Raw genomic sequence first — 288,358 nt, 5'->3', positions numbered from 1 at the left:
GAAGTTCTCAAACCAACCTGATTTGTTTTTATGAAGAGGTGAGCAGAAGCCTAGACAGATGGGCCGCTGTGGATATAGTGTTTTTGGACTTTGCAAAGGCATTTGACACTGTCCTTCATAGACGTCTAATGGGTAAATTAAGGACTATAGGTTTAGAAAGTATCGTTTGTAATTGGATTGAAAATTTAATCAAGGACCATATCCAGAGAGTTGTGGTCAATGATTCCTACTCTGAATGGCCCCTTGTTATAAGTGGTGTACCCCAGGGTTCAGTGCTGGGACCACTATTATTCAACTTATTTATTAATTGTATAGAGGAAAAATATCCGTGCCTTTATCAATGTATAGAATTCTTGTTTGAAAGTAAATTTAGTCTAAATGCCACTTGAGATTAAAAGGGAAATCTTTCCTTTTTAGGGCAGATTAGTTAATAGCTTATAGGTAGTTTTAAAAAAAAAAACTTTCTCTGGATCAATAGGGATAAAACAAAGTTTTATAGTTTACCTATATCCTTTCCCTTTTTCCCATCCCTTGGTTGAACTTGAAGGACAGGTATATTTTCAACCGTACTATGTAATTGTTGTTAAAATCTTCAGATTCTGCAATCACACTGGCATATCCCACGAATAAGAAATTAGTGTTATGACATTTCTGTCGGAATATGTCAGTATGCTGGGATAAGGAACTGGTTAAGATCCAAACCAAGATCCTACCAAAATATGTTAAATGTCAAAATGAAATATGTCAAAGATGGGCTTCTGACTCAGTATCCCTCCATACAACAGAGATTAAGTATTTGAATGTAGTTAGTATTTTTTTAGAAAGGCAGCCTACAATGTTTATGAAAGTAAAACTAACATATAGTTGCAATTTATGGCGTCCCCGACAACTTAGTCCTTGCAGTAGGCAGCTGCAGTCGTTCCAAGCACAGTTCGGACTGAGCTAAAGAATACAAGACCGGTCCTCTTAGCTCTATGCATTCGCAAATTTGTCCTGAGCATCCCTAGCAACCGAACGACAGTGTTTAACAGCGCATTGGGGACTTTTTACTATCCAAACATATTGTTTAATCTTTTACATATGAAACTTTTCTATGCATAAGATGTTTAATAATGTGTTCTATGCTTTAACATACTGTGTTATGTCCTAAAAATTAACCCTTGACCCTGATTTGGCACTTTTTTATGTGTATAATGACATCCATGTCTCTGTCTTCCGTCTCTCTGTATTGTCTGGTGAAGGGCTTGTTAAATGTAACAAATAGAGATTGAAATAAATAAGCTTTTATTTTTTGTAACTTGTTTTATGTTCTGAATTATTATCTAAATAGGAAGCGTAGTTCAGTGAAAGATAAAAAAAATTGTATTGCTTCTTTTGCTTAAAAAATAATAGGGAACTGTATATGTATTTTAAACCTCTTCCAGACATCACATTCTAAATTCCAAAACTTGTGTTCACTTTAGTAAAAAAAAAGTATTTAAATTGCTTTTATCAACATCACAGCTTAAAAGATTTTGACCAAGAAAATTCAGAGTAAGACATTTGGCAAGTTCTGTTCTACAAGTTTTACTGACACATTCACATTAGTTCAGTAACTAGTCCACAAGAGATATTTTACTAGTAGAGATTCTTTCTTTACTCAAAAAACTCTAAACCTTTCAGGATTATTAGAATGCTCCAGTATATTTCTTTGGATTGTATACTTCACATTGGAGATGCTTTAGAAAAGAATAATTTGGAAAGGATTGATACAGTACCTGACTGCCTTGAATGAACAAGATATAAAAATTGGAAAGTTACTGATTCTGAGAATTTGCTTCTGTGCAGCCTAAAATCCTTATGTTTTAAAGATCAGGTATGCTGGCAGAAGGAGACCATGCATTACATTTCAGCCTTTCATTGAACACTATGAATACATTTTTTGTATGATATATTTTAAACATTTTCTGCAAACTTCATACTGTATTGTGCTATATATCAATACGTTATTGAAATGTAAACTTAAATGCTACAATTGGCCATATATTAGTGGGCTGCTTGTTCCTGCATTTGGGCCAGAAAGTAGGGGGATGTAGCTGAAAGGGAGCAGAGAGCTTTTAGTATTAAAGGGGTTTTACCACAATACTATGTAATGACATAACACTAGTCCTCATGCACACGGACGCGTTTGGTCCGTGATATACAGACCGTATTTCCCGGACCAAACACAGTTCAGGGAGCCGGAGTTCCTAGCATCATAGTTATGTATGATGCTATGAGTCCCTGCCTCCCTACGAAAATACTGTCCGGTACTGAAAACATGATTACAGTACAGGACAGTATTTCCGCAGAGAAACAGGGACTCCTAGCATCATACATAACTATGATGCTGGGAACTCCTTCTTCCTGAACTGTGTTTGTTACTGGAAATGTGGCCGACATACGGTCCGTATTTCACGTGCTAAACAAGGTCGTGTGCATGAGGTCTTACTGGTCGATAGTGGTCCAACTGCTGGGACTCCCACAATCCTCAGAATGAAAGAGCAGCAGATATTTTGTGCACAGTGACACTTCCAGCCACCTGCTGTAATGGGAACTACAGCCACACCACAACTTTAATTGTTCTGGGAAAGAGAGTTATAAGTAACCTTGCGGCCATAATAAAACTTCTGGATGTGTCAGAATTTCTGCAATAGCCGCAAAGTCGCTTATAATTTCTTTCTCATAGAAAACATTAGACGATGTGTTCATATCAAAATTTTTCCCAGACTCACAAGTAACTTTATGGAGCCATCATGCCTGCACATTATTCTAAAGTAATTTGACTGCACACAGGTGATCTCCATTTGACTAATTCCATTTCTATGGCTATATTCATTCTCAGTGTTTTTGCTGCACTTTAGCTTTATTTTTTTATAAAAATAAATAAACGTGGCAAAAATACAGTGTGTGCATACAGCCTAATACCAATTGCTGTTCCAGTTATAGTAAAGAGGGCTAAATAGTTTTGCATTCCAATGTTTTGGATTTATTAATTGTTATAATGCATCAAACAATATCCCTGTATGTCACAGGGTAGGACTGCTGAATGGGACTTAGTCTATTAGCCATGGATGGAGAGGCACTATAAGAGCAATCATATTTTTTTTATTTATTTAAATAAACTTCCATTGCACTTTACATAGCACTAAATTTGTATAGATTCAAAAGGTCAGGGAATGGGGTAAATGCTCTAGATGTGTCAAGTGGAGGAAGTGTTAAAATAACATTTGGAGCGCTCTTTATGCCAGATTATTCGTTGAAAGAAGTAAGTTTTCAGTGAGTATTGGACGATTTGGAGCAAGGGTAGGCAACCTTAGCGAGGTTGAAATCTATTGTTGTAGCTTTTGAGGGTCTTGAGATCTACTCGGTATGAGGTTGTGACAGGACCAAACAATCAATTGTTTTGAAGGTGCCGTGGCGCTCACCTTTATTACTGTCACTGCTCGTAGTGTGAATCGCCAATTCACTTGAATGGGAGAAGGTTGTAATGATGTGAATCACTGCTACAAGTGTGTTGGTAATTCACAGTACAAGCAGGTAAGGAATGAAGGAGAAGCAGCGATCGTACAAGTGCTGCGGCCCCTTCAAAACAGCTGATCAGCGGGATTGCCAGGAGTTGGACCCCACTGATTAGATATTGAAGGTCTATCCTAAAGATAGGCTATCAATTTCTCATGATTGGGATACCTATTTAAAGAGTGGGTTCTCCAAAACGGCTGAACATCCACACATAAGTGACAGACTGATGAAATCTGCCTGTCTGTTACTAATATGCTGACAAGTTCCCTTTAATGTTGCGCCTGGCCTGAGTGTAAGGGGATGGAACTGCCCCTTTAAGAAAAAAAAAAGTAAGGTGCCCCTAGGTCTGTTTGCATCTTCCTCCCCTTCTATACCCACATACCTGTTCAATCCATCTGTATTTTGTCCTGCCCTTCTATTCTATCCTGCTGTCTTCTATTATGTCCCTGTGGTTGTGTCTACACAAACAGTTATTGAGGCTGTGACAGGGGAGCGCAGCTCTTCGGCCAATATGGAGCAGGGCAACAGAGACAACAGCGCTCTGCAAGTAGTGTGGGCTATGAAAAAAGGAGTGTGTTATTACCTAAATTTTCTGTGGTTTTGCCGTTAGTACGAAAACCATGGCAGATCCTGGTAAAAACGCATTTGGTTTTGAAGTGCAGACTTGGCTGCACACCACAAAAGGCAGCAAAACTGCACTATATGAATTCACCCTTAGCCATGTGGTGATTGTAAATACTCGGGCAGATTTATTAATAGTGTCTGAACTGTACACAAAAGTAGACAGGCAAAGGATGCACCACATTTGTCATCTGTAGGGCACAATGAGGGATAAATTTGGTGCATCTATCTAGAGATTAGACACTCTTCTTTTTTTTATGGCACCTCTTGGTTGGCTTAATTTATACCATTATTTTGCACCATTAATAAATCTGGCTCATTTTATGAATCCACTTAGCTGCACATCCTTTACAAAAGTGTCTAGTGAGGCGCAAAAAGTGGCTAAAGCACTAAACAAGAAATATGACACACTGCATGTGAGCCATTTTTTTGCTCAAGTTCTGGCACATTTTGATAAGTAAATCAGCCTCACTGTTGTTTCACAATTCTGCATACAGATTTACAGTGATTCCATTTCATGTTACAAATGTTTGATTGCAAACGGAAAAACATGGTGGATTGTGCTGCACCTTTCTACCTGAGTCTGCTTCAGGAGTGGCATACTAATAGTGGAGTAGGAAAACATTCAGTTCCACTGTCGGTTCTATTATTCCAGTAGTCATTTGCACTAAGTGTTCTGCCAGACAATTGGGAGTTCTGTCTGGTGACACATATCACAGCTGAACCATTCTTAGGGTCTCCTACCCTGGATTGATCTGTATAATCAGGGCAGGAACAGGACGTTGAATTCAACAAACCTGAGCTAGACTGAAATCCTTCAGCTTCCTGTTACACCAGGACATCACTGAAGAGATGAGTAACCCACAGGACACCAGTCCAGATATTTAACCCTCATTTATGCATTGCAGGTTTAATCAGTATTTTGCATCCAGTCCTGATTTTTGCTACATAATACTGATGCAAAATGATGAACAAATCTGCTACATTTGAATGAGGCCACTAGGGATTTTACAGTTAAACTCTTTTCTGCCTTGGACCACTGGGACATTATTATTTAGTAAGCCTTTCATTGTCCTAGACCACAAGTGATTTTACATGGAATTCCTTCACTGTCCTTCTCTCCAGGGATTTTATCATTAACCTCTTTACTGCCTGTGCACATAGTGGCTGTGTACCGGTAGTATGCCCCGTTGCCCAGAACCAAGTAACATAACCAAACGTGATTTTACTTTGAATTAGGCCAAAAAAGCATAGAAACCCGCAGCAATTCCCAGTAAGGCCAGGATCACACACACAGTTTTTATGCAGTTTTTGGCTCGGTTTTTTGAGCCAATCATAGGAGTGGATACAACAAAAAAGGAGGTGCATTAGTCTTTTCTTTCCGTCTATTTGGATCCACTCCTTGCTTTGACTGAAAAAACTGAGCCAAATATGACTGCATCAAAAATGTGTGTGTAATCCTGACCTAAAACCGAACAGACATCCTAAGTTCTCCAGAAATATGAACATTTATCCCCTTCTCTGATATAGACCACTGAAAATGTTATAATACCCCTTGACTGTACTTAACTACCACCGATTTAACAAGTAACCATTCACTGTCCTACACAAAAAGTTATTGTTACAAGTTTTGTGCACATGTATTTATGTATGCAACGCCTTAAAGTATGCAACGTTTTAAAATATACTATATATATATACATATATATATATATATATATATATATATATATATATTGGATTCTTCTATATATGTGTATATATATATATATATATATATATATATATATATATATATATAAAAGAAAGCATAGGAAAAGGAAAAGCACCAGGACTTCAATGAAACACGGTTGATTTATTCACCTCAAGTGAGCGACATTTCGGTTCACCACAGAACTTTTCCTATGGTTTCTTCTACATTCAAGTTGGGGAATTGATTCATCCTCTGGTAACGTGCACATGGCCTAATATTCAGTTTTGTTGGAGTGCTCCGTTCATCTTTGTTTGGACTGTATTGACGTGACTTAGCAGGGAAGGGCGTAACTTAAAATGAACCAAAAAAAGGAAAAAAATAAAAATGTGGTAGCATGTTTAGCAAGATTCCCCGAATGAATCATATAGCATGTGCTAAATTTGGCGCATTTTCAGAAAATAGTCGCAATGAACATATGAACATAGATGTGAAGGATAACAGGTGGATCCCCTGTCACGGAACCAGTCAGTCCCATGGACCTGAAGGGAACAGGATTCATCGCTGCATACAGCTGCTCTGTATGCAGAAAACAGAGCAGCTGTATCTAAAAAAAGCTAAGCTAATTTTTAATAAAAACGAACTATACCAAACACATTGACTGACCAGTTTATTAAAAACTAGAGATGAGCGAACTTTTCAAAAGTTCGGTTCGGCTAGTTCGCCGAATTTCACAAAAAAGTTCGATTCGGACCGAACTATTTCGGACCGAACCTGTCACTTCCGTGCGTCGAGCATGCTACTGTCTCGGGTGCTGATAGAGTTAATGGGCTGCACTAACTCTTTCAGCAACCTTGACAGTACATGCTCGGCGCGCGGAAAATACAATTTAAATGTAATAAAAAAATAAAAATTATACGTTCGTACTTACTTTCCTCCTGTCCGGCCTCCAGCGATGACGTTTCATCCCTTTCGCCGCTGCAGCCAATCACAGGCTGTAGTGGCGGTCACGCACGTCAGGATGACGCTTCATCCCACGTGACCGCCTCTGCAGCCAATCACAGGCTGCAGCGGCGACATGGGTGAAACGTCATCGCTGGAGGCCGGACAGGAGGAAAGTAAGTATGAACGTATTATTATTTTTTTTGGCATGTATGTATGTTTGCATGTATGTATGTATGTTGTCATGTATGTATGTATATATGTGCATGTATGTTGGCATGTATGTATATATGTGCATGTGTGTATGTATATTTGCATGTATATATTTGCATGTATGTATGTATGTTTGCATGTATGTATGTATGTTTGCATGAATGTATGTTTGCATGTATGTATGTTGTCATGTATGTATGTATGTTGTCATGTATGTATGTATATATGTGCATGTATGTTTGTATGTATATTTGAATGTATATATTTGCATGTATGTATGTTTGCATGTGTGTATGTTTGTATGTATGTTTGCATGAATGTATGTTCACACGCACTAATTACGGACGTAATTCGGGCGTTTTTGCCCCGAATTACGTCCAAAAATAGCGCCTCGATGGCGCTGACAAACATCTGCCCATTGAAAGCAATGGGCAGACGTTTGTCTGTTCACACGAGGCGTAATTTACGCGCCGCTGTCAAATGACGGCGCGTAAATAGACGCCCGCGTCAAAGAAGTGACCTGTCACTTCTTTGGCCGTAATTGGAGCCGTTATTCATTGACTCCAATGAATAGCAGCGCCAATTACGTCCGTAATGGACGCGTCGTTCAAGCGCCTGCATATGCCGTAACGGCTGAAATTACGGGGATGTTTTCAGGCGGAAACATCCCCGTAATTTAAGCCGTAACGGACGCTGTCGTGTGAACATACCCTTATAATGACAGCACGGCTCGTAAAAGCGGCCGGCCGTGCTCGTAATTACGAGTCGTAATTACGAGCACGACCCGTAAAATAAAAAAATAGAACATGTTCTATCTTTTTAACGGCACGGGCACCTTCCCGTGAGAAAACGGGAAGGTACCCGTGGCTAACAGAAGTCTATGGGCCCGCTATTTCGGGTCGTAATTACGACCCTTAATAACGGGTGTTTTTACGGTCGTGTGCATGAGGCCCCGTAATGACGGGTGGCTACATGTGTGCACCCGTCATTACGGCAGCGTTGCTAGGCGACGTCAGTAAATAGTCACTCTTCAGTGTGCTGAAAGAGTAAACTGATCGGCAATAACTGTTTCAGCACCCTGGACAGTGACTACCGATCACAATATAGAGTAACCTGTAAAAAAAAGACGTTCACACTTACCGGGAACTCCCTGCTTCCTCCAGTCCGGTCTCCTGGCCGTTGCCTTGGTGACGCGTCCCTCACGACATCCGGCCCGACATTCCTTGATGACGATGCAGCCCATGTGAGCACTGCAGCCAATCACGGGCTGCAGAGGCCTCTGCAGCCAATCACGGGCTGCAGAGGCCTCTGCAGCCAATCACAGGCTGCAGAGGCCTCTGCAGCCAATCACGGGCTGCAGAGGCCTCTGCAGCCAATCACAGGCTGCAGAGGCCTCTGCAGCCAATCACAGGCTGCCGCGTCAGAAAAGAAGGTCGGACTGGAGGAAGAAGAGGGACTCGTCCGCAAGACAACGACCGGGTACGTATGAAATGCTTTTTATTTTATTCTTAATCAGCAGCCTCTTTTCTCTATCAGTGATTGATAGGGACAAGTGGCTGCCGATTTGTATAATATTTTTGACCGGGTTCGGTCAAAACGGGTTCGGCCGAACCCGGTGAAGTTCGGATTCGCTGCGAACCGAACTTTTCCGGAAGTTCGGACCGAAACCGGGTTCGGTTGTCCCGGTTCGCTCATCTCTATTAAAAACAAAAAAAGGCCCATCAAAGGTGTACATAGCCCTTAAAACTATCTTCAGTGTAAAGAAGAAAAGGAGCCCTGGAAGGGATGATATGGCCCCCCAGAGTCCTGATCTCAACATAGTCGAGTCTGTGGTTAGTTCTCCAAGATCTTTTTAGTGCACTCTACTTTTGTATTCATGTTTGTATTTGCAGTATCATCAGATAAAATGATGTTTATTTTCTATTTGATGAAATAAAATATGAATCACTTCTTATCATATCTCTGACCTATCTGCTATTTTTCCTCCCTCTTACTATCCCTGGTTTCACTTTTTATTTTATTTTGCTCATAATTATGTAGTTGACAAAAATACTAGCATTAATATTATACATTGAGAAATTCACATGTATTGTTTCTCCTGTCGTCACATTTCTTGCTGCTATTTTGGTAATCATGTTTTAACTGTTAGGGTATGTTCACACGGCCTATTTACGGACGTAATTCTGGCATTTTTGGCCCGAATTACGTCTGAAAATAGCGCCTCAATAGCGCTGACAAACATCTGCCCATTGAAAGCAATGGGCAGACGTTTGTCTGTTCACACGAGGCGTATATTTACGCGCCGCTGTCAAATGACGGCGCGTAAATAGACGCCCGCGTAGAAGAAGTGACCTGTCACTTCTTTGGCCGTAATTGGAGCCGCTATTCATTGACTCCAATGAATAGCAGCGCTAATTACGGCCGTAATTGACGCGGCGTTCAAGCGCCTGCACATGCCGGTACGGCTGAATTTACGGGGATGTTTTCAGGCTGAAACATCCCCGTAATTTCAGCCGTTACGGACCCCCGCCGTGTGAACATACCCTTAGGCCTCAAGCACACTTCAGTTATTTTCTTCAGTGTGCTCTCCATTTTTTTTAACGGATAGCACATTGACTAATTCATTTCTAAGCGGCCATGCACACTTCCGTTATTTTAGCGGTTTCGTGTGTCCGTTCCGTTAAAAATAGAACATGTCCTACTCTTGTCCATTCTTCAGTGCCCGTCTCACCCATTTTAACCTACGGGTCCATCAAAATAACGGAAAGCAGACGGAAGGCATTCGTGAGCGGTCCGTTTTTCGTGGATCCGTTGCCAAGCAACGGCACGGCGGTACAAATTTCCCAGCATTCAACTCAAGATGGACATTAAGAGGCTGATTACTATGGTGCATGACAACCCAGAATTGTGTGATACACGGTCAGAATCCTAGCATCACCACTACAAAAAGGATGCTGCGTGGGAGGAAATAGCCAAGGAGTAGTTCCAGCGTCGTTGGGAGCAGGGAACTCTTGCACAGCATCAGAAAATGCCCAAATTCACCTTTGCTGTAATTTTGAATTTATGACCGATTTTGAGATTAGGCCATTAATATATGCTTGCTGGTGGTCAAACTTTAGGCAGCCGCGCAAATGTTTGTTTTAAATGAGACGCTGTGCTTGGACGAGCGCTGCGTTCCTTTTAATGGTTAACAGCTCTGTACTGTGCTTTGCCAACACAATTGCAGCTGCAGTCTACAGTATGCGCTGCTCCAAGTGTGTCAGAAGTAAATGGAATACTCGCACAATTGCCACGGCCCCTTCAGCTGATCCGCGGGGGTCTAGTTTGACCCACAACCATCATACATTTATGGCCTAGTCTCTGTATAGTGCATCGACTCTTCAGATTAATAACACCATATATATATATATATATATATATATATATATATATATATATATATACTAGTCCTTCTTAATGAATTAGAATATCATCAAAAAGTTAATTTATTTCAGTAATTCAATTCAAAAAGTAAAACTCATATATTATATACTGTCGATTCATTATACACAGAGGGATTTATTTCCAACATTTTTTTCTTTTAATGTTGAAGATTATGGCTAACAGTTAATGAAAACCCAAAACTTAGTATCTCAGAAAATGTGAATATTATATAAGTCCAATTTCAAAAAGGATTTTTAACCCCTGAAAAATGACGGGTATGGTAGGTCGGCATAAAAAGTAGCTTACCGCAACTCAACGTACCAGACCCGTCATGAAGATGAAGCGGGCACAGGAGATGTTCATAGTGTTCCTATCATATGACCTATTGATCATGGTCCGAGTACCGACACAATCAGGAAGATCATCTGTTGTTTATTAGCTCTGGTGTCCACTGAACAGTGGACGTAACTATGTTGTTACGGTAGCTGTATCTGACAAGAGGGCTAATTAAAACCAGATCAGCAGTTTTGTGTCATTAGTAACTACACTTTTATCATAATTTTCACCAAAGCTTGACATGGAGCGTTGATCATAGTCAATGGTTCAGAGTCCCCATCCAACACATATTGAGGCATTTGTTTATATTTTTGGTAAACTGCTTTTTTGATGTACAAAAACAGGCGCTGTCTGTCTTTTTTTAAAACAAAGCATTAATAATATGGCAAAAATATATAAGCTAGCAAGCCCATGTCAAGGGTCCTCATTCTCTTGTGAGTCCCTACACTAATAAAACAGAAAAAACTATTTAACTGAATCAAATTTGAGCTATAAACATTCAAGAAAATTAAATATTCAACGAGCAGCATAGATGGAGTCCTGCTGCCAGGGGATTGCTTCCTCAGGGGTCAGCAAATAGTCAGCATAAATTTCCCAAATGGCTGTCCAGATGATCCAGGTTTGCTATGTAGGTTTTTTTTTCTCTCTGACCTCCTGTGACGTCAGAACTGAGCTTTGACCCCAGTTTTGAGCGCTTTTTTTCTCATGTAAATTCTCCTCTATATAAGAGGAGCTTGTTCATCTGTGTATACTTGGCCTGAGGAAGACGTTGGTTCAATGTCGAAACGTGTAGCCTATATGTCTTATTAAAACCTATGTTGTTTAATACAACTTCTTTATTGCCTTTAATCATTAATTACAAAATCAGCAGCACCTCATTATAGATCCCCAACCTATTATTTCTCTTAACCAAACTTCTATGTAGTGTGTGATCGAGAGGGACCTCAGCAGAACTATATTGTTCAAGATCCATGTCCAAACAAGTGAATCGTGAATCCTGGTGAAATTGTGTAATATCACACACGCTTGTGTCATCGGGATCACATTGTCCGGATCCATCTGGATGGCAGACTTAAGCATTCTCCATTCATGTGTTAAAATAACTCCACATACCGACGTGCACATGTCAGTCGATAATTAAAAATGTGCCTCCTGTTGTCCAAACCTCACCTGGGGAATGGACGCATGATGTAGGGCAAGAGTGCATAGCCTTCAACAATGAAAAATGGGGCTGGCGGTCCAGATGATCCTGGTAGAGCTCTGGGTTCTGGGAGGGCGAGCTGATTGGACTTAAGCCATTCACCAGTTCTGGAAGCCCTGAAGATGCGAGCAATCCACAGTGCTCCTATAGCCCCCGATATCCACAATTATAAACCTGTAGTTGCTGTCAGTCAAGGCCAACAGCACTACAGAGAAACACAGCTTATAATTATAGTATTGGGACCCTGAGTGAGGCAGCTTCCTTACCTGAATCTGCTTTACATCAAGCGCCCCAATGTCGTTTGGAAACTGCGTGGAATGCAAATAGCCGTCTGCAATTTTGAGCCATTTTTTTACAGTTGGCTGTGGCATCACTGTCTCCCTGAGTAGACACCAGATTGCCTCGCAGGTCACCCAGATAATACGTGAGATGTTGGTGCTCCCTAGCAGGAACTCAAAGTGGAGAGACGCAAAGGAGTTTGGTGAGGATTTTGGAAAAAGGGGCATTTAAGTTTAGGCTAGCTCTATCAGGGTGCATTATGTGTTCTTACCTTGATGTGACGATCAGTTGTTCTTCAGGAGAAATTCAGCGCCTCATATATGTGTCCTAGAGAGTAATTCCAGGACGCACTGCCTCCAGCAGACAAGCGAACATTCTGATGGACATACAACAGAAATTGTGACATTTTTCAGGGTGCTGCCGCAGGTCAGGGTAGAGGGTATGGAAATTCCCTTTAGAAACTTGTTGGGAGACAATGGGATGAACCCAATAACTCTTCCTCCTCCTCGGTACTTCTTCCAGCATAGCAGATTGCTGTCCAAAGCACCAAGAAATAAGCCAGGCTAAAAGGACACGGTCAACCAAAAAACATAGGGGACATAGCACCCAATATTATACATATAAATATATAACTGACACGTATCTTCATAAAGTATATAAATATTGGTGCATAATAAATAACAATACGTGATATCAGAAATAATGTCAATAATAAAATAAGTCAGATTCCAAGAGCAGCATCAGAGAGGTATAGATGTAATTATACCCGAGGGTAAACAGAACAACCCATCTAGAGACTATTGTACCATGTCCACAAAAACACCATGTAATGTAGAGGACATATGCAGCTGTAAAAGACAGAAAAAATACACAGCCCAACAATATATAGCTATGGGTAAGTGAATATAAATGGTGAATACTTATTCATGTACAACCCTAAGTAAATAGTATCAATAAGGGATGAAGTATGACACCAAAAAGCAATAAATCATACCTATAGACATGGTGGGAGGAGATGGATACGTCAATCTAGATGTGGCACAGAAAAAGAACGCCTCGACGCCTGTTTCACCTGAGACCGGCTTCGTCAGGAGGCTGACGAAGGACACGGTCAACAGGTTTTGAGCACATCTTTTTTTTAAAAAAAGTTGCAAGAAACCAAAGCAAGCCAAGCAGAGGAATCTCAAACTGTTCTGTTTGCGCTGAAAGCTACAGAAAACAGTGTCAAAACAATCATGTGACCTTCCTATGGGTTTTCGCTGTGACATGTGTCAAGTTCAGCTCATTTTTACTACCGTCGCTTTTTATTGCGGACCGTTTAAAACGGATGTAGAAAACGGAACGGATGCGGAATGAAAACGAATACCATATGGATGTCACAATGAACACCCAGTTCAGTTTTTAACAGATGTGAAAACAGTGAAGGATGCATGCATAAGACCTAAGACCAGACTTACACGAACGTGTCCGATTTGCGTCCGCAAAATTGAAAAAAAAAAACTTTTCAGAAAAAAATTCGATTTTCCTTTTTACAGCCTAATTCTAATAATTATATTTAACTATTTAACTTTTGTTTTTTGGTCCCACTAAGGGACGTCACTTTGTGATCTTCTGATGGCAGATATAATATTTTGGTATACTTAGTATAGCATGGCACTCTGGCATGTCCTAATAGGCAGTTGGTGATGGTAGATCAGGGGGCCTTTTGTTAGGCCCCGGCTGCCATGGAAATCCAACGGTGCCCCGCGATTTCTTTGCGGGGGTGCCGATAGGGTGACAGAGGGAGCTCCCTCTGGTCAAACACATTAGATGCTGGTGTCACTGTTGACAGCGACATCTAATGAGTTGAGATGATGGAATAAGAGAGCGCTTCGATTCTGGCAGTTGGGGCAGGAGCCTTGCTGTGTATAACAGCCGTGCTCCGGCTGCTGATCGCGTGTATATATCCGTCCTTATTCAGGAACTAGCTCCAGCAGCAAATCTGCACCGTGTGAACAAGGCCAAAATGTGTAAAGAAAATACTAGATCCCTTGTGAACGACAATTCCAGGCCTGTCTGTGTGCAGTCAATTCTATCCCCAACAGCTGGGCAAGCCACCTCCTCTTTTGAGGTGAGATGTCATCAACCTAATTGCCCTAGTACTCGACTGTTGTTTTCTTCAGTGTCCTATTCGGTTTTTTTGCGGATAGGATACTGAACAATTTATTTCAATGGACCATAGTTTCTAGCGGATCTGTGGGTTTGTTCCGCAATATTATAAAAGATGTCCTATTCTTGTCCGTATTTGTGGTCCTTCTTACCCACTCCAGAAGCGGACAGCACATGGAAGCCACTAGGATTCGTGTTTTACGGTCTAAAAAATGGAAACGGTCATGCTCTGGAATTCGTGGAGTTCAGGGAACGCCCAAATTTTGATGTACATAAAAAATGTGCTTTCTGCTGAAGAGTAGATTACCATTTCAGCAGGTCCTATGCACCTTCAGAGCCGACTTCTCCACATAGTCGAACTCCATGCCTTTCTCTTTCTGCGGATTGTAAGGGTATGTTCACACGCAAACTCAAAAACATCTGAAAATACGGAGCTGTTTTCAGATGTTTTTTAAGCCACTCGCGATTTTCACTGCGTTTTTCACTGCGTTTTTTATGGCCGTTTTTGGAGCTGTTTTCAATAGAGTCTATGAAAAACAGTTCCAAAAACGTCCCCAGAAGTGACATGCACTTCTTTTTCGGGGCCGTTTTTTTACGCTGCCGTTTTTCATAACAGCCGCATAAAAACAGACCCGTCGGAACAGAGCGCCGTTTTCCCATTGAAATCAATGGGCAGATGTTTGGAGGCGTTCTGCTTCTCATTTTTCGGCCATGTTCCGGGCGTTTAAGTCCCGAAAAACAGCCGAAAATAGGCCGTGTGAACATACCCTAAGAACACCAGTAAGTTTTTGACAGTGACCGCATGCAGCGATACAGAATGTGTCTCTGGAGACAAGACATGAGCAGTTTATAAGGGATGTCTGTCAACTGCTCAGAAGTTTTGAGGAGATCACCCAATTTGTCAGCAGCTCTGACACCCAGTTATATTTGCCTCTAGGCACCATTGTCATCAGACAATTGTCTTATACTTTTCAGGGCCCAGGAAATTGGCCGTGTCTAGGCAGCATTTGCACAGACCAAGTTCTCTTACATGTGCATGTGAGTCGGGGGTGGTGGACCGTAAGTATTGCTGCCACCTAGTTGCCCTGCCTTCTCCACAATGTGTGTACTGTTTCTTAAAGAGAACTTTATAGTTTTTGTATTTTTTTTGCGGGATGAGTTGTATTATTAAATGGCACAATTTAATGTACTATAATGTACCATAATGTGTTGAAAAAATGTATAAAAAAAATTTGTGGGAAGGAATGAAAAAAAAACCATAGAAATAGTTTTTTAGGTTTTATTTTGACAATGTTCACCGTACTGTAAAAATTAGATGTCAACTTCATTTTGCGGGCCAGTACGATTACGGGTATACCAAAATTTATAAATATTTTTTGTTAGGTTTTACTACTTACAAAATAAAAACACTTTTTGTTTTGTGTTGCCATATACTTTTAGGTTTTTTAATCGATGTAACTGTTTGAGGGCTTTTTTTTTGCAGGGCAAGTCATAGTTTTTATTGGTAGCATTTTTGGGTAGATACAGTTCCCCTTTTTTTATCATATTTTATTCTGGCATTTTTAAAAAATGTTTGCAGTATTCACTGTGCGGGATAAATAACGTGATATTTGAATAGTTTGAGTTGTTAGGTGGCAAAACCAATTTAGTTTATTTTATATTACTTATATTATTTTACTAATTTCTTTTTATTTTAACTTTTAAGATTATTTTTTAATTATTTTTTAGAAAATGTTATTAAACATTATTTTACATTTTCTTAGGGGACATGAACATGCAATCGCTTAAGTGCTTATATAATACACTGCGTTAGGCTGGCCCTACATTTTAGCTTTTCTACTCACAGCTATTCCTCGGGATCATTGTCGGGATCAAAGTTATCTATATCTGATCGCGGCCCTTAAAGTAATTTTGGCTGTAATATATGGAAGGCCTGAGTACACTCAATACATACCCCTGCAATGTTCAACATATATTTGCAGTGGACGACTGGACGTCAGGAAGGAGTTAAAATGATTTTCTATGTTACTGCTTCCAAGCAAATGGATTTAGATAGAAATGACAAAGCTATGATAAGATGACATTAAATAGCCAAGTTAGATCAAGATGATGTTTTTGGAAAATTGATATCTTACATTTTGTGCTAACAGTATTGTGCAGAGAGTGAGAAAATTACAGATGTTCCGTTTTTGGACTTGTCAAAAAGTCCTTGAGAATTTAGGACAGAGATTGTGGTAAGTTGCACCTAATTAGTATTGGTCAGAACGAACAAACAAATAATTCTGAAATATCCCTCCTGGTTTCTATTTTGCTACATAAATCAAAATTGGATGAATGTATATTCTCATTGTTTTATGCTTGCTTTTTGGTGAAAATACGTTCTATTAATTTCTATTGGATAGGACAGTCCAACAGCTTCAGAGTTGTTATAGATTCTAAAATAAACAAAGGCTGAGTTACTGGCTGTATCTTAGTTTCTCAGTCGTAGGGTGATATTACACGGCCCGATGTGGGTTATGTAAATCAGCGCTGATCAACGAGACAGCTCATTACTCCGATCGCTCGTCCCCATGCATTTTTATCATGTCGGCAGCGCATCTCCCTGTTTACACACAGAGATTTGCTGCTGACAAATATATAATAATAGTTTTGTTATTTAAAATAATGCAATGAGACAAAGAACAAGCGTTTGCTCGTCCATCGGTTGAACATTGCCCTGTTTACACGCTCTGGGACCCACACCTATCTCTAAAATGGGGCCCCCTAAACCCCGTTCTACCTCTCTGTGCTCCGGCTGACTCGTGTGATTGCCGACCATGAAGAAGAAAACAGCGTGGCTAACACTTCTGTTCGAAACGCGTAAGGAGTAACACGCTTTACCTGTGTCCTCTGGACTTTTAAAGATGACCAAATAAAGCTCTTTTTATACTACACATTGTGGATGTGCTGAGGAATATCTTCTTTTTTTCGATGTATTCCCTTAGGCCTCCTGTACATGACTGTAGATTTAGTTCGTAATTACGGACCCTTTCATTTCTATGGCCGACGGACACCTTCCTATAAATTTACAGTAAGGTGTCAGTGTCATAGAAATCTTCCGTACAAAATAGGACATGTCCTATTTTTTTTTTATGGACCATGCTCCCATACTTTATAATGGGACCATGGTCCGCAAATGCGGATGACTGTCTGCGGCCGGCCGTGCTCGTAATCATGGACCGTGATTATGGGCACGGTTGTGTTCATCTGGCCTTACATAGGTTTTGGCAAATAACTTGCATTTTTCAGTCATTTTTTGTTGGATGTGATGTTCATATATCTATATTGTTGTATGTATTGTTGTTTGTTGTCCCCACTCTCTTAGTTTTAGCCTTTTTAATGTGATTTTGGGATTGTGTTTAACCAATACAATGTAAATTACTGTTATTTGGATTAATATAGATTTTTAAATAATTTGGGGTTATTATTGATGATTGCTTTAACCCGTTAGTGACTGGCCCATAGTGTTTTTACGTAGGTCACTAACGGGCCTTATTCCGATGCCATAGACTTTTTACGTCGCGGCATCAGAATAAGTAAACAGAGCAGGGAGCAGTCAAATCTCACTGCTCTCAGCTGCCAGAGGCAGCTGAGGGCTGGGGGCATCCCTGCTCTGCCGGGTGAGATCGATATTAGTATCGATCTCACCCGTTTAACCCCTCAGATGTGGTGCTCAATAGCGTGCACTGCATCTGAGTGGTTTTGGAGAGAGGGAGGGAGCTCCCTCTCATCCAACTGACACCCGGCGATAAGATCGCCGAGTATCAGTGTCTCCGATGGCAGCCGGGGGCCTAATAAAAGCCCCAAGGTCTGCCTGTAGTGAATGCTTGCTAGATCATGCCGCAGGCATGACCTAGCAGATGCCTGTTCGTTTTAAACGGACAGGCAGTAATACACTGCAATACAGAAGTATTGCAGTGTATTATAATAGCGATCACAGAATCGCATATTAAAGTCCCCTAGTGGGACTAGTAAAAAAGTAAAAAAAAAAAGTTACATAAAGTTAATAAAAAAAAAATGTGGGAAAAAAAATAAAAAACCCACTTTTTCTCCTTACAAACTGCTTTACTATTAAAAAAACAAAATAAAGTAAGAAAGTTACACATATTTGGTATCGCCGCGTCCGTAACAACCCCGACTATAAAGCTTTTACATTACTTAACCCGCACGGTGAACGGCATAAAAAATTAAATAAAAAACGACAGAAAAATTACTGTTTTCTGTGAATCCTGACTTTAAAAAAATTTGATTAAAAAGTGATCAAAAAGTCGCATCTACTCCAAAATGGTACCAATAAAAACGACAAGTCGTCCCGCAAAAAAAAAGCCCTCATACAACTGCATCGGCGAAAAAAAACAAACGTTACGGCTCTTCAAATATGGAGACACAAAAACAAATAATTTTGAAAAAAAAGTGTTTTTACTGTGTAAAAGTAGTAAAACGTACAAAAACTATACAAATTTGGTATTGTTGCAATCGTAACAACCCTCTGAATAAACTTATTGTGTTATTTATACCACACGGTAAACGGCGTAGATTTAGGACGCAAAAAGGGGTGGCAGAATTTCAGATTTTTTTCTATTCCCCCCCAAAAAAAGTTAATAAAAGTTAATTAATAAATAATATGTACCTCAAAATGGTGCTATTAAAAAATAAAACTTGTCCCGCTAAAAAAAAAGACCTTATACAGCTATGTCGACGCAAAAATAAAAATGTTATAGCTCTTGGAATGCGACGATGGAAAAACTTAAAAAATTGCTTGGTCATTAAGGTCTAAAATAGGCTAGTCATTAAGGGGTTAAAGGCTATGGAAACCTTTGTGCATGAAAAATCAATGTACATGCATGTTAGTAAGTCCCTGTAGAAAAAAAAGTTAAAGCGCTGTTTTTTGCATTGAGCTTTCCATTTTATGGCTTCAGCAACCATCATAACCAGTTTACAACATTTTCTACATTCAATCTGTTTATAACTGTTTATATTGTTTGTTGATATAATATAAAAAGGGAATATTTCTTTGAGTTTTAGGTTATTTTTATGTAGGCTCACTTGCTCTAATATATCAATGCTAAAATAGCAACTCCATGATATGCGCCATTATTATAATTGATTCCTTGAAGCTGAATGACTGTGATATTAATGCATGGAAGATGCATGAAATGACAGGAAATTATCAGCACTGAAGATTATTATAGAAATGCTCCTTCTTGTAGCAACTCCGAAGTTCAACTATCCTTCCAGTAATTTCAACAAATAGTTTGTGAATCTTCCCATTTCCATTCATGGGGAACCCATGAACGGAATCCAAACTGAAACAAACGGATCACCATTGATTTCAATGGTGACGGATCCGGTACAAATGGTTTTCGTTTGTCACCGTTGTGTAAGGGTTCCGTCATTTTGACGGAATCAATACCATAGTCGACTGCACTATTCGTTCCGTCAAAACGGTTTCCGTTTGTTTCAGTTTGGATTCCGTTCATGGGTTCCCTTGACGGAAAGCACCGACGGAACTCATGAACGGAGTCTCAACGCAGATGTGAATGAAGCCTAACTTTTGTGATTTCTTCTTTTTTTCATGGACTTTCTTTTTATTGTTGCACGATAAAATATTTAATGGAGTTAAAGCGTAGCTAAATGTTCGACAAACTTCTGACATGTCATAGTGACATGTCAGAAGTTTGTATTGGTGGGGTCCGAGCACGGAGACCCCCACCAATTGCTAGAACGAAACAGCTGAAGAGTTTGTGTGAGCGCTCAGCTGCTTCGCGTCTGTTCGGCTTTTTCCGGAAAGCCAATGTATCAGAGTATGGGCTCATAGATTTTCTATTGAGTCCGTACACGATACATTTATTTCCGGAAAAAGTCGAACAGAAACGAAGAAGCTGAGCGCTCAAACAAACTCTTCAGCTGCTTCGTTCTAGCGATTGGTGGGCGTCTCCGTGCTCAGACCCCCACCAATACAAACTTCTGACATGTCACTATGACATGTCAGAAGTTTGTCAAACGTTTAGCTACACTTTAAGAAAAAATATACATTGAAAGATAACAAGTAATCTATCTCTCATTTTGAACTAGAATTACTACTTATGAACATGAAGTAGAAAAACAACCAGACTTAGTTATTTTACTTTTTAAGTAAACTTCAAAAAGAGATTAGAGAATTTTATTTATTTTTTTCTTAAAGACACAAACACAATTGTTTCACTGTTAGGGTGCAGTCACGTATGGCATATTGTCCTTGTATTTCCATACAAATTTAATGTAAGGCGATAGGAGAAAAAAAATCATCAATGCAGGAAATTGAGAAATCTGTTACAGAATATGTTTTGTACATTTTCCAATATATAAGTAGACTGCAAAAATACAAGTCAAAATGCCACATGTGTCTGTACCTTTATATTTCAGGATGATAAGTTCAGGGGTTCACTACTGCAGCAGAAGACTTCCTCTAGCAACCTGGGGAATGTCTGCGCGAATAAGAAGGGGAATGGCAGCATAGGAAAGGCTAGACAGGTCTTAGTAGTGGGAGACATAATTATTAAGGGAACAAATTGGGCAATATGCCATGATGAACGGGAATGCCAAACATTTTCTTATGTTCCAAGTGCTCAGGTTTGGCATGTGGTGGATTGAGTTGACAGATTATTGGTAGGGGCTGGTGAAGATCTAGCTGTCAGAGCACATTGGCAACATTGACAAAGTTATAGTTAGGTGGAAGGTTCTAAAACATGATTTCATGGACTTAGGTAGACAGCTCAGGGCAAGTACCGCAAATGTAGTATTCTTTAAAATATTACCTGTACCACACCAGAGAGACAGCGGGAAATTAGGAAGGTAAAAAGGTGGCTAAAGAATTGGTGCAGGAGTTTGGTTTTTTGGAGGGCTAGACCGACTTCTCTGTTGGCTACAGAACCCACAGGAGGAATGGGCGGCACCTGAATGGGGAGGGTGCAGCGGTGTTGGGGAAGAAGATGAGTAGAAAGTTTAAGGAGAGTTTAAAGGGGTTGTTCAGTTTCAACAAATTAATGTAATTTTTTGTATAATTAAAAGTTATACAATTGTCAATTTACTCTCTGTATTAATTCCTGTTATTAATTAGGGAAATTCATTGTTTACTTCCAGTGGCTAAAATTATGTCCATGGTTATGTGATAGACATATAGGTGCAGGACTCGTTACAGTTATAGTAGGTTTATCAAACCAGCGTCTGCTAATGATCCCAGAACCTGTGTGTCCATCACTTGACCATGGACAAAATTATATTCACTACAAGTAAATAATGAATGTTCCTACTGAATAACACCAAGCAGAGATCTTGAAAACCATGTGGAATTAATACAAAAATTATATTGGAAAATTGTATGACTTTTAATTATGCAAAAAATAACATTAATTTGCTGAAACCGGACCACACCTTTTAAAATAGGGAATGGTGAGGGTTGGCAAGATAAAACAATTTGTGTCACTGTATTCTGAGACCCATAACTTTTTTTATTTTTTTGTCGGGGCGAGCTGTCATTTTTATTGATACCATTTTGGGGAACATACAACTTTTTATGACTTATGATCTATTATTTTTGTTGAAGCGAGGTGACCAGAAACAGCAATTTTAATATACTGATTTTTTTTTTTTTATTCCTATGTGCTCTGGCAGAGCTTGATAGGAACAAAAAAATGGCAGACCTGGGGGCCTTCATTAGACACCCAGGCTTCCATGACAACCAACGGTACACTGTGATCATATTGCACGGGGGTGATGGGCTGAAGGAGGGGACCGCCTTCCTCTTTCTAACGGCTTAGATGCTGCGTTCGGTCTTGAGCTTCTTTGTGGCTGTACAGTTACATCACATGTCGCAAAGTGGTTAAATAATTATAAAAAATAAAAAAGTTGTGCAAAAGTCAAAGGCGTCAAAGATTGAAACAAAGAGACTCATTGTCGAAGAATATAAAAATTATGCAAAAATATTTTTCAACTACATATATAATAAGAAAATTAAAACTTTTGTTTTAAGGGTTGGTTCTCTGAGAAATAATCTGCGTATAATGGTGGAGGAGGATAAGTCAAATCTATTAAAAGCATTCTTCTTTTCTGTATTTACACAGGATAATCCAATGACAGGTTAAATTATTAGGCATAAAGTCAATTTTGCATTAAATTTCTCCTGCTTAACCCAGCAAGAAGTGCAGCGCCGCCTTAAAAACACTAAAATAGACAAATCTGCACATCACTTTGCAATTTGTTTGCCGTTTTACACCGCCTCCACCACTTTTAAAAAAAGAAGTAGAAGGGGCTAACTGTAAAGTGGTGTCGTTGCCTGCAGCCTGACAAATTCACTATAAATAATGTGAGAAACTGCGGATTTCCCTTTTTGGCGCAAGGATAGCCAGAGATGCACTTAATGATGAATGATGAATATATCAATCCTATGCAGAAGCTAGTTCCCGCATAACGATGGATATATCCGTCCTCTGATCGCGCGGGTACTGCCAGTGTACCCACACAATCAGCGGCAGGAGCATGGCTGTTATACACAGCCTGGTTCCTTCCCCAACTACCGGAATCGAAGCATGCTCCATCTGCTATTTGCTCGGCTTTCCGAGAAAAGCCGATTAGAAACTAAGTGGCTCAGCACTCACCCGATCACTTCTGCCGATTAGTTTTAGCGATTGGTGGTGGTGCTCTTCGTTCATTAATAGAATAAGAAAAAAAAGTCAGTGCCCATTTGCCTTTTTTTATAGTGACATATTTGAATAGATCTTCTGCAGCAGATGTGAGCATGGTGAGGGACATTTATCAAACTAGAAAAGTTCTACAGATTTCTTTTGAAGGACAATAATTTCATAAAATACCTTGGAAAATCATTTCAGAAAATAAGCATGTGGGCGAGACTTTCTACATTGGCGCTGAGCAGACCTAAAGCCTCTTTGTAAGTAGTGGGTTTTGATTGTAGGCAAAAGGTTTATCTGTACAGCATCTGGAGGTACAGAGAATAGGTGGCGCAACAGTATCCATAGTACATTTCAGTCTATGTTCATAGTGAAGACATTTCTATGCATGTAGGCAGTAGGGTTTGAGGAGAGAGACCAAGGAAAGCGCTTTTAAGAGTGAGAAAAGGGAATTGGAGAGATGAGAAATAGAGCGTAGTGACGTGAATATCAGTGAGTTATCACCTTTATGTGTTTGTGAGGTAGTAAGCTGGTAAAGTCCTTGGCAGAGTGTAAAACAAATTTAGCATCGGTATTTCATAGGAAAGGAAGTCAGGCAGCAAAATCATTAATAAAAAAAATGGCTGAGAATGGACGGAGTGCAACACAGACAAAACGGATGGTGCAGTTTGACAATGTGGACTTTAAATAACGGGTAAGTGGTAGAGGGGACTGGAGATATGATTTGCATTGTGAAGAGAAGAGTGCACATTTGCCCATGCCCTGCTCATTGTCAGGCATAAGTGTGTGACTAAGGAGCAGAGAGGGCGGCAGGAGAAACAGTACCAGAGTCTAACATTTAGGTCTTAGTGAACACCATCAAGTTATTTATTCAATTGAACTAAAGGTTAAGAAGACAACGTGTTGCTATTGCAATTACATATAATAGGTAAGAGTTTTATGTGAAGAATCCCATCCTAATATGAAAGCCTGAGGGACTGAGTTATACTCTTTCTTAATTTCTGCAGTTTCTACTTGGCATGCAGCACAGAATACAGGAGGTCTGTGCTGCAATATTTTTGAAAGGTAAAAGAAACGACTAATGAAATATATTGCAGACTTAAATATAAGCTCTAGTTAATTTGGTGGCACTTCTGGGTATAAAGGAATTTGCATGCCTGTTGACAGAAGGGTATATGTTTAAAAATGTACATAAAAACCACTAGAGTTAAGAATTGTTAAAACATCAATATTTATAGAAAACTAGATTTTCTTTCATACAAATGGAGATGCTAATTATTAAATAGAGGTAATTTGTTCAAAATAATTCCAACATGGTATAAAACCAAATAAATCAGTTCAGGGAAAGTCTGAAATTCAATAATACATAGGGGGTAAGTTATCATCCATTCTACGGCAGTTTTATGGCATAGAAAAATGTTGCCACCCTCGCCACTTTTGTGGAAAGGGCATGACCACTGCAGCCAGATACATTTATTATAATTTATGCCAGAAAACTGCCCAAAAATATAGTGGAAATTTACGCCAGCTCTCTAGCTGATGTAGATTTTACTCTATAGGATGTAGCAAGGTTGAGGCCTGTGTTGGGCCACTACCTTACCCCCCCCCCCCCCGTTCAGACTACCCCTCCACCCGCCCCCTCTATTTAATAGTTTAAAAAAAAAAAACATAAAACAAAAATAGTAATAATAATAATTATGCACACCTATCCGCTCCTCTTCTTCCCTCCGTGTCCCCTCATCACTCCGGCGGAACTCATCACTCCGGCTCAACTCATATAACGTAATGACCCCGGGTAAAGCCAGGAACTTGTTTGGGATGCAGCATTGACGACATTGAAGTGCTGCATCGCATATGAGGCCCTGACGCTGTTCGGCTTCAGGAACTTGTATAAGTGTCACTGAAGTGATCAGGAAGCCAGAGGAGAGGACAGGAGCGCTGAGGTGAGAATGAGGCCTCCTAATAAATGTGTTGCATCTTACTCCAAATCTTCTTACTATTAAGACTGACATATGAAATGCCCCCTTAGTGGTTGGATAAGATATATGCGTTGACTTCTCATCGTCTCCCTTAAAGGGTTCTTTGAATAAACTACTGTATGTGCTACACTGTATTTTCATTGCTCAAATATAAATTTCATACATATTTTGCATTAAAAAACTTCATAGCTGATATAAAAAAAAGGTGTGCACCTCTTAATAAATTAGCCGCATTTTACTCCTGCGGACGTCGTACTATGACTGGCGTATGAAATCCATTACTTACTAAGGCTCATTCTCCAGCCCATTTCTCTCCTCTCCTGAACATTCTTTTTTAATATTTCAATTCTTTTGTTTTTAAATATTAACAAAATAGAAATAGTTTCAAGGCACTTAGGTCCCCCTAACAATAAAACACAAATGTCATAGTCACAAAAAGAATTTGAATACAGTATCAGTCACAGTAAACAGTAATATAATCTGTATACAAAAAAGGATCGCACAAAATGTTTACAGCATCTGACATACTAGATACAGTTATTTCAGCAGCCAACAAAGCACGTTTATGTAATCTTTAATACTCCCAGCATTCCCTTCAGGTTTTCCAATAGATACCATTAAGTAAGTGTGAAATGAGACATAAGCTGTGGGACTTCTGTTGTGGTGTAATATTTTTCAATACATTCCTTCCATTTTCTAAAGAAATATATGGTTCGCTTGCCTTCGTCTTTTTTTTCTAGAAATTCTAGATTAAGTAGCTTCTTTATTTGATCTATAAACATTTGGAGTGTGGGCATCGAGGATAGACAATAATGTTGCAGAAGACGTATCTTGGATTCTAAACAAATATTTTAAACCAAGCTAGGCAATGTTTTCTTATGATTGCTAATATCTGCAATAGTCTTCATAGTAATGGAGGATATAATGTACAGGAGGGAGGTGGTAAAATGCCCCATAGATAATCAATCAGGAGATATACTTGAGTCCAGAAGGACTGTAATACTCCACTTTGCCATTTTTCCTTGTAGGAATAAGCTTTATGGCAATTACATTTAGGACAATAAGTTATTCTGTCTGTTTATTCCGGGTTAGTGGCAAATTAAAATCATATATTGCTCTGTGCATTATTCTGACATGTGCTTCCCTCCATACCTTATTCAGGACATTACAACGCATCATTCTTCATCTTTGTGTAATTTTTTCCCCGGAATTTGGATCTCGTAGTTGCCTGGGCCATGCAGTAAAGAAGCTGGTGGGGGGGGGGGGGGGGGGGCAGATAATATAAACCCATTCATTCTACTATATCATAGATATTGAGGTATGTTTTATATTCACCATAAGTAATTTGCCCATATTTAAATTTTTGATTTGTGAATATCATATGCTTTGTACTAGTTGCAACCAGTATATAGAGATATGCTCATTGTCTATTGTACCAATGAGGATCTGTACTATGTAGTTGGTGTCGAACTGTCTCTATGCCTTTCGCCTTCTATTGCTAAAAGAGTACTTTCCCTACCCTGCGGGAATTTTAGATAATTCAAGAGAGGTAAGTATTTAAAAACACAAGATAGCTGGAGTTTTTTTGCACGCTGCTTTCCAGGTCATTATAGGATCCCTGAGCACTATTCATTTTTGTAATAAGTATAGCAATAAGTATGTAACAAAGCACATAAATCCCATAGAGAGCAGAAGTCAGATTCTTACTCAAAATCGGAATGGTAACTAGATGCCCTGATCCATTCAAGATTGTGTCTAGTAATACAGGTCAAATTAGACCTTCATACACTGGGTAAGTATAACCACCCTCCTTTCTTATTGCCATCCACGTGTTGATAGTGTATGCGAAAACATATTGCAATCCATAAAAATTGAAATTGAATAAGGCCCTTATACCGAGTATCTAAATGTCTTAAAAGCATTGGGATTGCTTGTAATGGAAATTACAATGCTCATCAGTTTGAGCAAGTGGTTACTGTCCAGTAGTGATAAAGGTAGATTTTGCAATTGTTTCAGTTCTTGCATCAATGATGTTAATAATGGAGGGAAGTTGAGTCTATATATTGTCTGGCAGGCACACTATCTTAATTCACAAACATTTAACATACAGTATGTAGAGAGGGGGATCCAAAGCTCAAGTGTAACGTGAAGCTCCTGGGTCCCAATGCCAAGTTTGTAGCAGGTTCCCCAAACTCTCATACTGTACAATAGCACAGATAGAAGAGAGTTGACCTCATAACAAAAATTAAACTGGGCCCCTTATTATGGTGTTGCATTTTCCCAACCAGGACAAAAGGGTCTGGTGTTTGTTTACCTTCCACACCTGTGCCATAATGCTTTGGAAAATGTCTCACTTCGTGTTTGCTGCCAATGCATTAATCTTTAGAAGGGAGAACAGCACAGTTTCTCACCATGTAATAGCAAAGGGAATAAAACTAACCAGAACTGGGCCCCCTCTTTCCAAGAGCACATAGCAGAGTCATTGTCTGCCTCTATGGTACGTATGCCCTTTTTTCTGGGTTTCTCCTTCAGCTTTTTCACTACCCACAAAACAAAATGTCATACTTGGACATACTCCCTTTGAAACCCTAAAAAGTCAGACATTGCTTTCAAAACTGTTGGTAAAAAAAAAAAATGGTAATGTCTTGGAATACATTATAGTGTTCTAGGTGTCTAGCCAAGGTTTCAATGTTTAATAACAGTGGTGATAAGGGACATCCCTGTCTCGTCCCTTAATGGAGAGGAAAGGAATTTGACAGAAAACCTGGTATGTCGATTTGCACCTGCAAATTTGGGTATAGTTTCCATAGATGAACACGGAAAGCTCCAAAAAATTGCATTGCATCCAACACCTGCTCCAGCCAGTTTCAATGAACATTATAAAATTATTTCTCTGTTTCAGGGGTGACTAGAGCTAAAAGATCTTTTCCTATATTGGTCACTGCCGATCTTTGTGAATACCTTGGCCCCACGAGTTCTATCAAAAAGTTCTGAGATGAACACAAGAGGATACTTATTCTAAACCGTAATTTACTTCATAACCCGGTAGTCGATACATGGACGAAGAGAGCCATCCTTCTTCTTCTCGAATAATAATCTGGCTCCTGCCGGGAAGGAAGGTTTACAGATGAACCCGCTCTCCAGGTTCTCCTTAACAAAGGCGGACATGCCTAGGGTCTCTGGCCGGGAGAGAGGATAAACTCGTTCTCGAGGTGGTGAAGCATCAAGTAGTAAATCAACAGGGCAGTCGTAGATGTGATGTGGGGGATGAGTCTCTGCTTCCTTCTTACTGAAGACGTCTGCAAAACTAGCATAATGAAACGGTAGATCGGAGAGTGACTGAGGCAGTGGAGGCAAAACAGGATGAACCTGTGGCAGGCAGTGGCTAAGGCATCTGTGCCCCCATTGGAGGACTTCTCCAGAACTCCAGTCGAGAACCGGATGGTGTAGACGAAGCCAAGGCAGACCCAGCAGAACAGAGTTGATAGCTTTAGGCAGCATGAGGAAGGTGATCTGTTCCATGTGAAGACCTCCGATTTGAAGTGTCAGTGGTTTAGTGACAGGCACAATAGGGTCGGGCAACGGCAGTCCATTCACAGAGGCAACAGCCAGGGGTCCCTCCAGAAGAACTGTGGGTAGATGTAGACGATCCGCTAGATCCTGCTGGATAAAATTTGGAGCTGCTCCAGAATCCAGATAAGGAGGAGGAGTGTGATGTCCCTCCCGAGATGATGGTCACAGGAATAGATAACTTGGGAGAGGCTTTAATGTTTGGCGTCGTCCCACCTAGGGTTGTCTCTCCAACCAATCCTATGTGATGGAGTTTCCCGGCTTTTGTGGGCATTGGCTCATGAAATGGCCTTTAAGGCTTCAATACAGACACAGACCTGAGGAGCGTCTGCGCTGTTTCTCCTGCTAAGACAATTTGATTCTGTCTACCTGCATAGGTTGTTCAGGTAGAGCAAAAGAAGGAGGGAATAATGGTCTCTGGAAAAACGGTGCAAGTCTGTGGAAACATCTCTCCCGCCGAACCTCCTGATCACGTTCCTGGATCCTCATGTCGACCCGGGTAGCCTCATTGTTCCATGCCAACTCTGCTGCCAGGGTACAGAAGGAGATAGCATACTCTCCTATTGTGGACCCCCCTTGCTTGATGGTTAGCAGAGTGGGGTCTGCAGAGAATGTTCGACCCGACTCCTCGAACACAGTACGAAAAGTCTGTAAGAATAAAGCGAAGTCCGAGAATTCAGGTCCCTCTTGTTTCAAGATGGGGTTTGCCCATGCCAGGGCCTTGCCAGTGAGAAGAAAACTTATGAACACTACCATGGCCTCATCAGAGGGGAAGAGGTGAGCTCGTAGTCTAAAATAAATTATACATTGATTGATGAAACCTCTACAGGCTCTAGGGTCACTGTTATAGCGGAGAAGGAGAGGTAGCGAAACTGTGGATCCACAACAGGCAGGAGGAGTAACGGGTGGTGGAACGGCAGCAGCATCTGGAAGAGGAGCAGGAGGTTGATCCAGTCGGGCAATGATGGAGTTTGCAGCCACAAGGACTTGATCCTGGCATACACGTAGGTCACGCATATCTGTTTGTATCACCTGAACTGTGGTCTTAGATTGGCCAGCGGGTTCCATGGCCTGAGCGTACTGTCACGATCCAGAGGTATGTGGACCCACTAGGCCACTTTGCGTAGCGGAGTGGAAGCTTATCAAGTCACAGTCTATGCAAAGTCTCTACAAAGTTCGTAGCACAAGGGTACCTTAGATAGTCCAGACAGTAGCAGAGACTTTGGCACGGATGGGATTTGACGTGGCAGGTAGTGCTAGATGTGGCGGATGATAACAGGAGCGGCAAATGACACCAGATGTGGTGTAACAGCAGGTGTGGCAGGTGACACCAGATGTGGTGTATAACAGCAGGCGTGGAATATGACATAACACAACTGCAACACTAGCTAGGCTCAAAAACAAGCACAGCATCAGATACAGGATACAGGTAGCAGGGTACGAGAACACTGGGAGCAGGATACAGATGATGGACCGTTTTCAATACGAACATGGGTAGACAACAACAATGCTCAGGCAAGGAGTGAAAGGGTAGGGCCCCTTTTATAGTCCGGAGTGATCTGAGAAATAATTCCTTAATTACACATGCGCACCAGCCCTTTACGTCCGGGAACAAGTGCGCTCGCGGACCTTAGTGGACATTATAGGACAGAGGGGCCGGATGCGCTGACGTCTCCGGAGAAGGAGACGTCGGCCACAGGAGGAAGGTCTGCGGTCGCGGCCGTCAGCAGGTAAGGGAAGGCGGAGGTTCGCGACCGCGGCCATTACATTAAAAAAGCTTCAGTAGATAGGAATAGTTGTAGCCTAAATTAATTGCCTTTACAGACCAGAAGGTGCCAGGGGGGAAGCAGCATGTAGGAGCACGTCTGGTGTTCCACCCATTTTTCACTATGTGCTCGTGATTGCTGTGGCTGCTCTCTGTGAAGCTGTGAACACTGATTTCTACCTACCTGCTTGTCTGCTCTGCTGTTACTGGTCACTGGGAGCGTGGTTGTGGAGGACCAGCTCTGAACGTTCATGCCAAACACTGGGCACACTGATTGTGCATCAATTAGTATGAACTGATGTGCTGGTATACACTGATCATGCATCGATTGGTATGGTCTAACTGTGCATCGATTGGTGTGGTGTGACTGTGTGCAGTCCGTTCTGGAGGCTGGATGGTGTGCTTAAGATACTCGTGGTGTATCAGATGGTCTGCAATAAATGCTGTGTGTTTACCCCTTGCTGGAAGCTGAACGTTGCATGAAACCTGAGGAGAAGTTGGAGGAAGGATTTCAGCAGCAGATATCAAGGGCTTGCTGTGCTGTGCTTACTCAGTAAAAACTACAAGGCACAAACTGCAAGTATAAACTTTAGTATAGCCTCAAGTATGACTCTTATCTTGCTATTTACTTGCTATTAACTGGTTCCCGACCGCTGGCTGTATATTTACGGCCTGCGGTCAGGGTCCTTAAAACCTGAGCCATAGACTTTTTACGGCTCGGGTTTTAACTTGCTGCCCGCGCGATCGGGCAGCTGAATGTCGGGTCTCCGGCTGTCAGTGACTGCCAGGGACCCTGAGGAGAGGATAGAAGCAGCTTTCACTGCTTCTGTCTTCTCCGATGTGTTTTTACACAGCGTTCAATGAACGCTGTGTATAGGAATAGAGACAGCAGCAGCGGCGCTATCTCTATTCCTCCCGGTGATCATGTGACAGGTCACATGATCGCCGGGTCCCGTTAGTGACAGACTGCTGCTGGGTCTTACAAGACCCAGCACAGCCCTATTAGTGACAATCGTCACTATGAGAGGGCTGATTTCCCCTGTAACTGGGGCTGCTGTGCAGCTCCAGTTACAGTGGAAAAGATGGTGTAAAAGAAAGAAAAAATATATATAAAGTTCCCCAAAGGTCTTTTTTGACCTTTGGGGGACAGACCATAGTAATAAAAAAATAATAAAGTAAAGTGCAAAAAAAAATTAAATAATAAATACACATAAAATACCCACCCCAAAAAAACATGTTCCCCCCGCCAATCATTGTTGTAACGCTAGCGCTGACCCAATTACCCTAATATAGACATGTAATATATTAAAATTTACGGTAGACAATGACGATCACAAATAAAAGGTCTATTTTAGGTTAAAACTTTGTTATTACCCCAAAAAAATAGCTGAAATGTAAAAAAGCTTATTTTTTTACTATTATTTTCAAACTTTATGAATAAAAATTCTAAAATCGCAAAAAAGGTGTGTATAAAAACGATAAAAAATGAAACCTGCATTGTCTACGGAAAAAACGTCGCAAAAATCACGTCGTAAGCCCAACAAATAAAAACGTTATAGCCATTTAACTAACACGTGCTAAAAATGGCTAAACGGTGTCTGGTCCTGAAGGCGCAAAATAGCCCGGTCCTGAACTGGTTAAAGAGTGATAATATAAGAGCTATATGGTCTATTTCTCTGAAGAGAATTGGTATGATTAAGAAGCTCATATATTCTTAAGGAATTCCTGCAATCTTTGGAAGGGGGCACAATGAAACTCATCTAGTCAACTGCATATTGTCTATTGCTCCAGTGTATAAAGAACCCTGGGTTGCTTTGTTTTTTTTTTGGTTTTTTTTCTGGACCCTCGAACCTGTAAGAGACTGAAATGGGAATATGCCAATGGGAAGATTACATTGGAACTCCCACTTATTTACAAGCTGCTTGAATTGCGTTTTTTGAAATCGGTGGTCTCTGATTAGACTTTATTTAATAACTTTATATTCATATTTTTTTGTTTGTTTTGTGTTTTGTGTATTGTGTGTCTGGAGAGAGTAAAGGGGGGAAGGAAGAATCAGGGAAAATGCCAGCTAAAAGTAGAAAATATTTGAGCCCCAGTAAGGAGGGTAAGAATACAATCAAGATGGACAGATATATGATGCCCCCCCCCCCCTTGTAGCAGGGAAAATTAGAACAGCAAATAAGGCAACTGGGGAGATTTTGAGCGATCAAGCTCTACCATCATTGACTGAAATTGTAGATGCTATTAATAAAGTATCCTCTCAAGTAGGTAGCATTAGTATAGAAATTGCAATAATAAGAGATGATATGGGTAAAATTAAGGAAAGATATACTGAAGTGGAAAATAGAGTGAGTTCACTTAAAGATGAAGTTACCCAATTGAAAAAGGAGATGAAGGGGTTAGTGGAAGGAAATAATACACTAAAAAATAAAATGGTTGACATAGAAGATCGCTCCAGAAGGAGTAACATCAGATTATTGGGTTTTCCAGAAGGGGAAGAAAGGGAAGGTGTTGAAATTTTGGTCCAAAATTGGATCAAAAACAAAATTGGAATTGAAAATCTGTCTCCTTTGTTTGGCATAGAGAAAGCTCATGGATTACCAGCAAGAGTGCCTATCCCTGGTTCTACACCTAGAGCTATAATAGCCAAGGTTCTAAACTCCCGGGATAGAGATACTATATTGAGAAAGTCAAGGGAGCTACATAATCTATCCCATAACAATTCAAAAATAGCAATATATCCTGATTCCTGACTATTCATATGACACTCAATTAAAGAGACAAGCTTTTGGTCCAGTCAAGAAAAAAAACTCCAAGAGGCAGGGATTAAATATTCTTTAATGTATCCAGCAAAATTGTGAACAGAATATCAGGGTAAGGTTAATTTTAATTCGTCAAAGGAAGAGACATTTAAGTGGTTAGCAAGTTTGAAATCATTATGAATTAATTAAAGGTATATTAGGGGAACATGCGTTGGTTGAGAGACTTGTTAAAAAAAAAAAAAAGACAAGTCAATAGAAGGGAAGGGGAGTTGGGTGGGGCAAGACCAGTCTGGTATTGGAATGCATTAAGAATTTTTTACGAATATGTTATATAAAATTTCTAATATTTGTCAAAATAGTCATTTTTCATTCTGTTAGAACGCACAGATGAACACTAAAATTGTGGTATGGAATATTAGGGGTATGGGGAAAAAATGAAAACGTTTTACTATTAAGAATTATATAAAAAAAACAATTTCCATCAATTACATGTTTGTTAGAAACACATTTGACACAAGAAACAATCCCAAGATTGTGAAATAGGTGGTGCTCACAAAAGTTTCATTCTATGCACTACTCCTATTCCAGGGGAGTGATTGTTCTTATTCACTCGGGAGTGCAATGTGAGATATTTGATAAAAATATAGGTAGATTCATTTTTATTCACTGTAGATTAAAGGAATTAATTTGTATTTTAGCTTTTGTATACATACCACCTCTGTTTTCATCCGTGGTGTTCAGGAAATTATGTAATTATATTATTAGTAGAAACGATTGTCCTGTAATTGTTTTGGGGGATATAAATTGTGTTATGGACGAGGTAATGGATAGGGTTAGCACTAAGGGAAAAAAAAGAACAGCCCAATTAAAACATCATTGGCTAGGATAAGTGAAGAAATGGGTCTAGTAGATATATGTAGATTGAAAAACCCTAAAAAGAAAATTGACTCTTGTTATAGTGGTTCACACCATACCATGTCACGTATTGACTTGGTATTGTGTAGTGAATCACTTGTTACAACTATCGGGAAAATAAAATATGACAACAAAAGCATTTCGGATCATACACCACTTATTGTGGACATAAAAATAAATTAAAAAAAGGAATTCATTAAGCCTATAAAAATAAATCCACATTGGTTCTCATTATTACAAGACCCTGAAAATATCAAAGTTGAAATTCATAATATTTTGTTATTAAATTGGGAGACTGCCCCAGACTTAATTGTTTGGGAAACATTAAAAGCCTGTATAAGGGGTATCCTTTTTGAAAGAATTATAAGATTAAAAAGATAATATAATAAGATTGAGCAGGGAAGAGAACTAAGTGCAAATTTGTTGGAAGCAATGGCACCTCTCGCCTGTTTGATCAGAGAGGATGGAAATATTGTGGGTTTTGGAGCTAGGGAGGAAGAGGATAAAATTATTTTATATGCTGACAACCTACTATTTTTTTTTTTACGAACCCGGAAGAAAAGTTGGATTATGTTATATCTATTATTCAAAGATTTGGATTCTATTCTGGTCTAAAGATCAATTGGGAAAAATCCATATTAATGCCACAAGATAAAAGTGATTTAGTATTACAACAAAAAAAAATGAATCATATATCCAGAAGAAAGCTTTAGATATTTGGGTATAGAAATTTCTAATAATATAAAATAATTTTTGTATTATAATTTTTTCCCCCTTATAAAATAAATGGAAACAAAATAAGAATATGGAACGAATTGCCAATCACAAAAGCCGATAAAATTGTCTTGATTAAAACAGTATTGATCCCCATACTTTTATGTGTTTTTGGGGTTACCCCGGTATTGATACAAGATAAATATTTTAAGAAAATCATAACTATATGACCAAAAAGCACAGCATGGATCTAGAGTGGTTCAAAATAAAGTGAAGATGCGGCTGTCAGCAAGCATGTTAAATATGAACCAGATCCAGGGGTGTATACCCATGGGGCATCCAAAGCATGATATATGACCGAGAAGAGAACAGATGCCAATGCACAAGAACATTTAGAAAAATGAGCAAAATATTTTATTCAAAATGACATATACATACAAAATGATAAAAAGAATCCATAAACCAACAGGTTAAAAAGACCAAACCGCCATACAATATATAAGGAAGGTAACGTCTGAAGTTGACGTACAATAATGACAACCAAAAGGTATGATCTAATAATCAGGGTACATAAATGCATAAGTATGAATAATACATTAGTGAATAAATGCAAGAAAATGTGTGAACATCAAGCACATACCCATTGATCAACCAGATGGAAGCACGGCGATGTGTCTGCCCCAACGCGCGTTTCGGCGCAACTGCCTTCGTCTGGGGGTAGCGTTTTAAATGATGTGTATACCACTATATATGGGGATGGGCCAGCCGATCGTAGAATAAAAGAAAGGGGGAGAAACCCAAGTATAAACATGTAATAGTACATGTTTCGCTGCATGTTTACCGGTCGCTTACCTCGTGGTGAAGCCGGTGGCCGCACCTACCAGAAACGCCAATCACGAGAGGCCAGGGTCGGATGCACGTCATCGCGTCAGAGGACGCGGTCACGTGGATCCGAAACCCGGCGCATCATGAGGGCGGGACGGAGGCCGGGCACCCCTCTACCAATCAGAAGAAGCGACACAGCGAAAAGGTAAGTAACCCAGGATAGGACAGTATATACAGAATTGGCCGTGAAGCCAAATTATTCAAAACGTCAAAGACAACGTATGTTTCAGTATAGCACACATGTAAGCAGACAAATTTGAATGAAGTATAACATTATGAAGTGCCAAATTATTCAAAACGCCAAAAACAACGTATGTTCCAGTATAGCACACATATAAGCAGACAAATCTGGATGAAGTATAACATTATGACAAAAGACAACTTAAAGAAGCATGAATGCTAAATAGCTCTATGGTGAAAAGATAAAGAAATAATGTGAGCCGTGAAATTATACCGAATAAATTTTAATAAATCGTGAGGAAAAAGACAAATGCACTGAAAAACAGTGCCTAAGTACTAGGAGCAAGAAAAAATAAAAATGATGAATAAATTCCTGCATCAGTAAAATAATAAATGATGGAAACATGCAGAAATACGTGAAAAGAATATATGTAATGAAAGTGAAGAATATATTGGATGATGGAGTATGTGTATGTGTATGTATGTGTTATGTGAAAGTAAGTGAATGAATGAATATAGAATGAATGAAGAGATATAAAAATAAGTAGAGTGAGTAATGCCCAATGGATGAGCGGTGCAGTGAAAGAAAAAAGAATGATTGTGTTTATATGTATGTGTTTAGATGCACACAACTAAGATAAATAATGTGAAAAAGTGACAATATAAAGTTAAGTTTAATTGAACGTCTTTTGACAAAATTGGTTAAAAGGTGCACAAAATATTACACTAATGGTTGTATTGACGCAAAAACCAAGATGACACACACAAGTGTGGATGAAAATTTCTATATTGACTGGTCACTACACGTCGTGAGTAAACGAAATCGATGGAAAGATATGCTGGCATCCCAAGGAGTGGAAAACAAGGAATCCAAATAATGAAAGGAAGAGAATCACATCAAAGATCTAATCTGTAAATGAATAAAAAAATGTTAAAATCATATAAACACACAGGATCCTATATGAAAAAATGAACTCCAACACCATTAAAAGCTACTGACAGTCAGAGAAATGATGAATATCCAGCGGTCTCATTGAGACCTGCGGGGTACATAGTTTGGAGTCTCCATATCCATTTGTGCCAGGGCACAGAGTCCCAATTTCCCAGCCACCAGTCGACTAGTCGATAAATGTCAGTGAAGTCAGTTAAAATATAACTTTTATTATGTATCAAACAGACAGACAACACTAAAGAGTTAAAATTATATCAAAAGACGGCCAGTGTGTGTCAAGGAGTCAGTGTGCATGTACCCAGTGCAACGCTGGGCGCAGTGGGAGAGACTGATTCGGCAGCTGCAGACTGCCGTGCATAGAAATAGTCCCCCACGGGTATAAGCAATGACAAGACCGTCAATGATAGATTAAGATAGCGTTAGCCCCCCCGACATGTTTCGCTGCAGAAGCAGCGTCCTCAGGGGATAACACGGGGCTATCCCCTGAGGCTATCCCCTGAGGACGCTGCTTCTGCAGCGAAACATGTCGGGGGGGGCTAACGCTATCTTAATCTATCATTGACGGTCTTGTCATTGCTTATACCCGTGGGGGACTATTTCTATGCACGGCAGTCTGCAGCTGCCGAATCAGTCTCTCCCACTGCGCCCAGCGTTGCACTGGGTACATGCACACTGACTCCTTGACACACACTGGCCGTCTTTTGATATAATTTTAACTCTTTAGTGTTGTCTGTCTGTTTGATACATAATAAAAGTTATATTTTAACTGACTTCACTGACATTTATCGACTAGTCGACTGGTGGCTGGGAAATTGGGACTCTGTGCCCTGGCACATTTCTCTTTATTGTCTAATCATCCCTGCCAGCCACTAGAGGGTCTCCTTTTTTGCCTTTCCATATCCATTTGCACTCACGTTGCAGTAAACATTTTTTGAGATCACCCCCACGCATCCCAAGATTAATATGGTCAATGCCCCTGATTTTAAGTATCTTGGAGTTGCAGGCATGGTGTGATCGGAAGTGCCTAGGGATTGTCTTGAGCTGCTCGATATTATCAGCAGTTTTTGCATTCTCGATATCCCGTACATGTTCCCTTACCCTCAACCGAAGCTCACGGGTAGTCATACCTACGTATATTTTCGGACAGGGGCAGAGAGCATAGTATATGACACCCTTAGTTCCACAAGATATGGGCCAACAGATTTTAAAATCATGTTTGCCACTAGAGTCCGTGAATTTTCCTATTCGTTCGATATTAGGACAACTGATACAGTCACCGCAAGGTTTGCAGCCCCATTTTGGTCCCTTAGTCCCGAACGCCTTACCAGGTCGAGTAGGTGAGAGATAGCTGCGTACCATGGCATCACGCAGATTGGGAGCTCTGCGGGGTGCCATAGCAGGATAGGGAGGAAGAACTTTCGATAAGGTGGGATCGGTCAGCAATATAGGCCAAAATTTATTCAAGACACTGCGCATTTCTGTCCACCGAGAGTTGAAGGTGGTAATAAATCTCACCTTGGGTTCTGTGCCCGACCTTTGAGTAACTTGCAACAGTTGTTGTCGATTGGTCTTTGACGCTCGATCCCGAGCTTTGCGTATACTGCGTTGACTGTAACCCCTTTGAGTAAACCTGTCGCCTAGTTCTTTGAAGCGAAATTTGAGATCTTCATTGGTGGAACAAATCTTCTTTACACGTAAAAATTGACCCACTGGAATAGCATCGATGGTATGGCGAGGGTGCGATGAAGTGGCATGCAAAAGTGAGTTGGTTGAGGTTTCCTTACGGTATAAATCCGTCTGTAAGAAACCATTGCCATCTTTCTTGATTAATATATCCAAAAAATCGACATTAGAGTAACTCCACTTATATGTGAGTTTGATATTAAGTAGGTTACAATTCAGAACTTTAATGAAATCCGAAAGATCTTCAGGAGTGCCCTGCCAGATCATGAAAATGTCATCAATGAACCGTGCCCAAAAGGGGACACGACTCATTGACGGCCCATGATCTGACAGGAAGAGATCTCTCTCCCACAGCCCCAGGAACAAATTGGCATATGAGGGTGCACAGGCTGCCCCCATCGCCGTCCCCTGGAGCTGTAGGAAGAACGATCCATTGAAGGTGAAAAAATTATGTTTGAGTGTGAAATCCAACAACAACAATATGAGTTGAGAAATTTCACCTTCAATGTCACTCATGGATAGGAAGCTCTTGACTGCATGTAGACCATCGCTATGTTGGATGCTAGTGTAAAGGGATTCAACATCACATGTAACTAATAAGTGATCTGAATCAATGTGAATCCCCTTGACCTTCAATAAAAGATCGGCTGAGTCACGCAAATAGGATGGTAAACACTCAACAAGGGGTTTCAGATGAAAATCAATCCACCTACATGCTTTTTCCATGAGGCCTCCGGTGCCCGAAATGATAGGCCTACCTGGTGGATTCTTGGCATCCTTGTGAATTTTGGGCAATAAGTACATCGTTGGTATAGTAGGTTCTGACACGAATAAAGACTCACTCAAAGATTTTGTAATAGTGCCCTTTGCCACAGCATTTTGCAAAATTCCATGGTACTTCGATCTAAAGGAAGACAAGGGGTTGTAAGTAAGCTTTTGATAGCAAGTTGTATTCCTTAGTTGGCGGTTAGCTTCGTGAATGTATAATTGGCGTGGCCAAAGTACCACGTTACCCCCCTTATCCGCCGGTTTTATCAAAATATCATCCCAAGCTTTCATTTTATTGAGACTTGCTCGCTCAGACCGATTCAGATTGTCATGATCGATGCCACTAGGTATAGTACCCCAATCCTTAGAAACAAGTTTGACAAATAGGTCAACTGCTGGACAGATGGACAAAGGTGGAAATTTGGTTGACTTATTCCTAATGCATAATGGTATCTTACCTCTGGGTGTACTCTCATCTTGATCAAGTAACTCTTCTAAAATACGCAGTGTCTCTTTTTCTTGTACTGTCGTGAAGATACTGTCCTCCTCTCTAAAGTACCATTTTTTAAAAATCAGAGATCTGCCGAAGAGTTGCAGATCCTTTACTGCTGAAAAATGATCAAAAGAAGAGGCGGGGGAAAAAGTTAACCCCCTTTCCAAAAGAGACATATCACTTGGTGTGAGTGAATGTTGGGACAGGTTGATTACCTTAAGCTGTGGAGGACCCAAATTGGAAGCCGGAGTAAAAGTGGAATGCACTTGTCTGGAGTTGTAATCAGTTTCTCTATTGACTCTTCTTTTTGGATAGACTGAATTATTATAGTTGACTTTGCGTTTTTGTCTGGTATTAATACGTCCGGGGCCTGTATTGCGTGTGGTCATATCATATTGATCACTAAGGGATGATGCGGATGAAACAGACGGAGAGCGACTAGTGTTCAAAGGAGCTCCACGGCGGTTCCATCTGTACATCCGTTTTTGGGTGAAGTCATCGTGATCACGAATCAATTTTTTAGTTTTAATTGATTCGATTTCCTTCTCCCAGATGGTACATTGTTGTTCCAAATGGATGTTAAAAGTCTCAAGACTTTCCCTAGGCATCTCCAATTTAAAGCGTGACTGGATCGATTCTAGCTCAACATCCATTGTATTAATGGATTTAGTGTTGAGATCAATAAGCAACTCCATCATCTTGCGGGAACAGGCGTTACAATTGTTTTCCCATGAGGATGTGAAGGACTCATCCTCAATGGGAAACGATGGGAACACCTGGACCCTCAGGCCCCTTGGTATAAGATTATACTGCAGATAATTCTGAAGAAAAGCACGATTCCACCATATCTTCATTCTTTTGTGCATGAGATTTTTAAAATAATTTTAATAACCTGATTTGGGGAAGGAATAGAGTTTGGATTAAGATAGATTACTTATGTACTTTAAGAGAACAAGGAGGACTAGCATTTCCAGATATTAGAGTATATTACTTAGCAGCACAATTACAATACATACAAGAATGGGATAAGGTCGAGTTCCTACAATGGATGATCACTAACATTAAAGGCCACTTTTCAGATATTTATGAGGTGTTAGAATCTGGTCAATTAAAATCTGGAGTCATGGAAAACGTGTTGACGGCACAACTCCTGCATGAATGCTGGAACAGTTTAAGAAATATGACTGGTCGAAATGGTATTTTATCCTTTTCCCCATTATGGCATAATCTTAATATAGAAGAATGTAAGGGTATCCCAGAGTTACCACTGTTAAAACTTAAAGGGATTAGATATGTACTAGATATAATGGAAGGAGGAAAAATCAAAACATGGGAAAAATTATCAGTTGAATTTGACTTAACGGAGAAGGAAAGATTCTCCTATATTCAATTAAAGCACACATTTGATAAATGTAAAGATAGCAATTCTCCCAATAATGACCATATGGATGACTTTTACAAAAAACTGAGAAAATACAAATGTGAAAAAAAAACCTCTCTCCAGGTTATATAAATCCCTGATGGAAATAGAGTCAAGGAAAATAAAATGGAATTATGTTATAAAATGGGAGAAGGAATTGAATAACGATTGTGTTCTTGATTGGAACATAATATTTAAAAATATTTGTAAAGTATCGCTAAGCATGAACCATCAGCTTATTCAGTTTAATTTGATACATAGGCTTTACCATACACCAGCCATTTTGGAAAAAATAGATCCAGATATAGTGTTTCAACCCCAACTGGTATTGCTGGGGGATGATTCCGAAATAAATATTTCTAAGGAAAAAAAAATGTGGACTAATAAAACTATTATTTATTGAAAAATTACTAATAGTTAGAAAGTGGATATCTAGCTCCCCACCAGAAGTTAATGCTTGGGTAAATAATGTGAAAATGATAATGAAATATGAGAAAATCTATCATCAAGGCAAACACTGTAAAACCTATTGGGGGGAGTGGTAAGAATTTTTGTTCTTTTTGTTTTTCTCTTTAACCAAGATCGGTCTTGAGAGGGTGGAGGGTGGGAGTAGGAGGAAAATGTAAAAATATGTGTGTAGTTGTATTTTCTTTATTCCTTACTTGTATGGAATGTTATATTGTATTGAATTAACATAAATTAAAAAAATAAAAAAAATAATTGCATTTACGATGGGCACGAACAAGTGACTTCATGCCCCACCCTTCAGTGCGTATGGAGGGGAGGGCATAGAGACGCCATTTTGTTAGAGATGGACGTGCCGAAAGTAGGATACCGCAATAGCAAAGGTAAAAAAAAAAAGTGTATGTATAAGAATGAATCGCACAAGCGCAGAAAACCTGTGCAGGTGCAATAGAATGGAATCACATAGTCGGTAAGGCACACACTCAGACATGGATCAAATGAAAAGAAAGATACTATTATTTGGAATTTTTGTGATGCCATAGGGCCACCAATCTACTGAATTTAAAGGAGAAGTGTAATTGTATAGGATATGCGGAGTGCAAAAATCATGACAACAAAAACATTTTTTAAAAGCATATATTATAACAAAACCCATACATATATCAACCTAAATTGCGTGAAATATTTTAAATTATAGATAGTTTAGGTGGTCTGTAATGACACCTAAAGTGTAGCCACTTACACTTAATTGGTGACCCATATATGGCAGTACAATATAAATCTTAATGTCCAATAAGTGTACTTTACACACACTATGTGAGCTAAGACAGTGTGTGTGTATAAAGCATCCTCATGCTGATAGGACAGCGTCAGAGATTGTGGGGTAGCTCCACTTCAGGAGAATCGTTAGCGTTGATGTCCTCTTGGTTAGCCAGCGATTCATTCGCACATTTGACACTGAAAAAACCTGGGGACATATACCAGGAATGGGGCAGGCCTAGAAATAAAACAAATGCACCGCTAGCATCCAAGAGACGGCGGTAGTAAGTGGAGACCGACGATTCACTTTTTAGGATCCAGTGACTGCTCCTCTTTAAAGACTCATTATCATCACAATATGAAAAATGGCAGGATGTCTGTGATATAAAGAATGCAGATAAGCTTCCTCCACATCTTTTATATGATTGCAAAATAGCTGCCGGGAGCTTGAATACCATTTGGTCATATCTACTCTATTTCTGAACCAGTACTGAAAGCCTTACAGGAACATTTGGATGAGAAGTAATAAAAAAGGCTTTATCTGGCTATCTACATCTCCTGCTGGAGCACCTTTATTCTTTGTTAAGAAGAAAGATTCAACCTTATGTCCCTGTATTGCATATAGGAAGCTTAATAATATCCCAGTTAAAAAACAATATTCTCTTCCTTAAATTCCAGAATTATTTACAGCTAAAATATTTACTAAGCTTAATCTAAGAGGAGCATATAATCTTATTTGAATCCGTCCTGGGGATGAATAAAAGACTGCCCTCAGGACACATTATGGATGCTTTGTGTATCTTGTAATGTCTTTTGTACATTGTAATACGACTTTCCAACAATTTATCAATTATGTTTTCAAGGATTTACTGGATCAATTTGCAATAGCCTACCTGAATGATATCTGAATTTTTCTAGACAATCTTAAGGAGCATCGCAAACAAGTCTGCACCGTACTACGAAGACTTTGAGAACATTGCTTATACATTAAACTCAAGAAATTACATTTCTTGAATACATTATATCTCAAGAAGGTCTCAGTACACTAGTAAAATAAAGGTGATGGTTGATTGCCAACCCCAATAAATGAAAATGAAGTTCAGAGATTTATTAGTTTCGCTGACTTTTACAGAAAGTTAATTTGAGATTTCTCCAAGATCATAGAACCTATCACTCAACTTCACAAAGAAGGATGGTCACTTCACTTGGGCACCTGAGGTTCAGGATGCTTTCATTAAATTAGAGACTCTCTTTACATCAGTGCCCAAATTAATTCATCCAAATCCAGAGTGAACTTTCACTCATGAGGTTGATGCGCATGTAGCGGTAGTCCTGTCTTACTGGTCTGGAAATCAGATATTTTGTACTCTCACGGCATCTTACTTAAATCTTGTAAAATTTACATAACCAGCCAACAATGAAGCAATGTAAAAATACATTAATAGCTCCTTAAAATTATCTTCTTTATTAGTGTCCTATGAGCCAAATCAGCACAGTTCCTAATTGTAAAAAATAGCTGTTCACAAGAAATAAGCTTAAGAAATATTCAGACGTCACTGTAATTGTGCACGTTAAACTAAACGTAGGTATTGAGATGCAACTGCGTTTTTGTTTTAAGGTTATACTTGTGTTACACTGACATCTGGTGGGATATAACCTTTGTCAGTTTTAAGAATAAAGCTATGTTACAACAAGTCAATGATTTGCCCTTAAAGGACACCTAATTAATAAAACAGTACTTTAGTACTAAAATTCTAATTAAATGATCCTTGTTTATACTTAGTAATAAGTAATCATCTTTAGTTTTTAAAATATTTCAGTAAAAAATTTATGACATTAGGGTATAATGAATTCTTCAAAGCTGTTTAGATCGCTTCATTTGTTTGACTACTTTTTGTCAGATTTGATTTTACTCTAAATCATATTTTATATTTTATTTAAAACTCTAAAGTTATCTATCTATCTATCTATCTATCTATCTATCATCTATCTATCTATCTATCTATCTATCTATCTATCTATCTATCTATCTATCTATCTATCTATCTATCTATCTATCTATCTATCTATCTATCTATCTGTATATATCTTTCCTAGATGTTTATAAAACTACATGTACTCAGCTATAGAAATCTGAACACTTATTGTTTTTAGGTAATACATTGATCACTGTAGTTCTTTAGGATGCCCGTACACTTAATAGCTATGTGATTTTACTGTACGGTCCTTGGCCGTGCAGCACGCTACCGCCGCAAGGCAACCATGTCTATGGTACCTTTGCTTCCTCCAAGCTAATGTCAGAAATCGCTATGAGATAAAAATTGTGCTACTGAAGTGCTTTAATTCCTCCATGCTTATGTGAGCTTGAGAGAGAGAGAGAGAGAGAGAGAGAGGGAGAGAGAGAGAGAGAGAGAGAGAAAGAGAGAGAGGGAGAGATGAGATGGACATGAGAGAAAGGGAGCGAGAGAGGAGTATATTCATTATATGGCAAAAATATATGGACGCCCATTTGAATTATTGAGTACAGGTGTTTGTCACACCCATTGCAAACTGGTGTATGAAATGTAGCACACATACATGCAATTTCCATAGACAAACAGTAGTAGTGTGGGTCACACGGAAGAACTTAGCAAATTTTGAATATGGCACTATCCCAGGTTGCAACATTTGTCCCAAGTCATTTCATGAAATTTCTTTAACTGGAAGAAGTCTATATAGCAAAAGTTCATGCTAATATCTTAAGCGCTGCAAAACCAACAAAGCGGTTTGCCATTCTACGCCATTGAAGGCTAGTGTCTTTTTTGTCTTTGTTATAGGGATTACTGGTGGTGGTGTTGTTTCCAATAGCATTGGTAATCCATCAAGTACCATGGGCTCTTTACATGAAGCTAGCTTTTCAAGAATTTGAACTTTCCTTATGTGAATGCTGTATTCAAATAACTGCGAGCTGTGCAAACCTTAATTTACTAGACAATCTTAAGGAGTATCGCAAACAAGTCTTCACCGTACTGATCTGATAAATGTGACCTGGTTAACTGTGCTATTATTGAGAACTGATTAACTGGGAGGAGAAAAAAAGCTACAGCACGACATCCCTCTGGGTAAGGTCTTTGATTTGTAGAAGTCCAGGGAACTGCAAGCCGCGGGTTTCTCCGGATACAAGCGTCTGTCCGGTTTCGTTCAACAGAAGTATTGTGATGGTGTACCTCTACTCAGGTGAACATATCAGAAAGTAGCCCATAAACTGGTGGTGTTCCCTTTTGGCGAATTATTCAATTGGATTGGAGTGTTTGCATATCAAATATAAACACTGTGCACGTGGCAGTGACGAGACCCCGCTCAGCTCTTCTCTTATTGGAAAGTGGAGTGATCTAGAAGTTACAACAGCTCAGCCACATATCGGTAGAGAACACAAGCTCACAGAAGACGTATGTAGCATGTGGGTAATCGCCCACAGTTTCCTCTGTTGCATCAGTTACTAAAGCATTTTTTAAACTCTCTGGAAGTGACATCAGCACCAGAACTTTGGAGCTTTATGAGATGGGTTTCCATGGTCGAGCAGATGCACACAAGCCTCAGATCACTATTCACAATGCCAAGTATTGGCTAGAGTGGTGTAAAGCTTGACTTTTTTTTTCAGATAGGCCCCTTATTTCCAGTAAAGGGTAATGTTAATTTTACAACATACAAAAACATTTTAGACTATTTTATGCTACTGAATTTGGGGCAACAGTTTGGGAAAGATCCCTCTGTGTTTCAGCGTGACTGTGTCACTGTGCACAGAGCAAGTTCCCTGAAGACATGGTTTGGTGTGGAGCCTCCACAGAACCCTGACCTAGACCCCACTAAACACCTTTGGAATTAAATGGAAACCCGATTGCAAGACAGGCCTCCTTATCATACATCAGTGCTTCAACTTATAAATTCTCTTTTGGCTGAATGAGCATAAATTCCCACAGACATGCTCAAAAATCTTGTGGAAAGCCTTCCCAGAAGATTGGAGGCTGTTATGGCTGCAAAAAGGGACCCAATTCCATATTAACAGACATGTTTTTGTGAGCATCAGAACTACACCATGAAGCAATAGAAAATGGTGGGCTGGTCTGATGAATAACATTTTCTTTTAGATTATGTCCAGGTGTGTGTGCGTTGCTTACCTGTGGAGGAAATGGCACCAGAATGCACTATGGGAAGAAGGAAAGCCGGTGGAGGCAGTGTAATCTTCTGGGCAATGTTCTGCTGGGAATTCTTGGGTCCTCTTATTCATGAGGATGTTACTTTGACACATAACACCTATCCAAACATTGTTGCAGACCAAGTACCCCCCTTCATAGCAATGCTAATCTGTAATGCCAGTGAGCTCGTTTAACACTATAATGTGCCCTGCCACACTGAAAAAATTGTTCAGGAATGATTTGAGGAACATGAGAAAGAGTTCAGAGTGTTGACTTGGCGTCCCCATTCCCAAGAACTCAATCTGAACAAGCATCTGTGGAATGTGTAGTAAAAACAACTCCGTTCCATGGAGGCCCCCATCTCACCACTTGCACGACTTAAAAGATCTGCTGCTAATGTCTTGGTGCCTGATACTACAGGACAACTTTTAGAGGTCTTCTGAAATCTATGTCTCAAAGGGTCAGGGATTCTTTGCAGCAGGAAGGGAACCTTACCAAAATAGCCAGGTGATGTAAATGTTATTGGTGAGCACTATAGTTGTGACGGTCAGATGTCCATATATTCTTACCCAAACAGATTATTACTAGCCGTTTTTGTGTCTTGATGTAGAAAAATCTTCTGGAGGCCAAGAATTGATGAGATTGCTTACTTCTTTACTGATATCTGCAGAGGCACATACAGAACATTACTTTGAGGATACGTGGCCCCACTATGAAACCCTGACACACTGGTGTAAGTAAATTATTGGATGGAGGTGCTATTACAAAAATATACAGGAAACTTTATTCACAACAATACACAAGACACCTCTACATAAAGCTAAAGAAAATGCAACAGGAATGGAGTAATAGTTAGCTGACGGTTATCTGTCAGAGTAGCTGATGGCCGCAGGGGCAGATTTCCGAGTCTGCTCACCCTCCTGCAATTATCACTGCCGCAAGGCCCCTGCCTATCACTCTGCTGATGTAGACACATAAACCAGACCCTCGGGACATTCACAGAAGGAAAGAGAACATTTAGCTCTCACAATCCCCTCTGTAGTATCAAGATCTTCAGGTTTCTCTGTTTTTCCTATCAACCAAAACGATCTCCTACTTATACACAGTTATGTCCCATCAGTGGTCTCTTCTCTCAGGGAGGAATATGCAAACACCCATAGTATTATTGGCTAACAGTTATCTCCCAGGGGCTGTTCATTGTCACTTACTCAAATGTTTTGAATGGCAGCAAGACGTCTGATCCACAAGTCTCTCATACTATGACACATTGTTTCATGCTGAGTAATTTACCCCCAAGAAGAAATCAATAGCATACAGTATTTTTTTTGTATCTGCAGGTGGTCTAAAGGTAAATGCATCATGTAAGCAATATACACAACCTTGCACAAGGTGTCTGAACATAACTACTGACATTACAAAGACATGCTGTTAAAGTACATCCCATATCAACAAGTCTGCTAAACCAGATAGGTACATACCATTGTATTTCCAAACGAAACAAATGAATAACAGTATCAAATGCTGCATCCCTGAGAACAGACAGTTCAGAGGTTACAAGCAGCTAACCGATATTTATACTGTAATGTAACTATAACATATTACATTAAACCCATGCATACTAAATGTTCATAAAGCAGTCTCAGAAGATAAGTTATTCTGCTTTTAGGACACTAAAGTAATTTGCATAAGCAACAAGTATTACCCTATGAGTCTCTGGGAAACACACAGGGATAAAAGTATTGGAGCAAATCGAAGTTAAGTCTTGGGTGCAAAGGGGACCCTTCTTAGGTTCATCATAATAACCATAAAGGAATGTACAAGGGATTGCCCGCTGAGATAAACATTCATTATCTTTTACAGAGCTATACATTACATTGCCATCAAGCAAACATTTCAAGTTGCTAACGCATAGAAAATGGGAGTCAACAGTAGCGTGTACCTGTTTCTCCTAGTTACAGAACATAAGTACATATGGAAATGTCAGTTGTAAGTATATATAGATAGATAGATAGATAGATAGATAGATAGATAGATAGATAGATAGATAGATAGATAGATAGATAGATAGATAGATAGATAGATAGATAGATAGATAGATAGATAGATAGATAGATATATATAAAACCATTTGAAACAGTATAAAACTGTAATAAAATCTTAGAACACCATAAATACATGTAATTAAGCTGTGAACTACAGTATAAATTCCACTTCAGTCTGTAGAGAGCATTTGCTAGTTAATTCTGTTAAAGCAGTGCATCGGCACAGTTTCAAGCAGCGTGCAGGAGTATACAGGCGAGAGAAGGAAGGAGTGGCTAGTGTAAAGTAGGCTAGCAGACTTGTAGAAACAGTGACTGGTGACTGGGCTGTAACTCCACTGTATCTGTAACATGGCAGATAGTGAGAACAGCTTTTTGTTAGTGAATTAGGTAGAAGAAAAGATCTTTAGGACAAAAGGCCAAGTATCGAAGGGAAAAGCTTCATGCGGATCTATTATTTTTCACTGGAGGGTACACCTTAACCAGTTCTGGACCGCCCATAGATTATAAACGTCTGGGTCATCCGCACTTAACGCTGCAAGGACGTCCTGCAGGGTTAGCCTGTTTAACGCTCCCTGGTGGCATTTAGCTCAGGTATACAGCTGCCTCTAGACAGATGTATCATGTAGCTTCACCGGGTATGTGATCATTGTGACAACCTGTCACAAAAATCACATTCCTTCCCCCATCTGTGCTTATGCGCCAACGGTAAGGATCTCCGTAATACAGCTGTCTAGAGACCGCTGTATCACAGAGCTTTCACACGGAAGCCACACATTACGGCTCATGCACCCGACCGAGTGTGCCGTCCGAGTCCTGTCAGTGATCCAAGGAAAGATAGGACATTTTTCACGGACCCGATTCACCAGTCAAAGTAAATGGATCAGTGAAGACTATCGGGTGCCACTCGGATGCCATCAAAAACGGCCCAAGTGGCACAATGGACATGTGCAAGAGGCTTTAGTCCTCCCAGCGACGCTTGTGGGCCGACTATAAGGATCTCGGTGGTACAGCTATCTATAGACAGACTAATTAGTGTGGTCTCCGGTCATGTGAATGCCTGTCACAGTGATTACAGAAAAGTTTGTTTGTAAATAATGAGCTTTTCCATAAGTTGTATCTCCTCCCACTTTGGCAGGCTGCCAGAGTGGGAGAAGAGTAAGTAATGTTAAAAAACATACATATTGTTTTTTTTAAAATTTGTCTATCTATCTATCTATCTATCTATCTATCTATCTATCTATCTATCTATCTATCTATCTATCGATCTATCGATCTATCGATCTATCTGCTACGCTGCGACTTTGTCTGCGACATAGGTCACCCGGCCAAAGATCACTATGTCCCTTAGCCTACATTGCAAGTAATAAAAGCCAATGTGGTTGTGTTGCGACGCTCAAGTTGCCGCGACATGACAGTTGCAAGAAATCCAAACTATCATGTTGCAGTTACTTGCAGGTCGCAACGCGACCACATTAACTTTCATTACTTGCGGTGTAGGCTACGGGACATTGCAATCCTTGGATGTGCGACCTATTCCACAGCCAAAGTCACCATGTAGCCCCAGTCTTAGGGTGACTTTACATATGGCAGATTTGCTGCGGTTGCCAATTTTACCTGCGGATTTGTGTAGGTAAAGCCCGCAGTGGAATACAGTACATGTCATTAAATAAATACCTTGGGGTAGCGAGGTCTACTTTCCATAAAAGAGTCAGTTTAGGGGTGTTAAAGGCTTTGTACACCTTTATTTTATTTTTCTCTAATAAAAATGTGTATCAGTGTGTTTGGTGCAACTTTGTAAATACTTTTTTATTAAACATTATACTTACTTTATGAGACACGGCTGCTTTTGTATCATATATGCAGAACAGCTGTTTCGTGCGCTGAGACCTGAATCCATCAGGTCAGCGGCGCTGACGGGTTTAGTGTCAGTGGGTCAAGCTGTTAATGATCACATCTAAGTTCATAACTTAGATGTTAGCGATAACAGGTGGATCCTGTGTGTCAGAGACACGCAGGACTTGCTGTCACTGAACCCATCAGTCCCGCAGACCTGACGAATTCAGGTCTCAGCGAATGATACAGCTGCTCTGTATACAGAATACAAAGTAGCTGTATATTACAAAGTAAATATAATTTTTAATAAAAAGTATTTACAAAGTTGCACCAAACACACTGATAGAAATTTTTATTAAAAAAAACAAACAAAACGATTTCAAAGGTGTACATAGCCTTTAAAAGGGTTTTGCAATTTCCAAAAAATTGATGGCCTATACTCAGGATAGGTCATCCAATATCTGATCAGGTCCGACTCCTAGCACCCCTGCGATTAGCTGTTTGGAAGAGGCCACAGCTCTCGTTCGAGTGCCGATTCCCCTTCATTTCCTTTACTGCTCACATTGTAAATTTCCAACACACTTCTAGTGGCTGTTTGCAGTATCACAGCCTCTCCCAGCTTCGCCTTGCGCCCAGCGTGTAATAAATGCTCACATATTTGGTAACACTGAAGTCGTCAGAAGTTGCCAAATATATATTCAGGTGTGTCTACCCTGTGGCATGCACCAGATATAAAAAAACATCACCTAAAGTCACATATTCAATTTTTTTCCCCATTTTTCCTTCTATATTTTAAAAATAAGGTTACATATATCTATTATTTTTTTTACACGATATGGAAGCCCAATATGTTCTGAGAAAAACAAGACCAAATACATGTAGGTTCGAAGAGTGATAGAACAACTATTTGCTTTTAAATTGGCAAATGGCTAAAACTTGAAAATGGACCAAGTCAGGAAGGGGGTAAAGCTTCTGGTCAGGAAGTGGTTAAACAATAAAGTCAAAGGGGTTTTTCTGATGAATATGTTATAGTATATTGTTATGATATCCCATAATCTTCTGATCTGGGAGGAATCTGACTGCTGGAATCCCCATGACTTTTAGCATAATGGAGCCATGACCCCATCAGTGTTCTTTCTGCACAGTGTTGCACCTGACCAGGCACTATACAGAGAACTGCAATGCAGGTTTTAATGGTGCTATTCTTTACTAGAATGAAGCTGTTTTGTGCTTATGATATGGCATACTTACTGAGATGCCATATCAGTAAGGTGTCTGACCCCTTGGATGTCAGTCATGGCATATCCTAGCGATAGACTATAACATATTAGTAGGAAAATCCCTTTAACATATGATAACATATGATTCTCCTGCCCTGCTAAGAAAAACATATATATATATATATATATATATATATATATATATATATATATATATATATATATATATTATAACATATTTCTGTAAACTTTAGAAACTGTGATGCCTTAAAATTCAACAATGTCCAATATTATTTTATGCCATGCATGCTGTCACCACACGAGAACCTCTGTGATATTTCTAATTGGCATCACTAAACCTAAGAGGGTAAGAGCACTAATGCCATTCTTACATACATTGAAAAGTAGTTAAAGGGGTTATGTGGGGACCGAAAATTATTAGCAGTGTACTCAGTGCAGTATGTGAGTGCACAGCTAATATACATTACGGTCCCCCGTCGTGCAGATTATGAGATTATAATAGATTTTTACTACTTCTATAGCGATTACATAGTGTACAGTGGGGCCGGTCACATGAGGACAAATTGTGTTGTCATAAAGTTAGACTGTGCCAGCGCTGTAAAAATCTATTATAATCTCATAATCAGCACGACGGGGGACCGGAATGTATATTAGCAGTGTACTCACATACTTCACGGAGTACACTGCTAATAATTTTTCGGTCCCCACATAACCAGCTTAAATAGGAACTACACTTTCATTAAACTATTGATATGTCATAGAGACATATAAAAAGTTTGGAACGGTGCGGGTCTGGGTGCTGAGACCCCCATTGTTGCTGAAATGAAGGTGCAGAAAGTCTCAGCTAAGCGCTTTTCCTTCGACTGTGATCAGTGCTGCTCGTCAGCCTGAAGATGGCTTACATAGCTCTCCTGATGATGAGCGCTGAAGATGCAGGGCGCATGAGCTCTTCTGCACCTTCATTTCAGCAACAGTATGGGTCTTGGCACCTGGACCCCACTGTTCCAAACTTTTGCTATGTCATATTAAAAGTTTGATAAAAGTGTAGTTACTCTTCAGATGTGATATTGTTCTCCTATATATAATTATATGTACGTAGGTATGTTTTTTTAGGAACTAACTTAACCATCCTTACATGGAGGGTTGACTCCTGTATACGTCTCTTAACGGTTAGTTGTTTTGATTTAGATTCCTAAATTAGAGAGGAATTTCGGCTGCAACCTAGATACAATGGTGACGTGACTCACTAAAATTTAGATAGTGGGGAAGTGTGTCCTTTTTCATGTTGCTTAAAAGCTATGTAAACCTTTGAGAGCATTTTATTTTTATATAAAAAGGTCAACCAGTGTGTTTTGTTCAACTTTATAATTAGTTTTTTATTAAAACTTATTTTTACTGTTTGAGATACAGCTGCATTCTGTAATCTGTATACATAGCAGCTGTATCTTATGCTGAATCCTGTACCCGTGCTCTGTATACAGAATAGGTCAGGTCCATTTGTATAATTGTGTTGCACAAGTAAACCTTTGATTAACAAGCTAGTTAACCTTGTAATTGGCTGATTCAAGTAACCTGTCATGGGTCAACAATATTTTTAGCAATGAAATATGTTCAGCTCCTCACTGACATTAAATATTAAATTGAACCTCCTTGTGTGAATTCTGTGATATGCTTTAAGCAACTGAAATGCTACTATACTGCACATGCAGTATGTAACCAGATGCTGGCAATGGCAGGCAATTTACATTTTTGTCATTGCCTTGTCTATTAATAAAACTATTGATAGCTAACTATAGTCTGCCTGTGGGAAACATTGTTTTGGCTGGTATGGTTAATACAGAACAAGAGCTTTTCTTCTTCCTCTAGATGCCCAACTTTGCTTTATTTCCATTGAAAGCCATAGACTGTCATAAGAAGGTCTCATAGCTGGTTGAAAGTCTAGAGGAGAAAAGGTTTCACCAGCGTCAGAGATGGGGAATCTTTATTGCAATTGGCATCAACCTCATGGGGTCTTTGCCTTCCTCTGGATTAACACGGTAGGATTATAGGTTGGACTTGATGGACCTGTGTCTTTTTTCAACCTTATCCACGATGTAACTATTGTTACTTAATTAAACTATCAGCTGATTGCATCGTTTTAAATGCCAAAACTACTATCATTATCAGTAGCACATCTCCCTGCGTAAACAGGGAGATGTGCTTCGAACATGATAAAAATGTATGAAGACGAGCGATCGGAGTAACGAGTGCTCGTCCCCATATGAGCTCCTTGTGACAGGAGCAAGCAAGAGCCGATCTGTCTCGTGGATTGGCGCTCATTTACACAGCTCACGACAGGCCATGTAATATCACCTGTGTATCCAACCTCAACCCAAAGACATAAGAATATCTCTTGTGATATAATGGATTTCTGAATGAAGGATATTGTCCTACAACCATTTCAAGTCATAATCTTGTGGATACTATTAAATTATTCAAATTCTGTTGCAACACTCTATGGCCCTATAATATATATAAATATATATATATTATTTTTTGCATTACTACTATAGTTATTATACTTTATATAAGTAATCAAACAGTGCCTCTAATACTGAATAGTGCATATACTGTATAGATAAAGTTTTATATAGTGAGGACCCAAAGTAAATGTGCTCTTAGTAAACGTGATTTGCCTAGCTAAAGTCCATGATATTGTCACTGTTTTTGAGTTATACTCAATGCTATATTACAATATATTCCATGTTATGGGGTCTTTTCATTTTTTTGTGTCCAGTTAAGCTCATTTTCAGAAAATTTTGTTTAAGAGAAAATGAGTCTGAGGTTTTTTGCTTCTAAAGGCTGGAGTTTCAGAAGTGAATGAAAGGTCACATGATAAACTAATCACCTGATAAGTCAATCACATAATCTAGTGTGAAGGATGGAGTCGACAGAAGTTAATGTTTATAATAATTTTCTTTCTTTAATAAAATATAGACTATAGAGTTGTGTACATAATTGTGATGAAGCAATAGTAATAGGATTAGATAAGTATACGTGGCAAGATGGCCCCTGAACAGGGACTACGCACTAATAAAATAACAAGTCACTTCCTGGTATGAACGAACTATGAACTATGAAGACATATCTAAAGGACCAGATAAGGGTGAACCTATCCAAGGATGACACAAAGTAACAAGAGGCTTACAGTGATACGTGCTTTTATAAAAGTGTGATAACATGTACCCACCCCCAGGAGAAAGGGGATATAGAACAAATGTGTGTAATAAATCAGTGACGCCTCTCCTGATGCTGAGTGAGGAGCTTTATACCAGACTTTGTGTGGTGTGATTCCTTTCGTACGAACTCAGCGTATTATCCCTGCCGGTTGAGACTGATTAGTACCCGAACATTTTGGCGCTCAGCGTGGGGCCACACTCGAGGGATAAGCCGTGTCCATGATCGACGACCCCCAGACGCCTCAACATCGAATCGCCAGCCACGCTCCCAGGAAGTCTGATCAGCTTCAAATAAAACACGGTAAGGTTAAGTTCATATTTATGAATATTGGCTCTTATCCGTGTGGGAGAGTGAGCAGGTGATAAGATACCGAGGTATTTGGAGTCGATCCCGGCCACACTCTCAGCGACAGAGAGTTAACCCGCTGTGTGGCTCCAAGAATCATAGTATAGATAGTCGCGTCTCGCCGGCATAGGTGATAAGTATAAGTGTAATAATTTAATTTGTCGCAGGGTATAGTTTGATACCATTAAGACGACAGAGACAAATAGTCGCAGGGTATAGTTTGATACCATTAAGACGACAGGTGTAAGTGTAATAATTTAATTAGTCGCAGGGTATAGTTTGATACCATTAAGACGACAGAGTTTTGTGTTCAGAAACATCGAGAATAAGGTTTCATTCTCAGGACGGTGTTAAATATAGAACAGTATGTTTAATGTGTTTAAAAAAAAAAAAAAAAAAAAAAGACAGGCAAAGGAATGTGGTTCATTAACCGCAAAAGAGATAGTAGAAAAAAGAGAAGGCAAGAAGAATGTAGAAAATAGTAAGAAAGTTATGCACATATGTGGCATATTTATAGATGGAAGATTACAACCAGGAGAATGGGCTGCAGCTCTTAGGGAAAACAAGGGAAGATTAAGTGACGAAGGAAAGTTAGATGAAGCATTAGCTTGGCAAAGAACAGCCATAGCCATAACTAAAGACAAGTTTACTGAGCAAGAAATACGAGACAGAAAGGGTAAAATCATCAAATATGTGTATTGCAAAGAACGTGTCCAGCCACCGCCCTATAATGGCGACGGTGGAATTCTAACTTCGTGGGAGTGTCCCAGTTGTGGTCAACAGAACCCGCCCCAAGTTGAATATTGTGTATCATGTCACTTTCCACGCCCCGATCCTCCCATATATGCCACGCCTTCGGCACCACTCCCCGCCCCAGGAGGCCATCTTGGTACACCTAAACCTGTTGTTCCTTTATATCCGATACTCACACAAGAAGGTGGATTTTATAAGCCCCCTCCGGAGGATGTGGCCACGCCCGGCCCAACCAAATCAGTATGAAATAATCACCTTGTTAATTTTGTCATTTGTAGTGTTTTTTCTATTTACAGAAGTTCCAGTCTAGTTCACTGATGAAACAACACGTCATCATAATATAGAGATGGTGGCCGTCAGATTGTACTGTTAAACATTAACGTAGATAATTCCTGTACAATGGTGTGATAAATGATTGCAGATACGTATGTTGTTTTGCCGGCATTGAAAGTGTTAAGATTGTGAGAAGTTGTGAGAAATGAGTGTGTGACCTCCCTCCCCCCTAAAGTGTGCTGTGTTTGGGAGGAGGAGGAGGGGGGCTGACTGGGTGCAGTCTGCAGGGCTGATGAGACAAAGGGATTTCAATATGCACTGCTGAGATATATATATATCAGTAATGTCTACAAACCTAAATACATTTCTTCTCTTTTGCGCATGCGCTGTTGTTTATAAAAGTTACGATATTTATGTGTTATGATGTGATCAGATTTCATGTGTTTTGATGTTAATTCAGATGTATTAAACTACAGATACGGTGAGACACGGGGTTTTGAAAATGTATGTGCCCCCCACCGTTCCCTATTTTTATATACTGTTTATTGGTTTGCAGTAATTAATGTAATCAGAGATAATATTTTCTGTTTTATTGAATAACTAACTACAATTGTTTTATTTTTGATTTCACACATGAGTTATGTCATTGTAAAGATCAAATGTATTTTGTCAGGAAAAAGTCATTTTTGTTTCAGGCTGTTGTACATTACAGGGGGTTAAATTAGTGTTATGTTGAGATGTAGTTTTGAACTCTGCTACATCACTCTCGCAGAGTCCACAAAGGGGGGAAGGGTGAAGGAACTGATCAGGTACAATTTTGGTTTATGTGTAAGAGACCATCCCCCTCCAGCAAAGTTACACAGGAGGCGATGTGACGTCACTCACACGAGTTTTTATGGATTTAGATGAGGGAGAAGGCAAAACAAAACTTGTCTGGACATTGTTAATTTGATGTAAAGTTTTTGGGAATGTTTTATTTTTATTTGTTTTTGTATGAATCAAGTATTTGCAGAACCTGATAAAAGTGAGATTCTCAAAGTATTCTGGATTATCAGCTGAATGAGGAGGAGTTGTGTTTGGTAGCGGCTTGTGACACCAATCCATGGAGTACCTCTACGCAAGCATATACTTTGTACTGTACTGAACAAAATGGACATGCCACTGCAGTTCTAACACAAAGTCATGGACCACAGCAGCGCCCGGTAGCATATTATTCAGCTAGACTAGACCCTGTGGCCCGAGGTTCCCCATCATGTGTGAAAGCTATTATTGCTGTAAATTCAATGTTAAACAAGGCCTCAGATTTGGTCCTGGCATTTCCACCACATGATATTACTGCTATTCTAACTCAAGTACAACCGAAGCATTTGTCCACTGCAAGACATTTGAGATTAATCTGTGCGCTTCTTCTCCCTGAGCAGGTTACTTTACACCGCTGTACTACATTGAACCCAGCTACCTTACTGCCTTTGGAGCAAGGGGGAGAAGACGTAGGTAAAGTATGGTCACAATTTTTGTCTGAAACTGATGAACATGATTGTATGGCCCTTATGGCCCAGGAAACAGTGGGGTTCGCACATGTAAAAGATACCCCACTCCAAAACCCAGACCTAAATACTCTTTGTGGATGGTTCAAGGTATTTTGTAGAAGGATCCTTTCTTACAGGATATGCAGTAACCACCGAAGATGTAGTCCTAGAAGCAGCCTCCTTACCAGCGTCCCGCTCAGCACAAGAAGCGGAGCTTAAGGCCCTGGCAGCAGCATGCCAACATGCAGAAGGAAAGACAGCAAATATATACACTGACTCTCAAAGTAGCAGTAGTAAACATTAAAAGCTCACACCAAGGTGAGTTCACCAGAGACAAAAGGAAATGCTTTGGCAGACCAAGCCGCAAAAGCAAGCAGCACAGAAGCTACCCGTGTTAGCAGCCGTATGTCAGATAAAAGATCCAGAGGAAACAAGACCAGCTGTAAGCCCGGAACTACGGCAAAAACTTCAAGGACAAGCAACAAAAGAAGAAAAAGACAAGTGGACGGCCCAAGGAGCAACGCTACGAAAAGATGGCCTCTGGCAATGCCAGAATAAACTGTGCCTGCCTAAGACAATGTTCCCAATGATGGCCGAAATAACACATGGAGAGACACACCAGTCAAAAACGGCAATGATGGACTTGGTAAACAAGGTGTGGTATGCTCCAGGGTTTAGTGTGATGGCCAGCAGTTTTACACAAGGATGCATGATCTGTGCAACACATAATATTGGAAGAACTGTAAAAGTACCACAGAAGCACACACCCAGACCTATATATCCGTTCCAGAGACTGCAGATAGACTATATTCAACTACCCAAAGTTGGTACCTAGGAGTATGTGCTTGTTTGTATTGATCTCTTTTCAGGATGGCCAGAAGCTTTTCCAGTAACCAAAGCTACAGCCGTAGCCACAGCAAAGAAACTGATCAACGAGGTGGTGTGCAGATATGGAGTTCCAGAGATGATCGAGAGCGACAGAGGAACTCATTTTACGGGTGAAATCATGAACCATGTGTTGTCAGCTCTAGGCATAAGTGAAGCCCTACATACACCATACCATCCACAAAGCAGTGGGAAGGTTGAGAGACTAAATGGGACTCTCAAATTGAAAATCCAAAAAGCAATGGTAGAAAACGGGAAACCATGGACCGAGTGTCTACCATTAGCCTTGTTCTCAGTAAGATACACGCCCACAAAAAGAACAGGTCTCAGCCCATATGAGATCTTATTTGGGTCGGCTCCCAGATTAGGATGTTATTTTCCACAGGTGCTCCAAATGCAGTATGGTAGACTAACAGATTATGTATCAACGCTTGACAAACAATTGACCAAGGTGCATGCACAAGTCTTTGCTTCCATTCCAGGTCCTGATTCAGTTGAAGGGACGTATAAGCTAGAACCAGGAGATTGGGTCATTGTCAAAAGACACGTGAGGAAGAGCCTTGAGCCACGGTTTGATGGTCCTTTTCAAGTTTTGCTCGTTACAAGCACCTCTGTAAAGCTCGAAGGAAAGGCAAGCTGGATTCACGCCAGTCATTGTAAAAAGGTTCTTCAGCCAGAAGAATGAAGATCTTTGCGGTTGTTGCGGCGGTTGTTGCGTGTGCTCTTATACAAAAAGGCAGAACTGCTACTCCTGTACACGTAATCAGTACAGAATCACTGGAACAGTTCAGGACAGGGTGGGCGAATGCCACAGTGGATAGAAAGCAGGGTAACTACACCTGTAAGGCCAATGACCCGTGTTATACTACAAATGTGACTACAACCGAAGGGACTTGGAAAAAAGGACCACATGGAGGGACTGTGTACCTTCACATAGACAAAACAGCCAACATTAGCATACAAGAAGAGACGCCGGGGCTGTTGCTTTGTTGTTATGAACCAGATTTACAGTATCTACAGAAATATACAACCAGTAAAAATAGAAACGAAATGATAAATAAGACTTATGAAAGATGCAACAAGGAGAGGCTCAACTCTACGATTGTAATAAAAGAAACTGATGGGATGATATTATGTATGAATAATAGCCAAATAAGAGATAGTTTTAAGCCACATATAACAGTACAAAGTCTGGAAAGAATCCCACACACTTGTAAGAGCGCTGTAACCCAACAGCAGAAAAAGAATGTACACTTCAATATTTCCTTCCCTGAATCCCCCAGCTGTCATAGGCAAAAAAGAGAATGGTATGACCCGCTATTAGGAGGGGTAGGAACGGGATTAGGAGTATTGAATGGTATACAGTTAGAAACAGTTCGGCGGATAGAAGGGAACTGGAAGGGAGAATGCACCCTGGCGAAAGCGATCATGCCTTTTCATATACTCTCTGAGACCCAAGAGACCACCTCTCAAAATAGTCACATATTTACAAGGGAAAAAAGAGATCTGAAAGGAAGTTTTGACCCCCATGTGTATATAGATGCTATAGGAGTCCCAAGGGGGGTCCCAGATGAATTCAAGGCCCGGGATCAGGTAGCAGCTGGATTTGAATCATTAATCCCTATGATCACAGTTAACAAAAATGTAGATTGGATAAATTATATCTATTACAACCAGCAACGGTTTGTTAACTATACTAGGGACGCTTTACAAGGTCTAGCTGACCAGTTAGGACCCACATCTACTATGACTTTCCAGAACCGTATGGCCCTTGATATGATACTAGCAGAAAAAGGAGGCGTTTGTGCCATGATAGGTACTACCTGTTGTACTTTTATTCCAGATAACACAGGACCAAACGGCAAAGTAACCATGGCAATCAAACAGATTGTTTCTTTATCCGAGGAATTAAAACGAAATTCAGGTTTCACAGACCCATGGGATCAGTATTTCTCATGGTTAACCGGATGGCAGAAAATTCTGGCCCAAATTGGGATTGTAATCTTAATTTTTCTAGTGCTTTTCGCAGTTATTGCTTGTTGTGTATTACCATGTATGAAGAAATTAATGACTAAAACTATAACTGAAGTAACTCCCACTTTTATGTTTTCTTCAGAAATTGAAGGACTTTTACCAACTCCATCCATGAAAACAACCACCCTTTATCGAGACTATTGTTCTGAAGATGAATAGATAGTGTAGGGTGTGCACCGACTCTTTAAGTCCAGCTACAAAGGGGGGTCTCCTAATAGGGGAGGCTCGTCTCAAACTGGTGAAAAAATCCTTTTACTCCCCTTTCCCAGAGCACGGACACACTTAGGTTAAGAAATGAAGAAAATAATGATAAAAGGGGGGACTGTGAAGGATGGAGTCGACAGAAGTTAATGTTTATAATAATTTTCTTTCTTTAATAAAATATAGACTATAGAGTTGTGTACATAATTGTGATGAAGCAATAGTAATAGGATTAGATAAGTATACGTGGCAAGATGGCCCCTGAACAGGGACTACGCACTAATAAAATAACAAGTCACTTCCTGGTATGAACGAACTATGAACTATGAAGACATATCTAAAGGACCAGATAAGGGTGAACCTATCCAAGGATGACACAAAGTAACAAGAGGCTTACAGTGATACGTGCTTTTATAAAAGTGTGATAACATGTACCCACCCCCAGGAGAAAGGGGATATAGAACAAATGTGTGTAATAAATCAGTGACGCCTCTCCTGATGCTGAGTGAGGAGCTTTATACCAGACTTTGTGTGGTGTGATTCCTTTCGTACGAACTCAGCGTATTATCCCTGCCGGTTGAGACTGATTAGTACCCGAACACTAGCAGCTGTCAGCTGGTATAACTGGTATCTAAAATGGTGGAACCCTTAGCGTATGTTCCCACACACAGCATACGCTGCAGATTTTCTGCAACAGAATCTGTAGAAAAATGCTGATAAATCTGTCACAGAAATCCGCACCAAACAGTGCGTTTTTCCTGCTCATATTGCTGCTGAAACGCTGCATTTTTTCCGCAGTGGTTTTACCTGCGGATTTAGTGTTAAACATTGGTTATAGCAAAGTATACGTATGTGCTCCTGCGGATTTCCAGCGGTTTTCACTGCGTTTCCGCTGCATAAACGCTGTAAAGAAAGCAACAACATAAATCTGTTGCAACATTTCTGCTCCCATGGAAGTCTATGGGCCAAAAATGCAGCATCTCCACATAGAACAAGCAGCATAAATTGACATGCTGCTGAATTGAAAAACACACCGCAGAACTCTTTCTGCTCGACTTTTGTGCGTTTTTTTTCTGCAGCGTGGGCATGAGATTTTCTAAATCTCATTCACTTTGCTGCTACTCAGGGCCGGCCTTAGAGGTGTGCGAGCTGTGCGAGTGCACAGGGTGCCGCCCCCTCCAAGCATGTAGGGGGCACCATTGGGCTCTGCCTCTACTCTGTGCTCTGTTCTTAGTTACACACACGGAGTAAATAGCCGAGGAGCAGAGGAGGAGGCTCCGCCCACAGCCCATCCTGCGCGAAGCCTGTGATCCTGTCAGCATGGAGAGATGGTGAGTGTCTGTGTGTCTGTGTGTATTTCTGTGTGTGTGTTTGTGTGTATACAGTATGTGTCTCTGAGTTTGTATATGTTACAGTCTGTGTGTGTTTCTGTGTGTGTATGTGTACAGTGTGTGTCGCTATGTTTGTATGCATATATGTTACAGTGTGTGTGTCTCTGTGTATAAAGTATGTGTCTCTATGTTTGTATGTGTATATGTTACAGTGTGTGTGTGTGTGTGTGTGTGTGTATGTGTATATGTGTGTGTGAGTGTGTGTGTGTGTGTGTGTGTGTGTGTATGTGTGTGTATTAAAGTACAACAGATAAAACAAAGATATCTGTGCTGCCGCCTATATACCCTGCTGCCCCTATATACCCTGCTGCCCCTATATATCATGTTGCCCCCTATATAACCTGCTGCCCCTTATATAACCTGCTGCCTCCTATATACTCTGCTGACCCTTATATACCCTGCTGCCCCCTATATATCCTGCTGACCCTTATATACTCTACTGCCCTCTATATATCCTGCTGCCCCTATATATCCTGCTGCCTCGTATATACCCTGCTGCCCCTATATACCCTGCTGCCCCTATATATCCTGCTACCCCTATATATCCTGCTGCCCGTTATATAACCTGCTGCTTCCTATATACCCTGCTGATGCTTATATACCCTGCTGCCCCTTATATACCTTGCTGCCCCTTATATACCCTGATGCCCCTTATATACTCTGCTGCCCTTATACATATGCCTCTGTGTGTGTTTGTGTTTATATGTGTCTGTGGGTATAGTTATCATCTATGACATTATCTGTACTCAGAGAGATATCACTGTGTTATCTGTGGTGTTACATATGACTGCAGGTAACATCTACTACATTATCTGTACTCAGAGAGTTATCTCTGTGTTATCTGTGGTGTTAAATAGGACTGCAGGTAACATCTACTACATTATCTGTACTCAAAGAGTTATCACTGTGTTATCAGCGGTGTTACATAGGACTACAGGTAACATCTATGCCATTATCTGTACTCAGTGTTATCACTGTGTTATCAGCGGTGTTACATAGGACTGCAGGTAACACTACATTATCTGTACTCAGAGAGTTATCACAGTGTTATTTGTGGTGTTACATAGGACTGCAGACAACATCCACTACATTATCTGTACTCAGAAAGTTATCAATGTATTATCTGTGGTATTACATAGGACTGCAGGTAATGTCTATTACATTATCTGTACTTAGAGAGTTATCACTGTTATCTGTGGTGTTACATAGGACTGCAGTCAATATCTACTACATTATCTGTACTCAGAGAGTTATTACTGTGTGTTATCTGTGGTGTTACATAGGACTGCAGGCAACATCTATTACATTATCTGTACTCAGAGAATTATTACTGTGTGTTATCTGTGGTGTTACATAGGACTGCAGGTAACATCTACCACATTATCTGTACTCAGTTATCACTGTGTGTTATCTGTGGTGTTATATGGGGTAGCACATGAAATATACAACATTATCTGTACCCGGTATATATGTGCCTGTGTGGGTATATATGGATCTATTTGTGAATGTGTCTTTGTGCTTCTATATATGTGCCTTTTATGTATTTCTATATGTTCCTGTCCGTGTAATTATTTGCCGGTGTGTGTGTGTGTGTGTGTGTGTGTACGTCTATATATTTACCTGTATGTATGTATATATTCCAGATGTGTGTATGTATATTTGCCTGTATGTCTAAATATCTGTCTTGATGTATGTACAGTATATATGTTCCAGCATGTCTATATATGTGGTTAATTTTTGGTTTGTGTAGGGGGCGGCAATAGAGAGTCCCGCACAGGGCGCCATCCAACCTAAGGCCGGCCCTGCTGCTACTGTAAATGATGCGGAATTTCGGCACAGAATTCCACAGCGTTTACGCTACGTGGGAACGTGCATAGACTTTAAAGTGTGTCTTCAACTCTAGACGTCTATGGCATAGTCCTAAACCAGACAAATATTGGGACAACAGGAGTCCCATGACTCTGAAAGCCAAGGTGGGCCCATATAGGAGGAGTCCAAATTGAGAGCTGGCCATGAATATGTGCACTTGCTGAACTGTTTCTGTAATTCCCCTAGAGAGATCTCCACACATGTGCAACCACTTTTACATTTGGTCTACTGTATGTTGCTGCTCTTTTGATAGGAAGAGGTTCCTCCTCAGAGACTTCACCTATCAGACATTATTTTCATGAATTATTCCTTGAATACAGTGGTAACCCTATAACTCAGTATGATATTTGCTCCCCCTAGCATTTACCTGAATTCTTATATTTAACTTTGTGGATGAAAAGATGTGGCATGGCTCCATATGAGGGGAATTTAGCTCCAACCTCTAGAAGAGGATACAATGAAAATACTTAACAATTCGGGAATCATTTATGAAAAAATAATTAACATGATAGATGTACTTTAATAATTCAGAAATCCAAAAGTAAGCCAAAAGATGTGTTTGATAATTTCAGCTGCTCACTGTACCCCTTAAGGACATAATAAGTTCTTTTAAATAAGTTTGTTTTTGAGCAACATAATATTCTAATTTCTTTTGACAGTTGTTGAACAGGACAGTTGGCACATTTGAATTTTGCATCAAGATGACCTAAAATGGATGGAGCACCAAAATTGTGCAATTGTGTAACGGGATGGAATTAATCAAGGCTGATTTTGCAATCTGTTTTCTTACAAATTGAAAAAAGTTTTATATTCCGCATATAAATATGAATAAAATAACATATGAATGAAATAGATTAAACTGTAAACCAGCATGTACTGGATTATAAAATAATCTTTATTACTGAATAGACAAAAGAAAGAAAGCAATTTTCAATTTAGCCTTTATGTCACTGTCCACATCCCTTTTGCAAAAGACTGTAGTATGTAGTATTAGTTTTTCATGTTTAACTCAACTGATGTGATGTTATTCCACAAACTATGACAGATGAGATGCAACCACAGGTCAACCCTGTAGAAAGTAACTGGGCTAAATATGGATAGTTTGGAATGCTCACATTCTATAATCTATTGACTGACAGAAACCATTTATAGCTGCTTGTAATACCAGCTGTTGATGCAAGTATTACACTGATGAACTTTCAAAACTGGTACCACTTAATTCTCCTAATGGCATACAATTCACCATTAGATACTAATTTTTTCTATATAATTGGGTAACAGCATGTAAAGCATATTTTACCCTCCAAACACCAGTTTACCTATAGAATGTATTGCTTATCTTGTACTGACTCTGATTTATGGCTGCATTCACAATTCTACAAGCTCCAGATCTGCAATCTTCTAGCAATATACAATTAATACTTTGCGATATACTGGACACAATAAAAATCAATTGTGCAAGCCATAATATGATTATAATGCATGAAAACCAAGTACCTCAGGTTCCATTTAATGTACTGTAGATTTTGTCTCATTTATCAGTAAACTTTAAAGATGGTTAAAGGTTTATGCTCTCTATTAGCGATATGAAGAAGCATTGAATTTTTATTCTAAACAATATCTATTCCTTTTCCTGGAAGCATCTTTGTTTGAAAAATTATTATTATACCTATTATTGCATCCATTGAAATCAGATATTCAAGATATTTTAATGGACACGTAATGTCCCCTATAGCTACGGTCTGTGATTAATGGTGCTTTTATTTTTAGTTATTGGTAGTTAATAGTGGAATGCCTTAATCGCCCCGGTAAAGGTACACTTTATGGGCAAATGTATGTGGATTCCTGACCATCATGCTTGTCTTTGTCGAATAAAGCACCATTAAAAATCACCTTGTGAGCGCCACGGGTTCATTTCTATTTTTGGAATTCTACTTGGTACTTACACTGAGCACCACCAGTGAAATCTATTGTCTGTTATACCCCGTACTTGTAGACCAGTGCCGACTAAGTTCTCTGCTTTTGATGCCTGACCTTCACACTTATGAGTTTGTTGGACATCCTATTCAAAAATCATGGGCTCTATTATGGAGTTGGGTCTTCTTTTGCGACTATAACAGCCTTCATTCTTCTGGGAAGATTTTCCACAAGACTTTGGACTATGTCTGTGGAAACTTGTTCCCATTTAGCCAAAATAGCATTTGTGAGGTCAGGCAGTAATGTTGGACAAGAAGGTCTAGCTCGCAATTGGTGTTCCAATTCATCCAAACGGTATTTGATAGGGGTTGAGGTCAGGGCTCTGTGCAGATCAGTCGAGTTTACTTTATGTACTATGAGTCGGAATAGTCAAGCGCTTCGTTGCTGAGCTTTTGTTACACCTAGACACTTCAACTTCACAATAATAGCATTTAGAATTGACCGGGGAAGATCTAGTAGATCAGAAATGTCACAATTTGACTTGTGGCAAAGGTGGCATCCTATGACGGTGCCATACTTAACCCGTTAGTGACCGGCCCATAGTCTTTTTACGTCGGTCACTAACGGGCCTTATTCCAATGCCATAGACTTTTTACGCCGCGGCATCAGAATAAGTAAACAGAGCAGGGAACTGTCAAATCTCCCTGCTCTCAGCTGGCAGAGGTAGCTGAGGGCTGGGGGCGTCCCTGCTCTGCCGGGTGAGATCAATATAAGTATCGATCTCACCCATTTAACCCCTCAGATGCGGTGCTCAATAGCGAGCACCGTATCTGAGTGGTTTTGGAGAGAGGGAGGGAGCTCCCTCTCTCTCCCACCGACACCCGGAAATAAGATCGCCGAGTGTCTGTGTCTGCGATGGCAGCCGGGGGCCTAATAAAGGCCCCCAGGTCTGCCTGGAGCGACTGCCTGCTAGATCATGCCGCAGGCATGACCCAGCAGATGCCTGTCCATTTTAAACGGACAGGCATAATACACTGCAATACAAAAGTATTGCAGTGTATTATAATAGCGATTGGAGCATCACATAGTGAAGTCCCCTAGTGGGACTAGTAAAAAAGTAAAAAAAAAAGTTTAATAAAGTTAATAAAAAAAAAATGTGAAGAAAAAATGAAAAACCCACTTTTTCCCCTTACAAACTGCTTTAGTATTAAAAAACCAAGATAAAGTTAAAAAGTTACACATATTTGGTATCGCCGCGTCTGTAACGACCCCGACTATAAATCTATTACATTACTTATCCCGCACGGTGAACGGCGTAAAAAATGAAATAAAAAACGACGGAAAAATTGCTGTTTTCTGTGAATCCTGACTTTAATAAAAATGTGATTAAAAAGTGATCAAAAAGTCGCATCTACTCCAAAATGGTACCAATAAAAACTACAAGTCTTCCCGCAAAAAAAAAAAGCCCTCATACAACTGCATCGGCGAAAAAATAAAAAAGTTACGGCTCTTCAAATATGGAGGCACAAAAACAAATAATTTTGAAAAAAAAAAGTGTTTTTACTGTGTAAAAGTAGTAAAACATACAAAAACGATACAAATTTGGTATCGTTGCAATCGTAACAACCCGCTGAATAAACTTATTGTGTTATTTATACCACACGGTAAACGGCGTAGATTTAGGACGCAAAAAAGAGTGGCAAAATGTCAGATTTTTTTTTATCCCCCCCCAAAAAAAGTTAATAAAAGTTAATCAATAAATAATATGTACCTCAAAATGGTGCTATTAAAAAATACAACTTGTCCCGCAAAAAACAAGACTTTATACAGCTATGTCGACGCAAATATAAAAGAGTTATAGCTCTTGGAATGCGACGATGGAAAAACGTAAAAAAATAGCCTGGTCATTAAGGTCTAAAATAGGCTGGTCATTAAGGGATTAAAGTCACTGAGATCTTTAGCAAGACCCATATTACTAGAATAGGTTGTTTATAGAGATAACATCACTGTGTGAATGATTGTATGTACCTGTTTGCATTGAATGTGGCTGAAACACCTGAACTCAATAATTAGGTGGGGTGTACATACTTTTTGCCATTATGTGTGTGTTCACACGTGACAGAATTGTTGCAGATATTTTTGTGACTGAAAATGACCTCCATCTATTTGAATATGGTTGTTTTTGCAGCATGTACATTTTTACAAACCCCATTCAAATATATGGAACAGTGGCAGAAGTTTTTGAAACAAACCTACCACGTTATAAAATGGAGAAGAGAGGATCGAAATAGCAGCAGCATAGAGCTGTCCTAATTAGGTCCGCAATGTAGTTGCGGTGGAATGGCAAGTCAAAGCACAGCACACAGAACTAGCCGCAAACAGTAAATGGCATAAGATAAACAGAACATAAGTATTCAAAGTTGTACACTCATCGCCATGTAGTGTGGCTCCTGAGATGCAGACCAGTAGGTAGTGCATTCAACTGAGATTTCCAATCAGTTAATTGTAAACGTGTCGTTTTTCCAACAAATAGTGTAGAGACCGGCAGTCCGAGGTAAACCCAGTTGCAGTGGTTGCTGAGACCTGGAATTGTCCGTCCCAGCAATGATTTTCTTACGTAGCTAAAATAGATATCCAGTTGAAGCCGAAATTGCAATTGAACCAAGTTGACATAGATCGCATGTGTGCTAGTCGACCACTTCAGACCATGCAGGTCTCAGTTTGGGTATAAATGACACGACACAGATCGCACATGTATCAAACAAAGTATGCAGTCAAGTCCAGACATTCCCGGCGTGTGACGTTAGAGCAAAGGGAGTACGCTGACGTGTTTTGGCACTACGTGACTTACTCAGAGCGTGCAAGTAAGTGACTTCTTTCTACATAAAAATATGAATGCAAAGCAAATTTTGGTCCCCGGGTAACACCTTTAATTACTATGCTAGGAGGAGTCCTTGTTTGTTCAATCTTTACCCAGTGATGTGTTTTCTGCTCATAGTAACTTGCACTTGCCTTGTGGCCAATTACAATAAGGGTATGTGCACACACACTAATTACGTCCGTAATTGACGGACGTATTTCGGCCGCAAGTAGTGGACCGAACACAGTGCAGGGAGCCGGGCTCCTAGCATCATACTTATGTACGATGCTAGGAGTCCCTGCCTCTCCGTGGAACTACTGTCCCGTACTGAAAACATGATTACAGTACGGGACAGTTGTCCTGCAGCGAGGCAGGGACTCCTAGCATCGTACATAAGTATGATGCTAGGAGCCCGGCTCCCTTCACTGTGTTCGGTCCACTACTTGCGGCCGAAATACGTCCGTCAACTACGGACGTAATTAGTGTGTGTGCACATACCCTTATGGCTTCCCTATATAAAGCCACAACCTAGTACTTCCTGTCAGTGATTTAGCTTTCCTGTGCTTATCTCTCTACTTGTGTATCAAATTCTGCATTACATCGGACTATAATGAAAAACTGTGCCATTTGCCCTTCCTATTGAACTCCAGATCTGAGAACCAGCATCGTTACACTATAACTCAGGAACAGGACAAGATAAGTAATGCAATGTAACTGTTACAAAGCTACTGAACTTTTTATATAAATATATACAGTGAAGGAAATAAGTATTTGATCCCTTGCTGATTTTGTAAGTTTGCCCACTGTCAAAGACATGAACAGTCTAGAATTTTTAGGCTAGGTTAATTTTACCAGTGAGAGATAGATTATATTTAAAAAAAAACAGAAAATCACATTGTCAAATTCATATATATTTATTTGCATTGTGCACAGAGAAATAAGTATTTGATCCCTTTGGCAAACAAGACTTAATACTTGGTGGCAAAACCCTTGTTGGCAAGCACAGCAGTCAGACGTTTTTAGTAGTTGATGATGAGGTTTGCACACATGTTAGATGGAATTTTGGCCCACTCCTCTTTGCAGATCATCTGTAAATCATTACGATTTCGAGGCTGTCGCTTGGCAACTCGGATCTTCAGCTCCCTCCATAAGTTTTCGATGGGATTAAGGTCTGGAAACTGGCTAGGCCACTCCAATACCTTAATGTGATTCTTTTTGAGCCACTCCTTTGTTGCCTTGGCTGTATGTTTCGGGTCATTGTAGTGCTGGAAGACCCAGCCACGAGCCATTTTTAATGTCCTGGTGGAGGGAAGGAGGTTGTCACTCAGGATTTGACAGTACATGGCTCCATACATTCTTCCATTGATGCGGTGAAGTAGTCCTGTGCCCTTAGCAGAGAAACACCCCCAAAACATAATGTTTCCACCTCCATGCTTGACAGTGGGGACTGTGTTCTTTGGGTCATAGGCAGCATTTCTCTTCCTCCAAACACGGCGAGTTGAGTTAATGCCAAAGAGCTAAATTTTAGTCTCATCTGACCACAGCACCTTCTCCCAATCACTCTCAGAATCATCCAGATGTTCATTTGCAAACTTCAGACGTGCCTGTACATGTGCCTTCTTGAGCAGGGGGACCTTGCGGGCACTGCAGGATTTTAATCCATTACGGCGTAATGTGTTACCAATGGTTTTCTTGGTGACTGTGGTCCCAGCTGCCTTGAGATCATTAACAAGTTCCCCCCGTGTTGTTTTCGGCTGAGCTCTCACCTTCCTCAGGATCAAGGATACCCCACGATGTGAGATTTTTCATGGAGCCCCAGATCGATGTCGATTGACAGTCATTTTGTATGTCTTCCATTTTCTTACTATTGCACCAACAGTTGTCTCCTTTTCACCCAGCGTCTTACTTATGGTTTTGTAGCCCATTCCAGCCTTGTGCAGGTCTATGATCTTGTCCCTGACATCCTTAGAAAACACTTTGGTCTTGCCCATGTTGTAGAGGTTAGAGTCAGACTGAGTAATTGAGTCTGTGGACAGGAGTCTTTTATACAGGTGACCATGTAAGACAGCTGTCTTTAATGCAGGCACCAAGTTGATTTGTATATATATATCAGGAACAGAGAACAAGTAACAGCACCAGGACTTCAGTGTTAGGGAGATGTTGGTTTATTCACCACCCGGTGGAAAGAATGAGCAACGTTTCAGTTCACACCTGAACCTTTCTCAAGCTAATTTCAAAAGTGCATAGTGCCACATATATATAGGGATACACAGGATATACAGTAAATAGTGCAATTAATAATGCATATGTTAAAAATCGGTTAATACAAAAGACATAATCATAAAAAAGTGAAAATATATCAATCAATGTGACCAATGAATGTGTTAAGAAGCAACATCTCTCAGTGTTGAGTAAAAATACAAAGATAAATAAGGTAATATTATAATTACCCTAATGCATGACATCAACTCATAATGAAGGGGAGGAGCAGAGGGAGTCTTCCAACACAGTTGTAGTGGAAAGAAACAGGAATTATGTAATAAAAAACTTAGTGTCATCTCTCAGTGATACGTGGAGTAAACCATGTCGTCCCGCGATCGATAGCTGACACTGTAAGTTTTTTATTACATAATTCCTGTTTCTTTCCACTACAACTGTGTTGGAAGACTCCCTCTGCTCCTCCCCTTCATTATGAGTTGATGTCATGCATTAGGGTAATTATAATATTACCTTATTTATCTTTGTATTTTTACTCAACACTGAGAGATGTTGCTTCTTAACACATTCATTGGTCACATTGATTGATATATTTTCACTTTTTTTTTATGATTATGTCTTTTGTATTAACCGATTTTTAACATATGCATTATTAATTGCACTATTTACTGTATATCCTGTGTATCCCTATATATATGTGGCACTATGCACTTTTGAAATGGTGTGAACCAAAACGTTGCTCATTCTTTCCACCTGGTGGTGAATAAACCAACATCTCCCTAATACTGAAGTCCTGGTGCTGTTACTTGTTCTCTGTTCCTGTTATCTCATTCCAAGGAGTTGATTCATCCTCCTACTGGTAATGTGCACATGGCCTGATGTTCAGTTTACCTTGAGCGCTGTGTTCACTGTATCTCTATCTATCTATCTATCTATCTATCTATCTATCTATCTATACATACATATATATATATATATATATATATATATATATATATATATATATATATATATATATATACATATATCAATTCTATGTGTACTTGCAAAACAGTGTTTAAAGGGAACATACACTTTAAACAATTCCCTATTCTCTATTATTCCGCTGTGTAGGTCAGATACTAAGTTAAGTTGAACTTGTTATGGAGAACAGTGAGATTAGGGACATATTCATATACTCAGTGTCAATTTCACATTTACATTTAAGATAGCTACTTGAAATCTGCATTTCTTCTTTAAAAGCTTGGTCTATTCATTTCTGCATCAAGCTTTGGTAATGTTTTGTCAAATACTTTCTTAGACACTAGGATCCTTTTCAGTTGTTTTTGTACTCCAATTCTGCTATGTAGCCTCCGGTAGTAAATCTGGCTCTAGGCTGATCCAAGAAGGGCATTCAGCTAATGCATTCTACTTCAATGTTTGGAGATACCTAAAATGTAAACACAACTTCAACAAGAATAATAAAATTGCATCTCCAAGGATACAATGCAGGTTGTTCGTTATTGATTTTTTTTTTATTCACTTTGAAAGTCTTCTAATCTGAAGAATGAACAGGTTTCTCAGCAATATAAAATTCAATAATACTTTTCAATTTCCACGGAGATAGTGGTATAAGCAATATGTTTATTAATACTTGTAAACTCATTAAAATAGAAACATGCTGAAATACTGTAACTTAATTTTCCATATTGTTTCACAGCAAATGGTTATTAATTTTAAAATATTGATTGACAAGAACATAATTTGTTATGAAGCTAAAATTAGAAGGATATAGAGAATGAGTCAAAAGTAAGGAAGTATCCAAGTATCTGTAGATAATGATAGATGGATTTGTTCAATCCACTATCTATTAGATTGATGAATGTACTTGTGATGTCCCTTTAGCTGCTATCTTAAAGGGGTTATCCCACCAAAACAACTTCTGCCCTATCCAAAGGATGTGGGGCCCCCACCGATCAAGTGGACAGGGGCCCCAAGTGCCCTGTATGAACTGAGTGGTGGTCACGCATGTGCGCTGCCACACTATTCATTCTTTATGGGACTGCGGGAGATAGCTGAGCGCTGTCCCAGCGATCAAACACTTATCACCTATAATTCTGTAATAGGTGATAAGTTGTTTTTGTTGCATAGCCCTTTTAAGTAATACGTTTCAACTCTAATTGTCTTGTAGGTATGCAATTTCAAGAAAACAACATATAAGTCCTTTAACCCCTTAAGGACACGGCCAATTTTGGCCTTGAGGACAGAGCAATTTTTTTTACATTTCCCTCTTTGCATCCGGACGCTCATAACTCTTTTATTTTTTGTACGACGTAGTTGTATGAGACTTTGTTTTTTGCGGGACGAGTTGTACTTTATGTACGTACCATTTTTTGGTACAAATACATTATCGTTAAATTTCTATAAATTTTTAATTAGATTAAAATGCAGAAAAAAAAGCAGTTGCGCAGCAGTTTTAAGATTTTTTTTTTTACACCATACACGGATCATCATAAATAATGTTATACATTTGTTGTACAGGTTGTTACGGTCGTGGCGATACCAAATATGTCTATATTATTTCATGTTTTGGGACTTATATTTTAAAAAGTTTATTTATTATAAAAAATGTGTGTTTCTGTGTATTTTATTTACTTTTTATTTATTTATTTACCATTATTTTTTTTTTACATTCATTTAACTTTTTTTTTTACTCCCATAAAGGGATTTATCATTTTGATTTTGATTTTGTAACTGTAATGTACTGGCATAGATCTATATGCCAGTACATTAGCCTGTGTACTGATTGTACACAGGCAGTTGTTAGGGCATACCTCAGTATGCCCTAACAACAGGAAATATGTTCAGACAGCCCTGGGGTCCTTCACTGGACCCTGGGCTGTCTGGCCATACGAGTTGTTGGCTTTGATCGCGTCACAGTTATTTTCTGTGACGCGATCAATGTGCAGTCCCCTCTCTTTGAACGCCGCGATCAGCTGTCATCGCGGCGTTCAAAGGGTTAACAGCGGAGAGAAGATGTTTCTCTTCTCTCCGCTGTCAGAGCAGGGCCGTGGCTGTGTATTACAGCCGTTGCCCCGCTCTCGATCGCACACACAGAGACGGCAGAGACGGCTGTCACACAGGACGAGTATGCTCGTCCTAATGCGCGAAGTGCTCGCCGCTCAGGACGAGCATACTCGTCCTGTGTCGGCAACCAGTTAACTAAAAGTGTTGTTATATTTTTCAAGAGTATTTTTTATTAATTAAAAATATATACAGAAATATACTGTTTTTTAAAAAATATATATATTTATTTTCTGATTTGTGTATTTTTTTATTCTTTCAAATATCTTTATTTGATTTTTCAGATTTTTTAATAGTAGCTTTAAGCATATTTATAAATATATAGCAACAGTGACACAGAAATAAATCTGTTACAGATCATACTTTCCGTAAATATAAAGCACACCGTTAGATAGCCTGTCATAATATAAAACATAAAAAGACATGTCTAGTACATGTATGTAACATATGAGGGTCTCCAGATCTTACAAGGGGGACCTGGGATAGGGGTAATATTCCCAACAAAGCAGCAGTAGGACAGAGTGAATGAAATCATGTCATCATGTATGAATAATACATCAATCCCTACAGGAATGTGAAGAGTTATTAACTTACCATTCAATACAGGGTCTTCAAGAAAGTTAAGCCATGGAGGCCATAATTTGTCTGTTCAAAATAACATAGTTCTTTGAGTCTAGATTTTTCAGCAACCTTTTGTACCCAATGAAAAATGAGGGGCGTTTCCTCTTTGCGCCGATATAGCGGGATCATGGCTCTAGTTGCCCGTACCAGTTGAGACCACAGTAGTTTATTGAAAGGATTCAGGATATGGAGGACTATGTTCAAGAAAATTAGGCAAGGGTCCAGAGGAGTTGCTTGCTGGGCATATAAGATTAAATATCCCACCAACCTTGGAAAATAAATGGTTTTATTTAATTACAGTCTCACCGGATGTGTGTATAAGTCCCCTCCTGCTTGAGACACGTGCAATAGGTTCAAGGAATAGACCTATCAAATTTATTTAGGAGAACTGGTGTCCTACTATTTGCTTACCAATTTGTAGCATGTTTCCTGTAGATTTATACATCTAAAAGGGCCACCCCAGTTTTTCTGAGCGTGATGTTTAACACAGTTGACTTATTTGGGTTCATTTTAAAGTTAGAAATTGCCTGGAAGTGGTCAAATATACTGTAGTACAAAAGGTAGGGAAGGTTTTGATGGAATTCTAAAGAGATCTACACACAAAATGACCTTGTGGTGTATTTGGTCGTTAATTGTAATGCCTCATATCCAGGGGTGTTGACAATTTTATTGGATCATCTTCTTAATGGTGAGGATTAAAAGAACGGGAGATAAAGGACAACTCTGTCTAGTCCCGTATGAGATATTAAAACAAGGGACAGGGTGACATATAGTCTAATTTGCGCAGAAAACATGTATAGACAGCCCTACTTTGAGCCATAGTTACCTCCGGAGCTCCAAATCTCTGAAGAACCATATTCATGAAAATGCCGTCTACCTGATAAAACGTTTTTTTTAGCATCTGGTAATAACAGGGTAAATGGTAGTTTTATCGACCGGGCGTACTGTATCAACTGAAGAATTGTATGAGTCTTTACCTTCTCTACGGGTTACGAATCCTACTTGTTCTCGTTGGGTCAAACAAAGAAGAAGAAGCTCAAGCCTATTTTCCAATAATTTATGTCCACATTCAACAATGAAATTAAACTGTAGCTGCCACAAAGTGTATCATCCTTCCCTTCAATGGGTAATATGGAAATATGAGCTTCCAAACATTGTTTTAGGAAATCCCTAAGAGTGGAGAAGGGAGCTAAGTATGTTAAGCATATGCGATAGAAGAGTGTCTCTGAACGTTCTGTAGTAGATAGCGCGAAGGCCCTCAGTGCCAAGACATTTCTCAAGGAGGGTATCTTTAAATGCTGCTTCTAATTTGTTAGGCAAAATGGTTTGGGAAGTGATTCTTACTGAGCTTTTGTGAGGTCTGGTAAATTTAGATCTTGGAGAATATCTTTGATGCTTACCATCCTTTTGGCAGTGCTCTCGCAGACTCTTGGCTCCTAAGATTGTAAAGTGAGCTATAATAATGTCTAAATTGTTTTGCAATATCTAGTGTGTGTTCGTGAGAATATCACCCAGAGTGGACTTGATGCATTTGATATATGATTGTTCTTCCCGATTTTTGGCCATCAGAGTCTTAAATTTCTATCCCTTACTGCCATGTAAATACATCTTATAATGGATAAACAAATAGGCCCTTGTCATTTTTTAATTCAGAAGTTGTTTAAAATTTTCCCCCTGAATAGTGAGATCAGTCAGTACCCCAGTGGCTAATAGCTTTTTCTGCTGCCCCTCAAGCTATACAATTTTAGTTAATGTATCATCAATTTCTTCTTAATTTCTTAACATGTGAGCCTAGGGAGATGAACTCACCCCTGACTACGGCTTTATGAGCTTCACAAATAATCGACGAGAGTGTGGGTTAGTCCGTTATCTTGGAAGTAATTATTAAGGGCACTTAATATACGCTGCTTGTGTTTGTCATTTTACAAAAGGGTTTCCGTAAGTCTTCAGGTATGTGACCCCTTAGGCAGGGATGATAAAACATAATATTCTCCATAAATACAAATTCACGGTATGAGACCACAATTTGTCCTATTTGTAACTTAGTTACTACTGCTAAGTGTTGTGATGAGATCAACAAATAGTTTAATCTTTGATAAAATTTCTAAAGGTCTGAGCAGTATGTATTCTTTTCCAATTAGCAAAAAAGTTCTCCAGACATCTCTTTGATGCATGTCAGAGAGTGTTTTATATGCTTTTAAATGTTTGTTGAGATGAACCGTTTTGAGAATCTAAGAGGGGTTTTAGGGTTACATTTAAGTAACCTCCTATGATACATATCGGTGCTCAAAACGCCTGTAATTGTTGCAATGTCTCAACAAGCCAAGTTATTTTTTTGAGTATTGGGGGCATATAATCCTACTATGGTAATAGGTGTAATTGCTATTAATCCCTTTAAGAATATGAATCTGCCTTCTATGTCTCCTATTCGGAAAATAAATTCCCTTTTACACTGGCCAATTATCGGGCAAATGAGCGTTCAAAGAACGCTCGTTGCCGATAATTGCCCTGATTAAACAGGGCAGCGATCAGCAGATGAACGAGAAAACGCTCGTTCATCAGCTGATTGTATAATTTTAAATGTGTAAAATATTATCGTTGTCAGCACCACATCTCCCTATGCAAACAGGGAAACGTGCGGTCGACATGATAAAATATATGGGGAAGAGTGATCGGAGTAACGATCGCTCATCCCCATACTAGCTCCTTGTGAGAGGGGCAAATGTGCGCAGATCAACGAGCTGTCTCGTTGATCGTTGCTCATTGCACCGGTCAAACTTTGCCAGTGTAAAAGTACCTTATAAGTGAAAGATCTTTTTTAAATGCTGTGGTAACTCGGATGAATGACGGCTTGATTGATACTATTTAGAGAAGCATGAGATGAGAAGGTTAGAAATTTGTAATTTGCAAAGTGTATTTCTTGTAAAATTGCTATCTCAGTATGTTGGGATCACAGTATTTTAAATATTCTAGAGCAGTTTGTGGGTGAGTTCATTCCCTTTACATTCCAAGTAGTTACTTGTACATTCAACAATTAAGAAAATCAGAACACATATCAAGTAAAGAAACCATAAATTGAAAGCAACGTAAGTAAAAAAACCAAGGTGTTCCTAACCACCGTTGCTAATGTCTGTTGTGCAGTATTCACAAGTTGGGGGAAATGATGGGGGGGGGGGAACACAACAGAAACTGTGTTCAATATTAAGGGTCCTACCTGTAGCTCTAGGAAATATGATTGAGTTTGTGATCAAAACCCCAAGATCTTTAGATGTGGAGAAGTTGATCTGCCTTGTGCAGGAGAGGCCCGAGGTGTGGGACACGCGTGCGGAGTCCTACCACGACCGTACTGCCAAAGAAGTGGCATGGGACCACATAGCCCAGTCGCTCTTCAGCCAGGAACGGGATAAAAGCACCACACGCGACCGTAAGAGAATTGGTGAGTACATTTCTTTATAGATGTCATGTCATCCAGATTCAATAGTGTGTCCCTGTGCTAACATTTCACAAATGGCCAACGTTTAGTTTGTGTCGCTGCATCATCACCTTGTGTAATGTATGTTGCTGTGTAACGCAATGAAAATGTTTTGAAGTGTAGCTGTGTGTGCTGTAACATAATCACTCACCATTTGACTTTTGGTTTCTTGTACAGTAGATGATGTGAAGACCCGGTGGAGGAGCACCCAGGATCAGTTCCGCAGGGAGTATGGCGCCAGAGGCCGAAGTGGAGATGGTGCTTCAAAAAAAGGGAAGTACCTCTACACCCAACGGCTCATGTTTCTGAAAGACATCATGGAGATGCGAGCGTAAGTAATCCTACTGTCGCTTGAACAAATGTCTGTGTTCACATGTCATGTACTCAAAAGAGGCTGTTTGTTCCTTGTTGAAAAGTTTCTAATTATTATACACTTATATTCTAGAACCAGTGACAACCTACTGGATTCTGAAGAGGAGCCTGCCCATGAGGAGTCCCAAGCGCCAGATAACACCAATCCCCTGCTGGCCTTAACCCCGGAGCCGACAGCTTAGGATCCTGCGGCACTAGCGTCCGCGCAAGAACATGTGACACTGGACGAACTTCCGCAGGTCCTGGAATACCTGCGGCGCTCCGCAGATGAGGACGGCTACGACTTCTTTTGCCACAGCATGGCCCCCTTACTTAGAAAGGTACTGGATCATAGGCTGGCGCGCCTCCAGTCCTCTATCATCTCTCTGATCGACAGTGCCACACCTCCCAACAATTCACGCCAGTGCTTCTACGCAATAGAGCATTGGCGTAGATTACCAGAGCCTTCTGTGGGGTACAATGTACCTGGGCCATCCCAACCGGCCAACCCCAGCGCATGGCAACATCACTATAGGCCATTGCCTGCACGATTTTCGCCTGGTCCTGTGCCGGCCCGTGACCAACATTTTCCGGCCTACAGCAGAGCGGCGGAAAGCTATCCTCCTCCTTTGCAAAGTCACGGCTACCAGGCACAGCATCGGCACCACTATGCTGTTGAGGAACATCCCCTGCAGGCCCGTGGACAGTATAGTGGTGCTTACACATCCCCGCCTCATGAGTAACATGACTTGTAGGAGTGACTGTTGAAGCAAGTTTTCTTTTTCTTTTATACTTCAGTGTTTTATTATTATTGTTGTAGTATCATGTTGGTGCTAATTTGTGGTTGTTGTTTACATATGGTTTTGTGTGGCCAGAACATAATCTCAGGTTTTCTATTTGCAAATGAGTGTGTGCATTATTTTTTACACCTCTTGTTCACAAAGTTTGCCAATCTGGTTGTTAGTGTACATTTCCACACGGTTTACAGGGCCCAACATTGTTGCACGACATCATTGAGGTATTAGTTCATCTGTTGGGGTTTGGCTTGATTCCAAAGTGATTTAAATGTGGCCGTGAAGTGCTATCATATTTGACGCACAAAGGACAGTTGTGATTGTATGAGAAAACATTGGTATAGGCAATGTTATTCTGATCCAATTACCTGTTTGCCTGCTAAATGCTAAGTCGAAACCCCAAAAGATATAAGCTCGCAACCCACGTCAAGAGTCCTCATGTATTGCGAGTCCCTAACACTACAAGCCCCCAACAAAAAAGAAAAAACACGGGTCACTAAGGACTTTTTTAGACAATACTAATAACTATGCCACCCTTTAAATGGCATTGTGCTGCTATAGTACTGCTACAGCAGGGCTGTCAAAATATTCGGCAAATTTTTCGCACACTCGGAGTTCAGATGTTTGTGCCCTCCCTAGTGGAATTGGCGGCACAATGTTGGTGGTGGTTGCATTTGTTTGGATATATTCTGCATCAAAACTGGCATCATGTATGCGTGTAAAGTTATGCAGAACTACACACGCCTAGATGATACGTGTCACATTCTGCGGCGACATTTGCATTGTTGTGATAAAGACCCTCCACTTGTTTGACATGATGCCAAAGGCACATTCGACACATCTTCGCGCTCTGCATAGCCGCTAATTGAAGATGCGCCTACGCTCATCCAAGCCCCTTCTAGCAAATGGACGCATTACTTGCCTTGTCAGGGCAAAACCCTCATCTGCAATGATGACATATGGGATTGGTGGGCCGCTGGAGCCAGGGAGAATGGTGGGTTCAGGCGCAGCAAGCTGATTTGTCATAAGCCGTTGTCCCATTCTGGATGAGCGAAATATGCGTGCATCAGCAGAGCTCCCAATGTCTACTATTGTAAAACAATAATTACTGTCCGCCAATGCCAACAAGACGATAGAAAAATACTGCTTGTAGTTATAGTATCTGGAGCCACAGTGGGGGGGGGGGGGGGTTCTTCACACGAATGTGCTTCCTGTCTAGTGCACCAATACAATGAGGAAATTGGGTGGAAAGCCAAAAATCTTCTGAAATACTAAGCCAGTGTTGTCGCGTGGGCTGAGGCATCACCGTGCCCTTTAACCCCTTAATGACCAGCCTATTTTAGACCTTAATGACCAAGTCATTTTTTACGTTTTTCCATCGTCGCATTCCAAGAGCTATAACCTTTTTATTTTTGCGTCGACATAGCTGTATAAGGTCTTGTTTTTTTCGGGACAAGTTGTACTTTTTAATAGCACCATTTTGGGGGACATATTTATTGATTAACTTTTGTTAACTTTTTTTTGTGTCTCCATATCTGAAGAGCTGTAACGTTTTTATTTTTTCGCCGATGAAGTTGTATGAGGGCTTTTTTTTGCGGGAAGACTTGTAGTTTTTATTGGTACCATTTTTGAGTAGATGCGACTTTTTGATCACTTTTTATCACATTTTTTTAAAGTCAGGATTCACAGAAAACAGCAATTTTTCCATAGTTTTTTATTGAATTTTTTTATGGCGTTCACCGTGCGGGTTAAATAATGTAATACATTTATAGTTGGGGTCGTTACGGACGCGGCGATATTTAATATGTGTAACTTTTTTACTTTATTTTGTTTTTTTAATAGTAAAGCATTTTGTAAGGGGAAAAGCTGGGTTTTTCATTTTTTTTCAATTTTTTTTTAAAATTAACTTTATTAAACTTTTTTTAACTTTTTTACTAGTCCCATTAGGGGACTTTAATATGCGATTCTCCGATCGCTATTGTAATACACTGCAATACTTTTGTATTGCAGTGTATTACTGCCTGTCCGTTTAAAACGGACAGGCATCTGCTTGGTCATGCCTCTGGCATGATCTAGCAGGCATTCGCTCCAGGCAGACCTGGGGGCCTTTATTAGGCCCCCAGCTGCCATTGGAGACACAGACACTCGGCGATCGTATCGCCGGGTGTCGGTGGGAGAGAGAGGGAACTCCCTCCCTCTCTCCAAAACCACTCAGATGCGGTGCACGCTATTGCGCACCGCATCTGAAGGGTTAAACGGGTGAGATCGATACTAATATCGATCTCACCCGGCAGAGCAGGGACGCCCCCAGCCCTCAGCTGCCTCTAGCAGCTGAGAGCAGGGAGATTTGACGCTCCCTGCTCTGTTTACTTTATCCTAATGCAGTGCCGTAAAAAGGCAAATGCATCAGAATAAAGCCCGTTAGTGGCCGCCGTTAAAAGGCGTATTGGTGGTCACTAACGGGTTAAGCTCTGCCACAGCATGACACAGGTGGATGTCAAAATGCATGAAATGGTGGTCACTCCCAGAAGACGTGTGCGTTTTGCGCACGCAAAACTCACACGCTCGTGTAAATCCAGCCTTACACAGGTAATATAACTAGTAGATTATGAGCTAATTTGGATTTTTGGTGAAATGACAGGCACTCTTTAAGCTTATTGTGTAAGCTCAGTTACCAGTGTACAAAATGTAACATCTTAGGCTTTTTTAGATAGATAGATAAAAAATACAAAGAAGAGCAGCACCGAATAATCCTTTTAAGGAAATTGTGTGTGCAAGCCTCAAGACCACCACTCCCGATCCCACAGTTCAAATATTAAAAAAATAGGCAGCACTCCACACCATAGATCTCAAGTGAAAAAAAGTGTATTATTCACCCATCAAAAAGTGCGACGTTTCAGCCCCAGCATGGGCTTTCTCACTTTGAAAGGCATTTTTGTTTAATAAAAAGGTCAATCAGTGTAATTGGTGCAACTTTATAATGAATTTTTATTAAACTTTCTTTTTACTTTGAGATACAGCTGCTCTGTATTCGCTATACAGAGCAGCTGTATCGTTCACTAAGACCTGAATCTGTCAGTCCCGCGGACCTGATGGGTTCAACGAAGGATCCACCTGTAATCTATCACATCTAAGTTCATAACGTAGCTGTGATAGATTACAGGTGGATCCTGTACGTCAGAGACACACAGGACCCGCTTACACTAAACCCGTCAGTCCCGCTGACCTGACAGGAACAGGATTTTGCGCACGATACAGCTGCTCTGTATAGACAATACAGAGCAGCTGTTAATAAAAAAAATGCCTTTCAAAGGTTTACATAGCCTTTAAGAATGAAAATACAAGATTAATGTCTGTGGGCATGAGGCACTAATGGCTATCTAGGTAATCAAGCTCTATGCATGTCAAGCCAAGGGGAGATAGACAAGGGGCTGTTGCCCAAGAGTTCACATACAACTGGAGCTTGTCCTGTAAGAAAGCTTTTTTCCATTACAATAATGCTAATGAAGTTGACATGTCTATATACCAAAAGCCTTTGTATTAGGAAAGGTCTGTCACTTTTAGGTTGTCAAGCTTCTGGGTGGCCTTGGTTTGAGTTGCAGAGCCACTCCTATTTGTCATTCTGCACCTATCAGGACCAAGGGTGGAGTATTTGAATCTGTTCAGTTTTTTCATAATTTCTTGTGATTTCTTGAGTATGCATGTGTCTGATCAAGCTCCTGGTTACACACTGTATCACCTTGACTGTTTGGACTCTTTAAACTGGATCTCGGCTTTGTCTTTGGATTTACCCTCTGCTCACTCATTTGGACATTCTGCTCTCGGCTGGTTTTTACCTCTGCAACTCCTGGTATTCTTCTGTTTTGCAATTTGGACTTTTACTATATCATGGTTGTGAACTCTGCTTGCTGATTACCCCTCTGGCTAGTCTGGTTATTCATTCTGGTATTGCCTACATTGCACCTCCTGTCCAACACTGTATTCTGTAAAAGCAACCTGGATTCTATGACTCCAAATCCAACCTGTCTGGCGGTGGGCTCTTGTGAAGACCATAGAGTAGCCTTAGACTCTGCTGACCAGAGTGGTGACGGACTTGAGGTAGCTGATTTACCTGCACGCTTGATCCAGACGGTCTCCAGCTGCCTTTGGGTAATTGTTCATATAGCAATTCCATAAACTTGCACTCTGGGGAATTGCTCAAGTAGTGATTCCTTGATGCTTAGAAGGTTACTTTAGGTACACAAGCAGAGGCATATCTATAGAGGGTGAAGGGGTAGTCGTTGCACTTGGGCCTTATTTCCCATGGGGGCCCATAGTCCTATTTGCTATAAAAGAAGATACAGTACTATAAATGACACATGCTAAATGGGGTGCCCTATTACAGATTTTGCATTGGGGCCCAAAAGCTTCAAGTTACTCAACTGTACTCAAACTGACATGCGATCCTTACACTACATGGTAAGCAGTCAAATATTTGCATAACTCATTATTTTATAACTTATATGAACTTCATGTTAAAGGTTTCATGCATTTTAGGATGAAATTTGTTTATACATAACTTTATTGTACTACCCTTTACTGTTTGATAATATATCATATTGCACCTGACACTGCTTTTTTAAAGTTTTTTAGCACACACAACCCATGTGAAACTCCAAAAATGCACCATAAAAAAATACCAAGAAATCAGGGCAGGAATCTTCCTGTTTTTAGCAGCTACCTTATCCTCCTGCTGAAGGGACCCACACCGTCATACAATACCTCCACAATAGCATGTCGATCTGGCAGTCTACCTGAATACATTCTAGTTTAGCAATCAGCATGGCTCAATAATTATTCATTAGTCTCCCCATTGAGTAAGTGCTATTACTAAAATATTTTCCCTTTAATAGAAACATGTTGCAGTGTAATCATTCATAAATGTATAAATGTGTTCAGGGAGCAAGTACATTTTTTTCCAACTGATTTCTGTTAAAACTATATAAAGATCAATCAATTAAGTTACTAAATGTGGACCTCAATATTTTCAAGCTTGCTACATACAGTAATTACTAGAAGACAACAAAGGCAAACCATTACTAAGATTAATAGAGTAAGAAAATTAACTAGAATGCTAAGGAGTCGGACCATAGTGGATTTAGCATTAAATGATATATACTTTTTTTTTCCTTTTTATCATAAATAGCCAATTAATCATACCAATTTCATTAATAGTGTGCTCCGACCAGTTAAACAAGACTTATAAATAGTCCTGTATCAATGAATAGATGGATGATCCATTAACATATATGTGTTCCTAATTGCAAAGTAATCCATTTTCATTACCTTAAAAATAGAACAATATCCATCTTGAATGTCACTTAGCCATAACTTCTCTCATCATGTAGAACAGACTTCTACTTGGATTCTGATGTAAATATTGAAATCATTCACATACCAGACAGCGAAGCTGTTTTGGACATGTTTTACAAGATGAACCATGATGTTGGAAAACAATTAGACAAGGTAAGATAATGATGAATGGGTGTCATCACAGTTCTTTGTTGTATAATTGTTTTCTAAACAGCACTTCAAGCCAATTGACACACAAAATTAATCTAGCAGCCAAGACCTAATTAATGCTTCTTATGACATTCAGTTGTTCTGCTCCACTTAAAAACATTTGCAAAGTAGCAATTTCTGTTGAGCAAAAACTTTTTAGACAAGGTAAAATTGTATAGATCTAAACATACGACAAATATATAGTAGAAACCAATTATTTAAAACTATGACTGGGGAAAATGTCTGTCATTGGTTAAATAACCAGCTCAAGGATATAAAACAGAGGGTGGTTTTTATTGGAACATATTCAGATTGAGTCACAGTTGCCAGTGCGGTACAACGGTGTTCAGTATTAGGCCCTCTTTTTTTTCAATATATGTATTAAAAAAAAGTTGTAGATGGTTTGTAGAGTCAAATTTTAATGCGTGCTGACGGTCAGACAAAATCTGTAAAGTAATTAATACAGAAGAGCATAATATAAGTCCACTATATGGAGCAATTTAAGGAAGCTGCAGGCCTGGGTGGAGAAATTAACCCCTTCCAGACATTTTACATATAAATACGTCATAGCCGGCAAGGGGGGAGTATGGAGCGGGCTCACTGGCTGACCCCGCTCCATGCTGCGAAGGTGTCGGCTGTATGATACAGCTTACACTTCAATGTAACATGCAGAATTCCACTTGTTTAACCCATTAGATGCCGCTGTCAATAGCGACTGCGACATCTAAGTTCTTCGAAAAAGGGGGGCGGTACCTCTAACGTCTATCGCTCCCACATGATGCGATTGCGGGGTGCCGATGGTTGTTATTGCAGCCTGGGAGTCTAATGAAGGCCTCTAGGTCTGCCATCTTTATGCTCGAGGCAGGGCTTAATAGAAGCCTGTGAAAATCATGATATATTGCAATACATTAGCATTGCAGTATATTGTGCAAGCGATCCAACGTTCGCTAGTTCAAGTACCCTAGGCTGTTCCTGTAACTCCCATAGGAATCAAACAAGAGAGATGTGCACATGCGTTGCCGCCTCTCCATTCATTCTCCACCTGAATGTGGCATCCATGTAAGCAGACAGGACAGGGATTAGACAAACCCCATTCTGGAGAAAGGTGTGGGACCCAGAGTCGGGACCTGCATCTACCAAACATTTATGGCATATCCCACGGAGACTACACATGGAATATTGTGCCTGTCTGGGCAGATCTGGAGTAAGTACAGAAGAGTACAATCAAAGTAATTAAAGGGGTTTTAAAATTGTAGAGGATAGGAGAGCAGGATATTAAACTATTACTCACCCCTTGAAATGCCCCCCCCCCTTCTTGTTCCAGCACTTACACCCAGTTTTCCGTTCCTGCAGTCCTGGAAGCTACTTCTGCGGTCACGTGCTGTTTATTGGTCATACGCTGCTGCAGCCAATCGCTGGCCTCAGCAGTGATGCTGCCATGACTGCTGAGGCCAGCGATTGGCTGCAGCGGCATGAGACCGATGAACGGCACGTGACCGCAGCAGTAGCTTCCGAGACGGGAGCAGCGGAGAACGGGATGTCAGTGCTGGGACTTAAAGGGGTGTTTCAAAGGATGAATATCTGTTAGTTTATTATTTTATACCATCTTCTGCCCTTCTGCAAATTTTGAAAACGCCCAGATAACCGCTTTTAGGTGTTATTTCAGTTTTTTTCATAAGACCATACAGCAATATTTTGTGTGCTGTTTAATGGTTTAGCATTTTAATGTTGCATATCATTTGGGCTCTATATGATGGTATTATGTGTACTGTATAAGGCATTATTATCTTGGTTCTATACAGCAGTATTTTGTAGGCCCAAATTATGAGAAAATAAAACAAAAAAAAGTCTAAAAATGGCAAGTGGGGGCCCTACTTTGCTTGCTTCCACATTTTCTTTAAAACCTGCCCTAGTCACATATGTAGCTTGACTTTACAATTATGTCGCAATATGTTGGTGTACTCTTAAAATACAAAATTTATTAGTCCTTAGCAATCAAGATTGGATATATAAAAAAGACTCACAATTAGAGACCAGCAAATTGTTGCAAAATTTGTTTCGGGTTTAATTTGCATGAACCGGCCGTCATATTAGATTCGGTACAAATAAATTTGGTACAAATAAATTCCGAGCAAATTGAAAGCACCTCGATTACCCTGAGTAGTTGTGTATGACACTCTGAGGTCTTCTAGAACTGCATCCAACCCCTTTCATGCTCTTCAATGCCAAGACAGCATTAGTAATGTCAAAGTGACAGCCACAATCTATACACACAGTAGATTTTAGTCCCCTTTTTTTCATTTTACAGATGAGCAGAACATGTAGCTTATATAATCATATATCCAGTCACCCTTAATTTTTCAAGTTTTATTTATAACATTGGACATACAATGTACAGTTGCATTTTCACAGTACATATACAATGCATCATTTTCTTTACTTTACCCTTACATTTTTTCATTAAGTTAGGGAAAAAAATCTATTAACAGTTAAACATGAATTAAACTGTCAACTGTTGTAAACTGTATCACTAAATCTACACTGCATACAGTAGATTAAGTTATTATGAATCATTTGTCACAGTAGTAAAAGGGGCTTACATTTATCACGCCAAGAACTTGAGAGATCAAATTCATTTATTAAAGTGCTAAAGATTCTTTAAATTGAAAGGTTCTTACTTCTGGAGTAACATAATACATTTGCTTGTACAGCGACCAAATGACTATAGTTTACCAATGTAAAGCAGGTTTTCTCTACGTTACAAAAGGCCACTAAAATCCTAGGTATACATCTTCAAGCAAAAAGCATCACAAATATTTAAATACTGGAAGGTGTCTGTACAGAAGAAGTTGAATGGAGCTGTGGTTAAGCATGCACCGGCCACTCAATTTAATGCCTATTGGACTAAAGGAAAAAGCCGAGCGCTGTACACTCAACTGTCACTCCAAAAAAAGTACTCGACCGCAGCGAGAAGGAACGGGGATTCAGGACACCAGTTCTTGTGATTGGAAGGGGTTCCAGTAGTGGGGCCTTTAGTGATCAGACAATTTGGATAGGTGATAATTGTTGATTCTGGAAATATCCCTTTAACCCCTTCCCGACATCCACTTTATATATACAGTGCATGTCGGGTGGGGGAGTATGGAGCAGGCTCAGGGGCTGAGCCCACTCCATAGGACGAGCGTGTCGGCTGTGTGTTACAGCCGACACTTCCAGATAATGAGCGGGATCTCGCTAGTTTAACCCATTAAATGCAGCGGTCAATAGCGACCGCAGCATTTAAATGACTATAGAAGGGGGGACCACTGTAATGTTCCAACCAGGGGCATAACTAGGAAAGACTGGGCCCCATAGCAAACCCTTGACAGGGCCCCTCAGGTGCCACAAGCAGCCCCCCTTATAAATAGTGCCCCCTGTAGAATGTGCCATACAGCCCCTCTGTAGACAGTGCTATATAGCCCTGCCTATAGACAGTGTCACACCCCATTTGAAGATAGTGCCCACCACCTCCTCCTTGTAGATAATGCCATACAGCCACTGTAGATATCGCCATAAAGCCCCCACTGTATATAGAGCTATACAGCTCCCACTGTATATAGTGCAACACAGCCCCCTCCCTTGTATATAGTGCCACACAGCCCCCCTTAGTAGATAGTGCAATAGTGCAGCACAGCCCCCCCCCTTAGTAGATATTGCCACACACAGACCCCTGTAGATTGTGCCACACTCAGCTCCCTGCAGATAGAGCCACAGTCCCCCACCCTTAGTGTCACAGAGTAAAGTGCCACAGAGCTCCCCCTTGTGTATAGTGCCACACAGCTCCCCCTTGTGTATAGTGCCACACAGCCCCCCTTGTGTATAGTGCCACACAGCCCCCCCCCTTGTGTATAGTTCCACAAGGCAATGGCGCATCCGAGAAAGTTGTATCAGCCAGGGAGACGTCAATCAAACATGGAATGGTGGGTTTGGAGGCAGGACTATGTGACTCTTCAGGATAGCGGCACCACCCCATGACCCTCTAATGAGTAATTAGGATATAGTGTGCGCCGTTTTAAAAGTGGATTTTAAAGATTTTGCTGCATCTGAAAAAAACATACAAGGGAATATTTTGAAATATTGTCAGTTCATGTATTACCGCATGGTGGCGGTTCAAGGGGTTAAAACTACCAGACAGGTTCCCATGAAATATACAATGAATTGAGAACAATTATATAAGCCCTGCAATTTTGTTATTATAAATATATCCTATATAATTACAGATCCAGAACCAAGCTCTTACATATATACAGCACCAGAACAAAGCTCAGTACATAAATACAGCACTAGAACAAAGCTCTGACATATATACAGCACCAGCACATATATACAGCACTAGAACCAACATCTGTACATAAATACAGCACTAGAACCAAGCCCATGCATATATACAGCACCAGAACAAACCTCAGTACATAAATACAGCATCAGAACCAAGCTCAGTACATATATACAATACCACAACCAAGCTCAGTACATAAATACATACCCAGAACCAAGCTCAGTATATAAATACATCCCCAGAACCAAGCTCAGTACATATATACAGAACCAAAACCAAGCTCATTACATATATACAGCACCACAACCAAGCTCAGTACATATATACAGAACCACAACAAATCTCATATGTATATACAGCACCAGAACAAAGCTCAGTACTTAAATACAGCATCAGAACCAAGATCAGTACATGTCTACAACACCAAAACCAAGCTCAGTACATGTATACAACACCAGAGCAAATACAGCTCAATTTTGTGCAACCCCTGCCGCATAGGTTTGCATGGCATAAAACTACAGCTCCCTACATGGCCCGAACAGTGGTAAGGATATGCTGGGCGATGCTGTTTCACCAAAAAAATCATACCACCATCTCGCTGCAGATCATACAGTGACTACAGTATTTATTAGAGGCAGAATAACCATTTACATTAAGTGACTCACCGGTGACGTCTCAGATTCTAGTTCTTTTCTTCTCCCTCTGGTCCAGACATCTATGAAGGATTTCTCCCAGACACAACCCACTTCTGCAGTTTTCCGCTCAGATGTCTTCAGCTTCTCACTTTTAAAACATTTCTGCACCTATAAACGAAGTTAAAATTCTCAACACCTCTAAATATAATAAAGCGCCATACACCGCAACTCTAACTATAGTGCCATACGCTGTGTCACACACACACACACACACACACACACACACACACACACACACACACACACACACACACACAGACACAGTCTGCCCCCTGTAGACAGTGATTCCCATAGAGCCTCTGTAGGTAGTGCCCTACATAGAAGTCCCTGTAGATAGTGTCCCACATACAGCCCTCTGTATATAGTGCCCACATATGGACCCCAGAGCTGCAAGGCAATAGTGCTGACCACTGAGCCACCGTGCTGCCCTGCATATAACTTCCCCTATAGATAGTGCTCCACGTATAGCCCACCTCTATAGATAGTTTCTCGCATATAGCTCTCCTGTATATAGTGTATCACATATAGCCCACCCCTGTAGAAAGTGCCCTACATATAGCCTCCCTGTAGCTAGTGCCCCACAGGTAACTCACACCTGTATATAGTGCTCTACATATAGCCCACCCCCGTATATAGTGTCTCACATATAGCTCCCCCTGTATATAGTGCCCCACATATAGACCCCCTGTAGATAGTGGCTCACATCCCCACATATAGACCCCCCTGTATATAGTGGCCCACATCCCCACATATAGACCCCCTGTAGATAGTGGCTCACATCCCCACATATAGACCCCCTGTATATAGTGGCCCACATATAGACCCCCTGTATATAGTGGCCCACGTATAAACCCCCCTGTATATAGTGGCCCACATCCCGACATATAGACCCCCCCTTTATATAGTGGCCCACATCCCCACATATAGACCCTCCCTGTAGATATTGCCCCACATCCCCACATATAGACCCCTCCTGTATATAGTGGCTTACATCCACATATATAGACCCACCCTGTATATAATGCCCCACATCCCCACAAATAGACCCCCCGGTATACAGTGACCCACATCCCCACATATAGACGACCCCCCTGTAGATATTGCCCCACATCCCCACATATAGACCCACCTGTATACAGTGGCCCACATCCCCACATTTAGACGACCTCCCCTGTAGATAATGCCACTCACCGTTCCCGCGCCGTCCGATGGCAATGCAGACCTGGTCTCTTCTGAGCAGGTCTGCTGGAGCTGAACGACGCGTCGTTCAAAGGCGCTGATTGGCAGGGCAGAATGACTTGCCCTGTTAATCAGCACCTTTCAAGCACGGAAGCGGCGCAACATCATCGCGCCGCTAGCATTGTTGAAAGTCACTGATTGGCAGGTCAAGTCATTTTGCCCTGCCAATCAGCGGGGTAGTTATGCCAGTGGTTCCGTAGTTCTGATGGCCCCCCGAGTCAAGATCGGGGAGTGCCGCTGGTTGGCACGGTGGCCTGGGGGCCTGAAGAAAGCCTCCAGGTCTGCCAACTTTGTACTCCTCCGACAGGGCTTTATAAGAGACTGTCAGAATCACGACATACTGCAATACATTAGTATTGCAGTATATCGTGCAAGCGATCCAACGATCGCTGGTTTAAGTCCCCTTGGGGGACATGTGAAAAACAGTAAAATTAATTTTTTTAATAAATTAAAAAAATAAAATTAAAAGGTAAGAAAAAAACTTTTCCCATTTTCCCTTAAGCACAATGTAAAAAAAAAAAAAAATTAACATAACTGGTATTGACGCATCCGTAAAAGTCTGAACTATTGCATTATATCATTATTTAGTCTGCACAGTGAACGACGTAAAAAAAAAAAAAAAAATGGCAGAATTGCTGTTTTGTGGTCACTTCATCTCTCACAAAAAGTGAAATCAAAAGTGATCAAAAAGTCTTATGTACCCCAAAATGGTACCAATATAAACGACCGCTCACCCCACAAAAAATAAGCCATCAGACCGCTAAATCGACGGAAAAATAAAAAACTTATGGCTCTCAGAATGTGGCGACAAAACTCACATTTTAATTTTAACAATCCGTTTTTTCCTTGTAAAATTAGTAAAACATAAAAAAAAACGACATAAATTTGGTATCGCTGTAATCGTATTAACCCGCAGAATAAAGTTACAAATATAATGGTGGATAATAAAGTTAACATGATGTTTTTATTGCGCGGTGAACGCCATAAAAGCAAAACCTCCCAAAAGATTGAGAAATCGCTGTTTTTTTCCTATTCCACCCCACAAATATTTTTTTTCCACTTTCCCACTACATTACTCTACAACTCGTCCCGCACAAAACAAGCCCTCATACGGCAATATTGATGGAAAAATAAAAAAAGTTACGGCTTTCAGAAAAGGAGGTGGAAAAGAGCAAAGTGAAAATCCAAAAAATGGCTGCGGCGGGAAGGGGTTAAGGCTTCAAAAATGAAGCATTCTCCTTTCTTCTGTCCTGTTGAAGAACAGGATCCAGACTGGTCCTGTTTTTTGTACAGTAGAAGTTTTTGTTTAAACTTCCTCAAAGAGATTGATGGGGTAAAACAACGTTCTATAGTTTACCCAAAACCCTTCCCTTTCTCTCATCCCTTAGTTGAATTTGATGGTCATATGTCTTTTTTCAACCGTACTATGTAAGTCAATTGCAAAAGGATAGGCTTAAATCTTTTCATCATTACATGGAATAAGCATATAAAATGTTACCAGTATACATAATGCAACAAAATGAAGACATAGAATAGGCATGCAGTGCATCAGTCTTGCTTCAGAAAGTTATCCACAAATCAGTAGAGTGGCAAACTCAATGGAAAACAACAAAGTCATAACAGAGTTGGAGCGGTGTGTTGCTAGCGTAATATATCTGACGGACGAAAAGCCGTGTGTCATCTGGTAATTACAATAGGAAGAAAACATAGGAAAAAGCGGATATTTTCTCTGGCGCAGCCGGTATTCGTTACATTTGTTCAACCCAGTCGGAACACAAGGTGAGTAAGGCAAATTTTTATTTCGTACAAGAATACTTGTAATACCGTATTCTTGTACGAAATAAAAATTTGTCCTACTCACCTTGCCTTCCGACTGGGTTGAACGAATGTAACGAATACCGGCTGCGCCAGAGAAAATATCCGCTTTTTCCTATGTTTTCTTCCTATTGAAATATTGAGACTGCTCCAGTCGAATCGGATCTCTGGCTGCACCCAGAACCAACTACTCGAGCTCCAGAGGACTACTGAACTACACGCATAACTCCGCAAGGTTAGTAAAAACTTGAATCCTCTTTTATCACGTTTTTTTACTGTTTCATGCACTATGTGGCTTTGTCATTTTTCTATTATCCTATCTGGTAATTACAGGCCTTGTGTCAAAGCTTGTCCTCACTGGAAATGGCTTCACATAAGATCAGAGGCATAGCTATAGGGGTCGCAGCGGTTGTAATTGCGACCGGGCCCCGAAGCCAGGGGGCCCATCGCTCCCGCACCACATCGCTCCCGCGGGCCCCTGTTACTATAGTAACTGATAGCACTTACCTTCCTGCTTCCGGAGCGCAGCGGAGGTGCTGACGTCACAGCGCTGTGCGCAGCGCATAACGTCACAACGCTATGCGCCGAGCACAACATCCCGACCCTGGATAGAGTCAGGACATCCGCTGCGGTTGAAGAGGAGGGTAAGATTAATATCCCTGTCTGCTGAAGCTGATTGACGGGGTCCAACACCCGGGACACCCGCCAATCAGCTGTTTTGAAGGGACTGCAGCGCTTGTACGAGAGCTGCTTCCCCTTCATTCTCATCACTTGTTCACACTGTGAATCCGTGTCGGCGATTCACAGTGTGAGCGAGTAAGAGAAATGAAGAGGAAGCAGCTCTCGTACGAGCACTGCGGGCCCTTCAAAACAGCTGATTGGCGGGGTCCCGGGAATCAGACCCTGACCCATCGGCTATTGATGGCCTATCCTGAGGATAGGCCATCAATGTTTAGGGAATGGACAACCCCTTTAAGCCTACGATGTAGCAGGCTTAGAGGGCCCATGAGACAGGATCACAGATTGTGTGATGCTGTCTGCTGGCCCCTGTATCTAAGCCAATCACATGGTAGGCTTAGATACATGGCCCACGTGTGATACTGTCTGCTGAGCTGTGTATCTAATCCTATCATGTGTGATACTGTCTGGATAGAAGTACTCATTGCTCCAAAATACTCATTTGTATATATTGAATAAAGTGATTTTCTCTGCAAAGGAGGCACCCATGTAAAAAGGGAAATTAAGTTATGGTAGGTAGTAGTTCAGAGCGCACAAGACCAAGGTAGGTGCACAAATAGGGCCCCAACCCTATCGTATAATAAAGAAGTATTCGGCACACAAGTTGGAAGTTTCTTGAAAATCTTGAATTTTTATTTGATCAAAAATTGATGCCAGAGGCTTAGTGAGTGCGATGTTTCGGTCGTAACTTAGACCTCCATCAGGCACTATTGGAGCAAATCATATTGCAAACAAATATATTAGCATCATGTAAATTCATATTAGTCATATATCGTAACATAACACATAATAATATGAAGAAAACAATAGTATCAATATGAACTTAAATAAAATAAGAATATAAACAGCATCCATGACATGTGCACAGACATTGTACATAGAGGTAAATACATAATAAAGTTGCGAAATTAAGTAACACTCAGGTGAGCCTAGACTATATTAGTATGTTGCTAGTTTGATAGGTACATTTCTGGTGACAGACTCCCTTTCAAGATGTTGGTTTTTATTTTTATTAGAATGATGAGAGTTCAATCAGTATCGCTTATTAACATTTAGTAGGTATAGAAGGTATTTGAACAATGATACCACCTCGCTTTTTATTGTGTTCATACTGTGCAGCTTTCTAATTGCTTAAGAAGTTACATACCCTTCAAGAAATGTCAAAGTCTTTTGAAGTACTCTGTGATATTAATTGGTCATCTTCATTGTTGACCCTGTCATCTCTACTTTAACTCCAGCATTCATAATGTAGGATTACCTGTCATGTGTAAAAGTGCTCTAAATACATGCTATGACATAAGGATGAATCAGATTAGAAATATCATTAATAGAGAAGAGGTATCACATCAATATATGTCACCATGCATGTATTGATATCAAATCAAAGTTAAACTAATTATGAAAAATTTATATTTTCATGGACTTGTAGCGTTAATGTCGTTTCCAACCTCTAAAGTAGTTTAATGCAAAAAGGCTAGGCGAAAACGATAAATAATTTTGGACCTGAGAGTCTTGAGTATATTATAAAAACATGGAACGCTATATTTGCTCCTTTAATGATGTAAGGTGTTCTATAATTGTATTAAAAATAAAAACCTGCAAAGGTTATTTTTAAATGTGTAATGTGATGCTTCATATGAAGAACATCTGAAAGACATTGTGACATTATTTAGGAGCTTAATGTTCACTTGTATGAAATCTAAAAGAACATTTTTTTCTCTATTCTAGCATGATCATTTAAAACTTCAAGTTTAAGTGTGTGTATGTATGTATATATACAGTATATCTATAGATAGATATATATATATATATATGCAGGCTTCCTCACCTAATATAAACTAGGTGTATAGTGTTCCTTCCATAAGGCTTTCCACATTATTCTTGTGTTAATTCCCAGGCTCTGACACTGGGCTGCGTTCACTGCAGCCCTAAATAGTCCAATGAGCACACCTGTACTAATTTGGGCTAGGGGAAACCCTTTACTCGAGCCGGGAGGGAATGACAAGTCACTCCAACAATCCAACCCATTATTCCATAGAAATTCAGGCCCGGAAAACAGATTTCAAAAAGCCTCAGCATACTAAGCTCCTGTATACCTCATATAGCTCATATGGCACCAAGGCTAAATTTACCTATAGGCCAAATAAGCTTGTGCCTAAAGAGCAGCCATGGGGGATGATGTATGATTAGGCACTTACATTTTTGTGGGAATGACAGGAGGGCACCTAAGGAAAGACATAGGGAAGGCTGCAAAGGATTTCAGATGTTGTGAGATCATCACAAATGTTCTGTTGTATTTTGTAAGTGCAAACAAACATTTTAAAGAGACTCTGTCACCTCCGAAACCCCCCTAAACTACAACAATCACTATATAGCTTAAAAGATGTTGATTCTGAATCCGTAATTTTTATCTTCCTACTCTATTACATTCCCTCGCTATAAGCCCACATACTGATGACAAGTCTGTATTTTTTAAATAGGATCTGATAGTTTGTTAACAATATTGATACACTTTGTAACTGTTATAGCTGCTGTATGGCTGGGGACTTACGGGTGAGAATGCTGCATCCCAGAAAGCCTTGAGAAACCATCTGGAGGACGCGGATTTGCTTGGTAGTAGTTTTGTTTGATTATTGCAGTTTTTTCTGTTTATAATGTGGGGGCATATGTAAGCTGGGCAGAGTACATCAGGGGCATAGTCAGGTGGTATAACAATTGGGTTAAAAAAAAACAGTAACATAATCCATAGATGTGTGTTACGCTGTGAAACAATCCTTTCTGCACAGGCCGGTGTCGCACTGATAAATATCCTTCCTTATCTCCCTTTTGGTCCACACTCCGCACCATTGCAGTATGGGGAATTTTGCTAGGAAGTGTTGTCCTGGTATAATACGGGCGCCCTCGCTTCCAGCAGATATGTTTGGGCTCTACCCTTCCTAGGGCCTTGATAATTCGCCTCTTGAAACAGAAGAAATGTTCCCCTCGGGCCTGCACAACTTCATATTTTTTTTCTTTTCTGGCTTATTGGAGCCTTAACTAATTTTATTTTTTCATAGACGTAGTGGTATGAGGGCTGTTTTTTTGTGGGACCAGCTGTAGTTTTTATAGGTACCATTTTGAGGTACATGCGACTTTTTGATTACTTTTTATCCTATTTTTTGGGAGACCAGGTAACCAAAAAACTGCAATTCTGGCCTAGTTTTTTTATACAGCATTCACCACGCGTTATAAACTACATGTTAACTTTAATCTGCAGGTCAGTCCGATTCTGGCGATACCTAATTTATAGTACTTTTTTATGTTTTACAACTTTTTGCACAATAAAATTACTTCTGTAAAAAGAATGTATTTTTTCTGTCGCCAAGTTGTGTGAACCATAACATTTTAATTTTTTCGTTGACGGAGCTGTATGAGAGCTTGTTTTTTGCGAGACGAGCTATAATTTTAGGTACCATTTTTGGATACATGTGACTTTTTGTACACTTTTTATTCCAATATTTTTAGGGCAAAGTGACCAAAAACAAGAAATTCTGGTATCGTTTTTTACGGGATTTTTTGTATGCCGTTCACCGCGTGGTATAAATAACATAATATTTTTATAGTTTAGGCCGCTACAGTGGCAGTGATATCAAATATGTATGGTTTATTTATTTTTTTCAATGAAAAAGGACTTGATAAGGGAAAAGGGCGATTGTGTTTTATTTTATTACTTGAAACTTTTATTATATGTTTTAAAACTTTTTTCTTTTACACTTTTTTTATACTTTGTTTACACTATTTTTTCAAGTCCCACTAGGGGACTTGAAGGTCCAACTGTCTGATTTTTTTTTTCTAATACAGTACACTATCTGTAGTGCAATGTATTAGATCTGTCACTCATTCACTGACAGCAAGCCGATTAGGCTTCGCCTCCCAGCGGGGTCTAATTGGCTTCGGTAATGGCAGAGCAGGAGGCCATTGTTAGGCCTCCTGTTGCCATAGCAGCCGTTGGCAGCCATGATTGCATGGCAGGGCTGCCGATCTGCTAGCAACCATTAAGATGTAGCGATCGCTTTCGATCGCTGCATCTAAGGGGTTAATAGCAGGGATCGGAGCTATCTCAGGTTCCTGCCATTGCAGGTGGATGTCAGCTGTAACATACAGCTGACGTCCATCGCTGATAACGCCGGCTCAGCTCCTGCGCAGGCACCATCTTGCAGTCGGCTACGGAAGCCTTTCACGCTCCACCTCTGGGCGGTGCCTGAAATATTTTCATGCTAGGCTGACCGGGAGGCCAGTATTAGGCCTCCGGTTGTCATTGCAGTCACCGGAACCCCTGCAATTTTATTACTGGGGTGCTGATGAGCTGCAAACAAATTAAATGCAGCAATCGCTTTTGACCGCTGCATTTAAGGGGTTAATGGTGGGATCAAAGCTAATTTCGGTGCCCGTCATTACAGCCGGATGTCAGCTGTAATACACCGCTGACATCCAGCGATGATGGCACCGACTCAGCTTCTGAGTCGGTGCCATGCATTTGTCGTATGGATATGGCAAAATGCGGGAAGCACTAGCTTTCCATGACGTATCCATACGGCAAATTTCAGGAAGGGGTTAATGCTTGTAACTTATGAATGTAAATAGATTTGTAATATAATTACATTTTCCAAATTGGCCCCGTTTCCTGATGCTGACGTGCGTGCATGCGTTGCTGGCTGAACAACGCGCATGCGCAGTCCCTGCTGTTCTCTCAAGAACAGCAGGAACCACGCATGTGCGTTTCGAGCTGTACAACAGAACAGCCCATACACGGCATGACACAAGTAATGTGTCGTATACCCGGAAGAGAATTGAAGATCAACACAGCGGCCAGAGAGTGACATATACCCCACTGCAGCATTTGGAAAATGTAACTACATTACAAATGTATTTACATTCATATGTTACAAGTAGAGATGAGCGAACCGGGACAACCGAACCCGGTTTCGGTCCGAACATCGGGAAAAGTTCGCAGCGAATCCGAACTTCACCGGGTTCGGCCGAACACGTTTTGACCGAACCCGGTCAAAAATATTATACAAATCGGCAGCCACTTGTCTCTATCAATCACTGATAGAGAAAAGAGGCTGCTGATTAAAAATAAAATAAAAAGCATTTCATACGTACCCGGTCGTTGTCTTGGTGACCAGTCCCTCTTCTTCCTCCAGTTCGACCTTCTTTTCTGACGCGGCAGCCTGTGATTGGCTGCAGAGGCCTCTGCAGCCTGTGATTGGCTGCAGAGGCCGCGGCAGCCTGTGATTGGCTGCAGCAGTCACATGTGCTGTAATGTCATCCAGGAATGTCGGGCCGGATGTCGAGAGGGACGCGTCACCAAGGCAACGGCCAGAAGACCGGACTGGAGGAAGCAGAAAGTTCTCGGTAAGTATGAACGTCTTTTTTTTTTTTACAGGTTACTCTATATTTTGATCGGAATTCACTGTCCAGGGTGCTGAAACAGTTACTGCCGATCAGTTAACTCTTTCAGCACCCTGGACAGTGACTATTTACTGATGTCGCCTAGCAACGCTGCCGTAATGACGGGTGCACACATGTAGCCACCCGTCATTACGGGGCCTCATGCACACGACCGTAAAAATACCCGTTATTACGGGTCGTAATTATGACCCGAAATAGCGGGCCCATAGACTTCTGTTAGCCACGAGTACCTTCCCGTTTTCTCACGGGAAGGTGCCCGTGCCGTTAAAAAGATAGAACATGTTCTATTGTTTTATTTTACGGGCCGTGCTCCTATACTTTATAATGGGAGCACAGCTCGGAAAAACGACCGGCTGCCTGTGGCCGGCCGTGGCCGGCCGTGCTCATCTCCTGAAATACTCTGTGCTGCCTTAAACTCTGTGGACAGGTCAGGATCCTGTTTCTTTTAAATGCTGCTGGGGAACCCGCTCGATCTACTATATAAGGCTGCGCTACAGTGCAGCATTTAAAAGAAACAGGATCCTGACCTGTCCACAGAGTTTAAGGCAGCACAGAGTATTTCAGGAGATGAGCGTGCAGATTCAGTGCTGCTGTGAACTCTGCTCTTACCATTACGTAGCTCTCAGTCTGTTACCTCTCCTCCACTCCTGTCCTCAATAACACCTTCACATGATTGGCAAGTCACCATGTAATGGTAAGAGCAGAGTTCACAGCAGCACAAAGTATTTCAGGAGATGAGCATGCGGATCTTGTGCGGGGTGGTGACTTGCCAATCATGTGAAGGTGTTATTGAGGACAGGAGTGGAGGAGAGGTAACAGACTGAGAGCTACGTAATGGTAAGAGCAGAGTTCACAGCAGCACTGAATCTGCACGCCCCTAGTGGATCGAGCGGGTTCCCCAGCAGCATTTAAAAGAAACAGGATCCTGACCTGTCCACAGAGTTTAAGGCAGCACAGAGTATTTCAGGAGAGGAGCGTGTGATTGGCTGCAGAGGCCGCTGCAGCCTGTGATGGGCTGCAGAGGCGGTCACGTGGGATGAAGCGTCATCCCTGGAGGCCGGCCTTCTGACGTCATCCTGACGTGCGTGACCGACACTACAGCCTGTGTTTGGCTGCAGCGACGACATGGATGAAACGTCATCGCTGGAGGCCGGACAGGAGGAATGTAAGTATGAACGTATTTTATTAATTTTTTTATTACATTAAAATTGTATTTTCCGCGCGCCGAGCATGGTACTGACAAGGTTGCTGAAAGAGTTAGTGCAGCCCATTTACTCTTTCAGCACCCTGAACAGTACCATGCTCGGCGCACGGAAATTACAGGTTCGGTCAGAACTAGTTCGGTCCGAATCGAACTTTTTCGTGAAATTCGGCGAACTAGCCGAACCAAACTTTTCATAAGTTTGCTCATTTCTAGTTACAAGCATTAACACATACACATGTTAACTCCGAAAACCACTTTAAGTTTTGTCTTAAGCAAGTGAAATGCATGCTCGATCGGGTTGAGATCTGGTGATTGACTTGGCCATTGCAGAAAACTCCACTGCTTTGCATTAAAAAACTCCTGGGTTACTTTCGGAGTATGTTTTGGGTCATTGTCCATCTGTACTCTGAAGAGACGTCCAATCAACGTTGCATTTAGTTGAATCTGAGCAGAAAGTATATCCCTGAGCACTTCAGAATTTATCCAGCTGCTTCTGTCTTCAGTCACATCATCAATAAACACTACTGACCCAGTGCCATTGCCAGCCATGCATGCCGATGCCATCACACTGCCTCCACCATGTTTTACAGAGGATGTGGTGTGCTTTGGCTCATGAGACGTTCCAAGCCTTCTCCATACTTTCTTCCTCCCGCCATTCTGGTACAGGTTGATCTTAGTTTCATCTGTCCAAAGAATGCTGTTCCAGAACCGGGCTGGCTTCTTTAGATGTTGTTTGGCAAAGTCTAATCTGGCCTTTCTAATTTTTTAGGCTGATTAATGGTTTGCACCTTGTGGTGAACCCTCTGTATTTGCTCTCATGAAGTCTTCTCTTTATGGTAGACTTAGATACTAATACACCTACTTCCAGGAGAGTGTTCTTTATTTGGGTAGATGTTGTAAACTGGTTTTTCTTCACCATGGAATGGATTCTGCGATCATCCACCACTGTTGTTTTCCATGGACGTCCAGGCCTTTTGGAGTTCTCGAGATCACCAGTGCGCACTTTTGTTCAAGAATGTACCAAACTGTTGATTTGGCCACTCCTAACATTTGTGCTATCTCTCTGATGGATTTCTTCTTTTTTTTCAGCCTAACGATGGTCTGTTTCACTTGCATTGAGAGCTCCTTTGACCTCATGTTGTGGGTTCATAGCAACAGCTTGCAAATGCAAATACCACTCCTGGAATCAACTCCAGACCTTTTACCTGCTTAATCATGATGGATTAACGGGGGAATAGCCCAGGCAGCCCATTAAATAGCTTTTAAGATAATTGTCCAATTACCTTTGGTCCCTTGAAAAAAAGGCAGCCACATATTAAAAAGCTGTAATTCCTAAAACCTTCCTCAAATTAAAGCTGAGAGTCTGCACTTTAAGCCCATATTGATTATATAACTGTATATTTAATATGTTTTGGTAAACGGCTAAAGTGCCAAAACTTGTGTCAATGTCCAAATAATTCTCAACTTAACTGTATAAACGTTGCCTGCCTGGGGTGAATAACACATCACCTTTTCACACCATTTTTCCTGGAGTGCTACCTCTTCATTTTTTTGGGATTACACTAAGAAGGGTTCTTAGCCTCAACCTAGGAGACCTACACCCACTGCTCTTGATGTGCTGCCTTACTCTTCTCCTCATTAAATATCTATCTATATATATATATATATATATGTATACATATATATATATATATATATATATATATATATATATATATATATATATATATATATAGAATAGAAGAAATCCCACAACACAATGGAGTAAAGAAAAAGAATGGTTTATTCAGCCAACAGAGCCGGGACCTTTTTCATGCTTCAAACGGTTGGCTGTGTTGGCATAATAAACCACTCTTTTTGTTTACTCCGGTATGCTGTGGGATTTCTTCTATTTTATATTCATAATCCGTGGATCAGGATTACCCGCTTGCACCCTATTTCATGGTGGATTTTGGACATTGAGTGCTGCTCATTTGCGTTTGTGTATATGTATATATATATATATATATATAGATAAAGAAAATCTTGCAGCACTCCAATGAGCAAAATCGTGAAATTTATTCAATCCACATCAGACAAAGATGCAACGTTTCTGTCCTACAATAGGACCTTTCTCAAGCATGGTGATACAAGTGTACAAGCAAGGGTATAAATAACAGAAGTGCTCTGACATCATCAGTCTCATTAGCATTAATTAAAACACTACACATAGTGCAAAAAACATAATTGTACATAGGTAAAGGTATCAAAAAAGGGAAAAATTGATACAACAGTGCAAAAGTGACAAGTGCGTAATCTTAAAAATATCGACATTAAAACATACAATACAACATATATGTAATTAGAATTTAATCGAATATTCCACAGCTTTATCAAAGGAGGAGCTGTGCGAACACTCACCAATCAACGTCACTTGATGTTAAGCATAATCAGAAACACCCATTAATGGGTTAGTGCTTCGTGCTGAGTCCAGCATTTGTGAATCTCTAGTGTACATGCTTCAACCGCACACCGGAAGTGTACATGTACCCATGCAACAAAATAACCGGAAGTTACATACGGTATTCAAGGTAAGCGCTGAACATCATTAGACTAGGTAAGTGCAGCATCCTGTTGCTAGGAAACCGCCAAGCTAAGACGAAACGAACAAACGTCCGTGCATCTTGCCTTGTAGAACAGTCTTTACATAAAATGTGTCCTGATGATCCCAAGATTAGCGGAAAAAATATTCTCCAACTACATATTCAAAGACAAGCAGGTGGTGGAGATATAAAGACAAATGGTATAAATAAATAATGTGCGAGTTTAGAATCACTAAATTCAGCAAAACTTAATCATGGCCCACACGTGGATCAAAGGGACTATGTCCACACTTCCGTGGTCAAAAAGACCCCCAGTCCGGGTTCGCTGATATGCCAAAATACACAAAGTGAACCAGGCACATCCCACTAAAACCCCAACCGTGTAGCGGACCTACAGTATCTGCTGTACATATATATAAGTTCAAATTAAAAGCACACTGTTGTGAAAGTTGTATATGTCTCAAACACCATCTGCTATAAAAGAATAAAATAACACATAGAAATGCAAATACATATCAAGCACATATAAAAGGATCAGTACCAAAACACATCAAAGGAAGACAGCAGCGCAGCAAAGAAACATTAATATATTCTGAACATCAACGCAGTATATTGGAGAGTGTTCTTCAAACATGATGTTAATAGTTGTAATCTGTAAATACAAAAAAATAAGATGGTGTTTTTTTTGTTAATATAAACTGCTTTAACTTACAGCAATTAATGCTAACAATTGGATGCAATTCAAGTACAGGTTCACTCATTATTATTTATTGTTTTTAGAAGTGCTAACCATGCAATACATTTTCTTTCATATTTGAAAACTGTCAAATATCATTGATTTTACATATGAGAGCAGTGGCATTTAATGATCATTTCTTAAAGGTCAGATACAAGATGTTCTAGTTAAGCAGTATTACAAGATTCCCAGCTGTTTTATGTCTAGAAACTAAAACACAGGGTTTGATGATCATAAAAACGTAGGTCTTATCTTAACAATTTTTCATAACTGTTGATCAGGAGATCCATTTGTTTAAAATATAAATACTGAGCATGCATACTCATAAATACAGCACCTTATTTTATAAGTTCAAACACCAAAGAGACACGAAAGAAGTCTCTGACAGCAGGTACTCAACCTAGTCAACCTGCTTCAGCTAGATTGCAGGAGCTTTAAACATTTACAATGGTACGGTTCTAAAGCCCAGGACAACACTTGGTAGATTCACAGAACAAGGTCCTTAACAGGTTAACAAATCAAGTACCACATGTGCCACAATTCAGTTTACAGATGCATAAGTGCACTTATTGAAAATAAAATAATTATTTCAAGAGTTTCTTTAGCTAGCACGATAGCATTACATTACCCACTGATTGAAAGTAATCTCTCCACTTTATAGCTTATAGTTAATATTCATGCTAATGATACAGTTAGATACTGAAAAATGCTCCTTGAACCAAACAAATTTTGGCAAGCCTCTTTTTGTGACATCTAGTTCAGTATCTTAAAGGATTCTAAAGAAAAAAAATATATTAAAGCTTTCTAAAACATTTCAACAATAGAGAAACAGATAAGAAAATTGCTTTGTGCTAAACAAATTACTTTGCATCTAATGAGACTATGTGTTCTACATAATAATTTTTCAATTACTACAATTATTTTATTGCTCTCCATATTTTATTCATTTGGGAGTGACTTTAAAGGACCCAGTTGATAATCATTGTGTAAGTACAACCTTTGCCCTCGGTAATTGATACCAACCGTGAATCATTCTCTTTTTCTATTTAATGCTTCGCTTACATCATTTTCTGAAATGTGCCGCCTTTCTTAAAATAAATAGAAACAATTCTCTCACTCTCATATAAATCATATTTTTAATGTACAGTAATCTAAATTGTAACCTATTGATGAGATAAGAGTTTAATACTTAGGGCTAATTTACAGAACTATCTTACTGTTCAGTACAACCTCACAGGTGTACGACGCAATAATACGGTAATCATAGTCTATAGGGCTCTACTGTATCTCTGTATGTCTCTGACTTTATTTATTTTTCTTACTGCATGATTCATCAGATTTTATTTCACAAATATATTCTCTATTAGAAGCATTGTCAAAAATGTCTCCGTAGTACAGAACTGTACAGAGGCAAAATTAGGCAGCACACAGAGATCTATAATATGGAGCTACATGCTCCATGCATTCAGCTAAGCCATCATATATGAGGCCATACTCCATGATTTGCAAATTGTAAGTGAAGTTGCTCATCAAGAAAGATTTCATGCCTTTTCACAGACAATTTTTAAAGAACTAAATCTCACAATCCCATGTTACTTAAATACCAGTGCTTGGAATTAATACTTCTATTATGTCTCTAAAATATTACTCCACCTATAAATAAGTAGTGGCAGGCAGCAACTTAGCTGATGATGCTGCAAGTTTCACACGCATTAGAAGAACCCATTTTCAATTTCCTCTTAGGCTCTGCTCACACTGTGTTATGGTTTCTGATTTAACATACACGCTGGAAAAATCTCCCAACGTATACGGTAACGGAGGCTGTGAAGGATGGCACACAGTGGCATGACTACAATGGTATCTCTTTAACGTTTTCCTGACGTATATGTGAAACAGATATCATTACTGAGAAACGGCGCTAGTTGGAAAATCAGGGTCAGCTACTGTACATACAGCCAGTAGGGCTCTGTAGTGCAGAGTCATACGCCGCAAACAGGGAGCACTATTGGAGACAGAGCAGAGGATAGGGATATTGTTTTAACACCGCACTGTCTGGATCCCACTAGTCCCTCCCAGCGTAAGGACAGACAGGGCAGCTGCAGCCAATTACAGCTGACTACTGAGCAGAGGATGCTGCTGCTGCCAGTGTTTGGGAACAAAGGATTCTAGGTTTAAACGCAGATTATGCAGCAAGTTATTTTCTGTACTAGGAAATTAGATAAGGACAGTTTTTAATCGTAGTGAGCATGAGCAATAAAGTATGTCCACGGTCTATAATAAATAGCCAGTGCCAGTTAAGAGACACAAGGCTGTGAGAATGGGACGCATACTTGGCATCAATTAAAAAGATGGCATGTCATTCATTAATCCTTATTGTAAATGTCTGGTGGATCCGCTTTCCCCAAACACCAGTAGCCTCATCCTCTGCTCAATAGAGCAGAGTCTCTTGTTGGTACTGACTGTCCCCAGATGGCAATGTGCAGGGGCATGCATTATGTACAAAAGCTGCATGCAGAGTAATAACCTATAAGGGGCTGTGTGGCACTACGTACAAGGGGGGCTGTGTGGCACTAGCTACAAGGGGGCTGTGTGGCACTACCTACAGGGGGCTGTGTGGCATTACCTACAAGGGGCTGTGTGGCACTATCTACAGTGGGCTGTGTGGCACTACCTACAAGGGGGCTGTGTGGTACTATCTACAGGGAGAATCTATGAGTGGCGGCCTGATGGTCATTTTAGTGAGAGTGGTGGGCTGATGGTCATTTTACTGTGAGTGGCGTGCTGATGGTAGTTTTACTGTGAGTGCTGGGCTGATGGTTATTTTACTGTGAGTGGGGGGGCTGATGGTCATTTTACTGTGAGTGGGGGGCTGATGGTCATTTTACTGTGAGTGGGGGCTGTTGGTCATTTTACTGTGAGTGTCGAACTAATGGTTATTTTACTGTGAGTGGGGGGCTGATAGTCCCCAAGTGATTTCCACCTCTGAGCTCTGATTGAAATTAATAGGAGGCAGAAAATACCTGTGGCGCTTGTTTGGAGTCCTTTTTTGCCTGCGTCTTTTGCATTAGCTTTAACGGCTATTAAAGGAATTTTGAGGCAGATTTTTTTTGCTTTGCAAAAAATGCTGTGTGAACATACCCTATGTTTATTTTTAGCCGTTTTCTGTCTTTCTCAAAACAATTTTTGGTAAGGGTGCCCTGAGGAAATTTTATTTTTCCAGTGGTGCCTTGAGTCCGAAAAGGTTGGGAAACTCTGTATTAGGCTACAGGATCCTGTCGTGGAGCAGTTCAGTTCGTCGTGGGAATGGGGCCTAGGTGTGTACAATAATTTTTTTGTTTTGTTTGGGGGCACTGTCTGCAAGGGGGAGACGGTGGGCTATATGGCACTGTCTACAGGGATGCTGTATGGAACAATCTACAGGATGGAACTTTCTACTGGGGGGCTAGGTGTGGCAGCCAGGGGAGGGGGGCATTATACTGTGTGGGGGTCACTAAGCAGACATTATACTGTGTAGGGGTTCTACAGGGGGCAATATACTGTGTGTGGCACTTAAGGGGCATAATAATGTGGGCAACAATAGAGGACAAAATACTGTGTCCTTGAAGGGATTATAATATATTATATTATTAAATATTATTATACTGTATGGGGGGCACAATGCATACTGTGTGGGGCACTATATAGATCATTATACTGTGGGGGCATTATACTTTTTTTATGGGGCATTTTTTTTATGATGTGGTGGGGTGCCGAAAGATAATTTTGCACAGGTCACCATCTATCCTAAGGCCGACCCTGCATACAATGACCAAATAATACTGTTATACAACAAGATAGCATTTGGAATATGTGCCTTTAATTAACCAAATAACAGTGCCATAAAATGGAAGTATGACTACAGGATCAGACTACACAGGGTTAAAAGCTGCACACACAAAACAATAGAAAATACTTTTATAAAGGAGCCTTATTTTTTTCTTTTAGATCATATATTGAGATTTTTCTAACTAATACTGACTAGCAGAGTTATAAAATAGTAGAACTATAAAGTAATTCATGGTAATATTAAACATTAGAGCTAAATAGTTTTTTATTAGCGAAAAGTAAAGAAATTATATACATTTAGCAAACTGTTTAGTAGAGTCTAGTGCAGGGGTCTCAAACTCGGCCGGGTAAGTGGGCCACATATGGAAAAAATGGGATGTGGTCGGGCCGCATTACTTTCAAATTTGATACCATACAAAATTTTTGTTAATCAATTAGTTATTTGAACTACTATAATAATACTACATTACTATAATAATACTACATTACTATAAAAATATTACATTACTATAATAATACTATATTACTACAATACCACATTACTATAATAATACTACATTACTATAATAATACTACATTACTATAACAACACTACATTACTATAATAATACTACATTACTATAACAATACTACATTACTATAATAATACTACAATACTATAACAATAATACTACAATACTATAATAATACTACATTACTATAATACTACATTACTCTAATAATATTACATTACTATAAGAATACTACTATAATAATAATAATACAACATTACTATAATAGTAGCGGTAGGCTTAAACTTAACGGAAATTATTGAATTTACTGCACGTGCTTATTTCAACAATCCATTTTTTCAGTTTAAGTGTCGCTAAATGCAGTCCGGCGACTCAGTTGGCAGCGTTTGGCAGACACACAAATATCAAGATTAGACAGCCTCTTTTTAGATAGTGCCACTGAGTCCTGTTTCGAAACTGCCACAGTGCCCTCTGTAGATACTGCCACAGTGCTCTCTGTAGATACTGCCACAGTGCCCTCTGTAGATAGTGCCAGAGTGCCCTCTGTAGATAATGCTACCGTACCCTCTGTAGATAATGCCACCGTACCCTCTGTAGATAATGCCACACCCCCCCCAGATAATGCCACAGTGTCCTCTGTAGATACCACACTCCCACCCGTAGATAATTCCAAAGTGCCCTCTGTAGATACTGCCACTATGCCCTCTGTAGGTGCTGCCACAGTGCCCTCTGTAGATGCTGCCACAGTGCTCTCTGTAGAAGCTGCCACAGTGCCCTCTGTAGATGCTGCCACAGTGCCCTCTGTAGATGCTGCCACAGTGCCCTCTACAGATGCTGGCACAGTGTCCCCTGTATATAATGCCACATACACCCCTTGTAGATAGTGCCACACCCCCCCCCAGTAGATAGCTCCATTGGAACTCCCTCTAGGAGTGGAATCCCCAGCCAGAGCGTTGTCGATGCTTTGTCCAGGGATTCCTGCTGGAGGAGCCCCTGACATCACTTTCCATACACAGTGACGTCAGGGCATCCTCCTGGACCGGAATTTGATGTGATGACTGGGACTCCAGCTGTGCTCCTGACATCACTGTCCAGCTCTGAGGAAGCTCTAGACATCGCTGTCCATATGTGGACAGCGATGTCAAAGGACTCCACAGTGTCCCTGAGCAGAGCCTATACTAGCGCTCTTCCCGGGACTCCACTCTGGGGAAGACCCTGACAACGCGATGTCAGGGAATTCCACAGAGTCTCTGAGCAAAGCCTATACTAGCTCTCTGACTGGGACTCTGCTCTGGGGAAGACCTGACATCGCGTGTCCATACATGGACAGCGATGTCAGTGGATTCCACAGAGTCCTGGAGCAGAGCCCATATTAGCGCTCTGCCCAGGACTACGCTCTGGGGAAGACCCTGACATCGCGTGTCCATATGTGGACAGCGATGTGTGGGGATTCACAGAGTCCCGGATCAGAGCCTATACTAGCACTCTACCCAGGACGACAGCTCTGGGGAAGCCCCAGACATCGTGTTTCCATATGTGGACAGCGATGTCAGGGATTCCACAGAGTCTTGGAGCAGAGCCTATACTAGCAATCTGCCCGCGGGCCACAGATGACAGCCTCAGGGTCCGCATGCGGCCCGCGTGCTTGAGACCCCTGATCTAGTGGCCTTATGTTTGCCCTTTTGACTACAATATAAAATGATGTGCTTGTATACATATGACCACATGATAGAGCTATACAGTTCCCGAATACTAGTGCTATACATTGACAACATAATAACAACCTACAGTAGCCAAATGTCAGTGTTATTCTGAAACAGTGCCGGCTTGGAGGTCACCTTTGTATCTAGGTCACTTACATATTAAAGCCTGCAGCAATGTTGTTCAACACCAGTTTTATTTCAGTGAAAGTAGAGCAAACCTGCAGCTTCAGATGACATAAGGTGGATCCTCAGGCATTGCTAAAATACTTTGACCCCTGAAGCCAGACAAGATACACAACTGCTAGACCTTTCTAGCAACTGTTATCACCAGGGTAAATAAAAGGAATGGACAGGAAAAAAATACCAACCTCAACTATTAAGTAAAACACTTTTACAGGGGCCGATGATTGGGCGTATGAGTGGTAGTGCTTGATCATTGCCCTGTGTAAACGCAAACACTTGTTCCCCGGCTGATCGCATCTTTTATGCAGCCAAAAAAATGTTTGCTTTTTGGCAGCAAATCTCCCCATGTAAACAGGAGATGTGCTGCTGTCAGGATGCAAATGTATGAGGTCCTTCTACCAACAGTCATCAAACCTCAGATGACTCAAACGACAAGCTTTATTTCCACCTTAAATTGGATTTTTGATTGCAGTTTAAATAATAATTGTCATACTCCCTGCCAACTCTCCCCTACATTTTGCTAAAATACATTGAATTGGTTCCAAAAAGTAGGAGTGATGAAAGTATGCAAGATCAGACTATACAGAGATAAGGCGCTTTTACACAGCCCGGCCTGGTCCATGTAAACGAGCGCCAATCAACGAGACAGATCGTTGATTGGCGCTCGTTTACCTCTTGTTGCTTTCACAAGGAGCTAGTATGGGAACGAGTGCTTGTTACTACAATCGCTCGTCCCCATACATTTCTATCATGTTTCCCCAGGGAGATGTGCTGCATACAAAAATAATATTTTCAGTATTTAAAATGATACGATCAGCTGATGAACGAGCATTTGCACACGTTTTACTACACAATTAAGAGTGGTTGCATTATTTCTATATAGCTGACAGGTGGGCCCCAATAATTATTTTTTCTGGTGGGCCCAAGTTACTGCAGTCCGACACTGTTAAAGACTATTTGAAAACGAACCTTATTTTTCCTTTTAGATGATAAATTGATGAAATATTTATATTTCAAATTAAGACTGACTATAAGATCTATAAAATACAGTCGTTACTACTTCTTAGTAATATTAAACATTAAAACTACAGCATATAAGTCTTTTTTCTTTGTTTGAACAAAGTAAAAAAACAAAACAATAGAATTATATATATATCATTTCAACTCGCTTAGTGGCCTTATGTTTGTTTCTTGGCTACAATTTAAAATAATGTGCTTGTACACATAAGACTCCTATAAATGTGTAAATATTGTTACAGTGTGTTGCATTACTGGTACTTTATAACACATTTGTATAAATTCATGCTATTATAATTTGATGACTAATCTTTGCCATGTTTACTTTCTTTACCTACATAATAGCTTTGCATCTGTTTGTATTGCAATTTCAACTAACTCCAGGAGCTAATCAAGTCTTGTTTGTAATCTCCGTATGCATAGATTTTACAGACAAGAACTGTAAATGTGGATTTCAATATTTAACACTCTTTCAGAACATTCTGCTGCACTTTTGAACTAAGCTCAGTGAAAGTGTTCTCAGCATTCCCCACTGTGACTGACTTTATGAAAAGAAGAAATGCCGATGGAAGAAGTAAATAGAACTCATTTCTCTAAATCGTTTTTGATTGTTCAAAGTGAAATGTGGAAACGGAATTCAAGCTGTGTGACATTCAAAGGATCGTGAATACTGCAGGATAAATCTAGTGTCCTTATGTAAATAGGCCATATACATAAGGGGAATCATTTGTCTCGTAACTTGAAAACTGATCTAAACTCAACTTCAGATACAACCTTTCAATGTGAATGCAGAAAAACTGTCATTATTATAATGGCATTAGGAAAGTGCCAAAGGTTCCCTGATTGCACAAAGATGTGGTATAGTCTTAAGTGTCACCGCTACCTCTATTCAAAAAAAATACTCTCCAGAAATGCAAAGCATAAGAATCAATTTTATGAAAATGTAGCAATAAATAATACAGCATGGATGGATGGATGGCAAGGTGGATGATGGCTAATGGATGATTGAATACATGAGTGAGTGGACGAAAATTATTTTTAACAGGCTCCTGTTAAAGGGAAGGTGTCACTGAAAAAATGTTTTTTATATAATATTGCTTTTAGTATGATATTAAAATAAATTTTATTTATTTGTGTTCTTGTGTTGTACTTTTTACTTTTTTCTTACTTTTACTTCTCTATGGGGGCTGCCATTTCTTTTTCATCTCTGTATGTGTCGATTAACGACACATACAGAGATGGAATACGGCACATATATCCCCATAGAGAATGCGAACGGGAGCCGTTCCATTCACTATAGCTTACGCCGTCTGTGTGGGAACGGCGCATGCGCCGCTCCCCCACAGACCAAAAGGAAGGTCTTTGGCAGAGCGAAATCCGGCGCCATTTTCATGTGGACCGGAAGCCGCAGCCGGACAGTAAGATGATGACTTCCGGTCGCGGCTTCCGGCCATATGTTCAAGGCAGCAAAGACGCAAGGTATAGGAGCGGAGGCGGCAGCGGCGGCAGGAGCAGGTAAGTTATGTTTGTGTATGTGATGTGTGTATTATGTTCATGTATGTTCGTGTTATACTGTCTGCTTAGCACTGTATCTAATCCTCCTACACTGTGCATTTGCTCAGAAAATGGCGGCACACAGTGTAGGAGGTTTGAAGATTCAACCCCCTCCTTCTCCTGGCACTAGCCAGAATAAGGGAGGGGGGATTGTGTGAGAGCGAGTGTGTCTACCCCAAATTTGCAGCATAAAGCTATGAGGTTGCTTTACCACATTGCCAATGCTGCAATTTTGGTATTTTGCTTTCTCTAGTGAGCAGCACATGGAAATGTTATAAATTAGAAACTAATTTATAATATTTCCTGACTTGTGAAAAAATTTCAAAAATTAAAACAATGTGTAATCACTTATATACTAACTGTTTAACTGAAAAAAAAAAATTCTAGCGACACATTCCCTTTAAGCTTTGCGTCTGGCAGGTCTTAATTAGAGATCTAACATGGTAGACCTGGAACCCTTCAGCAGGCCCCCAGGCTGCCATGACAACTATCCGTACCCAGCGATCACGTCGTGGGGGGCCAATGGGATAATAGAGGGGGACCCAAGTCTGCGACATCTTAGTGGCTAAAAGGCCAGGATTGGAGTTCTCTCCGGCCGTGGGAGCGAGGTGTCATCTGTAATACATAGCTGACACCAGCAGCGTATGGTGCAGGCTCAGCCTGTGACAAACATGATGTGGGAAGGGGTTAAAGTAAAAATTGCAAAATCCCTTAGACTTCACCCCCCGCCCCCGGTATAGCCGTAAAGCAAATCTAATAGTGACACAGTGGGTCCACACATCTGTCAGGGGTCCTTATCGTAACGCATGCACACTTAAAATGCTATTAAATATTGCAGTTTCCATTCTGTCAAGCTACCAACATTTTTAGAATCACTTCTGTTCTGAGACTTAGGCCTTATTTACACGAACGTGTTACACGTTCATACAGCCGATGTTTCAACGGACCGCGTGAGGGGTCAGTGAGAAAATAGGACATGTCCGTTCTTTTCGCGCATCACACATCCCTCCATAGACACTCAACTATGGGGGATGCGTGATATCGCGTCCCGCAGCGCTGAGCACGGATGCACCTCGGACGTAAAAAAACTGCAGTTTTTCACGTCCGAGATGCGCAGCGTTCGTGTAAATAAGGCCTTACAATTATATGCGTAATCTGACACTTCTTACAAGTGTTATAAACTAGAATTTGTGGCTAAATATTGCATTGTACAAATGCTTATCCTAACTAATTATCACAAAAATACACACTCAATTTCATGCGACCCTATAGGAATTAATATTGTGCCATATTAAAACTGCAATTCAACTATATCACTTTAGTGCTACAATTGAGTACAAATTATCACCATGGTGACATAGCCTTACTGCAATAAATAAGTAGCATATTAGATACATTATGCTAAAAGTCCAACATTATTGATTTAATATATTAGTATGAAAATTAATATTGATTACAGATAAAGAGATATTCAAACTGACCTATTATAGATTCTTATGTTTTAATAAGAAAATACCTGTTAGGTAATATTGATTATAAGATTAACTGACTAAGATGAAAATTGCTGAATTCTAGCATTTCATGAATCTGAGTGGTCTCCCGTTATTTTATTTCCGTAATTAACGGAATAAAATAAAAGCTCTGTGTGCTAAAATAAAAGAATAAAAATATTTAGAGCAAACATTTTTGAATTACAAGCTTCCCTGTTTGAGGAGCGAGAACACATCAAATAATAAATAAAATCTACATATCTTCGCTTCTTTGACTACTGTGTGACATGGCGGACTAGGAATTGAAGATAACTGCACCATAGTTGAATCAAATAAAAGACACATAATTCCATGTTTGGACATGTTATAATTATCTCTTGTGTAATATTTGTAACATCCGTGGTCGCTGACCACGAACTCCTTCCATCCAGTCGATGCCCTTCTCTCATGAGATGTCTGTACATACGGCCGTCCTGCCCCACAGTGACCACCAGGGTGTGCTCACGAGCTCAGTCCAGACTTAGGAAGCCAGAGCGCAAGCAAGTTGGTGATTAAGCTAATTGCTCCAGAGCACTCTGGGCTATAAGAACTTCCCAGCCCCATCCTCCCACACCTGCGCTTTGTTGTTGTATTCCAAGTCTGTCTTGCAAATGGTCCTTTAGTGTTTCCTGCTCCCAGTATTCCCTGTTCCTGCAACCTGTATCCTGATCTAGTGCCGTGCTTAGCTGTAGCCGTGCAGTGCTGTATACCACGCCTGTCCTGCTTCTCCATGCCTTACGTCTACCTGCTGCCTAGTTCCTGCCAAGCCTGCCTTGCTACTGTCCGAGCTGCCACAGGTACCCTATATAAACTATAGACTATATATACTATACTATATAAACTATAGCCAAGGCGGTATGGCCCAGTGGGTCCACGAACCCTACGTCACAGTAAGCTCAGGGGCCATGGACCCCGCTGGTCGATCCAAGACCATGACGACATCACAAGAGATGCGGGCGGATATGCTAGACCTCCGTTCTCGACAGGACCAACTCCTCCAGGCTTTGAACATTCTGGCACGTCGGCAGGAGGCACAAGCTGCTGTTCCGCCTACTACACCTCCTGGCAGTGTTGATCCTCAGACTACACCTCCTGGCAGAGCCGACCCGCATCTTTCTTTGACACTTCCGGACCGCTATGATGGAGACGCAGGTACCTGTCGTGGATTTTTGAACCAGCCTGTATACTAGGACATTTTTGTCATCTCTCTCTTCACTGACAAGGCTCTTGCATGGGCGAACCTGGGAGAGACAAGGACCAGAGACCCGTGACTACCAGGGCTTCCTCCAGACTTTTCGCATAGTGTTTGAGGAGCCTGGACGGGTCTCATCTGCAGCGGCTGCCTTGATTAACCTACGCCAAGGAGACACCTCCGTGAGTGAGTACGCCATCCACTTCCGCACCCTGGCGGGAGAACTGTTATGGAACAATGAGGCCCTGTTGGCTGCATTCTGGCATGGACTGTCTCCTAAAATGAAGGACGAACTTGCTGATCGAGACCTGCCATCTACCCTGGATGACCTCATCATTCTATCCGCCTGGATTGATATGCGGATCCGAGAACACCTCCAAGAGGTTCGTCGGGAGGGAGGCCTTTGTAGTCTGGTCCCTACTTTGCAGCAACCCCTGCTGTCCTCAGGTTTCGATCCTCCTAAGGAGTCTGTGATGATGGACCAGTGTAAGCTATCCATCCAGGAGAGACAACGCAGACGCACTTCGGGACTCTGTCTATATTGCGGCCTCGGTGGCCATCTTGTGTGCCTGTGTCCCCAAAAATCCCAAAGCCTAGGGTTGCTAGGAGAGGCAACCTTGGATAAGAAAGGACTTCTGTCTAAATTGTCCATACCAGTGACCATAGTGTCCGGCGAGAGAACGCATCAGGTCTCTGCGTATCTGTACTCTGGATCCGCTGCTAATTTCATCCGTAGAGACCTGGTGGATCTTCTTCAATTTCCCACCACCCCCCTGGAGAGGCCGTTGACGGTTGCATCAGTGAATAGACTACCTGTGCCAGACCCAGTTACAGCTGTGAACAAGCCGAACTCCTGTCATTCTATGTCTTATCCAAAGCCATTAACCCTTTGTTGCTGGGCCTGCCTTGGCTCCGACTACATGCCCCAGTCCTGGACTGAAATTCTTGAGAGGTTCTCCAGTGGGGTTCTGAGTGTCAAAGCCGATGCTTGGTACAGATTTGTTAAGCTCAGCCTTCGCTGCCTCAGTCATTGGCAGGATTGCTGGGTCATTATGCTTCATTTTCGGACGTCTTCAGCAAGAGGGAGGCGGAGACATTGCCTCCACACCGGGCGTATGACTGCCCTATCGAGCTGACTCCTGGTGCATCCCTTCCCCGTGCTAGGGTATATCCTCTCTCCTTGCCAGAGACTATGTCCATGTCCGCCTATGTGAAAGAGTACTTGGAAAGGGGCTTCATACGGAAGTCTTCCTCCCCAGCAGGAGCCGGGTTCTTCTTCATCAAAAAGAAGGATGGTTCTCTTCGTCCTTGTATTGACTACCGAGGTCTCAACCAGATCACGGTGAAAACTAAATATCCGTTGCCACTAATCTCAGAACTGTTTAATCGTATACGTGGTGCCCAGAGTTTTTCCAAGCTAGACCTGCGTGGGGCTTACAACCTAGTCCGGATTCGCCAGGGTGATGAATGAAAGACTGCATTTAACACCCGTGATGGACACTATGAATTTCTAGTAATGCCCTTCGGCCTGTGTAATGCTCCCGCGGTCTTCCAGGAGTTTGTTAATGACATTTTCCGTGACCTCTTCTATATTTGTGTACTATTCTACCTTGATGATATCTTGATTTTTTTCTCCATATCCTATGACGCATCAGAGACATGTCCGTCAAGTTTTGCTACGGTTAAGGGAGAATAGTCTGTACGCTAAGTTGGAAAAGTGCGTGTTTGAAAAAGATGCTCTACCCTTCCTAGGCTATATCGTCTCGAATCGAGGTCTCGAGATGGATCCTGAAAAGGTAAAGTCTGTGCTGGAATGGCCACGCCCTCTAGGCTTGAGGGCCATACAGCGCTTTCTGGGATTCGCCAATTTTTACAGACCGTTTATTCCAAACTTCTCCTCACTAACTTCTCCTATCTCTAACCCCACTAAGAAGGGCATGAATGCCAAGGCGTGGACTCCTAAGGCAGAGTCCGCATTCAATAGCCTGAAGAGTTCCTTCACGTCAGCTTCTATCCTCCATCATCCAGCTGTCTCTCTACAGTTCTTGTTGGAGGTGGAAGCATCCTCTGTCGGTGCTAGTGCAATCCTGTTCCAGAGAGGCTCCAAGGGCAAGTCAATGGAATGTGGATATTTTTCTAAGCTCTTCTCTTCCGCATAACGCAACTACTCGATTGGGGATCAGGAGTTACTGGCCATCAAATTGGTTCTGGAGGAGTAGAGACATCTACCAGAGGGCGCAGCTCATCCCATCCTGATTTTTACGTACCATAAGAACCTTACCTATCTTCAGACGGCCCAACGGCTGAACCCTCGTCAGGCCAGGTGTTCACTGTTCTTTACCAGGTTCCAGTTTGAGCTCCATTTTCGCCCGGCCGTCGAGAATGTGAGGGCCGATGCCTTGTCAAATTTTTTTCAAGACAGAAGACACCATGGATATTCCACAGAACATCATTGATCCGTCTTGCATTGTCTCTGTCAATCCCCTGCAAGTTGGGGACATTCCTCCAGGGAGGACTTTTGTGCACCTGCCTGACCGTGGAAGAATCTTCCGCTGGGGACACTCCTCTAGACTGGCAGGTCACGCGGGGACCTGTAAGGCTCGGAATCTGATTGCTTGTCATTTCTGGTGGCCCATGCTGCCCTAGGACATTATGGACTTTGTTTCTTCCTGTTCGGTATGTGCAGCCAACAAGGTCGCTCACTCCAGACCTGCTGGTCTGCTCCAGCCGTTGCCTGTGCCCCCTGGCAGCATATAGCTATGGACTTTATTATGGACTTGCCTCTCTCTGCCGGATGCAGTACTGTCTGGGTGATGGTGGATCGATTTTCAAAGATGGCCCACTTCGTTCCTCTGACCAGTCTTCTTTCTGCTCCTCTTCTGGCCAAGCTGTTCATCCAACACATCTTCCGCCTGCACGGCTTGCCACAGCATATTGTGTCTGATCACCTCGAAGTTCTGGAGAGCCCTCTGTGGACTCCTAGGTATAAAGTTGGACTTTTCCTCGGCCTACCATCCTCAGTCCAATGGTCAGGTCGAGAGGATCAATCAGATCTTGGAGAACTACCTACGTCACTTCATCTCCAAGCAGCATGATGACTGGGTGCAGTTGCTTCCGTGGGCTGAGTTCTCTTACAGCAATCATACCACCGAGTCCATACAGAAGACACCGTTCCTTATTGTCTATGGCCAGCACCCACGAATTCCACTCCCGGTCCATATTACATCCGAGGTCCAAGCTGCTGACATGGCCTTTGAGGACTTTCTGCAGATCTGGCAGCAGACTTGATCCTGCTGGCGGTCGACCACATGAAGCGGAAGGCGGACACAAGGAGAAGAGAACCCCCTCAGTTTCTTCCTCGCACAAAGGTCTGGCTGTCCTCCAGGAATATTCTACTGAGGGTGCCGTCGTACTAATTTGCACCCAGGTTTCTCGGTCCCTTCGATATCCTGCAGCAGATCATCCCTGTCGCCTACAAGCTTCGGCTGCCTACTACCCTCAAGATCCCCAAGTCCTTCCATGAAGGCCAGTGGTTCTGAACCGCTTTACCAAGACTACAAGCCCTGCGGTTGCCTCCAGCGGCCCTTCAGACACCTTCAAGGTTAAGGAGATCTTGGACATTAAAAAAGTACGAGGAAAAACCTTTTATTTAGTAGATTGGAAGGGGTTTGGTCCAGAAGAGAGGTCCTGGGAGCCAGAGGAGAATTTCAACGCTTCTTCCCTCACTAAGAGGTTTCTCTCTCGTTCTGGTCCCAAGAGGAGGGGGCGTAGGAGGGGGGGTACTGTAACGTCCGTGGTTGCTGACCATGAACTCCTTCCATCCAGTCGACGCCCTTCTCTCATGAGATATCTGCACATACGGCCGTCCTGCTCCACAGTGACCGCCAGGGTGCGCTCACTCCAGCTCAGTCCAGACTTAAAGGGAAGGTGTCATGATTTTTTTTTTATATTATTATATTGCTTTTAAGAAAATATAAACAAAAATGTTATTTATTATTGTCAGGTTCTAATTTTTACTGTGTTCAAACTTTAACTTCTCTATGGGGCCGCCATTTTTTTTTTCATCTCTGTATGAGTCGATTAACGACACATACAGAGATGTAATATGGCACATACAACCCCATAGAGAATGCGAACGGGAGGCGTACGCCGTCTGTGTGGGAACGGCACATGCGCCACTCCCACACAGACCAAAACGAAGCTTGTTCGCAGAACGAAATCCGGCGCCATTTTCATGTGGACCGGAAGACGCTGCCGGACAATAAGATGATGACTCCCGGCTGCGGCTTCCGGCCATATGTTCAGGCGCAAGGAATAGGAGCGTAGGCCAGCGGAGGCGGCGGCAGGTAATTTATGTTGTATGTGATGTGTGTATTATGTTTGTGTGATACTGTCTGCTGAGCCCTGTATCTAATCCTCCTACACTGTGCAGTCGCTCAGAAAATGGCAGCACACAGTGTAGGAGGTTTGAAGATTCGAACCCTTCCTTCTCCTGGCACTAGCCAGAAGAAGGGAGGGGGGATTATGTGAGGACACTAGAGGAGAGTGTGTCCACCCCAAACTTGCAGCATAAATCAATGAGGTTGATTTACCACAGTGACCATACTGCAATTTTGGGAACTGCTCCCTCTAGTGCCCAGCACATGGAAATGTTATAAATTAAAATCTAATTTATAATATTTCCTGACATGTGAAAAAATTAAAAAAACTAAAACTATGTGTAATCAATCACTCAAATACTAATTGTTTAACTGAAAAAAAAATTATAACTTCTAGCGACACATTCCCATTAAGAAGCCACAGCGCACGCATGTTGGTGCTTGAGCTAATTGCTCCAGAGCACGCTGGGCTATAAGAAAGTCCAGCCCCATCCTCCCACGCCTGAGCTTTGTTGTTGTATTCCAAGTCAGTCTTGCAAATGGTCCCCTAGTGTTTCCTGCTCCCAATGACTTACTTGAATACAATTAAATTAACTTATGTGTCTTGGATGAGTAGAGTAGATGAGTAGAGAGAACTTTCTGGCAACCTATGTTCTTCCCCAGATTCCCTGTACCCTTCATGCATGTCTTGAAATTACAGAGCTTTTTACTACATTTCTGTGAGAAAATAAACACTTAAGACTTGCTATTTTATCACAAAATATAGATATTGAACGTAGCCTCTTAGAAAAACATCTACATCTTCTTTGGATTAAATCTCCGCTACATAGCAAAAAAAACAACTAATTAGTTATCTAACTAGAGGCACGTTAAAAATTTATCAAGCAGAAGAATTAAATCTTTCAAAAGGTTAGCTGTCTCTATTCACACCCCTAAGCATCCTCTCTCTTTTTAAAAGCAGCATTTCTGAGGTGTCTGACCACTGGATTAAACTGAAATTTAATGTTACAAGTAGACGGTCAAAGACCTCCAAATCTATTAGAAATAATAGACTTTGCATCCACCTACCAGAAAATAAAGGACCTCAACCCATCCAGACCCTGCTTGGGTAGAAAATTACCCCAGCAAAAGATCTTCTACTTCTTTACTTTTTGATGAATCCATGTCGAAACATGAATATATGGCAGATTGAGATAAGGAATTTGGGATTTCCCTCACCTCATAGGAGCAAGTCTTTATTCTATTTCATTCACATGCGTTTTCACTCCAGGAAACTATTACGAAACACTCTCAAGGTGGTACAAGATGACAGAATATTTATATAAACTACATGTCTCTCCTAATGACACATGTTGGAGATGCCATGGGGATAAGGGTTCCATATCTCATTTATGGTGGTTCTGCCCTTGGATAAGGCAATTCTTGGAGAAATAGAATGCTTCATGAATAAATGTGAGAGAATTTTCAGAATTTAGTTTGAGGTTCGATTCAGTCTAATAAATTAGCCGCAAATCGCAAATGATCCGATTATCCTGAAAACTTATGTTTGACTTTCTGATGCAGTCTAGTACTGTATTCCACTCCTTTCAGACTCTAAACGCTAAGCCAACATTAGTAATGTCACAGTAACAGCAACATATATTGGTAAAGGGAGAGATAGCCCAGTGCATTTTAGAAAAGCTGCCTGCAAGACATAATCGAGGAGGCAGCTTGAGGTCATGTGATCCTTTTTATAATCTGTAATATGGCTCACCAGCGGCTGCTATTTTGCCATGATTCGTGCTTTGTCAACCCCATAGTTTCAGGATTTGCCGAATCCGAAACTTTTGCGAAATTTGGACTGAATTTGATTAGTGTAGAATCGATTCACTCTTATCCGCTCATGAGCACGATTTGTATGACTAAATTTAAACTCACCCCTGAACTCATTCTACTGTGGCTCCCCTCACTATAAGCCCTCTCACTACAATCTGCTAACTATATGATTTCAGCGACCAAACTACTGATCCCCGTGAAATGGAGAGACAAAGATCTCCCCACCAAGAGAATGTGGTTTTCAAAGTTGCATCAGATCTGCCATCTTGATGAACTAGCTAGTTGAGAAAATAAGAATATAAATACTTTTTTAACCCCTTCGCGCACCCAGACATGCTATTACGTTCTAGTGCGGGGGTGATGTTTAGAGTGATGTCACGCGCTGAGTGCGTGCCATATACTGCGGGTGTCGGCTGTATTTTAAAACAGACACCCGGGGCTAACAGCCGGGAGCATCGATCGCGCTGTTCCTTGCTCTTTTAACCCCTCAAATGCTGCAGTCAATCGCGACCGCAGCATCTGAGGCGTTGAAAAGAGGGGGCGGCCACCTCCAACAGCTCATCACCCCCCCTGCAGTGAGATCGGGGGGTGAAGATGGTTGTTATGGCAGCCCAGGGGCCTAATGAAGGCCCCCTGGGCTGCCTTCACTCTGCCTCTGTTAAGCCCTGACTGTGGCTTAACAGAAGCCTGTAAAAATGACGATATATTGCAACATGTTAGTATTGCAGTATATTGTACCAGCGATCAAACGGTCGCTGGTTCAAGTCCCCGAGGGGGGGCTAATAAAGTGTGTAAAAAAAAAAAGTTAAAAAAAGTTTTAAGTAGTGAAAAAAAAAATGTAAAATTAAAAAGTTCAAAAAACCCCCATTTTCCCATTTTCCCTCCTAAAGTTTTGTAAAGAAAAAAAATTGTTAACAAAATTGATATCGCTGCATCCGTAAAAGTCTGAACGATTACAGTATAGCATTATTTAGTGCGCACGGTGAACGCCGTAAAAAACACCAAAATTGCAGTTTTTTGGTTAACTTAGCTCTTAAAAAAAAAAGTAATAAAAAGTTATCAAAAAGCTCTACATACCAAGAACTGGTACTGATAAAAACTACAGCTCGTTCCGCAACAAAATAAGCCCTCACGCCGCTCAATAGATGAAAAAACATTAAAAAAAAGTCATGGCTCTCAGTCATGGCTCTTTTAACAAAAAGTTTATTATCAACAGAAGTAGAAAAATATAAAAAAAACTATATAAATTTGATATCACCATAGCTGTATTGAGCCACGGAATAAAGATAAGTTGTTGTTTTTACCGCACAGTGAAAGCCGTAAAAACGAAACTCAAAAAACAATTGAGGAATCACAGTTTTTTCCAACTTCAGCACGCAAATAATTTTTTTTTAGCTTCCCAGTACATTGCAAAATAAACTACAACTCCTCCCGCAAAAAATAAGCCCTCACACCGCTCTATTGATGAAAAAATAAAAAAGTTATGACTCTTGGAATGAGGGAAGTGAAAAACGAAAGTTAAAAATCAAAAAATGGCTTAGTCCCAAAGGGGTTAATAATCTGGCAACAATATGCATTTGCTTAAATTGTATCAAGGTTTAAGCCTAATTTCTCTCTATTTTCCTTAAACTTCCCATACAATCGATACATGAGAGCGGTTCATTACATGAACTGACACTATCTGACTGCTACTGTTAAATTTTTATAGAATGTTATTTAACAGTTAAAAGTTTGTTTTCTACAACATTATAGAACATACAGTATATCTCAACCTCAAGTGAAATGGCAACATATTGCCACATTTTTTTTTTACAGTCTCTTGCACTTTTTTCTCAATCTATACTATATTTCTTGTGTACTGTATGTAACGTCTATGGCCGCGGACCGTCGTCCTGACTTACCCTCTGACGGCCGCAGCCATGGACGAGCGAGTTCCCGGTGGCATCTCCCTCCTGGGAGACGCCGGCACTCACTTCCTGGCTCGGACACGGACTCCCGCACGGTGCGCGCGCCTGTGCGTGCTCGGCCTTAAAGGACCAGTACGCGCACATTTTCAGAATAGCTGCAATTAGCCCAGAATGCCTCTGGACTATAAAAGGGGCTCTGCCCTCTCAATCATTGCCTGAGCGTTGTAGTGCTACCCTAGATTGTCCTTGCAAATGGTCTCCTAGTGTTTTCCAGTTCCCAGTATTTCCCACCTGTACCCTGTATCCTGTATCCCGTGCTACCATGCCTCTGTGCCTTCTAGAGTTGGAGTCGTGCTGTGCCCTCTGCTGCATCTACTGTGTCGCACCCCGCCGGGTGTCTGTCTGCTGCCGGAGCCTCATCTTAGCTTGAAACCACCGCTACTGTCTACATTGCCTCAGGTACCCTTTCAGAACTATAGACATTGCATATATACCTGTTTGGCCAGCTGCTATCCCGCTAGTTGGTACGGCCCCGTGGGTCCACACCCCGCGCCGTGACACTGTACCATTATTCTTCTCTTTAATGCTTTCCTCTCTTTAACTTTTATTGTGATAACTTAATGTAAAGATCAAAACAAGATTAGTTCAAAACTAAATGTACAATAGACATCAGGGTCAAACATTAAGAGCAAAGGACCCCTGTGTAAGAAAAGTTTCTGGGCCCCTGTGCCTTCAATGACAACAAAGCTAGACAAAGATAAATGTAAACATGTACATACATGCTGCTCACACACAAGACACATGCCAAACACACTTCATGTACACATAGTACACATGGCGCACACACCACTCACACATAGGACCCATGCCACACACGCTTCTTACACATATGACCCATACCGCAAACATGCCACTCACACACGACACATGAACCACACACACACAACATTCACACACAGGACACATGCTACACACACTCCGTGTACACATATGTCACATGCCACACACATACCACTTGTACATAGGACACATGCTGCACATATGTCACTCACATATGACACTTGCCACACACATATATGACACATGCCACACACACCACTCACACATAGGACACATGTCACTTATACAAAAAACATTCACCGCACACACATAGAACACATGCTGCACACACACAAAGGACATATAACCACTTACATATAGACAGCTAAAATATTTTAACTGACCTTTAATGTCTATTGAGCACTGCAAAGGACAAACCTGATAGTAGGAGGGATCAAGGAGATAGACAAGTCATACTGAGTTGTATTGCCGGCTCTAGCTCACGCGCTTTTTCAATACCAGAGGGATCAGCATCACTGTCTGAGGTTGCAACCTGCTGGACTTAGTAATCTTCCTGATGCTGATTGGCCACCCTCCCCTTCCCTCTGGGCCCTTGTGCAGCTAAATAAGCTATGCAGGCAACATGTCCACCACCAATAAACTTCCAATTAGTAATTAGCTATTATCTGCCTAGCCACTTTTTTCTATTCGCTGGGTTTTTGATAATTACCTTTAAAGTTTTACGTTTTAATGCAGTTGTATGTGCGTGTTGTATTTTGCGTCGGCATGGCAATCAATAGGAGTCACTAATCCCTAATTGCTTTGAGCGCTTACTGCTGAAAAGTGAAGAAAATATAGGTCACTTTAAGCACCCTCTTTATCAACAACAAATACAGACTTTCATTAGCAGCTTACCTATAAACTCTTCATCATCACAAAGACTGTAAACAATTCGGAAGGATTTTGCATGTCCTTTACAGTACATTTATATGGCTGTGTTTCAGGATATCTGTTATTATGCAATCATTTTTAATGGGGAGTATATTCAGAATACTAATTGTAAAACTAAGTCTAAATTCTAATTCTGGATTAAATCTTAAAATTATAATACTAAGGGTTCATGCAAACAGGCATATTATAGCTTCGTACAAGCTCTTAATTTTATGGAGCTGCAATATGGCTCCAATAGAAGTCTATGGGGTCACAATGTATTTACAATTTGATACAGAGGTATATGGAGGTTACTTCTGTTACATTCATACGGTGACCAACAGAAAAAAGGTTGGGGTATGTTCCATCAGATGCCATTCTACCAAGGTATTTCCCCCTAGATGAATTACTTCTAAAGGAGAATGTTTTTTATATGGTCCCTTTTTGAGGCACCATACCGAGGCATACGGAGTCATAGGGACTTTTGCAGATTCTGCACAAAATCTGTTGTGACATCTAAATCTGTTCTTTCTTTTGATGGATAGAAAAAATATTCATCTGCTGGTTAATACAGGTGAATCAATCCAATATAGAAGCAACGAACCGTGAGTTAGTGTACAACATATTTACTTTTCTGTGCCATTCTACTTCCATAAAAATGATATAAAATGTAGATTATATTTATGCTGTTTTAAATTATTTACAGAAAATGCTGCTAAAACTGGGAACTGTCTCTTAGCCAGAGACAAAACAGTGGCATCTCTGGCCCTTTCTCAATATGGTGTTTTAAATACTCTAGAACTGGAAGGGAGAAGGAAAAGCGTACAAAACTTATGCTCTTGGGAAACCTTCTTTTTTTTAAGATGGGGTAGCAGACGCCTTGCTAGGTTTTCCCTCACCCACGGCAAAGATTAACTTTGTCGCCCTAACCCTGTATCTAAATTTACTGGCAGAGAGGCTAGTAACCACCCCTCTGGAACTCCAGACCATTAGCTTCTTTCCTCCCAGCCAGGCCCTTGGAGTGTAGTGCAGTTTGGATACCTGTCAACAAGAAATAAGAGATTAAATTAGCAACTATTAGAACTTTTATGAATTGCCCCTTTATCAAAAATACCTAAAATTATAAATTAAGAAGTTTATAAAGAAGTTTTCCCTTCTTGAATTTTAACTTTCTGATAATTGACAGTTGTCAAATAATCCTAAAAATTCTACTGATGCCTATTGATGTGCGCAAACAGAGTCATTTAAACAACATTAAAAGGAAAACAATGAAAACAAATACTTAATGGAAACTCAGCATGATCTAATGTCTAATGGAAAAATATATAAATAAAGCACAAATAGGAAAGTAAGAAAAAAAACGTAATTTGCTTTTTCTAATAAGCTTGCAAAGAAGCTAAATGTATACCATACTTTAGCTTTCGTAATTATTATTATTTTTTATTTGGATGCAATCTTTTCAGAAAATGGGTTTATATTTTGAGTGTGCTATTTTATATGAATCAGATTTTTATAATTGGAAGTATGGTTCCTGTTTTGATGCTTAAATTTTGATTTTCCCATTTAATGCGGACGTCCTTCCAAAATTTTGACACGCAAAAGACAGAGCACATCAGTTCCTGGTGTCAGGTGCTAGCAATGCCAATGTTAAATGATGTGTCATATTTTCAGATGTGAAAACCTCCAAGTGGTGCCAAAGGAGTTTGAGAGCTGTATAGTTTTGGAAATCAGCAGATGTTGACGCTTATAAATTCTATGATGTAGTCTCCTGTCATGTCCCTATACATACCATTTTGGTGGATTTTCTCTTCAACTTGTTAAGGGCCATGCGCCATACATGTAAGACACATAGTCCTGGGCTTTAATATCGTGTCATTGTAAATGTAAACTGCAGGTTTAAAGCTCCTGCAATCTAGCAGAGATAGGTCTCCGGCAGCAGGTGACTCTGAAGAGAAGAGAATAGCAGTTTTACACAGCGCTCAACAATCATGGGATTGCCGGGAGTCACTGAGCACACCCTGATCAGTACTCCCACTTAGTAATGTCACCATAGGCGCAGTCATCCCCTCCAACTGAGGCTTCTATGGATGCCCCAGTTACAGGGGAAAACTACAGTATAACCATATATATATATATCAAGGCTGAATTTCTCTTAGAGATCTTTTTGATCCCTTGGGGGACATACATCGTAAAAATAAATCTACACAAAATAAGTTTAAATATCTAATAACATTATATATATATATAATATGTGTGTGTGTGTGAGTGTGTGTGTGTGTGTGTATATATATATATATATATATATATATATAACAACGCAAAGGTTTGAACAGCACATTCCGATAAAATGAAACAAAACCTGTATAAAGGTGCAAGAACGCCTGTGACTGCAAATTTATAAAGCACACAAGAAAATAACAACAGCACACTGCGCACACTAATGCCACCTAAGCCACTAAATATAAATATTTATCCATTACTGCTAGATAGACAATTTTGAGCGGAGCATGCTGCTGACTGAGCATGCATTTAATGGGCCAGAACTGGAGGGTGAAGACATGGGTCAGCAGGATCAGGCAAGTAGCTGGGTTAATGTAGTTAGGGGCAGTAGAGAGGGGTCCAAGAAAAGGAAGGCCAATCCTGTTTCTGATATTCCAAGCAAAATTGACAAGTTGGGTGATGATCCGAGGGTGTCGGTCTCAGAAATGGCAGCCCTAGTGGATAGTGATCTCCCTAACAGCCGGGAAAACAGCACAGCTAGTAGTCGACGGTATGGTAATGCAGGTAAGGCAAGACAAATGGTAGTTGTAGGGGATTCTATAATCAGTAAGACGGATAGAATAATTTGTCGCCAAGACCGCCTCAAAATAATGGTTTGCTGTCTCCCTGGTGCCAGGGTTCGACATATAGTGGAATGGGTGGATAAATAACTGGGAGGGGCTGGTGATGATCCAGCTGTCGTTATCCATGTGGGTACCAACAACAGAATAAATGTTAGGTGGAGGAGCCTTAAGAATGCATTTAAAGAACTAGGCTACAAGCTGAAGGGAAGGACCTCCAAGGTTGTATTCTCAGGAATACTGCTTGTGCAATGCGCATCACAGGAAAGACAGTGGGAGTTCAGGGAGTTAAATGCATGGCTTAAGTCTTGGTGTAGGGGAGAAGTCTTTGGGTTCCTAGAGCACTGGGCTGACTTTTCATTGGGGTACAAACTGTATTCTGCAGATGATTTGCACCTAAATGGAAGGGGGTCTGCTGTGCTGGGGGAGAGAATTCTAGCTGGGGTGGCAGAGTATTTAAACTAGGGCTTTGGAGGGGGGTCAATTTAGAAAATAAAGGGGTAGTCAGGTTAGAGAGGGACAGACTATATTGATGGGGGAGAAACAGATTGTGGGGAGAGGACTAGACAACTGGATAAGGAGATTCTTTTGTTACAAAACAGCAGTGAAAATAAAAATGCCCAAATAATGTCAAATAATCACATTTCTGATAATAAAAGTGAAAAATGGAAAGGCAAGTTAAAGTATATGTTCACAAATGCCAGAAGTCTAGCAAGCAAAATGGGGGAGCTGGAGGCCTTGATACTGGAAGAAAATATAGATATAGTTGGTGTTGCTGAAACATGTCTAGGAACTTCGCACGACTGGGCTGTAAATCTAGAGGGTTTTACACTTTTTCGGAAAGACAGGACAAATAGGAAAGGCGGTGGTGTATGTGTGTATGTGAGAAGTGATATGAAGGCGAGTGTGAAAGAGACAATAGTGGGTGAAGACTGTGAGGAGGTTGAAACATTGTGGGTGGAAATAGAAAGGGAGGTAAAAAATTACTTTTGGTGTAATCTATAGACCCTCCAATATAACTGAGGAGATGGAAGTTCAGCTATATAAACAGATGGAGCGGGCTGCACAGGCGGGTACAGTAGTGATAATGGGAGATTTTAATTACCGGTATATTAATTGGTGTCATGGATTGGCTTCAACTGCAAAGGGGAGACATTTCCTCAAACTGTTGCAGGAAAATTTTATGGGCCAGTTTGCGGAAGTCCCGACTAGAGGTGAAGCTCTGTTGGATCTTATCATTTCTAATAATGCAGAGCTTGTTGGGAATGTCAATGTTCGTGAAAACCTCGGTAACAGTGATCACAATATAGTTACATTTTACCTATACTGTAAAAAGCAAACATAGGCTGGGAGGGCAAAAACACTTAATTTTAAGAAAGCCAATTTCCCCAGGATGAGGGCTGCAATTCAGGATATAGACTGGGAAGAACTAATGTCAAATAATTGTACAAATGATAAATGAGAGATTTTCAAATCTACTTTGGGTAATTATAGTGCAAAATTAATTAATTAAAGTGCAAAGTATAAACGACTAAAATTAAACCCCACATGGCTTACACCTTCTGTAAAAAGGTCAATACAGGAAAAGAAAAGGGCATTTAAAAAATACAAATCTGAAGGTACATCTGTAGCTTTTTTAAATTATAAAGAGCGTAATAAAATCTGTAAAAATTTAATAAAATTAGCAAAAATACAAACTGAAAGGCAGGTGGCCAAGGATAGTAAAACAAATCCCAATAAATTCTTCAAGTATATAGGACCCCTAGATAGAGGTAATGGGGAGTTGGTCACAGGGGATCAAGAGAAGACTGAGTTACTAAATGGGTTCTTCAGCTCTGTATATACAACAGAAGCATGTGCGGCTGATGTAGTCAGTGTTGTTAATATATCAGTTGATATACTGAATTGGATGAATGTAGATATGGTCCAAGCTAAATTAAATAAAATAAATGTGCACAAGGCCTCGGGACCAGTTGGGTTACACCCTAGAGTTCTTAAAGAGCTTAGTTCAGTTATTCTGTCCCCCTCTTCATAATATTCACAGATTCTCTAGTGACTCGTAAAGTGCCAAGCGCAGGGCAAATGTGGTGCCTTTTTTAAAAAAGGGCTCTAGGTCTTCCCAGGGAAATTATAGATCAGTAAGCTTAACATCCATCGTGGGGGAAATGTTTGAGGGGCTATTGAGGGACTATATACAGGAATATGTAACAAAAAATAGTATTATAAGTGACAGCCAGCACGGTTTTACTAAGGACAGAAGTTGTCAAACTAAACTGATTTGTTTTTATGAAGAGGTGAGCAGAAGCTGTAGATATAGTGTTTTCGGACTTTGCAAAGACATTTGACACTGTCCCTCACAGACGTCTAATGGGTAAATTAAGGACTATAGGTTTAGATATAATAGTTTGTAATTGGATTGAGAATTGGCTCAAGGACCGTGTCCAGAGAGTTGTGGTCAATGATTCCTACTCTGAATGGTCCCCGGTAATAAGTGGTGTACCCCAGGGTTCAGTGCTGGGACCACGATTATTCAACTTATTTATTATTTATATAGTGGATGCGATTAATAGCACTATTTCTATTTTTGCAGATGACACCAAGCTATGTAATATAGTTCAGTCTATGGAAGATGTTCGTGAATTGCAAGCGGATTTAAACAAACAAGTGTTTGGGCGTCCAGTTGGCAAATGAAGTTTAATGTAGATAAATGTAAAGTTATGCATCTGGGTACGAACAACCTGCATGCATCATATGTCCTAGGGGGAGCTACACTGGGGGGATTCACTTGTTGAGAAGGATCTGGGTGTATTTGTAAATCATAAACTAAATAACAGCATGCAATGTCAATCATCTGCTTCAAAGGCCAGCAAGATATTGTCATGTATTAAAAGAGGCATGGACTCGCGGGACAGGGATGTAATATTACCACTTTATAAAGCATTAGTGAGGCCTCATCTAGAATATGCAGTTCAGTTCTGGGCTCCAGTTGATAGAAAGGATGCCCTGGAGTTAGAAAAAATACAAAGAAGAGCAACGAAGCTAATAAGGGGCATGGAGAATCTAAGTTATGAGGAAAGATTAAAATAATTAAACCTATTTAGCCTTGAAAAAAGACGACTAAGGGGGGACATGATTCATTTATATGAATATATTAATGGCACATACAAAAAAATATGGTGAAATCCTGTTCCATGTAAAACCCCCGTCAAAAAACAAAAGGGCACTCCCTCCGTCTGGAGAAAAAAAGGTTCAACCTGCAGAGGCGACAAGCCTTCTTTACTCTGAGAACTGTGAATCTATGGAATAGTCTACCGCAGGAGCTGGTCACAGCAGGGACAGTAGATGGCTTTAAAAAAGGCTTAGATAATTTCCTAGAACAAAAAAATATTAGCTCCTCTCTGTAGAAATGTCTACCTTCCCTTTTCCCATCCCTTGGTTGAACTTGATGGACATGTGTCTTTTTTCAGCCGTACCAACTGTGTAACTATGTAACTATGTAACTATGCTAAATCTACTTACAATAGGGAGTTCTTAGCACACATTTTGATAAAATTGTGTGAGCCCACCTGCCATGACAAGGCGACCTCTATGAGGTGGGAACCTACCCTGCACATACACCCAGAACTGAGACTAAGCCTACATATACTTAGGGATGGTAGGAACCAGCATTAAACTAATTAAAATCCCCCAGGGCAGAATGGGAGGAGTACAAGATCAAAAATGGAGGCAGTCACTAACCCCACATATATCAGCATTGTGAGAAACTAGACATGGACCGCGCAATCCACAATATATACGTTTATCTGAGCCGAGTAAAGGGGAGGAAGCCTCCAGCTCACCGTTCCAGCACCCGACACCTTCGCCTCGCCCGGATCTCCGCGACGGTCCGCGGCAAACAATAGTAGATTAGGAAAGAATTTGATCCAGCGCTGCAGGTATGTGATTTAAAAAGGATCTCGGTCCCACTTTTATTAGTATCAAAAATTAAAAATTCGATATCAGGTGCATTCAGGCATCAAGGCAGTATTTTGTAGGTATTCAGCGCCTACGCGTTTCAAGCACGACTAGTGCTCTTAATCATGGCATCCATTCACACACTGGAGCCCATGGATATGAACTTATATACTGTGTTTTACTAGGTGGAGCTAGGAGGCCAGCTTAATTAAATGATTGCGAACAGCTTGTGTGTTTCTAAAACACAGGAAAATTTGTCTTATCTTTTAAATCATTATATGTGTCAGTTTGTATACAAAGTACAGAAATCTGACTTATTATTCTATTGTTGTTGCAAAAAAGAATTGTTATGCGAGCAACCTTGGCTCAGTTGCTATATTTTCCCTTTGCTGTATTATCTTACTATTTAAAAGAGCCCCGATGTAAGAAAGGGGAAAATATACTGGCTTACTTCAGAACCGCATGAGAAACCGTGGTTCAAGCTTTCCACAATAAATAGAGATAGGGCTTAGTATCTGTGTGTGAATGGGTGCTGATTTAATACCGATGTTACATCTTGTTTCGAAATTAGACAATTGTGTGTAAAAACAAACCAATCTAAATAGAAAAGTCAAAACATAAGACAGAAAGAAAACATATAAAATTAGACTTTACGAATACCAACAGATAGTGTGCTGGGATCTGAAGATAATTAACATAATAAAATAAATGAGTATATCATGAATATTACATCTAAGAATATAAAATATTTTGATATTTTTTATTTCTATAGTACCTCGCCGTGGTATTCATTGTAAGATAGTGGAAAAAAAACAAAAAAAAAAAAAAACTCTATATATGCATATAAATTAATTTCTGTACAGATCATTACTGTGTCATATTTACACAGCTATATTAGATAGAATTCATTGCTGAACGCAATTATATATAGCTATGTTGCAATGCATATCTTTACTATAATCGATGTTACTGCCTGAATATTTTCTGTGCATATATATTAATTTTTTTTATAGTTTATCATTTAATGTTAACATAATTCGATCAATATGAAGTAATTATTGATGAGTAGCTGTTATTTTTAATTGAACATATTATATATGTGTAGATTTTCAAGTTTATAGTATGTTTATCATGCGGTATGAAGTTATATAAACTGAATCTATGTTAGATAAAGAGATATGGGATTTGACAATCCTGCTATTGAAAACATGAATTTGAGAATAAACTTGTATCTCATATGCTACAACATATATTGACTACATTGCCAACTTATTTTAACTGTAACCTCTAGATTTTGTATGACAGATTGCATTCATTTTTTTTCCCTTTTTTCCAATGGAACATCTACAATGGAGCAGGATGGAAAGACTTCCTGTTGTGTACACCCTCTCCCGCAAAACACTCCCACTCCGATAGAAAGCCAATGACACTCAAATTTCGTCTGGCTATGGATTATGAGGTATGTATTATTTCAATTTGGTTTTTCCAATTTATTTTTCCCATAGGCAATTTATTTATCCATTTTTAATTTTTGGTTAATATAGGAACATTAGCTCTCTTTTTAAATTGAGTCCGTGCGGAAACCTGGTTTGTAAATTAAATATCCAAAAGGCTTCTCGTGTTAGGAGTAATTTTTTAAGATTTCCCCCACGAGCCGTGTGTTTAATTTTTTCGATGGCATATGTTTTTAGATATGTGGTATTTCTGTCATGACACGTAATAAAATGTCGTGCGGCATTCGATATGTTGACAATTGCCGGGTTCCTAATGTAACCAAGATGTTCTAAGATTCTTGTTTTGTATTTCCTGGTGGTACTTCCTACATATTTCAGGTTACAGCTGGTACATTCTATTATATATATTACAAAATCGCTGTTGCAATTGATGTATGATTTAATGGGATGACTCTGTTGTCCACTAGAGTTTTCAAATTTTTGGACTATTCTCGTGTAATTGCATATTTTACAAGGGTGGGATCCACACTTGTAGAAACCCAATTGCTCCAACCATGTGGTTTTAGTAGTGTTTGATGGTGGTAGTGAGGGGGACAATGTGTTCCCTAATGTTAGACCTCTTCGTGCTACAATTCTGCATCCTTGTTTTAATATATCTACTAGTTTGTCATCATCATATAATAGTGGAATGTACTTTTGTACCATACTTCTGATAGTAGAGAATTGATTGCTGTATTGCAAACTTAATGTAGGAATTGCTTTGGTTGGTTTGTTGGTATTGGTCGCTACATACTCTTTGTCCATTAATAGAGTGTGTCTATCCTTGGTCCTAACAATTTCCTTGGCCCTGTTCAACATCCAATTCTTATACCCCCTTTTGGCTAGTTTTTTGCTCATGTTTGATTGTTCTTTCTCAAAACTCTGTGTTGTACTACAATTCCTTTTGGCTCTTGTGAGTTCGCCTACCGGTATAGATGTAATCGTATGTTTTGGATGGTTCGAACTGGCGTGTAATATGGTGTTTCCTGAAATAGGTTTTTGATATATTTCAGAATGTATCACTTCATTAATTGTAGCAACTATGTTTAAATCTAGGAAATTGATGTTGTTCCTGCCTATTTTATGTGTGAATCTCAAATTGAATTCATTATTGTTAAGGTAGGTAAGAAAGTCTTGTATGGCAGATACATCTCCCTCCCATATGAGTAGGAGGTCATCGATGTATCTGCCATACCAATGTATGTATTTGTTGAAAGGATTGGACATAGAAAAGATGGTAATTTCTTCCCACCAGGCCATAACGAGGTTGGCTACTGATGGTGAAAATTTGGCTCCCATGGAGACTCCACGTTTTTGGAGATAGTACTGGCCATTGAATTTGAAGTAGTTATGGGACATAAGGAAGATAAGGGAATTTCTCGCGAAATCCTGTAAATGCTTGTCATATGTGCCATATTTGAGTAAGTGAAAATTGAGAGCTCTGACCGCAATTGTGTGTGGAATACTTGTATATAATGCGATCACATCGCAACTTAACCAAGAATAATCCTGTTCCCATACTTTGTTGGAAAATATCTGGAGGACGTCTTTCGTGTCCCTAAGATGACCAGGGACCCTCTGCACAAGAGGCTGTAATAACAGATCAAGCCATTCTGAGAGCCTCTCTGTGAGAGACCCTATGCCCGACACTATAGGTCGCATAGGGGGTGGGACTATACCCTTGTGAGTTTTGGGTAGGGCGTGAAATATGGGTATAATGGGATGCTCGGTAAGTATATAATCCAATTCTTTTTTGGAGATAACCCCATTATCTAAACCAATGTTTAGTAGATCTTTTAGTTCTAACTGATAGATTTGGGTTGGGTTATGATCTAATTTTAGATACGTCTCTGTATCCATAAGAAGCTCCATAATTTGTTGGACATATATATCCGTATCCAATACTGTCACGCTACCCCCTTTGTCGGACATACGTACAACTAAATTCCTGTTGTCTTGTAGTGACTTGATGGCTTTTTTGTGTGCAATGGATAAGTTGTGTCTATGTTGGCCCCCTCTAGTAGATTCTTGTAAGTGTAATAATTCTTTTTCTATAATGGCTTGAAATTTGTCCATAGACTCAGTCCTTGAATTGATAGGATAATATGCTGAGTTGGATGTTGTAAAATTGTTCAATTTTGAAATTGGTTCTTTTACAGTGTTATCTGCAAGTTCTTCCAGATTTATAAGCGTCAACTGTTCTTGAAACATGAATTGTCGGTATTCATTCAAATTTTTCTTTGTAAGGGGGACATCTGATAGTGCCGAAAGTGTGTCCGTTTCCACTTGAGATGAAAAATGTCTCCTTATTGTAAGGTTCCTAATGAACTTGTTAATGTCCAATAGTGTAGTAAAGATGTCAAAATCTCTGGTCGGCACGAAATTAAGACCCAGCGTCAGTACCTCTATTTGGGCCTTTGTGAGTACAGTAGAGGACAAGTTGATAACGTCCATGTTTAGTACTTCTGATTCCTCAATTTCCGAGGTGGGTAATTTACCGCTGGATTTATGTTTCCTGCCCCCCCTTTTTCCCCGTTTTTTGACATGTTTGATATTTCTCTGTAATTGGATCTTTGTGCATAATGGCTTGCTGGAAAATCCACGTCCAATCCTCCTATGGCTTCATCCGAAGTTTCCATTTCTGTTGAACTGAAGCTTACTCTATGGGGACTCACATTGCGTCTTTTAAATTTTCTCGGTTTTTTCAGGATGGATCTTGTTCCTTGTCTGCTATAATCCCGATGATTCCAGTTGTATACTTCATTTTTGGCATAGTCATTCATATCTCTCGTGAATTTACTTTTTTTAGTCTCGGCAATCGATTTATCCAGTTGTTCCAAATATTGTGATGTTCTTATTTCCAACTTTCTGTAGTCTGGTAGGGTGGAGGATTTTTGGATTTCCTCTTTGAGAGTTTTGATATCCACTTGTAATTCTACCAATTTTAGCTCTTCCTGTTCCACAATAAGATTCATCAAACTTAAGGAACACTGCGATAATATGTTATTCCACTCCGCTGTAAAGTTGGGAGAATAGGCAAACGTCGGCGTTTTTCTTAAACGCAGTCCTCGGGGAATCATTTTCTTGGTAAGATAGTTGCGTAATGTGGTGAGATCCCACCATATTTTGGTCTCTTGTGTCGACACTTTTTCCAACTCTCTGAATTGGTTTTGTAGTGAGAGATCCATATTGTGGTGATCACTATTATCAAGAAAAACCGAGGCTGCCAGTTCAGCTCTTGAACTCTGCTGGTTGTGTGACATATTGATCGATATAATTAATTCCACTTTAATATCTTGAATTGTAGCCAGATAACTTTCATTTGTTTTCCTTATTTAATGATTATATGTATAAAACAAAGAATGAACATATGCTGCCTTGTATGGTAACTGTAATCATTTGTTGTTCGCTGAACAATATATATTGCATATAGTTACTCTTGATATGTGTGTAGGTGAGCACGAGAGATATGACCGTAATGACTAGAGTAAAGGGGAGGAAGCCTCCAGCTCACCGTTCCAGCACCCGACACCTTCGCCTCGCCCGGATCTCCGCGACGGTCCGCGGCAAACAATAGTAGATTAGGAAAGAATTTGATCCAGCGCTGCAGGTATGTGATTTAAAAAGGATCTCGGTCCCACTTTTATTAGTATCAAAAATTAAAAATTCGATATCAGGTGCATTCAGGCATCAAGGCAGTATTTTGTAGGTATTCAGCGCCTACGCGTTTCAAGCACGACTAGTGCTCTTAATCATGGCATCCATTCACACACTGGAGCCCATGGATATGAACTTATATACTGTGTTTTACTAGGTGGAGCTAGGAGGCCAGCTTAATTAACTGATTGCGAACAGCTTGTGTGTTTCTAAAACACAGGAAAATTTGTCTTATCTTTTAAATCATTATATGTGTCAGTTTGTATACAAAGTACAGAAATCTGACTTATTATTCTATTGTTGTTGCAAAAAAGAATTGTTATGCGAGCAACCTTGGCTCAGTTGCTATATTTTCCCTTTGCTGTATTATCTTACTATTTAAAAGAGCCCCGATGTAAGAAAGGGGAAAATATACTGGCTTACTTCAGAACCGCATGAGAAACCGTGGTTCAAGCTTTCCACAATAAATAGAGATAGGGCTTAGTATCTGTGTGTGAATGGGTGCTGATTTAATACCGATGTTACATCTTGTTTCGAAATTAGACAATTGTGTGTAAAAACAAACCAATCTAAATAGAAAAGTCAAACATAAGACAGAAAGAAAACATATAAAATTAGACTTTACGAATACCAACAGATAGTGTGCTGGGATCTGAAGATAATTAACATAATAAAATAAATGAGTATATCATGAATATTACATCTAAGAATATAAAATATCTGAGCCGCTAGGCATAATTTATAAATCTGAACATGAGGTTCTTTGTTAACATTTTGATCAAACTGTATAAGCAAACTTGCCACTTCACGGCGATCTCTTTAAAGTGGGTCCCTACTCTATCGGTTGCAGCACCGCATGGCGGCCACCGCAGCATCGCTCCTGCAGAGGGAGCAACCCAGGGGCCCAAAAGCAACCATGCTATCAGACCGTGCCAAGCCTCCTTGGCTCTGGGCCACGTCCTCCCGCAAGTGCATCACTACAGCAACAGATGCCACCCCACAGCACCACAACATGTGAACAGATGGAATACGCTCACCTTACCATGCACCGCCAGTGGCCAACTGAGAGCACAAGCAAGAGCAAAAACACTTATGAGGTCATTCCTGAATTAAAATCAGCAGTTTTTTTTTTTCAAAAGCGTAGAGTGCTGGTGTCAAGTAAAACAAAAGAATTGAGGAGGATAGAATATACAACATCAGCATTGTGAGAAATTAGAAATGGACCGCACAATCCACAATATATACATTGATCTGAGCTGCTAGGCATAATTTATAAACATGAACATGAGGTTCTTTGTTAACATTTTTATCAAACTGTATAAGCCCACTTGCCACTTCATGGTGACCTTTTTAAAGTGGGTCCCTACTCTATCGGTTGCAGCACCGCATGGCGGCCACTGCCACTGCAGCACCGCTACAGCAGAGGGAGCAACCCAGGGGCCCAAAAACCCCATATATATGACTCACATAAACACAAAAGTTTGAACAGCGCATTCCAACAAAATGAAACTTCTTGCACCTGTATACACATTTTGTTTCATTTTGTTGGAATGTGCTGTTCAAACTTTTGTGTTGTTTATGTGAGACGTATATGTGGGGTTAGTGACTGCCTCCATTTTTGATCTTGCACTCCTCCCATTCTTCCCTGGGCGATTTTAATTAGTTTAATGCTGGTTCCTACCATCCCCAAGTATATGTAGGCTTAGTTCCAGTTCTGGGTATATTTTATTTCAATGAGCAGAGGGAAATAAGCCACTACTAGACTTCTCTGGTAGAGCCTTTCTCCTGCGGGAAATCCCAATATGCTCTATCCTTCTTTTGCTTGACGTCGGCGGATGATCAGAACGCCCCCACACACATTAAAGCATTGCTTAATACTGCCAAAAATGATGCAACATAAAAATATTGTATTTTAGTATTCCCCCTTAAACACAATGCTAGAAATAAGCTTTAAAGGCTATGTACACCTTTTGAAAGGGATTTTTATTTATTTTTTTAATAAAAAGTTCAATCAGCTTGTTTGGTGCAACCTTCTAATTAGTTTTTATTAAAAATTATTTTTACTTTTTGAGATACAGCTGCTTTGTATTCTGCATACAGAGCAGCTGTATCGTTCGCTCAGACCTGAATCTGTCAGTCCCGCGGATCTGACATGTTCAGTATTAGCGGGTCCTGCTTGCCTCTGAGTACACGATCCACCTGTACTCTGTCACTTCTAAGTTTCGTCAGAAACATGCAGGACCCGCTTTCACGGAACCCGTCAGTCCCACAGACCTGACGGGTACAGTATTCAGTGTAAGATACAGCTGGCTCTGTATGCAGAATACAGAGCAGCTGTATCTCAAAACGTAAAAATAATTTTAATAAAAACTAATAATAAAGTTGCACCAAACACACTGCTTGACCTTTTTATAAAAAAAAAATCCCTTTCAAAGGTTTACATAGCCTTTAAGACAATATTTGTGCGTGTTTTTGTGAGATTTTGTAATTCGCTTTCTGACTCGACTATGTGTTAAAATTCTTGCAATAGTTATGTTGGAATGATAATAAATACATATTCATCTGCAGAATATAGTCCATTCTTTTCTCTCAGTCTCACAAATGGTTCTCCCTACGTTGCCATCAAGGTAACGCACATTTATTCCTAGTTGAATGGTATGTTTCCATCTATTTCATTGTCATGCTGAGACTATACATTACTGGAACGTCCTTTCTATCATCTTGATGCCTGTTGTTTTGTTTTCTTTTAGACGTATCATTTCCCGTTTCTAGCTATGATTTTCAACCAGTATAGACGATAAAATTATCATCATCACAGATCATCTTGAGCAATTGACTGTGCAAGTATTCTTTGGGTATCTGACCTTACCAATTACCTTAGCAGCGAGGAATTCATTTTTGCTTTGTAGAGAAATATAAGACGATGTATAAAATACAAATGTATAAAGTTAGCTGCATTTTTTCAGATCAGAATTCTAGAAAATTAGAATAATGCTGATTAAAACAATTATGGTTTAAGAAAAAGATTCACATGGTAGCCACAGTGATTGACAGAAGAAATAGTGGGAAAGAAGAGGTATGAAAAGAGGTAGAAAAACCTTTTGAAAAGATTTGTTTTCCTTCCTCTGCTGGGATTCAATTCTGTTTTTTGTCAAAATTCTATCAGATGCAACATGCGCTAACAAACCCTAGTTAATTCATATAATAATAAATGAACACCCAAGATCTGAACTAAATGGGGTGGTCTTCTGTAAGAGGTGGACTTTTGGAGAAATTTCACTGAATCTGGTACTGTCATTGTTCCTTTTTGTATATAAAAAATAGACTTACTAATTGTTTTTATTTGAATTTGTGTTTTATTTAATTTAAGCTATTAGTGTGATTCCTTGAATCATGGATAATACCAATATTCATATTGTAAATTCAGCACAAGCAGGAGCTGACCGCTTATACTTTTTGGAAATGCTCCCTTACTCATAGTCAACCTTCTGAAGTGGCTAGCTTACTAAGGTTGTATTTATATACAGCATTTTTGCCACAATATTTGCTGTTTTTTGTTAAAATGACCGGACAAAAACGAAAACCAAATGCGGCTTTCTGGTGAGGCTTCTTGACGGGGTGTTGTCAGGCTTCTTGACAGGGTGTGGACCCATTGTGTGACTATAAAATTTGGGTTAGGGACAAAATTAGGGAGACAGATTATGTAAATTTAAACCATATAACACCCCTATGGGCTTTAACACCTTCCCGCCGCAGCCATTTTTCGGATTTTCACTTTAATTTTTTCCTCTTCACTTTCGAAAAGCCATAACTTTTTTATTTTTACCATTGATGTAGCCATATGAGGGCTTGTTTTTTGCAGGACAAGTTGTAAAGTTTTACACAACCATTTAATGTACCATATAATGTAGTGGGTGGAATGGGGAAAAAACACTGATTTTTGAATTTTTGGGGGTTTTTAGTTTTTACGGTGTTCACCATGCGGTAAACATGGCACATTAACTTAATTCTGCAGGTCAATATGTTAACGGCAATACCAAATTTATATGTTTATGTTTTACTAACTTTACAAGGAAAAAACTTTATTTAACTGTATTTAACTTTTTTTTTTTTTCTAGTCCCCCTAAGATACTTGAACCAGCGCCTGTTGGATCGCTTGCATGATATAGTGCAATACTAATATACTGCAGTCTATTGTTATACTGAAAGTCTCCTATAAAGCCCTGCCAGAAGCAGAACTTCTTAAGAGTAGAAAGATGGCAGAACTGGGGGCCTTCATCAGGCCCCCATGCTGCCATGCCAACCATCAGTACTTCACTATGGCGTCACAGGGGACGGATTGAATGTTTAATTTCTAACCACTTAGATGCCACGGTCGTTTCTGACTGCGGCATCTAAGGGGTTAAACAAGTGGGATCCTGCTCATTACAACAAAGTCTGTTACACGCAGCTGACACGCTCGTTCAATGGAGCGGGCACAGCCCGTGAGCCCGCTCCATACTCCCCCACCTTACCTGCATCGTGTATATATACGGCAATGTCGGGAAGGGATTAAACAGGGAAAAACAATATTGCATACGCTGAGTAGTCTTTAATAGCAACTGTCACGGCTATGGGGGATGTGGACCCACTAGGCCGCTTTGCCGTAGTGGAGTAGAAGCTGGCCAAACAAAAATCAATTACAGTCTTTAGGGCGAGTGTACCTGGATAGATGATTTGAAAGACACCCAGCGTGGCAGACACTAGGCAAAGCAGATACGTGGCATTGCAACACATGGGTGTAGCAGACACTTGGCACAGATGACACTTGGCACAGATAACACTTGTCAAAGATGACACTTGGCACAGATAACACTTGTCAAAGATGACACATGGCACAGATGACACTTGGCACAGATGACACTTGGCACAGATAACACTCTAAATTCTGACACTAGATAAAGCACTGGAACAAATACAAGTACACCATGTTCCAAATTATTATGCACATTGGATTTAAGTGTCATAAGTAGAGATGAGCGAACTTATGAAAAGTTCGGTTCGGCTAGTTCGCCGAATTTCACGAAAAAGTTTGATTCGGACCGAACTAGTTCTGACCGAACCTGTAATTTCCGTGCGCCGAGCATGGTACTGTCCAGGGTGCTGAAAGAGTTAATGGGCTGCACTAACTCTTTCAGCAACCTTGACAGTACCATGCTCGGCGCGCGGAAAATACAATTTTAATGTAATAAAAAAAAATTAAAAAATACGTTCATACTTACATTCCTCCTGTCCGGCCTCCAGCGATGACGTTTAATCCATGTCGCCGCTGCAGCCTATCACAGGCTGTAGTGGCGGTCACGCACGTCAGGATGACGTCAGAAGGCCGGCCTCCAGGGATGACGCTTCATCCCACGTGACCGCTTCTGCAGCCAATCACAGGCTGCAGCGGCCTCTGCAGCCAATCACAGGCTGCAGCGGCCTCTGCAGCCAATCACACGCTCCTCTCCTGAAATACTCTGTGCTGCCTTAAACTCTGTGGACAGGTCAGGATCCTGTTTCTTTTAAATGCTGCTGGGGAACCCGCTCGATCCACTATATAAGGCTGCGCTACAGTGCAGCATTTAAAAGAAACAGGATCCCGACCTGTCCACAGAGTTTAAGGCAGCACAGAGTATTTCAGGAAATGAGCGTGCAGATTCAGTGCTGCTGTGAACTCTGCTCTTACCATTACGTAGCTCTCAGTCTGTTACCTCTCCTCCACTCCTGTCCTCAATAACACCTTCACATGATTGGCAAGTCACCACCCCACACAAGATCCGCACGCTCATCTCCTGAAATACTCTGCGCTGCTGTGAACTCTGCTCTTACCATTACGTGGTGACTTGCCAATCATGTGAAGGTGTTATTGAGGACAGGAGTGGAGGAGAGGTAACAGACTGAGAGCTACGTAATGGTAAGAGCAGAGTTCACAGCAGCACTGAATCTGCACGCTCATCTCCTGAAATACTCTGTGCTGCCTTAAACTCTGTGGACAGGTCAGGATCCTGTTTCTTAGTTTTAAATGCTGCACTGTAGCGCAGCCTTATATAGTGGATCGAGCGGGTTCCCCAGCAGCATTTAAAAGAAACAGGATCCTGACCTGTCCACAGAGTTTAAGGCAGCACAGAGTATTTCAGGAGATGAGCACGGCCGGCCACGGGCAGCCGGACATTTTTCCGAGCCGTGCTCCCATTATAAAGTATAGGAGCACGGCCCGTAAAATAAAACAATACAAACATGTTCTATCTTTTTAACAGCACGGGCACCTTCCCGTGAGAAAACGGGAAGGTACCCGTGGCTAACAGAAGTCTATGGGCCCGCTATTTCGCGTCGTAATTACGACCCGTAATAACGGGTGTTTTTACGGTCGTGTGCATGAGGCCCCGTAATGACGGGTGGCTACATGTGTGCACCAGTCATTACGGCAGCGTTGCTAGGCAACGTCAGTAAATAGTCACTGTCCAGGATGCTGAAAGAGTTAACTGATCGGCAGTAACTGTTTCAGCACCCTGGACAGTGAATTCCGATCAGAATATAGAGTAACCTGTAAAAAAAAAAGACGTTCATACTTACCGAGAACTTTCTGCTTCCTCCAGTCCGGTCTCCTAGCCGTTGCCTTGGTGATGCGTCCCTCTCGACATCCGGCCCGACATTCCTGGATGACGTTACAGCCCATGTGACCGCTGCAGCCAATCACAGGCTGCCGCGGTCTCTGCAGCCAATCACAGGCTGCAGAGGCCTCTGCAGCCAATCACAGGCTGCCGCGTCAGAAAAGAAGGTCGGACTGGAGGAAGAAGAGGGACTCGTCACCAAGACAACGACCGGGTATGTATGAAATGCTTTTTGTTTTGTTTTTAATCAGCAGCCTTTTTTCTCTATCAGTGATTGATAGAGACAAGTGGCTGCCGATTTGTATAATATTTTTGACCAGGTTCGGTCAAAGCGGGTTCGGCCGAACCCGGTGAAGTTCGGATTCGCTGCGAACCAAACTTTTCCCGATGTTCGGACCGAAACCGGGTTCGGTTGTCCCGGTTCGCGCATCTCTAGTCATAAGCATTTAATTATTAGTTTTTCAATTAAACACATGGATGGTATTGTGTCTTTGGGCTCTTTGGATCATTATAATCAATCTCAGACACATGTTATAATTAGTTTGCCAGGTGTGCCCAATCAATGGAAAATTACTTAAGAAGGACGTTCCACATTATTAAGCATGCCACAGGTTTCAAACAATATGGGAAAGAAAAAGGATCTCTCTGCGGCCGAAAAGCGTGAAATAGTGCAATACCTTGGACAAGGTATGAAAACATTGGATATTTCAAGAAAACGTAAGTGTGATCATCGTACTGTGAAAAGATTTGCTGCTGATTTAGAGCACAGACGGGTTAGTTCAGATAAAGGCATAATGAGGAAGGTTTCTGCCAGACAAATTAATAGGATTAGGAGAGCAGCTACTAAAATGCCATTGCAAAGCAGCAAACAGGTATTTGAAGCCGCTGGTGCCACTAGAGTCCCGCGAACCTCAAGGTGTAGGATCCTCCAGAGGTTTGCAAGTGTGCATAAAGCTATTATTCGACCACCCCTAAACAATGCTCACAAGCAGAAACGGTTGCAGTGGGCTCAGAAATACATGAAGACTAATTTTCAAACCGTGTTGTTTACTGATGAGTGCCGTGCAACCCTGGATGGTCCAGATAGATGGAGTAGTGGATGGTTGGTTAATGGCCACCATGTCCCAACAAGGCTGCGACGTCAGCAAGGAGGTGGCGGAGTCATGTTTGGGGCTGGAATCATGGGGAGAGAGCTGGTAGTCCCCTTTAGCGTCCCTGACGGTGTGAAAATGACCTCTGCATAGTACGTAGAGTTTATGACTGACCACTTTCTTCCGTGGTACAAAAAGAAGAACCGTGCCTTCCGTATCTTCATGCATGACAATGCACCATCTCTTGCTGCAAAGAATACCTCTGTGTCTTTGGCTGCTATCGTGTGGCCCCCATGTTCCCCTGACCTCAACCCTATTGAGAACCTTTGGAGCATCCTCAAGCAAAATATCTATGAGGGTGGGAGGCAGTTCACATCAAAACAGAAGCTCTGGGAGGCTATTCTGGCATCCTGCAAAGATATTCAAGCAGAAACGGTCCAAATACTCACAAATTCAATGGATGCAAGAATTGTGAAGGTGATATTAAAGAAAGGGTCCTATGTTAAGATGTAACTTGGCCTGCTAAGTTTTTTTTGTTTGAAAGAGCTTTTGATTTCTGTAAATATGACATCCTGATGCTGCAAATTCAACAAATTACCATTTTAGTTCCCTTTACAACCTTTAAAATGTTTTGATCTCTCTTGTGCATAATAATGTGAAACAGTGCATTTTGAGTTTTTTACTTCTAAAAAAAATCAGTTATCATTAGGAGATTTGTTCAATAAAATTTGCATTATACTCCAACGGTTGATGGCTTGAAGATTATGCTGACTGTCATTTGCATCGACTATTTAGGAAAATCAGCGAAAAATTACATTTGCATAATAATTTGGAACGCGGTGTATTGGATATGGGATACAGGAAATGGGAACACTGGACACAGGATACAACTAAGGGACCATTTGCAAAGACTAACATGGGCAGACACAACAACGCTCAGGCAAGTAGAGGAAGGGCAGACCCCTTTTTAAAGACCAGGGTGTAAAGGGATTGGCTGGAGAACTTTGCACATGTGTGCGCGCTGACCTTTACGACCGGGAGTGAGCGCGCGCCCACCCTGCAGGACACAAAGGGGAGCTGTAGCCATTTGTGCCAGCGTATCTGGGGAGGGAGACACCGGCATGAAGAAAGTGTCCTGCGGTCGCGACTGCCGGTAAGTTGGACGACCGTAGGCACGACAGCAACCTCTGAAGGCTTTAAAATGTATTTCCACTGCTAGACACTTGAGGGAGGGTGCTCTGCAGTTGCCAGGAAATGCACTGCATGGCACAGCAGAGCCTACAGTTGCGATATGCTGACAACCAGTGCTGGGCGCTAGAACTCCGGCCTATTTCCAAAGAAGCCTGTCCATGTAGACTCCTCACAGCAGCGAAAATAAAACTTTTCACCCCTGCAGAAGGTTAAAGAGACCGTAATTTAAGCCCTCCTTAAAGCCCACCAATCCAGTTTCAATCCAATCCTCCTGTTCTTTACTCAAAATTTCTGCTATTGAACCCTGCAGTTCCTGGCACATTCACAAAGCGTTTTATTGACCACTAGTCTGCAGGGACCAAACCAAATGGAGCCCAAACAATGGCCCAGGCCTAAGAGCATGTCTACAGCCATCTGTTATGAAAGAAAAACTCAAGCGCTGCATCTTGGGTCAAGTGGAAGTGGTCACAGTTTATAGATAAATATAAACAACAATAAACCTAATCGTAAACTTGTCCTTGGAAACTTCTATACTCTTAATTTGTGATCTTCTCTAATGTCGAGTCACTGTGAGGCAGTGGGCCTGTAGATGTACATAAACACTAAAAAACGGAATACACAGTGAATACTAAAAGCTACTATGGGACTTCTGCTTCCCTGTTTTACTAGTAGACCAAAGCATAAAGTTAAAATAGAATAGTCCAAAAGCATGTTTCTAGATATACAATGCATTCAGAAAGTCTTCAGACCCTTTACATTTTTTTACATTTTGTTATGTTGAAGCCTTGTGCTAAAATAAAAATAAAAAATGCTAGTTTTTCCCCATCATTCTGCACTCAATAATATGAAAACAGAATGTTAGTAATCTTTGCTAATTTAATGAAAAGGAAAAACGAAAATATTGCATTGATATAAGTATTCAGACCTTTTACTCGGTACAGTTGAAGCACCTTTGGCAGCGATAACAGCCTCCAGTCTTCTTGGGGATGATGCCACAAGGTTTGCACAAATGGATTTGTGGATTTTCTGCCATTCTTCTCTGAATATCCTCTCAAGCTCTGTCAGGTTAGATGGGAACCATCGGTGGACAGACATTTTCAAGTCTCTCCAGAGATGTTAGATTGGGTTCAAGTCAGGGTTCTGGCTTGGCCACTCAAGGACATTCACAGAGTTGTCCCTAAGCCACTCCTGTGTTGTCTTGGCTGTGTACTTAGGGTCATTCTATTGTTGGAAGGTGAACCTTCGGCCCAGTCTGAGATCCAGAGCAATCTGGATCTGGTTTTCATTATGAACATCTCTGTACTTTACTCCATTCATCTTTCCCTCAACTCTGACCAGTCTCCCTATCCCAGACACTGAAAAACAACCCTACAGCATGATGTTGCCACCACCATGTTTCACTGTAGAGATGGTATTGGGCAGGTGATGAGCAGTGCCTGGTTTCCTCCACTTAGATTTGAGGCCAAAAAGTTCAATCCTGGTTTCATCAGATCACAGAATCTTATTTCTCACAGTCTGAGAATCCTTTAAGTGCATTTATGCAAACTCCAGGTGGGCTTTTTATGTGTCTTTTACTGAGGAGAGGCTTCTTTTTGGCCACTCTGCCATAAAGCCCGGATTTGGAGTGCTGCAGTCATGATTGACCTTCTGGAAGTTTTTCCCATCTGCACACAGGATCTTTGGAGCTCAGCCGCAGTGACCATTTGGTACATGGTCACCTCTCTTACAAAGGCCATTCTCCCTTTATTACTTAGTTTGGTGGGGTGATCAGCTCTAGGAAGAGTCCTGATTGTTCCAAACTTCTTCCATTTAAGACTGGGTTCACACGACCTATTTTCAGATGTAAACGAGGCGTATTATGCCTCGTTTTACGTCTGAAAATAGGGCTACAATACGTCGGTAAACATCTGCCCATTCATTTGAATGGGTTTGCCGACGTATTGTGCAGACGACCTGTAATTTACGCGTCGTCGTTTGAAAGCTGTCAAACGACGACACGTAAATTGACTGCCTCGGCAAAGAAGTGCAGGGCACTTCTTTGCCACGTAATTTGAGCTGTTCTTCATTGAACTCAATGAAGCACAGCTCAAGATTTACGAGCATCTCAGAGCGTCTCAGACGCCTCGTAAATTACGAGGAGGAGCATTTACGTGTGAAACGAGGCAGCTGTTAACAGTCTGTCTTTTCACACGTAAATGCCTCCCATCGTGTGAACATACCCTAAGAATTATGGAGGCCTCTGCGCTCTTCAGAACTTTCAGTGCAGCAGAATTTGTTTTGTACCCGTCTCCAGATCTGTGCCTCCACACGATAATGTCTCTGAGCTCTACAGGCAGTTATTTTCTCCTCATGGCTTGGTGTTTGCTCTGATGTGCATTGTCAGCTGTGACACCTTATATAGACAGGGGTGTGTCTTTCCAAATCATATCCAATCAAATGAATTAACCACATGTGGACTTCTATCAAAGTGTAGAAATATTTCAAAGATGATCTAGAGAAATAAGAGGCCCCCAGAGCTAAATTTCAAGTGTCATAGCAAAGGGTCTGAATACTTATGTTCAGACGAGAGCTTTTCATTTTTATAAAATGTGCAAAAATTCTGTTTTTACTTTGTCAATATGGGGTATTGACTGCAGAATCATGGGGGAAAACTTGAACATAACAAAATGTGGAAACACACCTATACACCTTGAGGCGGCTCCAATTCCACACCTGTGTCAAAGAGAAAAGCCAAACACTGCCCAGCACCATTAGGTTTTTTTGTCCACGCTACCTTTAATGTTATGCTTACAATGTAAGAAGCCCAAACGTTCCAGGGCATAAAATGCATTTATTTATGTAAAAACTAGGTGTGCGGTCCGGATCCTTTTTAGAGCAGGACCTGACTACCCTCACCAAGCAAGGCTAACACGCCCTTAACTCCATTCTGAATACTTGACCAGAAAATGTTGATGCCAATGGCATTTATTTACACACCATCCTTCAACAGGAGATCCCTATTATCCCCTTCCAACCATTTTCACTAGTTCTCCCCCAATGGACTGAAGGAAACCTTGAAACGAATATGTTAAGAATCCCCTGTGACCTTTCATTTGTTTCAACATTTTTAGCACCTCTCCAAACCTTATAGCTCCGGCTTTCCCGCTTCTCTACTGACAGCTACCACTAAGGCAACAACTGTACGTACCGGAGTCCTCTGGTCACACGTTAATGGATGTCAGACGAGAATCCCAGATTCATACCCAATGACCAATGTGTAGCCCATGGATCCGTCAAGTTGACAAAAGAATGTCTCACTATCCACATCTACAGGCACCAATCACCTGAAAAAGAGGAAACAAATATTATCTTGACAGTAGAATATCAGGACGCACATAGAAGCGATGGCTACTAGACTTCCACCTTCCCAAACGCATTATGCGATCCTCCCTGAAAACACAAAGCATCCTCCTCAGAAGCCTACCCTTTACTAAAGAATAGCGTTCCAAACTCTAAAAGTTACATGTAAATCTGTTGCAAATATGCTTTAAATGCTTTAAATGCTTCAAATTGGTAACAAGTAAGCAGGAGACCATTAACTTATACCAAAAATGAAGAGTCTACAACCCCAACAGCCTGTTAGGCTCTCAATAGCTTCTTCTGGCGTGTCTTTCCATCCATCTTGCGCAATGTAAATCTTAGAATTCTGCCCTATTGATCGGTCTTCGATTTCCACACGCACACACCTTCACACCTCTGTCCAAAAACACCATGTCTAATCACGATAAACCACAAACTTTTTGACTAATCACAAAGACTAATTCCCCAATACTCAATGCAGAGTGCCAAAGAAAAGGCAGTTACAAATAATTGTACTCCATAGCACAAACAGCCTACACCACATTTATCATTTAGGATCTTACCAAAACCAATGCTACCTGTTGCATAAGTAAACAATGGTAGATCTGTACTAGAAATATCAGTCTTCTGGCACACTGACCGACCATTACAAGAAAAAACTGCTGTATCAACAAATATTCTTACAAACTCTTTGTATTCCAAACAAAAATGTTTCAGGCACTCTATCTCCTGTGTTGCTAACAAGAGGTTCTGTGGGAATACCCACCCATAGGAATAATCATGCATGCAAAAACTAATAAAACCAAGCAAAGATTGCAACTGACAAAACATTACTTTTTTTGCAACCACAAACTGATCGATAGTAGCAAGCAAGCAACACAGCTTCTTTTCCAGAAGCCTAAAAGCCATCTCAATCATGTCAAGTTCAATCCCAAAAAGGAAAGCTGCACCACCGGACCTGATGTTTTGTCCTCCACAATAAGCCCACCAACCCTTGTCATCAAAAACTTGAATGAATGCAACAAATAAACGCATCTCCCAGTTCCCTAGGGGCCCACCAACAAAAGTTGTCCAAATAGTGTATAATACAGGAAGGGACGGCCATGTGCCCTAGCTCAGTTTCTTTTTCTAATTTTTCCTGGTTGTTTCTACATTTTTGCTAACTGATTTAAAATTGTCAGACAACAACACTAAACCTGGAAAATGTGGAATAAACAGATCTACACTAAAAGCCTTTGTCTTATGCCTCTTGAAATACTGCACGAGCCATGGCCCCATATCGAGGACACTTACCAATGGAGCCCAACTTGGCAGGCTGTTTTGCTCTCCAGAAGCAATGAAGGTTCGAGTGAATACCACCACAGATTTCATTCCGGTATTTGCAGATAAAAAACCTGCAGTGTTCTTCATTATAGGGTCAACATGCTCCTGTCGGTGGAAGGGCCACCAATTCTGGGTTGTTTCCTGAGGCAGAGGCTATTTATCAGTGCGACACTGGCCACATATTTGCGGATTATTATTTATTTACCACATTATTATACCCTCTTATTATGCCCTGATGTACTCCGCACAGATTACATATGCCCCCACATTATAAACTGAAATACCAGCAAAACGCCAAAGAGAACAGTTACCAAGCAAAATCTGCGCTCCAAAAGCCAAATAGCGCTCCCTCCCTTCTGAGCCCTACAGTGTGGCCAAACAGCACTTTACATCCACAGATATGGCATCGCCATACCTGGGAGAACTCGGTTAATATTTTATGAGGTATTTGTCTTCAGTGGCACAAACTGGACATAACATATAGTGCACTAAAATGGCATATCAGTGGAATATTTTAATTTTCACTCTGCACCATCCGCTGCACATTAACCCCTTCGCACACCATGACTTAATAGCATGTCGTGGTGTGGGGGGTGATGTATGGAGTGGGCTCACGCGCTGAGCCCGAAGCATGTGCTGCGGGTGTCAGCTGTGTATTACAGCTGAGACCTGGGACTAACGGACAGGAACAGCGATTGTGCTGTTACAGGAGCCTGTAAAAATGACAATATACTGCAATACATTAGTGTCCATTAGCACACTAGGGCCACATGTATTGTACCAGCTATCTACTGATGGCTAGTTCAAGTCCCTTAGTTAGACTAATAAAATGTTTAAAAACAAAAGTAAATTATTATTAGTGAAAAAAATTAATAAATATTTGAAGTCCAAAACAAAAACCTTTTCCCATTTTTTTCTCTAAAGTAATGTAAAAAAATATACAAAACTGGTATCGCTGTGTCTGTAAAAGACCAAACTATTACAATATACCATTATTTAACTCACACGGTGAACGCAGTGGTCACCTTGGCTCTACCAAAAAATTTATTAAAAAGTGCTCAAAAAGTTGTATATACCAAAACATGATACCAATAAAAACTACAGCTCGTCGAAAAATAATCTAAATCGAAATTCAGCGCAATTAATCGATATGATCTTGCGAATTTTGCTTTTATTAATTATTTTTCCCGGTTTAAACTGTATCTGCATCTTTCGGATGGTAAGGTCCCTGCTCTATCATTCACTATGTATCGCTGGACGCGAGGCGGTTACGTCATCGTGCCTGTCTGCGCCATGCCGCATAGACCAGAGGAGCAGAGGGATCTCCTCCACTCGTCATTGGAACGGGGTTAGGTGAGAACGTATATGAATATTTTTATCTGGCACTATTGGGGCTGTGTGGGGGCAGCTATGGGGGCATTATACTGTGTGGGGGCAGCTATGGGGAAATTATTCTATGTGGGGGCAGATATGGTGGCATTATACTGTGTGGAGGGCAACAATAGGAGCATTATACTCTGTGGAGGCAGTTATAGGGGCATTATAATGTGTGGGTACAGCTAAGAGGCATTATACTGTGCGGGGAGCACTATGGGAGCAATATACTGTGTGGGTGCAGTATCAGGGGATATATTATATACAGCAGGCTCAGGGGATAAATATCAATTCAATGGCGTAGCATGCACATAGGGGGGCGTGGCATGCAAAAAGTGGTATAGCCTAAATAATCGTTCAATATACATAATCGAGGTTACATGTTCAATTATTCATGATTTTGATTTAGGTCATAATTGCCCAGCCCTAGGTCATGGAGGGATGAGCCCTAGAAATGTGAACCGATCTCAAAGGTAAAATAATTAGCAAGTGCTGGGTTGCATAAAAACAGTATCAATACATGAGCAACCTCTTGCAAAGACAGCAATCAGCGCCACACAGTGGTGTGTAACACTGTGTTGCAACCAAGATGTTTTGTATTCACACGCTACTGAGCGTTCCAATTGGTAGAAGGGGCACTTTGGTCCGGGGCCGGAGAGGTGGGGGCCATCTGGCCAATCATACACTAGTGGGCGGGAATGACTGGGACGTCTCGCATGACGAGCTAAGAGGAATGCCGCACATTGACCAATCACAGTAGGGAGGGTCGGAAAAGTAGATAAACCTAGGATACGAGGAGAATAGATACTAGTATATGATCGTTCCCCAAATTTTAAACAGAGTGACAGTGTAATAAGGCAGCAAAAGCACAATTAGAAGACCAAAACACCAATAGGAGACAACAGGAGACAATAAGGGGACAGGACTGGAGTTAACATAACGTTCCAAATGGCGGACGTAAAAGGATGGACCGCGTGGACCAATTAGCAGTTAGGCTAGCGGGAATGTACACATATTGTAAGAGGATAATAAATTCTAGTATATAGTCAAATCCTAGTAGGTGTGCAAAATGATTGTGTCAAACATGACAATGGGCAATTCAAAGCGTAGAGCACAATTCAGAGGCAATAAGTGAACCATAACAAAAGTCAAAGGACTGACGTGTGGTTGACTTGTGATCAGTCCGCAGCAATAGTTGACGAGGCTTTCTGTCCCTTGTACTGATGGAAGTTCAGCAAGAAGCAATCCATCAGTTAATCAGTAGAAGGGACCATCATATGTAAAAGTTTGTCAGTATGTAATTATTACATCGGTACAAAATCTCTATTAAGCCCTTTTGGGCAGAGAGTATCCAGGCAATGAATCCACCTCATCTCCCTATGTTTAAGCATTGTTAGTCTATCCGATCCTTGTCTAGGTCGTGGGATCCAGTCAATGATCAGGTATTTCAATTGGTGGACACCATGTCTGGCTTCAATAAAACGTGCAGGTATGGGTAAATCTACATTGGCCACCCGTACGGTGGACTTGTGCTTTGATATCCTCTCTTTAACCTTTTGAGTAGTTTCACCGACATAACCCACGCCACAATGGCATTTAATAAAATTAATTACAAACTCGGAATTACAAGTGATGTGCCCGTTAATAGTACATTTTCTACCGGTCCTGAGATGTGTAAAGGTGGGGCCCTTCTGTATATTGCTACAATGGGCACAATTCAGGCAGAGAAAGGTGCCAAGGTTCCGGCTACCCGTTATTGTTGTTTGCACCTGTTTGGTGTTAGGGCCTAGATCAGCATTAAATAATCTGTACAGGAGGCTATTGCATCTCCTGAAGGACATTAAAGGTGGTTTAGGAAAGACATTGGGGTATCCTTTCTTAAGGAGGTGCCAATGTTTCATGATCGTCTGCCTAATCATTTGACTCTCCGGGGTAAAAGTAGAGACACATACTACGCTACTGTGACGTTTTTTGGTCTCCCTCATGTCTGATTTGAGTAGAGAGACACTGTTTTCTCTATAGTATATCAAGAAGAAAGCCTATTTGCCTAAATTTGACAGTCATGTCATCTAACCGTTTTTACATCAGTCATCAGTGACAATTCGCCTAACCCTTAGATATTGTAATACTGGCAACAATATGATTAGGCCATGTGGGTGGCAGCTATCGTATCTGAGTAGGCTATTCTTGACTGTAGGTTTCTTATAGAGGTCAAGTGTTAAGTTGGTTTTCATTACCTCTACCAATACTTCCAGAAAAGCAATCTTAACTGTGCTCTGCTCAAGGGAGAGATAGATGGAGGGGTGGGAAGTATTCAAGTCATGATTTATTTTGAAAGACCATTACTAGGGCCCTGCCAAACAAGGAATATATCGTCAATATATCTACACCACATAGTGAAATGTCCCTTAAAAAATTGTGATTATACAGAAATTTCTCCTCAAAATAATTCATAAATATAACCGCAAAAGTTGGTGCAACATTAACGCCTTTTGCTGTGCCATTGACCTGTAGGTAGAACTGAGACTCAAATAAAAAATAGTTGTTAGTTAATACAAATGACAATAAATCATTAATAAACTGCTGTTCATGGGTACAGGAGTCAGAGACAGAAAGTTGATCCTTCACCACCTGTATCCCCGCTTCTGTAGGAATAATACTGTATAGACTGGTCACATCCATAGCGACCAGTCTGGAAATTGCCCAGTCTACCGAGAAACTATGGATAGTCTTGATAAAATCAGTGGTGTCCTTAATGAATGAATTACTCCTCTGGGCATATGGTCTTAGTAAGGCATCCAACAGGCGAGTGGGGCATGGAAGATTAAATCAGTACCTGATACGACGACCAGGTGGATTCTGTAACCGTTTATGACTTTTTGGGAGTGTGTAAATCACTGTGATTCTAGGGTTATTGGTCCTCAAGAAATGGGCTAATTTTGTAGTTCTAATACCACTGCCCACCGCCTTATTGATAATACTATTGAGCTCGGTAGATAAACACTCTCATCCGATAGTTGCAATGAAACCTCAGCCCTATAGTTCACCGTATTCTGTACCACCACCCCTGCCCCTTTGCCAGCTGGTTTGATAATAATATTTTTATTGTTCTTAATTTCATCTAAAGCGTTCCATTCTTCATGGGATTTGTTGTTGCGGGATTTTTGGCATCAAACCGGGACGTTGAAGGCTTTCAATGTCCCTTTTAATGAATGTGATGAATGTTTCTAGGTAATGCAAACAGCTCTAGGGAAAAAAGGCACTCACCGGCTTGAGTTGTTCAGATCTGGCTGTAAATGTTGATGGTGATAGCATTATGGGTGTCGCCCAGGTGGGTTTATCTTCCTCCATATTAACTTTTAAGATGTAGGTTACTGAAAATCGATATCAAGGTCGGAGAAATTTGTGTGGTTGGTTTTTGCAACCTTGTATAACCCTTGTATAACCCTTGTATACCCTTGTATAACAGTCCCAGTTGGCGGTCGGTAAAATGATGATCTGATGGATGAGCTACCAGGTTCGTTTGGTGGGACTGGGAGCGTGTCATGATCTGTCATCCTGATCCTCTTTGGTTCCCCCATCTACGTGTGAAATTGCGACGGTCCCTGAGAAAAAAAACAGATGATGAGTTGCTACTTGAGCCGGTATAGGATCTTTGTTTGTGAGATGGATCCTGTGGATTCCTTGAAGTGTTGGTGGACCTGTATAGGCCCCGATAGACCCTATTATTTCCGTAGTCGGTGCAATCTCATTTAATTATTTGTTTTTTAAAGGTAAATTTTGTTGAGATAATCTACTGAGAAATATACTCAATACTGACCATAAATAGGACCTTTCTACAGAGTCGGATGCTTTCTCCAAGAACGGGGAGGCAACAATCCGGGAACCAAGGGGGTTAGAGGTAGATGAGGGTAGTGAACAACCTCCACAGGTTAATGTCAGTGGCTTTACTGGGCATAAAGCCAGATAGGTCTGGATGAACAACATGAGATATCACTTTTGGTAAGCCCATTGGCAGAATTTTAGCTAGGATTTTAACATTGCAATTGAGGAGGGAGATGGCTATATAGGATCCACATTTCCTTGGATCTTTACGGGGTTTGGGGATCAGCACTATCAGAGCTTCTCTCATAGAGAGAGGGCTGTTTCCCCACATAGAGACTGGAAAGGGTAAGAAATTTCAGAGCAATTCCATCCCCATGTAGCTTATACCATTCAATGGGGAGCCCATCTAGACCTGCAGTTTTACTATTTGGGAAGGGGTTGAGGGGTTTTCCAGTCCCTAAATATTGATCGCCTATCCTCAGGATAGGCCATCAGTAGCTGATGGGTCAAGGTCCGACTCCTGGGACCCTCATCTATCAGCTGTTTTGAAAGGGGTGCAGCGCTGCTTCCCCTTCATTTCTACTTGTTCACTGCAAATCGTCGAAACAGATGTAGTGGCAATTCACATTATTGCAGCCTTCTCCCATTCACATCAATCACTTCATGAAACTGCTGGAGGAGGGTCATAGAACTTCACAATAATGAAGGAGGTAAAATATACCTGGCAAAGAAAAAATAATGAATCTACCTCTAGGATCAGTTCTCGCAGAATTAATCACGCACTGTAAAGATTGTGGACCAGTAAAGAGACCACACAGGAGTAGCTGAAAAAGGAGGCATGATATCCATGTTTAATCCAGAGCTTATGCATAGCCTTCACTTTAGAGCCCATCAAATGGGTCTTCTGGAGTAGTATCATATGTGGGCTGTAGGTGGAGATAAAGTTGAAGACCAGAGACCTCTTGAAATTATCATTGAGGCTCCTAACATTCCAGGAGATGATTTTAAGGTGCTGTAACGTCTCCATCATTGCTATGGAAAAAATAGGCCATATCTATATCATAAATATGGGGAGAGGGAGTAGGAAAATGTAACTCACATGAGAGACTATAAGTTCCAGCCAACTGAATGGTCAGATCACAGATCCACACAAAGTTATATATCACATTTAGATAGTTGGATAGCTAAAACAAACAAACCCCACCCCAACCTACCATACCCATCCCTCCAAACATGAGACAGACTTCATTCCGAATTGCAGTAAAAATCCATAATAAATAATAAAATAATAATTTATCCTTGATCAGTTGTACCACTGTAAAAATGACTGATATCAGCAGCGCGATTTGGACATGTATTGCTTGTAGTGACAATGACATCCCCCTTCTGGCCAGGAGGAAACTCCTCCACGCCAGCTATGACTATCATTAGAACAAATTTTATATTTTTAAAGGTAATTTTATTAAGACCTCATAGCAAAACATTGGTACAAATACAAAAGTGTAAAATCCTGAGCGTTGCATATAGTAAGTAATATAATAGCTCCAAGTGAACAAGGTTAGTTATTAAAGGGGATATCCGCGGACCAAAAATTGCATTGCAATAATATATTTATGTGAAAAGAAGTAATTTACTTTAATTAAAAATTCTGTACTAAATCGTGCAGTTCAAACCTCGTGAATTGTTCCCGGAAGTCCTGGAGCTTTTCTAATAATGATGATGCACCGACACGGCCTCACGTGATTGAGGGCTTGCTTCCTGTGCTATTCCTGTTGGCGTGTTATCAAGAACATGACCACAAGGGGCAGTCACATTGCCTATAGCTTGAGTCCCCGAGCAGAGCATCAGTTAGCGCTTTGCTCGGGACTCCATCCCTGCTCCCAACGTCCACATATGGTCAGTGAATACTGGGGTTTTCTATCGCTGGGGTTCCCGAGCAGAGCATCAGCAGTACTGGAGTTCCCAGTCGGCAGCAGTACTGGAGTCCTCAGGCAGAGCATCAGCAGATGCTCTGCTCGGAAACTGCAGTGATAGGAAACCCCTGAAGTCACTAACCATATATGGACAGTGAAGTCGGGAGCAGGGCTGGAGTCCCCGGGCAGAAAATCATCTGATCCTCTGCTCCAGGACTCCAGTACTACTTCCGACGTCACTTTCCATATATGGACAGTGACATTGGCAGATGTGCTGGAGTCCCCAGGCAGACCATCAGCTGATCATCTGCTCGGGGACTCCAGTACTATTGCCGACATCACTGTCCATATATGTCCTACATATGTTCTGGGACTGTCCAATTATTAATACTTTCTGGACTGAAGTACTGGAATTTCTTGAGCTTCTTCAGCCGATGCTCTGCTCGTAAACTCCAGCGATAGGAAACCCGAGTAGTCACTGACGATATATGGACAGTGACGTCGGAAGCAGGGCTGGAGTCCCCGGGCAGAGCATCATCTGATGCTCTGCTTCTGGACTCCAGTACTGCTGCTTACGTCACTGTCCATATTTGGACAGTGACAGTGATGTTGGCAGAAGTGCTGGAGTTCCAAGGCAGAGCATCAGCTGATGTTCTGCCCGAGGACTCCAGCCATGCTCCCGACGTCAATGTCCATATGGTCAGTGACTTCAGGAGTTTCCTATCGCTGGAGTTCCCAAGCAGAGCATCAGCTGAAGAAGCTCAAGAAATTCCAGTACTTCAGTCCAGAAAGTATTAATAATTGGACAGTCCCAGAACATATGTAGGAAGGAACCCACAGTTTCCTGGCAACGTGGGCAGACAGGAATAGGAATACGTCCCATCCTAAATAATTTGGAAGGTGTGTAATATATTTGTTGGAAAAAGTTGAATTGAATAAGTCGGCCTCTTGTAGATATTAACGGACCTGTTAGAGCAAATAGCATTTCCTTATGATCATCTGTAGGTACAGAGAAAAGAGTCTGAGACCATCGGTCCAGGGCTCTATCAATTTTATTGGAAGATACAGTTAATAGCTGTCTATAAAGTATGGATAATGGTTTAGCCAACGTCTCCTGTGTCATCCAATCCTCCACCGGGGATGTACATAGTCTGACATTATATCTTGCAAATTGCGACCAAAGAGCGTGTCTAAGCTGGAAATAGCGGAACCTGAGATGGGTCCGGATTAGGTGTTTGGACCTTAGTTGAGCAAAAGTAGCGACTTTATCTTCCACTACCACATCCTCCAAGGTTATTATACTCAGGGTTGCTTACTCACTAGGGTTAGAAAGTCTTCATAACTGTGGCATAAGCGGGTTATACCAGTGGTGTCCTAAGTGACGAGGACCGCTCCTCTGAGTTAAAGAGCAGCATTGATATCTGCCAAACTTTCAGAGTAGTCTGCATTGGGACATTAATTGTGTGTCCCTGGTGGGGGGGGGGGGGCTGTCTATAAATGGGCATCCCAGTTTCACTTCTCAGTTCCTCTAAAGCTACAGTAAACTCTTGCAAACTCTGGGTGCTGTATGGTCCTTGTAGGTGTGCCGTAGCAAAGATGGTATGAAGCAGACGATTGGTTGCAAACTCAAACTTTACTGGACGCAGCAGGAAACCAGCCATGGCAGGAAAACAACAAAAAGTTCTTCTTAACCCCTTACGGTATGTGCACACACAAAATCAAAAATGTCTGAAAACAGCTCCTGATTTTCAGACGTTTTTTAAGCCACTCGCGATTTTCGCTGAGTTTTTTATGGCCGTTTTTGGAGCTGTTGTTCTATAGAGTCAATGAAAACGGCTCCAATAACGTCCCAAGAAGTGACATTCACTTATTTTTCGCGGGAGTCTTTTTACGTGCCATTTTTGGAAAACAAGGCGTATAAAAACGTCTCTTCGGAACAGAACGCTGTATTTTCCATTGAAATCAATGGGCAGATGTTTGTAGTTTTCGCGTTTCCGTTTTTTTAGCCATTTTTCGAGGCGTTAACCCCCCCCCCAATACACCTGAAAACACTACGTGTGCACATACCCTTAGTAACCAGCCTATTTTAGGCCCTAATAAATATTTTTCCGTTGACATAGCTGTATGAGGACTTGTTCTTTGTGGGATTCGTTTTTCTTTTTAATGGCATCATTTTGAGTTTACAGATAATTTTTTGATTAACTTTTATCAACTTTTTTTGGGGGGATTTGAAAAAATCCCTGAAATTCCGCCATTGTTCTATGCGTTTTAAGTTGACGCCGTTCACTGTGCCGTGTAAATAACTTGGTACCTTTATTCTATGGGTCGGTACAATTACGTCGATACCACATATGTAGAGGTTTTTTATGTTTTACGACTTTTGCACAATAAAAACACTTTTGAACTAAAATTATTTGTTTTTGCATCGTCGCTTTCCAAGGGCCGTAATGTTTTTATTTTTCCATCAATGTAGTGATTTTATGGGCTTGTTTTTTGCGGGACGAGACGTAGTTTTGATTGGTACTGTTTTGGGGTACATTGGACTTATTGATTAACTTTTATTATTACTTTTTTGGGGGGCAATGGAAAAAAATATCAATTTTGCCATTGTTTTTTGCGTTTTTTTTTTTACGGAGTTCACCTTGCGGTTTAAATTACATATTAACTGTATTGCTTTAGTCATTACAGTCACAGTGATACAATATATGAGGACCTTTATTTAATTTTTTCACTGTCATTTTTATTAATAATTTTTATTTGACAATACTTATTTTTTTAGTCCCACTTTGGGACTTTACTATGCAATCTTTAGATCGTTGCTATAATGCTTTGGTATACTTAGTATACCAGAGCATTATTGCCTGTCAGTGTAAATCTGACTTGCAATCTATTAGTAGGTGTTTCTAGCACGTCCTAATAGGCATATGCCAAGTACTGTTACCGATGTGACCAGCTCCTAAGGTGACTATTCCACAGATTCACAGTTCTTAACCCCTTAGTGACCAGCCTAGTTTAGGCGCTAATGACCAAACTTTTGTGTTTTCGTTTTTCCATAGTCGCAATCAAAGAGCTATTATTTTTTTATTCTTCAATCGACATAGCTGCATGAGGACTTGTTTTTTTTTTTGATTAGTTGTAATTTGTAATGGCACCATTTTGTGGTAGACATAATTTTTTTATTAACTTTTTTTTAGGGGGGAATAGAAAAAAACCCTGAAATTCCGCCATTGTTCTATGCGTTTTAAATTCAATACTGTTCACTGTGCAGGTGTAACTAACACATGAACTTTATTCTATGGGTTGGTACAATTACGGCGATACCACATATCTAGAGGTTTTTTATGTTTTTCTACCTTTGCACAATAAAAACTCTTTTGAACTAAAATAATTTGCTTTTTGCATTGTCGCTTTCCGAGAGCCGTCATTTTTTTATTTCTCCGTCAATGTAGTAATTTGAGGGCTTGTTTTTTGCGGGACGAGATGTAGTTTGGATGGTACTGTTTTGGGGTACATCAGACTTATTGATTAACTTTTATTTTAATATGTTTGGGAGCAATGGAAAAAAGTAGCAATGTCGCCGTTGTTTTTTGTGCTTTTTATTTTACTGTGTTCACCTTGCGGTTTAAATTACATATTAACTTTATTGTTTGGGTCATTATGGACATGGCAAGACCATATATGTATGGTTTCATTTATATTTTACACTTTTACTAAATAAAACCACTTTTTATGGAAACAAATGTTTTGGATTTTTTACTGCAATTTTAATTATTAATAATTTTTATTTTACATTTATTACTTATTTTATTAGTCCCACTAGGGGACTTTACCATGCGACCTTTAGAACGCTGCTATAATGCTTTGGTATAATTAGTATACCAGAGCATTATTGCCTGTCAGTGTAAATCTAAAGCCTCTGGCACGTCCTAATAGGCTATGTCCAGGGGAGACCTGGGGGCCTTTATCAGGCCCCCGGCTGCCATGGCACCCCATCAGAGGCCTGTGATTGCATTTGTGGGTCACCGATGGGTGAGAGGGGGAGCTCCCTCCCTCTGTAAACAAGTTAAATGCCACGGTCGCTATTGACCGCAGCATTTAACGGGTTAAACTGGTGCGATCTAAGCAAACTTCGATTGCGGTCGTTGAAGCAGGAGTCCGGCTGTCATTAGACAGCCGAACCCCGGATCCAGTCTTCACCGGACACCCGTGCAGGGCTTAGACTTGGCCGTCGTGAAAAGGCGACGGCCTAGCCTAATGGCCTTTATTGACCTCGGTGAAAAGACGTATTGGTGGTCACTAAGGGGTTAATATGAGAAAGAAAGTCTTAGACACGGTTCAGGCAGGTAGGTAATGTCTGACCGGATATGCTTGCTGTCCCAAACAGGGCCAAGGGCACCCTTCCTGATACAGAAATTGGTCCGGCAATGTAAGGCCTAGTGGGAAAGCTACTGCCCGTACCCACCACTGCGCACGTGAGTCTCGCACACAATCAAAGGAAGGCTCCGACCCATCACCCGCAACTCGCTCCAGGACCACAGACACAGGGCCAACAACAGTACTGTCACCTCTCTAGCAGCTCCATACTTCTCCCACATATCTTCAGCAGCTTTTAACAGAAAGACCTTTGTAATGGTGTGAAGGTTCTCGCCAATCTTCCACCTGAATACTGAGTGGCAGGAACACAAACGTTTTGTAGAGCAAGCGCCATACTCATCAACAGGACACGGCGTAGTCCGACTGTGTCATTCTGCCTCTGTTATGGCAAGGCCACACAAGTAATATGGCGTTTGGGCCAAACATCCCGGCACCAACAATTTAGGTTTCCAGCAATTCAACCATCATGATACCTGTACAAATCAAAGTATAACATTACAGTTCATTGACATAAAAGTGGCACAACACAAATATACATGCCAGACTTGTCACATAAGTGCAATAGTATGGACAGGCCTCTCCTCCTGTAGAATGCTACGAGGAACAAAAAAACACACAACAGCACACAAAAAGTACCATTAAGCCCCAAAAATACATGGCATGGAGGGGGGGGGGTGATGATTGAAACGGGCTCACGCGCCGCATACACCGCAGCTCTTAGCTGTGTATTACAGCTGACACGCTGCTCTAATGGCCAGGAACAGTGATCGCTCTGTTTCTGGCCATTTAACTAGTTAAATGCCGTGGTCAATAGCGACCGCGGCATTTAAACCATTAGGAGGGGACGGCCCCCACCGACAGCCCAATGGCCCCCCCGCAGCACGGTCGGGGGGCACCGATGGTTGTTATGGCAGCCTGGGGGACTAATAAAGACCCCCAGGTCTGCTTTCTGTCTGCCTTTGCAAAGCCATGCCTCCGACAATACACTGCAAGACATTTGTATTGCAGTGTATTGTATCAGCGATCTAACTATTGCTGGTTCAAGTCTCCTAGGGGGACTAATAAAGTGTGTAAAAAAAAAAGTTAAATACATCTTTCAGAAGTGTAGAAAAAATACAAAAATATTAAAAGTTAAAAAAAAAATGTTTTTTCCCCAAGCACAATGTAAAAGCTACAGCTCGCCCCGCAAGAAATAAGCCCTCACACCGCTCAAGGGATGAAAAAATAAAAAAGTTATGGCTCACAGAATTTGTCGAAACAGAACAATTTTTTTTTTTAACAAATAGTTTTTTCTTTGTAGAAGTAGTAAAAGATGAATTTTTTTTCCTACTTTCTGTTGTCTAAAACCTGGTTGCGCCTTATAGTCAGGTGCGTCCTATAGTCCAAAAAATACAGTATATATATTTGGTAACACCCTAATCATATTGAGACGCACAATAAAGTTAAGTTGTCATTTTTACCGCATGGTGAAAGTCGTAACAACAAAACCCAAAAAACAATGGAGGAATTTCGTTTTTTTCCAATTCCACCCCACAAAGAATATTTTTTCTGTTTTCCAGTACATTATATGGTACTTTAAATGGTGCCATTAAATACTACAGTTCCTCCCGCAAAAAAAATAAACCCTCACACCACTCTATTGATGGAAAAATAAAAGTGTTATGGCTCTTGAAAGACGGGGAGTGAAAACTAAAACTTAAAAACTAAAAATGGCTGGGTAGTTAAGGCGTTAAAGGGGCATACAACATATACAAGTTGGGGAGCAAAGTCCCCTTTAAGGCTGCAAATTCTCTGGCACACCCTGCATAAAAGTACACATTGTATCCGTCCTGGTACCCGCAGGGAATTTTGCCCCAAAAAATGCACCAAATTGTGGTGCAGTTTTTCGGGCAGAATGTCCACTGAGGAAAACAGTGGTTGATAATAAAAAGTTTATACTTAACCCCGGTCTCCGTTGTTATGGCCTCCTTGGATGACGCTGCAACTCATGTGACCGCTGCAACCTGTGATTTCTTGCCGAAGTAACATGGGATGGTGCATCATTCCAGGAGGCCGGACTCCACAGAGAACAGAAGAAAGCGTCGCTTTGACAACGGTGGTAAAGTATAAACTTTTTTATTCATTTTTTTTCTGAGTTGCGATTTTCGAGGTGGTATCGTAGCATTTTAGCCACAAAAATTGCAACATTTGCTATTTGTTGCGGGCTTTACCTCCCCATTGTTTTCAATGGGAAAGACCAGCAACAGAAAAGCAGCGATTCTGAAGCATAAATTTGCTGCGGATTAAAAAAATGCACCGAAGGTCAATTTATGAAGAGTTTTTCATCAGATTTTTTTACTCTGCTGCTACTGTAATATTCTGCGAATTTTCCGCAATGAAATTCCGCAGTGTTTACACTATATGTGAACATACCCTAATAAAATCAGTAAATACTATTGTTCTCAAGGGTGAATATTTTTAACTATTTTAACTATAGAAAACAGCTTCTTCTGCTAGTTTGGAGAAGGCTCTTTAGATACATTAAATACCAACTTTGTTAGTGGTGTATATTTCATCACTGAGCGACTGTTAATTGATATATTTGGATATAATGGTTAATAAATCTTTCAGCGATAGAGTAATGGAATAATGATTGAGCTAGATGGAATAAATTAACTGTCATGGGAGCTGCTTGCCTATCAGCAGGTTTTGGTAACATTATCTCATCCTTATTATCTAGGTTATGCCTCTCACAGCTGCAATCACTACAGGACTGAGTGATAAAGATCCTTCAATTATGTTTCAGGCTTAAAGAGCGATAATAATTTTAGAGATGCATTGTTCCGCATGTTTATTGAATCAATGCTTTATTTCGTACAGTATTTCAAAGCTTTCATATGACAGCAAAGTTATCAAGTGGAATGACTTAAAGACAAACTACAGTTTGCATAATATAAAGCAGTGGTGTACTCACCAAAGATGCAGACCATGACACGGCTATGAGTCTCATGGTGAGAAGGGGTCTGTCTCTGGACTCTTATTTCCCAACATATGCATAGAGTTTTTACAGCTTCCACTGAGTTCATTGGTAGCTGTATAAATTCCTATGCACTAAGTTCCCCCTAGTGGTGGCGGCAGGCAGACCGTTTTATCATTTTCACTGTGAAGGTAAAATGGACTAAGAACGGTAAGGAGGAGAATTATTGATGTTTTTTTTTTTTCGATTGACGTTTTGTTTTTTAAAGCACATAATGACAATATAACAAAGGGTATAACATGTTGTAAATAAGGATATGTTCACACATATTTTTTTTTGCAGGCAGATAAAAAAATTTCACTGCGTTTTTGGGCGGTGGCCATTGAGCGCCATGGGCAAAAAACGCAGCAGAAAAACGCTTTTTCTGCCTCACATTGACGTCAATGGGAGGTCAGAGATGAAAACACGGGAAGAAAGAGCAGGACACTTTTTTTTCCACAAGCTTTTTTTCCGCTCACGGGAAAAAAACACATCCACCTCCCATTGAAATCAATAGGAGTCAATTTTGGACGTTTTTTGGCGCGGTTCCCGACATGGTTGCCGCGTCAAAAACGGCGCCAAAAGCTCAAGTGTGAACTTGCCCTAAGAGTTACGGTGTAATAAAGAGAAATACAAAAAATATGCACCGACACAGGAGTGCATGCAACATATTCTGAAAATTTCTATAAAATACTGTAAAAGATAAGAAAGGAGAGATTAGGAAGGGGAGAGGGAATGTCAGAAACCCATATATTCATAAAAGTACCCAGTCATCCAAGTCAATGTTAATGAAAACGATCTATTATAAAGGCAGCTGAAGATAATATATCTCATAAAGCTATGGGAGAGATATTAGAGGCAATTTATGTGTTAAAGAGGCTCTGTCACCACATTATAAGTGCCCTATCTCCTACATAAGGAGATGGGCACTGTAATGTAGGTGACAGTAATGCTTTTTATTTAAAAAACAATCTTTTTTCACAACGTTAGGAGCGATTTAAGTTTATGCTAATGAGCTTTCTTAATGCCCAAGTGGGCGTACTTTTACTTTCGACCAAGTGGGCGTTGTACAGAGGAGTGCATGACGCTGACCAATCATTCAATTCATTTACACTGCACTAGCGATTTATATATATATCGCTATGTGCAGCTACATACACAAACCCTAAAATTACTACAGTGTCCTGATAATGAATACACATGACCATCCAGCCTGGACGTCATGTGTACTCAGAATCCTGACACTTCTGACTCTTTTTTTGTGAGATTCGGGCAAGTGAAACCAAATCTCGCGAGATCACGGAGCTAAACGAGATTTGGTTTCACTTGCCGGAATCTCACAAAAAAAGAGTCAGACGTGTCAGGATTCTGAGTACACATGACGTTCAGGCTGGATGGTCATGTGTATTCATTATCAGGACACTGTAGTAATGTTAGGGTTTGTGTATGAGGCTGCCCATAGCGATATATCTATATCGCTAGTGCAGTGTAAATGAATGGAGAGGAGTGCATGATGCCGATTGGTCAGCGTCATGCACTCCTCTGTACAACGCCCACTTGGTCGAACGTAAAAGTACGCCCACTTGGGCATTAAGAAAGCTCATTAGCATAAACCAAAATCGCTCCTAACGTTGTGAAAAAAGATCGTTTTTTTAAATAAAAAGCATTACTGTCACCTACATTACAGCGCCGATCTCCTTATATAGGAGATAGGGCACTTGTAATGTGGTGACAGAGTCTCTTTTAGGGTATGTTCACACGATGAGAGGCATTTACGTGTGAAAAGACAGACTGTTTACAGCTGCCTCGCTTCACACGTAAATGCTCCTCCTCGTAATTTACGAGGCGTCTGAGACGCTCGTAAATCTTGAGCTGTGCTTCATTGAGTGCAATGAAGAACAGCTCAAATTACGTGGCAAAGAAGTGCCCTGCACTTCTTTGCCTAGGCAGTCCATTTACGCGTCGTCGTTTGACAGCTGTCAAACGACGACGCGTAAATGACAGGTTGTCTGCACAGTACGTCGGCAAACCCATTCAAATGAATGGGCAGATGTTTGCCGACGTATTGCAGCCCTATTTTCAGACGTAAAACGAGGCATAATACGCCTCGTTTACGTCTGAAAATAGGTCGTGTGAACCCAGCCTAAAGGGGTTTTTCCGGAAAGAGAAAATTGATAGCCTATGTTCATGATAGGCCGTCATTACTCACGGCACCTACGTCAGCTGTTTTGAAGGGGCTGCGGTGCTCTTGCTGGCGCTGCTTGTCGCACGATGCTAGTGCGAGGCATTATCAGTAGTGATGTTACAGCCCTAGAAAACCCTTCATTAGAGAACTGAGACAGCAATGATCTGTGAGGATATTTAATGCATGATACCTTGTGGTATATTGGTATATAGTACATGTTGTATCCTTCCTCAATTAGTCAGTGACACGGTCAGCATTAATACTAATGTTTTTATTACTCAACCTATAAATATGATAGAGTGCAATAAAGCCACAAAGAAGTATTTATTGAATATATTTATTACGTATCATAATTTTATAAAAAATAATAAAACCAACCACATTGGGGATACTGGCAACAAACATCATGGGACATCATCAGATAAGTAGCTGTTACATAGGTCTAGTAGGAATGATATGACATACCAATATATAAGTAAAGTGCAATAGTATGGGAACAATACATTACAGAATAACAGTGCGAGCCACACAATTAATTAAAAACATTGTTTGTTTCTTACCCCATGTAATGGTGGTCACCCGGATGACGCCAACTCAGATGTACGTTTCGGCGCAAGCTTTCCTATGGATACTAAACGCTAATTACTTTTCCTAACTGGTGCAGTACCCAACTAGAAGAAGGGTCCTTTTGAGCTTAAAGAGGCTCTGTCACCAGATTATAAGTGCCCTATCTCCTACATAATGTGATCGGCGCTGCAATCATTTTTGAGGAAGTTATGAGCAATTTTAGAGTTATGCTAATTACTTTCTTAATGCCCAACTGGGCGTTTTTTTACTTTTGACAAAGTGGATGTTGTAAAGACAAGTGTATGACACTGACAAATCAGCGTCATACACTTCTCTCCATTCATATCCATTTGTACTCAGCACAGCATGATCTTGTGAGATCATGCTGTGCCGTCACATATACCCACATTAACTTTACTGAAGTGTCTTGACAGTGATTAGACATCACCTACAGCCAGGACGCGATGTCTATTCACAATCCCGACACTTCGGTAAAGTTTGTGTGGGAATTAATCGCTGTACAGCATGACCTTGCGAGATCACTCTACTGCTGTGGTTCATAGCGTGATCTCGCGAGATCAAGCTGTGCAGCTATTAAGTCCCACACAAACTTTACCGAAGTGTCAGAATAGTGAATAGATATCGCGTCCTGGCTGGAGGTGATGTCTATTCACTGTCAAGACACTTCAGTAAAGTTAATGTGGGTATATGTGACAGCACAGCATGATCTCGCAAGATCACGCTGTGCTGAGTACAAATGGATATGAATGGAGAGAAGTGTATGATGCTGATTGGTCAGCGACATACACTCTTCTTCACAGCGCCCACTTGGTCAAAAGTTAAAGAACGCCCAATTTGGCATTAAGAAAGTAATTAGCATAAATCTAAAATTGCACATAACGTGCTCAAAAATGATAATTTTTCAAAATAAAAACACTGTTGTTATCTAAATTACAGCGCCAATCAGATTATGTAATAGATAGGCCACTTATAATCTGGTGACAGAGCCTCTCTAATATTAACCAATAGACCTGAAAGAATAACAGAGGTGCAGGTTGGAGGGCACCTAGGAAATAGTGACCCTAACATATTTAACTTCCACTTCTCTTTTAATAGGTTGTTTTGTCAAAGAGCCACAAAAACACTGACATTTAGGCATGTAAACTATGATCAGCTTAGAGATGCCGTTAACCTCGTTGCCTGGAACAATGTCCTCAAAAATAGGAGTACAGGTACTAAATGGAATATTATTAAAAGTATCTTACATTTTTATTGTGAGAGGTTGTTAAAGGGCTGGTGGAATGGTGGATTTCACTTGCTTGTGTCACCCACCATTACTACCTCCTTTATAATCAAGGTCACTAAGGTTATGCCTAGTTCCCCTACCTTTTCCTTATACTAACGTTAATCTACTTGCTTTACTGCTACTCAGGGGAACAAGACCGTACAGTAAATACAATTGTATAGTAACTAAAGGGTAATATTTATTACTAACAATAATCACACTTACATATAAAATACACCAAACACAGAACACAGTAACCGATCACCGTATAGTATCATTATACTCCAATACATATAACAATTAATATATATTGAGTATACTAACACTATACGTAGTACAGTATAAACACGGTATCACAATCCGAATTATGCCACCAACCACTTATCTAAACATACATATGAATACAGTTATAATGCAATACACGCTCACTATTTCTGTCCCTCTCCTTCCTAGCAATAACTATCCCTGTACACTAAGGGTAAAAAAGTTACCAGGGGATATGCAGGTAAACAAGGGTTAACTTAGGGACATCATTTATAAATGATTACCAATCTGTAATGGCAGGGGAGTAGGGAAACAGACAGTGAGCCCTAAACTACCCACCACTCAGTCCCTGCCTACTTGCAACGACCCGCCCTAGGCGACGGGGTACAACTGGGAGACAGTTCCTACGTTCAGTAGGTGCGCGACAGACAAACAGACAATGGAACACAAGCAAAGGGAAATGGGGCAGTTTCCCACGGCAACACCGTGAGCAACAAGAGAGGTGAATGAGCCGAGTCAAACCAGGAATGTAAGAGGTACCAAACGCAGAGCAGGAGAGTAGTCAGTAAGCCAGGGTCAGTATGGAGCAGGATCAAATAGCTAGGAGCTGTAGCTGGGCCAGGAAACCACACGAGAAGAATCACAAGCAAAGGAGGAACAGGAAAGGCAGGTATAAATAGACAGAGGGCGGGAGCTAGCTCCGTCTGGCCAGACTGCGATAGGCTCTCCCACTCCTAAGCCTGCCATCCTGAGTGGTGGAAGATTGAGTCAGTCTCAGAGACATAGAACCAGGTGCAGACTGATTACCCATGGGCGTATACACAGAAGTTGTGCCTTGCAGATCCTTTACAAATCTAGACAGAAACAAAATCTTAAAATCTTTCTAATTAATTTGCTACAACCACAGTCTTTCAAAAGAGCGGAGGTGCCAAAAATAAACTTTGTGCTCAACTTATTGCCAAGAGACCCTTCTAACAAGTAGGCATTGTCCAAAGCAGAGAACCCTTTACCTTCCTGTGAATCAGCTATAGGGAGTTTACTCCAGAGCTGAGTTTTGTGCTGTGAGGCAGGAAAACTTTGATAAGTCATCCATATTATTGTGTTGCACCAAAGCAACATCAGTTTTGTCCAAAAAGTCAGGACATGACCTGGGTGGCAGCAGCATAGAGTGTGCAACTGTAGTGCAGAGGGGAACCAACTGCTTCCCTGAAGTGTGTGATCGAGCAGTGGCTCCCTCCGCAGAAGTGCCTATTCAACATCTTGCTGACATAAATTCAGTTCCAGTTGTGGAAATATCTGACAACCCACAGCATAGCAGCTCTTTGTCTCAAGTTGATATTGGGCTGGAGCATATGTTCACCAGGGGTATTCTTTTGTCGTCCCAGAGGGGTAATCCTTTATTAGAATAATAGGCAGCTTATCAGTTTGTTGCCAAAAGATGTATACAGATTGAGACTTTGTTTGGGTTGTTGCAGAGAGGGTAGTGTCTGCTAGAGGAACAGTGGCATCCTCTCTGTTTTTGCCATCCATCTTTTCACTGTCAGTGTGCTCTTGCCCTTCATGGATGTGGTTCTTTTCTGTCAGTGACATTGGCCTGTCCTTCCTCTACATTTCACTGTGGAATACTAGCAGCCTGTCTTATAAGGTCCTTCGGGAGCTTACGTATCCTGTTTGGTTGACCCCAGTTGGTTCCCGCCATCCAGCAGTACTACTGACATGAGAGAATTGGAATTAGCACAAGGGCGAATTATTTTTTTATTTTATTCTTACTTCTACATGCTTGGCTGTTATCATAGGTGAATTACATATATGCACAGCCACCCCTCTGGTTAAGAACGGGAATTGGTGCTACTCAGTACAGAAAGGGGTATTCGAAACATTAAAATTGATGGCATGATTATTAGATTTGCTATCCGTTTCTGATCAGGAGTGCATCAAAAACTGCACCAAATTTCCCTGTGTCAATATAAACTTATTGGCAGGGATGTTTTAAGATGTTTTATTGCACTGCCAATTGTACTTGTATTTTATCATTCTGTACCCCTACTTCGTACAACGGTATTGTGCCACAGAAGATGATAGTGCTGTATAAATAATGATGAAAATTATATAGCGATTACACTGACATTGATAAATACATTCTTTTTTTATGTTCTATTATATGACACTTAATTTCCAATTGTAATTTTTTTTGTATCTTTCCTATCCTGGTTTAGTTGAAGCATGACAGCCTGCAGCTACCAACTGAAGCCAGTGTAGATATAAAACATTATGATGTGTCATAGAGATAACAGCCATTACAGTAACCGTAAATAGAGCATAAAGCACTTTGCAGGTAAAGAACATATAAAAGAAACGCAAGGTTATAACTATTTTTTTATTATTGACTAAAGTACATCAATAATGAGAATTTTTTTTAACAGATAGAGATTTGAAATTGAAATCTTTTGCTTTAGACCATTATTGCTAATGAGTGTCAGGCAGTGCGGTGGACTTCTGGTATTTAACTGCTGCTAGATAATATCATTGTTCTTACTTTGCGATCCAATTTTGAAGACTGTCAGTGTCCAGTTGATTTTTGATAAATATTTATAAATACAATTCAGTATTTCTAAGGGTTTTTCCACACACAACGGAATTGCGGAAGAAAAATTCTGCAGCAATTCCGTTGAAAGTCGCAGACTTTCTGCTGCAGCAAAGACGCACCATTTCCTGCGTTTTTTACGGCGTGTTTTTATGGTGTGTATTTTGCTGCATTTTTCCACAATGCAAGGGGATGGTGACATCTCCTCTGAAGAACGCAGCAATTCTGGCCACCTTCCGCAGCAGGAATTGACATGCTGCAGTCCAAAAAATATGCACCGTAAGTCAATTTCTGCTCGAAATTTTTACACAGCATGTGGATGAGATTTGTTAAATCTCATCCACTGTGCTGATACTGTATTCTGCGGCGATTTTTCCGTCCGCAATTCCGAATGGAAAAAACTTGGCAATTCCACAATGCTGAGACCACGCCAGGCACGAATTGCTAATCTATCCTACCAGGCAATTTCCCGTTGAGCACCTCTGGCTGGTCAAAGAGTCGGCCACACAATGCTGCTGTTAAAACCTATAATTAATCTTTTTAAACGCCACCCACGCCCAGTAAACTATGTGACGCTCTTGCACCTGTTGCCTTTCAGTATGCTCCTGCTGGCTCCTGGGTGGTGAGTCTCATAAGACAACAACTTACAACTGCATCTAATTGTTTTTCAATTTGCGGCTCCTACCCAGTGTGTTTCCACACATCATAGCTTTAGTGCAGTTTTGCTGCGATTTTTGAAAATTCTCGACAAAATGGCAGAATTTTCCAAAGATTTTTTTTTTAAATTACGGCAAAACCGCGATAAAGCCATTATGTATGGAGACAGACTTAAACTGGGTTCTCATGTTGTTATTTAAATGTGTTTTTTTCTGCGATTTCTGAAGGGTATGTTTACATGTGTCAGATATGCTATGGATTTTCCCTTTGAACTTGCGGGCAAAAAAATCCACTATGTATTACAGTAGCGGCAAAGTGGATGAGATTTTAACAAATCTCATCCACACTCGGCAGCAGAAAATCTTGGTGGAAATTGACTAGCGGTGGGGATTTTAAATCTGCAGCATTTCAATTTATGTTGAGGATTTTTACCACGTAATTCTCCCTTTTCAATCAAGAGAGTAAAATCTGTGAAAAAATCCACAAGTAAAAAGTGCAGATTTTGCAGATTTTGCTGCAGATTCGATGCAGATTTTTCTGCGAAATCCACAACTGATTTTTTGCTGTCGCATATCTGGTACATGTGGACCCCTTTAAGTGCTTAGCAAAGCTACCCCCCTTCCTTCCTCCTCTTTCTGCAATGTGAGCAAAGTGTCTGATGAAGAAAATGCCTCCCTGCTCCAACATCTTGATCCGCAGAGAAAGGAATTTATAGGGTATGTTCACACATAGTGAAATTGCTGCAGATTTTCCATCTGGATTCTAACTAATCTCATCCACATCCTGTAAAAAAAATTCAATACAGAAAATGACCTGCATTACAGATTATTATATCCTCAGCATGTCAATTTATGTTGCAAAGTGTTTTCAGATTTGTAGCAGATTTTCCCCATTGAGTTTAATGGAGACGTCAAACCCCACAAGAAAGGCCAAATGTGGATTTTGCTATGAATAATAACAGCAAAATCAGCAATTAAAAAAATAATGACCATACTCCCGTAATGCTCCTATAACAATGCGTCCCTTCTCCCCCAACTGGTCTCTTTACAGTCTCCTGTGATGACGTTTAGTCATATATGATTGGCTGCAGCTTTTACATGTGACAAAACGTTGTCACATAAGGCCGAGTGTACAGAGACCAGTCGGGAGAGCAGGGACGTGTCACTACAGGAGCATCAGGGGGAGGTGTGTATGTTTATTTATGTTGTATTTATCTGAACCCTGCAAGCAAATTGGCACCAAATCTGCATGATTTGGTGCTGATTTGCCACTGCTGATTCTCCTTGGGCTCCCTCCGGATTTGCTGCAGGGAGCGATAGAAATGGGGAGTGATGGAAACAAAGGTGTTTCCATTACTCATCAGTGACTTCAATGAAAATAGCCATGCACATGCATGGCAAACATGTCGCTGACATCTTAATGTCAATCACCCTTATTTTGTTCTGTTGTGATAAATTAAGTTATATCTGCTTCTGAGAAATCTGGATGACCATTACAACTTCCACAGGTTTAGTCCTTACCTTTTCATTTACGGAGTCTAGTCTGGGGTCTGAATTTATTTTAGGGGCTGGTTTTTGGTCTGAATTTATTTGTGTTGCTACGAAGGCTGGTGATGGCTGCAGAAGCGGGGGGCCAAGATGTCTCTGCATAAAACTCTGCAGTAATTCGTCATGGAGAAGAAAAGGACAAAGAACGTCTACAACTAGAGAAGACGTCACCTGTGAGTTACTGTATTTATAGAGAAGATGTCACCTCTCCCGACAGGTCTGTTATAGTAAATCCTTGTATTACACTCGAGATCATCTACAGTACTCTGTGTTGTGGTGCTCCTCTTTTATTCCTCCTGAAAATGTATGGATAAGGCCTGGCCTACATGGAGACTTTTTGTGACTGCTAGCTGATTACAAAGTACAAAGCCACTTATTAATTTGCATGCAATCTTGTGCACTGCAAATGATCATTTGTCAATAGGATGTGTCAGTACAAAGTGTGATACTATCAGCTATGATTGAACACTGTCAGAGTGTGCAGATACACAGCCCTTTGACAAAGGAAATATTGTAAATTTATTCATACATTTCCAGGAGGAATAACAGAGGAATGACACAATGCAGGGTAAGAAAAGATTGTTCAATTATAGTATTCTGCCTTGTGTCTGATCAGTGTTGTATTCTCATTTATGGTCTGTAGTATGCTGATACTCTGCAGAGTGCTGTGTAGACATAGTATTTTACCATTATTTTGTTCACTATATGGTCTGCAGTGTAATAATATTTTGTGTTGTGTATAACCGATATCTGACCACTAAACTGTAACTTCTGTATGGTGGTATGATTGGTTGCAGTGGCTGATTAAGTAGACCATAGGCTCTGGACTGTTACATAAACATTGCCCCCCCTTCCCTCCTGCCGCCCTGCTGCGCCATGTATATTGTTAACACTACCTTTTTTTGCAAGCATTAACAATTGGGTGTTACGATTCCCCTTGTCAAAAGGCTGTGTCCCATACTGACAGTCTCCAACCACCTCTGACAGCATCACACTGTGCAGGGACAGATCCTCCTGACAAGGGGAATGGTAACACCCATTTATCTATTAGTTTGGGAGTACACAAAGGCTTTTTGTGAAATACAAGGATTTCCTATAGTAAGCATGTCACGAGAGGTGACACATTCTCTATAAATGCAGTGACTCACAGGTGATGCCTTCTCAGATTCTAGTAGGTTTTTTCCTCTTTTCCTCTCCATCCGGTCCAGACCTCATGACATCAATCAGATGTCTTTGGCTCTTTACTTTTACAACATTTTCTGCTGCACACAGCCCCCTGTAGATAGCACCACACACCTCCCTGTAGAAAGTGCCACACACTGCTCCCTGTAGATAGTGCCACACACCACCTGTAGATAGTGTTACACAGCCCACTCTGCAGACAGTGCCACCCCCCTGTAGATAGCACCATACAGCCCCCCTGTAGATAGTGCCACACAGCACTCCCTGTAGATAGCACTAAACAGCTCCCCTGTAGATAGTGCCACACAGACCCCTGTAGATAGTGCCACACACCCCTTGTAGATAGCACCACTTCCCCTGTAGATAGCACCCCCCTGTAGACAACACCCCCTTGTAGATGGTACCACCCCCTGTAAATAGCACCACACAGCTCCTTGTAGAAAGTGCCACCCCCTGTAGATAGCTCCACCCCCTGTAGATAGTGGTACACAGCTCCCTGTAGAATGTGCCACCCCCCTGTAGATAGCATCACACTTACTTGTCCCCGCTCCAACACCTTCCTCTTCCCCAACAATGCAGGTCTGGTGTCTTTTGACCAGGCCGCATCCAGCGTAGCGATGCTGGTTCCCTTGCCTTGCCAGCAATGTCAATTGTATACAATTGAGTCCAGGGCCTTACACAAAGGAGTTTTGTGGCAGTTTTTGCTGTGATTCATGACAAAACTGTGATGTGGTTTTACTCTTTATGCAGCCATGGGCCACCCGTGAGCCCCTGATGGCCCGCTAAATGGACCGATGGGGATCCGCCTCTGATTGGTAATATTCCTTTTTTTGTATCGTGATATCATACTGTTGTCCCTGACTGAAAAAGGGAGTCCACGCTTGACACTAACCGTATGATCAGGTATTCTGTGTTGTATTTTCATTTCCTTCTTCAGTTGATGGTGGGGTTTACATATTTTGGGCAGAGTGAAGGGCATGGGGAGTGATCAAATAAAGAGAAAAGCTGCCATTCCACACATTACGTGACACAATTTTTCCGCAATGGGGAGGGTAATACTGTATGTGGGGTTTGTGTGCCAATGGCTGCTTTTTAGTCTTAGTTTGGCACTGGCACATGCATACTCACAGACCGGGACTGCTGAATTTTGAAGCACATGGTGCATTCCAAATGCCTAACCTTTGTTGCATCACTCAATACATAGTACCAAACAGACTCTGGAAGTGACATCAGCACAAGAATTGTGCATCGGGAGCTTCATGAAAAGGGTTTTACTCACGCTACCGAGAAGAGTGCATAGTTCCTACTGTACACTTTAAGTTTATTTTCATTAACTATTCCAACCCCTCCCTCTGTTCCACCCATAGTTTCAATAATAAGTTTCAAATTCCCATCTGAACTCTCTTGCCCGCGATCCCGAGTTTAAACACTCCTCCAACCTCTTAGCCAACTTGTCTCCAAGCACATCTGCCCCCTCCCTATTCAGGTGCAGCCCGTCCTCACCAAAGAGCCTGTAGCCAGCAGAAAAGTTGGCCCAATTCTCCAAGTACCCTCCTTCCTACACCAGTTATTAAGCCACTTGTTTACCTCACTAGTCTCCCACTGCCTCTCTGGTGTAGTGTAACATCTGCTGTATATAAATATAGGAAAAGAGATGGCACTCACTCAATAGTCGTATAGAAAAAAATATCCATTATTGCAATCCCAATGGGCATCAGAGCAGGAGAATGTAGGACTGCACACAAGGCAAAGGCAATTTTGCGTGGAGCACGCTTCGTATGGTCTGGCCAAGAAACATCTGCTACATGTAAGAAAAGCTGGCTTACATGCCTACATCGGCAGTGTGGAAGATGGGGATGAGGGTACTACGGGAAAGTTGAATCTCTAGCAAAAGATCCGTTTTCAGTTTGACCCTTTATAAAGCAACTATTTAGTGCAGCGATACACGTTGGACTTTATTTCCCTATGTGTTAATACATTTTCCTCCTCATGTTCTCTTTTTAAAGAAGCTCTGTCACCACATTATAAGTGGCCCTATATTGTACATGATGTGATTGGCACTGTAATGTAGATTACAGCAGTGTTTTTTATTTAGAAAAACGATCATTTTTGACGGAGTTATGACCTATATTAGCTTTATGCTAATGAGTTTCTCAATGGACAACTGGGCGTGTTTTACTATATGACCAAGTGGGCGTTGTGGAGAGAAGTGTATGATGCTGACCAATCAGCGTCATGCACTTCTCTCCATTCATTTACACTGCACATAGCGAAATAGCTATATAGATATGTGCAGCCACATAAACACGCTGTAACGTTACTGCAGTGTCATGACAATGAATATACATTACCTCCAGCCGGGACGTGATGTGTATTCAGAATCCTGACCACTTCTGTAGCGTCTGTGTGAGACTACAGCACAGCACAGCGAGATCTCGCTGTAAATGACAGTTTACAGCATAAGCTCACGAGACTACGCCTGCTATGCTGTAAATCACAGAGAAGTGCAGAGAAGTGGTCAGGATTCTGAATACACATCACGTCCTTGCTGGAGGTAATGTATATTCATTGTCAGGACACTGCAGTAACGTTATAGTGTGTTTATGTGGCTGCACATAGTGATATAGCTATATCGCTATGTGCAGTGTAAATGAATGGAGAGAAGTGCATGACACTGATTTGTCACTGATTGGTCAGCGTCATACACTTCTCTACACAACGCCCACTTGGCCATATAGTAAAACACGCCCAGTTATCCATTGAGAAACTCATTATCATAAAGCGAATATAGGTCATAACTCCGTCAAAAATGATAGTTTTTCTAAATAAAAAAACACTGCTGTAATCAACATTACAGCGCTGATCATATTTTGTACAAGATAGGCCACTTATAATGTTGTGACAGAGCCTCTTTGGGGGAAGGAGGGAATAAACGTCATATTTATTATAAAATAATTTTTAGAGTTGATTATCAAGGTGAATTACTCATTTCACCATGGACCAGTAGTGTAAATGTTCTTTTAAATGTTTTTAATTGCATGGTCTTTTGTTATTATTAAAGATTATTTTTGATAACATTGTGAAATGGAGGTTAAGGGCTTTTTTCTTTTACCATGACCACTTTTTTTTTTCTTTTTTCTTTTTGTATTTTGGGCATAGTTTGTCTGCACCAACTAGTGCTATTGAAATGATCTATTGCGTGTTCTTTTTTAATACGCAGTTTTCAGTTGCAGACTTACTTTAAAGCTTTAAATTATCAGAAGTGTTTGATATATTAGAATGGCAACTGTAAAACAGTGTGATTTACATAATTAAATATAACGTTCTCTTTTCTTGTTTAACTGGCAAAATGCCCAAAGCGTGGCTTGTGCTGACATTAAAAATAATTTCTCTAAATTAACTATATATCCAAAGCTTATAAATACCAGACACGCATCTGCTATCTACAAATGTTCTTGTGATTTAGTATCCAGTTATTCTTGAGGGGAAATATACAATTCAGCCATCCACAAAACAATCTTCAGAACACTGCACTAAAGTGGCCTTTAGCAAATTTTTAAATTGCAACGGGTTAAAGCAATTAATAAGTGAAAAAGTTGATTTTATTTGCTGTCACATGGTTCGAAAAACAATCGCCCAAGGATTTTTATGTAAATTTTGCATTATTATCCCGTTATGTTCTTTTACTAAGATAAGGATATCATACAGTGTGCAACATAACAAACTTTAAGACTAATTCCATTCTTTTAAGGAAATCTATACAAAGTCATACAGTAAAAGTTGCCAATAAGCATGGTGTGGGAATCAGGACTCGCCAGTTGATAAATGTCCAGGTTGCAAATATTTTTTTTTTATAAATATCAAACTTTGGCCATAATGTTCATCTGTTCTCATCTTCAGTCACATACTACATGTTTTTTCCTCTACTTTAAATAGCATGGCCAAACATCTATGACTGAATTTTTATTTTGCAATGTGTAAAAGGTGATATGCAGGGCTATCATTATAGATTATATTGCCCAAGGAACCAAGACTCAATATAAAACAATAAAAATAATAACATATGGTGCCCACATAATACCCAAATTATACTGCCTTAAAATGCCCACATAATATAGCCATATCAGTGTCATGCCGTACACATAATACCACTAGAAAGTGTCCTTCAGAAGACAAATAAAAAAAATCGGTATACACTATAGTACCATGCAGTGCTTAAATATTAAAGCCATGCTGTGTACAAATAATATGTCCACCTTATACAGTCATACAGTGCTGCCTTATAACGTTCTAATAATACTGCTATAGACACGCTATACTCTGATTCAGTGATTAAACAATATTGCAATACAGTTCTAAAATAGCACCACATAGATAAAAATGTATTCTACCATACAGTGCCAAAATGATACCATTATACAGAGCATAGAATAATGCTATCTCTAAAGCACAAAACTCCCATAACAATGCCAGCCATAGGGTAAACATAAACAGAGCGAGCCATAGAAAAAAAGAGCAAATTACAGTGCCTCCATAACAATGATGACCACATTACTTGCATAACAGTGGCATTGATATTTTTACACTTGGCACACAAGCAGTCAGAGTAGGAGAATCGTGAGACACAGAAGATAACAAATGGCACTATAGGTCTGGAACTACATTAGCATTATTGTATCATAAAACATAGAATATATTCAGTGATGTTACTTCTCCTCCTCCAAGTCTTCTGCAATGGTTAGATCCAATGCTGCTATAGAGGAATGGAGCAGGAACACTGACATCACTGGATACAGAATCATATTACTGATGTCACTGCTACTTCAATTTGTTGTTACCAATTTACCAGACCTGCATATCCTACTCCTTTGCCCTTTCTGTATTAGATATGATATAGTCATACCATTAATTCCCGGATTAAGCTTAACTTTGTGAATCTCTCGGTGGGTGAACAAGAGGGCTTAGTGCTTGCTTATCCCCTTCACGACTACCATACGTCTATATACGTTCTAACTGCCGATGCCCCGTGCAGTTAACACGTGTATAAACGTTGACAGCCTGGAACAGGGTTTAATGAGTTCAGTGCTGCTTCAGTGTAAGCAGCACTGCACTCTCATGTCGGCCGGGGCTTTGAGAGTCCCGGAATACACCCCACACTGTAGATAATGCCACCCACAACCTCCTGTAGGCAGCGCAAAACCCTCTGTATATAGCGCCACCTAAGCTCCCTCCAGCATTGGAATCCCCGGCCAGCGCTCTGACCGAGGATTCCCCTACTAGAGGGAGACCCTGCTGTGTTTCCATCCCCGCTGTAGATAGTGCCACCCCCTGCTGCAGATAGCAACCCCCCGCTGTAGATAGCATTGCTCCCCCACACTGTAGATAGCGCCACCTGAACTGACTCTAGGCGCAAAATCCCCAGTGTCAGTTCGCACTGGCCGGGGATTCCGCTTCTAGATGCAGCCCCTGGCATCACTGTCCATTTGGACACTGATGTTAGTGGCTCTCTCTAGGAGCGGAATCCCCGGCCGACACTCTGGCCGTGATTCCGCTACTGGAGAAGCCCCTGGTGTCACTATCCATATATGGACAATGATGTCAGCGGCTCTCTCTAGGAGTGCATTCCCCGATGTCAGATTGCTCTGTGTCAGGGATTCTGCTACTGGAGAAGCCCCTGGTGTCACTATCCATATATGGACAATGATGTCAGGGGCTACTCCTGGAGCGGAATCCCTGCTCTGGCAGGAGATTCCGCTTTTAGAGTTAACTCCTGACGTCACTGTCAATATATGGACAGAGACATCAGGGGCTTCCTGTAGGAGCGGAAGCTTCAGCCAGAGGGAATCCGCTCTGACAGGGAGCTATTTACAGGAAGGGGGTGCCATTTACAGGGGGTGGCGCTATCTGCAGCGGGGATATTGCTAAATACAGGGGGGATGTTACAGGGGGGATGGCGCTATTTACAGGGGGTGGTGCTATCTACATGGGGTGCTATGTACATGGGGTGTGGCACTATCTACATGGGTATTGTTTCATTATACTGGCACTATCTACATGGGGACTGTGTGTGGCACTATGTGGGCATTATCAACAGGGAGAACTGTGGCACTATGTGGGCACTGTGGCACTATTTACAGTGAGCACTATCTATGTGGGCACTGGCACTATCTATGTTGGCAATGTGGCACTATCTACAGTGGTATTGTGTCACTATCTACATGGGCACTGTGGTGTTTTCAGGGGGTTGGGGAAAAAAACCCTAACGAATAAAATTCATCAATTTTTTTAACGTCCATGAAAAACGGATGGCAAATGCTGGTTAAAAACAGTCAGACGGCCGGGAAATGTATTCAAATTTTGAGACACATTAATGCAAAACAGCAATGAACTGACAGTTCATTCGTTGTTGACTGACATTTGTTTCACGGTCGTGTGTATATAGCCTTATTCACTCTCCCCTAATAGTGATCCAGGGGGACAGAGAGAGAAGAGGACTAATTGTTACAGAGTTCTACAGTGTATGTATATATAGATAGAAAGATAAATGCATATAAAAAAATTACAAAAAAAGTTTTTTTTTTTAAATTTTTAGGGATTTGTCTGCTCATAATAAAAATGAAAAACACTGAATTATTTAAACTAATCTAGAAATTGAAAGCCTCATACGTCTTGTAAAAAAAAAAAAAAAAGTAAAAATAGTTGTGATATTCAAAGCGGTACCAAAGATATTATCGTTTAAAGAAGTGCATATCAAAAATGGAAAATTTGACCTGGACACAGGGGCATCAATGACCCTTGGTCATGAAAGGGCTAAATTACATGCATTTACCATTTTCGTGTTTGTAAGCAAACACAATTTATAACCAGTAGTATTTTTGTGACTTTTCTCACCAAATGCATTTTTTTCTAAGAAAATAATCTGGTACCTGTATCTTTCTACATCAAAGTGGGTCACAGTCTTTTTGAAATTTAGCATAAAAGAATGAGAAGAAGCATTAAGTTATTCTAGTTAGAAACAGCAGTAATAAATAGTGCAATCACCATTAGCAGCCATTATATCATTACTGGTACATCTGGATGCATTAGGAAGTGGTGAGCATATAAAATATTCATTGGTAAGTGGAGGTCTCTTGGCATAGCAACTTTTTAAATATTTTAATGACTATTTTTGAGCGATGTTCTAAACATACTTATATTTTAATTACTAATAAGATAATTCAGAGAAAAATTAGATAATACACCTTTCACAATAAATGTTTCAGCACCGCTTATATATTATACTGTAAGTTCATATGCAACAATTACATAATTTGTGTACCAAACCTAAAACTTGTACTCTCATTCTTCGATAAATTTAACTGGAGACTTGTGAAGTAAAAACAAATCCATTCTAATTTGTAAATCGGTAATTTGACCAAACTTTATTTCTTTCCTATGTCTGCACTATTGATTAAATGTCTTTTTATCTGCACACTTACATGTTCTTAATTACTGTGCAGAATGAACTGGAAACATCTTCTTCTATTCCACATTCAAGTTAACTCCATATACCATTGCAAATGTGAATCTGTTTTATATACTATACTTATTATATAATCTTTATTTTTATAGCGCCACATATTCTGCAGCACTTTACAATTTAAAGGGAACATGTGCAATGAGACTTTATAATCTAACAAACTAATTAACAAATCAAACAAGAGGAGTGGGGGGGGGGGGCCTGCTCACAAGAGATTACAATCTATGAGGACTTAGAGGGTGACACAAGAGGTAAAAGTGCTTGTTTTGGATAATGGTTCGGCCGTCTTTGATACAAAATAGGTTAGTACACATAAAGATGCAAAGCCAGTCACCCAGCCAGTATCTGTGAATACAGAAATTTTAAATGCATAAGGGTGCCAGGAATGTGAGGGGATACTGTTAAATGAAGGAGTCTGGCATTAACCATTTCAGGACTGAGCCTGTTTTGGCCTTGTGGACGCAGCCGTTTATTTCAAATCTGACATGTCACTTTATGTGGTAATAACTTGGGAATTATTTTACCTATCCAAGCGATTCTGAGATTGTTTTCTCGTAATATATTGTACTTTATGATAGTGGAAAAATGTTGTCAATAAATTTTGTATTTACTTGTGAAAACCACCAAAATTTAGAGGAAATTTGCAAAAATTAGCATTTTTTAAAATTTTAATGTATCTGCTTGTACTAACTAAAATTTCCCATATGTCTACTTTATGTTGGCATCATTTTTTGAACATCCTTTTATTTTTCCAGGATGTTACAAGGCTTAGAACTTAAGCAGCAATTTATTACATTTTCAAGAATATTTCCAAAACCTATTTTGTTGTGGATCAGCTCACTCCTTAAGTGGCTTTAAGGTCCTTACATATTAGAAATGCCCATAAGTCACCCAATTTTAAAAACTGCACCCTCAAAGTTTTCAAAACAGCATTTAGAACGTTTATTAACCCTTTAGGTGTTTCACAGGAATTAAAGCAATGTGGAGGTGAAATTCATAAATTTCTTTTACCAGAGAAGTGCAACTGCATATTTATTGCCCAGATTCAGCAATATTTAAAAATATCCCACATGTGGCGCTAGTGTGCTAATGGACTGAAACACCGACCTCAGAAGCAAATGAGCACCTAGTGTATTTTGGGACCTCCTTTTGAGTAGAATATATTTTAGACACCATGTCAGGTTTGAAGAGGTCGTGTTGGGCCAAAACAGTGAAAACACCCTCAAGGAATTTATAGAGGGGTATAGTGAGCATTTTGACCCCACAGTTTTCTTGCTGAACGTAGTGGAATTAGTCCGTGAAAATGAAAATCGAAACTTTTTCCAATAAAACGTATAAATTATAAATTTTTACAAGGCATAAAGAAGAAAAAGCACCCCAACATTTGAAAAGCAATTCTCCTTAGTACGTCAATGCCCCATACGTGGTAATAAACGGTTGCTTGGACACATGCTATGGAAGGGAACGTGCACCATTTGGCTTTTGGAGCTCAAGTTTGCTGGATTGGTTTTTGGGTGCCATGTCACCTGAGCGACCAAAACAGTGGAAACGCCCCATAAGTGACCCCATTCGGGAAACTGCAGTCCTAAAATAATTTATCTAGGGGTATAGTATTATTATGGTACTAACCCTGAAATACTTATGTATTGCAGGGTATTATACCTGTCAGTTTCACACTGACAGGCAGCATACTAGGTCTTGCCTCTGACAAGACCTAATCGCCTTCCATAGATTGCAGACCCAAAGGCCTTTGTTAGGCCTCTGGTTGCCATAGCAACTATCGGCACTCCACATTCGCGCCGCGGGGTGCTGATGTGGTAACTCCTTAAATGTGGAGGTCGCTATTGACTGCCGCATTTAAGGGGTCAACCGGCGGAGATCACGGCTGTGATCCCACCCAATGTCTTCCCTCAGTACTAAAGCTGTTAGTAGCAGACAGTACTGAGAGATGCCGGGCTGCGGGGAGTGCCTGTGTTCTCTGTTAGGAGCACACGTAGAATAACGGGCTGCAGGCACAAGGACCAGCGCTGCAGCCCGTTAATCTACGTGTGTTTGTCGAGAAGAGGTTAAGGAATAAAGATGTCAAAAGGACAGGAGTGAATTTATGTAATGTAGTAAATTTGCCTGAATAGATTTGTTTGTAGGGCACACTTAAATTGGTGGATGTTGGGAAGTATTCTGATTGTCCGGGGTAATACAGTCGAGAGAACAGGTGCAGCATGAGAAAAGTCTTCGAGATGAGAGTGTGAGGTTTGGATTATGGAAGATGTTAATTTTAGATCATTGGCAGAATGGGTAGGGTGGTAAACAGAGATAAAGGAGGAGATGTAAAAGAGGATCTGTCACTAGTTTATTAATGCCCTATCTCCTAACTAATCTAATAGGCGCTGTGATGTTGATAACTACAGTGTAATTTTTTTTCAAAAACATTTATTATTTGCAAAGTTATGAGCATTTTTATAAATATGGTAATTTGGCTATACTTGCCAAACGGTAGGTTACTCTTTCTTTTCTTTCTGGGCGGTGTAATGTTTTTTGTATGACTCTGTCCAATCAGTGTCATACAGTTCTACTCTTCCCAACCCATATCCCTAAACAAATCGACTTGCTTGAGATCGATCTACAAACAGGAATGGGTAGGGGGTTATCTTTTGCGATTCAGATGTGAGATCAGGATGAAGTTTGTCCAGACATGACCTCATTTTCAAGTTCATCAGTAGCTCTGCAGCCTTTACTGTGGTGTCACATGCTATTGTAGTGGACAATTTGCCAATCTTTGATTTCAATCACCTTCAAGAATTCTCTTCAAAGCATATTCAGTAGTCCAGACCAAGTGCTCTGCTAGTCCATTTGATGATAGGTGAAAAGGAGTCATTTGTAATATGAAGAATAAGGGTATTTTCCATACTTTGAACTTTTTGGATGTAAATTGTGGCCTATTGTCTGACACAATTGTATCAGGTAAATCATGTGTTGCAGACAACCTCCTCTGAACTTTTATGACAGTACTGGCAGAAGGTATGGGTACAACTTCCAGCCACTTCGAAAAAGAATCAAGAAGAAGAAAAAATGTTTGTCGTTGAATTGGATGGACAAAGTCTACATGCAATCTAGATCATGGGTTTCTGGTCACTTCCCAAGAATGTGACACAGCTTCTGTGGAAAATGATGTGTGGTTTGAGAAGGCACACATTTTATTACCCGTTGTTCAATATGTTCATCAAATTAAGGCCATATATAACTTCTAGCAAAGGTCTTCATGTTAATAATTCCAGGATCTCTTTTATGTAGGTCTTTAATCCCTTCAGGACCCAGAAATTTTTTGGATTTTCATTTTCATTATTTGAGGGCTTGTATTTTGTGGGACGAGTAGTAGTTTTTAATGGTACAATTTGTTGTACCATATAATGTATTGGGAAACTGTTTAAAAATTATTTGTGGGGTGGAATAGAAAAAAAACTGTGATTCCTCAATCTTTTGAGGGGTTTAGTTTTTACAGCTTTCACCATACCGTAAAAATGGCATGTTATCTTAAGTTTACCGGTCAATACAATTACGGCAATACCAAACTTATATAGTTTTTTTAATGTTTTACTACTTCTACAAGGGAAAAACATAATTGTTAAAATTTGTGTTTTGTTGCCGCATTCTGAGAGTCATAACTTTTGGCTCCTAACCTCTGCAGCACATCTCCACCCTCTATAGTAAGACAAAATCATCAGTGCCACACACTGTGCTTTCAGAATATAATAGCACCATACACTGAGCCCCATAATATAATAATTTCACTCACTGTGCCTTCTAAAAATAACAATGCCACACACTGCACCTCATATAGGCTCCAAAAACAACAGTGCCATATTTAGTGCTCAGAAAAGAAAATTAAAGAAAACATTTTCACTTTTCTCCATTCCCACGCCATTTTCCAAAAATTCACGCCAGGTCTGGCATTTGTGGAATGATGCAGTCAGCGTAATAACGTCATTGTGCTGCCTGCATCATAGAGAATGCAAATTCAATTGTATCTAGAAACAATCATACCTAGCAGGGAGGCAATCTGCTTCAGCGAACCGGCTGCTATTCTAAAAACTTTGATGACATGTTTTTATGTCCCTATGGTGCAACCACCTTTGCCCTGTGAGACTCATTATTGCTATTTATTTTAATGCTATCTTTCCTGACATTAATAAAGATTGTATTTCTAAAATTGCTGGATATTGGCACTTCTTATGTTTATAGGTTTTTATAGTATTTGCGTGTAGCCTTATTGATTTTGATATGTATCACATGCACTTTAATATAGCTTGCCCTTCTATTCCAAGATGGGGAAACTTAACAAAAACCGCCATTAGAATTAAAATGTTTTATATTATTTATATGCTACTGTGATACGTTACACAGATTCTAAAAGTACATTGAGTGAAAAGTTGAAGGCATTGGTGCCAACATATAAAAGATTACAAAGTTACGAGTTTCCCATTTTTAATATTTTTTTTTATAATTGAGACAATAATGATAATAAAATGGTTAGTCTCATTTTTATGTTATCATTTACACAATATACATTTACAAAAAAAGAAAATAGGAAAGAGAAAATGTTTCTTCTTTTAGTTAGAACCTTGCTTTTATGCATTCAGAGTTACCTGATAAGAAAATGCAAGTCAGAAATGACAGTACTTACTATACAATTTCATAGGGAACATCTGATTATAATAGATAGATGGTTACAGCCTGCATGTCATCTAAATTTCAATAAAAATTTCATGAAACATTGAATCAAATTGAGTAGAATAGACTTTAGGCTGAATATTTATTTATAGCTTAGTACAGGTCCTTTCAACATAAAGACTAGAAAGAATGACTTTATTTGTGAATTCTTATATCGACACAATGTAATCAGAATGGAAAATGAGTCAACCAGCATATAAACTGCGCTCATTTTTATAAAATCAATGGTCGGAAAAATGTGTTTTTCCCATCGTGTAACCCTATGTTTTTGTTTTACAAATCATGTAATTCTTTCCCATTGCTACCTAAACACCATGAGGTATATGGAATAAATGCATATGGAAAACTATATATTTAAATATTTTTTTAATATCTTTTATTAATTTATATAGCGACAAAATATTCCACAGCACAGAGATTGTCATCACTCACGTCGGTCCTAGTGTCCATTGGGGTGTACAATCTGAATTTCACATTAACCTATCAGTATGTTTTTAGACTGTGGGAAAAAAACTGTAGTACCCACAGGAAACCTATGCAAACACAGGGAGCACATACAAACTCCATGAAGATGTTGTCATTGGTCAGATTTGAACTCAGGACCCCAGCGCTGCATGGCAACAGTGCTCCTACATTTCATGAACAGGTGCTTTCATAGGCATTTGCTAATCAATATAGTCCTAAATGCATTATCAAACTGTGAGGTTATGCGATGATGAAATTTAGGCAACTAACAGTACATAATATTAAAGAACCAAAAATAGAGAACACTGAGTCTATAAGTCAAATATAAAATGTAAATTTTTATTTTAACAATTCTAAAAGTTTACATACAATATAAATTAAAAAATGTATCTACACAGATGAAAGAAGGTAAAGTACAGTAGTGCAACGCTACGCCAACAGTTCCTAATTCACAATATAAAGTGCTAAGTGCAAACAGTTCCAATGTATGGGATAGAGAGCGACATACTAACCCGTCATGCTGAGTCTCGAGATTTGGTGTCCTACCCCGACGCGCTTTTTTGGCTTTCGCCTTCGTCTGGGGGTGGCACTTACCATTTCATACTACCTATTTAACATATGCGGCGACCAAGTGCAGAGTAATCTGGTCCATGTTGGGGAATATATTAAACAAAATACCTCGATCTTTCATCGACGACATGACACATTTGTCCACAGCATCACATCACATTTTATCCATCATCATCATCACATTTTATTAAAATATACAAAAATTCCAATTGTTTTTTTATCGTATTTATATGTTAATCTGATGTTCCGATCATTTGAGTTTAATTTGGACATGAACTGCTGTAACTGTTCAGATGTCCCCTGCCAGATCATGAAGATATTGTCAATGAAAGCGGGCCCAAAAGATGACGCAGTCCATTGACGTACCATGATCTGACAGGAACAGGTCTCTTTCCCAAAGAGACTATTACAGCCAGCTTTAAGTACAACAGATACAAATCCAGTGAGATTTATTACATCATATCATTCCCGATGGGATGAGATGAAAAGTCATTTAAATAGATATTGGCCAATTGTAAAGGATCTGCCAGGCACAGCTTCGGGGTTAACTCCCTTAATTAATCAGTCAGCACGTGAATCTACATCCCTGAGACTGACTCCAGCTTCCACCACTCAGGCTGGCAGGCTTAGGAGTGGGAGAGCCTATCGCAGCCTGGCCAGACTCAGCTAGCTCCCGCCCTCTGTCTATTTATACCTGCATTTCCTGTTCCTCCTTGCTTGTTATTCTTTTTCGTGTGGTTTCCTGGCCCAGCTACAGCTCCTTCTATTTTGTTCCTGCTCCATACAGACCTTGGCTTACTGACTACTCTTCTGCTCTTCGTTTGGTACCTCGCACACTCCTGGCTTGACTCGGCTCGTTCACCACTCTGGTTGCTCACGGTGTTGCCGTGGGCAACTGCCCCTTTCCCTTGCTTGTATTCCCTTGTATGTTTGTCGTGTTTGTCGTGCACTTACTGAGTGCAGGGACCGCCGCCCAGTTGTACCCCGTCACCTAGGGCGGGTCGTTGCAAGTAGGCAGGGACAGAGTGGCGGGTAGATTAGGGCTCACTTGTCCTTTTCCCTACCCCCCGGTCATTACATAATAACAAGCCCATACCTAGTCTACCCTGGTCCCTGACACCACTATGGACCCCCGTGAGACCCTGGCTCAGCAAATGCAGGGTCTCTCCCTACAGGTCCAGGCCCTGGCTCAGAGGGTCAACCAGCCTGATGCTACCTTGGTAGTTCCCCTCACCGCACCTCTTGAACCCCACCTCAAGTTGCCCGACCGGTTCTCAGGGGACCGGAGGGCTTTTCTCTCCTTTCGGGAGAGTTGTAGGCTTTACTTTCATTTAAAGCCTCATTCCTCAGGTTCTGAGAGCCAGCGGGTGGGTATAATTATGTCCCGGCTCCAGGAAGGGCCCCAAGAGTGGGCCTTTTCCTTGGCTCCTGACGCCCCTGAACTTTCCTCCGTTGATTGTTTATTTTCTGCTCTCGGACTTATTTATGACGAGACTGACAGGACTGCCTTTGCCGAGAGTCAGCTGGTGACCTTACGTCAGGGTAAGAGACCTGTTGAGGAGTATTGCTCTGACTTTAGGAAGTGGTGCGTAGCTTCTCGGTGGAATGACCCTGCCTTAAGGTGCCAGTTTAGGTTGGGTCTGTCAAATGCCCTGAAAGACCTGCTAGTTAGCTATCCCTCTTCTGACTCCCTAGACCAGGCTATGGCTTTAGCGGTACGACTTGACCGACGTCTCAGGGAACGACAACATGAACGTTTATGTGTTTTCTCCTCCGACTCCCCCATGATGCCTCCCGAAGTTCCGTTGCTTCGTTCCTCCAGGAAAGACTCAGAGATACCTATGCAACTCGGGGCCTCTGTGTCCCCCCAACAACGTAGAGAATTCCGCAGGAAGAATGGTCTCTGCTTCTACTGTGGGGATGACAAGCATCAAGTGAACAACTGTCCTAAGCGTAAGAATGCAGCCAGAGAACTTCCGCGCCTAAGTGATCATCGGGGAGGTCACTTGGGTGCACAGGTATTTCCAGTAAATAGGAAACGTACTAAGATCTTGCTTCCCTTTCAGGTCTCTTTTGGTGGTAGGTCTCCTACCGGCAGTGCCTTCGTGGATTCAGGGTCCTCTACTAATATTATGTCTGTGGAATTTGCTATGTCTCTTGCTATGCCTCTGATTGATTTGCCTAAACTTGTTCCGGTAGTGGGTATCGACTCCACTCCTCTTGCTAATGGTTATTTTACACAGCATACCCCTGTTTTTGAACTCCTTGTTGGCTCCATGCATTTGGAGCAATGCTCTGTACTGTTGATGCAGGGATTATCGTACGATTTGGTTCTAGGCCTTCCCTGGTTGCAGTTGCATAATCCCACGTTTGACTGGAATACTGGGGAGCTAACCAAATGGGGTAATGAATGTTGTACGTCATGTTTTTCTGTTAATTCTATTTCTTCCCCTGAGGAGGCGAATACGCTACCCGAGTTTGTTCAGGACTTCGCTGATGTTTTCTCTAGGGAGGCCTCCGAAGTGTTACCTCCTCATAGAGAATACGATTGCGCTATCGAATTGGTACCAGGAGCTAAGCTTCCTAAGGGTAGGATATTTAATCTTTCTTGTCCCGAACGTGAAGCCATGAGAGAGTATATCCAGGAATCCCTGGCCAAGGGTTACATTCGTCCCTCTTCTTCTCCGGTAGGTGCTGGCTTCTTCTTCGTGGGGAAGAAGGATGGTGGTCTTAGGCCATGCATTGACTACCGTAGCCTGAATAAGGTCACGGTAAGGAACCAGTATCCCCTTCCTTTGATACCTGATCTCTTTAATCAGGTTCAGGGGGCCCAATGGTTCTCTAAATTGGATCTACGGGGGGCGTATAACCTTATTCGCATCAAAGAGGGGGATGAGTGGAAGACTAACACACCCGAAGGCCATTTCGAATACCTCGTCATGCCCTTTGGGTTGTGTAATGCCCCTGCGGTCTTCCAGAATTTCATAAATGAGATTTTGAGAAATTACCTGTGGATATTTCTTGTAGTGTACCTTGATGACATACTGGTGTTTTCCAAGGACTGGTCCTCCCACATTGAGCATGTCAGGAAGGTGCTCCAGGTCCTTCGGGAAAACAAACTGTTTGCCAAAACCGAAACATGTGTGTTTGGGGTACAGGAGATACCATTTTTGGGTCAAATCCTCACTCCTCATGAATTCCGCATGGACCCCGCCAAGGTTCAGGCTGTGGCGGAATGGGTCCAACCTGCCTCCCTGAAGGCGTTACAGTGTTTTTTGGGGTTCGCTAATTATTACAGGAGATTTATTGCTAACTTCTCGGTCATCGCTAAGCCTCTTACGGACCTCACTCGCAAAGGTGCTGATCTCCTCCACTGGCCTCCTGAGGCTGTCCAGGCTTTTGAGGTCCTTAAGAAGTGCTTTATCTCGGCCCCGGTGCTGGTTCAGCCCAACCAAATGGAGCCATTTATCGTGGAAGTTGACGCATCTGAGGTGGGAGTGGGGGCTGTCTTGTCCCAGGGTACGAGGTCCCTCACCCATCTCCGCCCCTGTGCCTACTTCTCCAGGAAGTTTTCGCCAACTGAGAGTAACTATGATATTGGCAACCGCGAACTCTTAGCCATTAAATGGGCATTTGAAGAGTGGCGCCACTTCCTGGAGGGGGCTAGACACCAGGTAACGGTCCTTACCGACCACAAGAATCTGGTTTTCCTAGAATCTGCCCGGAGGCTAAACCCGAGACTAGCTCGATGGGCGTTATTTTTTACTAGATTCAATTTTTTGGTTACCTATAGGGCTGGGTCTAAAAATATTAAGGCTGATGCACTGTCGCGTAGCTTCATGGCCAGCCCTCCTTCGGAGGAAGATCCTGCTTGTATTTTGCCTCCAGGTATAATCATTTCCTCGATTGATTCTGATTTAGTCTCTGAAATTGCTGCTGATCAAGGTTCAGCTCCCGGGAACCTTCCTGAGAACAAGCTGTTTGTTCCCCTGCAATTCCGGCTAAGGGTACTTAGGGAAAATCATGACTCCGCACTATCTGGTCATCCAGGCATCCTGGGTACCAAACACCTCATTACCAGAAATTATTGGGGGCCTGGGTTGCCTAAAGACGTTAAGGCCTACGTCGCCGCTTGTGAGGTTTGTGCTAGGTCCAAGACTCCCAGGTCCCGACCAGCGGGCTTACTGCGTTCGTTGCCCATTCCCCAGAGACCTTGGACACATATCTCCATGGATTTTATCACCGATTTTCCTCCATCCCAAGGCAAGTCGGTGGTGTGGGTGGTGGTAGACCGCTTCAGTAAGATGTGCCACTTTGTGCCCCTCAAGAAACTACCCAACGCCAAGACGTTGGCTACCTTGTTTGTCAAACACATCCTGCGTCTCCATGGGGTCCCTGTCAATATTGTTTCGGACAGAGGGGTACAATTTGTTTCATTGTTTTGGAGAGCCTTCTGTATGAAGTTGGGGATTGATCTGTCCTTCTCTTCTGCCTTCCATCCTGAAACCAATGGTCAAACGGAGAGGACTAATCAATCTCTAGAACAATACTTAAGGTGTTTTGTCTCTGACTGTCAATATGATTGGGTCTCATTCATTCCCCTCGCCGAATTTTCCCTTAATAACCGGGTCAGTAACTCGTCAGGGGTCTCCCCCTTTTTCTGTAATTTTGGGTTTAATCCACGGTTCTCCTCCGTTTCACCTGGTAGTTCCAACAATCCCGAGGTAGAGGTCGTTCATCAGGAACTGTGCACAGTCTGGGCCCAGGTTCAGAAGAACCTAGAGGCGTCCCAGAGCGTGCAAAAAACTCAGGCTGATAGAAAACGTTCTGCTAACCCCCTGTTTATGGTCGGGGATCTGGTGTGGTTGTCGTCTAGGAACTTGCGTCTCAAGGTTCCGTCCAAGTAGTTTGCTCCCCGGTTTATTGGGCCGTATAAGGTCATTGAGGTCCTCAATCCTGTCTCCTTCCGGCTGGAGTTACCCCCGTCTTTTCGTATACACGACATGTTTCATGCCTCCCTCCTTAAACGCTGCTCCCCGTCCTTGGCTCCCTCGAGGAGACCTCCTGTTCCCGTCCTCACCCCTGAGGGGGTTGAATTCGAGGTGGCCAGGATTGTGGACAGCAAGATGGTCCAAGGCTCCCTCCAGTACCTGGTCCATTGGAGAGGTTACGGGCCCGAGGAGAGGACTTGGGTACCCGCCCGGGATGTTCACGCTGGGGTATTGGTCAGGAGGTTCCACCTGCGTTTCTCCAGTAAGCCAGGTCCACTTAGAAAGGGTCCGGTGGCCCCTCATAAAAGGGGGGGTACTGTAAAGGATCTGCCAGGCACAGCTTCGGGGTTAACTCCCTTAATTAATCAGTCAGCACCTGAATCTACATCCCTGAGACTGACTCCAGCTTCCACCACTCAGGCTGGCAGGCTTAGGAGTGGGAGAGCCTATCGCAGCCTGGCCAGACTCAGCTAGCTCCCGCCCTCTGTCTATTTATACCTGCATTTCCTGTTCCTCCTTGCTTGTTATTCTTTTTCGTGTGGTTTCCTGGCCCAGCTACAGCTCCTTCTATTTTGTTCCTGCTCCATACAGACCCTGGCTTACTGACTACTCTTCTGCTCTTCGTTTGGTACCTCGCACACTCCTGGCTTGACTCGGCTCGTTCACCACTCTGGTTGCTCACGGTGTTGCTTTCCCTTGCTTGTATTCCCTTGTATGTTTGTCGTGATTGTCGTGCACTTACTGAGTGCAGGGACCGCCGCCCAGTTGTACCCCGTCACCTAGGGCGGGTCGTTACAAGTAGGCAGGGACAGAGTGGCGGGTAGATTAGGGCTCACTTGTCCGTTTCCCTACCCCCCGGTCATTACACCAATACTAAAAGCTGATCTAATACTAAATAAAATTTGACCTCAATTTCCTTCTGTAACATATCGATGTGCAAAAAATCTTAAGGACCATTTGGTCCAGAGTTTTTACACCCCAATACCACCAGGAAAAAAGTTTTTTTGAACGAGGGGGCCAAAATGGGGATCATAGGCTGGCAGTCAAGCCTATTGACTCAGTTATTACAGGGCAAGTGCCAAGGCTGATATTGGCAACAAACAGACAAGGAGAGCGGGGATAAAAGATTGTGGGAGGAGAAACAGGAAATGACTATTAACAGTTTTTGCATGTCCTTCCATAAACATTATGGGTGTTAATCCTGTTTTTTCTTTAACAAATATTCTGTATTATTAAATTCACTTTAATGAGGAAAAACTATTTATAGACCGCGTCGTTTTAAATTAGTGTAATTTTCTTTAGCTAGAGTGTTGTGTTGCACATTTTCATTTCTGACTGTAATAGAACAAATATGTCTCTCCAACTCTTTCTCTATTGGAGAAAAAAAACCTTAGGGCAGAGAGATGGATGGTTGTGAGTTCGGAACTGAACTTTAATTCAACCTTCATTGATGTTACTGAAGCAACAAACAAATGCTTATTTGCCTCTAAGTCACCCAGTCCACTAGATAATTTTAAATATCCTCAAGGAAAATAAATCTTCTGTAAGTTTCTACATCTGTTTTTTTGTTTGATGCCACATGCTTTCTTAATGTTTTCTCAATCTGAAAACAGGAAATTTACTTCAATAATTCTGACATTAAAAAGAAGTCAAGTTTAACAGTAAAGTTGAATACCAGTAATGACTCAAGTGGTGTTGAATTGGAGTTGGCCAGAGCAACTTCCATGTTAAGAGTGTGGCATTTTAGGAAAACAGGGGCGCACTCTTTATAGATTGGAAATAAGCATGATTGTATTTAAGTGGTATTGAATAGACAAAATAAATGTTACATTTAAATATAACCTAAATCCACAAATAAATGGTTAATTTCATAATGTGTATTGTACATTGAACATTACAGGCTTTACCGTAGGTTAAAAAACCTCTAAGCTTCATAGTTTGTTTTTTTAGGTTTTTATGAGACCAACACCAACTGGACCCAAATCTCAGTTTCTATTCATGTTGTCCATTCTCATACCAAAATTTTTTAGACCTGTAAATCTAATATCTATTGGAGATAAGATTTTTTTAGAGACTGTTTTTATAATGAGGGCACTTGGACAGAGAGGCAGTCATGAGTAAAGTACTTTTTGACTTTTTTTTTTAAAGCATTTGACACTGTACCTCATAGATGTATAATGTACAAGTTAAGTTCTGTTAACTTAGAAGTTACCGTTTGTAATTAGACTGAAAACTGGAAAAAAAAAGAAAAAGAAAAGCGTCTCCATATTCATTTTGGGGTTATTGATTCATATTTTATGTATTCCATTGTAGTGTGCTTCAAGGCTCAGTGCGACCACGACTGTTCAGGCTATTTATAAATGAAATAGACGATTTGAATACTAGTAATGTTCTGTCACAAGGTGACGTTGACACATTTCTAAAAATAGATTATTTTCACGAGTCAATAAGCAATTGAAAATTGTGCAAGCATATGCCATACATTTGTTTAAGCATCTGTTGACCATTTTTTTTTTACACATTTCCCCTATAGCTAATAGCTTTTTGGTGTGTGATATAATTTGTCACAAACAAGTAAAAAAAGAAATAAAGTCTGAGCTATGTTTTCTGCATAATTTTTATACATTTAGTATGTCACATTAATTGTGCCATGACGCTGTCCGCAGAAAGAACCATTTGCACAGCTGCCGATTGAAGCTGTGGAAAGTTTGCTAGATACTCTGGTCTAAGCAGAAATAGTGTATCACTTCAGACTGATTTAGATACTATTTTAAAAGAAATAAACATACATCAAATATTTAGAGCCAGTCTGTTTGTCATTAGACGTCAAGGATTTTTTTTTTTTTTTATGGAAAACTGGACCATGCCCTGTCAACATCTGTTAACATCATATTTAAGCTACTGTCCAGGTATATCCACTACACTGTCAAAAAATATGTAGGGACTTTTTTTTTTCTATAATTTTTCTATATGCTTTATATTTGTGCTTTGTGGACAAATAATGACCATTTTTTTACTGACATTTGCGAGACATATATTTCTGGTTTTATTTGCCACTTTGGCTGTGCAATAGATACTAAAATTGAGCCATTTGCACCTAAATGAATGGCAATTTGCAAAATACATTATTATTGTATGACTGTAATTCTCATGGTATACTGATATTAACTCCTCGCGTGGAGGCCGCAAGAGTCTAAATGCTCAGAATTATCTTAACTTTTGTCAAAAAATGACACACACATAAACAGTGATTTATGATGACTGTAGCCCCAGTCTAAAGGCTGACACAGCTCTTAAAGGGATTTTCCAACCGGACATTTATTGCAGGATCACAGAACAGCCAAGTTACAAAAACATGGGACCCCAGAGTTGAGACTCTACCTACTAAACATTTATGTGGCTATGCCATAAAATCCGTTTAACATATTGTGTACACCGTAGGTTTTGATTTAAGGCTTTTGTGAATAAGAATAATAAGGCTGGATTCACATGAGCATGTTCTGTCCATAAAGAACGGAACGTATTTCGGCCACAAGTCACGGACCGACCACACTGCAGGGAGCCGGGCTCCTAGCATCATAGTTATGTATGACGCTAGGAGTCCCTGCCTCGCTGCGGGACAACTGTCCCGTACTGTAATCATGTTTTCAGTACGGGACAGTAGTTCCACGGAGAGGCAGGGACTCATAGCATCGTACATAACTATGATGCTAGGAGCCCGGCTCCCTGCAGTGTGTTCAGTCCGGGACTTGCGGCCGAAATACATTCCGTCCTTTACAGACCGAACATGCTCGTGTGAATCCAGCCTCACACTACATCACATTTGTGCTCAGAATTTTTATTTACATACATTGGTAACAGTTATGAAGCTGTTTAATCTTTAAGGCCAGGATCACACACACTGTTTTGGTGCAGTTTTTTTTAGCCAAACTCAGAAGTGGACACAAAAGAAAGGAGATGCATCAGTCTTTTCTTAATACCTTTCCTTCCGTTTGAATCCACTTCTAGCTTTGGCTCAAAAATTGAGCCAAAAACTGCATCAAAACTGTGTGTGTGTGTGTGTGTGTGTGTGTGTGTGTGTGTGTGTGTGTGTGTGTGTGATACTGGCCTAAATTAGAAAAGTAGTAACTATTAACTGTTATATATTCCTTGTGTCTATTCTACAGAATTTTCCATGAATGAAGCCAGGAATGAAAAAATTGAGTTTGCATGTCTTTGTTCAGACTCAAGAACAAGTTTTCCTTTTTGCTATACTAGATATACTATGGTTACAATATTTTCAGTATACAATGCCACAGACAATCCTGATCTGTATCGAGTGTAATTGGCTGGAAGATCTGGTAAAACACCTGTATTAGGCCCCATTCACACAGTATAATGCCCCCCATAGCTGACCACCACAGTATAATGCTCCCCATAGCTGCCCTCCACACAATATAATGCTCCCCATAGCTGCCCCCCACATAGTATAATGCCCCCATAGCTGTCCCACACACAGTATAATGCCCCCCATATCTGACCACTAGAGAATAATGCTCCCCATAGCTGTCCCGCACATTATAATGCCCCCATAGCTGCCCCATACCATATAATGCCCCCCGTAGCTGCACTATACAGTATAATGCCCCCCATAGCTGCACCATACAGTATAATGCCCACATAGCTGCACCATACAGTATAATGCCCCCCATAGCTGCACCGTACAGTATAATGCCCACATATCTGCACCATACAGTATAATGCCCCCCATAGCTGCACCATACAGTATAATGGCCACATAGCTGCACCATAAAGTATAATGCTCCCCATAGCTGCACCATACAGTATAATGCCCCCCATAGCTGCACCATACATAATAATAATACCCCCATAGCTGCCCCATACAGTATAATGCCCCATACAGTGTAATGCCCCCCACAGCTGTCCCATACAGTATAACGCCCCCGTACAGTATAATACCTTCCATATCTGCCACATACAGTATAATGCCCCCACAGCTGACCCATACAGTATAATGCCCCCCATACAGTATAACGCCTCCTCAGCAGCTACAATAGGACCCCCTCCCATATCTAGTATAATGCCCCCATATATAGCTAATAGAAAAATAATAACATAATTACTTACCTACCCCCGTTCCCACGACGTGTGGAGGATCCTTCTCCTCCTCTGCACTCTGCTGTGAGTGACTCATCACAGACCGGGATCAATGTAGCGACGTCACTACATCGCACCTGCCTGTGCCGAGCTGCTCCAGCATTCAACCCAACTGAATCTGCGGGACCAGCCCGATCAGGCTGGGACACTGCTCTGGTCCTGGCATCACTGTCCATATTCACTGTCCATATATGGACTGCGATGTTATGGGATTTCCGAATAGACGGAGTACCGGAGCAGAGCCGCTAGCGCTCTGCCTGGGACTCCTCTTCTTACATCACTGTCCATATGAACAGTGATGCCTTAACGACGGCAGCGTCAGCACCTGTCGCGGCCGAGTGGGCCCCCCCAAGTGGAGTGGGCCCCCGGCACGTGCCCGAGTTTGCCGGGTGCTGACGCCGGCCCTGTCAGATATAATTCACATTCTGTACCTGCTGATTTTTACATTACACATAATAGTGCTGCTATCTTAGGCCTAGTAGTAAATGGACATTACTACAGACTTTCCCTGTGCTCCAATATAAACTTCAATCCTATCTGTTACCCGTGATGCAACAGATGTACCATTAGGATATGCAGAAGGATTTGTTCACATAGTAATACGTCAACTGAATGTGCCTACTGTCGAACAAAAATTCTGCCCAGTAAAGCAGTTGTGAATGGCAGTCACCCACTACCACACTTAGGTGTTTGCTTTAATGAGGGCAGCAAAAATATTTTCTGAACTTGGTCTTCAGAGTACATATAACCAGAAGCTGTCACATGAAGATAGTAGGAACCTTACAGCATTTATTACACATAATGGACTGTTCTAATTTTAACAAATTCCATATTGACTCGCCGCATCACCCACCTGTTTTCAATGGATAATTTCTTTCATTTTAAAAAATCGGCCAGGAGTACAGTGTCATCTGAATGTTGTGATCTTTTTTGGAAATACCTCAGACCACGTGATACACATCTCAAGGATATACCAAACCAGATTGAGAATGCAGGACTAAAACTAAACTTAGCTGTCATTTCTGGGATATGATTTTTACAGGGACAAAAACCGGATCCAGAGCATGTTGCTGCCATCACACAATCACCTGCTCCAACTGACCTGCAGATGCTGTGCTATTTTTTGGAACTCACCTCCTGCTATGCAGAGTTTATTCCAAATTATGCCTCAGTTGTGGAACCTCTTAGAGCATGGCTTTGAGTGCCACAAGTTTGTCCTGGTCACCTGCTGGACTTGCACTGTTTGATCCAGCTTTACCTACCATTGTTACAACTGATGCTCCAGATTATGGCCCAATTTCTATACCTACTTTGCGACACACAGACAACATTGAACGTACTGTTGCATTTGCTTCAAGAACATTGACAGACACTGAAAAAAGTACTCAACAGTGGAGAAAGAAGTTATTGCATGTGTGTGGGCAACTAGAAAGTGGAGAACTTACCTTAAGGGATGGAAATTTACTTTGCGCACAGATCATAGGACATTGACAATATTAGTGACCACAAAAGGAGTTGGTGGAGCTGGAATGAACATAGCCAGGTGGTCAGCAAGACTTCTGTCATTTACTTATGATAAACCAGGATCAGAAAATGTTGCTGCAGATTGTGTGTCTTCCCTAACTTTACCAGCATTCGATCCTAGCTTTGATAAGGATATAGAAGTGGTTGCATTAACTCCAGCACACATTTCTGCCATTACAGTAAACAGCTCAAAGCTACCAGGGAAATTGAAAAACTCAACAATTCTAAAATGACCAGTTGGATCCTCAAGAAGAAGCCACTATTAAAGGCTATGAACACCTTTGAAATAATTTTTTTTTAAATAAAAATGTGTATCAGTTTGTTTGGTGCAACTTTCTAAATACTTTTTATCATACTTAGACACACCCAGGACCCGCTGTCATTGAACTCGTCAATCCCGTGGACCTGACAGATTCAGGTCTTAGCGAACGATACAGCTGCTTTGTATACAGAATACGAAGCAGCTGTATCTCAAAAAGTATTTTTAATAAAATGTATTAAGGAAGTTGCACCAATCACACTGATGCACAATTAAACAAAATAAAAATTATATCAAAGGTGTACATAGCCTTTAGAGAATTCTAACCCTAAAGCTCCATCTCTCTAACAAACATTTCACATAGTCGGAGAAAAAAAAGAACAAATACAAGTCATACACTGATAACATCATCGCAGAGCAAAGGAATCTAAACGTTGAACTTGACACATATGTCAGAGTGAGAAAACTAGATATCCAGCAGAAACGAAAGTCCAAATTTACACCAACACTTTAAGTCCTAGAGAAGGAAACACTTATAAATTGTCAGATGGGCATACCCAGAACGCTTCTTATCTGTCACCTCCCTAGCACAGCAGCATTGAAAGAGCTTTTGAAGAGACACCTGTTTTTTTTTATTAATGTGCCCTACTTGGAGCACATCTGACAATATGTCAGTGGATTGTCCTGCTAGAGTAAGGCCTCATCCACATCAGCGTCGGGTTCCGTTCATGGGTTCCGTTTGACCTTCCTTCGGAGGAACCCCTGAATGGAAAGACAAATAGAAACCATAGCTTCTGTTTGCATTACCATTGATTTCAATGGTAATGCTTCCATTGCAAATGGTTTTCGTTTGTCTGGGTTCCATAAGGTTTACGTTATTTTAGCCGAAACAATAACGCAGTCGACTATGCTATTGTTTCCGCAAAAAAAAAGATCTGCTCAACAATCTCCTGATAAAAGCATGGAATTGGCGGCTCAATGATATTTAATAACCTCAAATCCCCCACCCAATTTAAGTTATTAATTAGAGGTGAGCTCATTCCCCTGGGCTTGAAAATCAAAAAACAAAGGTCACATAAGCTAACTCCCTACTTTCACTAAAAACTGTGCTTGAAATCTAGCATAAGTGATCCTCACTCGTGTCAGCCCAAAGAGATCTTGCAAATTTGAGACCCTAGTTGCTTAATCTCTTAAAAGTGTGTTCAACTAAGGCCATGTACTCTTAAATATAAAATGTAAGCTCATGGGACAAAGAGAACAAAAACAATGTCTCATTTGATTAAAAAAAACAAAAAACTTCAACTGGATCCTTGTCACTGGCACCCTTACAAAAGCTAGGTAATTTCATAGTTTTTACACAGCACTGTATAATTTATCTTCTTCTGAGCCAAGCCATCAGGCTTTGAACACTAAGGAATGAATTGAGAAATTTCTAATACACAATTAGTACATCAATTTTGATGAAAAAGGATAAAAATAATCTTACCCGTTCTTTTACTGTAAGTCCTTAAATCCATTCCAATAGGCAAGAGCCCACGCCCAGATGGCTTATCCATCATATACTATAAGACGTTTAAAAATATTCTCCTCCCTAATTATTTAGTACTCTGTAACTCCATGTTGAAAGACTAACCACAGAGGCGCTGGAAACATTCATTACTGCCAAAAGTGGGGAAGGATCCAAGTTGTTGTGGGAATTACCACCCCGTTTCCCTGCTCCATTTGGATCTCAATTCAGATCTCAAATCATTTGAGACCTCTGTTAAAACCCCTAAACATTTGGGTTTCATACTGAACAGAGAAGGTAAATACAATAGAATGAGAGTAATGCATGCTGTGTACTACACTAGAGAGCACAAAATTCCCTTAGTCCTTCTCAGCATTGATACTGAGAAGGCAATTGATTGGGTAAGCTGGCTCTACATGGAAAAAGTGCTGGGTCATTTTGGGATTCTCCAGGACTTTATAACTGCCCTTTTTCCTTTTATACCACCCCGTAGCTAAGATACAAGTTAACGGTGCCTTGTTGGGCATGTTTTCTTGCCCGATTTGCCCTGAAAAGTCAAATATATGACCCTATGAGGTCATAGTGACAACAAAATATATGGCTATGGTTAAATGGATGGTAGCATGTGGTAACAAACAGTCTGTTTAAAAATCCACTTCACTTTTCTATGCTTTTTAAAATTAAGAAATGGCACTTGGACCAGACTGAGGTATAATGGCGCTGTTTAAATGCTTGACGCAGAACAATACAAACATTTTTAGTGGCACATCCATTAGCAATTAGATATATACAAAGCAATGAGTGACGTCTATATCAGCAAGCAACGGCACACTATCAGCAACAGATTTAAATTAAAATCTACTTATTTGAAAAAAAAATTGTCACTTGGACACAGACTGAAGTGTAACAGCGAAGTATAAATGTTTGGAGGAGAATAATACATCATTTTTGGTGGCACATTAGATAGAAGAAGATTTCTGAATGATGTGGTGAGGATTGGTGATTTGCAAACTAATATAAGACATTAATTGTATAGCTGAAGCAGCACACTGACACTGCCACTGACTGACTTCTGTCTTTCTCTAAAATCTATCTTTATGAAATTATTGTAAATCGTTGTTAACTATCTATTCTCTAATCTCTTCTTACTATGAAACACACTCACTGACACTAATCCACCACTATCTATATGTATTCTGTGTTTTCTATCTTTCACTCTCTGTCTGACGTCCTCTCTCTCTCCCTACAAAGCAGCAGATTTTCCTGGTTGGGCTATTTATAGTGTCTATGACTCATATGATTGTCACCAACTGAGTCTTCAGTGACTCACACCTATACTCCTTATGATTGTGTAAAGGATCTGCCAGGCACTGCTTCGGGGTTAATTCCCAGAATTAATCAGTCAACACCTGAGTGTACATCCCTGAGACAGACACCAGCTTCCTCCACTCAGGCTGGCAGGCTTAGGAGTGGGAGAGCCTATCGCAACCTGGCCAGACTCAGCTAGCTCCCGCCCTCGGTCTATTTAAGCCTGCTCTTCCTGTCCATCTGTGCTTGTGATTTCTTTCCTTGAGGTTTCCTGGCCCAGCTACAGCTCCTGCTACTTTTTGATCCTGCTCCATACAGACCCCGGCTTACCGACTACTCTTCTGCTTTTCGCTTTGTACCTCGCACTCTCCTGGCTTGACTCGGCTCGTTCACTACTCTGTTGCTCACGGTGTTTCCGCGAGCAACTGCCCATTTCCCTTGCTTGTATTCCCTTGTTTGTTTGTCGTGTTTGTCATGCACTTACTGAGCGCAGGGACCGCCGCCCAGTTGTACCCCGTCGCCTAGGGCGGGTCGTTGCAAGTAGGCAGGGACAGAGTGGCGGGTAGATTAGGGCTCACTTGTCCGTTTCCCTACCCCCCCCACCATTACAAATTCACAAGCCCTATACCTAGTCTACCCTGGTCCCTGACACCATTATGGAACCCCGTGAAACCCTGGCTCAGCAAATGCAGGGTCTCTCCCTACAGGTCCAGGCCCTGGCTCAGAGGGTCAACCAGCCTGATGCTACCTTGGTAGTTCCCCTCACCGCACCCCTTGAACCCCACCTCAAGTTGCCCGACCGGTTCTCAGGTGACCGGAGGGCTTTTCTCTCCTTTCGGGAGAGTTGTAGGCTTTACTTTCGCTTAAAGCCTCACTCCTCAGGTTCTGAGAGCCAGCGGGTGGGTATAATTATGTCCCGGCTCCAGGAAGGGCCCCAAGAGTGGGCCTTCTCCTTGGCTCCTGGCGCCCCTGAACTTTCCTCCGTTGATTGTTTCTTTTCTGCCCTCGGACTTATTTATGACGAGACTGACAGAACTGCCTTTGCCGAGAGTCAGCTGGTGACCTTACGTCAGGGTAAGAGACCTGTTGAGGAGTATTGCTCTGACTTTAGGAAGTGGTGCGTAGCTTCTCGGTGGAATGACCCTGCCTTAAGGTGCCAGTTTAGGTTGGGTCTGTCGAATGCCCTGAAAGACCTGCTAGTTAGTTATCCCTCTTCTGACTCCTTAGACCAGGTTATGGCTTTAGTGGTACGACTTGACCGACGTCTCAGGGAACGACAACGTGAACGTTTATGTGTTTTTTCCTCCGACTCCCCCATGATGCCTCCCGAAGTCCCGTTGCTTCGTTTCTCCCCTAAAGACTCGGAAATACCTATGCAACTCGGGGCCTCCGTGTCCCCTCAACAACGTAGAGAATTCCGCAGGAAGAATGGTCTCTGCTTCTACTGTGGGGATGTCAAGCATCAAGTAAACAACTGTCCCAAGCGTAAGAATGCTGTCAGAGAGCTCCCGCGTCTAAGTGATCATCGGGGAGGTCACTTGGGCGCACAGGTATTTCCCGTAAATATGAAACGTACTAAGATATTGCTTCCCTTTCAGGTCTCTTTTGGTGGTAGGTCTGCTACCGGCAGTGCCTTCGTGGATTCAGGGTCCTCTACTAATATCATGTCTGTGGAATTTGCTATGTCTCTCGCTATGCCTCTGATTGATTTGCCTAAACCTGTTCCGGTAGTGGGTATCGACTCCACTCCTCTTGCTAATGGTTATTTTACACAGCATACCCCTGTTTTTGAACTCCTTGTTGGCTCCATGCATTTGGAGCAATGCTCTGTACTATTGATGCAGGGATTATCGTACGATTTGGTTCTAGGTCTTCCCTGGTTGCAGTTGCATAATCCTACGTTTGACTGGAATACTGGGGAGCTAACCAAATGGGGTAATGAATGTTGTACGTCATGTTTTTCTGTTAATTCTATTTCTCCCCCTAAGGAGGTGAATACGCTACCCGAGTTTGTTCAGGACTTCGCTGATGTTTTCTCTAAAGAGGCCTCCGAAGTATTACCGCCTCATAGAGAATACGATTGCGCTATCGAATTGGTACCAGGAGCTAAGCTTCCTAAGGGTAGGATATTTAACCTTTCTTGTCCCGAACGTGAAGCCATGAGGGAGTATATCCAGGAATCCCTGGCCAAGGGTTACATTCGTCCCTCTTCTTCTCCGGTAGGTGCTGGCTTCTTCTTCGTAGGGAAGAAGGATGGGGGTCTTAGGCCATGCATTGACTACCGTGGCCTGAATAAGGTCACGGTAAGGAACCAGTATCCCCTTCCTTTGATTCCTGATCTCTTTAATCAGGTTCAGGGGGCCCAATGGTTCTCTAAATTGGATCTACGGGGGGCGTATAACCTTATTCGCATCAAAGAGGGGGATGAGTGGAAGACTGCGTTTAACACGCCCGAAGGCCATTTCGAATACCTCGTCATGCCCTTTGGGTTGTGCAATGCCCCTGCGGTCTTCCAGAACTTCATAAATGAGATTTTGAGAAATTACCTGGGGATATTTCTTGTAGTGTACCTTGATGACATATTGGTGTTTTCCAGGGACTGGTCCTCCCACATAGAGCATGTCAGGAAAGTGCTCGAGGTCCTTCGAGAAAACAAACTGTTTGCCAAAATCGAAAAATGTGTATTTGGGGTACAGGAGATACCATTTTTAGGTCAAATCCTCACTCCTCATGAATTCCGCATGGACCCTGCCAAGGTTCAGGCTGTGGCTGAATGGGTCCAACCTGCCTCCCTGAAAGCGCTACAGTGTTTTTTGGGGTTCGCTAACTATTACAGGAGATTTATTGCTAACTTCTCGGTCGTCGCTAAGCCTCTTACGGACCTCACTCGCAAGGGTGCTGATGTCCTCCATTGGCCCCCTGAGGCCGTCCAGGCTTTTGAGACCCTCAAGAAGTGCTTTATCTCGGCCCCCGTGCTGGTTCAGCCCAACCAAAGGGAGCCATTTATTGTGGAGGTTGACGCGTCCGAGGTGGGAGTGGGGGCCGTCTTGTCCCAGGGTACCAGCTCCCTCACCCATCTCCGCCCCTGTGCTTACTTTTCTAGGAAGTTTTCGCCCACGGAGTGTAACTATGATATTGGCAACCGCGAACTTTTAGCCATTAAATGGGCATTTGAAGAGTGGCGCCACTTCCTGGAGGGGGCTAGGCACCAGGTAACGGTCCTTACCGACCACAAGAATCTGGTTTTCCTAGAATCTGCCCGGAGGCTAAACCCGAGACAAGCTCGATGGGCGTTGTTTTTTACCAGATTCAATTTTTTGGTTACCTATAGGGCCGGGTCTAAAAATATTAAGGCGGATGCACTGTCGCGTAGCTTCATGGCCAGCCCTCCTTCGGAGGAAGATCCTGTTTGTATTTTGCCTCCAGGTATAGTCATTTCCTCTATCGAGTCCGATTTAGTCTCTGAAATTGCTGCTGATCAAGGTTCAGCTCCTGGGAACCTTCCTGAGAACAAGCTGTTTGTTCCCCTGCAATTCCGGCTAAGGGTACTTAGGGAAAATCACGACTCCGCACTATCTGGCCATCCAGGCATCCTGGGTACCAAACACCTCATTACCAGAAATTATTGGTGGCCTGGTTTGCCTAAAGACGTTAAGGCCTACGTCGCCGCCTGTGAGGTTTGTGCCAGGTCCAAGACTCCCAGGTCCCGACCAGCGGGCTTACTGCGTTCGTTGCCCATTCCCCAGAGACCTTGGACACATATCTCCATGGATTTTATCACCGATTTGCCTCCATCCCAAGGCAAGTCGGTGGTGTGGGTGGTGGTAGACCGCTTCAGTAAAATGTGCCACTTTGTGCCCCTCAAGAAACTACCCAACGCCAAGACGTTGGCTACCTTGTTTATCAAACACATCCTGCGTCTCCATGGGGTCCCCGTCAATATTGTTTCTGACAGGGGGGTACAATTTGTTTCATTGTTTTGGAGAGCCTTCTGTAATAAGTTGGGGATTGATCTGTCCTTCTCCTCTGCTTTCCATCCTGAAACCAATGGCCAAACGGAGAGGACTAATCAGTCTCTAGAACAATACTTAAGATGTTTTGTCTCTGACTGTCAATTTGATTGGGTTTCTTTCATTCCCCTCGCCGAATTTTCCCTTAATAACCGGGTCAGTAACTCGTCAGGGGTCTCTCCCTTTTTCTGTAATTTTGGGTTTAATCCACGGTTCTCCTCCGTTTCACCTGGTTGTTCCAACAATCCCGAGGTGGAGGTCGTTCATCGGGATCTGTGCACAGTCTGGGCCCAGGTTCAGAAGAACCTAGAGGCGTCCCAGAGCATACAGAAGGCTCAGGCCGATAGAAGACGTTCTGCTAACCCCCTGTTTGTGGTCGGGGATCTGGTGTGGTTGTCATCCAGGAACTTGCGTCTCAAGGTTCCGTCCAAAAAGTTTGCTCCCCGGTTTATTGGGCCGTATAAGGTCATTGAGGTCCTCAGTCCTGTCTCTTTCCGGCTGGAGTTACCCCCGTCTTTTCGTATACACAACGTGTTTCATGCCTCCCTCCTGAAACGCTGCTCCCCGTCCTTGGCCCCCTCGAGGAAACCTCCTGTTCCCGTCCTCACCCCTGAGGGGGTGGAATTTGAGGTGGCCAGGATCGTGGACAGCAAGATGGTCCAAGGCTCCCTCCAGTACCTGGTCCATTGGAGAGGATACGGGCCCGAGGAGAGGACTTGGGTACCCGCCCGGGATGTTCACGCTGGGGTATTGGTCAGGAGGTTCCACCTGCGTTTCCCCAGTAAGCCAGGTCCACTTAGAAAGGGTCCGGTGGCCCCTCATAAAAGGGGGGGTACTGTAAAGGATCTGCCAGGCACTGCTTCGGGGTTAATTCCCAGAATTAATCAGTCAACACCTGAGTGTACATCCCTGAGACAGACACCAGCTTCCTCCACTCAGGCTGGCAGGCTTAGGAGTGGGAGAGCCTATCGCAACCTGGCCAGACTCAGCTAGCTCCCGCCCTCGGTCTATTTAAGCCTGCTCTTCCTGTCCATCTGTGCTTGTGATTTCTTTCCTTGAGGTTTCCTGGCCCAGCTACAGCTCCTGCTACTTTTTGATCCTGCTCCATACAGACCCCGGCTTACCGACTACTCTTCTGCTTTTCGCTTTGTACCTCGCACTCTCCTGGCTTGACTCGGCTCGTTCACTACTCTGTTGCTCACGGTGTTTCCGCGAGCAACTGCCCATTTCCCTTGCTTGTATTCCCTTGTTTGTTTGTCGTGTTTGTCATGCACTTACTGAGCGCAGGGACCGCCGCCCAGTTGTACCCCGTCGCCTAGGGCGGGTCGTTGCAAGTAGGCAGGGACAGAGTGGCGGGTAGATTAGGGCTCACTTGTCCGTTTCCCTACCCCCCCCACCATTACAGATTGGCTGTGCTAGAGGGAAGGCTGTTTGTAAGGTATTATGGGAAAGCCCATCGGGCCTTCGCCTGAGATCATGTAATCCTTCTTTTCTGCCGTCTTCGATCTGTAAAACATCGACCGCCGCTTTGAGTGATTTGTGCAGGACAAATCCCAAAAGTTTTGTATTTGCTAAAATCCTAACTTTTGGGAAAATCGTAACAGATTTGTGTAGAATCGATTCGCTCTTCTCTAATTAAAAGGTAAACCCCTACCAAAGCCCAACAATAGGAAAAGTTGCATTCCTTGTAAGATATTAACTCCTTAAGGATTACAATAGTGCACAATTACCTGCTTTAATTCAAAATCTGGGGAATCCACTGCCTACACCAAAGGAAAAATTGGACTTCAGTTCTATGGGTGATACAATTATGTCCCTGTTTAAAGGAAAATGCAAAGACTCCACATGGTTTAAACATTTTCTTCTACTCCCATCACTACTGTGGAAATTGCTTTCCAAACTATACGAAGGTTTACTACAGGGTCTCTCTGTCGAAAAGCCTAAATATTTGATAGTCTGGCAAAGAGAATTGAACATCAACTGTCAGTATAATGTTCCTTTAATGCAAGTTAGGCCTGTGTGCCTAAATCTTAGAACTGTATGAACACGTCAATGTAAATCATTGTTTGGATTTTTAAATTTAAGAAAAAAAATATTGTACAAATCTGTTATTGTCATTCTATGATGAATGAGCAGTAGTACCAGTAGGATCCCATACTGGACCCAGGATCTGACACAATAATGGGCCAGGACAGACTAGCGTCAGTTTGTTATGCATGGTTTCACAAATAACCTATTAGACCTTATTGGTGATATATCCAGTGTGTACAATGATAAGAGCAAAGTGTTTGATACAATTACAATGCACATGGTCTTTATAGCTGGAGGGTGGCCCTCAAAATTATTTCCTATAGTGGGTCCAAGGAACTCCAGTCTAACAATGTGCATGAGATATCAACCACTTCAATTATGAAGGGGCTACATGAATAATAATATATATTTTATTATTTACTTGTAAAAAAGATAAATCTTTCCATAATTTGCCATTAGAAAATTGAAAAAGCTTCCATACATTGACAATGACACAGACTTGAATCTGTTAATGCAATTTATGATACAGGTAGGTGGGTATTTTCTTACTCAATAGGAAAATTAATGCACCAATACATTATACATTTTAGCTTAGAATTTAATTGAGCTCTAAGTAGCTTTAGACTCAATCTTGAGCAGAACAGTGTGTCTTGGGAATAATTGATCCCACTGCAAATTTATAAAGAAAACTATGACTTCATTTCAAGGTCACTGACACTGGTAGAATTGCTTCTTTAAAAAAGCAGAATGAGATATTGCCAGAGCATGGCTTTAGTTTGTTTAATCATTTTGTTATAAGGGAAAGTACAGTTCTTGCCACATACAGGTAAATTAATATCAGAATCTATCTGAGAAATAATACTTCAAGTGTGCACATGATTTAACAAAAAGGCAGCAAAAGTGATAATGCTGTTAGACTTTACACCTTCTGAGTTTTTTGTCAATCTTTGTCCTTGTGCTGTGCTCTTATTAGACGTGAATTAGCTGTGCCATCCAAAAAGAGGACGGGGTAATCTACAGAACATTTCATACAAAAAAGTATTATGCAAGATAAGGTAAAGCTTAAATCATCAATCGGATTAACCACTTTCTGCAGGAAATTACAGGCAGTGAGGAAATAGGATTAAGGCATTTTCGAGTAAAGCAGAAATCTCAGCATTGCCTGGTATAAGCTACAAATACATTGCATATCCACTGCATCTTTCTCTGCAATAAAGTCTATTCTAGCATACTAATAAAGCATTTAAAGTCCAATAAGTAGTCACCACATTTTTGTGAATCACACTCTTAGGGCTTATCCACACGTAACGGAATTGCTGCAGAAAATTTCTGCAGCATTTCTGCAAAAACTAGCAGACATTCCGCTGCGGAAAAACGGCACCATTTTCTTTGTTTTTTACTGCAGAAAATGGTGCGGATTTTGCTGCGTTTTTTTCATGTCTGTGAGATTGTGACATCTCCCTCTGAAAAACACAGGAATTCAGTCCACTTTCCGCAGAAGAAATTGACATGCTGCAGAATGAATAATACGCACCGCAGGTGAATTTTCAGGACTGAAATTGTAGGCAGAGTGTGGATTACATTTGATCATTCACACCTACTTTGCTGCTACAGTATTCTGCTGCATATTTTCCGTCCGTAATTCCAGATGGAAAATACGCAGCAATTCTGTTATGTGTGGACGAGCCCTAACTATATGAAACTATATGGAAAATATTGCTGATGACACAAAAATGATTAACATTGGGGATAGATAGATAGATAGATAGATAGATAGATAGATAGATAGATAGATTAGATGGATAGATGTAAATGGAGCTGAGCTGCAATACCACACACAACCTGTGGACAGGTGTGGCACTGCTTTTAAAAGAAATCAGCCATACTACTGAAGGTTGAACTTGATGGACATGTGTCTTTATTCAGCCGTACTAACTATGTAACTATGTAACTATGTCCACACTAGTGTTTTCTTATCTTTTCAGGATAATAATTGATCATGATGCATTAGTCCATGGATCTTTTTCATTTATGTAGGACTTAGGCCGCATGCACATGGCTGTGCTCGTAATCATGGCCCTTTATTGCGGGCACGGCCGGCCGCTGACTGCCACCCGCATTTTCGGGCCGTGCTCCCATACAAAGTTTGGGAGCATGGCCCGTAAAATGCAAAAGAACGGACATGTTCCATAATTTTCAGAACATTTCTACGGCACGGATACCCATGGCAGTGAATGGCAGTGAATGGGTCAGTTTTTTACGTTCGTGTGCAAGGGGCCTAACTGCTGCCAAAGTGCATATGTTTACAGTGACCAAAAAACGTACTAAAAAAATAAATAGCAGTCAAAGTTTTAGATCACGGGATCCACACAGTATCCCTGATGGTGGAATCCACATTTTCTAGTATTATTTAAAGGAAAACTCTAAGGGCACGACCAGACGTGGCGGAATTGCTCTGGAATTCCGCTGCGGTAATCCGCAGCGTACACGTTTCTCCATTGCTTTCCACAGCTTTTTAGTGAGGTTCATTTACACGTTGCGGAAAACTCCGCTGCGGACCATTGGCTGCGGTGCGGAATTTGGTGTCCGCAGCATACACTGGTTGTTGCAGACGTGTAGCGGACTTGTTGCGGAATTTCTCCATTAACTTCAATGGAGAGTCAAAATTCTGCAATGAAGTCCGCAGATGTTATGTGTGCTGCGTAGCATATTTGTTTTGCAAACATGATATTTCTTCATTCTGGCTGGACCTATGTATTTCTAGGTCTACAGCCAGACTGAGGCCCCATGCACACTCACGTAAAAACGCCCGTAATCACGGGCCGTTATTACTGCACGGGCAGGCCCATAGAAGTCAATGGCGCTCCCGTAATTACGGGTGACTATGTGTGTGCACCCGTAATTATGAGAGCGTTGCTAGGCGACGTCAGTAAATAGTCACTGTCCAGGGTGCTGAAAGAGTTTAATGATCGGCAGTAACTGTTTCAGCACCCTGGACAGTGACTTCCGATCACAATATACATCAACCTGTAAAAAAAATAGAAGTTCCTACTTACCGAGAACTCCCTGCTTCTTCCTCCAGTCCGGCCTCCCGGGATGACGTTTCAGTCAAAGTGACGGCTGCAGCCAATCACAGGCTGCAACGGTCACATGGACTGCCGCGTCATCAAGGGAGGTCGGGCTGGATGTCAAGAGATGGAAACGTCACCAAAGCAACGGCCGGGTAAGTATGAATTTCTTTTACTTTTACTAGGGAAAGGGCTGTCCCTTCTCTCTATCCTGCACTGATAGAGAGAAGGGAAGTACTTTCACCTCAATACGCAACGGCTAGTCCGCATCAATTTAATGCCCATTTTAGACAGAGCCGCAACAGAATCTGCAACGCAGATTATGTGCGGCATTGATGCGGACAGTGGCGGAAGAAATAAGCCACGTCTGGTCATGCCCTAATGATGAATACACACATGATGGATTATCTGGGATTCTAAAGCATCTTGTGCCATACTAATGGTGTTTTACATACATATTAAAACTGTGAAATTATGGAAAATGTAATTTAAAAATTTAGTTTCTGTTAAAGAAAAACTCTACTCATTAGTTTTGTGAGATTTCATACAAAACTAGGAGTGGAACATAAACAGAAAATAAGTATAACGGAAAGATTTGCTCCTCTTCTATGTTTTGGATCCACTCATGGTTTTGGCTCATAGCTAAGAATAAAAATTAAGTGATTGTATAGATTTTTGCACATTTTGCCCATGCTATTGAAATGTCCTGTTTTTTTCTTTGACAGAATAAAACTCTTCGCTTGCAACATTTATTTTTCCATGTCAAAAACAGGATTTTCCTGTTTTTATCATATGGAAGTCAATGGGCATTCTGTTGCGTACTTTTTTCTAAAACTACTTTTTGACTTTAAACAGAAAAAATAAATGGTCACATCACCAGAATTATGATGTGAATTGGCCTTTAGGAGTTTTGTCTGTGTTTTTTTCTAGATCAGCTAGGACAGCATAGGTTGCCACGATAAAATGAAGTTATTTTAAGCATATTGATTTTCTGACACAAGCTAGTTATAAAAACTAACAAGTGCGCTACTGACTCAATGAGATGTATGAGATGATGTTCATTCCTTATGCACTCCTAACCCATCACAGGTTAAGCTTTATCTACAGGAGTAATAAGACTATGTCATACTTGTAACTTTTATACAAAGTCAGCTATAAAACCCTGGGTCTGGTCAGGATTCCTCCACTTTTCTGATTAATGCAGAATTGGCAGAATTCTAACTTGTAATAAGACATGTTCTGCTTAGTCGACATTACACTTGATGCAGCAAAAATATACCACACAGAACTTGGCCTTAACCACTTATTCATGATTTAGCGTGTCAGGGACAAGAAGGGGTGTTTTTCTTGTTTGTTTCTTGATTTTTACATGATACATAGGATATTGATTTCATTATAGTTTTAATTTTGCATAATCTATGGGGAAAATATGCAGAAATAGGAAACAACATTTTCCATGTTTTATCCCATCATCTTCTAATGTAGTTGAATCAACTATTATAATTGATGATATGATATGAATCTCTGTAGTTCATGAAAGGCTAGATAAAGACCTTCAAAAATATAGGTACCCACAGCTATAGCAGGGTAGAATGTGTTTGCGATTTACAGGCTCAATCCATTTTTTTTTAACTTTTAATTTTACATAAAAAATTTTTTTACTCATTTTTACTTTTTTTTATTAGTCTCCCCATTGGGACTTCAACCAGCAATCGTTAGATCGCTTGCACGATATACTGCAATACTAATGTATTGCAGTATATCGTGATTCTGACAGGCTTCTATTAATAGGAGCACAAAGATGGCGGACCTGGGGGCCTTCATTAGGCCCCCAGGCAGCCATAGCAACCATCACCACCCCCTTGCGATTGCGTTGCGGGGGCGCGATGAGCTGTTAGAGGGGGCCGTCTCCTTTTTCTAACTATTTAAATGCTGCGGTCGATATTGACTGCGGCATTTAACGAGTTAAATGAGCGTGATCGCGCTCGAGCGCGATGCCGCTCGTTACTCTGAAGTGTCGACTGTAACATACAGCTGACAACGGCATCGTATGGAGCGGGTTCCATTTCGTGAGCACGTTCCATACTTCCCCTACCCGACTTTGGCGTATGGATACGTCAAATGTCAGGAAGGGGTTAATACCAAAATGTTGACCGACTGAAAAGTATGTACAGTATATGCCCTCAATACTTGGTCGGGGCTCCTTTTGCATGAATTACTGCATCAATGCGGCGTGGCATGGAGGCAATCAGCCTGTGGCACTGCTGAGGTGTTATCATTGCGGCGTGGCATGGAGGCGATCAGCCGGTGGCACTGCTGAAGTGTTATAAAGCCCAGGTTGCTTTGATAGCGACCTTCAGCTCGTCTGCATTGTTGGGTCTGGTGTCTCTCATCTTCCTCTTGAAAATATCCCATAGATTCTCTATGAAAGTAGTTCCCAACAGGGGTGCCGTGAGAACCGTCCAGGAGTACTGCGACACTCCGCTCATTCACTGCAAAAATATATATATATTTTTTTTTTGCTACGAGCACCGCCCCCGACACTTGCTCTAACTATTCTTGTAGCAGACGTGACGCGAGCACGTCTGCTACAAGTACCGCCCACCACTTCCCACTAGAAGAGCCTGATGGAGGGAGAGGAGCCATTAACGCTGGGCAGGGTAAGTATTTCTTATATAATTTATTAGCAATTGTGTGAGAACTGGAGCCAGGGGAATGCTGGGAGTTGTAGTTCTCTCCTCTTATACCTCTTCCCTGTAATGTCCTCTGATATCACATAACAACAGTCTGGATATGCTGGGAGTTGTAGTTATCTCCTCTTATATCTCTTCCCTGTAATGTCCTCTGATATCACATAACAATAGTCTGGACATGCTGGGAGTTGTAGTTCTCTCCTCTTATACCTCCTCCCTGTAATGTCCTCTGATATCACATAATAACAGCCTGGACATGCTGGGAGTTGTAGCTCTCCTCTTACACCTCCTCCCTGAATGTCCTCTGATATCCCTTAATAACAGCCTGGACATGCTGGGAGTTGTAGTTCTCTCCTCTTACACCTCCTCCCTGTAATGTCATCCGATACCCCATAATAACAGCATGGAGATGCTGGGAGTTGTAGTTCTCTCCTCTTATACCTCCTACCTGTAAATGTTCTGATATCACATAACAGTCTGGACATGCTGGGCGTTGTAGTTCTCTCCTCTTATACCCCTTTCCCGTAATGTCCTCTGATATCCTACAATAACAGTCTGGATATGCTGGGAGTTGTAGTTCTCTCCTCATACATTCTCCCTATAATGACCTCTGATAACACATAATAACAGCCTGGACATCCTGGGAGTTGTAGTCCTCTCCTATTATACCTCCTTATTTATTCCATCCCCAGGAGTAAGCACACTTTCTGTCTGTGATGGTCACTTTACTAGAGGGGCTGATTGTCATTTTACTGGGGGGGGACTGAGGCTGATGGTCACTTATTGGGAGGGCTTATAGTCTCTTTACTGGGGGGATGATGGTCATTTTACTGTGAGTGGGGGCTGATGGTCATTTTACTGTGAGTGGGGGGCTGATGGTCATTTTACTGTGTGACCGGCTGATGGTTATTTTACTGTGAGTGGGGGGCCGATGGTCATTTTACTGTGAGTGGGGGGCTGATGGTCATTTTACTGTGAGTGACTGGCTGATGGTTATTTTACTGTGAGTGGGGGGGGGGGCGATGGTCATTTTACTGTGAGTGGGGGGCTGATGGTCATTTCACAGTGAGTGGCGGGCTGATTTTTTTTTACTGTGAGTGTGGGGCTGATGGTCATTTTACTGTGAGTGGGGGGCTGATGGTCATTTTACTGTGAGTGGGGGGCTGATGGTCATTTTACTGTGAGTGGGGGGGGCTGATGGTCATTTTACTGTGAGTGGGGGGCTGATGGTCATTTTACTGTGAGTGGGGGGCTGATGGTCATTTCACAGTGAGTGGCGGGCTGATTTTTTTTACTGTGAGTGTGGGCTGATGGTCATTTTACTGTGAGTGGGGGGCTGATGGTCATTTTTCAGTGAGTGGGAGGCTGATGGTCATTTTACTGTGAGTGTGGGGCTGATGGTCATTTTACAGTGAGTGGGAGGCTGATGATCATTTTACTGTGAGTGGGGGGCTGATGGTCATTTTACTGTGAGTAGGAGACTGACGATCATTTTACTGTGAGTGGGGGCTTATGGTCATTTTACTGTGAGTGGGGGCTGATGGTTATTTTACTGTGTGTGGGGGGCTGATGATCATTTTACTGTGAGTGGGGGCTTATGGTCATTTTACCATGAGTGGTGGGATGATGGTCATTTTACTGTGAGTGTGGGGCTGATGGTCATTTTACTGTGAGTGTGGGGCTGATGGTCATTTTACTGTGAGTGGGAGGCTGATGATCATTTTACTGTGAGTGGGAGGCTGATGATTATTTTACTGTGAGTGGGAGGCTGATGGTCATTTCACAGTGAGTGGGAGGCTGATGATCATTTTACTGTGAGTGGGGGCTGATGCTTATTTTACTGTGAGTGGGGGCTGATGGTTATTTTACTGTTTGTGGGGGGCAATTGGTCATTTTACAGTGAGTGGGAGGCTGATGGTCATTTTACTGTGAGTGGGGGCTGATGGTTATTTTACTGTGAGTGGGGGCTGATGGTTATTTTACTGTGTGTGGCAGGCTGATGGTCCTTTTACTGTGAATGGGGGGCTGATGGTCATTTTACTGTGAGTGGGGGGCTGATGATCATTTTACCGTGAGTGGGGGCTGATGATTAGTTTACTGTGAGTGGGGGCTGATGGTCATTTTACTGTGAGTGTGGAGCTGATGGTTATTTCACTGTGAAAGGGGGCTGATGGTCTTTGAGTGGTTTCCGCCTCTGACGTCATTTTGAAATTAATAGGAGGCAGAAAAAACCTACGGCGCTCATTTGGAGGGCTTTTTTGCCTGCGGTTTTTTAATTTGCTTCAATGGCTTGAAAAAAAAGTGGCCAAAAAACATAGCGGAAAAAAAACCCATCAAATAATGCTGTCAATTCCAAATCTGCCTCAAAATTCCTAAAGTAATCTTGAAGCAGATTTTTTTTTCTGCCTTTCAAAATAAACTCTGTGTGATCATACCCTAAGGCTTTATTCAGACGAACGTGAAAAACGTCCGTGCAACGCGCGTGATTTGCACGCGCGTTGCACGGACCTATATGTGTCTATGGGGCCGTGCTGACATGTCCGTGATTTTTGCTCAGCGTGAGTCCGCTGAAAAAAAGTCACGACATGTCCGTTCTTTGGGCGTTTTGCATGCATCACGCACCCATTGAAGTCAATGGGTGCGTGAAAACCACGCATGCCGCACGGAAGCACTTCCGTGCGAACTGCGTGATTCGCGCAAGAGCTGTCAAAAGGATGAATGTAAACAGAAAAGCACCACGTGCTTTTCTATTTACAAACATCCAAACGGAGTGTCTTTGAGAATAGCGAACCCGGACAACCGAACCGAACTTCACCGGGTTCGACGGAACTCGATTTTCGCCGAACCCGGCAAAAAAAATTCCGGTACGCGACGTCAGGAGATAGTCACTGTCCATGGTGCTGAAAGAGTTAAACTGTTTCAGCAACATAGACAGTGACTTCCGATCCCAATATACATGAACCTGTAGAAAAAAAAGAAGAAATTCTGACTTACCGAGAACTCCCGGCTTCTTCCTTCAGTCTGACCTCCCGGGATGACAATTCAGGCCAAGTGACAGCTCCAGCCAATCACAGGCCAAGCACAGGCTGCAGCGGTCACATGGACTGCCGCGTCATCCAGGGAGGTGGGGCCAGATGTCAAGAGAGGCGAGTCACCAAGGACGCGTCACCAAGGCAACGGCCGGGAAGTTCTCGGTAAGTACGAACCTCTTTTTTTTTTTTTAACAGGTTGCTAGATATGGTGATCGGAATTCACTGTCGAGGGTGCTAAAAGAGTTACTGCCGATCAGTTAACTCTTTCAGCACCTTGGACAGTGACTGACGTCGGCTAGCCTCATCTCTATGATGGCGGCTGCGCGAAAATCACGCAGCCGCGCATCATACACGGATGACACACGGAGCTGGCAAGTGATTTTTGCGCGTGCAAAACGCCGCGTTTTTGCGTCCGCAAAAACGCCACGTTCGTGTGAATCCAGCCTAAGAGTGTAGTGCTTGTTTTTAGCAGTTTTTTTTGTCATTTTGTAAACAATTTTTGGTAGTGGTGCCCTGAGGAAAAATTTTTCCCATGGGGTGCCTCGAGCCTGAAAATGTTGGGAAACTCTGCTCTATGGGGCTTAGGTCATGCGAGTTTGCTGGCCAATCAAGCACAGTGATACTGTGGTTATTAAACCAGGTATTGGTATCTCCATTAAGCTTATCAGCAGAGGGAAGCATGAAGTGCTCGAAAATTTCCAGCTAGACGGTTGCATTGACTCTGGACTTGATCTAACACAGTGGACCCACACAAGCAGATGACATGGCTCCCCAAACCATAACGGACTGTGGAAACTTCACACTGGACCGCAAGCAACTTGGATTGATGCCTCTCCACTCTTCCTCCAGGCTCTGGGACCTTGATTTTCAAATGAAATGCAAAATGTACTTTCATCTGAAAACAGGACTTTGGACACTGAGCAGCAGACCAGTCCTTGTAAAGGCTTAGGAAACCTTTGCAGGTGTTTTGTGTTGATTAGCTGATTAGAGTGTCACACCGTGAGGCAAAAATCTTCAACTTTTACCCAATATTACAATTTTCTCAGACACAAAATTTTGAGTTTTCATTAACTGTTAGCCATAATCATCAACATTAAAATAACAAAATGCTGGAAATAGATCACTCTGTGTAATGAATCTATATAATATATGAGTTTCACTTTTTGAATTGAATTACTGAAATAAATGAACTTTTTGGTGATATTCTAATTCTTTGAGAAGGACTAGTATATAGGTTAGTATTTAACCGTTATGAATTAAAGGGGTATTCCGGTTACAACAAGTTACCCCATGTCCGACAGCTGAGACCCCCACCATTTACAAGAATGGGGGTCCTGAACTCCTCATTTGAACCGAGCGGCAGGTCGCTCATGCGCACTGCCGCTCCATTCATTCTCCATGGGAGCACCGGAGATAGCCGTGTACAGCGTTCACCTATTTCCAGCAGTGCCATAGAGAATGAATGGAGCAGCAGTTCTCATGAGCGACCTGCAACTCGGTTCAAATGAGTGGTTTGTGTACCCCGTTCTTGTAAACGATGGGGATCCCAGCTGTTGGACACCCACCGTTCAGCAAGTTACCCCCTACCTTACGAAGAGGGGGTAACTTGTTGTAACCGGAATACTCCTATAAAGGGTGAAAGAAAATAGAATTAAAAACTCTTAAGTACAATACATTTTTCAAATTACTAATGTGCTATATAATAATAATAATAATAATAATAATAATAATAATAATAATAATAATAATAATATAGTGCCATCATATTCCGCAGCACTTTACAATTCAGAGGGAACATTTACAGACAATATCAGACATTACATAGTGACAAAACAAATCAACAAATCAAACAAGAGAAGTGAGGAACCTGCTTGCAAGAGCTTACAATCTATGAGGAAATAGGGGTGACACAAAAGGTAAAAAGTGATTGTTTTGTACATTGGTCTAGCAACCTTTTCTAAACATAGCGTAGTACACATAAAGCTGCATGAGCCGGTCACCAGCCAGTATCTGTATATGACTGATATAAAGAGCATTGGGGGCAAGGAGTGTGGCGGATGATATTATAGAATGAAAAGGTCAGGTTCTGATGACTAATGTAATAGCAAAGGAAAGGACTCAGATTAAGGAATGTGATAGGCCTATCTAAAAAGATGTGTGTTTGCGCTTAAAACTGTGGATTTCATGAATAAGGCCTCATATACATGGCATGTGCAGGCTACATACTTTGTTGGATGCTATATGCAAGATATATTCTCACCTGGAAGCAATTATTTAAAGGTAGAGTAGCCCTATAATATGGTATGCAATAGAACAAGCCACAAATTGCTTTTTTTCAGATTCGTTCAAAAGTATTACCCACTACCCTTGAAGAATATAAATTCTGAAGAGCAATGAATGATAAACAAGTAGAAGCAGGTAGACACCTGTAATCTTATAATAATGTTAATAGATTCTATAATAACAAGGACATGGGGTTCCTCATTTTAGTGGTTCTGACATTTAGTGCCTCTACTTAGTAAAAGGAGCCTTCGGTGCCCTCTACACATAAATAATGTACCCTCAGTGCCCGTACACTGTAAAAGCCCCCACTAAGTAAGCTCAAACACAGTAAAAGTACCCATTTAGTGCCACTGCAAAGTAATAAAATGAGTACTCACCTAACCTCATTCCCATGAGGAATGAAGCAGATCAGGCTACCGGCCTCTTCCGACCTGTAGCCTACATTAATGTCACTGCATTGTGATGGTCTGCACTGTGGTCCGAGCACCATGTAGGCCACCGGACTATAGTGGCTGTGGCCTATGAGAGGGAAAGGCGGTGCCTGAAGACCCAGATACAGTTGAAAGTGACAAGGCATCTCTTTAAAAGTGCCAGCCCATTACCCTGACACGATGACACCGCTGTTACACATATTATGCTACAGATGTAGCTGTCTTTACTTTGACTTTTAACACATTAAATAAACAATGGCTAAATCTCTTAGCTTGACTTTTTCAATGACTTTTCAATGGCTTTTGATGTGTGATATCACGCTGAAGCAAGTTATCAGAATCAAGTTAAAGGTGACCACTTTTTAAGGATTGCATGTTTCAGGAGTATAGTGACCAAGGAACTTGAGTAGGGTCTTTGACATTCCATAACTCACCCATAGTCATTAAATCATTCATTTCCTGTTGTTTATATAGCGCCAACATATTTCTGTTAAATCAATCCATGTCCCCATGTATTTAAACAAGACTAAGGCCACATGCACACTGCCATGCCCGTAATCACGGGCTGCAATTGTGGGCATGGCCGGACGCTGACTGCCACAGACAGCCGCCCGCATTTTCGACCCGTACTCCCATACAAAGTATGGGAGAACGGTCCGTAAAAAGCAAAAGATAGGACATGTCCTATCTTTTGCGGTACACTTCAACGACCCAGACACCTTCCCGTAAATAAACAAGAAAGTGTCCGTGGACAATAGGAGTGGATGGGTCCGTAATTACGAATGACTTTTACGGTCGTGTGTATGGGGCCTAAGGCAAAAGAAAATCTCCTGTTTCCTTATTTTCCATAGACTATAATTTACAGTAACCATACATTCACTTTTGAAACATGCTACTAAGCAGCCCCGTTCTCAGTATCAGTGAGGATATCCCAGCATTTGGACATTTTCGATGGTGTACCACTTTATTTCCATTGTGTAACATGCTAATATTGTGTTTAGTAATGCAATATCATCTTCTCGAACATTGTATGCTTGATTTATGTTCCGTGCAGAAAAAAAAATACAGAACCTACACCACATGCAAAAACTAAATCATATTAATTGTCAGTGGACAAACAAACAATTGATATATTAATCCAACAGAGCTGAAATCATAACGACTCATTGCACTCCATATTGCAGTAGATACGGCATTTAAATAGTAAACGATATTAATGGTAGGTAGATATCTGATGAGCCCACAGTATGTTCTTGTTATCCATTTTGCCTTGTTCTTAACCTTTTTAGATTGGGCTCCACAATTATATGCAAATGAGCTAAATACCTTTCTTTCTGCACTGATCATTGCATGGAGACAAGCTATTAGGCCTGACATTTCCAACAGTGCTTGGTCTCCCTGACTAATAAATCCTTGTGACTCCCTTCACTTCCTAGTAATGCACTTATAGAACAGCAGCTGAGTTATAAACATGAAAGAAAGATTAAGCTGGAAGGAAGGACCATTTATTAAACAAATTATAATAAGAATCACAAGCTTTAGCAGCATTTTTTCATAGCATATTGTTTAAACGATATAGATAGATACAGCCTTTGTAATTGGAATAATGATACATAGTAGTCAACAAACGGAAATATTTTGCTTGTTCAATATTCCATCTGGTGTTTAGGCTCATTGCATCACTGTTTTATTACAAAAAAATGTCAACTACTCTTGTATTGTAGTAAAACTTTCTGTCCACTGAACCATTCAGAGATTGAAGGCCCTTTTACATAGGCCAATTATTGCTGTTTCTATGTCACCTTAGCTCCCCCCAAAAATAGAATAAAAAGTCATATTTACTCCAAAATAGTACCAATAAAAAGACCAGCTTTTTTTAAACAAATTATTTTTTCTTCGTAAAAGTAGTAAATCATAAAAAAAAACTGTATAAATTTGGTAACACTGTAATAATATTGACCTGCAGAGTAAAATTAACATGTTATTTTTACCACATGGCGTAGACTGTAAAAACAAAACCAAAAAAACAATAGAGGAATTGCTGTTTTTTTCCCATTCCACCCACAAATTTCTTATTTTCAGTTTCCCAGGACATTATATGATACATTAAATAGTGCCATTGAAAACTTTAACTTGTACCTCAAAAAAATAACAGCAGTCATACGGCTATGTCAATGGATAAATAAAAAAAGTTATGGATTTTGGAATGCGGGAAGGCAAAAATAAAAAAATAAAAATGGATGCGGCGCAAAGGGGTCAACATTAAGTGCACAACTTCAGCTAAATAAAAACACTGGAGCTGAACCCTATTTTTCAAGATATAGAGAGTAAAAAAAAAGAAAAGGGGGAGAAAGGCTGTCAATCATACCAAAGTTAATTTATTGATTTGACCAAAAAAAAATTCAAGTAGTTTGCAAACCAAGTATTAGTAAGGCTAAAGTATCCTAAGAGTATAAACGTTATATAAAGAGATCCATGTTGTCCATTTTTCATAGTGACTGTCTTTCCATAACTTTCCATTCCCAACCAATACTCATATATAGGTATTGACCTTAAAGATCACTTCTAACACTGAGGGCTGCTTATCTGATTTCCACACCTGTACAATTTCTTTACGAACAGCAAAAATAATTCTGCTAACAATCCATTTAACATTCATAGGAATTGCTTCTAGTCTAAGAATAAGCAGAGCAAGCTCTAGCGCAGGGGTGCAAACACTCGTTATTATAGCAAAAACATCTAGTCAATATACAGCTCCACCAACTGTAGATCAAATCCCTCTCTTCTCCTCATCCTTTCCAACAGACCTTTGGAAAGTTTGATATAAATTGTGTTAGTCTAACTGGGTAGTGCTGCCATCTTAGTTGTATTTTCTTAATTAACGCAATACAGTTAATACAGTAATCATATTGAATCGTACTCTGTACTTCCTTCTGCCGCTCTTCCTGCCTTAGATCTCATTCTCATTTTTCTATATAGGGTAATTTACCCCTGACTGACATGCCTACCAACGCCTTATAAATGATAGAAAGACCCCTTACTTTCGCTGTGTTTTTAAGAAGAATGCTTTATTTTGAACAATAAGGAATAGATCTTTTTATTTTACCAATTATATCTTACAGAACGCACTTCTAATTTGAGACTATGATAGGAAGTCTGTGCTATCAAGCTCAAACTTACACCTCAGCTCCTCAAGAGAGTATAATTGGTACTTAGAACAGATATCTGCGAGTGACCAAATACCTTTGGCTAGCCATTTCTTATATGGAAATCCTCGTATAACATGCTGAATCTAGCACAGTTTGACATCTGAGTGAGTAAGGTGAGCCCATCCTTCTTCCAGTCATGTACGACACCATACTTTAAAAGCCATGTAAACTTTGAGGGCATTTCTTTGTTTAATAAATAGATTAGTCAGTGTGATTAGTGTAAATAGTTTTATAAAAAAATAGTTTTACTTTTGGAGGTACAACTGTTCTGTATTCTCTTTACAGAACAGCTGTATCGTTCGCTAAGACCTGAATCCGTCAGTCCCGCGGACCTGACATGTTCGGTGTTGGCGGGTCCTACATGTCTTTGAAACGCAGGATCCACCTGTAATTTATTACATCTAAGTTATGAACTTAGATGTGATCGTTTACAGGTGAATCCTGCGTGTCCGAGACACCCAGGACCCGCCGACACTGATCCTGTCAGGTCCACGGGACTGACGGATTCAGTGTAAAGCGAACGATTCAGCTGTTCTGTAAGGAGGATAAAGAACAGCTGTAGCTAAAAAAAAAACACAACATAATTGTTAATTAAAAAAAAGCAGCGATTACGCAAATACAATAACATGCTGCGTTTTAAAAACCGCACTACAGGTAAATTTCTGAGCATTTTTTCCACTTCTCATTTACGCAGCGTGTGGATAATATGTGTTCAAATCTCATCATCTGTGCTGCTACAGTATTACCGCAACAAAATCTGTTGTGGAAGATCAGCAGTACATACAATTAGTGTGAACATACCCTAAGTATAATGAAACTTGAATTGAGTTTGTTACATATTAAAAAAATAATAATCTGTCTAGATCCTATATAATATTTGACAAATGTCATACAGATTAGTTGCTTTGTATAGGGATTCTTTATTACTATGTGGATTCATTTTGTTAAGAACATTCAAATCAGCCTTATATGTGTGTATATAAGAATATGAAATTATATAAATATTCTATTTTTTAAATATCCAGTTGCCAGTGTCTGATTGTTTATCTGTGGATATATTGTTCCTAGCAAAATTTGAAATTAAGGCAGTGATCCCATAACTACAAAAAAATTAAACCATATACCATCATTTTTGTATTGGTAATATGGGTCTAAATTCCATTCACCAACTCTCCCAGAGTTCCAGAAAGACTCCCAAAAACATATGAAACTTCCCAGACTCTCAAAAGAGAAGATAAAACTCCCGGGTGCCGTGTCTTACTAAAAGTATACTCACTTTTCCCGATTCCTGCAGTTCTATTTACTACTGGGCGATGCTGCCGACAATGTGTTGATGCCAGGGCCGGGGTCAGGATGTTATTTGTTTTGTCTGGGAGTGAAGAGGACGGCAAGAAATAGGAGAGGTAAGAGGTAAGTATCTGCACGCCTTGGGTCTGTATTAATGGGGGGTTTGGTCAAAGCTCTCTAATAAGAGGGGTTCTGGTCTGGGGGTCTGTATTTTTTAAGGGGATTTGATCTGGGTCTGTATTTCTTTAGGGCGTCTAATCTGGGGTCTGTTTTTAGGTGGTCTGGGGTTTACATTTCTTTAGGGGCTCTGGCATTGGGTCTGTATTTTTTTAGGGGGTATGATCTTGAATCTATATATATTCAAGGTGGCCTAGTCTGCGGTCTGTGTTTGTTTAGAGGTCTGATCTGGGATCTGTATTGTCCAATCCCCAAAAGAAATTCAGACCCTTAAAAAAGTTTAGTCTCCAGAGCGGATGCCAAAATTAACTCAAACCCAAGACCCCAAATGTAAAAGAAGACCACAGATAATACCCCTAAATTAATTCAGGCCAGACTTTTCCACTTACTGGTAGATAGAGTAACCCGCGCTGGAAGTGTTGTTTTTCTTTATAGTAATAAAATTTCTGGGTTGGCAGCAGGTGTTGACAATCCGGTCTGGTCGGAAATTGTGTTGGTATATAGAGAAATAATAGAAAAGAGGGAAAGACCCGCGCCTGATAGTGTAGTAGTTTATGCAATTGGCCAGATAAAAAGTCAGTACTTAGTATTTACACAATCCCATATGGGAAAATCAGCTTGTCTGCTTCTCCTGGACCTCGCTGGTTCACCTTTTCCTCTGGGTGTGGTGGAGATAGAAGGAAATCCCAAGTCTCTACACTCCCACATGGGAGGAAAACAAGTACTGACGTTTTATCTGGTCAATTGCATAAACTACTACACTGTTAGGCGTGGGTCTTTCCCCCTTTTTTTTTAATTTCTCCACTTATTGCTTCTTGCTTTCAGGTTCTCCAAGCTTCAGGGTGCTGCCACACACAAGGTGCTTACGTCAGCCAGTGCCTGGTTGTTGTATGCACCCCGTCACACAGGGTCCTAATACTCGTCAGTGTCAGGACGTTGTGTTCTCTGCTACACACATGGTCCTGACACTGACTGACGTCAAAAGAACCCCTTGTTTTTCATTTAGCCATCCGCAGATGAAGAGGAGCCATGAGCAGTAAGTGTAGTTACTCACGATCAAGTGCCACTAAGTTCCACTCGGGTCGTTTTTCACAGCATCCAAGTGACACCCATTTGTTTTCATAGACCCATTTACTTTAGCGGGTGAATCGGGTCTGTGAAAACTCACCCGATTCTCTGATCCGTGGAAAGATAGCACTCGCCGGCACACAACGGCCGTGTGCATAAGGCGTAAATGAAACTGCCCATTATAGATGTGAGCAAATCCAATCGATGGCTGCTATGGTGGCAGTTAAGCCCCTGTTAGCAGCTTTTGTGTTCACAAAAGGACTATGTGGTTCTTGATATTTCTGGTCTTGAGAATCTTACCAGCTCTATAAAAAAAATTCATTAGTTCTTCATTGAACCTTTCAAATAAATCACATATCATATTATTATATCCTAGCTGGAACCTATATCATTTATAATGATTTCCTTAAGCAGTTACCATGACAACTATATTTTCTTCCACAAATCACATTTAGTTTCTAGGGGACTTTCAACCCTATTTAAACTCATCCATCATATTTTGTCATTTCAAAAATGAGCACAAAATTGTGCCAAATATTTGTTTTATATTATACAATGTTGTGTCTGTTTCCATTTTGCATTTTTGTCGGAGGATATTGATAAAGATATCTGTTGCTGCAGTTCACACAGGCAAGTTGAATTATCACTACAGCACACCACTCATATTTCTATGTTAACAAAGCATATCAATCCTTAAACCATAAGTACCCACCTTAAAATACCAAAGGCAAAATTATTTTTCCTTAGGAATTGTTTTCCAATACAAAACTAGTATTCTTTCTAAGCTGTTATATTTCATTGCTCATTGAAACCTCAGAATGAAATGATTCAGAATGCAGGTTATTATAAAGAAGAGCAATCTAGTGTAGAGAGCGGGTAATGCAATTGTATAATCTGTGCCTTTTGCTTATTTCCACTATACTGTTGTTCTTCAGGGCTTGGATATAGAAAATCTATATTGCAATTTGGCAAGGCAATACAGCAACAAAAGCCATTAAAACAGAGCCCGTCATACCTAAAAGGAAGATGTTTTCATCAAAATGTGATAGAATGTTATAAGCTGCAGTTCTTTCATAGAAATCTGGAATTTTACACCATCCAATTTTAAGTTATCTGGCACACAATGTCTACTTTCTGAAAGTTATCATAACTAAGACATTGCTCAAGACTAAACTTTTCTCCAATCAATAATAATATACTATATTGATGATGTCACATGTCATCATATAATTCTAACTTTGCAACTTTAAACACAGCTGGACAAATAGCTTTGGAAATAGCTCCTGTACCAGTGATATCATTGCTCGGTATTCTAGAAAAAATATATGGGATGCACACCTATAGGATCGGTGTGGTGGTTGGGATGATATCCCGTAAATATATAGTCTTGGTATACCCCAGCACTCACAAAAAGGCAAGTAGATATATTGCAGGATAAATTGATTTATTTTTCCACAGCTGTATATCATATATTACTTCATATATAATCAACGTTTTTACATGAATGCATGAATTTAGGCGACTTAACATGACATTCCAGCCAATACACGGCCTTTGTCGCTGTGGAAAGGAAAGGATTTATTATTAGTACAGCATACATGTATTGTTCACTGAGTATATAAATGTCATGTAGTTCTCCCTAGTACAATTCTGAAATTCACTGGTTTATATCTTTAGGGATATATATATTTTTAAAGTGCCAGTATCATTGCAATATTTCCAAATTGCAATCTGCCTGTGTCAGATGCACAGCACAGATTGCAAAAAATATATATCAACTATCAGGTTCAACTGTTGATGCGCTACATACATGTATTAAATCAGAAATAATCATCATAATGCTCGTATATAGGTAGACGTCTATAATGTAAAAAATCAATAGACGTTATATTACAAAAATGTGTCATAGAAAAAAAGGAACATCAGATATTCATTAAAGGATTCATGTATAACAAAATATGGTTACCCATGTACAACTGCAAGGGGACTACAGAACCCTCATTTCGGGAGACCATACCATGACATACCTGCAAAATCATAGATGTAAATAGAGTGAAGATTACCTGAAGGTGAGGTAGAGATTTGTAAGTGGACGTCTGCCAGACTTGCCAGGGTGAAGTTATATCAGCCCAGAACGGGATGTACGTTAGTTCCGAGGACCGGAATTTACGTAACGGGCGCATGACTGCGGAAGTGTATATTAGTTGTTCTAATAAGGTTTCGCCGGGATAGAATATTGTTGCAAATCTTTTTATTCGCAATTAGCCTAGGTGAGAGGGTTCGGAAAACCGTAAGTGACGTATTGAGAGTTCAGGGTGTAGGGAGTGCCAAGATGGGTAAAGATCTATGTCCGTTTTATGTCTAATAGCGTGTGTGCATGGTTGTCTTGGCAACAGCCACTGTAAATAAGCTCCAACTGTGCTTCCTCTTATTATGATGTGAAGTTACAGAAGATATACTTTATGGTGTACATTGTGGGTAATATAAATTAATAAAACTGTAGTAGGATGTCGGTGTATGAAAAGAGAAAAGGGGGAAAAAGGAGAAAAAAAGGCGGAAATAAAATACAGATGATTGAATCAAAGCCACCGGTTTTATGGTATTATTACCAGGTCCAGTGATGAGAAACATTCTAGATTGTCTAAAGGAGTAAGAAACAGTATAAATTATTGTCAAATCACTTAGCCATCGTAAAATTATATGATAGTATGAAACATAGAATCCAGTAAACAATACAGTTGAAATATAATGATTTATATGACTATAATTTGAATTATATGAAACGTGAGGATCATGTAATTAGATCAAACTCTCTGTTTAATCCCGTTTGGCCAGAGTCTATAATATGTGGATCCAGTAGGACTCGCGTTCTTTAAGTGGATGGATGTAGTTGCCGCCCCTACGTGGTCTCGGAATGTGCTCTATGTCTTGGAATTTGAACTAAGACAGGTTGTGATTAGCAGTGTGGAAGTGGTGTGGAATGGGTAGATTTGTGACTGGCCATGCGATCTTGTATGTGTTGCGTCGTTTCCTCAATGTAAACTAGGCCACGGACATTTGATTAGGTATATTACAACGTTTGTTTTGCAAGTATAGAAACCCTTAATTGGAAAGGTTTCGTTGGTATGTGGATTTTGGAACCTGTCGTCCTTAATGATATTTGAACAACTAAAGCAGTGAAGACATGGGAAGGTACCATTACGTCTATATTTCAAAAATGTTTGTATTGGTAATTTATTTCTACTGCCAATATCTGCTCTGATTAATCTGTCCCTGAAATTGGGCGGATGTTTTAAACACATCATTGCAGGTAGAGCAAATTCTTCTATCATAGGATAGGCTGTGTGTAGAGTATGCCAATGTTTCTTAATTATTTGTTGAAGTTTGGGTGCAAGTGGATGATATGTGTGGATGAAAGGAATCCTAGCTAGATTTTTATTCTTAGGGGCAGTGTGAGGCATAGACTCCTCCTGTAGCATTTTAGTAAGTTCTGGTCTAAGTACTCTTATGGGATAACCCCTTTGTTGGAATATATCGGTCATTTCCTTAAGTCTGGTGTCTCATGTGACCCTTTCTGTGACTATTCTAGAAACCCATTTATATTGTGATTTAGGTAAAGATGTTTTTGTTTTTTTGGGATGGTTGCTGTTGAAGTGAAGCTCGTTCCTATCCGTTGGCTTAGTATATAAGTCTATAGACAAAAGACCCCTTTCATTCTTTTTGACTAGAGTGTCTAAAAAACAGATTTCATGAAGGTCAGTGTTGAGTGTAAATTGGAGACCCACCCGTATGTTGTTAATTTCTGTGAAAAATTAAATCAGAACGTTTTCTGTTCCTTTCCATGTACAAAAAAATGTCGTCTATGTAGCGGTACAAAAACACAATGCATGCTCCCTGAATTTAGATTGGGATATAAAATGCCACCATGTAGGCATTAGCGTAGGGCAGGGCTAGGTTTGAGCCCATTGCTCTTCCGCATATTTGTTTGTAATTGTCATCTCCAAGGAGAAAGAAGTTCTCTTAAAGTATAAGTTCTAAAATTTCCAAACAAAGAGTTTTGGAATTGATGGTCATGTCAGTGGAGTCAAGTAGTCTCTTAGTAGCTACTATGCCATCATGGTGTTGAATAGACGTATAGAGATTATTAACAAGTGTGGTAAGAATGCATTGTGGTTCTATGCACGCTAAGTTCCGTATATTCTGGAGAAAATGACCGGTAGCTAGAACAAACGAAGATGTTATTTTTATGAGAGGTGTAAAAAAATGTTCACGAAAAATAGAGAGTGGTGATAATATGGAGTCGGTGGCCTAGTGGATTGGTAAGGGATTTGAGGATTTTGGGTAGAACGTAAAAACGGGAAGGGGTTTTGTAAAAATGTATAGGTCTTCTGATCTATGGTATGGTTTTCAAGGTGATAGTCTGGTAGGAGAGTAATTATTCTTCGTACATTTGTAGTTGGATCATGTGAGACTTTTTTAAGTATTGATATCTGCAAATTGACGTACTACTTCCATCACATAGTTTCTATGGTCAAGTATAACAATTGCCCGACCCTTATTAGCTGGTTTAATTATAATCTCTTTGTTGTGATCTGGGGTAGTTTCCTCGATCGATACGTTTATTTCAACGGGGGTAGTATACCAAACTATACTTGTGTAAGATAGTGTTGATGGACCTTTGTATGAGCTCTATGACCATCTCTGTGGCATGGTGTGTTTTCGGAGGGGGGGACAAAATGACTTTTGTTGCGTAAGCCTAAGGTGAAAATAGAGAGGTGTGAAAGGTTATCCTGGGGGATGGGGATAACCCAAAATGTGTTTTTAATCGTAATGACCTATGGACGTTATTGAGTTCCTGTTGAAGGGTGAAGGTATTACAGGGGGCGGTGGGTCAAAGGGATAGTCCTCGTTTTAATACAGAAAGTTATGTCGGGGTGAGAGTCGGGGATGAGAGGTTTATGACCTGGTTGTTGTCCTTACCTGGGACAACAACCTGGTTGGTATTACACATTAAGTACTACACATTTGCTTGGTATTATACATTAAGGTGCCGTACAGTTTAGAAAGCCCATTTTCCTACACCCTGTTAGGGTATACTGAGTTAGTATGCTCTGTTCTGGATTCTAATTTCTTGGAAAGAGTGAAGATTGGTCAACATAGACATAGGAGGGCTTGTTTTTTGCAGGATGAGTTGCATTTTTCGGTGAATATTATATATTGATTAACTTTACTTAACTTTTTTTGGGGTGGGAATTTAAAAAAACTGTTATTCCAGCATTTATTTTTAAGCATTTTGAAATTGCAGGGCTGCCGACTGCTACTATGGCAACAGGAGGCCTAATAATGGCCTCAAGCTCTGCCGATTAGAAAGACGATTAGGCCCTGCCCGGAATGACAGTTCTAATACATTGCATTACATAGATAGTGCAATGTATTAGAACAGCAATCAAAAAGTTGGACCGTCAAAAAGTGTAACAAAAAAGTTAAAAAAAGCTATAAAAAACAAAATAAAACTTTCAAGTAATAAAATAGAAAAATAAAATAAAAAACAATCGCCCTTTTCCCCTTATCAAGTCCTTTATTATTGAAAAAAAATAAAAAACTATACATATTTGGTATTGCTACATCCGTAACGACCTAATCTATAAGAATATTATGTTATTTGTCCCGTTCGGTGAACACCATACAAAAAAAACCTAAAAAAAAATTCTACATTTATGGCTCTCAGAACATGGCGAATCAATACATTCTTTTTACAAAAGTAATTTTATTGTCAAATAAGTTGTAAAACATAAAAAAGTGCTGTAAATTTGGTATCGCCGGAATCGTAATGACCCGCAGAATAAAGTTAACATGTCATTTATAACGCACGGTGAATGCTGTATAAAAAAAATTATGCCAGAATTGCTGTGCTTGGTCACCTTGCCTCCCAAAAAAAGGATAAAAAGGGCTCAAAAAGTCACATGCACCCAAGTACCAATAAACTACAGCTCGTCCTGTAAAAAAAACAGCCTTCATACCACTACGTCTATGAAAAAAATAAAATAAGTTAAGGCTCCAATAAGTCAGGAAAGAAAAATATGCAGTTGTGCAGATCCGAGGGGAACATTTCTTCTGTTTCAAAAGGCGATTTATCAAGGCCCCAAAATTAGGTAACCAGGAAGGGAAGGGCCCAAATTGCTGGAAGCCAGGGTGCCCGTATTATACCAGGACATAACTTTCCCAGCAAAATTCCCCAAACCGCAAAGGTGCGGAGTGTGGACCAAAAGGAGATAAGAAAGGACACCATTAATCAGTGCAACACTGGTCTGTGCAGAAAGGATCGCTTCACAGTGTAACATACATCTATGGATTATTTTGTTGTTTTATTTACCCCATTATTATACCCTCTTGCTATGCCCCTGATGTACTTCTCACAGCTTATACAAATGTATAGGCAGTTGGAACAGAGAAGAACAAGGTAACATATAACTGATCCTCTGCTAGAGTGATTAATCCCTCCCATTTCAGATATTCACGGAGAATCGAAAAATAGATGGCAGAAACTCTGCATTATTAAAAGTGAGAAAAAGTTGCATGTGATACGTAAATTTATGTAAACTATAACATACAAAAAAATGGGAATAATAAATAACCCCCAATTAATCACAATGTTTATATAAGTGATTGATAATGTGTGACAAGTTAACTATGTAGAAATCACAATATAGTGCATAGTAAACCTAATAGAGTGAATGTTATTTATCGTGGTGTATGAGGTCACTTCAAATTAATAAATTATAATAAAAAGTGTATGAAGATATAGGAATATGGATATGAATAATACATATCAACCAATATCTCATAACATAATAATCTGTGGTCACTAGATAAAAAGGGGAAAAAAAGAAAAAAGGAAAATAACAACAATATCAATATTGACTCCACATCAGAGGACAATTGAGTTATTAGAATCTTCTCAATCCATGTTATAGGGGCCATATGGGTCTAGGACTTAGACTTCCTATAAAGAGGCAGTCAGACTGAAGATGGTACATCAGATACCTAATAAAATATAATGCAGAACACAAGATAAAAAAAAAAAAATCATGCTGATGGTAGAGTTGCATTTATTTCGAGAAATGGGGCAAAGCTGAGTTTTTCATTAAGTCCAAAGGGTGTCATTGAACCCAATTTAACTATCCACTTGCACTCTCTATGTGCCAGAACCTTCTTCAAATTACCCCCCCCCCCCCGATGCCACAATGTACAGTGAAGGAAATAAGTATTTGAGCCCTTGCTGATTTTGTAAGTTTGCCCACTGTCAAAGACATGAGCAGTCTAGAATTTTTAGGCTAGGTTAATTTTACCAGTGAGGGATAGATTATATTTAAAAAAAACAACTGAAAATCACATTGTCAAAATTATATATATTTACTTGCATTGTGCACAGAGAAATAAGTATTTGATCCCCTACCAACCATTAAGAGTTCAGCCTCCTCCAGACCGGTTACACACTCCAAATCAACTTGGTCCCTTCATTAAAGACAGCTGTCTTAAATGGTCACCTGTATAAAAGACTCCTGTCCACAGACTCAATTAATCAGTCTGACTCTAACCTCTACAACATGGGTAAGACCAAAGAGCTTTCTAAGGATGTCAGGGACAAGATCATAGACATGCACAAGGCTGGAATGGGCTACAAAACCATAAGTAAGACGCTGAGTGAGAAGGAGACAACTGTTGGTGCAATAGTAAGAAAATGGAAGACATACAAAATGACTGTCAATCGACATCGATCTGGGGCTCCATGCAAAATCTCACCTCTTGGGGTATCCTTGATCCTGAGGAAGGGGAGAGTTCAGCCGAAAACTACACGGGGAGAACTTGTTAATGATCTCAAGGCAGCTGGGACCATAGTCACCAAGAAAACCATTGGTAACACATTATGCCGTAATGGATTAAAATCCTGCAGTGCCCGCAAGGTCCCCCTGCTCAAGAAGGCCCATGTACAGGCCCGTCTGAAGTTTGCAAATGAACATCTGGATGATTCTGAGAGTGATTGGAAAAAGGTGCTGTGGTCAGATGAGACTAAAATTGAGCTCTTTGGCATTAACTCAACTCGCCATGTTTGGAGGAAGAGAAATGCTGCCTATGACCGAAAGAATACCGTCCCCACTGTCAAGCATGGAGGTGGAAACATTATGTTTTGGGGGTGTTTCTCTGCTAAGGGCAAAGGACTACTTCACTGCATCAATGGGAGAATGGATGGAGCCATGTACCGTCAAATCCTGAGTGACAACCTCCTTCCCTCCACCAGGACATTAAAAATGGCTCGTGGCTGGGTCTTCCAGCACGACATTGACCCGAAACATACAGCCAAGGCAACAAAGGAGTGGCTCAAAAAGAAGCACATTAAGGTCATGGAGTGGCCTAGCCAGTCTCCAGACCTTAATCCCGTCGAAAACTTATGGAGGGAGCTGAAGATCCTTGTTGCCAAGCGACAGCATCGAAATCTTAATGATTTACAGATGATCTGCAAAGAGGAGTGGGCCAAAATTACATCCAACATGTGTGCAAACCTCATCGTCAACTACAAAAAATGTCTGACTACTGTGCTTGCCAACAAGAGTTTTGCCACCAAGTATTAAGTCTTGTTTGCCAAAGGGATCAAATACTTATTTCTCTGTGCACAATGCAAATAAATATATATAATTTTGACAATGTGATTTTCAGTTTTTTTTAAAATATAATCTATCTCTCACTGGTAAAATTAACCTAGCCTAAAAATTCTAGACTGTTCATGTCTTTGACAGTGGGTAAACTTACAAAATCAGCAAGGGATCAAATACTTATTTCCTTCACTGTATACGATCAATACAACGGAACTTTAGGGATTTAGGGTTGCTACCATGATATTATTAAAAGTGCCTCGGCAGAATTTTAAGTTGTGTAGGATCGTCTATGGCACTGGCTCCAATAATGTCACACACTCTCTGGATGTCAGGCCTATATAGACCTTCGGACACCCACATACTGCATAGTACACTACATGTATGGTACTGCATGAGATATATTCTCTGATTTTAAAGGATCTTTTCCCGTCCGCTGACATAAAATCCATTACTCTGCTAATATTAGGGCATGCAATGCAATCACCACATGGGTAACAGCCCACTCTCGGTCCCCGTGATCCAAAGGGATTTATTTTTTTCCGTTACATAATAGCTTTCAATCAAAAGGTCCCGAAGATTTCTAATTTTCTTGGTCGTCATCACGGACCTTTCGGCCAAGCAGAGAGCCAAAGCTGGTTCAGTCCTTAGGATATGTCAATGTCGCCCCAAGATTGTCCTCATTCTCTCCCATTGATTGTTATACGTCGTTATAAATCGTACACCAGTTTCTCCCGTTCGATGGATTTTATTCAAAAGATCACTGCGTGCTGTTTTTTTTAGCTCTATTGTACCCTTCCTTAATTGTCCGTCTGCTGTACCCCCTATCCTCAAACCTTAATCGAAGCTCCTCAGATTGCTGTTCAAACAGGCTGTGAGTGGAGCAGATCCGCCTCATCCTGAGGAACTGACCAACCGGGATGGCTTTAACTGTGCATGAGAGGACGAGGCATGTAGCAATGAATTGGTCAATGTTGGTTTACGAAAAACATTTGTTTGGAGAAATCCACACTGATCAGTGAAAATTTGTATGTCCAATAATTCAATTTTGTGTCTGTGAAAAGTGCATGAAACGCGTCAACTGATTCTCAGATCCTTGCCATATAAAGAGGACATCATCTATATAGCGTAACCAGCACTGCACATGGAAAACTTGTCTCTCCCAAAATCTGAGAAACAGGTTCACATAGGATGGCATGCAGGCCACCCCCATGACAGTGCCCTGTGTCTGTAAATAAAAGTTGTCCTTGAACACAAAAAAATTGTGACTCAAGATGTACTGGAGTAACTCCAAAATTAATTCACACATTGCACCACCCCAGTTGCTGGTCCCCAGGAAAAGCAGACCGCCTCCAAACCATCGTGATGTCGTATACAAGTATATAATGATTCGACGTCTGCAGATACAAGGTACATATCTGGCTCTATTTGGATCCCATCAATCCTCCCCAGGACATCCGTTGTGTCTTTTACATGTGATAGTAACTCGATGACTAATGGTTTTAAATAATGACCAATAAATTTACATATAGGGTCACATAGACCTCCCATACCTGACACAATCGGGTGTCCTGGGGGGTCCGCTGGATTCTTGTGAATCTTTGTCAGAAAGTACAATGTGGGAATCTTAGGATCACCGGTCATAAGTCCATCGTGGATTTTTTAGGAATAATCCCCTTATCTAAGGCTCCATTTAGAATCTTGGCAAGTTCTGAGGAAAATGAGGACAGTGGGTTGTATGTTAATTTGGCATACGTCTGTTTGTCCCGCAATTGTCTGAACGCTTCTTTCTCATTTTTAACAGTTGGCCAGACCACAATGTTGCCCCCCTTATCTGCGGCCTTAATAACAACATTATCAAGGGATTGAAGCTCTCTCAGAGCTTTCCTCTGAGGAGCCGTTAGATTGTCATTGCCCCTAGAGGTGGACAGTTGTTTAAACTAATCCATAACTAATTTTGTAAAGATTTCCACTTGAGGGCACAGAGATAAGGGGGTAAACCTTGCGGATCTGGGTAGTACCGGCGTTGGAAACATACCTGTTGCCACAGCAGTCTGTTCTCGTAATAATTCCTCTAATGCCTGAAAAAGGCCTCTCTTTCCATTTCACTAGTGATCTCCATAGATCCAGAGCCTCTAATATGTAACTTTTTTAGCACCAGTTTTCGAGAAAATAAATGTAGATCCTTTAAAGCTGTAAAAAAGTCAAAAGAATTAGTGGGTGAAAATGTCAACCCTTTGCTAAGGACCTCACATTGGGCATCAGAGAGGGCATGAGAAGACAGGTTTATTACCTCCAGATTGTTTCCGGACCTCTTGTCCTGTTGGTGTTTGCGTGTTGCGTGTCAGTCATAATGTCTCCGTTGACCTTGAGGTCCCTGGTTAGTTATACTATTGGTATTGGTTTTTATATCCCTTGTTCTACCTGATTCGTCATCAGAGGTTCGAGATGATATCAAAGAGGATCTAGAGCGAGATATATATAGTGATATAGAGCAAGGCCGGATGTGGGGCATGCCTCACTTCCGGTCGCGTCGACGGACATGAGCTGGATTCTCATGGAGGCAGGTAAAATTAGATGTACACACCTGGGACTGTCCCTATTTAAGGCTACAAACTTTAATGGACACTATGCACCCCCTGAGAAAGCACACACCGCGAAATACACGTTGGGGTTCCGTACATGATATCCAGGCTTCCATGATCTTTGATATGGGTAAGGTTTATTGATTCCTCTACTAATTTGACCTCCACTGTATTCCTTTCAGGACCATTGTTTCCATAACTTTACATGTCGGGTCAGTCATCTGCTGAGTAACATACCACCCATTCCATATTTCCCTATTATAAGGGTTATAATATAGACTGTATTTTTATTAATATATGGGACGTCTGATCTCATGTTATAAATTGTAATATTATAGAGTCTTCTTATCCATCATGTACTTTTTTTAAATGTTCGTCTCATTTTTGTGATTAATAAAAATTTGTTATATTTTTATACACATGAATTTTTACTCCGCTTTCTTCTTTGTATAAATGTTTATCAAGGAGTTGCCTTTGCATTAAAAGAGGGAGGATGCCTCTTTAAGGGGCATTGCCTAGCCCGTTACTATAATGCTTTAGGAGTTTATATAATTATAAAATTACTACCAAGCAAAATCCGCGCTTCAAAATCCATGCAGCGCTGCCTCCCTACTGAGCCCTACAGTGTGCCCAAACAGCAGTTTACTTCCACATATATGGCTTCGCCAAACCAGGGAGAACCGTTTTAATAATTATTGGGGTGTGTGTCTCCAGTGGCACAAGCTTGGCATGACATATTTGCCACTGAAATTACATATCTAGGGAAAAATTAAAACGTTTTCTTTGCACTATCCACAGAGCAATCATTTATGGAAAATACCTTTTGGGGTGAAAATGCTCACTACACACCTTAATAAATGCCTAGAGGGGTGTAGTTTCCAAATTGGGGTCACTTCTCAGAGGTTTCTTTTATTATTTCACACCAGAGCCTCTAATTGTGAACCAATACTTTGTATCTTTGTATGTTGCCAAATTAGGCCTCAATTTCGCATGGTACTCTTTCATGCCTGAACCCTGTCGATTGTCCAGGCAAAATATTAGGGCCACATGTAGGGTAATTCTAAAACTGGGAAATGCAGCATAATAATTAGAGAGGTGTCTTTTCATGGTGGCACAAGCTGGGCACCACATATTGGCATATTTATGGAAAATTGCCATTTTCACTCTGCAACATCGAGTGTGCACTAATTTCTGGAAAACACAAATGCGGGGTTAACATACTCACTACACCCCTAGGTGAATATCTTGATGGGTGTAGCTTCCAAAATAAGGTCACTTCTGGGGGTCTTTTACATTGTTTTGGTCCCACGGGGGCATTGCAAATCGACACAGCGCCCAGAAACCAATCCAGTAAAATCCGTACTCCAAACGCCAAATGGCGCTCCTTCCATTCTGAGCCCTGTTGTGTGCCCAAACAGCAGTTTATGACATATATGGGGTATTGCCGTTCTCTGGAGAAAATTGCATTACAAATTTTGGGGGGCTTTTTCTCCTTTTATTTGTTGAGAAATGAAAAATTTTGAGCTAAAACTATGTCTTACTGGAAAAAAATTTTTTTGATTTTCACTGCCCAATTCTAATAAAATCTATGAAATACCTGTGGAGTCAAAATGCTCACTACACTCCTAGATTAATTCCTCAAGGGGTGTAGTTTCCGAAATGGAGTCACTTTTGGGGAGTTTTCACTGTTTTGGTCCCACAGTGGCTTTGCAAAAGCGACATAGTGCCAAGAAACCAATCCAGCAAAATCAAAGCCCCCAAAAGCCAAACGGCGCTCCTTCTCTTCTGAGCTCTGCTGTGTGCCCAAACAGCAGTTTATGACCACATAGGAGGTATTTGCTTTACAAATGTTGTTTTGTTTTTTTCTTCTTTATTCCCTGTGGAAATAGATGTTTTGTTAGCTAAAATGACATCTTATTGGAAAAAATTTCAAGTTTTTTATTTTCATTTCCAAATTCTAATAAAATCTGTGAAACGCCGGTGGGGGTCAAAATGCTCACTACACCCCTAGATTATTTTTTTTCGAGGGGTGTAGTTTCCAAAATAAAGTCTTATTTGGGGTGTTTCCTTTGTTTTGGTATCACAAGACCTCTTTAAACCTGGCATGGTGCCTAAAATATAATCTAATAAAAAGAAGGTCCCAAAATCCTCTAGGTGCTTCTTTGCTTCTGAGGCCTGTGATTCAGTCCATTAGCACACTAGGGCAATATGTGGGATATTTCTACAGACTGAAGAATCTGGGAAAGAAATATTGAGTTGTGTTTCTCTAGCAAAACCTTCTGTGTTAAAGAAAAAAAATAATTAATAATGAATTTCTGCAAAAAAAACATTAAATTTGTAAGTTGCACCTCTACATTGCTTTAATTCTTGCGAAACACCTAAAAGGTTAATACACTTTCTAAATGCTGTTATGAATACTTTGAGGAGTGCAGTTTTTAAAATGGGGCAATTTATGGGGGTTTGTATTGTATGGGCCCCTCAAAGACACTTCACAACTGAACTGGTCCCTGTAAAAATAGCCTTTTGAAATTTTCTTGAAAATGTGAGAAATTTCTACTAACGTTCTAAGCCTTGTAACGTCCTAGAAAAATAAAAGGATGTTTAAAAAATAATAGAAATTTAAAGTAGACATATGGGAAATGTTAATTAGCAACTATTTTGTGTGGTATAACTATTTGTCTAACAAGCAGATACATTTAAATTTTTCGCTAAACTTTGGTGTTTTTCATAATTAAATACTGAATGTATCGACCAAATTTTACAAGTAACATAAAGTACATTGTAACACGAGAAAACAGTCTCAGAATTGCTTGGATATGTAAAAGCATTCCAAAGTTATTACCACATAAAGGGAGATATGTCAGATTTGAAAAATAAGGCTCTGCCAGGTAATCAAAAGTGGCCGCAGCAGGAAAGGAATTAAAGCCATCTACTGATCCTGCTGTGACCAGCTCCTGTGTTAGGCTTTTCCACAGATTCACAGTTCTCACAGTAAAGTAGTCTTGTCGCCTCCGGAGATTGAACCTTATTTTCTCCAGACGGAGGCATTGGCACTTGTCTTTTGAGGGGATTCCACATGGAACAGTTTTTCACTATATTTCTTGTATAGGCCATTCATATATTTATATAAGTTAATCACGTCCCCCTCTTAGTTGTCTCTTTTTAAAGCTAAATAGGTTTAATTCTTTTAATCTTTCCTCAGAACTTATATTTTCCATGCCCCTTAATAGTTTAGTTGCTCTTCTTTAAAAAAAAATCCAACTCCAGGGCATCCTTTCTATGAACTGGAGCCCAGAACTGAACTGCATATTCTAGATGAGGCCGCACTAAAACTTTGTAAAGTGGTAATATTACATCCCTGTCCCGCGAGTCCATGCCTCTTTTAATACACGACAATATCTTACTGGCCTTAGAAGCAGCTGATTGACATTGCATGCTGTTATTCAGTTTATGATCTACAAGTACACCCAGATCCTTATCAACAAGTGACTCTCCCAGTATAGCTCCCCCTAGGACATATGATGCATGCAGATTGTTTGTACCCAGATGCATAACTTTACGTTTATCTACATTAAACCGCACTTGCCAAGTGGATGCTCAAACACTTAGTGTGTCCAAATTGGCTAGTAATTTATGAACATCTTCTATAGACTGAACAATACTACATAGCTTGGTGTCATCTGCAAAAATAGAAATAGGGCTATTAATCTCATCCCCTATATCATTAATAAATATGTTGAATAATAGTGGTCCCAGCACAGAACCCTGGGGTCACCACTTATAACCGGGGACCATTCAGAGTAGGAATCATTGACCACAACTCTCTGGATACGGTCCGTGAGCCAATTCTCAATCCAATTACAAACTATACTTTCTGTACCTATAGTCCTTAATCTACCCATTAGACGTCTATGAGGGACAGTGTCAAATGCCTTTGCAAAGTCCAAAAACACTAAATCCACAGCAGCCCCTCTGTCTAGGCTTCTACTCACCTATTCATAAAAGCAAATCAGGTTGATTTGACAACTTCTGTCCTTCGTAAAATCGTGCTGGCTGTCACTTATAATACAATTTTTTTGTCACGTGCTCCAGTATATAGTCCCTCAATAGCCCCTCAAACATTTTCCCCATGATGGATGTTAAGCTTACTGGTCTATAATTACCCCGGAAAGACCTAGAGCTCTTTTTGAAAATAGGCACCACATTTGCCCTGTGCCAGTCCCTTGGCACTATACCAGTCACTAGAGAATCTCTGAATATTATGAAGAGGGGGACAGAAATAACTGAACTAAGCTCTTTAAGAACTCTTGGGTACAATTATGGTGATACCAAATATGTAGAGTTGTTTTCATGTTTTACTATTATTGCACAGTAAAAACCTTTTTAAACAAAAATAGTTTATTATTGCATCGCCGCATTACAAGAGTCATAACTTTTTTATTTTTCCATCGATGTAGCAATATTGTATGTGTGCTTGCCTTTTTTGCAGGACAAAGCTTAGCTTTCATTGGTACTATTTTGAGGTACATGGCACTTATTGATTAACTTTTATTATATTTTTGGAGGTAACAGAAAAAAAACGCCTTTTTATGGGAAAAAAATAATTTGATTTCATTATTACTTTATTTTTATTTTTTTTATTAATTTTAAAATTCTGTCTTCTATTTGAATTATAACAACATCCAAAAATACAATATATAAAGAACTGTGCTAACACACTGGTCAGTGCCATAAAAGGAGAAATACAAAATCAAATAAAGAACAGACAAATAATCCACAATCGCGGTAAGGCTACTATTGTTAAGTAACAAGACGATAGAGAGTGTCTACATGGTCCACGAAGAGTAGCAGAGAGTCTCGAACTGAGTTTTGAAGAAAGTGAGATAATTGCATGCGTTGCCAAGAGTCTAAAATGGAGAGGTAAGGGAGGGCAGCAAGGTCCGAGTTAGTCTGAAGACGGCTCACATAGATGTCCTGACAGGGAGCGCTGTTTAAAGGGTTACTGAAGTTTCAGAAAAGTGAAATCGCTAACACGAAGCGGCAGAAGCGTTCGGGTGAGCACTGAGCTGCTTGGTTTCTAATTGTCTTTTCTTGGAAAGTCGATGTAACGTTGTATGGACTCAATAGAAAGTCTATGGGCCCGTATAACGCTGCATCGGCTTCCTGAGAAAAGCCAATAATAAACTAAGCGGCTCAGCGCTCACCCGAGCGCTTTTGCTGCTTCATTTCAGTGATCGTGGGGGTCTCAGTGCTCGGACCCTCACTGACCAAAACTTCTGACATGTAACTATGACATGTCAGAAGTTTTCTTAAAGTTTAGTTGCCCTTTAAGGCCTGACCCCTTGGTGAAGTCCCGCCCCTCACCAATCTCCTTGCTGAAAATGGAATAGATATGGAGGAAATTAACACTCATTTCCGGCAAGATTTCTATAAGACTGTTTCCTGAACATACAGATAACCATATAGACTGACAAACACTTTAGGCAAGCGTATCTCCTGTTTACTTTTATCATTCAATTCTAGGTTTTGTGTTAAAGAGGCTCTGTCACCACATTATAATGTCCTATCTCCTACATAATGTGATTGGCGCTGTAATGTAGATCACAGCAGTGGTTTTTATTTAGAAAAACTATACATTTTGACGGAGTTATAACCTATTTGAGATTTATGTTAATGACTTTCTTAATAGACAACTGGGGGTGTTTTTACTTTTTGACCAAGTGGGCATTGTAAAGAGAAGTGTATGACGCTGACCAATCATACACTTCTCTCCATTCATGTACTCACACACAGCGTGATCTCGCGAGATCACACTTGCTGTCGCTTACTCACACATTAACTTTACTGAAGTGTCTTGAGAGTGAATAGACATCGCTTCCAGCCAGGATGCGATGTCTATTCACAATACCAACACTTCGGTAATGTTTGTGTGGGACTTAATGACAGCAAGACCACGCTGTGTGTGAGTACATGAATGGAGAGATGTGTCTGACGCTGATTGGTCACTGATTGGTCAGCATCATACACTTCTCTTTACAACGCCCACTTGGTCAAAAAGTAAAAACATGCCCAGTTGTCTATTAAGCATAAATCTAAAATAGGTCATAACTCTGTCAAAATTGATTGTTTTTTCTAAATAAAAACCACTGCTGTTATCTACATTACAGCGCCGATCACATTATATAGAAGATAGGGAATTATAATGTGGTGACAGAGCCTCTATATGTTAACTTATTATGATGCTACATGTGGCATACATATCTTATACATATGACATAAATTCTGTAACATTCTAAATATGGATGTATATAAGATAAGTATGCCACATGTAGCATCTTTGGGGGCATTATACTGTGTGGGCAACTATGGGGGCATTATAATGTGTGTGGGCAGATATGTGGGCATTATACTATGTGGGGGCAGCTATGTGGCATTAAACTGTGGGGTCAGCTTTGAGGAGCATTATACTGTGGAGGCATTCACGGGGTCTGTCGGGCAAGGCGGCTGGGCATAAGCGTGCGCAGGGGTCTGGTGGTGTTGGGAAGGGGTAGGGGGGGCCAAGCTGAATTCTTGCATCAGGGCCCGTGAGCCTTTAGCTATGCCCCTGTATCTGTATGTGTATATATATTTCTGTGTGTGCATCTACTACGTTATCTGTATTCAGAGTTATCACTGTGTGTTATCTGTGGTGTTATATAGGACTGCAGGTAACACTACTACATTAATTGTACTCAAGGAATTATCCCTATCTTATCTGTGGTGTTACATAGGACTGCATGTAACATCTACTAGATTATCTGTACTCAGGGAGTTATAACTGTGTTATCTTTGGTGTTACAGAGGACTGCAGGTAACATCTACTAGATTATCTGAACTCAGAGAGTTATCACTGTGTTATATGTGGTGTTACATAGGACTGCAGGTAACATCTACTACATTATCTCTACTCAAAGTTATCAATGTGTGTTATCTGTGGTGTTACATAGGACTGCAGGTGACATCTACTACATTCTGTACTCAGCGTTATCACTGTATGTAAGGTTGGGCGATTTTGCAAAAAAATAAAAATCTAGATTTTTGTCAACCCTATGGACGATTTTTTATTTGATTCATGATTTTCTTATTTTTAGGAGTAATTAAGAAATTACCGTGCATGCAATTCCCTTATCTCAAAAAAAATACCAAGACACAATTCTTTGACATTAGAGAATTGCAGGCATAGTTATCCAATGATATATATTGATTATCAGGATTGTCCCTTAGCTGCTTCGTGTGATCACGCTCACTTGTAAAAGGGACAATGCTGATAATCATCATATATATATTTGGCTCAGAGTATAAGAAGAGCAACTATGAGTGCAGAGGAACGCCAGGAACAACGAGAAACCAATTCCCAAAACAAAGCGTTAAGAAGGCAAAATCCTGAAGTAAGACAAGCCTGTAATGAACAACGTCGTTCTCGAAGAACACAATTATAAATACTTATCATTCCTTTTGCTAGCAAACCCGTGTAACAGGCTTTCTACTGTATACTAGTTCTTAATATGGGTATATATATGTTTTTGGGATCTGTATGTTAACACGGTAACAGTATAGAGGTCAATATCAAATTAGTTTATTTACTCATATTTAGCATTTCTCTAAATGTAGCACTCTCTGGATTTAACAGTAAGTTTTTTATTAGTACAATAATATTAGATATAATATGCTTTACTATAAGAGCATGTTGTAAAGACACATGAAATCAGTAATAACTGAACGTGTTCTCAGATGTTGAGGAAACAACAGTGAATATATGTTTATGTCAAGAAACCGTGTAACCTAGAGGATAAAGTACATATGTTGCCTAGCAACTTGGAAATTCTCAAATGGCTTCAACGGTACAATTTCCTATGCTGCTGGCAGTTTCACTGAGACTCGAATATCTTACAGACCTTATCTACTTAATAAAATATACATGTACTATCAGACTGCACTATTTGGATAACCACAGTTCTTCATATCTTGAAATAAGCATGTAAAGAAAATAAAGTGATTGGAAGGATAGATTGAGCCAAAGATTAACTGATATAAGAGTTTTGCTCAGTGACATATGTAGTATTCATCTCAATGATCTACTGCACTGCAAATTGATATGAAGTTCAAACAAGACATCTGTATTTTAGTAAATTGTGGAAAATGAAATCTTTCAGTAAGCTGTGTCAAACTCATAGATGTATTTTTTTTTTTTTTAAAGTTGACCCATTCATCGAATAAAACCTCTACTTTTTGACTGAATCAGTTATTCAGCTAATAGTAAATTTAGTCATAGGCAACATAGTAATTGAATATGTTTTTCTACATTGATACATTATTTGGCCAAAAGCACGTGGACACCTGACCATCACATCAACACTTAGGTCCAGAATTATTTGTACAGTGACACAAGTTTTGGCATTTTAGCTGTTTACCAAAACATATTCCATATACAGTTATATCATCAATATGGGCTTAAAGTGCAGCTTTAATTTGAGGATATTGAGGAAGGGTTTAGGAATTACATCTCTTTATTATGTAGCTGCCTCTCTATCTAGGGACCAAAGGTAATTGGACAATTATCTCAAAAGCTATTTAATGGTCTGTATGGGCTATTCCCTCATTAATCATCATCAATTAAGCAGGTAAAATGTCTTGGGTTGATTCCAGGTGTGGCATTTGCATTTGGAAGCTGTTGCTGTGAACTCACAACATGAAGTCAAAGGAGCCCTCAATGCAAGTATAACAGACCATTGTTAGGCTGAAAAAAATGAAGACATCCATCAGAGAGATAGCACAAATGTTAGGAGTGCCCAAATCAACAGTTTGGTACATTCTTGAAAAAAAGAGAGCACTGGTGATCTCGTGAACTCTAAAAGGCCTGGACGTCCACGGAAGACAACAGTGGTGGATAATCACAGAATCCTTTCCATGGTGAAGTAAAACCCCTTCACAACATCTACCCAAGTGAAGAACACTCTCCTGGAAGAAGGTGTATCAGTATCTAAGTCTACCATAAAGAGAAGACTTCATGAGAGCAAATACAGAGGGTTCACCACAAGGTGCAAACCATTAATCAGCCTCAAAACTAGAAAGGCCAGATTAGACTTTGCCAAACAACATGTAAAGAAGCCAGCCCGGTTCTGGAACAGCATTCTTTGTACAGATGAAACTAACATCAACCTGGACCAGAATGATGGGAGGAAGAAAGTATGGAGAAGGCTTGGAATGGCTCATGATCCAAAGCACACCACATCCTCTGTAAAACATGGTGGAGGCAGTGTGATGGCATGGGCATGTGTGGCTGCCATAGGCACTGGGTCAGTAGTGTTTATTGATGATGTGACTGAAGACAGAAGCAGTCGGATGAATTCTGAAGTGTTCAGGGATATACTTTCTGCTCAGAATTAACCAAATGCAGCAAGGTTGATTGGACGTCACATCACTTCACAGTACAGATGGACAATGACCGAAAACATACTGCGAAAGCAACCCAGAAGTTTTTTAAGGCAAAGAAGTTGAATATTCTGCAATGGCCAAGTCAATCACCAGATCTCATCCAGATCGAGCATTTCACTTTCTTAAGACAAAACTTAATGCAGAAAGACTCACAAACAAGCAACAACTGAAGACAGCTGCAGTAAAGGATTCTCTACAAAGTATTAAAAAAAAACAAACATTTTATTTATGGTAACATTAATTTGTCCAATTACTTTTGTGCCCCTGAAATGAGGAGGCTGTGTAGAAAAATGGTGGCAATTCCTAAATGTTTCACAGGATATTTTGTTCAACCCCTTGAATTAAACCTGAAAGTCTACACTTCAATTGCATCTCAGTTGTTTCATTTCAAATCCAATGTGGTGTCATGCAGAGCAGAAATCATGAAGATTATGTCACTGTCCAAATAATTTTGGACCTAACTGTATATTCCAAAACCATGGGCCTTAAAGTGGAGTTTGGCCCATTCAGCCAAAAGAGGTCAGACACTGATGTTGGATGAGAATGTCTGGTTTGTAATTGGTGTTCCAATTCATCCTAAAGGTGTTTGATGGATTGAGCTCAGGGCTTTGTGCAGGCCACTCGAGTTCCTCCACACCAAACCTATCATACCATGTCCTTATGGACCTCACTTTGTACACAGTGGAACAGTCATGCTAGAAAAGAAAAGGACCTTTGTTGCCACAAAGTTGGAAGCTTACAATTGTTTAATATGTCTTTCTATGCTGTAGCATTAACATTACCCTTCACCGGAAATAAGTGGCCTAGTTTAAATACTGAAAAACAGACTCAGACCATTATCCCTCCTCCACCAAATTTGACAGTAGGCGCTAAGTATTTTGGTAGGTCTTGATGTGTTATCACTCTAAGGCCTTATTCACACTAGCGTGTCCGATTCGCAAACAACACAACAGGCCGTTTTCATCCATATAAATGTTTATATTGTGTCTTTGTGGTTTCCGTGTATCATCTGTTTTTCTTGTCCGTGTCCTGGATTTACATTTTTTTTTCTGCATATCTTTAGCAACTGATCCATGAAAACTGACAGCGCACAGATGTGTGTGCTGTCCGTTTTTTTCACACACCCATAGACTTCAAGGAGTGAGTCTGTTCCACAAAAAAGGACCAGAAAAGGGCATGCTTTGAGTTCCTCGCAACAGACACAAGTTCCAATGAAAAAAAAACGCATGTGTGAATAGTCCCATTGAGTCAGTGTGCTGTCCGTTTTCAAAATCTGCTTCATGTGAACCTCCCTTAACCCCTTCTTGACATCCGCCATATATATACACGCTGGCAGCAAGGAGGGAAAGTATGGAGCGTGCCAGTAAAGAGCACGATATACTGCAATACATTAGTATTGCAGTATATTGCAGAAGCGATCTAATTAGTCTCCTAAGGGGACTAACATAAACAGGAAAAAACTGTTAAATTTAATTATATATATATATATATATATATATAGATATATATATATATATCTATATATAGATATATATAGATATATATATATGTATATATATATATATATATATATATATATAGATATAGATATATAGATATATATATATATATATATATATATATATACATATATAAAAAGTAAAAATAAATGTACCCCAAAATGGTACCAATAAAAACGACAGCTCGTCCCGCAATAAAAATCCTCACAAAGTCCTCACACAGTTCAACTGATGAGAAAAGAAATGTATAGCTCTCAGAATATGGCTAACTGTAATCATATTGACCTGTAGAATAAAGTTAACATGTAATTTTTTCTGCACAGTGAATGCCATAAAAAAAATGGAAGAATCCTTTTTTTTCCCCATTCCAAAACCACAAAGAAGTTCTTTACAGATTCCAAGTACATTATATAATACAATAAATGGTGCCATGAAAAACTACAAGTTGTCCCTCAAAAAACAAGCCCTGATATGGCTTTGCCAATTGAAAAATAAAAAAGTTATGGCTTTTGGAAGGCAGGACTGAAAAAAATTAAAACCTGCTGTGGCGGGAAGAGGTTAAAAGTACTCGAGCTTACAACTTGTCATTCTAAACTAAGTGCTGGACTTAGAAGAGAAGCTCAACTCCAAGATGTAAAGTACTGGATTAGGTGTTTACTACTGTTTCCTCCCTGCTCAGGGTTGGACTGACCCACCAGACAACCAGAGGATCCTCTGGTGGGCCCAGTCTCTAACACAATAAAGGTCCAGTAGAAGATGGCCCCATTTAGGGCTCTTTTAGAGTCTATCTCTTATGGGATGATTCACAAAGAATCTATTAGACCTTATTGACGATATATCATATGTGTACAATGATAACAACATGGACTATGATGAAATTAAAAGTGGACAGGTACATGTTCTATATAGCTGGAGCGTGGGCCCTCAGAATCATCTCTTGTAAACTCGGTCTGACGCTGCCTGCCAATAGCATGATTCAGGTGGGTGCTTTCACTTATGTCGGTGGGTTATGTCACAGAGATTCCTGCCTAAGTAGTTGAATTTAAGAGCTATGTTTTTGTTTTTGATCATTTTTACTATGGCAGCTGCTTAATGGGAGTCTGTTAGCAGTTTTGAGGCTTACTGATAGAGCGATATGGGGGGAGGCTATGTAAACAAACTTTTTGTCTCGGTCATGCGAGTTGCATGAACGAGAAACTGACGTCTGATTCCCCGATGCGTCATTAGCAAGTGCCACTCTCTGCTCTGAGATCGCTAGACATGTAGAAAAGTCTTTCAGTCCCCTTTAGGCCCCATGCACACGACCGTCTACTGACGGCCGCCAACATTTCTTGGGCCGTGCTCCCATACAATGTAGATTAGTTCTTCATTTTTGCATAATTTATCTAACTCTAGTCTCTCCAGGTTACCAAAATGTTTTGATTTACTAGATTCGAGTTCTCGCAAGTCTGCACTCACCATTTTGACAAAAATGTCCCCATCCATAGCTCCGTGTGACAGGAGAAACAAGCTCGATCAAACGAGCACCGCTGCACCGTGTGTAAAAGGCCCTTAAGTGTATCTTCACATAATCTGACACTTAGATATCATAATACTTATCACTGAGGATGATATCTATCTCAGGGACTAAAGTCCCTGTGCATGCGCAATATGCCCAGCTTTGTAAATGTCTAAGTATCCTAGCGTTCTTCCAATTGAGACGCTGGACACATTTTTTACACTTAGCTATTACACATCGCAAGGGATATGCACCCATCTGCAGGACTAAGACCCCGAAACGCGTAATATGTCCGGCTTCAAAAAATGTCTGAGTGCTTTGGCATTTTCATACTTAGATGCTGGATACCTTCTCTACACTAATACGCATGCGCTATCTCTACTCTATGATTGGCCAATCGACATGACGTCTGATTGGTCAGCCCCTACATCCCTCATACCAGAAAAGGGCTCGTCCTTCTATACCAACTATTACTCGCTGTCCACAGAGACACACCCATATACACATCATTCTACGTTTATAAAACGAGGGGAAGTTTGCAGCGCGCCGTCATTAGCCCCGCTAACCCCTGAAGACGCTACATATGCAGCGAAAAATCTCGGGGTGGCTCCAAATTTAAACAGATAGAGGTGTGCTATCCAATATACTCTCTAGGCATTGTGCCTTATAGTTCATTCTCCTGCAGTTTGCATTGACTATTTTAATTCAATATATATGTGGTTCGGAAATTTGCATACAATAGCATAATAAAGGCTTTTCATTTTATATAATTTAGCTCTTGTATAGGTAGTTGGGAAATAGTGCTTCATTTGCCTTTGGCATTTAGTTGATAGTAATTTCCTACTTCAAATGATGCTTTATTGACGAAAGAGCGCTGTTGGTTCCTGCAATTGAGATATATATTGGCACATTTTATTAAGTTTATTAATATTGTGCAGATTTTAACTTAAATAATTTTTGCTTTCTTTGGAATTAGATTGATATATGACCCTTGCTGTGTTACTGTGAGATATTAAAAAACATATGGTACTGAAATAGTTACTCATTTAACAAGTTTCATGGTGAATTTTATACATTAATTTGCATTTTTTAAATTAATAATTAACTACTCCTGTGTTTAAAACATGTATTATATATTCAAAACTGCCTAGAGTATTGCATTGAAGTGCCATAATTAAACTGTCCAGAATCTGTCATGCTAATATTTATGATTATGACTTTGCACTTTTATGTAAAAACTAATGTCAATTGAATAAAGTAGTTTTTAATTGGTGTATGTAAAAGACTCTGACTAACAATTGCTATAAAAATCTAAGAGTACCATTGGATTTTAGTCAGATTCTAGGTCTCGTACAACAAGGATTCATAATACGGCAGCTATAGAAATCTATGGGCACATCTGTGGGCAATTTCATATAGAGGCACACAGGTTGTTTTTTTTCTGGATTCATAAGGAATGTGTGATAAAAAATATTAGTGCTATGTTCTATTGCATGGCTACTAGTGGAGAAAATAGTGCCACATAAAGGCACCATATAGTAGTATACAGTGTGCCTACAGCTCTATAATTTATGGACTCTGTGTACTGAATGCATACGGCAAGGCGATGCAAGTCTGTAAATTTTAGAATTCTCATAATGTTGTTAAAAATAAAATAAGAAATAAAAACAGTGTATATATATATATATATATACACCATAGTTGAGATTGTTAAAGTAGCAGAGCTAAGCTTATCATTCCCCAAGGTCATTGTGATATCATTATGCGTTATCTGTGCATGCACTGATGGCCTTGGGTAGACATACTGCATTTGTTGCCGGTTTCCAAGGCACATTCCACCCAGAAACTCCATGACAAAGTGCTCTATAATGCATGTACATCAGCTTTACAAAATCTCATCCACATGTAAAATAAAAATATGTACAGACTCAAGAGCACGCTGCTGATAATAAAATTTACAGCATACTCTATGTTGCTGATAATTTGTTCAGAATATGCCAGGGATTTTACACATTTTATAGCAATGATTTTAATTTGCTGGAAAAATTCACAGCAAAATCCAAATGATTATCTTGTGGATCTTTGATGCAGATTTTGACCAGTATTTTGTTCCACTAAAAATCTGGTACATCTGCTGGTGGCCTTCCAGCCTTAAACAATGTACTACATGTATATACTTATGTTAGCATACCTCCCAACTTTCAAGTATTGCAAAGAGTGACAGCCGATGCTACGTGCGTAGCGCGGCGTGGCAAATTTTTCCCTATTAAGCCACGCTTCTAACGCACAGTTGCCGCCCATACACATCCAGTTCAGCCTACACAGTATCATGCTCCCATAGTGCCTCCCCACAATATAATGCTCCCATAGAACCCCCCACATAGTATAATGAATCCATAGCTGCCCCCCCACACAGTATAATGCCCCATAGTGCCACCCACATAGTATCATGAACCCATAGTGCCTCCCCACAGTATTATGCCCCACATAGCACCCTGCACACAGTATAATGCTCCTATAGCTGTCCACACACACACACAATATAATGTGCCATAGTGCCCCCTGCACAAAATAGCACCCCTTAGCTTTCCCCCACATAGTATAATCTCCCCATAGTGCAGCACACAAAGTATAATGCCCCCATAGCTTCCCCATACAGTATAATGCGCCCATAGCTGTCCCATACGATATAATATCCCCATAGCTGTCCCCATACTGTATACTGGCCTCACACAGAATAATGCCCCCACAGCTGCCAACATACAGTATAATGCTCTCATAGCTGCCCCATACAGTATAATGCCCCATAGCTGCCTCCACACATGATATAATGCCCCATAGCTGCCATCATACAGTATAATGCCCCCATAGTGCCTAATAAAAAACTTCAAAATAAATGGCCCGTTCCCACGACAAGTGGAGGAGATCCCCCTGTTCCCCCGCTCTGTGCTATGAGTGTCATGATGCAGGCAGGTACAATGACGTCACTACATCGTGCCTGTCTGCACCGAGCCGCTCATGGCCAGCGTTACACAGTGACTGCAGAAGCAGGGGGCTGACTACTCCCTGCTTCAGCATTGGATACCGGGACATACCATCGCCTGCCCGGAGCAGCGGGACACCACCCGGAATTCTGGACTGTCCAAATGAATTTGGAACAGTTAGGACGTATGATTAAAGCTCTTAAAGTGTTCAAACTTTTCAGCCATACTTTGAGCTAGCAGTCAAGGACTGAGCAGGAATGCCCACTGGACTCACAACTCCGGAATAAGCATGGATTACTATTAATAAATTTCATGTTATTTTGAATCTTTTCGTGCAAAAACAATCCGCTAAGCTCTTCCTGCTCTATAACATATTTTTGGCAGATTAGCTTCAACATATCATTTTTCAGGGGACGTTCGCACCATTTGAAATATAAATATGTTAGGTGTCTGAATAACATGACAATGGAACACTGTCTTCTTACTAATATAGCTAGGTGTTTAGCTAAACTTTTTTGTTGAGGAGAAAACTTTAAAATAATATTTTTTTAATTGCCACTTCTGTCTCCTCTAGCTACGAGCAAATAAAGAAGCAATAAATAAAAAAAAATCTTAAATGGTATATAAAGCGCTGAGGTATTTATGCATACAAATATATGCAGGATAATAGAGGGAATCTAATCCGACTCATTAAGTTACTGCAAGTTTATATGGAACCAAATAACATCAAAGAGCTGATTAGAAGTCTGACAAATGCGGCTTACAGTTTGTATTTGAGTAGGTGCTATGTAGACACTTAAAATACGCCCTCCCTCTCTGATTACATTAAACCCAGACAAGAGAAAAGAAAAGAGATAACGTGGTAAATTAAAGTGCTCCTTCATCAAAAATAATTTATCACATTACTTCAAGGATATAAATTACAAAACCGTTTTAATATGTAGATATCTTCAACAGTTTTCTTTTTTATAGGTTATTTATGAGGAAAGATTGGAACTCTCTCTGTTGGGTATGTAAGTCTATATTTTAGCAGTGTTATCAATGTATACATAAGCTTTATTGAGTGCTTCCATTTAGTTTTCTTTTAAATTTCCCATTAGGTTAAGGGCCTGTTCACATCAGTGTTGCCATTCTGCTGAGGGGTTCCATCGGAGGTTTCCGTCAGGTAAACACCTCAACGGAAGGGCAAACTGAAACATTAGCTTCCATTTCCCTCACATGGACATTTCATATTCATAGTTGTGCCTACTTGTTCAGTAATTTCTTATGTCTAAGGCTGTGTTCACATGGCAGTCAACTGCGCTATTGATTCTGTCAAAAACAACGGAACCCTGTCGCAACGGTGACAAACGGAAACCATTAGCAACGTCTCCTTTACCATTGCGTCAATAGTAATGCAAATGGAAGCTAAGGTTTCCTTTTGCCTTTCCGTTGAGGGTTTTCCCTGACGGAAACCTCAAACGGAACCCCTCAACAGAAGGGTAACGCTGATGTGAACACAGGCTTAGCCGTAAGAAATTACTGAAAAAGTAGGCACAACTATGAATATTAAATGTGCTCCTGAATTGCCAATCAGGGGTTCAGAAGAAGCGGTCCCTTGCATTTAACCCCTAGCCGAACCACCCAGTAACTCTACGGCATCGTGAGAGGTGACTTCCCACACGAGGACATACAGTTACTGTGACGTTCCCGGTGCAAACTGTGAGAGACTGTTTGCACCTGGAATCGGGAGAGCATCTGTCCCTGACAGCTAACACTCCCAAGTCACCGGCAATGGACTCAGAACAGCGGTCCAATGCCGGCAATCGATGTGATCGGTGGGTGAAAAATACCAGACACAGGCTTTGATCTCTCTGTCGGTAAAGAGAAGTTGGAGAGATCCGAGCCTGTGTTGTGTTATGTGACTCTCAGGGTAAAAAAAAAGAGAACAACCCCTATTTTCAGTTCCCCTGTTCCCAGTGTGTGACCCCCACCACCTCCCAGTGGATAAGGGAGGTTTTTTTTTATTTCGTTTTTTTTGTCATAATTCACTAAAAAGAAAAATTAGATTTAGTAGTTAGGTAGTTTTCTAGCTCGTCTATATCAATTAGTTACGTCAGTTTTCAGTTAGTCATCGTCAATCCGTCGCGTCAGTTCGTCAGCGTCAATCCGTTGTATCAGTTGTCCGTGTCAATCCGTAGCGTCCGTCGCGCCACTTGTCAGTTAGTCAGCATCAATCCGTCACTGTCAGTTGCGTCACTTGTCAATTAGTCAGTTAGTGTCAGTCAGTGTCAGTAAGTGTCAGTAAGTGTAGTAAGTAAAAAAATAATAATTTGTGTTTGTTAGTGTTTAGTGTCTTACATGAAAATTAAAAAAAAAAAACAGAAGTGGTAACAGTGTTAGCGTTAGTGATTTATGTGGAAAAAAATCTTTGTTCTACAACTGTTTATTACAGTTCACTGAGCTATGTGTGTGTATATACAGTAAACGTATGTATATATATATATATATATATATATATATATATATATAAATACATATATATATATATAAATATATATATATATATATATATATACATATATATATATATATATATATATATATATATATATACAAGTATTTATATAATGGCAGCAAGATGTTACACCTCTAAGGAGGCGTATGCCATGATTGTGTCTGATTCAGACTCAGCAAGCAGTGAGGAACCAGAGTTCTTTCTGTCCTCCTCCTCTAGTGACAGTGAGGAACCTACTCGTAGTCGCAGGAGGGTTAGTGCCCAGGTTCTGCCTGACCCTGAAACTGACGTTCCTCCAGACCCTGTTACAGCCAGCAGTGATTGGTCACCCCCAACCAATTATGTCCCCCAAATCCCCAAATTTACTGCTGCGGCGGAAGGGCTGCCTGTAATCAGCTTTTTTAAATTATTCCTTACAGACAATTTGATACAGCTTATGGTGGACCAAACCAACATTTATGCCCACCAATTTAGTTCCGAACACACCAACTCCTTTCATGCCCAGCCCAATCGGTGGCAACCGACCAATTGTACAGAAATGCAGAAGTATTGGTTAGTCCTCAACATAGGTCTCACTAAAAAGCCCAAAGGGAGATCCTACTGGTCCATGAACATTTTATGTCATTGTCTGTTGTATCGAAATACAATGGCCAGACCCCGCTTTGAGGCCCTTCATAAATTTCTGCACTTTATTGACAAGTCCCAATGCCCCCTGTAGGATGACCCCAATTTTGATAGACTTTTTCAAACTTGACCCCTCATTAATATTTTTTCTCAAAATCTTTCAGAAATCTACACCCCCGAAAAATAAATCTCAATTGATGCACTGGCGCACTTCAAGGGCAGGCTGAAGTTTCGCCAATATTTTCCAAATTAGTATCTGTCAGTGTGTAACAGAGACCGGAAAGCTGTGTGTAACAGAGACCGGATAAACACACGCTTTCCGAATTTATGAGGGGAAGGATAGGACAATATAGCCCCCAAACTGTCCACCCGTCCTGACCACAACTGGGAAGATATTGTGGGACCTCCTTCACCCACTGTTTGATCAGGGGTACAACTTGTACTTGGACAACTGGTACACAGGAGTACCCCTGTTCAAATGTCTTCTAGACAAAAAAACAGTGGCATGTGGGACGGTGCGAAAAAAACTGTGGCATGTGGGACGGTGCGAAAAAACAAAGGCACCTTCCCAAGACCCTCATCGGCCAATCCCTTCAAATTGGCAGAAGCAGGGCATAGCTGCGGGATGGGGTCCTGTGTCTAAAATACAGGGACAACAAAGATGTCTGTATGCCAACATCGATACATGATGCCAGTTGCACATGCGTCCCCTGTCCCCACACATGGACTCACATTGTACACAATGAAGCCTGTGTGCAATCAAGCATATGATAAACTCATGGGGGGGGGGGGGTTGACCTGAAATATCAGGTGTCAAAACCATATAGTGCTATGCGAAAAATCAAAATTTGCTACAAATAATTGGCAGTGTGCCTTCTCCAGATGGCACTATATAACTTATTTTTAATTTAGAGGAAAGCCGACCATCAACGTACATATTTGGGGTACCAAGAAAAAATGATTACAATTCTTTTACTTTGAGACGAGTTAGGGGAAACTTCTGCAGCTTCAAGTAGTGTTTGCCGAATTGTTCCTGGGCAGCACTTTCCAAGTGAAGTGACTGCCACAGCAAAAAAAGGCAGGCATAAAGAAGATGCCATGTCTGCACAAAAAAGTATGACACTTTTCCATCTAAACCCAGAGTTTGCATGAAGGACTGCTTCCACATTTACCACACTTCCCTGGATTAAAAATGTTATACTTTTAAAAACCCCAGCCCTCCCTTTATCATTCTGGTCTTTTACCCATTTTTTAAATTGGACACTCTAAAAAAGTATAACAAAACTAAAAATGCTCATCATATCTCTAGATGAATACCTAATACTCTAACAAATGTGTATAATTTGCAAAAAAATTTTTAGGCCTATGCTTGTGGCCTAAATAATCCAAGTAAAAATAAGGGCTCAAAATCCTTATGGTGCTTCTTCACTTCCAGGCATGGTTATTTCAGACAATATATTTAGACCACTTTGGATGTATTTCTGAAATCAGAAGAAATAGCCCAATAAATGTTGAGGTGCTTTGTCTAAAAACAATCTGTCCAATAAATGACGCATTTGTGAAAAATTTAAAATTTTATCTTTCATGCCAGATTTCCACTAAATTCAGCAAAACAAAAACTATGGGGTCATAAAAGCGATCACACCCCTAGATAAATTCTTTGAGGGGTGCAGTTTCCAAAATGGGGTCACTTGTTTTTGATGATTTCCACTAAACTGGGACCTCGGAAGCTCTGCAAACTTGACATGGCACCCGAAAACCATTCCAGCAATATCTGTGCTTCAAATAGCGCTCCTTTTGTTCTGAGCCCTGCTGTGGGTCCATACAGCAGTTTATTACCACATATGGGGTATTGCTGTAATCGGGAGAATTGTTTTACAAATGTTGGGGTGCTTTTTCACCTTTATTCCTTGAAAAAATGAAATGTTTTCTCAGGAAAAAAGTCGATTTTCATCTTCACAGACTAATTCCAATAAATTCAGCAAAAATCTGTGTGGTCAAAATGCTAACTATACACTTAGAAAAATTCCATGAGGGGTGTAGTTTCCAAAATGGGGTCACTTTTGGGGTTTTCCACTGTTTAGGTCCCTCCAGGGTGTTGCAAACGTGACATGGCACCGAAAACCATGCCAGCAAAATCTGCGCTCCAAAATCCAAATGGCGCTCCTTCCCTTCTGAGCTCTGCCCTGGGTCCGAACAGCAGTTTATTACCACATATGGAGTATTGCCGTATTTGCCGTGTTTTTCAGAAAAAAAGTAGATTTTCATTTTCACAGGCTAATTCAAATAAATTTAGCAAAAAAACTTGTGGGGTCAAAATGCTAACTATGTGTAGTTTCCAAAATGGGGTTATTTTTGGGGTTTTTCCACTGCTTTGGCACCACAAGACCTCTTGAAACCTGACATGGTGCCTAAATTATATTCTAAAAAAAAAGGGAGGCCCCAAAATCCACTAAGTGTACCATTGCTTCTGAGGCCTGTGTCTCGGTCCATTAGCACACTATTAGCACACTAGGGTCACATGTGGAATATTTCCAAAAACAGAAGAATCTGGAAAATAAATATTGAGTTGCGTATCTCTGGTAAAACCTTCTGTGTTACAGAAAAAAATGTATTACAAATGAATTTTGGCAAAAAAAAAATAATTTGTGAATTTCACCTCTATTTTGCTTTAATTCCTGTGAAACGCCTAAAGGGTTAACACACTTTCTGAATGCTGTTTTGAATACTTCGAGGGGTGCAGTTTTTAAAATTGGATTATTTATATAGTCTTTTTAATACATAAGGCCCTCAAAGTCACTTCAGAACAGGACTGGTCCCTGAAAAAAAAATTGCCTTTTGAAAATTTTCTTATAATGTGAGAAATTGCTGCAAAAATTTTAAGCCTTATAACGTCCTAGAAAAATAAAAGGGCATTTAAAAAACAATGCAAATATAAAGTAAACATATGGGAAATGTTAACTAGTAAGTATTTTGTGATGTATTACTATCTGTTTTACAAGCAGTTACATTTAAATTTAGAAAAGCTCAGAAATAAACATTGAATTTATCGACCACATTTTTTCAGTAACATGAAGTGCAATATGTCATGAGAAAACAATCTCAGAATCGCTCGGATAGGTAAAAGCATTCCAAAGTTATTACCACATAGAGCAACGCATGTGTCGTAAAGTGGTTAAGGCTTCTTTCACATGGCAGTATTTTGCTCAGTATTTTGCATCAGTATTTTAAGCCAAATCTAGGAGTGGAACCTACACAGAGAAAAAGTATAATGGAAAGATTTGCACCTCTTCAGTTTTTTGGACCCACTCTTGGTTTTGGCTTCCAAATACTGATGTAAAATACTCACCAAAATACTCTTGTGTGAAAGAAGGCCTAAAGCTCTATAAACAGCAGTTCTGAAAGAGTCAAGCTTGTAGAGACATGTTTCATATGCCCTCTTGGCTCAGATAAATGACAAAGGGTTATTTTACACGGCTGATTGCCTGGCCGTTAACGACTGCCCATCGCCATTAATAACAAGGTAATCAGTGCTGGTTTGCTCTATTTACATGGAGCAATGATCATGAGTATGAGGACGAGCAACCATTAATACCATGGTTTGTCCTCATACATTTTGTCGGCAGCACATCTGTTTACACGGGAAGATATGCTTCTGACAAACAAGCATTTTCAGGCTGCATAAAAGATCCGATCAGCTGACAAACGAGCGTTTGCTCATTTGTTGGCTGATTGCTGTCATGTTTACACTTAATCGGAAAGAGCATTCCAAAGTACACTTGTTTGCCCAATCATCGGGCCGTGTAAAAGAGCCTTAAGACTGCTCAAAATGGAAAGGCGGTAATGTGGCTAGCTGTTTTCCTGCTCTTCAATTAACATTTGTAATGGAATTAATTTCACTTTGATCAGTGTTAGAGCATTTACATGGTGCCCTAATGCAAAGGTGCTTGTCCCAGGATCATGCCCCCTTTGTCCTATCACTGTTATTAATTGCAACTTATCCTAAAATGGTCATATTCATAAGTTAGAAGTTGAGTAAAGCCACCAATTTGGGCAGAATTGCCCAATGATGTTATGTATATGGGTGCCTCCCAATTCTTCTCATATAGCAGATTTTGTGGAAAAAGGGATTAGCCCAGATTAACATACCTGATCCTTTGCACCAACGGGAGATAAAATCCTGCAAAGGTGTTTGGCAGCAGCTATTCCCCTCTCTCCATTGAAATAATTGATGATATAGTAGGAAAAAATAAGTTGCTTGATCAACAGTTATGTCATGTGTATCGGTGGCCTTAATTTCTGATACATTTCTCTAATTATTATCTTGGGAGCATTTAAAGAGGTATTATGGTTTTAGCAAATAACGTTTACTCTATGTATAAAAAATTAAATAAGGTATACAACTTTCTAATATACTTTCTACATCAATTACTCATGGTTTTCAAGATCTGTTCTTGCAGTCCGTCAGGACCTTTAGTGATTACTTCCGGGGGTTAAAAATGTATCCTAATCATGGGAGAATCACCCAGGTGCACGACCCTTTACAAGTAAAAGCTCGGATAATTTTATTGTAACTTTAATTAGGGTAATTTAGTTTAGAAAAAAAAATGGCTGAGGGGTGACCAAATAACTAGATATAAAGATATCAAAGATCAATATAGAGATCTCTCTTGGGATCTATTTATACCCAGGACTTTATATATAACAAGGGGACATCCACTATGTCTAGAGGAAAGAAGGTTTCTACATTAACATAAAAAGGGATTCTTTACTGTGAGAGCAGAGACACTATGGAACTCCCTGACAGAGGACGATGTCATGGTCAATTCACTAAAAGAGTTCAAAAGGGGCCTGGATGCCTTTCTTGAGTGTAGAAATATTACAAGTTATAGTTCTATATTTTTGGAGATGGGATGTTGATCCAGGGATTTATTCTGATGGCCATATTTGAGTCTGGAAGGAATTCTTTTTCCCTACATTTAGGAAAATGTACTTTTGTCATCCTCACAAACTATGATGATACTATAAAATCAGTTCTGCATCTGTGTGTCCATCACATGTTCTGACAATTTGTGACAGTTTTTATTCTATTTAAAATTACCCATAAATTATGAATTTTAATTTAATTTGTACTGGAAATTATTACTGTATTTTTAATTTGTAACCAATTTTTTCCATGTTAGATTTTTTTTAATTGATTAATTGTAATACAACTTAGTACATCTAAGTGCCTTTGAGCAATTGTATTCTCACTAATTTTAAAGGAGTTGTACACAATTAGAATACGGGTCTGTTTTTTTCCCCAAAAACAGCTTCTCTTTTGTCCATGGGCTGTGTCTGAAATTGCAGCTTAATCCCGTTCATTTAGTTAAGCTCTATGAGTCATCCAAGTGACTGACTGACATGGATAAGCCATTATGAGAAAAATTGTTAAAAAAACCCTGTTAGAGATCTAATTATTTTGTATGCGTAAACGTTTCAAAAATTGTTCATTGATTTCTTTGATAGACGTGCGCAAGATTGATTTGCCGAGTGGTCTCTTAGGTCTCTTAGGCTGCTATCAAATATATAATACATCTGAAACCGTGCATTTTATATTTCTACCATTGTGTTGTTATGTTTTGATACTTTCAGTACAAGGTTTCTGTCTGGGGTTTACAGAGGTATTAAATATATTATGACTTATATTCCTTTTTTTTTTCTCTCCAAGACTAACACATACTGTATATTATGCACTGTCCCAGGGGAAAAAAAAGATGCAAAACTTTTTTCGTGTACAGAAGCTAAAAGTAAGTCAGAAGTATTTTGCAAAAGCTAAATATGAGTTTCCATTAATCCAATTAATGCTTTTCATTTGTATACATTTAGTGATCTTTTTGCAGTATTATGCTTACAGAGTCAACATCAAGGCAATCTCCCCTTAGTGTTTTGCACTACAACCTCGGTCCCAGGAATGCCGCAACATTTTTGGGGTCCTCCCCCTTCCTCAAGCGTAACAACCTGTATGACGATTTTCATTAAAATGTCAACTGATTATTAAAGGTAGTGTTAGATACAGTGTAAAGACGCAAGTAATCCAAAATTCTCTAGGATCGCCCACAAGTCGGGCCAAGTCAAATGCTCTGGCAACATCCAGGGACACAAGGACCCTGGAGTCAACATTGGTATGGGCAGCTTGTAAGTTGAGAAATAGGTGACAGAGATTTAGCCAGTATTTTAATGTCAACCTGGAGAAGGGAGATAACACTTAAACAAGGCAGGGTCCTTTCCAGCTTTGGGATAATGACTATCATGGTATCAGTCAGAGATTCTGGCAGCCTCAGGGTGTCGTAGGAGTCTTGATACAATCTAACTAGGTGGGTGCTGGACGTTTACTATAGGTTTTTTGAAATTCCACCTGCAAAAAGCATTGCGGTTCTCCCTCCGCTTTCACTTTGACATTACATTCAGGCCTGGTGTTAAAGAGCTTAAAATGGGTTGGATTTAACTTGGATACAGTCCGAGAAGACCTAAGAGAGTCAGTGTAATGACTAGCAGGTTTGTGGACCCACTGGGCAACTCCACCGAATTGACATAGGGCCACCTCTAAGAGCATTGTCTAAGCAGCCTACCTGGTCTTCACCCTTTAACCCCTCTACAGGAATCTGGTGTTCACAACGGGGAGACTGCCAGGTCGCTAGCGCTTAAGGTGGTCCCAGCGGAGTCGATTCTGACCAAACAGAAGCTATGCAGACACAGGCAGATGGTACCTTAGAGGTAGCAGGATACAGGCTGTGCTGGATTACTAGAAGCAGGCTGGTGCCAGATTACTGGAAGCAGGCTGGTGCCGGATTACTGGAAGCTCGCTGGTGCCGGATTACTGAAAGCACCCTGGTGCCGGATTACCGAAAGCACGCTGGTGCCATATTACTGGAAGCACCCACAGGGTACAGCCCACCAACAGTAACAGACTCAGGATACAGAATACCAATAGGTAACAGACTCAGGATACAAGAAACTGAACCTTTGCAGGATAACTTAAGGTTTCTCCAAATTCGTTCAAGCACTGGGGCAAGGGGCAGGCTACCTTATAAAGCCCTGGGTGTGCAGGGATTGGCTGGAGACACTTTTACTGGTACGTGCGCTGGTCCTTTAAGAAACGGTAAGAGCGCGCGCACCCTACGGGCACAGTACAGAGGACAAGGCAGGCAGCAGATAGTTCTGGCATCCCTGGGAAGAGAGCATTAACAGACCAACGGCCGCGGCCACCAGTATGAGAGAGATACCGGCGGTCAGCGGCCGCCATCGCTACAGTCAGGCAGAAGTTTTCAGCACCAACATAAAAATATATTTTTTTAATTTATTACAATTATTCCTTATTTAATAATGAAATATCATGTATTAGCAAATGTATTTACTCTGCACAAGATGGAAAATAAAAGTGGAATACAGAAACACCTGATCAAACAGTCAGGGACAGGTGGACACTCCCTCTTACAGTCAAGGACAAGCGTACATTTGCTTTTGCAGACAGAGAGAGGTGTACGCTACCACCATACAAAGACAAATATAACCAATAATACTGCCATACAGTGACCAAATAGTGTTCCAATACCAGTCCTACGCAGGCGGTCTGCAGACTATTATCACGCTGCAGACTTTTCAAAGAGAGTACTGTACTGATGTGTATCTCAGTCACAAGTAGAAAAAATTTCAAATAAATCCAGTGACTCCCAGGTGAGAACTTTTCGTATTATAGTTTTTCACTTTCCATTTCTTCTCTCTCTGTTCCCAGACCACTATGTCGACTTATCTGGCAGAGATTAATGCTCAGTCATCTTTGGTCCATTGTATTTGCAGCCCATCCACACCCTCTATTTCAACACAAAACTCCCATCCTGCTGCCCCCTGTAACACTGCCATCCTGCTGCTACCACCAATACTGAGTCTTCTGCTGCCACATATGCCCCAATTACTGTACTGCCCAATGTCTCCAAATACTATACTGACAAAATAAAGTGCCTGAGGACCTGAATAAGGATAAAAGCAGGGACATAACTAGAAAATGCTGGACCTCAAAACAAAATTTTAGGAAATTCAGGATAGGGCAGGGGAGGCATCAAACCCCAGACCAGACCAGAAAATTAATTCACACCTCAGACCAGACTCCAAAATTAAGTGTTGGCATATCGCTAATATAGCCCATGAATTTCTGATCAGTAGGGATCTGTCTGTTGGGACCCCCACTGAATCTGAGAATGAATGGGCTCCACCACTAGTTAAGAGCTGCGTCCCCATCAAAGTTATTATCTGCACATTTGTGCACCTGGACACTGGCTGTTTAGGGAACTGCTGGAACAGCTCCATTTAAGTGAAGTGGGCTATGCTGCAGATCCCTGCACTGCCGGTGACCGGGAGGAATATATTTGAAGTAGACGTAGCTCTAAACCTGTGTTGCAGACCCCTCATTCTCTGGATTGGTGGGGGTCCCAGAAGTTGGAACCCCACTGATTAGAAAGTGATAGCATATCCTAACGATACAAGAAAAAGAAGCAAGTCACAACCAAGTATTTGAAAAAATACAAACAGTCTTTATTAGAGTCAATTAGACACAGAAAAAACATATAACAGTTATACATAGTAAAATGACATGGACCCTCGAACAGAAGTGGAATCCGAACAAAAAAGCAGAGTGGCCCCCCAGATGTTAAAATGGTCAAAAAATCCTATATACGGCTAAAGTGCATAAATACATATTATTGGGCAGGTGCTAGGCATGATACGTTTGCACAGATGGACACATATGTATAATATAATAATAAATATAAAGTGCAGTCCTAAGTGCATATAACATGCAGAGCAATATACCTACACCTACGTAGTAAAAGATGAATAGGAGATCAGGACCGGGAGAGGGGACCTCTGCTTGACCCGACGCGCGTTTCGCTGGTGCTTCGTCAGGGGTTGATGTCCAAATGCCCCAAATAGCCTTAAATATACCTTCCTCTCTAGTGGTTTACAAGTGAAGCCGCAGCTTTTTCCCATCGGGTGGTTAGGTGTTCAGCGGCGGTCACCAATGGCAGCCGCTGATACATCCCGCCCACCCACGATAGCGTCCTATCGTGTAGTCCCATAATCAAAGTATCTTCCTCCCATGCCTGCCTCCAACGGTATAGCCACGCCAGGCGGGCGGGGAAAAGGAATCAACCCGCCCGCTCGACACGGCACCGCAGTCCAAGGTAAAGGCAGGGAGCCGAAAATAAAACAACACATAGATCCATGAGATTAGTGTGAATCAAGTCTTGGCCCAAAGCAACAGATATCCCCCGAGGGTATAAAGATAGAAATACACTTAGAATACCAACAGATACCATTCAACAACAGCAGCGGGACCAAGCGTCCCGTTGCTAGGTAACACTCCAGCATAAGAACAGCGATTGCTGTCCAAGGTGCTGGAGAGCATAGCATAGCTTTACAAGCAGAGGTTGCTGTCCAACGTGCTGAAGTGCTCAGCACAGCCGTCAAACACAGATATCAAGAGAGTCAGAGCTGTCGCTGTCCAAAGTGCTGAAGCTGGCTGTCAGAACCCATAAGCCGCTCCAGAACTGAAACACAGTGCCGGAATTGACAAGCAGTGCTGTGAAAGTGAAAAAAGGGAGGGTTAAAGTAGCCTCCCCTTTTTTCACTTTCACAGCACTGCTGGTCAATTCTGGCACTGTGTTTCAGTTCTGGAGCGGCTTATCGGTTCTGACAGCCAGCTTCAGCACTTTGGACAGCGACAGCTCTGACTCTCTTGATATCTGTGTTTGACGGCTGTGCTGAGCACTTCAGCACGTTGGACAGCGACCTCTGCTTGTAAAGCTATGCTATGATCTCCAGCACCTCGGACAGCAATCGCTGTTCTTATGCTGGAGTGTTACCTAGCAACGGGACGCTTGGTCCCGCTGCTGTTGTTGAATGGTATCTGCTGGTTTTCTAAGTGTATTTCTATCTTTATACCCTCGGGGGATATCTGTTGCTTTGGGCTAAGACTTGATTCACACTAATCTCAAGGATCTATGTGTTGTTTTATTTTCGGCTCCCTGCCTTTACCTTGGACTGCGGTGCCGCGTCGAGCGGGCGGGTTGATTCCTTTTCCCCGCCCGCCTGGCGTGGCTATACCGTTGGAGGCAGGCATGGGAGGAAGATACTTTGATTATGGGACTACACGATAGGACGCTATCGTGGGTGGGCGGGATGTATCAGCGGCTGCCATTGGTGACCGCCGCTGAACACCTAACCACCCGATGGGAAAAAGCTGCGGCTTCACTTGTAAACCACTAGAGAGGAAGGTATATTTAAGGCTATTTGGGGCATTTGGACATCAACCCCTGACGAAGCACCAGCGAAACGCGCGTCGGGTCAAGCAGAGGTCCCCTCTCCCGGTCCTGATCTCCTATTCATCTTTTACTACGTAGGTGTAGGTATATTGCTCTGCATGCTATATGCACTTAGGACTGCACTTTATATTTAGTATTATATTATACATATGTGTCCATCTGTGCAAATGTATCATGCCTAGCACCTCCCCAATAATATGTATTTATGCACTTTAGCCGTATATAGGATTTTTTGACCATTTTAACATCTGGGGGGCCACTCTGCTTTTTTGTTCGGATTCCACTTCTGTTCGAGGGTCCATGTCATTTTACTATGTATAACTGTTATATGTTTTTTCCGTGTCTAATTGACTCTAATAAAGACTGTTTGTATTTTTTCAAATACTTGGTCGTGACTTGCTTCTTTTTCTGGTTTTGTTATATTAGTCACTAGGACCACTAGTATAAATTGGGGTATTGTTCGGTTTCTTAAATCATATCCTAACTATATGCCATCACTTTATGAGATGGGAATAACCCTTTAATTCAGACCCAAAAAATTATTTCACACCGCAAATCAGGTCCCAAAAATTAATTCAGACTCCAGACGAGACCCTAAAATGAATTCAGATCCCAAACAAGACCCCTACATAAATTCAGACCCTAGATCCCATGTACTGCCAGGATCCCGGGCCTCCTGTAATAATGTGCGCCTCTCACAGTAAGGGTATGTGCACACACAAAATCAAAAATGTCTGAAAATACGGAGATGTTTTCAAGGGAAAACAGCTCCTGATTTTCAGCCGTTTTTTTAGCAACTCGCGTTTTTACGGCTGTTTTTGGAGATGTTAATATAGAGTCAATGAAAAACGGTTCCAAAAACAGCTCAAGAAGTGACATGCACTTGTTTTTCGCAGGCGTTTTTTTTATGAGGCCGTTTTTTAAAAACGGCCGCGTAAACAAACGGCCCATCAGAACAGAATGCCGTTTTTCCCATTAAAATCAATGGGCAGATGTTTGGAGGCAGTCTGCTTCCAACTATTCGATCTTTCTTTGGCCGTTTACGGCCCGAAAAACGGCCGAAAATAAGCCGTGTGAACATACCTTAAGGCAGATGCAAATGCTCATTAGTTAGAATGTTAAGGGGCGCAACACCAAAACATTTCCTTTTTTTACTCTACACCCTTTGCCCCCACTGCAGCACTGGGGTCCTGGATTCAAATCCAACCAAGGACAACATCTGCACAGAGTTTGCATGTTCTCCCTGTGTTTACATGGGTTTCCCTGGGTACTCCTGCTTCCTCCCACACCCCTAAAGCATACCAATAAGGAATTTAGATTGGGACAGTAATTAAGGACCTCTGTACAGTGCTGCGGCATATGTTGGTGCTATATAAGTAACAAATAAATAAACATGTTACTGTTGGATTAGTCTACATACAGAGTTTGTCTTTACTCCGTAACCATGGAAATGCAAGGTTGCATTACTTTTATTCTAAATGCATTAAAATAAATATATATATATATATATATATATATATATATATATATATATATATATATATATATATTTATTTATTTTTAGATAATTCTGCTCCATACAATGTTAGGCTTAGTTCACACAGAGTTTTTTTGCGCAGTTTTTGACGTGGAAAAAAAAAACTCACGGGGAAAACAAGCAACATTCTCTTTTTTCAGGCGTTTCCGTCTCTGACCTCCTATTGACATCAATGGGAGGCATAGAAAGCGGTTTTCGCAGCATTTTTTGTTCGCGGCGCTCAATGGCCGCAGCCAAAAAATTACGCAAAAACGCTGCAAAAAATGTGGCAAAGAGAGTGCAGGCATGTCAAAATCTGCCTCTAAATTCTTGAAGGAATTTTGAGGCAGATTTTTTTGCCTGCAAAATACTCTGTGTGAACATACCCTTACTCTTTAATAGTTTGACCTATAATTCATGTTTAATTATTTTGTGTTCGTTTTTTTTCATCTTCCTTAACACCTTAACAAGCAGGCATGTTTGAGCCTTAATGACCAAACCAATATTTTGGGGTAAATGTAAATTATTCATTGGATTTTAAACATTTTTGGGAGAAGGGAATGTAAAAAAAAAAATAACAGGAATTCTGCCAATGTTTTTTGCGTTTTTATTATGATTTGTTTATGTGTATGTTAATTGTATTCTACAAGTAGGTATAAATGTGGCACACAAGGTTCTGACACCGGACGTTGTGTACTACATTGCATACAAAATACTGACGCTGTTTGGTGTTAGGACCTTGTATACGACGCGGCAAAGACCGTGCCTGAGGTGGCAGCCTGGGGGTATCCAGGGAAGGCCTCCTGCAGAAAGAGAAGACACAGGTTCAGTAAGTAAATGCTGAGGGTGTGTCTAATCTGGAGGTCCCCGGCAAAGGGGCCCAACATGGGGCCTAGCAATTAATTGGTACGCCCCTGGCAGTGCCCACGATATCCGAGTGACGTATATATCCATCGTTCGTTGTAAAGAAGACTCTTCGTTACCACTGTCCATATGCCCTATTAGAGAATATGGTTGGGATAGAGGGGCCCCTACCTCTGGACCCCCCTCTTTGAGCCAGAATAGAGAGCAGTTCAGGAGGAAATTTATTTTAATGGCCATTTACATAATCCTTCTTTTGCTTAAAATAAGATATCAAATAAATTTATTCCCATCTGATCCCCAAAAATTATTTTATAACTGCAGCATGGCCTTTTTAACAAGAACCCTTAGATGCACTGGAACCTCCTTTACTGAGATTAAAGGTAGGAAGCTTGCGGCTTTCATTGTGCTGTCACAGAAATTTGTACAACGTAAATTCCCATAGCCTCAGCAGCTGGAAGCTAAATAAGAACAATGCTATTATATAGGTGATGGGCCTATGAGTACCCAAATAATACGAGAGCAGAAAACATAGATACAGTATTGTGGAAAAATACCTTTCTATCGGTCTCAGAAAGGCCGCCCTTATGTAAGTAAGATTTATTGGGATGAGAAGGGACAGCACACTCTTTTCAAATATTTCACGAGCTCCAAAATTGGTACTGATTATATTATAAGTAAAGTAAAACTCCTGTTAAACATGGCACATTTGGGTTTTTGGATCTTACCCAGGTTAGGTGCTCAGCTCCCACTATTCAAAAACAAACTCATGTTATGTGCGGCCTTATGAGCCAGAAATGTCAGAGGGCTTCCTCGCTCACTTTTTCCTGATTATGACAACAATACAAAGTGTATATATGTTCATTGCTTAACATAATGAGATTCAGCAGATGGGGTACTAATTGATATAGAAGATTTTGGGGAGGGGGCTTTCGTACCACTGAGTTCTCTATTTCCTTGTCTGTAATACCTTTTGTGAATACTTTGGGAATTCATTACAAACATTAAAGGGACTTTCCAGCCACTCTATGAATAAAATGAGCACTACAATTTCTTGTAGTGACTGACATTTTCCCTTGATAGGTGCTGAGATTCTTTGTGAAAAAAAACCATCACCAGTACAATTCTACTTTAACAGCAAATAACATTATCAATACATCTAACAGTTGACTCTGCTCCAATTCTTTTCAAAGAGTTTAATTATGTACCATTCATCTCTTCCTACACCAGCTAAGGTAATATGTCCCCATGTCAACACATTGGCACTGACAACAATCTAGCCAAGCACATATCAATTCCTTTGTAGCCCCCATTGATTTTCTGTAGTAGGTAAAATGAAGAAGCAAAGCACCTTCCTACTGACCCCCTAAGATCAAACCATTGCTAATATACAATGAGTACCAGGTAAAACAATAATGATTCATGGAATCCTTGAGGTATACTAAATAAAGACTATTTGTATATTTAGTTGTATTTTATTCAAACAGACATCTGAATTTGAGATGTCCCATTAAATGTAACTTTAAAGTATAATAATGTTGTGCTATCAGTTCTATTATGATGCTGTCAGTCCGATGACAGTAGCTTTTTAATATCCAAGGGGAGAGAAAAGACATGGACCGCACATCCACAGTATACAATGATCAATTGCGGCTAGGCAAAATATATAAATATGAACGAGAGGTTCTTTGTAACATTTTGATCAAATTGTATGCAAGCCCACTTGCCACTTCACGGCGACCTCTAAAAGTGGGTCCCTACTCTAACGGTTGCAGCACCGCATGGCGGCTACCGCCACCGCAGCGCCGCTCCTGCAGAGGGAGCAACCCAGAGGCCCAAAAGCACCCATGCCTTCAGACCGTGCCAAGCCTCCTTGGCTCTGGGCCACGTCCCCCCACAAGTGCAGCACTACAGCAACAGACACCACCACACAGCACCACAACATGTGAACAGATGGAAATGAGCTCACCTTGCCATGCGCCCCCAGTGGCCAACTGAGAGTACAAGCAGGAGCAGGAACACTTATCAGGTCATTCCTAAATTAAAATCAGCTGGGCCAGAAATGTGGAGTGCTGGTACCAAGTAAAACAAAAAAACAGAGGGGATAGACTCTGTATAATAATATCCAAGGGGAGAGAAAAGACATGGACCGCACATCCACAGTATACAATGATCAATTGCGGCTAGGCAAAATATATAAATATGAACGAGAGGTTCTTTGTAACATTTTGATCAAATTGTACGCAAGCCCACTTGCCACTTCACGGCGACCTCTAAAAGTGGGTCCCTACTCTAACGGTTGCAGCACCGCATGGCGGCTACCGCCACCGCAGCGCCGCTCCTGCAGAGGGAGCAACCCAGAGGCCCAAAAGCACCCATGCCTTCAGACCGTGCCAAGCCTCCTTGGCTCTGGGCCACGTCCCCCCACAAGTGCAGCACTACAGCAACAGACACCACCACACAGCACCACAACATGTGAACAGATGGAAATGAGCTCACCTTGCCATGCGCCCCCAGTGGCCAACTGAGAGTACAAGCAGGAGCAGGAACACTTATCAGGTCATTCCTAAATTAAAATCAGCTGTTTTTTTGTTTTACTTGGTACCAGCACTCCACATTTCTGGCCCAGCTGATTTTAATTTAGGAATGACCTGATAAGTGTTCCTGCTCCTGCTTGTACTCTCAGTTGGCCACTGGGGGCGCATGGCAAGGTGAGCTCATTTCCATCTGTTCACATGTTGTGGTGCTGTGTGGTGGTGTCTGTTGCTGTAGTGCTGCACTTGTGGGGGGACGTGGCCCAGAGCCAAGGAGGCTTGGCACGGTCTGAAGGCATGGGTGCTTTTGGGCCTCTGGGTTGCTCCCTCTGCAGGAGCGGCGCTGCGGTGGCGGTAGCCGCCATGCGGTGCTGCAACCGTTAGAGTAGGGACCCACTTTTAGAGGTCGCCGTGAAGTGGCAAGTGGGCTTGCATACAATTTGATCAAAATGTTACAAAGAACCTCTCGTTCATATTTATATATTTTGCCTAGCCGCAATTGATCATTGTATACTGTGGATGTGCGGTCCATGTCTTTTCTCTCCCCTTGGACAGTAGCTTTTTAATACACACTGAAAATGCTTTATTTAAAAATCATTGTGAATTATGAAAGGTCCGGACTGCTGCTTGATTTAGAACATATTCTGGATTATGCGAGAGTGGAACCCGACCGTAGACCTCTCTAATGCAATCCTCCTGATGTCTCTGACATCCACCAGATAAGGAAGGTTGGAACAACAAAGACCTTAAAGGAACAGTGTCACCAACATTTTTTATTTTATATCAGTTTTATGTTAGGGTTTTATTAAAAACGTTTATATTTATTTGTGTGTTTGTGTGTTACTTTTTTTTATTTTTACACTTTTTCTTCCCTATGGGGGCTGCCATTTTTTTTTTCCATTTCTGTATGTGTCGATTAACGACACATACAGACATGGAATACGGCAGCTCCAGTCCCATAGGGACTGCGAACAGGGCCTGTTCCATCCACTATGGTGTACGCCGTGTGTGTGGGAACGGCGCATGCGCCGCTCCCACACAGTCCGATTTGAAATGCGCACCGTCCTGCGCCATTTTCCTGTGGACCGGAAGTCGCGGCCGGGCAGATTACTACTTCCGGTCGCGGCTTCCGGACTTGTGCACATGGAGCAGCGGCAGCAGACGAAGCGGACGGACCGGAGGGAGCGGCGGCGACTGGAGCAGGTAAGTGATTTCTATGTATGTTCGTGTTTCAGTGTGTTTTACTAGTGTATGTAAACCTTCTACACTGTGTGTTAGCTCAAAAAATGGCGACACACAGTGTAGGAGGTTAGACCGTTCAAACCCCTCGTTTCTCCCGGCACTAGCCAAGATAAAGGAGGGGGGATTCTGAGAGCTCACTAGAGCGAGGGATTTTTTCCCAATTTTGCAGCATAAAGCAATGTGGTTGCTTTACCACATGCAATGCTGCAATTTTGGGAATTGCTCCATCTAGTGACCAGTGCTGGGAATTATTATAAATTGAATCCAATTTATAATATTTCCTGACTCGTGAAAAAAATAAAAATAAATTAGAACAATGTTTAATCACCTACACACTAATTGTTTAACTAAAAAAAAAAAACATGTTTTGCTGGCAACACATTCCCTTTAACAGAGAAAACTCCCATAAACAAGCTGGCATGAACAAATACTAAAAAAACACAACTGACTTGCTCACCAACCCCTTATCCCTTAAATGGTGTATGGAGCTTCCGTACCCTGAAGGTCAGAGACTGCTCAGGTGATACCTGATGAAGATGCCTTTACCTTCAGAAACTCAGGGCATTATCCAGCCTTACATAGCCTTCCTTAAAAAATCACCAAGCCAGATCCTTGCCGCTCGTGTTATAGATCACTGACATTAAAACCGACATCTGCCATATGGGAAATAGAAAGTAGAATACCTAGTAGAAGCTCAGGAAAAATTCTAGACTTCGTACCTGTTTTAAAGAAAATCTTGCAAGCTAGGAGGAACATATCAATAACTATCCACTTCCTTTAAAAGAATACATAAGGTATGATGCCCAAAGCTCAAACCCTTTGAGCAGTCGTAAACTGTGGTGTATACCACTATATTGATGCAGAGGCCATAATCAGCATACAAAAACACAGAAAGTAAGACTTTGCAGTGAATGTCAAGATCTAGAGTTTCTGTCTCACCACCACTACCACCACTACCACCCCCATACACCCTTTCTTATTCCTTTGTGGGTGAGATGCAGGCTTACCTGTCTTAGTTTGTGTTCGTTCTACTGTTTATACCTTACCTTAGTGAATGTGCCACTTCATTGTTGACTCCGGCACCGGGCTGTGGCTGTGCCTGGCACTGTAGCTCAACTCTACTCACTTGAATAGGAGTAAGCGGCAGTATGTTCTGTATTTTCCACACCTTGATTGCCATCATACCCTGGTGACATGTTGCAGATTGTACTTACATAGTATTGCAACACAGATGCTGTATAACAATATAATAATTTTTTTATCTCCCATGCTTTCACACAGCTAACATATACTTTGTCATAGAATTGTCTTCAGAGCAAAATGTCACAGAGATGTTGTATAAAGCATATTAATCTCACGCTAATGTATCAGAATTATAGATTGTTCACATAGTAGTACTTCTCACATCCCCCGTTTGAATAGAGCGGAGGTCGAGCATGCACATTGCCACTCCATTTAAAGTCTATAGGACTGGCGAAGATAGTCGACTATAGCGCTCGAATCAAAGAGGGAACACAACTCCAATCAAAGAGGGAACACAGAAACCCAATTCTCATGATCGGTGAGGGTCCCAGCGGTAGGACTTCCTCCGATTAGACATTTTTCAACTATCCTGTTCATAGGTGATACATTTCTTTGGCAAAGCCCTTCTACCCCTTAATGTACCCCTCTCTCCACAACGCCCACATGGTCAAAAGTAAAAACACGCCCAGTTGGGCATTAAGAAAGTAATTAGCATAAAGCTAAAATCGCTCATAAGGTGGTGAAAATAGATTGTTTTTCTAAATAAAAAGCACTACTGTCACCTACATTACAGCGCCAATCTCCTTATGTAGGAGATAGGGCACTTATAATGTGGTGACAGAGCCTCTTTAAGTGGCTTGTCAGAGGAAGTGTAAGACATGCACTTAAAAAGCAGAAAGCAATGGCGGAATTGCTGTTTGGTCGTTAAGGGGTTAAGTGGCTATACAACTTACATAGATGTTGACCGAATGCTTGTTTGGGCTACAGATATTCCTCCCAACTCACCATACAAATGTATGCTCGGCTCAGCTGAGAGCTCATGTGTTGTCAATGAGGGGAGCAGAAACAGTTGCTGCCAGACTTCTCCGGCAACGGCTTTTCTCCATTTGGAGCTAAGGATCGAGCATTTTGAAATTCATCCTACCCGATCTTTCTTTCCCTGACATCTGTCATCGGGGGAGAGTTGGGACACCCACATACACATTAGATGGTAGGCTGGCCCCGCTAAAATAATGTGTATAGTCGCCTTTACAATTTAGAGTCCCTGGCCCAGACCAAGTAGTACAATATGAGTTTTTGGAGTCCCACAGACATTTAGTGCACTTTTAGTAAGATAGTAATTAAATATCCATTGCATAATTGTCTTGCTTAAAGGGAATGTCTCACCTATAGATTTTTTTTTTACTAATTAAAACCAGATACTGAAACATATTATAATTTTTTTTAATCTGATTTTAATCTCTGATTTTTTGTTTTTATTCTATTATCCTTAGGCCTCATTCCCACGACAGGGTTTCCCGGCCGGGTGCCGGCCGTTCATAAATCGGCCGGCACCCGGCTGCATTAGGAATAATAGACCCCTAATGGGGCTATTCACACGACCGATTTTTTGACGGCCTGGAAAACCGGCCGTCAAAACATAGGACATGCTCTATCTTCGGTCGGGTACCTGGCCGCCCGGCTCCCATAGAGGGCGGGATTCACACGACCGGGTCCCGCCCGAACTCGAGTGTCGGCCGGTAAAATCGGCCATTTTGCCCGGCCGGTTTGCAAAAAGTTTTGCATCCGCTCCCTTCCACCTGCTGTACACCCCGGCCCTGCCACACAGAGTACAGCCATTCGTCCGAATGGCATCAACTCCTCCTCCTCACGTGCACTCTGCGCTGTGAGGAGGAGGAGATAGAGCGCAAGCGCCGGAAAACCCGGCCATCACTCGGGACACATTCCGGTGATGGCCGGGTATTATCCGGCCCCATAGACTTCTATGGGAGCCGGGCGGCAAATAGAGCATGTCCTATTTTTTGACGGCCGGTTTTCCCAGCCGTCAAAAAATCGGTCGTGTGAATAGCCCCATTAGGGGTCTATTATTCCTAATGCAGCCGGGTGCCGGCCGATTTATGAATGGCCGGCACCTGGCCGGGAAACCCTGTCATGTGAATGAGGCCGAAGTCTATGGGGCTGGGTAATACACGGCCATCACCGGGATGTGTCCCGAGTGATGGCCGGGTTTTCCGGCGCTTGCGCTCTATCTCCTCCTCCTCACAGCGCAGAGTGCATGTGAGGAGGAGGAGTTGATGCCATTCTGACGAATGGCTTGCGCTGTACACTGTGTGGCAGGGCCGGGGTGTACAGCAGGTGGAAGGGAGCGCTGCGCTGGCTCCCTTCCCCTGCTTGTTTTAAAAGCGCCCTGGCCCGGCGACACCTTCGATGGCGCCGCTAGCAGCTGCTGCGGCTGCTACTACTGCAGCAACGCCACTATAGCAGAGCAGGGAGGTATCTCCCCGCTCTGCTATGTGCTAGCCGCACTTTAGCTCCTTGAAGGAGCAGAATCCCCGTGTTTTCGGGGATTCCGCTCCTGGACAGAGCGCTTGATGTCTCTGTCCATATCTGGGCAGTGACATCAGGGGAAACTCCTGAAGCGGAATCCCCGAACACATGGGGATTCCCCTTCAGGAGTTGCCGCTGATGTCACTGTCCAGATCTGCCCGGCCCGGCACGGATGCAAAACTTTATGCAAACCGGCCGGGCAAAATGGCCGATTTTACCGGCCTGCACTCGGGCTCGGGCGGGACCCGGTCGTGTGAATCCCGCCTTACATGATTAAGGGTCAGTTATCTTGCCTGAGCTGCTGCTTTGCTCTGTTAACAGCATTCAGAGATATGCTTTACAGCAGCCACATTGACCATAGGAACCTGTAGTTTGGGGATGACTACCATAGGCACCCATATACACCCATTTCAGTGTAATGAGAGAGTGGTGATGATTGGGGTGGTCCAATTCTGACTTTTGCTATGGAGCCCTTTGATTTTTATGTATGCCCCTGCTTACAATGCTAAAATTAGTTCAATAAAACACTAGTAGAATATATGAATTCGATAGCTTCGGAATCAAATAAAACCAGAGCAGTAACAAGGATCAGTAACTGAAAATCCAGACAAAATGCAATTGTACTGGTTATAACCTAAGGAGTTTATCCATATGATCATTTTAATTTGGAGATTGGGAAAAAAACAACTATTAATTCAAGACAAGGGAAGTCTACCAGGTCTGCCATCAGGTGTAAACCCCAAAATGCACCTTGATGCAACTGTACGTCATGGTTTGCACTGCCTTACGGCACCATGAAGTACAGTTACGTCATGGTTTTGTTCTGTCACATGTCAAAGACATGGTGACAGAACAGTGATATCGGCTGACAGTCAAGAGTCACTATAATGCATCGGGGGACCAATCACAGCGCGGCGGCACCCGCAATCGCTGTGATTGGTCAGTCAGTAGTAGCAGATTATGAGATATTTCTCTTCAGTGGCACAAACTGGGCACAACATATTGTGCACTAAAATGGCATATCAGTGGAAAAGTGCAATTTTCACTTTGCATTATCCCTGCGCATAAATGAAAAAACATCTGTGGGTCAAAATGCTCACTACACCTCTTAAAATGCGTCAAGGGGTGTATTTTTTTACTTTGGGGTTTGCTTTACCATTTGACCTCAGAGCCCTGCAATTGTGGACCAAGACTGTGAAAATGACCAAAATACATATATCCAGGCAAATGATAAATGCCATGAGGGGTGTCGTTTCTAAAATGGGATCACTTCTTAGGTACTTCCACTGAACTCTGGTACCTGAGGGGTTTTGTAAATGCGACATGGCGCCTCAACACCAGTCCAGCAAAAATCTGCATTACAAATAGTGCTCCTGCCTTCCTGAGCCCTGCTGTGTGTCCAAACAGGAGTTTATGACCACATATGGGGTATTGCCATACTCGGGAGAAATTGCTTTACAAATGTTGGGGGGCTTTTTCTCCTTTATCCCTTGTGAAAATGAAAAAATTCTATATTTTAGTGGGAAAAAATGTTCAATTAATTTTCACTACCAAATTCTACTAAGTTCAGCAAAAACCTGTGGGGTCAAAATGCTCACTATACCCTTGGATAAATTCCTTCAGGGGTGTAGTTTCCCAAATGGGGGTCACTTTTGGGGGGTTTCCACTGATTTGGTCCCGCAGGGGCTTTGCAAATGTGACTTGGTGCCGCAAACCATTCCAGCAAAATTTAAGCTCCAAAAGCCAAATGGCGCACCTTCTCTTCTGAGCCCTGCCGTGTGTCCAAACTGTTACCACATATGGGGTATTGATGTGCTCAGAAGAGGTTGCTTTACAAAAATTGGGGTGCTTTTTCACCTTTATCTATTGTGAAAATGGAAAAATCTGAGCTAAAACGACATTTTATTACAAAAAATTTAGATTTTCATTTTCACTGCCTAATACCACTAAATTCAGCAAAAAAAAACTGTGGGGTGAAAATGCTCACTATACCCCTCTATAAATTCCTTGAGGGGTGTAGTTTCCCAAATGGGGTCACTTTTCGGGGGTTTCCACTCTTTTGGTCCCTCAGGGACTTTGCAATTGCGACATTGCACCCAAAAAATATTCCAGCAAAAGTTGAACTCTAAAAGCCAAATGGTGCTCCTTCCCTTCTGAGCCCTGCCGTGTGTCCAAACAGTTGTTTATTACCACATATGGTGTATTGCAGTAATAGGGAGAAATTGCTTTTGAAATGGTGGGGTGCTTTTTCTCCTTTATGCCTTGTAAAAAGTGAAAATGTCTAAATTTTATTGGAAAAAATTTAGATTTTCATTCACCAAATTCACTAAATTCACCAACCTGTGGGGTCAAAATGCACACTACACCCCTTGATAAATTTCTTACAGGTGCAGTTTGCCAAATGTTGTCTTTTTTGGGTGTTTCAACTGTTTTGGCACCACAAGACCTTTTTAAACCTGACATGGGGCCTAAAATATATTCTAATATAAAAAGGAGGCCCCAAAATCCACTCTGTGCTTTTTTGCTTCTGAGGCCTGTGTTTCAGTCCATTAGCCCACTCGGGCCACATGTATAATATTTCTAAAAACTGCAGAATCTTGGCAATACATATTGTGTTGCATTTCTCTAGTAAAACCTTCTGTGTTACAGAAAAAAAATATTCAAACAAATTTTCTGCAAAAAAAATGAAATTTGAAAATTTCACCCCACTTTGCTTTAACTCCTGTGAAACGCCTAAAGGGTTAAGTAACTCTCTTGCTGTTTTAAATACTTTGAGGGATGCCGTTTTTAAAACTGGGGGTTTTATAGGGGGTTTCTAAAATATATATATATATACCCTCAAATCCACTTCAGAACTGAACAGGACCCTAAAAAAAGACTTTTGAAATTCTCTTGAAAATGTGAGAAATTGCTGCTAAGCTTATAAGCCTTGTAACGTCCTAGAAAAATAAAAGGACATTAAAAAAACTATGCACACATAAAGTAGACATACAGAAAATGTTAACTAGTAACTATTTTGAGTAGTATTACTGTCTGTCTTACCAGCAGACACATTTAAATGTATAAAAATGCACATTTTTGCAATTTTTCTCCAAATTTTGGTGTTTTTCACAAATAAACACTCAATGTATTGACCAGATTTTACCACTAACTTAAAGTACAATGTGTCATAAGAAAATTATCTCAGCATCGCTTGAAAAAAATAAAAGCATTCAAAATGTATTACCAATTAGAATGACACATGTCAGATTTGAAAAGATTGGCCTGGTCCATAAGGCCAAAACAGGCTGTCCTTAAAGAGGCTCTGTCACCAGATTTTGCAGCCCCTATCTGCTATTGCAGCAGATAGGCGCTGCAATGTAGATTACAGTAACGTTTTTATTTTTAAAAAATGAGCATTTTTGGCCACGTTATGACCATTTTCGTATTTATGCAAATGAGGCTTGCAAAAGTACAACTGGGCGTGTTGAAAAGTAAAAGTACAACTGGGCGTGTATTATGTGTCTTACATCTGGGCGTGTTTACTTCTTTTACTAGCTGAGCATTCTGATGAGAAGTATCATCCACTTCTCTTCAGAACGCCCAGCTTCTGGCAGTGCAGATCTGTGACGTCACTCACAGGTCCTGCATCGTGTCGGCACCAGAGGCTACAGTTGATTCTGCAGCAGCATCAGAGTTTGCAGGTAAGTAGCTACATCGACTTACCTGCAAACGCCGATGCTGCTGCAGAATCATCTGTAGCCTCTGGTGCCGATGTGTCCCCGCTCGTCTGACACGATGCAGGACCTGTGAGTGACGACACAGCGTGATCTCTCGAGAACACGGCTGTGTCTGCACTGCCAGAAGCTGGGTGTTGTGAAGAGAAGTGGATGATACTTCTATACACAACGCCCAGCTAGTAAAAGTAGTAAACACGTCCCGATGTACGCACATAATACACGCCCAGTTGTACTTTTACTTTTCAACACGCCCAGTTGTACTTTTGCAAGCCTCATTTGCATAAATACGAAAATGGTCATAACTTGGCCAAAAATGCTCGTTTTTTAAAAATAAAAACGTTACTGTAATCTACATTGCAGCGCCGATCTGCTGCAATAGCAGATAGGGGTTGCAAAATCTGGTGACAGAGCCTCTTTAAGGTGTTAATAAGGTTTAAATAATTAAATTATTTCTAATTACATAGATGAGTATAACAAATGCCTTGATACTTAAAATGCTCACTTCTTTACACATACTTAACAAGGCAATTGACTTCTTCTTTTGGCAGAATAAAAGTTTCCGGATGAAAGAGAACAATTTCAGCAATAACAATTTCAGCAGCAATATCCTGCTTATTTTGACAATGAATCACTAATCACACATTCGCATCGGGGATTATAGAACCTATTGGGACAGACATGTAATTGCTTTAATTACTGTTGATGTTGCGGAGACAGAGTATTCAGATACAATAAATATCACACTGGCATTTTCCAATTTGTCCACAATAGTTATGACAGAGGATGTGTTGGGTGGGGAGGGCAGAGAAGATTTTGTGTCATTGCTTACAAGTTCCCTGTAATCAGTAGTAATAAAGTTTTGCTTATTAATAGTAAACTTACAAAACATTTGATGTCTGGAAAATTGCTCTGTGCGCAGCTGCCCTTTTGAAAATGAGGTCTATATGCAGCCTCCCCTGTGTTGTATTACAAAGAACATGGTGTTCTGTGTTATTGGCATAATATATATTTTTTTCTTGTGAATTAACACTTTCTACCACAATAAGATCAGGAGAAATACCAGCAAATATATTCATTTTTAAAGTTACTGCACACTTACACCCTTTGCAAAGCTGATAATACCGTAGGTGCAAAGTCTTCAACATTTTTAGTTTAGGACCAATGTCATAAAGAGCTCCCTTTTTTATTTGTCTTACCCAGAAACGAAGACCGATATATAGGCATCCTTTTGATGTTTAATATCTCTGTTAGTGACAAACTTTGAAGATTAATGTAGTCTTTTAAAATTTTCTGGACATATTATATATAGAGGTGTCACAGCACCATAGCTGTAAATGTATAGGGTGCAAGCCTCAAAGTACCTGAGTCCAAACAAGAGAGACAAAGCAGTAGTTCCAAAAATCAAGGGAATTTATTCACCCAACAATGCAATGCAACGTTTCAATCCAACAGGATCTTTCTCAAGCATGTGAACAAACCATACAAACAGTGTATATAAGGATTCATAGAGCCATTAATGCCAATTATACAATCAATATAAAAAAGTAAGAAATACATTATAATGAATAGCATATATGCAAGTGGATAAATCACATAGTGAATATAAACATCTACGAAACGTAGATACATTAAAAGTGCATGTATACAATGTAAGGCTACATGTAAAATATACAGAAGTAGCTAAAGTGCCTAATTTAGACCAGGTGAAAAGTGAATTAAAAGTGAATTAGGTGAAACATATAAATATTATACTCTCTGTCTCTTCCAAATTGAATAATACAGTACTAAAAACCCATTTTACACAGGGCAGTGTTCAGGGGAACAGAACGCTTATTCTCGATCATCGGCTCATGTAAAAGGGCCCGGCAATACGGCGACAAATAAGCAAACACTCATTTGTTTGCTGATCGCATCTATTATGTGGCAGTAGAAATCATTGTTGTCTGCAGCACATCTCCTCATGTAAAACAAAGGATATTCTGTCGACAATGCTGCAAACTTATAGGGAAAAACAAACAAGCGCCAATTGATGTGCTATATTATCAGTTGTCGGTCATTTACCGGTAGAAAAGTGTAAAACCATCTTAATTTTCTTTCTCCATCAGCCCCAGCTTATAGAGGGTGTCTTGATCAGGAGCAGTGTGGAACTGGGATTCCACTGGTCCACCACCCTTCATCAATTGCAAAGTAAACTTTGTTGTTATAATAGCACACAGAACATATAATCAGTAAGGGCTAATATGTTATTTGTGACTCAACCCATAAGACATAGACCTTAAGGCCCTTTTACATGGCAAATGATCGGGCAAACAAATGTTCGTATGAAGGCTCGTTCTGGATTATTGTCCTTTGTAAACAGGGCAACGAATGCTCATTCATCAGCACCTTTTATGCAGCACTGAATATTAGCGTTGTCGGCAGCACATTTCCCTGTGTAAACAGGGAGATGTGGTGCCAACATGATGGAGATGTACAGGGACGAAGTATCGTAGAAATGATCACTCATCCCCAAACTTATCCAATCATTGCTCCTTGTGAAAGGAGCAAACGATCACCTATCAACGAGCTTTCTCATTAATCGGCGCTTCTTTTCACAGCCTGTATTTGCCCTTGTAAAAGGACCCTCAGTAACAAGTGATTGGCTTCCAAGTCAGGTCCAAATGGGGTTGCCTTTTCCTAGAACTTTGGTGCTTCATTATGTCAGAGCCTGGGCCATCAGGAAGATACTTTAGTACTCTGGCATGTAAGTCCAACCTTAATCAGAAAACATCCTCTATTACCCAAAAAGGACCAAATAGGGTAAATGGGTATATCGAAGCTGTGTATCTGCAACAGTGTTATTCAGTAGAACTTCTAGCATGTCATAGTGACGTCAAAAGTTTTCATCGGTGGTGGTCCAGGGGCTGAGACTAATTGTTTGAACAAAGGGGCAGAAACTTGGCTTTAAAAAAGCTTTTTTCAGCTCTCCTGGGAAATCTAAATAGAACGGGGCTTGGAATCATAGAAAAAACCTATGACTCCTACACCGCTAACTCATCCTCTCCCAGGATCAGCTGATCAATGTCATAGGGTATAGTGCTCAGCTAAGTATTTTACCCCTTCATCCCAGCAATCCGTGGGATTCTAAGCACCCAGACATCTGCTGATGAAAACTTGACAATGATTGTTCAAGCACTACCCCTTCTGGTCCAGCACTAGGCATAACACAGTGTATCAGTTTTGCCTGGAGTGCCTCTTTAATAACCGTTTGTACCACCTTCGCTTCTATCACTACAACCAAATTATTCCTGTAATATGCTATCAGATTTTCATGCAAGAAAATCTAATTTCGTGTGAACATTTTCTAAACAAATGTATAATTTTATCCCAAACAGCTTAATGGCTATGTACACCTTTGAAAAAAAAAATTATTTTTTTTTAAAATATGTATCAGTGTGTTTTGTGCAACTTTTTAAGTACTTTTTGTATACAGAGCAGCTGTATCTAGCGCTGAAACTGGTATGAACTTAGATGTGATCGATAACAGCTCGATCCAGTCAGTCCCGCTGACTTGACGGCTACAGGTTTCAGTGCTAGATACTGCTGCTCTGTATACAGGATACAAAGCAACTGTATCTAAAAAGTAAAAATTATTTTTAATAAAACGCAGTTCGAAACTTGCACCAATCACACTGATAATCATTTTTATTAAAAAAAAAAAGTTTTCAAAGTTGTACATAGCCTTTAAAAATCATACAGATGTTTTTTGTTTATTTCTTTTTTTCTTAATAATGTGAGAAGAGCCAGTTTTTTTAGATGTATTTCTGGGATGTCTATTAACTTACTGATAAAGTGAGCATAATAAACGGCTTTGTATCGCTTTCTAGATATATTTAGACAACTTTTACTCTCATCACTTTTTGAGGATCCTTCATTCCTATCATTCCTTCATTCCTAAATTTCAGAAGTTATTTAGTGTGACAAATATTCAATAACAGGAAACATCTGTAGGACAGACAATACTTTTGCCTCATGCACGCAACCGTAGTAGGATCCGTAATTGTGTATAAAATACTAGCACATTCATTTCTATCGGACACAGACACCGTGCTGTATATTTACGGGTGTGTGTCCGGGACGTAGAAAGCACCCGCAAAAAATAGGACGTCCTATTTTTTGCATTTACGGACTGTATGGACTCTTATACTTACTACTGTGAGCACAGTCCGCAAATTCGGAGGACACTCAGCGGCCCATCCCTGCAGTATTTACTGACCGTAAATACTGCACCGTCACGTGTATGAGGCCAAACACATATCACTGTGTGCTGTATCATGGGCTAAACAAATACATTACACAAAGTACCATATAGCACAGGTACATGCTATATAAAGGAATTGCTTATGCAAGCATGTATACTCCCTTATCTTGTTGGAAATGCTTATGTGCTCTACTTACTCTATGTCAAATAAAAAAAAACTGTATTTAGTCTGTTTTATGAGGATGACAGATTGTAAACATCTTTCATGATCATCACAGTATTCATTTGCGTACAACATTTCTTGTCCTTTCCAGATGGTTCTAGTCAAGTGAGATGCTTTGGTGAATATTTTCAAATATGAAACTCCATCTGGCACCACAAGACAGCTACACGGTATTTACAGTACATTATTTTATTTTGATGCAAACATTTTAAATTACAGTCGTTTGAACAATTAAAATATTGTTAAGGTGAATGATCCATGCCCTCACTCTCATTTGATTTCAGTGTGAATTTGTTTGATGCTACTCTATCATTCACAGTTGCTGTACATAGAGCAACAGGAAGATCTGGATTGTTATGATGGCATGAGTTGGAGAGTATATTACATAGCCATTTAGGAATAATTCAGCACTAGTTAGTTTAGTATTTTTTATCTGTTTATTTGAAACATAGTTATATATGCCCTTTGTACTGCCTTGAAAATATGATATAAGGATATTTAAAAATAATTTTATAATCTGTTACTTTCATGGGTACACACAGAATTGGGTTGCAAACATAAGGTATTTACTACCAAACCCCTAAATTAATAATTGCAGCATGTTATTTTCTTGCTGATGTTGTGGCACAATGTTTCTTATACTCGTGGTGATTGTAAATTTAGAAATTAAAGCAATTTGTGAAAATCATGGGGCCTATAAAGCTTTAGCGTTTTGTTGCAATGAGACACATAACACAAATAGATACGGCATTATTGCTAAACTGGAATAATGCCTCATCTGCGGTGATGTTTAATAGAACAATACTGTATTTTTTTTTTTATTTAACCAATAATTATGATTATGCTCTCCCTACCAGGTAGTAGAAATAAAAGAAATAAGAAAAATTAACAATGTTATCTGTGACTTTGATGTCCAATCCTTAGTATAGGCCATTAACCCCTTAATGACCAGCCTATTTTAGGCCTTGATGACCAAGCAATTTTTTCAGTTTTTCCATTGTCGCATTTAACCCCTTAACGACCGCCCACCGTCTTTTGACGTCGGGAGGTGCAGGTACTCAGTCTACAGCGACGCCTTTTGGCGTCGCTGTAGTAGAGTGGGTTTAACGGCAGCCTGGTCAAGTCTGCACTAAAAACCGGCTGTATGTAACAGGTCCGGTTCTTAGTGCAGCCATCAGGACCTGCCGATTTCGTCGTAAGAGCACGTGACCGCTGTGACAGCCAATCACAGCGGTCACATGCTGTTACTGCGTGCAGAGCTGCCGGGAGTGTCTAAATGACAGCTCCTGCTCTAAGAACAAGCTGTTGCTAGCAGCTCTGTTCTTAGAGCAGTGATCAGGAGCCAATAGTATTGGTTCCTGATCTTTTGTGATCACTATGAGATCCAATCATAGTGATCACTACAGTAAAATAAAAGTAAACACATGTATCTGTTTCTCCTCACTGTTCTAGCTGTGGAGAGAAACAGATACAAGTGTGTCAGTGTCCCCACACAAAATCACTTGTCCCTTACACAGTTTATTAAAAAAAACACATTTTTTTCAGTATTTTATAGTATATAGTATATACATATATATATAAATATAAATATATTTACTGTATATACTAAGAATCGTACTATAAACGACTTTCTTTTTAGGGTACGCTGTTAGACGGCGTGTACGCTGTTAGGCCTCATGCACACGACCGTAGCCGTGTGCATGGCCGTGATTTTCGGGTCGGCCGGCTGCGGACTGTCAGCCGCAGGCCGCCCGCAAATCGCGGGACATGCACATGGCCGCCACCATTGTTTTCAATGAGCCCGGACCGCAGAACAGGGCCGTAATAAGACATGCCCGTTCTTTCTGCGTTCCGGGCTCCCGGGCCGTGCAAGGACCGCAAAAACTACGGTTGTGTGCATGGCCCCATAGAAAAGAATGGGGCCGCAATTCTCCCGTGGATTTTCGGGGGAATTGCGGCCGCAAAAACACGTTCGTGTACATGGGGTCTTAGACGGTGTAGGGTGCTGTTCTGGGCTTGGGTTTACGGTTTGTGTTAGGCGTAGGGTTTAGGTTTAGGTTTGAAAAAAAAAAACGTAAAAAAAAAACAATAAAAAAAATAAAATAAAAGTTTAATTCTTTTAGTGTTCTTAGTTGATTAGGCTTCATGCACACGACCGTGCTCGTAATTACGACTCGTAATTACGAGCACGGCCGGCCGCGGGCAGCCGGCCGCTTTTGCGAGCCGTGCTGTCATTATAAAGTATAGCAGCACGGCCCGTAAAATAGAAAAATAGAACATGTTCTATTTTCTTAACGGCACGGGCACCTTCCCGTGAGAAAACGGGAAGGTACCCGTGGGTAACAGAAGTCTATAAAACCCGTTATTGCGGGTCGTAATTACGACCCACAATAACGGATGTTCTTACGGTCATGTGCATGAGGCCTTAGTTGATAAAAAAAAAATGTAAACCGCTAGTTCAATTTATTATTTGCGGTTTAGACTGTATTATCATTATGGCTGCCAGAAGATACAGCGTTGAGGAAGCCTATCAGATGCTATGCTCAGATACGGATTCTGCATCTGAAGTTGAGCTTTTAGGGTATGTGCATACGGAGCTGTTTTCAAGGGAAAACAGACCCTGATTTTCAGACGTTTTTTGAGCAACTCACGGTTTTCGCTGCATTTTCGCTGGGTTTTTTACGTCCGTTTTTGGAGCTGTTTTCAATGGAGTTTATGAGAAAACGGCTCCAAAAACGTCCAAAGAAGTGTCCTGCACTTCTTTTGACGAGGCTGTATTTTTACGCGTCGTCGTTTGACAGCTGTCAAACGACGACGCGTAAATGACAGGTTGTCTGCACATTACGTCGGCAAACCCATTCAAATGAATGGGCAGATGTTTGCCGACGTATTGTAGCCCTATTTTCAGACGTAAGACGAGGCATAATACTCCTTGTTTATGTCTGAAAATAGGTCGTGTGAACCGAGCCTTACTTGAAAGCGACAGCGAAAGTGTCGCTTCAAGGGATTCTATGGATATGAGACCCAGCACCAGTGATATGGGAGACGGCGCAGTTGCCACAACGTCCATTCAAAGTGCAGCCCCTGAAATTGCACAACCCCACCAAACCGATTTAGTGTGGGAACCCACAAGTTTATTTTCTCCCACCATAAATGACTTTATTGCTACTCCTGGCATAAGTCCCAATGTCAGTAATTTTTCACCACTAAATTATTTTAATATTTTTATTACGGACCAAGTTTTGGAACATTTTGTGCATGAAACAAATTTGTATGCCAGGCAGTACATTGCCAATAAGCCTTCGTCACCTAATGCAAGGTTGTGGAATCCCACAAATTTCAAAGGGCGTCTCTCATTCCGTCAATTCATACCCTCAAAAAGTGCAAAATACGGGGTAAAGATCTACAAGTTATGTGAAAGCACTACTGGCTACACATGTGCATTTAAGATCTACGAGGGTAAAGACAGTAAATTTAATCCACCAGGGTGCCCTCCAAATATTGGTACCACTGG

Source organism: Rhinoderma darwinii, chromosome 11, assembly GCF_050947455.1.
Source record: "Rhinoderma darwinii isolate aRhiDar2 chromosome 11, aRhiDar2.hap1, whole genome shotgun sequence".
Taxonomy (NCBI): Eukaryota; Metazoa; Chordata; class Amphibia; order Anura; family Rhinodermatidae; genus Rhinoderma; species Rhinoderma darwinii.
Note: the sequence above shows the minus strand (reverse complement) of the source record.